This window comes from Poromitra crassiceps, assembly GCF_964638095.1.
Source record: "Poromitra crassiceps genome assembly, chromosome: 4".
NCBI classification, from domain to species: Eukaryota; Metazoa; Chordata; class Actinopteri; order Beryciformes; family Melamphaidae; genus Poromitra; species Poromitra crassiceps.
Window position 1 is genome coordinate 2,656,548 of NC_139626.1, and position 288,358 is coordinate 2,944,905.

The following is a 288,358-nucleotide window of genomic DNA, read 5'->3' on the forward strand; positions in this document are numbered from 1 at the left end:
TATGGGTGGGCCTAGTCCCAGCCAGCCCCACCCATAGCTACGCCCCTGCTCTGCCAGCGGCAACATATGTTGTTGTCTTACTCTTTAAGTGGGCGGTCCTGGACAGCAAAGACCAGGTTGTCTGCAGTCAGCCTGGTCGCCATGCCAGAATAAAATGTCAGCACTATGTGCAATCCATGGATACGTTGCATATCACATCTCTGATCTCTTCAATCTGCGTACAAATAAAATTAACCCTAAAATAACCCCCGAGTGTTGACCCAGACATAACCCTAACCTTAAACGAGTTTTTTTAGTTGCTTAAACATAACCAGGAAACACAACACGGTCTCTTCGAAAATTGTGCAATAGTAACATTTGGTCCACAGCCAAAAACGTTTCTATTTCACAGTTTCGGCTCTAAAATTGTTTTTTGGAATGGTAGTTTTTACAGGGGTGGGAGTTTTGAGAGGGGTGGGAGAGGTTAGGTTTAGGGTTAGGTGTGGGGGGTGGGAGAGGTTAGGGTTAGGGTTAGGGAAGTAGGGTTAGGCATGGGGGGGTGGGAGAGGTTAGGTTTAGATGTGGGGGGTGGGAGAGGTTAGGGTTAGATGTGGGGGGTGGGAGAGGTTAGGGTTAGATGTGGGGGGTGGGAGAGGTTAGGGTTAGATGTGGGGGGTGGGAGAGGTTAGGGTAAGGCAGGGTTAGGGTTAAGCATGGGGGTGTGTGAGAGGGGTCCCCAGTTAATTTGCAATTGTCGTGTGTTCCTGTTGATTTGTGCACCAAATGAAGACTTGTTATGATGATCCGTGTGCCCCAGTGCTCTCCTATACATAGAGCCTATGTGCCCCAGTGCTCTCCTATACATAGAGCCTATGTGCCCCAGTGCTCTCCTATACATAGACCCTATGTGGTGAAAGGGGTTTGAATTTCTTACAGGAACTATAGCCTACTACCCCAACCTTCATCGTTTCATATTGTCCTCCTCCCGCCCCCAGCTTCATGCATCCCTGAACACACACATCCATTTTTTGAATGCCTGTAGCCTATGGTGTAGAAATTAGAAACACTTGACTATATGTAGGCTATAGTGAATTATTTAGGCCTGTTTAAACATTACAACAACAGACTATCCTATGTGGACTATCATGTGTGATTTCAACTCTCCTTTTTGACCAAAACATTTACCACACACTGAACAATTAAATTGTTTCTCTCCTGTGTGAACTATTATGAATAACCGCGGTAGGCTACATTGTATGCTTTGGTGCGATGTAGGATTTTGTCTTTCAATAATAATATCCTCATTGCAGCCTTGCTGTAGTTGTTGGTGTTGTTGCGGTTATTTGACTTTCTGACCACCGCCTCAGTACTTATTATGAGGCCAGAATAACAGATGCTGCCCTTGGCCATTGGGAAGGCTAACCATTTACTTTGGGCTTTATTGATTGTGTATGATTCAACTTTGTATCTATGATTTTATATTATTGCATGTTTTTGTAGATTGTTGGGACTTCACTGGCCTGGAACAAACTGCTGGACTGGGGGGAATGAATAGCTGTGCCAAAAAAAGAAGAAGCTAGGCCTATGTGCTGTAGCCTATTGTATTTTTAATTTTATATTTTTTATATTTTTCATTTGCAAGTTCAACCGTCAGCTGAGCTCTGTTATTGAAGCTTTGGCTAAAGCCCTGAATTTTACAATGATGTTTTGAAATAAATATGTTTAAAAATCATTTGTGTGTTAAAAGCTTGTGCTACGTTTTCATTAGCGTTAATATATTACAGTAATTTATTTTCAATGTCCGCGCAAGAGCAATTTGGTTAGGCCTAGTAAAATCGCTGGGCTGGGCGCAGTGTTTGTGGTGTGGGAAATGTGTTAAAAGCTTGTATTACGTTTTCAATAGCGTTAATACACTAAGGAAGGTATGTGACCATCATTCATTTCAATGTCCGCTCTCAAGAGCAATTCACAGTTGGTTCATGAAATCGCTGGGCTGTGTGCTGTGCAGTGGTTGTGGTGAGGGAGATTCCAGCTGTCAAAAGAGGACAAAAGACTTGCTCCTGGCCAATCCCGGCGTTTGACTGCTGCGTAGGCGGGCACAGGGCGTGGTTTTGGCTTAACCTATGTGGGTTTCGAAATAACGCAGTATGGACAGACAGCCGAGCAGCAGCGCAATCGGATTTTGATTGACAACAGCTGCGTGTCTTCCAGGAACGCCGTTCAGGCACAGAATTTCTTAACGGAACTGAGTTCCGGACGGTTCCGGCCCACTTTCACCATGTGCCCCAGTGCTTGCAGAGCCTATGTGTGTCTGTGTTGTTTGCTCAAGTTCATTGTTTGGGGAAAGAACAATTATTGTCAAATGACAGGACTCAGGAGCGGCGTGATTGGTCGTGGAGTGCAGTGATGTCACCGCTTCTCTGATGCCCTGTGGTGCAGCAGCTCGTGTGGGCATGAGAGAGAGAGAGAGAGAGAGAGAGAGAGAGAGAGAGAGAGAGAGAGAGAGAGAGAGAGAGAGAGAGAGAGAGAGAGAGAGAGAGGCTCCAGATGGAGTCTGCCTGCGACTGGAGGAGCAGCACTGGGGCTCGTGCGAGGAGCGCGACAGAGGAACCCGTCAGCCCGTCATGGGGGATGATGGTGCCCCATCCTCGCCCTCGCCGGTGGTGAACTTCCAGAATGACACAGGGTGGAGCGGGGCGGCGGGTCAGTGGATGGCGGGGGTGAGCTGTGTGATGGCTTTGATCGTGCTGACCATCGTGTTGGGGAACATCCTGGTCATCGTGGCCATAGCCAGGAACCAGCGGCTGCAGACGCTCACCAACGTCTTCATCGTGTCCCTGGCGAGCGCGGACTTGATCATGGGGCTGCTGGTGGTGCCCTTTGGCGCCGCGCTGGAGGTGCGCGGCTCGTGGCTGTACGGCTCGTTCTTCTGCGAGTTCTGGATCTCCGTGGACGTGCTGTGCGTCACCGCCAGCATCGAGACGCTGTGCGTAATCGCCATAGACCGCTACGTGGCCATCACTTCGCCGTTCCGCTACCAAAGCCTGTTGACCAAAGCCCGTGCCAAGGCGGTGGTGTGCGTCGTGTGGGCCATCTCTGCCCTGGTCTCCTTCCTCCCCATTCTGATGCACTGGTCCCGGGACAGCGTGGACACCGCCTGCTACGACGACCCAGAGTGCTGCGACTTCGTCACCAACAGGGCATATGCCATCTCGTCGTCTGTCATATCTTTTTACATTCCTCTGCTGGTCATGATATTCGTGTACGCGCGGGTGTACCGAGAGGCGCAAAAGCAGCTGATGAAGATCGACAAGTGCGAGGGCAGGTTTCACGGAGTGGCCAAAGGCTCAAGGTGCAAAACGAACAAGAAGCGGCCGTCCAAGATGCTGGTACTCCGGGAGCAGAAAGCGCTCAAGACGCTGGGCATCATCATGGGCACGTTCACCCTGTGCTGGCTGCCCTTCTTCATCGTCAACGTGGTGCGGGTCTTCTGCGCCGAGCTGGTGGACAAGGACCTGTTCGTGTTCCTCAACTGGCTGGGCTACGTCAACTCGGCGTTTAATCCCATCATCTATTGCCGGAGCCCGGACTTCAGGAAGGCGTTCAAGAGGCTGCTGTGCTGCTGCAGCCCGAGGCAAGCCGACCGCAGGCTGCACGTCAGCTCCTGCGACCTGTCCCGCTGCTCCGGAGGGTTCGCATCCCCTCTGGAGCCCTGTCCCAGGACCGTGGGGCTGGGGATATGGGCGGACTGTGCCGCGCTGGACAACAGCGACAGCAGCCAGGACGGGACCGCGAAAATGTCTCATTCAGAATCACAGCTGTAGACGAGATGGATTACAGCCCGGGTATGGAGATCCGGGGAAGGACGTTGACTCCGTGAGAATGGGCAGTTGGGAATTGCAAGGTATGGCCACTTGCCGTATGTGAGTCCAAATTTGACATCGTGTTTTCATCAATATAACCTACTGTAATAGAGAACAGAGTATAGCCATTACGCACAACTCTCCAGACATTTACAGCCATTACGCACAACTCTCCAGACATTTCTTTGGGAGCCCGGAGCCATATCTATTTTATATATATATATAGATAGACATATCTAAAACAGTGGTTCTCAAACTTTTTACGTCAAGGACCCCAACTGACACAAATTAGACCACAGACCCCCTTTTTATAAGATAGGACCCCCATCTGATATGGCTTTTTTCTTTTCTTTTTTGCTTTTAGATGTTATATTGCAGAAAGTGTATGAAACCCATGACCAAAACAGTCATACACTGTCATTGTGTTAATTATGGATGGAATTATTGTGAAAATAAATGATTCCCCTTTTTGCTGGGGGCCCCTGCATGTTCAAACCCCCTCAAGGACCCCTGAGGGTCCCCCAGACCCCACTTTGAGAACCACTGATCTAAAAACAACAACAACCATCAGGACCAATGTTCCCTCTGAGCTGTGTGGGTCCTTGTGGATGGTTAAGTTTATCTCGAAATATCTTTTCTTAAATCATTTCTCCCCCTGACCCCAGGAATTTAGTCTATAAGTGAGTGTCAATGTGTTGTGGTGGCACATGATAGGCTACCGGTAGATTAGACATTGTTCTAAATCTCAGCCACTGATTGGATCGACACGACTACAGCAAAGTACTGATAGCTGAAGAGGTTTTGTATTCAGGAGAAGTGGGTAACCTTCAATTTGTAACACCTAAAAGGCAAGAGCCACACACAGACTGTTTCTTACTTTTCCTTAACCTCTTAAATGGCCCAAAATGAAAATACAGTCATTATTTACTCTCCCCCATGCTGATGGAACGACAGGTGGGGGTTTTTTTTGTCCATAAAACATTTGTAGTTTTCCAGGGGAGACAGAGTTGCCACATTCTCCCAATTGAAGTGAATGGTGACCAACCTTCAAACCAGGGTGGGAATTACACAGAGGCCTCTGTTGCCCCTCCCAATGGCTGTGATGCTGTGAGATCCCTAAGGCCACCTTGGCAGTGCCCTGCTGCCAGCCTGCTACTGTCAGTAGCTTTAAAAGCATCAGTGGTCTCAGTTTAATGTAGCCTGCCTTGTGCAAAGGATGTGTCATTGGTTTATTTTAACACACATTTCAGATGTCAATAGTGCAATGGCCTTTGTGCCCTGCATGTGACTTTGTGCCCTAAAACAAATTGAGGCCAAAGGCCAAATGGCCACGCCCCTAAAATGACGAAATTACCACCCTGCTTCAAACAAAAAAAGGCTCCATACTACTTGTCTTGCATAGCCTAATCCAAGTCTCCAGAAGCCCTGAGATGCCAAGTTGACTTGAAAAAAACATAATTTACACCATGTTTTTAGCTGAAATCTTCACATGTTTCTCAAAGGGCAGCTCCAAGCTCCAGTGAAGATTTCAGATATAAACACATAAGGTGTAAATGACCATTTCTTCCAAGTCAAATTGGCATCTTGGGGCTTCTGAAGCCAAGCCGTATTGAGCCCCCCTTTTTATTACATTCTATGGACTAAAAAACGTACCCTGTCCTTCCGTCAGCATGGGGGTGAGTAGCCTATATGACCAAATTTTCATTTTTGAGTGAATTTATACTTTAAGAGGTTAAACGCCACTCTTGACCCATCTGATGCTCATGCCCACTGTAAAAAAAACACACACAAAAACACAGTGTTAAGGAGTTATTGTTTTACAAAGCACTGGACAGTGGCAAGGCATTTTTGTTTGGAATGACTCTGATTGTATAGTGTTCACAATGTTTTTTACCTCACAGCTGATGATAAGTGCAAATTGTACGGAGGGTATTTGTTTATATTAAACATTTATGTAAAATAGTCAATAGACATGTATTTATTCAGTGCTTTTTTTTTAACAACAAACAAGTAGCCTAGGTGCTGAATCTGGGGGGCCTTTGTACATATTATTCTTGCAGAAGTGAGGAATTTGGATAAACTCACTCTTTTTCTCTCTCATTCAAGCTTACAAGGCCTTGTGAAATAAAGGAAAGTTTCATTGTTGATTTATGTTGGATTTTTATTCAGAACTTCCGTATATTATACCGTAAATTATGTGAAGTTTGATTTGGATTTGATTTACTGATGTGGAAACGAATGGGTTTGATTGCAATTGAATCTTCTCTCTGTAAAGTCCACAAAAATAAATTGGCATCATGTGGAGAAATTATGTGCTTGTGCAATTTAATAAGAAAATGGCCTTGTTCCTAATGTAGCAAGCATGCATGTTCATCAACATTCAGGTTTCTATACGTGATTAATTAAATTAATTAATTAAAATAATTAATTAATTTACAGGGTTAAAAATAATAATCTGCGGAGATCTGTGCTTACACAACTGGAGCTGAGCTGCATCTTTATATAAGTAGGATAAAGGTGAACTTGGCTGGATTTGTGCCAAAGATGTGTCCCCTATCCTAGCCTCCTATCACATTTTCTCCTGTTGATATTTTTTATTTATAGTTGATTAATACTGTTTTGAATTTAGTTTAATATATTATACAACCCTGTCAACATGTTTAACTTGGATCCATTCTGTGCCTGAATGATCAAGGCTCATATACATTTTCATTGTTTTTAAGCATTGACTTGTGCTGGCATTACAGTGTTAAAATATTCCTCCAGATATGTAAAAACCCAAAACACCAAAGCAACAGTTTGCTGATGGAAATGATTCACAATCGCAGTTCATGATAAATTAAATATGTTTCTGAAAATCTTGAATTTTCTCCTTCACCATAATCTTTTCCAAGGAGATATTCACACGTGCAAAACTCTCTTAAAACGCTCTTGACGAAGGTCCAGAGGGATCAAAACGTTAGTGATCAATACATTATTATGCTGAGCAAGAGCAGTGTGCGGGATCTTCCTTTCTCAAGACTCCTTCACCATAAAGCAGGAAGCCTGTGTAGCATTGTTAGCATTTTATATTCAAACCAAACGGTACTATGGATGGATTTGTTGTATGTCAGTTTTTCTTTTCTTTTTCTTCTTTGAAAAGGAAGCACATTTGACCATAACACACATGAATGTGAATAGGTTAAAGCTTTATTGCAAAGTGATATAAATTCCATGTGATTGTGTTTTTGGACACTGTTTGAAGATAGTTTATATTGGAACATTAACAAACTACTAAGTGGTCTCGTTTTACTGAAAAATTCATACAAATTAAGCCCTGTATTCTTTGGCTGACATCATCATTTAGCTTTGTTAATCCCAATTAGGCCCAAAACTGACTCAAGAGGCTGCTTGTTCAGCAGGCTGATGTTTGTCTTGTCCATGTCATGCTTTACTCTGAAAGCCTGTGAACAAGTTTAAACACTATGCTATCTAAACATTGTGTCATGCTTTACTCTGAAAGCCTGTAAACAAGTTTTAACACTAGGCTATAGTAAACATGGTGACAGCTGGCTTTATCAAGCAGAGCTGCTCTTTGCAGGCCCTCAGCTGGGGAATATGAATTCTCGCTAAAGCTGGACTTAGCACGTTGCATTCTGCTAACGATGCTCATGCCGAGATAAGAGGCCTTGCCATGCATTTTAATTGGACTGAAAAAAAGAGAATTGAGTCGTGCTCAGCTGTTAGCTAATGAACGTCGTTTAAATATGATTGGCATGAGGTTAATGGACTTCTTCTTTTAACAAACAAGAGTGTAGCCAGCATCAGCTCCTGGCAAAGACCCACTTCACTATATTAAGCATTATTTGTTTGGCTGGGAATTAGTGTCTGGGGACAGATAAACAGTGGGTTCACAGATGGAGAAGGTAATCAGCGAGTTGAAGAATAATTATTTCAAATTGGGTGTGTATCAGTAGACATTTTGGTTGCCTCAAGTCAAGGGAAATGATTTGATATCAACACGGCATAGCCTAACTGAAGTGACCGTTGGTCCAACCAAAGGGTTCACACACGGTCAGAGACAGGAATACCTGGTGACGTCTGATTCATTTCTAATGGCTTGTCACCTGCTTTCAGGACCATGTCCTTTAAGGCCGTTCAACTGGAGTAATGATCTGGTGTGTTGATGAACATTTCCTGTTTAATGTTGATGGATAAAGATACATGATAATGACACTTACTTTTATTGTCACAGTAACAATATTTGATCTTGGGCTATGAAATGACTTGCCCAGTTCGTGTTTACAGTATTGCACCCCCGGTTGAAGCACTGTTGCCCCACCACAGACTGTGTTTACAGTATATACTGTATACTGTACTATATAGGCTAGTGATTTCTTGGAATGAAGACATTTGTTTCACATTTAAATTGATTATCTGAACCTTTGTTAGGATATACATACTGTATGTGTATGTGGCTGCTAAACATACTGTAGTCTTACTGTTAATACACACCAGCTAAATATAAATGAACAAATAAAATAGGCTACAGTAGATTATCTGTATCGTTGATTACAATGATTGAATTTTGAATATTAATGCCACATTTTGCTCGCACAACTTTGTTGTAGCTCTGAATAGGCTATGTCAAATCTTCACTGCTGTGAACACAAATATGATATGCATTTTTTTATGTTTATATAGCCTTTCAAATGGAATTTTGAAAAACACCAGTGTCCTTGTATGTCAGTGATCAATTTTGTGTCCATTTTGGTCATAGCAGGCATACATGTAATACTTTTAGACAGAACTATCACACTTATGATACAGGAGGAAAGCTGATGTCTCCTTAAAAACAAAATCATCAGAGGTACAATTTTGGCTGAGGTTTTTCTGGATGCTCATTATTAATTGTTCAAGCTGATGGTGGTACACATACATTATGTGACATGGTGAATGAAATAACAGAAACACATGAAAAAGGACTTAAAGTTAATAATTTAAGTAATTAAATCACAATCACAAAAAGTCATCTATACACAGGTGAGTAATAATAAATTATGTGTCAGCTTTAAAAGAGAACTGGCTGATGGTTGGATGAAAGACCTCACTGACGGGGATAGCGCAACGTAATGGATAGTTGCAAAAACAAACACACACACACACACACACACACACACACACACACACACACACACACACACACACACACACACACACACACACACACACACACACACACACACACACACACACAAAACGTGATCTCTAAATTAGCATAGTCTACAGAATTCAATTAACACCTCTATGACAAAGTCAACACAAACACATACATTGTGAGCCTCATAAAGCTGGTATTTATAGCAGGGCGGGCCAATCAGAAACGGCTTGTATGGCCAGCGCACACAGATGCATAAGCTGGTGTAAGAAGCACCAAACCTGGAGCCCGGAGGATGGAAAAGTAAAGTAAAGAATAACTAAGTAATATGAAAAGTAAAGTAAAAGTCATATGATCTGAGGAGTTGTTTATTGTCATTTGTCCTATTGATAGTATTCTGTTACATCACCACACGGCCATCTTGGTAGGAAAATAACAGGTGATTGTAATCAATTAAGAGGCGATTACAATCAAATGACACAAACATGCATTGGATGAAGTCAAAGGCCTTCAACCAACACACACGGTGGTTGTTCTGTAATGATGTGTGCATCCGTCTCGTGGGAGACATCAACTTGCATAACAGCCAAGGAATGAGATCATTTTACAAAACCATGTGCAGCCATATGGTCAAAACGCTGTCTGTTCCCTCATGATGTTCCCAGACAACAGTGCCCCCCCCCCCCCATATAAACTGCTAAACCAATTCAGAAATTGTTTTATAAACTTGTGGATGAAGTCAAACGTAATCACTAGATCTGAACTACACTGAATCTCTACGGGAAGTTGTGGAGTGCAGAGTCCAAAGTACTTCCACCTCTTCATCCCTCAAAGAGCTGGAGGCTTTCCTCTTTGAAGACTGGGCAAAAATCACAGTTCCAGATGGTTCAGAGTCGTATATATTACATTTAAAGATGCCCTAAATGACACACATTCATCCCCATGATTTAACTTACAGAGCCTCCGTATCAGACAGTCCCTCAGAACACTGCACTCATTAAGCAGGTGTAGGGTTTCATTCAGTTATTGCAGACAGAAAATGACTCAGATCTCCTCTCTTCCAGGCCAAGAACATATGCCAACTGCCTCCTATTGCCAAACAAAGAAACATTGCAGAACTTGAAGAGGTTGACCAGGGTATAAATAACGCCATGTGTGGATGTTGTGTGATGTGCAAAGGTTGTTGGTTCAATCCCTGCCTCAGGCAATGGCTTGAGAAGCATTCACATTGTAAGCTGCAGCAGTGATGCTTCTTTATCATCACCAGTAGTTTGAACACTGATAGAAATAAGCTGATGAAGGAGGAATGGACATGTGGAACCTCTGTGAGATGGAGTGTCCAATGCAATACATGATCAAATTTAACTCATATTTGCTGATAGAACCAGTTAACCCCTATACAGTACATAAGGTAAGCTCAAATTCTCCTGTAATTTTCCCACTGGGTTGGTTGAATGCTATGGTTTCATGCTGAGAGCGTTGAGGTGTAGTGTGTGAAGCAGGTGCTACGCTACTGGACTCCCATGTGAACACACAGTGCTCTCCATCTGTTGCTTTGGCCTGGACTCCCATGTGATCACACAGTGCTCTCCGTCTGTTGCTTTGGCTTGCTGTGGCTGTGACTCACCTACTGTAAATCTAAGGCAAATGTGGTCCCTCATGTGAAGCATTTGGATTCATCGTTTAGCATGAAGGGATGCAGATAGATCAAAGAAATGTGATGCACATCAGCTAAGCAACTGAGCATAGCACACATGCATGTACCTCCTATAACACACCTGCAACAAGGCTGCAGCAGCTGAAGCAATACAAGAAAAAAATCCTATCTTGGTGATGGTCAGATATGGGAAAAGTACACCCATTCTTTACCCCCCCCCCCCCCCAATATTTTATTTTAAATTTTTTGAACAATAAACAAACAGGACAAAACAGGCTCAGACACCGGAAAAGAAAAACAAAACAAAACAATGGATACATACTGTATATTCGACATTCAATATTACAACGTGGTGCTACTAGCCACACAAAGTGTTTATGTGCTTGTAAGGAACATTATGCATGGAATCCCACCCAATGGGTCCATGAGATACCAGCCAGGCGAGTCACCCGTCGCCCCTAACCTCATCGAGGTAGTCCAGAAACGGATCCCAGACAGCCGAAAACTTCTTAAGTGAGTTGGTCCTCAGGAACCTAAGCCTCTCCATCCAAATAACAGAAGTCATGTCCGTCAACCACAATTGAAAAGGAGATGAACAGGGGGACTTCCATTCCTTCAGAATGAGTTTGTTTTTGGCAACAGTTGTAGGGTAGGGTAGTTCAGAGAGGACTCTGAGACACCCATTCAGTACAATTGTGTAAAGGACTTGTAAAAGTATCGATTCAACTTGTTTACTCAAGTAAAGGTAAAAAAAAGAAAAAAAGAAAATCAGGTCAGGTGACTCCCGTAGCCCGGGGGCCGTTGGGGCACTTTGATGACATCACCACCCGTCTCCAAACAACCCGATCTGCTGCCAGTCTCACGCACTCCAAAAAAAAAGCACAGGCTCTGAAATGTAATAATGTATAAAAGTAAAAAGTATAGCTACTGGCTGTTTCTGTGCAAAGCTAACTGAAACTCACGCCATATTAATATATTTCGAAAACTATTCCACTTAAAAACATTCCCTCCATTTTAAGATGTATAAAGACTATACTGTAATTTCATTAATAATTTGTGTCATGGTTTTCCCACAAAAAAGGCGCACATAAAGCTGGGAGAGCATTTTCAAAACCCATTGGATAAACTCAGAAATGCATGGTGGGCAAGCCAAAAACAAGGCTGATTTCTTCATTCACAGAAAAGCGGACATTTTGGAGATAGAAGTTTTTCATTGGACAGCGAGGATTTATGCATCACTACAGATCGTGTGAAATCAGATTGGCCATTGAGGGCTTTTTTAAATTAGGCACAAGGGGAACTGCCAGAACTGCATGAACTGTATAACCAGCGGTGCCTCAGGAGGTCCCTGAAGATCATCAAAGACACATACCACCCCCACAACAGCCTGTTCTCCCTGTTACCCTCAGGGAGGAGATACAGGGTCCCAAAAGCACGCACAAATCGCTTGACAGTTTCTTCCCGCAGGCCACGAGACTCCTTAACATACACAAATAGTGTAGTAGCTGTACTGTACCGCACTGTAGATGCTACCATTATGTATGTCTAATGTTTAATTGTATGTTTAATTAGGTATATGCTATTTGCACCTGTACGTCAAATACGTCAAATTCAAAATGTTTAAGTACGTCCAAAGTATGCCCATGACATGTGCACCTATGTGCAGTGAATATGCCACTGTCTCTGACTTGTCTTATCACTCTACTGCCTTATTGCTTGTTGTGTCTCTTGTTGTTTTTGCACTCATATGCCCTGTTATATTTGTACTATGTTGTAAACGGAGTCCACAGCACAAGAATTTCACACGTGATACTTGTACTACAGAGTGACAATACAAATCTTGAATCTTGAATCTTGAATCTTGAACTGTTTGGGGATCTTAGCTTGATACCTTGAGGGGGGAAACTGCTTTTGCCATCTACGAATTTGACACTGGATGAATCTGTGACTATACAAGTGGAAGCTGCCTTGCAGTGTTCCACTTTGCTGGCTGAGGAAAGAGCGTAGCGGGCCGAGCTCCACCAGCAAACACTTTCACATAGTGATGCCAAATGGCCCCTCAAGTAGAGCCTGGTCCCCTGTGGGTCCAACTCACACTCAACAAGGTCTCCTAGAACTGCCCAGCCAAGGACACATGATGCAGAAAACTGCAAAAGTGCTTGATGCCTCAGCACTTTGCAGAGGTGTGCTGACCAGCAGCTCACTACACCAAATGCTTTAAGGTCAAATTGTCTCCACTGAGATGACACGTCTCCACCTATTTATTTATGTCCATGGTCTCCACCAGTGTGAGCAGAATGTGGCGTCTCTCTACGTAACCTGAGCACTGCTCCCACCCTCTGTCCTGACTCCTCTTCACAGTTTACAATAGCTCCAAGAGAGATGTCTTTGGCAAAGCCCCTATTTTGATGCACGATGGCTCCAAAAGCCTACGTTAATCTTTGCGCCACATTGCGAGGAGGGGATCGAACCTCTTGGGCCGTGACCTTTTTCTTGTTCTTATTCTTGGATCCCCCATGAGCTGACGCCTCAGAGACCGACAGTCTTCCTTTTTTCAGATTTCATCCAATTGTACATGGCCAATTCCCCCTGCTGTCCCGGTCGTTGCTCCACCTCCCTCTGCCGATATGGGGAGAGTTGGAGACCAGCACATGCTTCCTCCGATACATGTGCCAGCTGTTTCTTTTTGCCTGACAGCGAGGAGTTTCACCAGCAGGACGTAGCGTGTGGGAGGATCACGCTATTCCCCCTGGTTCTCCTCTCCCCCCCCGAACAGGCGCCCCGACCGACCGGAGGAGTGACCAGGACCCTCTTACCCCACCAGCTTCCCACCCGTGGACACGGCCAATTATGGTCGTAGGAACGTCTGACCAAGCCGGAAGCACCACTGCTGGGAATTGAACCCGGGTCTCGAGTGCTTTCACCTCTATGCTACCCAGATGCAGATGCTGATAGTCTTCCTGTGGTCCTTCTTGATGCCGATGTGATTGAGTGGACCAGGATGCCAGTGGACAGATCGCCCTACAGTTGACCTACAGCAGCAGATATGAACGGACTGGGTTTCACAGCCATTACTCATCAACCCAGAGGAGTTATCAGTCATACAACTCTTCCTCTCGCACCCTGAAGGAAGCTGTTACCAATAGGTGACCTCACTGTTGGCAGATGTTATTGATCCCATGAACACCCTCTGGACATCGAAGATGTTCTCTGCTGAGAAGAGGACAAGCTGGGAGCTGACCGTCGCACAACTTCATGACTCCACAGTATTCACAAAGCCGGATACACTCACTGAGGAAGACCAGTGGTAATAGTAGCAGGTAGGTTAGGTATCCGCTTTCAGCTCAATGTCACCCGGCTACCAAAGTGACATCCGCCTCAAGGTTGGACGTGTTGCTGCTAACCACAGTTGTGTAAAGAGGTTAGCTGAGTTACTGAAGCCTTTCTGTCAGCTCCAACCAAACTGGCCATCATTCTCCTGACCTCTGACCTCTCTCATCAACACGGCCTTTCTGTCTCCACAACTCACGCTTTGTTATTGTTGATTTTGTTTTTCGCATGCCACGGTTAAAGTCACTGAGATAAAAACAAACAAACAAAAAAAATCCATTCTGATGTTTGATTTGAACATGCGCTGAAGCTGCTGACCTGTTTCTACATGATCTTAATAATTATGCATTTCACTGCTGCCACATGATTGGCTGATTGTATAATTTCATAAATAAACTGGTGTACAGTAACCTGACGCTGCCAGATGGGGGCGGTAGGCAGCGTCAGGTTAGGTGTGTACAGGTGTTCCTAAAGTGCTCACTGAGTTATTTTCACTGCTTTCAAGAAGTCATGTTAACAAATGCGCCTGGAATCCCAGGACTAACAATGGTTCTTGACAACGTTGCGGTTCATGGTTGATGGCCCTCTGGGGGGCAACCTGAGCCTAATGGGACCAAGTGGCACTTTGCTGGCCTTGTGGCTTTCAGCCAGACAGCCAAGGTTGTTGCATCTCTCCAGTCAAACGGTCACTGCGGTCCACTAGTGGCCCCCAGAGAATACAATGTATACTGCATTGCAACAATATTGCTAATCGAGAGAAGATGGCGCAAACATGGATGCCTCTACTCAAACCCCATCTTAGAACCTGACGGGAAGCATCTGTTCAGGTCCAAGCAGGAGCACGGCATAGGATCAAACTGTTACTGAGAGGTTTGATAGATAAGAGGGCCCTCAATAACATAACATAACATAAACCAGATGGATACATGAATATTTATAGAAAGTGATTGTATTTCTGTAGCTACATAAGTGATGAGACCAATTATAGACACTAATTAAAAACTGACTGAACAAAGGTGGTTGCCAGTGATTGATGTAGAATTACACAACACTGAAATGAAAAGAAAAGTAGAATGATAGTCATTATTAGGCCTATAATAATAAGACCTATTCATAATCAAATGTTCTTCTTCTTTATGGTCCAAGTGTAAGTGCCTGTGTTTGGATGGATTGTGGCAAACAGAAATAGACTGATAAGGAGAGAGTTTATCTCCACACTCTGAGTGCTATTGTCATGGTTGCCGTGTCAAAGGGGCACAGGCAGGCAATGCTTTCTGAATTCAAGCGTGGTCATCTAGGCTGGTAGGAGAATCTGTTATCAGTTGAGCTAACAATAGCCTAACCACCATGGGCCTGAATGGGATCCTTGAACCTGTCACGTCCCAGTGCTGCTGGAAAGCAGAGAAAATGGGAAATTTCACCTGGGCCGCAGAATATGAAAGAAAACACATTTCTTGTTTTCCAGTTTATTGATCCATTTAGATGAAAATGGCTCTAATTTGGTCTGTGGGCTTCTGCATGTCTCTGCAAGTGAGAAAGATGATTTGTGACATTTGGATGGCTGCTTAAAAATCCAGGTAATCCAGAGAAAAATGCATAAAATCACTGGAATAGTCGCAATATCAGAGTGCTCTGACTAGTTACAATGATTGACAGTTCTGAGGTGTGCAGATTTAGGCATACTAGCGCCAACTATGGAAATTCTTTGTTGACAAATTGGTTTTTCCCATGAGTGTCATTGATGCAAAACGACCCATTAAGATCTAAACCAAATGCCAAAGTGTATTATGAATTGCATCCAGACTATACTGAATTCCTATTACAGTATGAGCCTGACCACTTCCATATCTCATTTTGAACGTCCGTTAGCAATTTAATTAGCAATCAAGTTTTTAGACAGACTGGTCATTTGCCTGAAAGGACAACTGTAACCATAGCCAATGATCAAAACATCAAACCTCAAACTGCTCCAGTGGAGAAGAGACTATGAGACTCGGCGGCACCCAAGTGTGCATGTGTGTCTGTAAACCCCCTTCCCTGTGTTCTTAGCAAACTTGGTTAAAAAAACATCTCTTAAGTGATGTATCCTAGTATTCAAAATGTAGTATAATAATATTATTATATATATATATATTATTTTATTATTATTATAATATAATAGGTTGTAGAACAATTGTTAGAATATCCCTTTATTGCAGGTCTTAAACCGTCTCAAGCATCAGTCTGAGTTGAGACAGTTGTGCAGTGACCTGACCTCCAGTAGTGCTGACTCTCCTTTTGAACTGGGACTTTATGTTCCTAGAGCTACTCCGCTGTGTGTATGTGCATGTGCGCGTGTGTGTGCACGTGCGTGTGCGTGTGTGTGTGTGTGTGCGTACAAGGATTTCTCTCTATAAAATTAGATAAGAGGCTCATCTCCTTTTATTCCCCCGGAAACACCATAAAATATACAAACTTAATCCAGAATCAGCATTTTTAAAAACATTTGATAATTTTACAGAATGACATATCTACAAATGTATACCTGTATCATAATCACAGTTTGAATATTCCACAAAACGGAGCGGGAAGGATCATTGCACAGCAGGAAAAACAGAGGAAACAAACATTCAACGTGACAGTTTCACACTCAAACATACGGAACATTTCTTCATCTACAGTGAAATGCAAGGTTCTCTTCATCTTCATCCACAAAACACTGCAGCGTGCCCTCTTTTTCCAGACTGTGGCGACATCAGGTCTTACATCACTCAATATTTGTATTCTTACTGGCGACACTTCTTTACCAAATGAAAAGGTAGCATCATAACTTGTCTCATAAAACACCCTTGAAATGACAAAGTCCCATGCAAGCGGTTGCATAGCTTGTGTTTGGTTTCTGCCCCAGAAACTTGACACTTGAATATCTATCCCTGCAAACTGGTAGTTTGACCCAGAGCCGTATAATAGAAGAGTTCCAACATCTCCATTCACTCCAATGGACCAGTTTTTTTTTCCAGGAAGTAGAAAGTGGAACTATTGAGCAAAAAAAGCAGCACTGTCGAGTTGCAGCAAAATAGACAGTTTGTGTTGTACTTTGAAAGGGGTTTTCATCCCTTGAATCAAATTGTACATTATCGGCTTTATTTTAGCATTTCATTGGCTAATGAGTCTCGCATTTTGGTCCTCCGCTGACGCCACTCTCTTACTAGAGGACACTAGTTTGACCTATCCAGTAGCAGGCGATACAGTATCTCCAAGTGCAATCCGACAGCATCAGTCATTATGATCGTAATCATCCGGGTTGTCATAATATTCATTACGGATGCACTAATGAACTAAGGCTAGCCAAGTTGGATGTCTGCATGCGGAGCACCCTCTGCAGCGTGCGGAGCACCACCCTCTGCAGCGTGCGGAGCACCACCCTCTGCAGCGTGCGGAGCACCACCCTCTGCAGCGAGCGTGTGGCGGAGCACCCTCTGCAGCGTGCGGAGCACCCTCTGCAGCGTGGACTCAATGACCTCAGTTCTTTTGATTCATGTAGCGGGGCCATTGGAACATAGCCTGAGGCTGTTTGGGAAAAAGGGATCAGCCTGCAAACCAGTCATGACCCAGAAAAAGAGGAGACACGATCCTGTGTGACATCTCCTGCAATCAGATGAAATAAAGAACAAGAAAACTTAGCTGTCGTTCTTTATAGCCTTTCTCCTGTCTGTGTGTGTGTGTGTGTGTGTGTGTGTAGGCTAGAGGCAACACAGCTGTATGAGAAAAGAATGTTATTGTGTTCCCTGCAAGCAGCATAGCGGAGCATTGAACTGCAGGTGTGCATTTTGCGCAGCTGTTGGACTTCAGTCTAAATGTAAATGTTGTTTACCCGCCCGGACACAGAGCTCTGGGTCAGCCTGGTAAACCCTAAGGCCCTGACAGCTAGAGCATGTAAAGCCTAAGCCCCGACAGCTAGAGCATGTAAAGCCTAAGCCCCGACAGCTAGAGCATGTAGCAGACAAGCTGCAAAAACACTAGCGTGAGCAGCTCAAACAGGCATGGTGATGTGCACAGTGCAGCCGCACACACACGCACACCCCGTGGACACTTCCAAGTAAAGCACCGGCACAGTCACATGTTGCACAGAAGCAAGCATAAAAGGAAGCAGACATGTACAAATGCGTACATACAGTATATTGGCGCACCGAACAGAACAAGGAGAGACAAGAAAAACAAAAATCAACGACAGCAATGGCATTGCACTTTTCCCCTGGCTACATGTCCATAGGGTCCTTCTCCAGTGGCTTTCCCGAGCTACAGCTCGAGTCAGGAAAACTGGACTGTTCCTCGGATTCTTTGACACTAGTTTGACTTCGGTTAGCGTGTGAGGAACTCTGTGACACTAAAACAAGACATAAAGAGTGTGATAGGAATAACTTCACATTCTCAGCTTGTCATTTTTCGAGATACTTCCCACATTGTGCTGAGAAAGTGTCGACAAAGTTAAAGTAGCAGCTCTCAATTTCTTTTTTTAAATAAGCAATGCTAATGTTGCCAACAAGCCACATTTAGGGAACCTGGAATACGAACATCTTTAGTGTGATGAAGAGCAGTCGTTGCTGAAAACATTTCATTTGGTGCCAATATTAATAATAACTCAGAATTACTCATAATAGGAACAAAACCTTATATCCAAAATGTCAAAGTATTCACTGAAGGATTACTCTAAAATAACACAAAGAAACAACATTCTAAAAAGAAAAATTTCTTCAGGGAGCAAACACAATAGGAAAAGGTGGAAAACTAAAGACACGTTAAAATAATTCATTTTTGGGGGGGAAACAAAAAACACAAACAAAAAACGTACAAAATAAATTAAAATCACATTCAAAATGGACCAACTAAAGACCAGCTCTACACCTTAGCTTGACATCAATATCTGTCACTGACTTTCTTCAATTTTATACAACTGGATACCTCCACATTGAAAACGTAGTGCTGTTGGCTGCATCAAGTGTGGCACATTGTAAAGACACGGTCTACTTCCTCACTTGAATCGAACACCGGTGTCACACAGATGGGCTGGTCTGCTGCTGCTGAAGCGACTTGCTTCATCAGCTTCATCTTAAGTGCTTGGCAGGGCAAAAGATGGTGGAAACTGCGAAGGTGGCACATAGGGTTTCCGCAGGACTGCAGATGTGTGTGTTTTTTTACTTTTGCTTCGCAGAGGGAGTGCCCTGAGAGCTCAGTTAAAGTTCTAGCAGGCTTTCAAAAAAATACATTTGGCTTATTGGTAGACAGATTAGTAGGAGAGAAGTAGACAGAGCATGCTGAGGCAATGAACTATGTTGGCGTTTGCCTATTATAAGTGATGCTCTCAATTTACTCGGGAGTTTGGGGAGAACTGTTGCTGAACGTTTGCAAAACAAAACCAAAAAGTGCATTAGAAGAATTTATAAACGCAGCAAGTCTCTTCATTTTCCATTTTGATGGGAAGAGGTCATTGGCAAAGGAGAGTTTTGACCATTTTCCTGGGTAGAATTTGTTATACATTGATAATAATGCTGGCACATCCAGTCACGTAGCTGAGAAGGCGGTCAGAAATGGAAGCTTGAAGGACTGGCACCAGGGGACGTGTCGTGGCACAGGGCTCTGGACACTGGCGGGAAGATCAGCGAGGATGGTGTTGGGGAACCATGGTGGATGGATGACTGTCAGTTCAAGTAAATCAAGACACTGAGTTCAAGAGGTTCTCCAACTACTGGCACTTACGACATTCAAATCGCCCCTTCATATGCTGGAGTACATGATGCGTGTGTGTGTGTGTGTGTGTTTTTATCTCAAGTCTTGCTATCCAATCAAAAATGGTGGGTTGGAGACTCCACAAACAGTTCCTGGTCTTTCACTTCCTCGCCTTTGTGACTTTGTGGTGTCACTTCCTCCTTAATCCGTCCCCAGAATCTCTTTGCTGTTTTATAAGCCTCTCGATCTCTGCCCCTAGTGTCTGGAGGTTCTCCTATAAAACACACAAAGGAGAGAGTTGAACATTTTAGTGGAATACCCCATCTTTAAAAAGGCTAACTAGTCGGGGTATAACTGTACCCATATTCAACTCACAAGTTGTGCAACACTAAAAACAACTTCAAGATATTTGAAAATTGCCCAAGCTGTATTATCCATCGCAATAAACACAAAGGCTTATTTGGTTTTGCCAATGTTTCCGTTTTATCCTTATTTTATTGTGCCCAAGTTGAGTGTTGTCATATCACTGTCCTCTGCTTGACATCCACAGGAAGAAATGTCATTTTTCTGATGGTAAATAATCCCTCAAAACATGTCACCTTATGAAGTTTATTGTCACATCCATGTCTGGTTATTCACTACATCTTTTTTGAGCCAGGATGGAATGAAAAATTAATAAATGTTAAAACATCTAATTGCATAAAGCACGCACTGAAAAATGACAAAGACATAAACGACAGAAAACGGGCAAATAACTCCAAATGACACTGGTATTCTGCTTTAAGAGTGTTCTTGCTGAAGTAAACATACTAATAAATTTAAATCCAAAGACAAGGACAAGGAGTGACAAACCCAATAGAGACAGTCGGCATGTGTGGGAACGCCCACAAAATGTTATACGGCTGGCACGCGAGTGGGGTAAAACCGCCCATATATCTCAATGGGCTGACTCACCAAAGGAAGCTACTGTGACTCTAAACTACAGGTTTGGGGGTTCTAGAGCAGAACACAAGACGTCTGTTCAGATGTGCGTTTACTGCTGTGGTTGAATCCCTGATCGTGTCTGCCTGGGCTGGATCGGACGGGGGATTTACCCCACCCTGACCACGCCCCCAGCCAGGCTGAGCCAGCTAACCCGGCGCCGATGACGAGACATCGCCTCAACCTATGGCAGATTTAAATGAAAACTCCCTCCCGGATGAGGAGTTTCCCTTGATCAGGTGACACGAGCAAACACCGCCGCCAATAAAGCCATTTCAACAAAGTGAATACTTTGGCTGGAATTGGGCTCGACTGCCCTGCCTGCCTCAGCTCTGCCTGCCTCTGCCCTGCCTGCCTCTGCCCTGCCTGCCTCAGCTCTGCTGCCTGCCTCAGCTCTGCTGCCTGCCTCAGCTCTGCTTCTAAACAGAAATGGAAAGAGAATGAAGTGAAGGCTGTGCGCCTGGTGAGAGAGCCGAACGTCGGAAATGAAGTTGGACACAAGAGACAGAAGAAAAGGTTGGGAGGCGGGCCGGGCCGGGCCGGGCCGGGCGTGCTGTGAATGGACTCACTCTCACAGGCTAACGTGCAGCTTGACTGCCTTGCCCTCTAGAGCACTGCTTCTCAAATGGGGGTCCGGGGCACTTTGCCAGGGAGTTTTCAGGGAAATAAAAATAAACTGTTTTTTTGTTTTTTGCAAAAGCTTCATAGTTCAACGAAAATATTTTATGCTTTAAAACTAAAATGGTTACATGGATTACAGTACATTCTAATCTAGTCTCAACGCCAGACCCATGAGAGTTCTTACGCTGATACACTACGTTACTGGATGCTGCGGATCTCTCTCTGAGTCTGGGACACTTTCCCTCAGCCGGCTGGTTATGGGAGGGAACCGTTCACTTGGCCAGTGATGGATTCAGTCCTCCCTAATCAGTAACGACTTTGCGATCAGACGACACGGGAGGCGCAGCCCATTTTTCGATGGTGCTACGACCTGTCACTCATTCAATTTCAACCCGCCTTCAAAAACCAGCAGTGGCTGTTAACTGGCACAGACTCACTTTATGTAGTATGCGGAGCGCAGCGATTCAACGTAATATTTGAGTCTGGGGAGAGATTCATTCTAATCTAACAAACCTATCAATTTAAAAGTCAAGTAGGCTATGTTACGTGGAAACAATTAAGCTTAGCCCAAAATCACAAATCAGAATGAGGGGGCCCCCGGTATATTTTCTATCTTGTAAGGGCTCCTTGGCTGAAAAACATTTGAGAACCTCTGCTTTAGAGCAGTGCTTCTCAAACCTTTCCATGTCAAGGACCCCTAAACGGACACAAATTAGACCGCACAAACCCCCTTTTGATAAGATTTTGTCCCAGGGTCCCCCATCTAGATTTTTAGGTTTTAGATGTTTTATTACAGAAATGAAACCCATGACCAAAATAGTCATACATTATGTCATTGTGTTACTTATGGATGACATAAATTATGAATTATAGTGACAATAAAGTAACACGCTTTTTGCTGGGGACCCCCTGGACGCCACTTTGAGAACCACTGCTCTAAGGTTTTATTTGTTCAAGTTAGAGCGTAGTTTTCAACACATCATTTCTCTCAAAATGGAGGTGGCTCATAAACAAGCTGACAGACAGAGACATGCTCTCCAGATAGCTTTCAGTCTGTCAAACAAACAGCCACATACACCAATCAGTCATGGCTGAGTTAGGCTTTCAGGAGACAGGACACACAAATGCTAGACAACTTCACTGAATAAACAAGGAGGTGGTGGCCTGACGGTATTATTGTATATCTGAGTGTGGTCATTTGTGATTATGCGGAAAAAATAAAAATAAAACCTGTAGACAAGGAAGGAGGAAAAGATGGTGCCTTGACCACATACAGTACATCCACTGCAGTTTAATTTGAGTCATCATCAGTCGTCACTAGACTGCTGAGTGGACTTTCAAACCTATATACGGTTATTTATGTAAATATATATGAATGTCACATAGTCTTAACAATTTAATTATCTAACTATTCTAACTAGCTATTTCTGTTCAGCACGTGTGAATACAAATACAACAAGTCACATAGGGCACATAGAGCAGCCGTGTCTGTTAAAAGCAGTTACATGCTCCTGTAAATATTTCTAAATAAAATGTTTAAAATCCTTAACTCAGAGGCAGCATCTCCAATCTAATCCTGGAGGTTATTCCATGCCCAGGGTGCGTAACCTTATTAAGAACGTAGAGTAGAAACCAGATATGGTCCATTTTCAGAAAGGAAGTAGTTGCTTGTTGCATGTTGGTGACGTGTTGTTGCAGTGCTGTTATGGGCCTTTTGTTCATGTGGTTCATGCATAGTATGTCCTGCTGCCATGTGGAGGGCTTTGAGAGACAGATCAGCCACCTCCTCTGCAGGTGATGCATAGTATGTCCTGCTGCCATGTGGAGGGCTTTGAGAGACAGATCAGCCACCTCCTCTGCAGGTGATGCATAGTATGTCCTGTTGCCATGTGGAGAGCTTTGAGAGACAGATCAGCCACCTCCTCTGCAGGTGATGCATAGTATGTCCTGCTGCCATGTGGAGAGCTTTGAGAGACAGATCAGCCACCTCCTCTGCAGGTGATGCATAGTATGTCCTGCTGCCATGTGGAGAGCTTTGAGAGACAGATCAGCCACCTCCTCTGCAGGTGATGCATAGTATGTACTGCTGCCATGTGGAGAGCTTTGAGAGACAGATCAGCCACCTCCTCTGCAGGTGGCTGATCTGAGCAGCATGGCTTTATATGGACAGATCAGCCACCTCCTCTGCAGGTGATGCATAGTATGTCCTGCTGCCATGTGGAGAGCTTTGAGAGACAGATCAGCCACCTCCTCTGCAGGTGATGCATAGTATGTACTGCTGCCATGTGGAGAGCTTTGAGAGACAGATCAGCCACCTCCTCTGCAGGTGATGCATAGTATGTACTGCTGCCATGTGGAGAGCTTTGAGAGACAGATCAGCCACCTCCTCTGCAGGTGGCTGCCTGAGCAGCATGGCTTTATATGGGCACAACTAGATGAAGCTCCCCATTAGCATTCTGCAAAACAAGTGCTAGACTACAGGGAATCCAGGGATCCTACAGTCCCTTAGGCTGGCATAGGAGTGATGACTTAGAGGAAGTGAGCAAGAATAAAATGTACATGGTACAAAGGTATTGCAATGAGGAAGCAAGAAAGAGTTTTAAATAACTATTAATAACAATGCAAACAATACATATGGAATAAAAGCTTTAGCAAGAATGTACTGTACATCCATTTACAGTACTGTATAATGGCCAAAGCAGGTGTTTTGCATCAGGAGCAGAGTGCACCAGTAAAAAAGTAGGTCTTAACCGTTACGCCGGTCTTAGCTACGCCCAACGTTGTGATTTGAATTTACACGGAGTGCACCAAGCCTGACTTAACATGGTCGTAGCTGCGCCCGGTCATTATAGGCTGCGGATGTGCGCGTCCACGTGAATACGTGCTTGTTGCCAAGCAACACACTTCTCTCAGACGAGCTGGAGACAGCTGACAGACAGCTCCAACTCAGCTCAAACTTATAGAGTTGCATTCAAAGCATAGAAATGTTCCCACAGCTAAATTTAACAGCGCCAACACAAACAAACAGAAACGAGATGCATGGAATTTGATCACAAGTGCAATCAATAATGGATGCGATGGCGGACTGCGCGCAGTTGACGAAGTCAGGAAGAAATGGAAAGATCTTCCGACGCATCAGCTTTTAAAAACCCGCCGAACAAGCGGAGGTCCTGCGCCCAAAACGTCCAAATTACAGCACATATCGATGGATATTTTTGGAGAAGATTCCCCCGCATCACAGGACTGAACGGCACTGACAGACAAGAGCTGTCAGTCCTGACAGCGCAGATCAAGATGAGACAGCTGTCAGTGAGTACGCCTTGGGTGTAACTTTTATGCCTGCTCCATACCAGACGTAAAGGTTACACCCAGGCGCAGCCTATACAGGGCTTAAGACTACATGGTGCACTAGTCATAAAATTAAGTTAATCGTAACTTTGAGTTCTACGTCGGACGTAGCGTTACACCTAGGCATACGCCGAGCTGGTGCACTCGGCTCCTGATGTCAAAGGCAAAAGACCTGCTTTAACATCATTTATTGGGGTGCAACACACTTTTATTTTTATTTTTCCTGATTTTTCCCCATTTTCTCCACAATTATACTTGGTTGATTTATCCCCATGCTGCTCTATTGGCTCCCCCAGTCGCTGCTCCACCCTCTGCCGATCTGGGGAGAGCCGTAGACTAGCACCATGCTTCCTCCCACACATGCGCAGTTGCCAGCCGCTTCTTTTCACCTGACAGGAGGAGCTTCACCGGTAGGACCGGACGTAGCACGTGGGAGGATCACGCTATTCCCACCAGTTCACTTCCGCCCCGACCGACCAGAGGAGGCGCTAGTGCAGCGACCACGACACATACCCACAATCCGGCTTCCCACCCTCAGGCACAGCCAATCGTGCCTGTATGGACGCCCGACCAAGCCGGAGGTAACACGTGGATACGAACCTGCGACCTTCGTGTTGGTAGGCAGGTAATCTACCGCTACGCTACCCGGACGCCCGGGGGTGCAACACACTTGACAGGTTCAACCCATGGAAAGCATTGTAGCAGCAATTTTCTGCCCCATGTGCTTTAGTATTGATTTAGTCTTTAAACAAGTATGCACTCACTCTATGTTCTGGGGTCTTGGATGAAACACATGGCATAAATAGCAGCAAGCTGACACAAAGCAGCTTTTTGTATTAGCAGCAATAGAGTACCACAGGGATGACGTATTTTTGTAGGCGGAAGGCGCAAGTCCCAGACTTCCTGGATCTTACGGGGAAAAGTCAATGGGGTTTTAGAATGTGGATTTCACTTAAATGCATAAAATAAGGTCTGTGGTTAACAAAAGTTCATGGGAGCGGTCATTTCAGCAGGATATCACTTTTATGACTTTTGAAACGTAAATGCGTTTTTTTTAACGCGATTTTTAGAAAACACGTATTTTATGCATTTCAGTGAAATCCCCATTCTAAAACCCCATTGACTTTCCCCCCGTAAGATCCAGGATGCACTTACAAGGATGCGCCTACAAAAAGAGGTCATCCCTGCGGCAGCACTCTATGCAGTGTGGAGGAGCTGATGAGAGAACTGACTTTGAGGGTGATGTTCTTCAGCAGCGTGTCCTCCAGCACGGCCTGCAGCTTCCTGTTGATCTCCAGCGACAGGTCCAGGGTCAGCCCGCTGTCAGCTGGGTGGGAGGTGTAGAGCGAGGCCATGATACCTCCTCGCCGGCTCATGTGGGCCTTGTTAAAGTCTGACGCCTCTGACGAGAGCGCCCCAGACTCCTCTCTGAGCACGTAGCTCTGGAGGATTCTGTGGGAAGGAAAGCATAGAGGTGAGTCAAGCGTGCGACATAATAGTCCAGTAAAAATGTCACTTGACCTCACACTAATTGCAACAAAACCAAACTCAACTGATTTTGTATCCTCAATATGTCCTCAATGAAGGAAAAAAAGTGTTAAGGAAATGTATGAAGGGAAATTTTTGAAAATGACCCATATGATGCTACCAAAAACGTTTATTTATTTATTTTTATTTTATTTTTTATTTTTTTTATTTTCTTGAAGCAAAAAACACATACAGGATATAAGTGATGAGATTTATGGCACATTAAAAAAAAAAAAAAAGGCTTCCATAGGCTACCATCATATTTAGGTCATTTTCAAAACTTTCGTTTCATACATTTCCTTAACACTTTTTTTCCTTCATTGAGGACATATTGAGGATACAAAATCAGTTGAGTTTGGTTTTGTTGCAATTAGTGTGAGGTTGACCCACATATTTGCATAAAATGCCTGGACTATAAAGGAGGGAAATCAAGTGAGTAGTGAGTGCTTGAAACTCAGCTGCTGGCCAGATGAAAAATGCAGGACTGAGCTCAACACCTCTCTTAACCTTCCTTTTGTCCATTTCCCCTCCAGACAAGCCTCAACCTTAGCTCACATAGCACGTTTTGGCCAAAGGCTGGAAGAGACGGGGGGAAAGTTTCAACATTTTGTTCAACCTTCAAACTACCTTTAAAATAATCTTCCAAGTGAGTCCAACCCACAAAGTCTCTGCAGCATGATTCAAGGGACAGTGTCTCCAATTGGATGAAAATGGATCCAGAGCGACCACCATTATGGGCACTTAAATTCATGACTGCCTTTTCAGTTCTTTTCATCTTAATGTACGGGTAAAGGTTAAGACAAAACTAGGAATATCGCCTCCGCCAACAAGTCTGCCGTCTACAGCCATGTCTGTCCAGACTCATACAAGCACAAATACCTTGAAGAGCACGGCACAGTGGTGTGGCCATTCAGCCTTATGGTACTTTAGGCAATGTTCAACATGGAAAATGGTCCCACCCCTACACCACCCAGATCCCCCCCCCCCCCCAGCCACTCCCTGTACCCACCCAGATCCCCCCCCAGCCACTCCCTGTACCCACCCAGATCCCCCCCCAGCCACTCCCTGTACCCACCCAGATCCCCCCCCCCAGCCACTCCCTGTACCCCATCAACCCCAATTCTCTAAGATCTTCCTATTCACCTTATGTAGCCCCGCCCACTTGACCCAGTTGTGTTATGACTTCCTGTTCAAAACACCGTCTGTTTTACCTGCTCACTAGTCTCTTAGAACAGACGAGTTGGCTTCCGCAATTTTTAAATGCTTCCGCCATACCGTCTGTACTTCGTGGGGGAGAATCATGCGCCAACCGGAATGGGAAGCAGAAAGGCGGGTCTTCCGCTCATTAGTCCCATCAGAATTTTTTTAAGGCGGGTCTTCCGCTCATTAGTCCAATCAGATTTTTTTTTCCGTGGACACACGTGTTGTGATTGGTCGGATTTTGTCGAACTTCCTTCCAGTCTGAAGGTTTTTTTCCCAACTTCCTTGTGCATGTTCTGGGGGTGTAACGTACAGACTGTATAGCTGCATTTGCTGGATGTAGATGAGACAGTCTGTTTTAAGAGACTACCTGCTCACTAGTACTGTACTGTCACAGGAAGTGTAAACACAATGGGAAGTAACTGGCTGACCTCTGTGTTGGAACATAAGGTGAATAGGTTGAGGCGATGTCTCGTCATAGACGCTGGGTTAGCTGGCTCAGCCTGGCTGGGGGTGTGGTCAGGGTGGGGTAAATCCCCCGCTCTATCCATTCAGCAAAGTAAGAATTTAGCTGATAGCCCAGCCCAGGCAGACACTATCAGGGATTTAACCACCGCAGTAAACGCACATCTGAACAGACGCCTTGTGTTCTGCTCTAGAATCCCCAAACCTGTCGTTTAGAGCCGCAGCACCGTCTTTTGGTGAGTCAGCCCATTGAGATATATGGGTGGTTTTACCCCACTCGCGTGCCAGCCTTATAACATTTTGTGGGCGTTCCCACACATGCCAACTGTCTCTAACCCTAGCTACGGCCCCTTTCCCCTAGCCACTCCCCCTCCCCTCGAACCCGAAAAGGTTGCTCAAAATAAGGCGGCTCGTTTAGCACTCAGTTGTTCATACAGAACAAGTATAAATGTCATGCATGCACGGCTGTCGTGGCTGTTGGTTGTACAGAAAATGTCTCTGTCTCTCTTAATGTTACTGCGGAGCATAATTAGTCATAACAAACCAGCCAGCTTAGCTGATCAGTTAAATATGACCTCTGGGCATGGATACAGCACTAGAGGTGCTGCGGCTGGTCACTTTACACTCCCAGCTCCAAGAACCAATTTTCGGAAAATTACCATTTTATATAGATCAATATCACTCTGGAACTCTCTGCCAAAGGACATCATATCTACTGTTAACAATAAATCTGCCTTTAGAAAACAAACAAAGCAATTCCTTGCCAAATAGCTTTTGTCTATCGTTAGTGGTTTATTTTATGTTGTTTCTCTGTCTAGTGTGTTTAATTATACTGTTATCTGTTAACATGTCATTTCATTTTTTCACTCAGTTGTATATTTGTTGACCTTATTAGTTTGAGTTGTTAGATGTTCTTTATGTCGTCTGATTTTCTTTTTATCCTCTGTTATGTTGAGTATATATATATATATATATATATATATATATATATATATATATATATTTTTTTTATCGTTTTATTATATGTTTGTATTCTCTGTGTTCAGTACCCCAGGAAGATTAGAGGTGCAGTCATGTCCTTCTAATGGGGATCCTTTAATAAACTAAACTAAACTAAACCCCGACTCTCTACGGCCCATTTTCCCTAGCCCCGCTGCATTAGTAATCACGCCCCCTCCCACCACCAACACCCCCCAACCCACCTCTGGAATCCCCACCCTCTACGACCTTCCTATCCCTAGCTACAGCCCCTTTACCCAAGTCCCGCCCCTTCCTTGACCCCCCCCACCCCCCACCACCCACATCTCCCTAGCCTAACCTCGCGTCGCCAGGCTCTTCCCGAGGAGAAGAACCTAACCCCCGTCATTTTTGAGTTACACCTCTCGGCGTCTTTCCGCCCCTAGACCCTGAACCTGTTGGGTCAGTATCTAACATGGTAGGGCTACTACTGACAACCCAGACAACCTACCCACACCCACACCCTACCCACTCTACACGCCTTCAGCTCCCAACTGACATGCTGCTTATATTTATTTCAAACTCAAGGTCTGCCTAAGAGTGATTTGGGGGAGCTGTCAAACTGTGCTGCACGAGCCTTTCAACAGAGGTTTGCTGACTGCTAGCAGAATTCTGCATCAATATTTCAGCTCAGGTCTGTTCAGACCTCTGTTATCAGAGGAAGCCATAATTGCCTGACTTGAAGAGAATTCAAATCAGGAACAGCCAAGATCACTTGAACGTGACGGTGAAGGGCTAATGAAGGGCTAATGAAGGGCTAATGAAGGGCTAATGAAGGGCTAATGAAGGGCTAATGAAGGACTAATGGATCAATATTGCAAATAATAATAGTGATAGTAATCATCTTCATGCCAGGCAGGAATTAAAACAAGGCCATCAATAATAGAAGAGACATCTAAGCTGACAACAGACCTGTGTGGCAACACAACAAAAACATACAAAGTAACACTTTTAGAAGCTCTATGTGTCGAAATAATGAACACATGGTGGTGATGACTTCAGATCTGATTTGTAAATGTTCCAGTTGATGATAAGCAGCAACATTTTGACACAGGATAGCCTTTCACTGAAAAATACTCTTTATTCGAGAAGAGAACACTGGATGACTTTGGTTTTCATGCGAGCGATGTATGTATTTTGTACAGTAAATGATGTATGTATTTTGTACAGTAAATGATGTATGTATTTTGTACAGTAAATGGACTGGGATTATTCTCTCTTGATTTTCTTTGCATGAATGCAATCCACCCACTTCCGGAAGTCAAGCCACTATTCAAGTACAAAAGCTAAATCTCTATTTCATTGCTAAAAAAAATGATTCGGTTTATGCAACTAAATCTATCGTGCAAAAATCATAAAATGACTGCTACGCAAGCACTAGAAAGAAGCCACGATCACAAATCACTCCTGCACGTCATCCCACAGACCCCCACGCATACGCAGACAGACATACTGTGTGATGAGACTTACCTCAAACTAGCCGTGGAAGGGTCCGTATTTGGACCCCAATTCCATCGCGACAGTGTTTAGTAAAAACAACAAAGTGACAGAAATTAAAAGGCGTGGCCGCATGGTGCGCTGACTGGCATGCAGGGGGGGGGGGGGGGAGGTAGTGGGAGGAGCAACAGGTCTGGCACATGCTTGAGATTTGGCTTTGTGTCCAAAGTCCTCTCTCATCTCAAGCAGTGATGTCTAAGGTGTTGGGTTAGGGTTAAGGTTAAGGTGTGAGCAACTTAGGCAGCAAGCAAGTCAAGCATGCATGAAGTGAAGGAGGTAATGTTCAGTACATAAAGCCTTCAGATATCCTGTGTCGTCGCACCATAATACAATGCCCAGTTCTTAGGGTCACTAAACCCTGTACAATACGTGGCGAGACAGAGGGAGGAGAGGCAGAGAGAGGTGTGCCTCAGTGCTAGACAGAGGGAGGAGAGGCAGAGAGAGGTGTGCCTCAGTGCTAGACAGAGGGAGGAGAGGCAGAGAGAGGTGTGCCTCAGTGCTAGACAGAGGGAGGAGAGGCAGAGAGAGGTGTGCCTCAGTGCTAGACAGAGGGAGGAGAGGCAGAGAGAGGTGTGCCTCAGTGCTAGACAGAGGGAGGAGAGGCAGAGAGAGGTGTGCCTCAGTGCTAGACAGAGGGAGGAGAGGCAGAGAGAGGTGTGCCTCGGTGCGAGACAGAGGGAGGAGAGGCAGAGAGAGGTGTGCCTCAGTGCTAGACAGAGGGAGGAGAGGCAGAGAGAGGTGTGCCTCGGTGCGAGACAGAGGGAGGAGGCAGAGAGAGGTGTGCCTCAGTGCTAGTCTAAAGCCTTGGTGCTAGTCTAAAGCCTTGGTGCTAGTCTAAAGCCTCGGTGCTAGTCTAAAGCCTCTGTGCTAGTCTAAAGTCTAAAGCTGATGGTAAAGGTCTGAAAAGGAGAACCTTTCCATGTTGAACCAATCTTCATCACCTTCAATATTACACTGACACCACACGAACCATGGCAAAAAATAAAGGCAATTAATTCTCAATTTCAACTTCAAGTGGGAGACTTGCTGCAACATGCCAGTGTACATTCCAGAATCTAGATCAATCTAAATCCATAATGATCTAATCCTTCTAAACCAATTTTGATAATTTCATATCAATGTGTGTATATATATATATATATATATATATATATATATATATATATATATATATATATATATATATATATATACCCATTGCATCATTCATATCAAAACATCATCGGATCACACACCAACTCAAATCAAACAAAACGCGTCAATGGAAACTCAAAGCTTGAATGGCAATAGGATCCAGCTCCCAGATAACCTTGAATGGCAACATAATGATATCGTGTATTTTAACAGTCAGCACTGCAGGTGTGTCATCACATTAGCCTGCAAGGCTGCTTATATGCCTCTCATTTGCAGTTACATGGTCTATCACAGTGAAAGGGATGATCTCCACAGAAACAACCATCCATATTTCCTGACAAGATGCAATCTTCTGCATTGCCCTTATGAATGGATCATTTAGCCTTGATGCTCACGCTAAGGTTAGGCTAGGTTGGGGGTTGAAAAAGGGACACGTCGTTGCCCTTAACACAGTCGTTGGTCCGCTAATGTTTTGGTGTGGATGTGGTAATGGTAGATAAAGCCATGTTCTATGCTGAAATGTAAGATCATTTTATTTGTGAATAAGGCAGATAATCAGATCCCTTTGATTATTGACATGTTTATTATTGCAGCCCGTAGTGGTATTTATTTTATATACTGTATATACTGGGGGGAAATATGAGGTCACTGAGCGGAGGGCTTCATCTACAGTATGTGTATGAATCACTTGAGTGATATTTTTTATGATCAATGACCAATTCAAGGTCACTCCTTTGTCAAAGACCCACTTAGCCTCCAACTCCACACCTCCCTCCCTTTTCCCATCAGCTCTCTATCCTTCTTACAGTTATAACAGATAGCCCTTCAGCGTTCACCATACTGTCCTGTTACAGATAGCCCTTCAGCGTTCACCATACTGTCCTGGAGGGATAGGGACAGAAAGGCATAAAGGACACATTCATATGCATATTCTGGATAATGTAACACCCCCCCCCCCACTCCCCACTTAGCTGAGATTTAACGGAGCTAAATTAAGCTCAGCAACCGTGGGATTTTGTCCTCGATTAGAACTCACTGAATGTAGGTTGAGGCTAATGGATTCAATCCAAGTCTATAGCTAGAAAACACAGGAGATGTGAGAAAGAGGAGGCGATCCAAGGAGAAGTAAGCAGGCAGTTACAGTGCACTTTTCTTCAAATGCTCACAGCATTTCACAATTTAAGGCGTAAACGTGGATGCCACAATACCACTTTTTCACTGACAAAAACAAACAAACAGCTGATAATAACAAGTGCCAATATAATCTAGTATGAACAGTAGAGACAGAGCAAAACAAACAAACAGCTGATAATAACAAGTGCCAATATAATCTAGTATGAACAGTAGAGACAGAGCAAAACAAACAAACAGCTGATAATAACAAGTGCCAATCTAATCTAGTATGAACAGTAGAGATAGAGCAAAACAAACAAACAGCTGATAATAACAAGTGCCAATCTAATCTAGTATGAACAGTAGAGATAGAGCAATCTTTTAAGATCATTGGACAATTTAACTCATCCTTCAGGGCAAGAAAAAGGTGGACCCTCTTACATGTGACTCTAGCTTTGATATTTTAGTATAGAGGCAAAGTGAACGTCACTTCCTACTTTTCTCTCTGTACCAGCGCTGCGAAAAATATGAATGGCGGTGAACGGAGAATAACGTTACTTTGCTGATCCCGTTTGAATTGTGCCACGGGGTGCCAACGTTAATTTTGTCAATTTAAAACATAACTTTGCAATATGTCAAGAAAGTCGCAGTTTGTCGCCAAACTGTTGCACTATAAGTTATAAAGCAGAAGGACTACATACACTGTCGCCAGTGACGTCACTTTTTCTACCAACAAAGCTGAAGACCGGCGACATGCCACGAGCTTCCACAAGCTACAGTATGTAGTTTTTATACGAAACTAACCCCCACGTTTCAGTTTGACGACAAACTGACTTTTTTGACATGCAAAGTTATGTTTTAAATTGACAAAATGAACGTTGGCACCCCGTGGCCCAATTGGCTCTCTATTGGGAAACTTGATGCTGGCTTATGCCTCTTTAGTTTAGGTGATGGCCATGAATATGGATGACCCATCATTAAAGATCCATAATGACACATTGAGTCGCCCTGAATGGCTCAACTCTAAATCCATGTGACAGACAGAGGTTTGTCAAGAATGACAAGTACGTTGTTTGCATCACTAACAATGTGAAGATGAGAGAGAAAGTGGGGGTAGGAGGTGGTGGTGTCTGTGTGGGTATGTGTGTGTGTGTGTGTGTGTGTGTATGTGTGTGTGTGTGTGTGTGTGTGTGTGCGTGCGTGCGTGCGTGCGTGCGTGCGTGTGTGTGTGCGTGTGTGTGTGTGTGTGTATACTGTCTATCAAGGTCAGTGGTAGCACTGGCATGCCGGCGAAACATTACACTAATTCAACACTAACAAACCAATACTGGTGGTTTTCACGGAATTGTGTCACGGAACAGTTTGAAACCTCGCTTATTACCTGACAGCTTGTATTAGCAAACACTGCAACAGGAAGTAAGCTAGGGGCAATTTTGAATGTTTATGTCGTCAAGTTAAAACCGCCTAAAATATACTTGGCCCATATACAGGCCAATTAGAATATCTGCAATACTAAAAGCTGTTTAGCTTTAACCTGTGTACCTGAAAAACCACAGACAATGAGACTTATTTGACTTACTTGTCCCAATTTCCCCCCGGGGATCATTAAAGTCTTTCTGATTCTGATTCTGATTCTGATTTTCAACTATCAAATCTTTTGTAATGGAGAAAAATTAATAATACTTCAGTCATTTTTGTCCAGCGACCCAACATTAACACATTCACTGCCAGCCGTTTTTTCAATACTGTAGGTAGGTTCTGCCAAGTTTTTTTTTTGAGGATTCTGGCTCATCTTTCAAGAGCCGAGGATTCTTTTCTGCTAAGATTTTGTGAACACAAATGATCTCAAAAGAACTAATAGAATGTGTGCTTTCTCTGTCTAAAAGAGTTAGTTTGTAGAGTTAGTAGTTATGTAGGCATTAGCAGTAGAATACAGCATGGTTTCAGCGTCTGAAAATTTATTCTGAGATAAATGGCTTTTTGTGAAATTCGATAGAACAGTCACTTTAACCATTTATTTTTGGCGTAAGACGTCAGACATCTAAACAATAGTTTTGAACAGTAATTTCCTCCATAGCAGCAGGAAACCCCCCTCTCCTTCAAACTCCTCCCTCCGTGGGTGTGTCTCTGATGGCTTTGCAGCGTTTGTCACAAGCGAGGCTCTGCCTGTCTGTGCTGCCTGGCTGCTGGCGGCTGCTCTTTGGGCGAGTCTGCATGAGTCGTTTCGGTTGTGAGCTCAGCTGCAATGAAGCTGCATGCGATTGAGGGGCTTTCTGCCGGTGTTTCAAAGTGTGTTGCACGTGTGTTATGCACGCATAATCTATTATGCAAATTTGCAATCCCCCACCGCCAGCTCCCAGCGCGATAATGCGCGAAAGCGAAAGCGTTTTCGCCAATCCATTTTACAGTATGAGAATGGTTTCCTCGCGCGTTCCCCTGCAGTTTTGGCTCGGCTTTTTCTAGTCTGGAGAGCACTGTCGCCACTTAGTGGGTCGGTGGAATGGGTTGTACACGTTCGGTGGCTCCAATATTTTTATAGGAGACGTGGGGGGCGTTGATCCACGTCCCACCGTCAAATTTTTTTTTTTTTTTTTTGTTGACGAGTCAACTCGTCATTGGCAGTCAACCGTTGGATTTTTTTTGACGAGTCAACTCGTCATTGGCAGTGAACGTGTTAACAGCCCTAGTAGTAGATTCTCTTTGGAAAAAAATAATTAATTTGATTTGTACTTTGGAATGAGTTAATAAAGTGGTATTGGTGAATCCTAGAATTTCGGTCCAGGGAGTATACTCTTTTCTCTGTGTATGATCATAATAGGCCTAGTTGTGCCTTGGTATGCGTCCTGTCTAATCTGCCTAAATTTAACCACCATCCACTGCACCAATAACATGTCAACACGTTCCATCTGATAGTAAAACTCATCATTACAAAATAAAAGACACAAAAGGCCCTTGTGTCTGTCCTCCCTGTCCTTTGGTCTGTTCCACTCACTTGGTCTTTCTGCGGATCTCCTCCACCAGTTGCTTGATGTGGTCCTCCATGAACTCCATTTTCTCCTGCTTGCGGGCCAGAGCCTTCTGCAGGCGGACGATGCGCTCCACTAGCACAGCTTTGTCCACCTCGGGGAAGCTGTCCACCACCACCACCGTGGGACAAGCCTGACTCTCTGCCGATCGCTCCTCAACACCACTGCTTCCACCATGGCGCGTATTCAAGGACCCTGCGGGGGTGGAGGTTGATGTTAATTTAATTCTGTTTTTCATGCACTTTCTAGACCAACCGCCTAGAGTCACGATACTCTGAACCAAATCTTTGCTTCCATCATGATGCAACTATAAGAAACAATGTGTGCTCTGCTGTGTCCTAATAAACGCCGTCAAATATCTACATTTCTTTAGCACTTTGATTGTACTTAGCAAAACCAAAACAACATGCAGGGCAAGCTCAAGAGTAGAACATTTAAAACTCATTCAGTGACAAGACTTTTTTCTTGTTATTTAAATGAATGTCAAAACATAAGCACTCTGATCCCATGTCAATGATGTCAATGGACAAACTTGGGGCTGGCACACAATTAATTCAAATTCATTCATTGAAAGTGTATTCCTGCAAGCACTCAGCTTCAAAACATCCTCAGGTAATCCATAGGTAGTCACATGGGGGGTGATGAGCAATAGACCTGAGACTGGGAGGTCGTGAGTTCGATCCCCGGCCGAGTCATACCAAAGACTATAAAAATGGGACCCATTGCCTCCCTGCTTGGCACTCAGCATCAAAGGGTTGGAATTGGGGGGTTAGATCACCATATGATTCCCGAGCGCGGCGCACGCTGCCGCTCACCGCTCCCCCAGGGGATAGGTCAAATGCGGAGAACAAATTTCACACATTGTGTGACAATCAGTGGGACTTTACCTTTACCTTACTTTAGACAAGTCTATATAGGAAGATACAGTGAGAGAGAGAGAGAAAAAGGAGAAGAGGATGCTCAGGGTGTCCATCTCAAAAAGAATAAAGTAAAGGTCAGTTTGGGTCCAAAGACAAGAGCGAGTTAACATAGGAGATGATAGGCTGCCATCTTCTGTCAAAGTTGGCAACTGATCCTCTCACAGAGTGCCTCATTTTCTCATGAAATCACTCAGCCAGGATGTAGAGGGAGGAGCCAGGATGTAGAGGGAGGAGCCAGGATGTAGAGGGAGGGGCCAGGGGGGTTTTGACTTTTCCAATGCAACAGAAGACGTCTACGGGCTATGAGTGAGGCAAAAGCCACAACATCAGATTCAGTTTGAGAGAGATTAGCTCATGTAGAGGGCACCCCAAAAATGGAAATAAACGGACATGGGTTCAGTGTAATAGTATGGGCTTCGCTTAGCGCTCTAAAAAAACATGAGCAGAAATCAAACAGCTTTGGACAGAGGAAAAACATATGAGTATGGTCAGCTGGAGAAAAGCCGCATCGATCACAGGTGTCATTCGTATCAGGGAACAGCCTGCTAAGCTTAGCTTTTGTGTAGGGATGCACCGATATGAAAATTTTGGCCGATGCCGATAACCGATATTAACATTGCTGTTATGGCCGATAACCGATATTTACCGATGTCGATATGATCTGTATAAAACCACATTTTTATGATCATCACATTTTGTACATACTGAAAAACACATGTTAACACTGAATTTGAAAAAGTTATGCATTTCTTTATTTGCAAAGCCTTTGGAAAAGCCCATAAATCATAGATTTACTGCATTATTTCATATCAATGTGAAGAATTTGGCTGATAATGATAACCGATATTAACATTGCAACATCTGACCGATACCGATATGACCGATATGTTAAAAAATCGGCCGATACTGGCCGATACCGATATGATTGCCGATATATCGTGCATCCCTACTTTTGTGTACTGAACCCTGTGTAGAACTTTGAACTGGATTAGGGTTAGACGAGAGCATGAGGATGAGGAGTTGACTCTAACTAGCACCTCCTCACAACATTCATCAGACAGTTCTTGTCCAAACTCCTCCTCCCACTTACCCCTAACTCTCACAAGAGAGATCATGTCAGAGTTCAGTATGAGGTTATACATGACTGAGATTAAACCTTGTGTTTCAGGAAGAGACAAAATATCAGATAGAAGAGAGGTTGCCTTGGAGCAGAGGGAAAGATGTCAAAGGCGTGCGAGCGTAATTACGAGCCTGCATGTATTTAAACAAGTGGGAATGGGGTAAATTATATTGTACACGGAGGTTATCAAAAGATGCAAATGTACCCTCTAAGTATAAATCTGAAAAGCAGACTAGGCCCTTCTCTCTCCATAAACTGAAAAATGCATCTACAGTAGGTGGGAAGGAGGAAATAAATGATTATGGCATATACAGTAGGGCTGTGTGGGGAAGGGGCAGACAAACTGAACTGATGCCTAAACTGTTTCCATATCTTTAGAGAAGAGAGAACTATAGGATTTGTAATAAATTGGGGGGGGGGGGGAGAGTCCAGAGGGGCACAGACTAAAGCTGAAAGAGAGGAAGGACGAGAGGAGATGTCTTCAATTACACACCAATTGAGAGCGGGTGAGTTACACCATGCGTGAATCTTAACAAGATGGCCGCCCAGTAGTACAATAGGAAGTTGGGCAGGGCGAAACCCCCATCTTGCTTGCTTCTCTGGAGAACCTCTCTACGAGCCCTCGGGTTTTTACCAGCCCAGATAAACCTGGAAATCATTTTGTCCAAGTTTTGAAAGAATGACTTTGGTATAAAAAATCGGGAGACATTGAAAAAGGAATAAAAGGCGAGGAAGAATATTAATTTTAACAGAGTTGATTCTACCCATTAATGACAAAGGGAGAGAATCCCAATGTTCTAGATCAGATTTAATATCACCCACTAACTTTGTGAAATTATTCTTAAAGAGAGAGGAAAGGGAAATGCTGATTCCTAAGTAGCGGAAATTAGAATGAGCTAGCTGGGATGGTAGCGTGCCTGGTGGAATGGTAGCGTGCCTGGTGGAATGGTAGCGTGCCTGGTGGAATGGTAGCGTGCCTGGTGGAATGGTAGCGTGCCTGGTGGAATGGTAGCATGCCTGGTGGAATGGTAGCGTGCCTGGTGGAATGGTAGCGTGCCTGGTGGAATGGTAGCGTGCCTGGTGGAATGGTAGCGTGCCTGGTGGAATGGTAGCGTGCCTGGTGGAATGGTAGCGTGCCTGGTGGAATGGTAGCGTGCCTGGTGGAATGGTAGCGTGCCTGGCGGAATTTGCTTGGCTGCCTCGTTAATGGGGAAGCACTCGCTTTTGCCGATGTTTCGCTTGTAACCAGAAAATGATCCAAAAGATGTTAGAATGTGTAAGATGTCATCGACACATTCTACACAATCGACACGTTCTAATGTTTTTAATAAAAAATAATTTAATAATTAAATAATAATAATAATAAAAACTCAAAAAATATATATTATTTTTAATCTTGAATTTCATTTGTGCCTAGCTGATAAATATCTGGTATTTATAGTTGAATCATATTTGTGTATCTGCTTGAATGTGACCGCACTGCCAGGTGTACAAGTGCACACTGTTTCCCTTACGCAGGGCTCTTGGGGCTCTGCACGGCCTAAAAAGTAAAGTGTATATACTGTCATTCCCCTAAGCACTGCTCATTACTATGGTTGCCAAATTCTGCGAACATTCAAAGTTGCAAACTTTCCATGGGGATATATGGGAATTAAGGAAAATAAACGGAAAATGTTAGGGTAATTTACTGTATTTATTTACCTTGTCATATACAGACAAATATAAACATTTTGTTTTGTCATAAGCAGACATGCATTATTATTATAACTTGAATGGATTCTTTCATTGAATAACAAAAATTCCCATTCATTCACGTAATGTTCCCGTTAATTCCCATGGAAAGTTTCCAACTTGGAATATTGGGAACAAGCAAAAACATTCTAAAAATGTCCAACATTCCGGAGTAGCTTCCCATGGAAAATGGTCATTTTCGGCCGCTTTGCGACCCGACACGAACCCTTCTCATTACTAAAAGTATTGCACATGATCAAACATCAACATGCAAAGCCTGGCTCTTAGAGGGGCTCCTCCTGAGCACCTAATAACACAGAGAGGCTCCTCCTGAGCACCTAATAACACAGGAGGAATTTCAAAGCAGGAACTTATGTCAAAACATTTGGAGTAGGATCTACTCAAAACAGACAATTGTCCAAGTCCCTCTGATCCGAGTCCCAAGCGAGTCTCAAGTCAATTGGTCCCGAGTCTCAAGCAAGTCCCAAGTCTTTCCTTTTGTCGGCAAGTCAAGTCAAGTCGAGTCACAATGTTATTTCAAGTCAAGTCTCGAGTCGAGTCATAGGTTATGTCAAGTCAAGTCGAGTCAAAGATTGTCAATTCAAGTCCCTCACAAGTCGAGTCAAGTCACAGGTTATGTCAAGTCGAGTCACAGGTTAGAAAAAATGACAAGGCACGTCCTCCAGTAAAATATAAAAAGCCTATAAGGTTATTAATCACGTGTGTGAATTTACACCGAGTGCACCAAGACTGGCTTACCATGGTCGTAGCTGCGCACGCCCAGTCTTTAGGCTGCGGACGTGCGCGTTCACGTAAATACGTGCTTGTTGCCAAGCAACACACTTCTCTCAGACGAGCTTGAGACAGCTGACAGACAGCTCCAACTCAGCTCAAACTTATAGAGTTAACTTGTATTCAAAGCATAGAAACGTTCTCACAGCTCAATTTAACAGCGCCAACACAAACACACAGAAACAAGATGTATGGAATTTGATCACAAGTGCAATCAGTACTGAATGCGATGGCAGACTGCGCACTGCGGGCAGTTGACGAAGTCAGGAAGAAATGAAAAGATCTTCGGACGCACCAGCTTTTAAAAACCCGCCGACGAGCGGAGGTCCTGCGCCCAAAACGTCCATTTACGAGAGAAGATTCCGGCCGCATCACAGGACTGAACGACACTGACAGCACAGAGCTGTCAGTCCTGACAGCGCAGATCAAGATGAGACAGCTGTCAGTCAGTAGGCTACGCCTTGGGTATGTAAAAGTTACACCCAGGCGCAGCACATACAGACTACATGGTGCACTAGTCATAAAATTAAGTTAGTCGTAACTTTGAGTTCTACATCGGACGTAGCGTTACACCTAGGTGTACGCCCAGCTGGTGCACTCGGCTGATCTTGGCACAAGTCCGAGTCGAGTTTCGAGTCATTTTCTTCCAAGTCCGAGTCGAGTTTCAAGTATTTACCTTCCAAGTCCGAGTCGAGTCGGAAGTCGTCAAATTTGCGACTCGAGTCGACTCGAGTCCGAGTCCCTATGACTCGAGTCCAATTGTCTGACTCAAAATGTCAGAGGGAGGATCAATTCCCTTTCAACTGAACATATTCAGGAGGAGGATTTTTGAAGGCTTCATATCCTATTGGGATGGGGGGGTGCTGGAGGGGGTCACTTAGTCACAGTAGTACATGTACTTCCATTTTATATTTTATATTTTGAATGAAATAATCCAGCCCTGCCTTGAATGGTGTGTTTGGAGGATGAGTTCACTCGGGGACAGGTACCTGAGGAACTGGAGCGACTGCCCATACTGCTGACATCCCGGTCGCAGCCTCCATTCTCAACCTGCTCCAGTTTCTTACGAGCTGCACAAAAAGAGAAGAGAGAATCGTCAACGGTCACTGAGAGAGATTAATTCCATTAATTCGGTACCTACTCTAACAAAATGCTATTGGATATTATTGAAGTTATTACTATATTGCTTATAAAATAGCAAAAGTTGGGGTAATTTGTATACTTTATTATCCCCGTGGTTAGATTTGTCCTCTGCATTTGACCCATTCTAGTTCCAGGAGCAGTGGGCAGCTGCAGTGCAGCCCTCAGGGACCAACTCCAGTTCTTTTGCCAGTGCCTTGCTCAGGGGCAGTGATAGGAGTATTAACCCTAACATACATGTCTTTGATGGTGGGAGGAAACCAGAGCACCTGGCGGAAACCCACACAAACATGGGGAGAACATGGAAACTCCACACAGAAAGAGCCTGGGATGGACCGGGGTTCAAACCTGGGACCTTCTTGCTGTGAGGCTAACACAGTCATTGGTTTCTTTAATATTATATATTATAACATACATCAGTATAATATACAGTACTAGTCATTTTTGGATAATAGACCATGTTTGCGAGTGGAACAGATAATTCTAGGGGCATCCCGGTGGCGCACCTGGTAGAGCACGTAGCATTAAAGCTTAGTCCTTTGCGTGGCCGACCCGGGTTTGAATCTGACCCCGTGGGTCCTTTGCCCCATGTCATCCCCTCTCTCTCCCCACCTTTCCTGTCAACCTACTGTCCTATACAATAAACGCAAAAATGCCCCCAAAATAATCTTAAAAAAAGAAAAAAACATAAAAAAAGAAACAGACAACACTGACTGGTATCGTAAGATACAGACATATCATACACATGCATGCACAGATAAGTGCGTGAATTGCTCCAACAGAAATTATTTGATGCAGACACACAGAGAGATCTTCAAACATACGCTTCATTGCTTGATTCAACCAGAGACGGTCACTATCAGAGCGAGACACCCCAACTTCCAGTCACTTCCTGTATCTGTGCCACGGAGGTATCGCCACGGCCACGCCCACTTGGGAGACTGGTCAGCCAATGAAGTTTCATACCATTCAACCATTGACAGACAGCCAATCACAAGCTGATGACCACGCCCATTTAGGAGACCAGAAGAGTGCCATTTCTTATTGGAGCAAGAGGCAGGCTTCAGGCACTCGTACATGGTGCAAGGAAAACTAGTTAATTTAAAGTTAAAAAGCCTTTATTATTGCATGGCTTTACATGTAGGACAATTAACAATTAAAAAAGATGAAGACCTTGTCGGTCGAAACCGGTCGTTTTTTTTTAAAGGCTTTTTAACTTTAAATTAACTAGTTTTCCTTGCTCCACGTACGAGTGCCTGAAGCCTGCCTCTTGCTCCAATATGATGAACCCTTTCTTCAAGAGCACCTACATTGATTTTCCTTGAGACACCAGAACAATCCTCAGAGCACACCACCACCTCTGTTCACAATTTGCCATTTCTTATTATTGGCAAAGCCTGCAGTGGAGTGTCTCTATCGATATTAAAGCTCTCTGATTCAACTCAGTGAGTAGCTCTGAATACATGTACTGCTGAGAAAGAAGAGTGCACGCTCAGCTAATGCATAAAGGCTTAAAAATGTCTATAATGTAGTCATGGAGTCTCACTGTAGCACGGGTGAAGAAAGGTCCTGCACATACCAGCTATGTGAAGATTAAAAGCACCCCCCATACAAGATAACCCTGAGATGCATGCCTTATGGTTAGCATGAGTGCCCGGAGAACGGAGTAGGGCAGGACAGGCTCTTTTAAAATAAGCCTAGAATGAGAACAATAGCTCTCTAAGCCTCAGCAGCTATCTGCTGGCCAGTCCCTTGCTGCTATCCAGTCTGTATTCTCGCCTCTATCTGCACGTGTGACTGTGACATGACCTCAGTCAAGATGAGCAGAGACCCTCTATCTGCACGTGTGACTGTGACATGACCTCAGTCATGATGAGCGGAGACCGTCTATCTGCACGTGTGACTGTGACATGACCTCAGTCATGATGAGCGGAGACCGTCTATCTGCACGTGTGACTGTGACATGACCTCAGTCAAGATGAGCAGAGACCCTCTATCTGCACGTGTGACTGTGACATGACCTCAGTCAAGATGAGCAGAGACCCTCTATCTACACGTGTGACTGTGACATGACCTCAGTCAAGATGAGCAGAGACCCTCTATCTACACGTGTGACTGTGACATGACCTCAGTCAAGATGAGCAGAGACCCTCTATCTACACGTGTGACTGTGACATGACCTCAGTCAAGATGAGCAGAGACCCTCTATCTACACGTGTGACTGTGACATGACCTCAGTCAAGATGAGCAGAGACCCTCTATCTACACGTGTGACTGTGACATGACCTCAGTCAAGATGAGCAGAGACCCTCTATCTACACGTGTGACTGTGACATGACCTCAGTCAAGATGAGCAGAGACCCTCTATCTACACGTGTGACTGTGACATGACCTCAGTCAAGATGAGCAGAGACCCTCTATCTACACGTGTGACTGTGACATGACCTCAGTCATGATGAGAGGAGACCCTCTATCTGCACGTGTGACTGTGACATGACCTCAGTCATGATGAGAGGAGACCCTCTATCTACACGTGTGACTGTGACATGACCTCAGTCAAGATGAGCAGAGACCCTCTATCTACACGTGTGACTGTGACATGACCTCAGTCATGATGAGAGGAGACCCTCTATCTACACGTGTGACTGTGACATGACCTCAGTCATGATGAGCAGAGACCCTCTATCTACACGTGTGACTGTGACATGACCTCAGTCATGATGAGCAGAGACCCTCTATCTACACGTGTGACTGTGACATGACCTCAGTCATGATGAGAGGAGACCCTCTATCTACACGTGTGACTGTGACATGACCTCAGTCAAGATGAGCAGAGACCCTCTATCTACACGTGTGACTGTGACATGACCTCAGTCATGATGAGCAGAGACCCTCTATCTACACGTGTGACTGTGACATGACCTCAGTCAAGATGAGCAGAGACCCTCTATCTACACGTGTGACTGTGACATGACCTCAGTCATGATGAGCAGAGACCCTCTATCTACACGTGTGACTGTGACATGACCTCAGTCATGATGAGAGGAGACCCTCTATCTACACGTGTGACTGTGACATGACCTCAGTCATGATGAGAGGAGACCCTCTATCTACACGTGTGACTGTGACATGACCTCAGTCATGATGAGAGGAGACCCTCTATCTGCACGTGTGACTGTGACATGACCTCAGTCATGATGAGAGGAGACCCTCTATCTACACGTGTGACTGTGACATGACCTCAGTCATGATGAGCAGAGACCCTCTATCTACACGTGTGACTGTGACATGACCTCAGTCATGATGAGCAGAGACCCTCTATCTACACGTGTGACTGTGACATGACCTCAGTCATGATGAGAGGAGACCCTCTATCTACACGTGTGACTGTGACATGACCTCAGTCATGATGAGCAGAGACCCTCTATCTACACGTGTGACTGTGACATGACCTCAGTCATGATGAGAGGAGACCCTCTATCTACACGTGTGACTGTGACATGACCTCAGTCATGATGAGCAGAGACCCTCTATCTACACGTGTGACTGTGACATGACCTCAGTCAAGATGAGCAGAGACCCTCTATCTACACGTGTGACTGTGACATGACCTCAGTCATGATGAGCAGAGACCCTCTATCTACACGTGTGACTGTGACATGACCTCAGTCAAGATGAGCAGAGACCGTCTCGGCTAAAGGGCTTGGCCACACTGATCCGTGGTGTCTGTCCGTGTGCGTTCATTTCTCTGTTCACTTCCATTCATTTTCAATGACAACTGTCCGACTGTCCGTGGAGCACTCAGAAGTGTACGTATCCAGAAAATTTGCATACGTTTTGATGGACAGAAAGTTGAAGAGGGATTAACTTTTTCTGGATGGACGTATCGGATGGTCGGATAGTCACTGTCCGTTTAGCCAATCAGAGTCGAGGTCTCGAGAGGAGGCGTTCCGAGATTTGTTTCAACTTTTCAAAGAAGATGGCCGAGGCGGTGAATGAGGCTATAAGGGATTACCCAGCAAAATGAGTAAAATTGTGTGATTTCACCAGGATTTCAGTGACTAGAAGTTAGTCCAAGGGGAGAATGTAGTGCATATACTTCTCTCCAGTTATCTGCACATGATCTACATTATATAATACTCGCGCTGTTCATGTCATTTGCATCGAGTCACATTTCCAAGGAGCTGCACGCAGGCTGCGCAGGCAGGCTCGCCGGCGGCGGAGCAGCCCCGGTGCTTTGGGCGAGGGGTTTGACGTAGACTCAGTTCTCATCGGACAGACATCTGTCCGTTCAATAATTCTGTCCATTTTCTGACGGATCAGTGTGGACAAGGCTTAAGACAATCTACAATGAAAGCAGATGATGGGAACTGGTGATCCATCGTCTTGACTTGTGGCAAATCCCACATGGGTTTGGTGACATGAACGACGTCATCTGAAAACACAATGGACACTTTACTAGGGCAGAAGATCGATGGCACTTTTGATTCCAGTCTGTTAAAAAATAACAAAATACAATACAATAGGGTTGATTTTTCTATGTATATATATATATATATATATATATTTTTTTTTTACATATCTGCTCTTCTAAATAGAATCAGACCATTCTGTACTGATTCTCAAAACTGTGCTCTTAGACTAGTGGAAAACCTGAGATAACATTGTAAGAATCTAACACTTTCTACTACCTTTTCATATTTAAAGTAGAAATTGCAACAAAGAAACGTTGGGTTTCATATTTAGATACCCAAACTTTCACTTTGTTATCTTTTTTTGTATTATGAGACAACGCTTCCCTGAATTTTCCGACAATTAGTGTTTTCACTGTTATACAGTAGATGGCGCTGTTACGCACCTTGTGAAATAGACCAATTTGGAGTGGACGTCACGGGGTTATGTCACTGGAGGAGAGGATAGAGAATTTCTCCCATAGCATCGCATAGGAAGAGCTTGCTGGTCAAAAGGGGTATCGGCAGCTTTAAACCACGCAATCACGCTCACCTCGTCCACAAGAACGTGGACTCAAGAACGGCAGAGCGGCCCTCTCAACCATCATTTCAGCCGGTGGATGAGCTCCAGATGGGAGATGCTGAAAACATAAGGGAGTCTCCTAACCTTGTGTGAGATGTTTTGCCAGGTCCTTGATGTTGACAGCTTGCTTCCTCTTCTGGGTCACCAGCTCGTCCTTCAGCTCGTTCACCCGGGTGTTCAGACGGGCCACCTCTGTCTGCAGTGCTGCCCGCTCCTCCTGCAGGCCCTGCACCTCCTGCTGCCTCAGCGTCTCCTCCCGCCTCAGCTGCTGTGACTGCAGGGTCCATGGTGGGGTGGGGACAAGCATGGGTGGAGGAATGGCAGCAACAGCCACGATGGGACAGCTAAGTCAGCGTAATATTGTTGTTGTGCGATTCAAGTGAAGGAAAACATATTCTAAGCCTGAAATTTACGGTTCATATGAATATCGAGACAGAAAATAACCCTATTGTACAGTGATTCAAATTCAACAGATATTGAAACATTTTTAGGTTAAAAAAAAAACTGAACTATTATGAGAGTACAAAAAGAACAACATATCTACTCTACAACACATTGGTGCCACTCGGGTTCAAGAGGACAAAATAAATATTGGGAATCAGGGATTTGATCAGACTGACAGAGATGTGGCCTTTTGCTAGTCAGAACCTTATGACTTGCGTAGATGCTTAGTGCAAGGGTCTCTTTTTTCAGTCTATTTACTTAGCCATTACCCACACAGACAGACCACATTTCTTAAAGCCAATGTACAGCAGATGCGTCACGGCTCCGGTAAAACTGCCGGAACAGAATCTCTTCTCTTCCAAAAATCTCTTCTATTTTTGTCGGATCCCGCATGCGTCTGACAGATGACTTGTGTGTGGCTCTGATCCGGCAGCTGTACAGTCCGGAGCCGTAACGCAGCAGCTGCATGTCATTGTATCAAGCCCCATACTATTAGCCTGGGTAAACCCAGCCCCCACGTGACCTGCTCTCAGACAGACCCTGCTCACTAGTCACTGACTGAGAGCAGGTCACGTGGAGGCTGGGTTTACCCAGGCTACCGTACTATGTGACTATATGTCTGCTCCCCCCAGCCTGTCACCTTGTCTTCCAGCAGCCTGTTGGTGTCCTCCAGCCTGGCTCGGAGCTCTGCGGCGCTGCTGCTGAGCTGGTCCAGCTGAGCCTGTAGTCCGTTGCTCTCTGACTGGAGCTGGGCGTTCTTGCTGCTCAGCTTCTCGGTGAAGCCCAGCAGCTCGCCCTCGCGCTCCCTGCTGCCCTCCACGTCACGCTGGAGGTCGCCCATCTGGCCGGTCAAGCCGTCCACCTCCTCGCGAAGAGACCCAACTTCCTGCTTGTCGCTAGAGTGACAAAAACATGGCTCAAGTTCACCTTTTGGCCGAGTGACATGACAGGAACATTTAAACGGGTCTCATGGAAGAGAAAATAGAACAAACATGTACTAACTAAAATGTAGTGTTTAATGATGAATGGTCACCACATTGTAACCTGTGTGTGTGTTGTGTTTGTGCTATAACTATTAGGGGTGGGGGGAAAAATCGATACACCATGGTATCGCGATATTTTGCCTGACGATATTGTATCGATATTTGGACGCCAAGTATCGATATATATATATATATATATATATATATATATATATATATATATATATATATATATATATTTTTTTTTTTGCAGGCCATGCCATGCCAGGCCACCGGGCATCTGCCCAAAGCGCCCGATGTTGCAGTCCGCGCCTGCAGTGGCATATTGAGTCCAGAGAAGCTTAATAATGTAGCCTACATGTGGGACCAAAACAAAACAAAACAAAAAAAACACTGCATGTTTTACTTCCGGTGAGGTCAAGGAAAAGGAGTTAGACAATATATCGAAATATCGCAATATTCAATATATCGCAATATTCAATATATCGCAATACTATCGTATCGTGACTCAAGTATCGTTTTAGTATCGTATCGTGGGCATCTGGTGATTCCCACCCCTAATAACTATGCCAGAGGCCTCGGTCAGACAGTGACACAGACATGACATGTTTTGTCTTAACTTTGCTCTGACCTGTTCCCATGTTGACTGCACAATCTGTACGGTCTTGGAAGAGGCTTAAAGACCAGTTCAGATCTATCTCATCAGACTTGATCTTTAATAAATATATATTTAAGTAGAAGTACCTCTGCCCTCCACAACTTTCAACAGGTATTTTACAGTATAATTTACAGTACAATTTATTATGCATTGACAGCAACTCTTATGAGACAGTGTGCCATTCACCTCGAGCTTCACATCGTGTACTAGTAGTACGCACCTCCAACCGGGCAGCTAAAACGACAAGTCACCCCTCACCCAGCACCCTCTGGGAGGCGCTATAGGGCCATATCCACAAAAAGCACCCAGTTCAATAATGTCATAACTCTCACCTCCCCCTGCTCGCTGCCCTGTCTGTCTGTACCGCTCGTGTGTGTTTACTCTGCTCTTTTTGCAGTAGAACTGAGCTACCATGCTGTAGCACTCGTGTGTGTTTACTCTGCTCTTTTTGCAGTGGAACTGAGCTACCATGCTGTAGCAAACAATTACCACCAACATTGCTGCATGGCAATAATAAAGTATCTTGTGAAATGCAGACCATTACACATGCAATTATACACAGGAATCAGCAGTAGATCATCAGGAAAACATAACATACCGTATACAACATACATCTTTGAAAGGGTATGTGAAAGGTTAGTGACACTAAAATTGAGAAGTTATTGAATTATTGAGAAATCCATGAATGTGAATTCTGCATTCTATTGTGTACACAATATTGTGTACAATGAAATACATTTCAATTGTACAACAGTTACAGCAAAAATGATCAGTAACAATCAAGCAATCAATCAATCATTCAATTTTATATTTTATAGCGCCAAATCATAACAGGAGTTATCTCAAGGCGCTTTACAAATAGAGCAGGTAGAAGACCAGGCTCTTGATTTTAGAGCTAACAATTCTCACATGCACTGATGATAACAGTGCGATCTTCAAAATAATCTACAAAAACAGAATTAGCCATAAATGGTCACAACGCAAATCAGAAGGTCTCTGGGCCAAGATATTGGAAGCACCAACTTATCTGCAGAACTAAAAATGTTGGCAATAGCGTAAAACGCTGGAAAATCAAAGAGAGAGTGCATTTGATTTAACATAACTCAATTAGGGGGCAGAGTCACCCACCCAGGGCAGTCTAGCACACACAAAGCAGCATTTCAGCAGTAAGTGGAAAAGTAATTAATCTGTACATTGCATGCACAGGCACACTCACATACATAGAACCTAATCACCATTTATCCTTTCTGTCCTGTGTGCTATATTTGCCCTTGGCCTCTCTTTAAATCCGGTGATAAGGTACTTGAGGAAGAAGAAGAAAATGGCCACAAACTATATTACGGCCTTCCTAGTGCTCTAAAAAAAACAATGATGTTTAGATGGTGATAGAGGTGCATCAGTCAGATTGCCTGCAGTGTTACACAAGCAACACAAGGAGGAACTTATTCACAACTTAGGACTTAAAATATCCTGAGGTAGGGCTGCTCGATAAATCGATTTTGAATCGTAATCGAATTAATTAGTTAGGACGATGTTAAAAAAATGAAAATCGTAAAATCGATTTTATTTTAACTAGGGTAATTACATTACGGCGGGGCGGCTCTCTGTCATGTACGAACAAAGACGTTATCACTGGACGCTGAAATGCTGCCTTTATAGTTCACATAACAACACGTGAGGCCACCGAGTAACGTTACCAGGACTCACCTCCAAAAGCGCAAATCCACCAGTGTCAAGTGACTGCAGGTTAGCAAGGAACAGCCAGGAAGTTAGGCATAGCAAGTTAGGCTAAAACAGGAAGTTGGGTTGTTCTGCCTTCACAGTAAAAGCGTAATTTGTCACTTATGAAAAACAGATGAAAAAAAGAGCTCTGCAAGGCAACAAATGTTTAGAGAAGTATAATAGTATAAAAAAATCGAAACTGAAAATCAAGTTTTGTGAGAAGAAATCGTCAATTAAATTTTTAGGCAAAATCGAACAGCCCTATCCTGAGGTATTAGCAGGGCAAGGTCTAAATGTCAAAAGCTTAATGTGTGCTCATTTCCCAACATATCCCTCTATTGTGTTCTTGATGAGACAAATCATCTGATTGAATACTCTGTTAGTTAAACTACTGCAGAGAGGCAGTGTAACCCTATGTTAATATACTGTACGTCACCATGCAAATTTACAGTCAGCCAACCTACAAATGAACAGTGAGATTCCTAAATCCTTGGGAAGAGTCTTGAAAAAGTGAGTAGTATGAGGGGTTGTCTGTCAGCAGCATACGGATGGTACCATCTCCATTCTTATTATACAGTAGATGGCGCTGTTACGCACCTTGTGAAATAGACCAATTTGGAGTGGACGTCACGGGGTTACGTCACTGGAGGAGAGGATAGAGAATTTCTCCCATAGCATCGCATAGGAAGAGCTCGCTGGTCAAAAGGGGTATCGGCAGCTTGAAACCACGCGATCACGCTCACCTGAGGACAGGCTGTTGATGCACTGGTAGCACTGCTCCTACAGTGAGTATGCATGCTGTTTCTCTTCTCGTTGATTTTGCACTTGAGTGTGTATATTAGTGTGTGTGTTTGTGTGTCTGTGTATGATAAGTGTGTGTGTGTGTGTGTGTGTGTGTGTGTGTGTATTAGAGCCCGACCGATATATTGGCCGATATGCCGATATTTTTTTATTTTGTATTTTTTAAGTCATAGACAACATGTTGTGTATATTTGATCTTTTTTCTTAATTCAAGTTATATTTTATATTTGTTATATTTGTGTTTTTGTATTTCTAGTTATTTATAATTATTAAATCCCCAGTTAAGTTTACTATTTCATTGCATTGATATCATTTTGGACAATAAAGTTTATTGATAAGGTGTAACATATCCTGCCTACATTACATATGTCAAGTCATGTCAAGTCATATCTTTGTCAAGTGTTTGATATTTGAAGGATCATTGCAAAAACATTGTGTGATATAATGTGTATATATAATCTAAGAATATCGGCCGATATATCGATATCGGAATTTTTGTACTCCCCAATATCGGTATCGGCCTCAAAAATCCAGTATCGGTCGGTCTAGTGTGTGTGTGTGTGTTTACCGTTGATGCTGATCCTCCAGCTCAGTGATCTCTCCCAGCTTGTCCCTCTGTCGGCCGATCTCGGCCTTCTGCCTGTTAATGATCTCCCTATACTTGCTCAGCTCATCCTCCCAGCGTGGACGTTCCTCCTCCAGACACTTTAACTAAAGGGCACAAATACACACACACACTTCTTCAGGTGAAGAAAGACAGGCGATGCTGATCTCATGTGCATGCACAAACGCACGCACAGGTACACGGATGTTGGTTGCATGACCTACCTTGGTGCGGAGGGTGGTGAGCTCATCCATGCTCTCTTTGTAACTCCTCTTCAGGTCATTCAGCTCTTTGGCCTTCACTCTGTGCACCTGACAATCAAAAGAGCACTATGTTACACCTTCACTCTGTGCACCTGACAATCAAAAGAGCACTATGTTACACCTTCACTCTGTGCACCTGACAATCAAAAGAGCACTATGTTAAACCTTCACTCTGTGCACCTGACAATCAAAAGAGCACTATGTTACACCTTCACTCTGTGCACCTGACAATCAAAAGAGCACTATGTTACACCTTCACTCTGTGCACCTGACAATCAAAAGAGCACTATGTTACACCTTCACTCTGTGCACCTGACAATCAAAAGAGCACTATGTTACACCTTCACTCTGTGCACCTGACAATCAAAAGAGCACTATGTTAAACCTTCACTCTGTGCACCTGTCAATCAAAAGAGCACTATGTTACACACGGCCTTCACTCTGTGCACCTGACAATCAAAAGAGCACTATGTTAAACCTTCACTCTGTGCACCTGACAATCAAAAGAGCACTATGTTAAACCTTCACTCTGTGCACCTGACAATCAAAAGAGCACTATGTTACACCTTCACTCTGTGCACCTGACAATCAAAAGAGCACTATGTTACACCTTCACTCTGTGCACCTGACAATCAAAAGAGCACTATGTTAAACCTTCACTCTGTGCACCTGACAATCAAAAGAGCACTATGTTACACCTTCACTCTGTGCACCTGACAATCAAAAGAGCACTATGTTACACCTTCACTCTGTGCACCTGTCAATCAAAAGAGCACTATGTTAAACCTTCACTCTGTGCACCTGACAATCAAAAGAGCACTATGTTACACCTTCACTCTGTGCACCTGTCAATCAAAAGAGCACTATGTTACACCTTCACTCTGTGCACCTGACAATCAAAAGAGCACTATGTTACACCTTCACTCTGTGCACCTGACAATCAAAAGAGCACTATGTTAAACCTTCACTCTGTGCACCTGACAATCAAAAGAGCACTATGTTACACCTTCACTCTGTGCACCTGACAATCAAAAGAGCACTATGTTACACCTTCACTCTGTGCACCTGACAATCAAAAGAGCACTATGTTAAACCTTCACTCTGTGCACCTGTCAATCAAAAGAGCACTATGTTACACACGGCCTTCACTCTGTGCACCTGACAATCAAAAGAGCACTATGTTACACCTTCACTCTGTGCACCTGACAATCAAAAGAGCACTATGTTAAACCTTCACTCTGTGCACCTGACAATCAAAAGAGCACTATGTTACACCTTCACTCTGTGCACCTGACAATCAAAAGAGCACTATGTTAAACCTTCACTCTGTGCACCTGACAATCAAAAGAGCACTATGTTAAACCTTCACTCTGTGCACCTGACAATCAAAAGAGCGCTATGTTACACCTTCACTCTGTGCACCTGACAATCAAAAGAGCACTATGTTACACCTTCACTCTGTGCACCTGACAATCAAAAGAGCACTATGTTAAACCTTCACTCTGTGCACCTGACAATCAAAAGAGCACTATGTTACACCTTCACTCTGTGCACCTGACAATCAAAAGAGCACTATGTTAAACCTTCACTCTGTGCACCTGTCAATCAAAAGAGCACTATGTTACACCTTCACTCTGTGCACCTGACAATCAAAAGAGCACTATGTTACACCTTCACTCTGTGCACCTGACAATCAAAAGAGCACTATGTTAAACCTTCACTCTGTGCACCTGACAATCAAAAGAGCACTATGTTAAACCTTCACTCTGTGCACCTGACAATCAAAAGAGAGCTATGTTACACCTTCACTCTGTGCACCTGACAATCAAAATAGCACTATGTTACACCTTCACTCTGTGCACCTGACAATCAAAAGAGCACTATGTTAAACCTTCACTCTGTGCACCTGACAATCAAAAGAGCACTATGTTAAACCTTCACTCTGTGCACCTGACAATCAAAAGAGAGCTATGTTACACCTTCACTCTGTGCACCTGACAATCAAAATAGCACTATGTTACACCTTCACTCTGTGCACCTGACAATCAAAAGAGCACTATGTTAAACCTTCACTCTGTGCACCTGACAATCAAAAGAGAGCTATGTTACACCTTCACTCTGTGCACCTGACAATCAAAAGAGCACTATGTTACACCTTCACTCTGTGCACCTGTCAATCAAAAGAGCACTATGTTACACCTTCACTCTGTGCACCTGTCAATCAAAAGAGCACTATGTTACACCTTCACTCTGTGCACCTGACAATCAAAAGAGCACTATGTTACACCTTCACTCTGTGCACCTGACAATCAAAAGAGCACTATGTTACACCTTCACTCTGTGCACCTGACAATCAAAAGAGCACTATGTTACACCTTCACTCTGTGCACCTGACAATCAAAAGAGCACTATGTTACACCTTCACTCTGTGCACCTGTCAATCAAAAGAGCACTATGTTAAACCTTCACTCTGTGCACCTGACAATCAAAAGAGCACTATGTTACACCTTCACTCTGTGCACCTGACAATCAAAAGAGCACTATGTTACACCTTCACTCTGTGCACCTGACAATCAAAAGAGCACTATGTTACACTTTCACTCTGTGCACCTGACAATCAAAAGAGCACTATGTTAAACCTTCACTCTGTGCACCTGACAATCAAAAGAGCACTATGTTACACCTTCACTCTGTGCACCTGTCAATCAAAAGAGCGCTATGTTACACCTTCACTCTGTGCACCTGTCAATCAAAAGAGCGCTATGTTACACCTTCACTCTGTGCACCTGACAATCAAAAGAGCACTATGTTACACTTCACTCTGTGCACCTGACAATCAAAAGAGCACTATGTTACACCTTCACTCTGTGCACCTGACAATCAAAAGAGCACTATGTTAAACCTTCACTCTGTGCACCTGACAATCAAAAGAGCACTATGTTAAACCTTCACTCTGTGCACCTGACAATCAAAAGAGCACTATGTTAAACCTTCACTCTGTGCACCTGACAATCAAAAGAGCACTATGTTACACCTTCACTCTGTGCACCTGACAATCAAAAGAGCACTATGTTACACCTTCACTCTGTGCACCTGACAATCAAAAGAGCACTATGTTAAACCTTCACTCTGTGCACCTGACAATCAAAAGAGCACTATGTTAAACCTTCACTCTGTGCACCTGACAATCAAAAGAGCACTATGTTACACCTTCACTCTGTGCACCTGACAATCAAAAGAGCACTATGTTACACCTTCACTCTGTGCACCTGTCAATCAAAAGAGCGCTATGTTACACCTTCACTCTGTGCACCTGTCAATCAAAAGAGCGCTATGTTACACCTTCACTCTGTGCACGTGACAATCAAAAGAGCACTATGTTAAACCTTCACTCTGTGCACCTGACAATCAAAAGAGCACTATGTTAAACCTTCACTCTGTGCACCTGACAATCAAAAGAGCACTATGTTACACCTTCACTCTGTGCACCTGACAATCAAAAGAGCACTATGTTACACTTCACTCTGTGCACCTGACAATCAAAAGAGCACTATGTTACACCTTCACTCTGTGCACCTGACAATCAAAAGAGCACTATGTTAAACCTTCACTCTGTGCATCTGACAATCAAAAGAGCACTATGTTAAACCTTCACTCTGTGCACCTGACAATCAAAAGAGCACTATGTTAAACCTTCACTCTGTGCACCTGACAATCAAAAGAGCACTATGTTAAACCTTCACTCTGTGCACCTGACAATCAAAAGAGCACTATGTTAAACCTTCACTCTGTGCACCTGACAATCAAAAGAGCACTATGTTACACCTTCACTCTGTGCACCTGACAATCAAAAGAGCACTATGTTAAACCTTCACTCTGTGCACCTGACAATCAAAAGAGCACTATGTTAAACCTTCACTCTGTGCACCTGACAATCAAAAGAGCACTATGTTAAACCTTCACTCTGTGCATCTGACAATCAAAAGAGCACTATGTTAAACCTTCACTCTGTGCACCTGACAATCAAAAGAGCACTATGTTAAACCTTCACTCTGTGCACCTGACAATCAAAAGAGCACTATGTTAAACCTTCACTCTGTGCACCTGACAATCAAAAGAGCACTATGTTACACCTTCACTCTGTGCACCTGACAATCAAAAGAGCACTATGTTACACCTTCACTCTGTGCACCTGACAATCAAAAGAGCACTATGTTACACCTTCACTCTGTGCACCTGACAATCAAAAGAGCACTATGTTAAACCTTCACTCTGTGCACCTGTCAATCAAAAGAGCACTATGTTACACACGGCCTTCACTCTGTGCACCTGACAATCAAAAGAGCACTATGTTAAACCTTCACTCTGTGCACCTGACAATCAAAAGAGCACTATGTTACACCTTCACTCTGTGCACCTGACAATCAAAAGAGCACTATGTTAAACCTTCACTCTGTGCACCTGACAATCAAAAGAGCACTATGTTACACCTTCACTCTGTGCACCTGTCAATCAAAAGAGCACTATGTTAAACCTTCACTCTGTGCACCTGTCAATCAAAAGAGCACAATGTTACACCTTCACTCTGTGCACCTGTCAATCAAAAGAGCACTATGTTACACCTTCACTCTGTGCACCTGTCAATCAAAAGAGCACTATGTTACACCTTCACTCTGTGCACCTGACAATCAAAAGAGCACTATGTTACACCTTCACTCTGTGCACCTGACAATCAAAAGAGCACTATGTTACACCTTCACTCTGTGCACCTGACAATCAAAAGAGCACTATGTTACAACTTCACTCTGTGCACCTGACAATCAAAAGAGCACTATGTTAAACCTTCACTCTGTGCACCTGACAATCAAAAGAGCACTATGTTACACCTTCACTCTGTGCACCTGTCAATCAAAAGAGCACTATGTTAAACCTTCACTCTGTGCACCTGTCAATCAAAAGAGCACAATGTTACACCTTCACTCTGTGCACCTGTCAATCAAAAGAGCACTATGTTACACCTTCACTCTGTGCACCTGTCAATCAAAAGAGCACTATGTTACACCTTCACTCTGTGCACCTGACAATCAAAAGAGCACTATGTTACACCTTCACTCTGTGCACCTGACAATCAAAAGAGCACTATGTTAAACCTTCACTCTGTGCACCTGACAATCAAAAGAGCACTATGTTACACCTTCACTCTGTGCACCTGACAATCAAAAGAGCACTATGTTACACCTTCACTCTGTGCACCTGACAATCAAAAGAGCGCTATGTTACACTTCACTCTGTGCACCTGACAATCAAAAGAGCACTATGTTAAACCTTCACTCTGTGCACCTGACAATCAAAAGAGCACTATGTTACACCTTCACTCTGTGCACCTGACAATCAAAAGAGCACTATGTTACACCTTCACTCTGTGCACCTGACAATCAAAAGAGCACTATGTTACACTTCACTCTGTGCACCTGACAATCAAAAGAGCACTATGTTACACCTTCACTCTGTGCACCTGACAATCAAAAGAGCACTATGTTACACCTTCACTCTGTGCACCTGACAATCAAAAGAGCACTATGTTACACCTTCACTCTGTGCACCTGACAATCAAAAGAGCACTATGTTACACCTTCACTCTGTGCACCTGACAATCAAAAGAGCGCTATGTTACACTTCACTCTGTGCACCTGACAATCAAAAGAGCACTATGTTAAACCTTCACTCTGTGCACCTGACAATCAAAAGAGCACTATGTTACACCTTCACTCTGTGCACCTGACAATCAAAAGAGCACTATGTTACACCTTCACTCTGTGCACCTGTCAATCAAAAGAGCACTATGTTACACCTTCACTCTGTGCACCTGACAATCAAAAGAGCACTATGTTACACCTTCACTCTGTGCACCTGACAATCAAAAGAGCACTATGTTAAACCTTCACTCTGTGCACCTGACAATCAAAAGAGCACTATGTTACACCTTCACTCTGTGCACCTGACAATCAAAAGAGCACTATGTTACACCTTCACTCTGTGCACCTGACAATCAAAAGAGCGCTATGTTACACTTCACTCTGTGCACCTGACAATCAAAAGAGCACTATGTTAAACCTTCACTCTGTGCACCTGACAATCAAAAGAGCACTATGTTACACCTTCACTCTGTGCACCTGACAATCAAAAGAGCACTATGTTACACCTTCACTCTGTGCACCTGACAATCGAAAGAGCACTATGTTACACCTTCACTCTGTGCACCTGACAATCAAAAGAGCACTATGTTACACCTTCACTCTGTGCACCTGTCAATCAAAAGAGCACTATGTTACACCTTCACTCTGTGCACCTGACAATCAAAAGAGCACTATGTTACACCTTCACTCTGTGCACCTGACAATCAAAAGAGCACTATGTTACACCTTCACTCTGTGCACCTGACAATCAAAAGAGCACTATGTTAAACCTTCACTCTGTGCACCTGACAATCAAAAGAGCACTATGTTACACCTTCACTCTGTGCACCTGACAATCAAAAGAGAGCTATGTTACACCTTCACTCTGTGCACCTGACAATCAAAAGAGCACTATGTTACACTTCACTCTGTGCACCTGACAATCAAAAGAGCACTATGTTACACTTCACTCTGTGCACCTGACAATCAAAAGAGCACTATGTTACACCTTCACTCTGTGCACCTGACAATCAAAAGAGCACTATGTTACACCTTCACTCTGTGCACCTGACAATCAAAAGAGCACTATGTTACACCTTCACTCTGTGCACCTGACAATCAAAAGAGCACTATGTTACACCTTCACTCTGTGCACCTGACAATCAAAAGAGCACTATGTTACACCTTCACTCTGTGCACCTGACAATCAAAAGAGCACTATGTTAAACCTTCACTCTGTGCACCTGACAATCAAAAGAGCACTATGTTAAACCTTCACTCTGTGCACCTGACAATCAAAAGAGAGCTATGTTACACCTTCACTCTGTGCACCTGACAATCAAAAGAGAGCTATGTTACACCTTCACTCTGTGCACCTGACAATCAAAAGAGCACTATGTTAAACCTTCACTCTGTGCACCTGACAATCAAAAGAGCACTATGTTACACCTTCACTCTGTGCACCTGACAATCAAAAGAGCACTATGTTACACCTTCACTCTGTGCACCTGACAATCAAAAGAGAGCTATGTTACACCTTCACTCTGTGCACCTGACAATCAAAAGAGCACTATGTTAAACCTTCACTCTGTGCACCTGACAATCAAAAGAGCACTATGTTACACCTTCACTCTGTGCACCTGACAATCAAAAGAGCACTATGTTACACCTTCACTCTGTGCACCTGACAATCAAAAGAGCACTATGTTACACCTTCACTCTGTGCACCTGACAATCAAAAGAGCACTATGTTACACCTTCACTCTGTGCACCTGACAATCAAAAGAGCACTATGTTAAACCTTCACTCTGTGCACCTGACAATCAAAAGAGCACTATGTTACACCTTCACTCTGTGCACCTGACAATCAAAAGAGAGCTATGTTACACCTTCACTCTGTGCACCTGACAATCAAAAGAGCACTATGTTACACCTTCACTCTGTGCACCTGACAATCAAAAGAGCACTATGTTACACCTTCACTCTGTGCACCTGACAATCAAAAGAGCACTATGTTAAACCTTCACTCTGTGCACCTGTCAATCAAAAGAGCACTATGTTACACCTTCACTCTGTGCACCTGACAATCAAAAGAGCACTATGTTACACCTTCACTCTGTGCACCTGACAATCAAAAGAGCACTATGTTACACCTTCACTCTGTGCACCTGACAATCAAAAGAGCACTATGTTACACCTTCACTCTGTGCACCTGACAATCAAAAGAGCACTATGTTACACCTTCACTCTGTGCACCTGACAATCAAAAGAGCACTATGTTACACTTCACTCTGTGCACCTGACAATCAAAAGAGCACTATGTTACACCTTCACTCTGTGCACCTGACAATCAAAAGAGCACTATGTTAAACCTTCACTCTGTGCACCTGTCAATCAAAAGAGAGCTATGTTAAACCTTCACTCTGTGCACCTGTCAATCAAAAGAGCACTATGTTAAACCTTCACTCTGTGCACCTGTCAATCAAAAGAGCACTATGTTAAACCTTCACTCTGTGCACCTGACAATCAAAAGAGCACTATGTTACACCTTCACTCTGTGCACCTGACAATCAAAAGAGCACTATGTTAAACCTTCACTCTGTGCACCTGACAATCAAAAGAGCACTATGTTAAACCTTCACTCTGTGCACCTGACAATCAAAAGAGCACTATGTTACACCTTCACTCTGTGCACCTGACAATCAAAAGAGCACTATGTTAAACCTTCACTCTGTGCACCTGACAATCAAAAGAGCACTATGTTACACCTTCACTCTGTGCACCTGACAATCAAAAGAGCACTATGTTACACCTTCACTCTGTGCACCTGACAATCAAAAGAGCACTATGTTAAACCTTCACTCTGTGCACCTGACAATCAAAAGAGCACTATGTTACACCTTCACTCTGTGCACCTGACAATCAAAAGAGCACTATGTTACACCTTCACTCTGTGCACCTGTCAATCAAAAGAGCACTATGTTAAACCTTCACTCTGTGCACCTGACAATCAAAAGAACACTATGTTACACCTTCACTCTGTGCACCTGACAATCAAAAGAGCACTATGTTACACCTTCACTCTGTGCACCTGACAATCAAAAGAGCACTATGTTACACCTTCACTCTGTGCACCTGACAATCAAAAGAGCACTATGTTACACCTTCACTCTGTGCACCTGTCAATCAAAAGAGCACTATGTTACACCTTCACTCTGTGCACCTGTCAATCAAAAGAGCACTATGTTAAACCTTCACTCTGTGCACCTGACAATCAAAAGAGCACTATGTTACACCTTCACTCTGTGCACCTGACAATCAAAAGAGCACTATGTTACACCTTCACTCTGTGCACCTGACAATCAAAAGAGCACTATGTTAAACCTTCACTCTGTGCACCTGACAATCAAAAGAGCACTATGTTAAACCTTCACTCTGTGCACCTGACAATCAAAAGAGCACTATGTTACACCTTCACTCTGTGCACCTGACAATCAAAAGAGCACTATGTTACACCTTCACTCTGTGCACCTGACAATCAAAAGAGCACTATGTTACACCTTCACTCTGTGCACCTGACAATCAAAAGAGCACTATGTTACACCTTCACTCTGTGCACCTGACAATCAAAAGAGCACTATGTTACACCTTCACTCTGTGCACCTGACAATCAAAAGAGCACTATGTTACACCTTCACTCTGTGCACCTGACAATCAAAAGAGCACTATGTTACACCTTCACTCTGTGCACCTGACAATCAAAAGAGCGCTATGTTACACCTTCACTCTGTGCACCTGTCAATCAAAAGAGCACTATGTTAAACCTTCACTCTGTGCACCTGACAATCAAAAGAGCACTATGTTACACCTTCACTCTGTGCACCTGTCAATCAAAAGAGCGCTATGTTACACCTTCACTCTGTGCACCTGACAATCAAAAGAGCGCTATGTTACACCTTCACTCTGTGCACCTGACAATCAAAAGGGCACTATGTTACACCTTCACTCTGTGCACCTGACAATCAAAAGAGCACTATGTTACACCTTCACTCTGTGCACCTGACAATCAAAAGAGCACTATGTTACACCTTCACTCTGTGCACCTGTAAATCAAAAGAGCACTATGTTACACCTTCACTCTGTGCACCTGTAAATCAAAAGAGCACTATGTTACACCTTCACTCTGTGCACCTGTAAATCAAAAGAGCACTATGTTACACCTTCACTCTGTGCACCTGTAAATCAAAATAGCACTATGTTACACCTTCACTCTGTGCACCTGTAAATCAAAAGAGCACTATGTTAAACCTTCACTCTGTGCACCTGTCAATCAAAAGAGCACTATGTTACACCTTCACTCTGTGCACCTGACAATCAAAAGAGCACTATGTTACACCTTCACTCTGTGCACCTGACAATCAAAAGAGCACTATGTTAAACCTTCACTCTGTGCACCTGACAATCAAAAGAGCACTATGTTACACCTTCACTCTGTGCACCTGACAATCAAAAGAGCACTATGTTAAACCTTCACTCTGTGCACCTGACAATCAAAAGAGCACTATGTTACACCTTCACTCTGTGCACCTGTAAATCAAAAGAGCACTATGTTACACCTTCACTCTGTGCACCTGACAATCAAAAGAGCACTATGTTACACCTTCACTCTGTGCACCTGTCAATCAAAAGAGCGCTATGTTACACCTTCATTCACGGCTATGCGTCTTGTACAAAGGCTGCTCACATGAATGTAAATGTCAAAGCAATTGGAATTTCACAATGTTCCTCTCTTGGTCTGGGGTCATGAGTATAACAGGCTTCTGTTTCTCAAAGAACGGGACAAAGACTGAAGAAGACATTTGGGGACTATGGGCAGAGATCTTGCAACAAGACTTCTGAAAGAGATTTTGTGAGCTCAAGTATGGTTCATAAACGGTCAAAATGACTTAATCAAATAACCAAAGAATTAAGTTAAACTAACTTTCCTAAGTAGCCTTTAGCAGCCTACAGTATCTAGGATAGACAAAAAGCCAGTAGCAGAGATGCCACCAAATTGATTGTCCACTTCCTTCTCCCCATTTCAAGGTCAACAGAATAACAATGACGTGGGCATGGCAACGGAAACTCATGGGCTATTTAGTTTAATTTATTCATTACTCAGCTGCGTGAGAGTGATGTTAATATTGAGGCATAAGTCACATAGGCATTTCTTTCTTCAGCAGGGCAGCAATATCACCCACATCTGCGCTCCTAATGCTGCGTTCACACCGACCTATTCAAGTTTTTCGCTGGCATCGAGTTTACATACAAAGTCAATGCAAACGAGCGATTGAGCGTATATTCGCCAGGGGGAAAAATCGCTGGGTGTCCGAGCGACAGAGACAGAGCGATAGGGCGAAAATTCGCTCGTCGCCCGAGATTAAATATCCCAACTCGAGCGAAATCTCGCTGGCATCAGTCGCTCGCTGTTCAACGCTGATTGGCTGCCGTGTGAGAGTGAGTCAAGGATCACACTGGCTTGGAACAAACCGCTGGTTTATTGTGTGGCAACAAACCGCATTGACAGGCTGACAGCTGACATGAAGTGAAGTCTGTACTACCGGTATAGAGCTCGCGTTAGGAGCACGCTGATAGGCTGCGTTAGGAGCACGCTGATAGGCTGCGTTAGGAGCATGCTGATAGGCTTACGGCCACATTCCACTGGGTCCGTGTTCGATCCGTCTGCGCTGCGGTACGGCTTCGGAGCCGATACGTTTCCACTCTAATCATTGTGTCGACTCCCACCTACTCCGCTGCGTTGCGTGTCTACTCCGTCCCAGCTCCGACAATCCAGAGCTCTCCGAAAAAGATACGCAAGGCTTCTATTTTCCACGGATGTCGGAGCAAAGCTGCAGCAAGTTGGGCGGAGCCAGGCATGAAATCAACAGGGCAGAGGTGTTTACAGCATTCAATATCAAGCCAGAGGACAAACATGTATGAGGAAAAGTTCATAATTGAAGTGGAAAACCACAAAATAATATATGACACGACCCATCCTTTTTACAAGGACAACACCAAGCAAGTCCACCCCTCCTCTGCTTCTCCAGTTGGGAACAATGATCTTCTGCCTGTTTGTCGTTGTATTTATCCCACATACAAATTGTCTCGCGCGATTTCACCGCGAGAACTTGTCGGTCTCGTCACTCTAGCTGTCTGGCGGAGCGGAGCCGTGACGTGCTCTGCACGCAGCCGGTTAGTGTTGGCGGAGCACAGAGCACGGAGCAAAACTGGAAAAAAATGCAACCAGTGCGATTCCCCAGTTAGCTTGTAAACAACTACGGTGGCTCGTAGTGGACAAACATCATGACATTGCGTAACGTTATACCCCCCAGATGTCCGTCAATTCTTGTGCCTGTTGACGAGCGATTTAAACAGAGCGACAGAGCGATTCCAAAGGGTTGAATCGAGCGACAGAGAGAAAAATAAATATCTCGGTGTGAACACAGCTTAAAAGGTAAACTATGCTCTAAATATAATCTGACTGAAATATCATAAATGGCCCTTGAACATATATTGCATCAGGCTGCCTGATGGTTCATGGGATAAATAAAGCAGGCTGATGGAAGGACGGTCTTCAGGGTTGTTGTTCAAATGCACAGCTTCATATTGATTATTTTGAGGTCATTTATTTTTCAAGTGTGATTCCCTTTAGAGAAGCAGAGAGAAAAACAGCTCCATTTGTTTTGGATTGAGTCCATTTCTGGGGCTGCGTGTGACTGCCTGCGGTGCTTATGTGCCAGTTTGTTACTCATTCCTAATTAAGCCAATAACACCTCTCAAACTTATGAAAGCAACTGAAAATAAGCCTTTTTACTAGAAGAGTCGGCATCATACTATCAAGAGAAAAGTGGATGATGGCCTGGCTATTGTTTGGAATTTGGAATTAATAGGAGATTTGCATTACTAGCGCTCGATTCCTTCGCTAGGTCGGCCGCGTCGCCCGCACTGCAGCTCGCCAAGCTGGCCTTGCAGCTCGCATATGCATGATGATGACTGTCACAAAGCAAAAAAAAATAGAATTGAACTTATAAGTTGCTCTCTCTCACTGCAGGCAGGAGCATAATACCCCCCCCCCCCCCCACACACACACACACTCTGCCATAACATGGTACATTTCCACATGTCTAGAAGGGTAAGACCAGTAATTTACCTGATTTACCAGGCATGGTCCAGACTGCATGTGTGGAAATGGCTTATGTGAGTGAGTGAGTGGGTGGGTGGGTGGGTGGGTTTGTGGGTGGGTGGGTGAGTGAATGCGTGAGTGAGTGACAGAGGGAGAGGGAGAATGTGTGTGTGTGTGTGTGTGTGTGTGTGTGTGTGTGTGTGTGTGTGTACACATGTATGATACCTCTAATTGGTCCGTCTGCTCCTGTTTGTGCTTCTCCAGCTCTCCTTTGGTCTCTTTCAGTTTGGCATCCAGCTCATTGGACTTGATCTCTTCCGACTCCTGGAAGACAGAGAGAGGGGGTAAAGATTTCAAAACAGGAGGCATCTGACCTGCCTAATGTCCCGTCATCAGGAGGCATCTGACCTGCCTAATGTCCTGTCATCAGGAGGCATCTGACCTGCCTAATGTCCTGTCATCAGGAGGCATCTGACCTGCCTAATGTCCTGTCATCAGGAGGCATCTGACCTGCCTAATGTCCTGTCATCAGGAGGCATCTGACCTGCCTAATGTCCTGTCATCAGGAGGCATCTGACCTGCCTAATGTCCCGTCATCAGGAGGCATCTGACCTGCCTAATGTCCTGTCATCAGGAGGCATCTGACCTGCCTAATGTCCCGTCATCAGGAGGCATCTGACCTGCCTAATGTCCTGTCATCAGGAGGCATCTGACCTGCCTAATGTCCTGTCATCAGGAGGCATCTGACCTGCCTAATGTCCTGTCATCAGGAGGCATCTGACCTGCCTAATGTCCTGTTTGTAGCCATTTGACTGAATGATGACAGGCACACAAGTTGGGACACTGCCAACAACAAGCACATGCATCTGACTGGGACACACACAGTCTTTCTCTGACAAAGGTATTCTCTGTCTGACTCACAGATCACACCTATGGTCATGTAGACACTGACTAGCACTTCTATGCGAGCGGTTCCCAACTTCTCCCACTCATGGCCCACTTGAAAATCTCAAAAATGTTTGCGGCCCACATCCGACCATAAACAGTACGGAGGCCAAATAATGTGTTCTGAGAAGACTTTTTATATTAACGATAAACAAAGCTGTCCATCAGCACCACACGGAAATCAGAAATCAAAAGTGAGGGGCTGTCTGCAATAGGCTAAGTAACAGATAAATGATTACAAATTAAATGGCGGTATATCATTCAACAATGGAGAAATGCATTCTCATACATAATAAAAATTGACAAGTTCACGAAAATCGTAATGTTTTGCAAATAATTTTGGCGGGGCCACTCGTGATACCGTCGCAGCCCACAGGTGGGGAATGGATGTTGTATGCTATACAAAACACACACCTGGTGCTATACAAAACACACACCTGGTATGTTCGGATCATGTCCTGGCAGTTCTTGCGGATCTGCTCGGTCTCTTCTTTGGCCTGGGCCAATCTGGATGTTGTGTCTTTCAACTTGTCTTTAGTCTCCTGTGCACAGACAAACACAACACACACTGTACCTCTGTAACACACACACTGGACGTCAGTGATCTGTACAATAGGTTTACATTATGAAACACTAAAACAGCAAAGGACACTCCTCTTCAAAGCTAAGCCAGTATGAAACCAACACACTAAGCATGTCAAAAGTGGCGTTTTAATCAATCTAAGAAATAAAATAAGAAATAAAATGACCCTGACACATTTGTATTGTTTCTGTGCCGTTAACCTACCTTGTGGGCATCCATCTCACTCTTGAGCTTGTTCTGGGCCCATTTGACTTTGATGAGCTGTGAGTTGATCTCCTCCTTGAACTTGTCCAGCTCTCGAGTCAACCTGCCGACCTCCCCTTCCTGAGAACACAGAGAGAGATGGGACACTGAAGATAAGACGGGGTATGAGGACATGGTGAGGCTTTTTGGTTCTCGCTGATGAGGTGATAGATGCACATCGCCCACGGTTCCTGGGGGTGGGGGGGGGGGGGGGGAGGGCGGAGGTACTGGACAAAAACAACAAAAACAAACTCAAAGTAAGTTATGTTTGGTTCTCGCTCCCTTGCGACATGCTCAGAATGACATTTCAGTAATACACTTAAACATTCCATTCAAGGTCTTTCTAAAGGTGAGTTTTTCATAAGTGGATCAATGATTAAACTGAAAGGGAGTTTCAGAGGAACATATGGCGGATATCAATGACATTAGATAGTCAAATGTCCTCTTTCCTTTGTTTGTTTATGTTGTTGAAGGAGGCAATAGGCATACATGATCACATCATGCATACTTTTCAAAATGTGTTTAACCGGTCCTGTCTCAGCCCTCTGATTCCCTCTCCTCTTCCTTGGAGATATAGCGGTGTGGTATCTGCCTGAACCCTGACAAGAAGAACCTCCCTGCATGTTTACCAGGACATTTTTGTTCAGGAATCTCACCACACACCAAAACCTTGATGGAGGAGTCTAGTTTTGGACTAGTGAGAAGAACCAGTTAACTATCATTATTTTGTAAACTTGCAATTTGATCTTTGATTTTCTTCTTTAAGTTTCATGCTTCTCTATCTTCAGCAGTTGTATGGATATGGGTGGACAGACCCAGAGAAAAACACACATGCAAAGAAACACACCAGACAAAATGCCCCTCACTCAATGTGCTTTCAGTGAAGCATTGCAGTTGCTTGTATACTGTGCTACAATATATATATATATATATATATATATATATATATATATATATATATATATATATATATATATATATATGGGGGGTTTCAAAGTCTGAGACTGTGCCCCCCAGTTTACTTGCTTAGTTAATTACTGGACAGTACCTATTATTATTTTATTTTCCCCCAGAGACACTCAACAATTGAGCCAAGATAGCCTGATATTGCTGTTTGGAATACCTCAGACTAAAACAAATGCATAAGAAAGGTCTGTCTGAAGGCATGCATTTGTTTCTGACTCTAAAATTCCTCCCAAACTACTGTTTGTCTGTCTCTGAACTATCTGTTTAACCAAAGGAGATCTCCTTTTGATAACTAACGTACGGCAATATTTTTCACTTCCATTCAATGAGCCACCCTGGGGAGGCCCGCCTCCCACTTTGCAAACCTCTGCAGCCTGTTGCACCAGCTGAACGTAAGTTCTGTCTTAAGTTGGGGTGTAAAGTCCACACTAACTGCTACGTTCAAACTAGTTAGTTTGACACTAAAGTTGTGTCTTTGTTTAGTTGCACCACGGAGACGTAAGGTACATCTTAACTAGTAGACCCTAAAGTCCATACTAACCAAAATAGTGTCGCGGAAAATGACGTTTTCACTTCCTGTAGCCAATCAGTGAAAAGCACAGTGGAAACGGTGTTTATTTACTGTTGTTTAATTAAGTGGAATGAAAACAGTCGGGCATGTGGCCCACCGCAAGTTAGTGCTTTCATATTTCATCAACACTAACCAAATGAGAACGTTATTGAGTAACGTTCATTTAGGTTCATATTACTGTTAACGTTTATCTGTGAGCCCCTCATCAGTAGGCTATTGTAGGCTAATTTACCACCATCCTGCCTCGCTAAATTGTTGCGGTTATTTTAATTTGTATGCAGTTCTGCTTGTGGGAAACAAAAGCGTGAGTCATAAATATCAAAGGGTGTAATAATAATTGATCACGGAGAGCGCGTTGCGGACGCAAAACAACGATGCGCCACGGTGCCAAGTTGCAATCCGTGCCAACTGCTATTTTACGGAGGACTTTACACCTAGTAAGACGTAGGTGTAAAATTTAAATTCTAACTTATGCCTACGTTGTAACTATTTCACTTGGTGCAACCCAAATATTTTTAGTAGTGCGTAAACTCGGACTTAGTGAGACTTTACGTTCAAACTAGCTTACGTTTCAACTTACGCACAGCTGGTGCAACCCACTGCTGTGCTACAGTATATAAATCAAGTTTGACTTGACACACATACAGTATGACATATATACCGTAAATTCCGGACTATAAGCCGCGGCTTTTTTCCCGTTTTTTGGCCCCTGCGGCTTATATAACGGTGCGTCTTATCTATGGATTTTTTCAGAAAAAAAAAAAAAAAAAAAAAAAATCTCTCTTTTTTAGCACTCTTTCTAACTATAAATCCACTTCTGTTTTAATTTCCTCTCTTGCCCTCTTTTCACCACACCGCGGACACTGTGTGCACTGTAAAAATAAACAACGGTGGTGTTGTGTTATGTTGTTTTGTTGAAATGTTGTAATACGGTAAATGGGAGCTTCCTCAAACAGCCATCTCTTCCCGACAATCCCCTCTGTGCGTGACCACTTACATATGGTAATTACGGTAAGCAAACGGCCACTCGGGCAACAACTCCCTCCCCCGACTACCAGGAGAAAATCACAAACTTCGGCGAATTCACACAAAGGAAGATCAAGGAATATTCACAACAAGACGAGCAGTAGAAGCAACACTCTCACTTACCATGGGGAAGGTACGCAGAAATTCACACGAGGCAGCTTTCAAGTTGAAAGCAGTCAATCTCGCATTAAAAGAGAGCAGCCGCCGATCAAACAGAGCAGCCGCGCGTAACCTGGGCAAAAGGGACTGTCCGTCCGGGGGAGAACTACTGAACAACTCCCTCCCGACTATCAGGAGAAAATCACAAACTTCGGCGAATTCACACAAAGGAAGATCACGGAATATTATAGGAGTGTGAAAACATCCACAATTACCAACGGGTTCCAAAACGCTGGACTGCTGCGGGATGAAGAGGATGACGCCACGGGGACTGCCCCCTAGTCCGATACCTCACGAGTCCGATACCTCACGAGTCCGACACCTCATGGTTTTGGGTTAGGGTCTGGGGGAGGTTAGGTTTAGGCGTGGGGGTGGGAGAGGTTAGGTTTTGGGTTAGGGTCTGGGGGATGTTAGGTTTAGGCGTGGGGGTGGGAGAGGTTAGGTTTTGGGTTAGGGTCTGGGGGAAGTTAGCCTCTTTTTTCGGACTCGTGAGGTGTCGGACTCGTGAGGTATCGGACTCGTGCCATGGCACCTGAAGGAGAGAGGAGAGTGGTTGACGAAGCCACCCTGAACCTGTTCGTTTCCGACACTGAAGATGAGGACTTTGGTGGTTTCAGTACGCAGGAAGAAGAGGAAGACGAGGATTAGTGACTTGACTTCTCTGGTTACAGGTTTGCTGCACATATACGGTAGCCTATTGTTGTGTGATTTTGTCTGGGGATTAGTGACCTGACTTTTGTTTTGTTTTGTTGAAATGTTAATAAATGGGAGCTTCCCCAAACAGCGATCTCTTTCCCGACATTCCTCTCTGTGCACGAACCCTTTCATATGGTAATTAAACATCAAAACACCCGCGGCTTATAGTCCGGTGCGGCTTATAGAAGAAAAAAATAGTCAATTTTGGTCCCGCGGCTTATACACCGGTGCGTCTTATAGTCCGGAATTTACGGTAAATCAAGTTTGACTTGACACACATACAGTATGACATATATAAATCAAGTTTGACTTGACACACATACAGTATGACATATATAAATCAAGTTTGACTTGACACACATATATCAACACAGATTGGAATGCGAAGGTATTCTCCACAAATGCCTGAGTGCTATTTAGAGGCCAGATATGGATGAAAAACAAGTAGTCTATCCAAGTACCTCTCTGGGGCTTTGTGTGAAAGAGTCAAGACCCTATGATAACATCAGCTTATGGCTTGCAAATGTTTTCTTTACGTTAGTGTTTTGTTGCCATTTCTTGTTAGATGAGGTGAAATGACAGCTTGACATTTCTCTTTATAGATTGGGTAATTTTTGAAGGTTTTTGAAGGTTGAGTTTCAGTTCAGTTTGCTTGCTGTGCTGCTCCTTGGTTGTTAGCAAGGGAGCTGGAAGGTGGGTGCTGAGGGTGCTGCAGCACCCCCTGGTAGCAAGAGATGGGATTTTCAAAATTGTTGGATTTGGCTGTCTTGTGTTTATACCACCAACAAGATGCATTAAAAAACAGTGTGTGCTTCCCAGCTCTAATCTTATTTCATACGCTCTCTCTTCAAAAGTGTTTGATTTTCATCATAATCTGGTTTTCCATAATAATAATAATAATAATAAGTTCAGTGTTTATGCCTGTGTTGCTGTCTGTTGTAGTGTAAAACGACTAAAGGGAGAGCAGGTGCTTACATGAAAGTGAGTGAGAAAAGGAGAAGATACTGAATAATGACATATAACAGTATAATCCTAATGTTAATTTAAAATTAAATATTCCTCTAAATATGGCTAAAAGTCCAAAAAACGTCAAATTGTCCTTCCTTCCTTACAGCACCCCCTACATAAAAGTACTTCCAGCGCCACTGGTTGTTAGCAAGGCATTTTCAAGCCGTGACAGTGTTACCTTGGCATCGTACAGCTGCTGGAGCCGGCCTTTCTCCTGGGCCAGCTGGTTTCCTCTGAGCGCCTGGCGGTCCACCTCTTTAGTGGCCTCCCTCAGTCTCTTCTCCAGCCCCTCCTTATCTCGTCGGAGGTCCAGGGCCTCCTTCTCCCCGCGCACATATTTCATCACCATGGCCTCCTTCTCCTGGCGTGCCTCATCACACTTCTTATTCACCTGCAGGGGAGGAGAGAGGGCAAAGATGGTGGCTGCTTCATCATAGCGCTTTATAGCTTTCTCCTCACTGCCGTCCAATGAGGTATATAATATGGTGGTGATGCATCGGGCAACGCTCCGTTCCATAGAGATGTTTCCTGTGTGGTTGTGTGGAGTAAAAGGTGCTGTGCTACTCAGGCATGGCTAATGGATTTGTGAACGCTTGAGCACTGACATACAAGGTGGGGAGCAGGCTTCTAGCATGAGACAGCGCCTTGGAGTGTGCAACAGCAAAAATGGGAAACCTTTAGAATTTCTTCCAAATACTTAAAGGAACACTCCGCCCATTTTCAACCAGCTTTGTATCATTAGAACATCAGTAGTATATCAGAAAACTGTAAACGGTTTTGAAGTCTGTCATTTAATTTGACAGTTATTGAGTGTTAAAGTGTGGACCAGTGATGTCACTGGTCCACACTTTAACACTCAATAACTGTCCAATCTATATTGGATTTTCTTTTTTTTAGTTCTGACGATTTTAACCATTCCGATACGTCCATCCATTTTGTCAGTATAATTACAAACAAACCACTGATAAACAATGCCACTTTTTTTTTTACCTTCATTTATTCAGGGGAGTCTCACTCAGAGAGCAATGCTCTCTTTTTCAGGAGTGCCCTGTTCACATTCACACACACATTCAGACTTGGAAGCTGCCCAGTACAAACACAGTCTGATCTGCTGGCCACTGAGCAGCTCCACTGGAGCGGATGGCTTTAAGGGCCTTGCTAAAAGGCACCTCAGTGGTGGTAATGAGGGAGGAGCAAGCGCTGCCTTTTCACTTTCCCCAGCCAGATTTATCCTGCCGGTCCCGGGGATTGAACAGACGACCTTCCGGTCACAAGCTCGCTTCGGGGCACCACTGCCCCACTGCCCCACCACCACATGCATCTATTGTTCGTTTATGTAACCTACCCCCTAACCATGCGACGGATGACTACCAGTGCAGCAAGTCAAACACCTCGTTGCGGACACATCTAAACCTAGGCCTAGTCATGTTTGGCTTTTTCCTGGCCCGTATAAATTCTTCCTACTTCCACAACTATCTTTTAAGATGGGGGGGGGGGGGGGGGGGGGGGCTGGGCAAGAACACTGCCCACTGACACGAGGCTTAGCAGCCAGTAAATCATCAGTAGCCATGACGGCAAACATGGCCAGTACTTAGGCAGATGCAGCTGTTTTGGTAAGAGACAGAAATATATGTGTATTGATACCAAAAATGTCATTTGTATTGTTATTGTGAAACCTGCTCAATACTTATACTGTGGATTAAGTGGATCGTGGGGATGTCTCACTGCTACTGTCCGGTAATACAGTCAGCTTAAGTCCGCTTAAGGTTAAGAGTAGGATTTGAGGCGCATTTACTGCCAAGTATTTTTTGTGCCGAACAAAAACATAAAAATGTTGCCCTGGCACACTAATGATCTATAAAAGAAATTATGCATTTGTTGAATGCCTATTAGTACAGTAGAAGAACATTGTAGACAGAGTTAACTTTTCACTGGCTGAATATACTCTGCCAATCTACATCTACAGCACACATGGGCAAAATACGGCCCGCGGCCGCCACCTGTGTGGCCCGCGATGGAATTGCCAAAAAAAAAAAAAAAAAAAAAAAAAATATATATATATATATATATATATATATATATATATATATATATATATATATATATTTTTTTTTTTTTTTTTTTTTTACACACACAGTGTACCTGAACGCAACATGCAAGATACCCGCTGAATAAGTGTCCAAATGTTCATGTCATATTCTGGCCAATACTCCACTTCTGTTATAGCATTTCAGTCTGGAATATGGAATATCTTTCAATAATCTTTATGACTAAAAGGCTACATTGAAGTAGAAATTTAATTAACTCATTGGTTTTGGATTTATTTAGCTTCAAGACTGCATTTTTGTTCTTGTGTGACGCTCAACACAGGCTTTGATCATCCCGGGACACTTATGATACTTATGCTTAAATTAACCCACTCATATTCTGATTTATTTCAAGAAAAACATTTCAGCTAGTGGAAATTCTAATTGGCTGGTAACTTTAAAATCTAGCAGCCATATTGGCACGTGGTCAAAAAAGTTAATTTCAAGCCCTGAGAGCAGGTGGTGACATAGGAGTGAGTGAGAAAAGGATCAAATATTGGTGGTTAAAACTGAATAATGACATCACAACTGTTAATTTAAAATGAGTTATTCCTCTAAACCTGGCTTCAAATGCACCAAATTTTTCGCGCTGGCGCCGTTCGGCCCTCGGCAAAACCTGGTAGCGAGGACATTTTTTGTGGCCCTCTCTATCATCAAAGTTACCCATCCATGGGTTACGGCATGACAATATTTGTTCGGCCCCCGGCAACAATCTGGGTTTCTCATGTGGCCCCCCATGAAAAATAATTGCCCACCCCTGATTTACAGTATGGTAAGCTCAGCCCAGCACTCTGGACAGAGGTAATAATGGACCTGCACACCTGCTTCATTGATAGCTCATTCACCAGTTTCCCCCATTGCTCTTCACATCTGTGTGTGATCATTCCTCATGGCAACGAGATGCTCTTGTGCCACGGCTCTATCAGATAACACCTGCGTGTTCCAGTGCTGAGCCTGCACTGTTCTGTTCCCTCTGGTGTTCACGCTGGTGTTTGGGCAGAGAGTGTGAGACTTCATGACTGAGTATCAGAGAGGTGGTGCGTGTCACTCTGTGTCTGCTGTGTCTATTCACAAAAGAGTTGCCTCGGGGCCTATCGAGTTGTCCTACCATCATATGACCACTTGTTTCAAACCTCGGGAGGAACAGCTGATTCCGGCTGGGTCACAATCGTAACACAAGGGTACAATACAAGCTTAGTTGCTTAATACAATATATTAACTCATTGAATGCCAATGACGACAGCTGTCGTCAATTCAAATACTGACGTAGAGTGCCAATGACGACGGTTGTCGTCAATTGCGTTTTTTGACGGTGGGACGTGGATCAATCCCTGATACATCTCTGGTACAACTATTGTAGCTATTGGAGGTCTATAACCTATTTTACAGAACCCTTAGGTGGCGACAGTGCTCTCCACATAACAGAAAGGCAAGGAAAAAACAAAGAAGAAGTCGTTATGGAAACGGAAATCGCATCGCATCCGTATGCATCGATATGCTGAAGCACGTTACTGCAGCTGTGCCTGCAGCAGCCAATCTGCTCCCACAATTGAGCCGCTCTGTGTCGGTTGCGACAGCACATCCGCACATCCACACCGTGGAGTTATTATTCTCAACTGGAGGCATCGTTGCCGGTGACAAACACACGCGGAACGCTGTAAAAAAGCTGCACCCTTCACTGTGCGCACAGCAAACTCAGCAGAGAGCCACCACAGACAGGAGGAGGAGTGTGCAGTTGAGGCGAGGCGGGGCGGGGCGGGGCGGGGGGGGGGGGGGGGGGGCACGCAGAGCAGCACGCAACACCCAGACAGACCCAGGCAGCAGGACAGGATTGACAAACGCAAGCCAGAATATCCGATGCCCACCAGCAGCAAATCAAGACCAGCAAGAAGCTGCAACCAGCAGCGCACGCAGGGGCCAGCGCTGCTGGTTGTAGCTAAAAATATTATTCTGCCAAACAAAATTCCCTGGCCTAAACTGTTTTATTGAAGGAAATTATTTTTGAGGTGTGACTACATTAGAAAAGATTAGCTTCAGAGTCAGTGTGTGCTTGAAATGTTTAATTTCACAAAAGGCCAATTATCTCAGCTTCTAGAAAAAAATTACTGTTTTTGGATGAATCAAGCTATCTTCTCCGGCTCATAACTAAAGAACGGAAAATGGGATCAATAAACTTTTTTTTGCAGATGATAGAATAGAGTCTCATCGTTCTTTGTGCGTGTTCAGTGTTTACATAGTAATATCACACAATATTCTGTGGGCCTCGAGAAATCACTGAAAACGCTCTGAAACTCTGGCACTGGGAGCGTCCGTTCTCCAAAAGTGGCTGGCACTCAATGAGTTAAGGCAGGCCTAACGGGGGGTTGGGGGGGGGGTGGATGGCCGACTGCTAAATCGACTTTCTAAAGCTCATTGAACAGTGAAATTGAAAATTGTGAAGTGTGACAAAACTGTAAGGAGTGTGGTACCCTCCATGTTTTCAGCCTGCTGTGGAAACTACAAACTACCAGTGGAAAAATGTGCTTGTCTCCACTATTCAGTGAACAAGTGATTAGATCTGCAATAACAAGAGTTGAGTGTGCAAAGACCTTGAACGTTCTGCTCCTAGCTTTGAGAAAAACTTCTTCTAAGGTACAGACAGCTGTGCATATCTTATTTTAGCTGCGTAGTCAAAAAGTATTTCTTATCACCAGATGATAGGGGTGTCACGATATTTCGTCGCACGATATATCGCGATATAGAAACGTCACGATATGCGTATCGTCAGAAAAAAATGATATCGTGATATTGCTCCTGAATAATAATAGAACAAATTTAGCAGAATCAACACGCATATATATCGTGTATCGTATCGTGAAATTAGTGTATCGTGACACCCCTACCAGATGAATACAATGCAAACGTATTTGTGAGCTTTGGGTATTTGGGAGTTGTTTGGTCTCGAACTTTTGGAACGGTTCTGTCAATAGGAAGAAGAGGGAAATTTGAATCTAGAACTGGGATTTCAACCTGGGGAGAGCAGCCACTATGCATAAAATGATAAAATATGACGAATTCAAATACTTGACACAAAAATGTCAGGATTTTGACCTGAATCTATCAACAACACTACAACAACAGTTGAAAATTTAATTTGTCCAATGTGTAAGGAAACATGAACATACCACCGCCTTGGGCTACCAACATACAGTACAGTACTGTACATGTACTACAGCAACATCTAAAGCCCAGCACAGGCTATACAAATCAGGGCCAAGCTGGGGTAAAACTATAGTGACCCGACAGTCAAGGCCCTAGTTATACCTGCTCCAGGCGGTAGGCCATCTCCTTCTGAATCTGCTGGATGGCACCCTTGGCTGACTGGTCCTGGTGAACTAGTTTGTCCCGCGACTCTCTCAGCTCTTTCAGCAGCTCCTCCACCCTGCCCTCCAACTGCAGACACAAAAGCACACAAAGGGTAAGCACTAAGCAACGCGTCAGACAACATTTCAGCCTGGACCACACCTGGCCTGAACAGCTACACAGGGTGACATTTCAGCCTGGACCACACCTGGCCTGACCAGCTAGACAGGATGACATTTCAAAAGGTTTAGACAGCAGAGGAAGGGGAAGGCAAATGAGCATTGTTCCAGGAAGAGATTGCATTAACCAAATATTTTCCGTCACAAACAGATTTTTTTTTTTTTTTTTTTTTTAACTATGATCAATCTTTGCTGAGCAAGAATTTTGTGCGAAAAGAATCAAACGGCCGTCCCATATAGAAGCATGCCCCAAATGTACGCTGGCTGTGATTGAAGCAATTAAACGCCGGGGGCTATTAATAGAAGTTTTACTGCAATCTAAATTTGTTCTTCTGTATATTAAATGTTATTGTGGTCAATGTTTTTGTTAATAAAATTATATGAAATAGTCTCATTATCATTTAAAAATGTCAAATGACGGGCAATACTAGATTATGACGGAATGTTTACAACTCTGTCGGTCAAAATTACAAACGACGAGTCGGATGCCCCGGTGCCTCACCTGGTAGCATGTACCACAAAGGCTTACAGGCAATGTACACCAGATGCGTTACGGCTGCGTTTGCGGATCCGGCAAAACCGCCGGATCGACTCTCGCCCATGTTAATCGATGGGCGATACATGCGGTATGGGAAAATTGAAAAAGCCCCAAAAAATAAAAAGGGGATGGACAAACAGACAATGAGAAAGTCTAACCCAACCTCTGGCTCCAGCCCTCAATATGTTTGAAACAAAGGAGAACTGGTACAGTATGCCTATGGCAAGGTAAACCTGAAATAATAATGATGGTATTTATTTCATCTAAGTAGGTCTTCTTTTGCTGCCTTCTCTGAAATTCAACTAATCAGTGTCAACCTAATTGCTCAGCATTTCCCACAGTGTTTTATAGCCAAGCTTTATAGCTGCCTTGGCTATAAAACACTAATCCCCCCGCACGCACGCACGCGCACACACACACGCGCGCGCACACACACACACACACGTCAAATCAATCAAAGTCCGACAAATTAAAATCTGGCCGTCAGCAAGTCCGGCAAAAAAAAAAAATCCATCTCACCACAATTATGAAGCACTAATTTCCCAACACAACACAACACACACACACACACACACACACACACACACACACACACACACACACACACACACACACACACACACACACACACACACACACACACACACACACACACACACACACACACACACACACACACACACACACACACACACACACACACACACACACACACACACACACACACACACACACAACTAGACCCTGGCCACTAGCTTGAATAAGGAATTTCTTACAGGAAACATTATTATTCTTAAAAAAAAAAGGGGATACAATGTCTACTATTAATGGTAAAGTCTCCAATATCAGTAGGACAGTCAGCAAATAGTGAGAACTATTCTATTAGGAAAAAAGAAAAGAAAGGAGAAAGCCAAACATTCACTGGGCTTGCATGTACATCATAAACAATCTTACACATTGTAGCAGCTTGCATTCAAAACAACGCTGAAGCTGCGTTCACACCAACCTATTAACGTTTTTCGCTGGCATCGAGTTTACATACAAAGTCAATGCAAACGAGCGATTGAGCGTATATTCGCCCGGGAGAAAAATCGCTGGGCGTCCGAGCGACAGAGACAGAGCGATAGGGAGAAAATTCGCTCGTCGCCCGAGATGAAATATCCCAACTCGAGCGAAATTACGCTGGCATCAGTCGCTCGCTGTTCAACGCTGATTGGCTGCCGTGTGAGAGTGAGTCAAGGATCCCACTGGCTTGGAACAAACCGCTGGTTTATTGTGTGGCAACAAACCACATTGACAGCTGATTGACAGGCTGACAGCTGACATGAAGTGAAGTCTGTACTACCGGTATAGAGCTCGCATTAGGAGCACGCTGATAGGCTTAGCTTGTAAACAACTACGGTGGCTCGTAGTGGACAAATATCATGACATTGTGTAACGTTATAGCCCCCAGATGTCCGTCAATTATTGTGCCTGTTGACGAGCGATTTAAACAGAGCGACAGAGCGATTCCAAAGGGTTGAATCGAGCAACAAAGAGAAAAATAAATATCTCGGTGTGAAGTTCTGTGAACACAGCTTTAATCAAACAAACCCTGTTACCTACAACACACACACGGCTCTATTTTGCTATGGCGACAGTGAAAGAAAGGCCTGACGTGCAAAAAAACAACAACTATCACATCTCTGACGAGTGCATCTAGCTTTTGACGCACATTTGGTTACAATAATCAGAAGTCTTTTCCTGCCAGGCTGCTTTGTGTTTGATTGACCTTATTACCTCATTACTGCCTAAACAGGGCTAGCCACTACAGTAGATTACATTGCATAGTAACGTCATTGTGACCTGTGCTGCCTGCCACACACCATTTGTCCACTGGTTTAGCCTGTAATTGTAAAATTAATCGGTACTGTAGGCCAAACTCCAGTCTCTTAGAAGATCAAATTGGTCATTGGTTTACTCTAAATGTACCTATTTTATATTTAACTAGGCCTATATCGACATTACATTCTGAAATGTATATTTTGTAGTCAGGATCAGGAAACAATGACACATAGCATACAATCTACCCAGACCTATCAGAGGGTGACAATCTGACAGATTAGATCAGATCCCTATTTTTTCTAGGGCAGGAGCGCTTAATCCATTTTTGCCATTGATCCTAAAGGTGTAAATTATACAACAGGGCCATTGAAACATACTTTTATTCTTGCCATGCCGGATCCCACGAGAAAATGACCCAAGAACAATTCATGATTCCAACCTATAGCTTAAGATAAGACATTGGTTCAAAACCGAGTGATGGTTTGTTCTCTAAACGAATGGAGTTGGCCAAAGAGAATGAGACTGACCTTTTTAATGGTGGATATGTAGTGTTTTTCTGTCTCCGTCCTCCTCTTCAGCTCATCCCTCATGGTGTCCTTCTCCGAGCAGATGCCCAGAATCAACTCCTGGTGCCTCTTGTTCTCATCAAGCAACCTATCACACACACACACACACACACACACACACACACACACACACACACACACACACACACACACACATTGAAGAATTCAGATTGTTGTGATGAAGGCCATAAGAAAAAAGTTGTGTGCCATGAAAGAGCTAGGAAAAGATATCCCATCTGCAACACTAACATTGAAAAACAAGTTTTATCACAGCAGCAAAATATATATATTTAAATATATATATTGGGACAATTTTCCTAAAACGTGGCAAATAGGTACCGTAAATTCCGCACTATAAGCCGCACCTGCAAAGTTGACTGTTTTTTTACATATATAAGCCGCACCGGACTATAAGCCGCGGGTGTTTTAATGTTTTTTTTTTTTTTTTTTGTGTTTTAATGTTTAATTACCATATGTAAGGGTTCATGCACAGAGGGGATTGTCGGGAAAGAGATGGCTATTTGAGGAAGCTCCCATTTATTAACATTTCAACAAAACAACATAACACAACACCACCTGTGTTGTGTTGTGTTATGTTATGTTATGTTGTTAAAAGAGGGCAAGAGAGGAAATTAAAACAGAAGTGGATTTATAGTTAGAAAGAGTGCTAAAAAAGAGAGATTTTTTTTTTTTTTTTTTTTTTTTAAATCCATAGATAAGCCGCACCGTTATATAAGCCGCAGGGGCCAAAAAAGGCCAAAAAACTTATAGTCCGGAATTTACGGTAAATGCTTTAATTGAATTGAGCCATTACAATGCCTGTGCTTGATGATGGGATGAAGGTGGCCAATCACATAACCGGCTGCCAGCAGCAGGTGCACCAGGGCCATGGACTGGCTGCCAGCAGCAGGTGCACCAGGGCCATGGACTGGCTGCCAGCAGCAGGTGCACCAGGGCCATGGACTGGCTGCCAGCAGCAGGTGCACCAGGGCCATGGACTGGCTGCCAGCAGCAGGTGCACCAGGGCCATGGACTGGCTGCCAGCAGCAGGTGCACCAGGGCCATGGACTGGCTGCCAGCAGCAGGTGCACCAGGGCCATGGACTGGCTGCCAGCAGCAGGTGCACCAGGGCCATGGACTGGCTGCCAGCAGCAGGTGGATAAGCCTGAAATACTAATGAAGTGGCATCACAGTGCAACACGCTGTGTGCATAACAATAAACATCTTGACGGTAAATTTTCTCTCTTCATCAGACTATTCAATATGGCTCTGTGTGAACAGAGCAACATTTAAGAAGAAAACAGCCAAAAGCATTCTACTAAACTCTTATCTAGTTTTAAGTTTAAGTTAAGTTTTTTTAAGTTAAGTTTAAGTTTAAGTTATCATTTATTTATCCCCATGAGGAAATTCCCCCCCCCCCGATTTTTTATCCCATTTTATCCCCCATTAGTGCTCATTTGATTTCTCAATCCTGGTTGCTACTCCACCCTCTGCCGATCTGGGGAGAGCCGAGACTGGCTCCATGCTTCCTCCGAGACATGGGCAGTCAGCCAGTCGCTTCTTTTCACCTGACAGAGGAAGCTTCACCGGTAGGACATAGCACGTGGGAGGTTCACGCTATTCCAACCAGTTCCCCTCCCTCTGAACAGGCGCCCTTAACGATCAGAGGAGGAACCACATTAGCAACCAGGATATTGCATGTTTTTGTGAAGGGGGTTCCTATATGAAGGAAACCCCCGGGAGGCACGGGGAGAACATGCAAACTCCACACAGAAAGGCCATTTTGCCGACCCCACCCGGGTGGTGGGCACTCGAGGATATGCGGACGGGCACGCATTCCTTCAGCGTTCACCTCGTCCCCAGGTGGGAATCGAACCCACGACCTTCGAGCTGTGAGGTGATAGTGCTTACCACTCTGCATTTGACCCATCCTCTACTAGGAACCTTCCTAGAACTAGGAGCAGTGGGCAGCCACAGTGCAGCGCCCGGGGAGCAACTCCAGTTATTTTGCCAGTGCCTTGGTCAGGGACACTGACAGGAGTATTAAGTTACCCTAACATGCATGTCTTTAGGTGGTGGGAGGAAACCGGAGCACCCGGAGAAAACCCACGGGAACACGGGGAGAACATGCAAACATGCAAACTCCACACAGAAAGGACCTGGGACGGACCAACTTTGTTGTATCTCAAAGTTTTTGTACTGCTCTGTCCCTTCTACAAAGTAACGGTCTACCTACCTTTGAATAGCTTTCTCCTGCTGTGCATACTTGTACTGGATACATTTCTCAAAGACAACCATGCAGTCCTCCTCCTGGTCCGTGGGAAGGCCATTGGCAGGGGGGCTCCCTTTTCTGTCTCCTCCACCTCCTCCACCGTCAGGCAGCTGGCAGGCCAGCAGCTCAGACTCGAGCTCATCCAGCAACGACTCCTGTGACAGCGAGCGCTGGATCTGGGAGATGAGCTTCCGGCTGCAATCTGTGTCATACGGGCTTGACAAGAGGTGTGAGGGGACTGAGGTGTTGGCATTAGTTTGCGGGCTGGAAGCAACCGAGGAGCCAACAGTTTCAGAACTGGGGGTAGAAGGGCCGTTTGAGATCCCGGAGGTGGCCGTCGAGTCTGTCGGTGAGTGTTTGGAAGCCCGTTGGGGGGAAGAGGACGATGGACTTTCAACTGTTCCATTATCAACATCAGGCGAAGTCTCCATGGGGCAATGTTGATTTCTGTTTTGAGAATCGTTCGCTACCTCCAAAGTCAACAATGTTTCTATTGTCCCTTTGAGAACAGAAGGAGAGCTTTCTAACACCTCATCCAAAGAGGTGATTGGGGCCACCAAGGCTCCACCGGCCTCATCTGAAAGACTAAGTGGAGGTCTGTCATCTTCCATAGAAATTGTACTACTATCACAACTAGTATCAGAGCCCAGCTCCCTGTCCTCTGCCTGTGTCTGACTGCATGTTGGAGTATTTGGCTCTGTCTGTGTGTCAATTTGAACCTGTGCTGTTGCCTCTATCAATTCACTGTTAATATGCACTTCGTCTTCATCTGCGTTACTATACAGTTCTGCCTCATCTGCACTGTTGTGACAGATCTCTTCCTCTTCACACAAGTTAGATGTGCTGTTGCTGAGCTGGTTCATCTGGGGCGATCCCTCCAACACAGATGTAACCTCTGATTCTTCCATCATGTCTGTAAATGAGGCAGGGCCAGGCTGTTCCCTCTCAGCTCTGAATCTGTGTGTGTGTGAGAGAGAGAGAGAGAGAGAGAGAGAGAGAGAGAGAGAGAGAGAGACAGACACAGAAGAGAGGATATCCAATGTCACAATATGTCACCTCAATAATAGTCCCAAATGATAGGATTCATATTTCCTCACCTTAGTCCTCTGCTAACTGACTACCTAAGTAACCAAAAGCTAAACATAACTCAGCATGCCCAACAGCCACTCAGTCTCTGTCTTTGTCTCTCTCTCTCTCTAATACAAGGTGTGGTGGTGTCAACAACTGTGACAAAGGTCTAGTTCCACATAGGCCCGTGTGGTGCGAAACATAATCCAACCAATGCAGGACGACAGAACCATTACACCCCCTTGCAGCACTTTCACCTTCAACTCCTATCCATGTCAGAAATCATAGTGAAGCACAAAGGAGGAGAGTGTGAAGTGTCTGAGAAGCATCAGCGTTAAGTACACTTTGACCAAGCTGTTTCAGCAACTGCATCTATAGTTTGCCTCTGAAAGTAGAAATTAGCTCATTTATTCTTAGGTGATCTTCTGTACTTGACACAGCAGCATATAAGAGTACAGGCAATATGTGCAAAGAGAGTCATTTCTCTAATCAGTTGGCCAATTTCTGCACTGTTTTATGTGCCGTATTAGGCTCAAATCTCCCAGATCAAATTTCCCCTTGAACTGAAAATAGCTCAGCCAGCCAGCATGCCTTCATGTTATTCATTGTTTCCAAAACGAAAGGCAGAGAGTGCCTGCAGAGAAGCTGGAAGCCAGGTAGATTTCTTTTTACAGAGTCCTCTGGATTTCTGATTTCTTGAACGACGATACCCCTGCCTCTGCAACACTATACCATATCCACCAGCAGATCCTCTCATGTGTTTCCTTTCCTATCACAATCTCTCTTCTGTTTGAATAAAGAAAACATTCAGGGAAACTGAAGAATGGCTAGTTTCAGCAGTGAATGCACATGTAAACAGCAGCTACAAACATGCAATGATGGTGATGCTCTTCTGACAGGTGTAACAGTATCTGCGGAGCTAACGCTAATGTAGACACATCTCACTGAAGCGTTAGTGCAAATAAAGACAAGCCCCTGTTGCTATCCATGCCTATATACTACTGAGAAGGGAATGGCTAGCAGGCCGACCTGCCCATTGCATTTATGCCGGATTTTAAGCAGCATTCACGTTACACTTGCCAGGGAAAATGCGCTGAGTTCAGCTAGCTAGTTTATTTATTGGCTAACGTTACGTTAAAAACGAATATGTGACATTAAGGTAAGATAAAATGTTTGCTGTTAACGGAACACTGCAAATTAACGTTGGCTGCTTAAATTAAACTGACAAGGTAACGTCTAATGGCTAACATTAGCATAGATAATGCGGCTAGCTGTCAGCTACTGTAACGTTAAATGTAGCGTAGCTATCAACACAGCTAGCTACATTGTCAGCTAACGTTAGCATAGAATCATCAGCTGGTTGACGATCATGAAAAACGTGTATGTTAGATAATAGCATAATCAATACAGAGGGCAATATATCTTCACCCACCGAATGCGAGAAATCCATTTGAAGATACATTTGGGGCAGTCAGGTTATGTTGAACTTTGAGCTCACTGACTGACCAGCTGATTACCCAGCAAGTCGCTTCACTCGCTTGAGGTGAGTTGACACTGAGAGTTGACACATCAACAAACATGGCCACTGCAGGAAAAGAGATGTGCTGAAATGAGCCAATAGACTGCCTAGTTAGTAGTGACGTCAGTTTGACGCTAGCACACGAGACAAGAAAGCCCTCCTCCTTTTGAAATTAAACAACCTACTATTACATACACAAATACAATACCCCCCTGTCAAACTAGCTACTAACCAATTTTCAATATACTAAAGGAAGTCTCTTAACACTTTCAAATCCAAACGTATGATATCCCTGATGAGTCACACATAGCCAGTAATGCAACATAAAGGATGCCAACTTGCCATAAAACACAATTGCTCGAGTGACATCACTGATGACATCACAATTGCTCACGATAACTTTATTTTATCAGATTATCAAACATACAGAAATACAACAATAAACAGATAAACAAAATAACAGAGACAAGAACTAAGAGACGTATTTAGCGTTCCTCATTTTGCCTTTCCCCCCCTTCTAGAAGGTGTCGGGGGAAGAGGGGGCAAGAGAGGTGGATTGGAGCTGACTTTCAAGTTCGACATCCTCAGGGGTGGTTTTGCATGTTAGTGCCTACGCTATCCCTACTTAGTTTGCATCAGGAGCTGCCCATCAGTAACCTGTGGAAGGAGACTGCTAGACCATCTCAGGTCAGGTCAGGCCAGGTGCGATGGGTGAGCTGGAAGAAGGCAATTCCAAAAGAGATTCGTACGATGATTCCCATCGTGCTGGTCACCAGTGAGAAGCAACCCTCTCTGTACACCTCATTCCCAAACTTCTCAGGGTCTTTGAGGCTCTCTGGTGTGCAGTTAGCGTGGTCTTTACAGCAGCTGGGAGGGATGCCCTTCTCTTTAAAGTAGGTGGTATCCATCCAGTCGGTGTAATGTGTCGTCCCGCAGCACTTCAGAGTACTTTGGATGTTGTCGACTGCAGTGCTTGGTTTGTCGGTGCCATCGTAGTTCTCCACAGCGTTTGAATAGACATCTGATAATATGGCCTTGATCTCATGACTGAAGAGGAAGCCTGAGATTCCAGCCAGCAACACCAAGGTCAGGAACATGGCATACAGTTTGAGCATCCATGGGCTTCTGCAGCATGTAGCGAAGCAGCCGAACAGTCCGAAAATAACCATGATGGCTCCAGTCCCAATGAGGACAATGAGCACGTTGGTGCTCTTGTCAGAGAGGGGGCTCACCTTCCCCCACACGCCGACCCCCAGCAGGAACACTCCAGTGAACCAAAATATGAGCCTGTAGGAGATGAGCAAAGTCTTCAGACAGGTAATCAGGGGCTTCGTCTGAAGCCGTCCAGATGGTGGAGACATGGTGGCTTTTGCCGTTTGTGGGTGAAGAATAGAGAAAACCTCACTGTGCCCTGTTGGAGAAAAAACTGAGTGGTAAAATAAATAGACCTTGTTATATACCCCAGCAGGGAAGGATTTATGACATCACTGATGATGTCACAATGTATATGACATCATCACTGATGATGTCACAATGTCTATGACATCATCAGTGGCTGTGATGTCACTGATGATGTCATAGACATTGTGACATCATCAGGGATGTCATAAATCCTTCCCTGCTTAGGTTCTAATTCCTATCCTATGTACATGACTCATGATGGTTGATGACATCACTCTGTGCTCTTGATAGCAATGGTCATCACAGCTCGACGTTCCTTCTCCTGAGCTGCAGTGGGGTCTGTGATGATTTGACGGACCCTCTTTGTCGATGGCGCAGGTCACTCCGCAGAACAGGCACCTCATAGGAGGACCAGCATCCATGAGAGTCATGTAGGCGCCGTTCAAGAGGCAAGACAACAGTGAGCCGTCATCGTGCAGCACCTGCAGAAGCAGAGTGACGGAGGAGCGAGGGTGAAGGGAGGCGAGCAGAGACACCTCACATGTGCTCCTGTGATCGCTCTCTTACACTTGGCAGTCCCACTTTGGGATGCACCACCACCACCTCCATGGTCGCCCGGTCGTAGATGTCTTTGCTGACTTTCACCTCTGCTCGTCCATAAACAGCCAGCACACTGGTGTCTCCTTGGAGGGATGATGAGCCGTCGTGTCGAGACCGTTATTATTATAGATCCATGGTCGAGACAGTAAACTCTGTTCGTAGCCAAACTCCCTCAGGGAAACGCTTGAAGTGCCGCAGACCACCATCATCGTGCTGCTCGGTGAAGTTCAGGCGTGACTTCTGTGCACTGGCGCCGGAACAAGGGGGACATGGGGACATTTTGTCCCCCTTAAAATTTGGTCCCCTTAATTTTTTTTAAATTATTATTATTATTTTTTAATCTGAGGGGGCAACTGCCCATGACGCTTAGAGCCCACTTTACACTGTTTACACAGCCTGTGATGCTTGTTAAAGCTGTGATCGTTGTGGGATTATTACACCTGAGACAGACAGACCCAGGGATCAAGTTACAGAGAGCCCACTTTACACTGTTTACACAGCCTGTGACACTTGTTAAAGCCGTGATCATTGTGGGATTATTACACCTGAGAGACAGACAGACCTGGACTCTGTACTGCACTCACTGTCATTGGCTGCTGCTATAATCGTATACGGTTATTGTTATTTTATTTTTGTGTTGAGATGACAAGTTTTGCACTGTGTTTCGAAGTGATAATAATAATAATAATAAGTTCAGTGTTTCTGCCTGTGTTGCTGTCTGTTGTAGTGTAATTGTAAAATGACCTAAAGGGAGAGCAGGTCACCAAGTGAGTAAGAAAAGGAGAAAATACTGAATAATGACATCACTACAGTATAATCCTAATGTTAATTTAAAATGAGATATTCCTCTAAATATGGCTAAAAATCATCCAGACGTTCAAAAAAACGTAAATTTTTCTTGCCGGCCCTAATGGGCCCCGGCAAAAAACAAATTGGAAAAAAAAAAAATCCCCCTAATTGCAAACTCGTTCCGGCGCCACTGCTTCTGTGTTCATCAGTGACATGATAGACCTACAATAAATAGAGGTTGTTATTTTGAATTTTGATATTTATGCCAGGAAGAATTATCAAATTATATTTCCTAAAAATAATTGGTTTTCTAGCTTGAACCTCTAGCTTGGGACAGACATTGCTCTAGCTGAAAGAATATGGCAGGTGGTCATGCTGGAGCTGATTTCTCCCTGGCTGGGAACAAGTGGAAGGGTGATAATAGTGACATAGTACTACTAATACAAGGACAAGGTGAATGAGCGCCGCCCGCAGGCAGGATTGATGCGTGCGGTGTGTGCGCCATGGTGGGCTCAAGGTAGGCAGCCGATGGTTCACTGGCCAGCCATTAGATCCACTGTGCTGCCTCACACTGTGCTGCCTCACACTGGCATCTACTTGGATTTAGATTGAGATTTTAATCACTTTTAAGCAATAAATTGCTTTGTCCATTTGACATTATTTTCAACATGTGAGTTCATCTTAGACCAACAGTTAATAATTGATTGGATTCTAAAGACTTTCTCAATTAAAGACAAAAGGTGATTGAATATTTGTGGAAATACCTTTCAAAATGCAAACATGAGTTTTTCCACCTTTATTTTATTCCTTTATTTATTAGCTATTATTATTATTATTATTATTATGGTGTTTATAGTTTAAATAAGAAGTAGTAAGATTACAGGATGGAATAAGAAGCAGTAGCAGAAATATGAGGAAAAGGTATGTTGCTATTCATGGTCATAGGTACTTGATTGTCCCCGTGAGGAAACTCCTTTTCGGTGAAATTCAGTTTAATTCCTTTAAATTCATGAAGCGTAATTTCTGCTAGACAGTTTTCATGGCAGGTAGGTATTACAACACATTAGAATAAAAACACGTGCTGCACAAACAGCTACTTCTACATAGCAGGAACAGGATGTCATCCTTGACACTGAAGCAATCAATGGAACTCTGAGCATTGTGCAATGGCCAACATGCATTTCATATTTCATCATTAACAAACTGATCAAGACCTGGAAACATACCAACTTCTCTATCCATAAAATGACTATGCAGACCTGTGCAGGAACCTGGGAGAGAAGGAGAGATTCCTGACTCATGTTGAAGAAAGTGGGGAGAGGGAGAGGCACATGACTGACCCCCTGTGGACAAAGGTAGGTAACGCTTGCAATTTAAACTTTCAAATCCCAGTCCATATTTACACAAGGGTATCATCCTCCTCTCTTCAGACAGTTATATTGAAACGTAGTTCACATTGGCAGAGTGATCTTTATGTTTTGAATATTGTGAAACGACCAATTACCCCCCCCCCCCCCACAGTATCGTATATCGCAATATTTTGGTGGGAGAGTATTGTGATACACCCTCCACTTAATACTTAGTAAAAAGCACATTTTATTTGATACCAGCAGTAAGTCCATTTGGAAAAGTTTCTACTGTAACTAATATCTGGATTTAGGGATTTTCTTCCATTTGTCTTTGGAGAAGACAAAAACTGTATGAAAACTGTATAATTTGAAAGGGAGCGTTGACTTTTGATGTCCACAATATATGTTGTTCAATGACACCTAGTCCCTTTCCCCTACCTTATCTGCTCAGTGATGTGCTCTAGTCGTGTGCGTTGCAGCAGGGAATCCACTCATCGATCACCTCCCTCTCTTTCAGTCTGTCTCCCTCATCATCATGCATCGAGCCAGCCGCTCAGTGGGCGAGAGGGGACAGAAAGCACAGACAGTCATCTGCCCATCCTCACCCTCCCTTTTCACTGTGTCTCCTCAGACCCTCCATCCAAGATTTCCTTTTCAATAGAGACTTGAGAACAAACAACATTACTAAAAAGGCCAAAGAAAACACACAATACAATAATACTGTGCAATTGTGTCCCATTCCAGCAGTCGGATAGTTAGCTCTGACCTCTTAACCTTGTGGGGTAGCTGGATTCGCACATGTGAAACAAACCATCTGGCAGCATCAGGTTACTGACCTCTACCCAACGGAGAATGTTGGCTCGTGCAACTTGAACACCTTGGAAGTCCAGTTTTTTGTATCAATGCTCATGTTGTTACTTTAACCGAAATATGACCTGGTTCTCTGTGAGCATGGAGGCAATTGAAGGCTTATAAAAACTTTCATCCCCATTGTATAATTTCAAAACCGGCATTGTCTTACTGAAAAATAAAGCATTTTTTTTAAATCAATCCCTGAAAAGCTGCCTTCTTGGAAAGTCAAGGTTTTCACCCAACAGCATCATCAATACATTCCAGAGGATGTAGTTGAGGGTAGTTAGTTAGTTAGTTAGTAGACGGACAAGCCCGTCTTTTATTGTCACACGAACACACCCAACACATGCATGCGGCCACAAACACACACTCATGCTGACGGTGGCCGGTGAAATTTGTCCTCTGCATTTGACCCATCCAGGCTTGTCCTTTCCTCCAGGGGGCAGGCCAGGAGCAGTGGTCGCTTTTTCTTTCCAGCGCCCGGGGACCAACTTCGGATGTTGTCGTCACTGGTCGGATGACGATGACGATCTTCTGCATGTTTTTAGTGGGGGGGTTATGTATGGAGGAACCCCCTGGGGAGCACGGGGAGAACATGCAAACTCCACACAGAAAGGCCCTTTCGACGAGATAACCCACCAATATCGCAGTAGGCACTGAAGATATGGGGGGGGGAACACAACCCCAGCGCCCACAGCGTCCCAGGCGAGAATCGAACTCAGGACCTTCTAGCTGTGAGGTGACAGTGCTACCGACTGCGCCGCCGTACCCACTAAGTCTCTGTTCACTCAGCTTTTTTATTTGGAGAAGAGTTTACTCCTACAAAAGCGCTCTTGTCTTCTTTGTACAAGATCATGACATACAGCACTCATTTATTGATGAGAAAAATGTCTTGCTTGCCCTGACCCTTCACATCTGAGCAGATACCCTGGTCTTACTTGTTGTTGTGAGCAGTGAGTAGCTGGACGTCGGTGTGGAGGTGGGACTGCGCCTGGCTGGTCATGGCAGCACAACACAAGTGCTCTTTGGCCACCAAAGAGCTGCGGGCAGTAAGGTGGGGCACAGGCCCGAGCCAGGGTGCCACTGAGCATGGCATTTAGGCAGGTCCCACTGCTGTATGGGTGTTGTTGTATTGAAAGGAAATGTTCACTTTTTTTATTCAACGGTTGTGTTTGTACTGTTTGCTTGTAGAGAGGTTCAACAGGAGAAAGCTCTAGTAGTGAATTACGTGGGAATTAATTGATACATTTAGAACACAAGGTCCAGGTTGAACAAACCATTATCCACACTGTGTTCAAGCATCACTACTGTATGCATATAAAATAATGTTGGCTAAAACATTATCTTCATGTGTTGCATTTATGTTTGCCTTAGTTCTTCCCTTCCTCGTCATGTTTTCGGTTTGCAACTTTTGCGACCCTCTGCTGCCCCCTAGACACGCCCTTGCGCAATGGCTCTGCTTTGACCTTTGACAACCTATTGCAATGCGCATTGCGCACGCGCAAATCATAACCTCGACGCCATCAACACGTGCACAGGTAAAAAATCATGGTAAAAAAAATTGCTATACTGTACAATTAGCTAGAATAAGAATACATAAAATGTCAATATTGTTATTATTTTAAAGTAGTTTTATCTGTATTTGGTTGTATTTTCGTTGCGACCCATAGTTTATTTGAATTTGCTCTCTTAATTCTGCCTTCATTTAGCCAACATCAGCAGGAGGAGGCTAATTTTGTAGCGTTATTAGCTAATGGCTAGCATAACATTAACGTAGGTTAGCTAGCTGCTGGTATCGTTAACATCTCTTGTCATTTTAGCGGTCTTATCAGCGTCCACCGTCCGCCATGAATCGTTCATTTGCCCCATCCATGGTTCGACCCAACCCGCCTCTGAGGAGGCCTTCCTCCATGCCCGGGCCCGTGGTAGGCGGTGTGCCTGTCCGCATGGCTTCCCCGGCACGCTTTGGGGGCCCACGCCCAGCACTGCTGCCGACTCCGGTAGCTAACTCGGCACATGGTAACGTACCTGCTTCAATGCCTCCTTTATCGAACATGCTTCTCTGTTAATGTTGTCAATTTATACGAACGCAACTGCAAACAGTTAAGGATAACGATTTAATATGTAACGTTATTTCGGTCCGACATAATTCAGTCGACTCTTGAGTCTTGACATGTCTGTAGGATACACTTAGTGTTTAGCCAGTTTGGCCTGCACACACAAGTGTCATAATGGCCTGTCTGTCACTGCTTTTTTTTATGTATTTTGTTGAACCAGAGTTGAACGAACTAATAACGTTTTACACCTGTCGACTCCCGAGTGTAAATGTATCAGGTGGACTTGGTCACTAATCAACGTGAGAAGAAACCACAAGCGAACGTTAAGATACAGCAATGCAATTTCACCACTGCAATGCCCAAACGTCTGGGATGATTCAACTTAAAGATTTAAGATTAAGATTAATTTTAATAGCCATTGTGAGTAAGCATATTACAAATAAGGAATGTGAGGTAGTGCTATGCAGCACAGCAATGAAATCAATAGCAGAAGATGGAGCAAACAGAAAACAATCAAAGTCCTTTAAAGTGACATATAATAGGGGGGCGGGTAGGATAATTTCCATGTCAGTTAATTGGTAAAGTCAATAACATTCCTTAACTTTATATGTACTGTATTCATGTAATACATATACAAACATGCACAACTCCACTACTTCCTGAAATTAGTCCAGCTTCTTTATTTCCTGTCATCACTATTGGATGAAGTGATTAATCAGGTGTGCTGCAGTCACAACAATGATCAGGCACACCTGATTAATCAGTTCATCCAATAGTGTAGGACAGGAAATATAGAAGCTGGACTAATTTCAGGAAGTAAAGGAGTTGTGCATGTAGTCTATTAGATGGTAATCTGCATGAGAAATAAAGAAGAAGATAATAATAATAATGATCATCCGCTTATAGTGATCAATTTGTCCCCCGTCAAGGTGATCACTATAAGAGGAGTGCACTGTATCAGGAATATCGCAATTAATAGTTATTATAACAGTTATATTAATTAATAGGCCAATCTCCCAAAATGTTGCCGCATCCCTTTAAAGAATCAGTGGATGGTATTATGGCCTTGATGGCCAGTGTGCACTGGTGCATGTTTTTGTTGTCATAAGTCTGCGCAAAAGCATCATCTAACCTACGGTATTTGTGGGGAGGATTGACACTATGGAGATATGCTGGACCTTGAAGTGAACTCCCAGATAATCTGCTCCACCAGCCACCTGTGTCAGCTACTAAGTGACATACATTTTTTTTAAACCAAGGTTTTTTTATTCAAGGTTTTCCATTTCGTAATACAAACATTTATATCAAACTGTATCAAATCCCCTGAACCCCCCACCCCACCCCACCAGACCTGTAGAAAGAAAGAACACAAAAACCAAAAAAAAAAAAAAAACACATTTATACACTAAGGCGTTACATTTTTTAAGTGACATAATTTGACCGGAAATAAATATATTTTCTTCTTTGCAGGTGATGCACATTCGTTGATCGGCAAGGATACATCTTTAGTATGTATCAAACTTATGTTTACAATGCTTTAAATTGGACAAAATCAATCACAATGTCCTCCTCAGTTCTCCTCAGAAAGTCTCTCTCTTCGGTGCCACGTTTGTATCAAGTTTTATTCTGTCATCTTCTCAGTTGATGGGATCCATGCCTACACCACTCCCAGTCCCTGGCAAATTTTGCAACTACTGTGGAACGCAAGGTAAATGTCATCATCGTCCTAAAAATAACAACAAAACGATTTTCAGGAACCCATTTTTCAGAATGTTCAAGGCTCCTGCAGTCCAGGAAAGATCAGTCGTCGTATGGTGTGATTGGCCATCACAAAGATAGTCATGCATGTGCCATGGAGTGTGAAGTCCAGGTTTTTATTATAATTCAGAACTAGACCAGGTGATTTCACTGATTAACCCCCTCCATGGCATGTGTTTCCCTCACTCTGGCTCATTATTAAGTGCTAAGAACTCGTGTGTGTGTGTGTGTGTGTGTGTGTGTGTGTGTGTGTGTGAGAGAGAGAGAGTGATGGACAGGATGAGCCCTAATGAGATACTAGATTGTGTTGAGATTGGACGTGCGAGCATTTGTAGATCTGCTGTTGCTCTGCCCCAATCTAAAGCACACCCACCAATTATCTAAAAAGCACTAGCGCGCTAGTTCATTAGCAGAGATAACATTGGTCGTTGGCCAAACTGATTTGTGAAATGGATCGGTTTGCGTGCCTCTTGTTACTTTCAAATTTACATTTGTTTCTGTAAGCAATTTCTAAATGACCAGTATTGTCTGACAGGGAATTTCCGATGTGTGCGCTGCAAGAAAACGTCCTACTGCTCTGTAGGGTGTCAGAAAGAAGACTGGAATGCACACAGACACGTGTGCACACCCACCGCTGCAGATCCTGTCAAGTAAGTTGGTGCGGTCCTGAAGACCAGGGATTTTCTGTTGTTACATTTATTATTCCTCATTTTGTGCCATCACCAAAAAAGTGCACTCACACACTTCTCTTAACCTAAAGGGAAACCACAGCTTCGCCAGTGATGGGAGACGGAACAAGCCTGCTAGAGCCAAAGGTAATGCCATTATTTGGGACTGGTGGTTTCCTTAAAAAAAAAGAAGCTTCAAGCTCTGTTAAAAGTACAAGGGCTGTACTTGGTACCGTGTTGTCAAGATTTGTACCACCTGGCTTGTACGTACATCAGTTTATATGCTCAGGTATGTTTCATATACTCTGAAATGAAAGATGTGTATCTCAAACTGTGTTTTACTGTAGCAGGTGAACCACAGTGATGCGTCCGGCCTCCAGAGGGTCTATCTGAAGGACTTGGAGATGAGTAAATTCACCAAAGGAACAGACATCCAGGTAATCTGAGCCCAGTTTACTTCCACTCTAAACTGTTTCAATTCATCTCGGAATGAAATATCAACCAGCAAAGTCTATTTGTTATAGTTGTGTATATTTTGTGTGTGTTCTCCCCCCCAGGCATCTGTGGTAGAGCTCCACAGCCCTGGCAGGTTCTTCCTTCTTGTCGAGAGCCCTGAGCTGTTGGAGACACTGCAGAGCATCAGCATGGACCTGCAGAAGACCTACAGTGGCTGCTCCTCAGTGACTGCATACACGCCAAACCTGGAGGAGGTCTGCGCCGTTCAGTTCTCCCGTGATTTGGTGAGCAGAGGCCATGGCCAGCAATCATCTGACAAGATACTGTCTATTACTAGTATGCACATTGGCTCAGTCAGCCAGGCTGTCACTCGCTGGCTTTGCTCTCTTACACTCAGGCTGTCTCTTTCTCTACCCTTTTCTGTGTGTAGAACTGGTACCGAGGTCTGGTTCAATCAGTTGCTGCTGACCAGAAGACCGCCAACATCCTCTACATTGACTTTGGCAATGAGGAGGATGCCCCCATGGAGAGGATCAAGCCCCTGGCTGCCAACATCCAGCTCGTCCCTCCCTGTGTGAGTTGCACTTAACACCGTTCACATGATGGCGTGGAGGTTTTTTCCTGTCTACCTCAAGCTTCCATTGGGAACTTTGAGGGTGTCAAATTATTATTATTTTGTCCTGTGATTTTTTTTTTTTTTTTTACACTGATAAAAATCCATAACGCTCCGAGCACGATGCATCTTCAACAAATACCAGTGAGTTAAACATTTAAAATCTGTAGCTTCTGGCATAATGACGCTAGCTAGCACTTCCATCTATGTCCTCCAGGCGCTGGAGTGCTGTGTGGCTGGCGTGGTGCCGGTGAGTGACAAGTGGTCAGGCGAGGGCTGTATCGCGGTGAGACAGGTGCTGGTCGGCAAGAGTGTGACAGTTAGTATGGTGGACATACTGGAGCACGGCCGCATCCATGCTGTGGATATCCTGCTCTCCTCCATGGGTAAGTAATACAGGCTCAGGTTACAGTACGTCATGTGAATGTGGAAAAAGTTGGTGATTTCGTGAAAAACTATTTCAATATTCAACTAACTGTTACTACTTCCCACCTCCTCCTCCTCCACCCTCCCTCTTTTTTTTAGGCAAGCAGCTGAGCACATTCCTCATTGATCACGGTTATGCAGCCAAGGAAGCAACCAATGTGAAACGGACTGAGCAAGATATAAGTGAGCCAACTTCATAAGCAACATGCTCATATTAATCACATGCTCACATTAATCACATAGTCACATTAGCAAATGTTTGCACACCAGGGCTGCATGCTTATGGGTGAAAAAAGAAGATAATCTTGTTCATTCTGCTTAAAGCTGCATTTAGCCATGTTTTTGTGTTCAAATAAGTGTTAAATGGCTCTATATTCTGACAGAAATATAGAGCCATAACCATAAATAGCAACCGTAACTCGATCTGACCTTCCGTTTCCAAGAAAAAGTCAACTTTTCTCTGATTGGATAGTTTGTAGGTCGGCGCCAATTTTTATCCAATCAAAGAAAAGTTGAAATTTTCTGAGAAAGGGAAGGTCCAATCGCGATGGCAATAACGGACTATATGTATTTTTTCACCCCGAATCCAATGCCACCATCTGCGAGTCTCCACGAGTTACGGTTGTGGAGATACGTCTGCCCAGCCTGCAGGAGTACATGAGAGAGATAAGAAGACAGTGGGGGGTTGGGGGTTTCAAGTCACTGACCAAACAAACTATTTCAGTGATTGCTGTCAGAATATAGAGCCATTTAACACAAAAACATCGCTGAATGCAGCTTTAATGTTGGTCATATTACTTTAAGGTGTAGCAACAAGTCTAAGACAAAGTTGGCATATGCTACTATGCTATATATTCTATGCTGCATTTACTTAGTTAGCTCTGTTTTTGTTATGCCTCCACCGGCCATAGCATTATGGATTCGGGTCTTCCGATGTTCGTTAACGCGATATCTGAGGAACGCCTTGATGGAATTTAATCAAATTTGCCTCAAACGTCGACTTGGACTCAAGGATGAACTGATTCGACTTTGGTAGTCAAATGACAAAGTGTAAGATCACTGTGACCTCACAAATGCCATTTTCAAGCTCGTTAATGTGATATCTTAAGAACGCCTTGACGGAATTTCTTCCAATTTGCCTCAAGTCCACTTGGACTCAAGGATGAACTGATTAGATTTTGGTGGTCAAAGTTCAAGGTTACTGTGACATCACGACCGCTCGTTTCATGCTCGTTAGCGTGATATCTCAGGAACACCTTGACAGAATTTAATCTAATTTGCCTCAAACGTCCACTTGGACTCAAAGATGAACTGATTACATTTTGGTGGTCAAAGGTCAAGGTCACGGTGACCTCGCGAACGCCATTTTCAAGCTCGGTAACGCCATATCTCCGTAACACCTTGACGGAATTTCTTCACATTTGGCTCAAACTTCAAAGTCTGGACAGACTTGGATGTCGACTGCTCCCTTGTTGTCGGAGGCATATATCGGCGGTGCGGTCGTTCTAGTTATTCACATGCTCAAGTCACATAGAAAGGAGACAAATAACACTGTGTGCTGCCCTCTTGATGTGATTGATTACAGTGCACTTAAAGCAGCATTAATGGGAGCACGTGATAGGATATTACTTGTTCTAAATGACATGCACATGATACGGGTATCCTTGACTTCTACGATTGTGGAAAATTAAAATTGCATTATGTGAATGTGATTATACATGATTAATTATGCAGCCCCACTTCACACGCCAACGTGACGAGGTGATGAGCAATTTGGATGACTGTTCTTGAGGCACATCATTTTTCATAATAGTGAGGGAATGAATTTGGGAAATGTTTGCAGATGCCTTGGAGAGTGCCTCGTTGGAAAACTTCAAGCGCCTCAACAATGGGAAGGACAACAATGCGTGGGCCCAGCCACCGGAGCCGCTGACCCAGGCACTGGGTGACTCCTTCTCTGTGGTGGTCACCCACCTCCAGTCACCTCGTGACATCATCTGCCAGAAGGTGGAGAATGCCAGTGAGTAGCTAAACCTCTCAACCGGAGTGCATCGTGCACCTTCAAATTGGATCATATTAATAATAACTGTTTTTGCACAGTTAATATAAGGTCGCTTTCACATATAAGTTGGTGGACTCTGTGCGATGGGGGGGGGGTGAAGTTGTGTTGCATTTTTCATTTGGTCTGGTACACTTTCACACATGCAATTTGTAAAGCGCACCAAACTTTCTGAACAATGTCACGTGGTCGAAACCGTCACTCGTCTATTGGACAGAATAGAGAAGGGAAATCTCATCTCTTCCGCTGGCTTCTTGCCTGACTGAGGGGCTGACTGAACAACACAAGTGAATCCATGAAACACAACCCATATGGTGCAACACCACCTGCAATATTGGGATTTCTGGTTTTACTTTGGTGTTACTATCAAATCAATATTTTACAAGAATGCCCAATATGAGCAGCAGATGAGGCAGCGAGCTGTTGAACATTTCATTCTGCAGATGAGATGAGCGAGGCAGTACTGAAGAAGGTGAGCCGTGATGAGAGACAACAATGTGTTGTTATGACGACGTACCGTACGTCACACGGTGCGGTGTGCACACGTGTACGTACTGTACGTCACACGGTGCGGTGTGCACACATGTACGTACTGTACGTCACACGGTGCGGTGTGCACACATGTACGTACTGTACGTCACACGGTGCGGTGCGCACACATGTACGTACTGTACGTCACACGGTGCGGTGTGCACACATGTACGTACTGTACGTCACACGGTGCGGTGCGCACACATGTACACTGCAGTGTTTGTTTTGCTTCCTCCTACCGCCTTCTACTCATGCACTGGCGCTTCCTATATTTGCTATTGTGTTTAGTTCGGTTTGCTTTCACACCACAAATGAACCGCGCCAGGGTTCACTTGGAAGCGAACCGAGACCTTCGTTTTCAAGCGGACCAGAGTTCACTTGTTTGTTCCGCACCAGAGTTCATTTGAGTTTTCACACCACCCCCATATGAGGTGGAATATCCAAGGAAACAAACTCTGGCGCGCGTTTAAAGCGGACCAAACAGCTTATATGTGAAAGCGACCTCACAGTTTAATTTGTGATCCTGACTGGACTTGAGGACTACATTTTCAAGAGCTTGTGCTTTGCAGGTGTGATCCAGGAGCTGCAGCAGAAGTTGAGGGAGCACTGCTGTCAGGTCCAAACCAGCCAGAACTTCAGACCAGCACCTGGCACTGTTTGCTGCGCTCAGTTCTCGGGTACAACACATTTAGATATATCATATGGCTGTGTGTCTTTGTCCCGCTGCAACAGACATGTAAGAGACACCACAGTAACCCACTACTTGTGTAGAGAATATGGTATGTTACACAATGTCACTGGCTAAACTGGCTATTGTTACGTATATATTTGTGGGGGACATTTCAATTGAATCTAAATCATGCAAATATCTCTGTAATATTAGGGAATATCAAATCTTTATGAAAGGCATCAATGCTGTATTAACTCATTCCCTGCCAGTTTCAAAGGAGAAGTCGCCAGCCAGCGTCAGGGTTTCTGATCATTTTCACTCATTTTCCAAGACCCACAGAATTCTTTTTGTAAACACTGAATATCTTAAAAGAAAGAAGGGATCATCTACTTTCAAAGAAAAAAAGTTTGATTCTACCTTTATCCGTTCTTTAGTTATTGACACTTGAATGTAGGTAGTGTTCACTGGTAGTGTTCACTAGGTAGTGTTCACTGAAAACATCTGTCTGTCCCCAAAAAGATGAGAAAAACTTATTTTTGTAAATGAAGTCATCTTCACAGGTCCTGAACCGAATAAATATCTCTGATGGCAGATACTGGCCGGTGTTGCACTCAACTATGAACCCCATAATGATTTGGTTTCCCTTTCCGGCCAAACATGCCCGAGGTCACCGCTTTTACCGTAGCACCGGTGCGAGGGAGAAATTCACCCCACTCTAGAGTTCTCCGTTTCAGCCCGAGCTCGACGGGAACCGACCCAGCCTGACGGGCTTGGGCGGGGCTGACAATTTATGATAATTGGTCGGGTCGGGCTCGGGCTGTGCAAAAAAAGAAAAGAAAAAGGAAACTGTCCTTCCAGTAAACTAGATTGATACTCTTTGTATTCTCCTTCTCTGCCATGCTACACATGCACACACACACACACACACACACACACACACACACACACACACACACACACACACACACACACACGCACACACACGCACACACACGCACACACACACACACACACACACATACACACATACACATACACAGCTTAGAATTCTGAGGTTCAGTCTGAGCCCGATGAGACCCGACCAAGCCCGACGGGCTCGGGCCGACAACTTTTGTTGTCTTTTAGTCATTTTTCTTACTTCTTTATCTCTGAACATTGAGATGACACCTACACTGCATTCAGACACTAAGACAAATTGCTCTTTAATGTAATTTGCATATTGTAACAATAAAAGGGATTCTGAGTGATGTCATCAGTGATGCAAAGTTGAGCAATGCCAGTAGAGCAGGTGAGGCCACGCAGCAGCCGAGCTGTGTCACTCACAATTCTGACTCAAACGCAGAACTCAAATACACTTTTCACGTCCGGCCCTAATCCTCTTCCGTGTGTTGTGGTGCAAAAAATAAATAAAATTGGAAATGTCAGGCGACACTACTTGGTTGTGAAGCACTGCACTAGAGGCTTACAGCAGACCTGCTTCATGAATCTATGCTGATGACCTGTGTATTTCTTCCAGAGGACAACCAGTGGTACAGAGCTAAAGTGCTGGCCTATTCCTCAGAGGAGCGTGTTTGTGTCGGCTACATTGATTTTGGAAACTCTGAGGAGGTGGAGCTCAGTCGCCTACGGCCCCTGAGTGGCCCCCTGCTGGCCCTGCCCATGCAGACCTTCCCCTGTGCTCTTGCAGGTAATATCCCCATTACTGTCCTTTCAATGTCCTTTCAATGGGTAGCGGTTGTATTGGACAGTACTGTAGTATAATTTAATGGTTAGAGGTTGTATTGGACAGTACTGTAGTATAATTTAATGGTTAGAGGTTGTATTGGACAGTACTGTAGTATAATTTAATGGTTAGAGGTTGTATTGGAGAGTACTGTAGTATAATTTTCTCCTGAACGTCTGAACTTTAGCTTTCCTTGCATTACTGTATCTGCTTTAAACTCCTGCCTAAGTTGATTAAAACTGACTTAATATACTCAGATGGTGGAAACTGTTTACGTTTGAGTCTCCCTTTATGAGATCATTGGAGCTATAGATTGTAACGGCAATAGACCCTTTTCCCGGGGACCATTTTGTGTCAAAAGGGCAGGGTAAACACAGGTGCATGGAAACCGTAATGAGGGTTTTCAACTTCCATGATTGGAAGTGATATCTCACACTAAAATAGAAACACGCTCTAGCAATAGACCCTTTCTGTGTGCTCTGTGCGCGCGTGTGTGTGTGTGTGTGTTTCAAACACTCACACTCTGTCTCACACGTGCTCACTGTGATTCCCCCTCTGTCCCCTCCGTGGGGCCCTTTCCAGGTGTGCAGCCAGTTGGGGAGTCCTGGTCAGAGGAGTGCCTGCTGGCTCTGCAGGGGAGGGTTTCCAACCGCATTCTGCGCGTGGAGATCCTGGGAGGGCATGAGGACAAGGCTTTGGTGGCCATGCTGGATGAGGGCAGTGACCCTCAGGCTAATGTGGCCGAGCTTCTTCTCTCTGCCGGCTACGCCTCGCCCGCCACTGACAGCGACCAGCAGCCACCTGCTGCTGCTACTGGAGAAGCACAGGGTAAACATGCCAAACTGACTTTCTGCTTAAAGGAGAACTTACCTCCAAAACACTTTTTTTCAGCTTTTAACCAATATATATGACTTTGGGGGTGATGTGTGAAGAATTCTGGTCAGAATTTCCACATTTGACACCAAACTGTTGCCATTTGACCATTTGTATCATTTTTCAGCAGCATATCTGGCATAAGCGCCCTCTAAAGGTCGAACACTGCTTTTTTTTCTTTTTCTCAAATGAATGGGATATTTGGTACAACCTGACGTCAGGTTGTCCCCAAAGACTATGGGATTTCAAGATAATTACTCCCCTACCCCCCCTGTACCCTTTCGGCTCCTCAGAACTCCAAGCCTATTCCTATTGAAGTTTGCTCTTAAAATACTGGACCAAACGTCGTCAAAGTTGGCACATGTCTTAATTATAGTTAGTTTCCTGCTGAATGTGTCACTACTTTATTAATATCTTACCTAGATAAGCTCGAATGATGATGTATATATTATCAGTCCGAGTTGAAAGCAGCTGTCTCCAGCCCAGGCAGGCGGGAGCGGGCGGGAGAGAGTCGTACTGTAAACCTTATGCACTAGCACCAAGCTCCGGGGGCGCGCGCAGCAGCAGCTGGGCTCTCTCGGTGTGTCTGTGTGTGTGTGTGCTCCTCCACGTTGACTCGTGTGTGTTTTGCTGTGCGGATTGGGTTTGACCGTTTGATCAAGCAAGTAGCTCCTGTGCTCTTAAAATACTGAACACCACGTTGTCATATTTGACATATGTCTTCATTGTAGACAGTTTATCGCTGAATGTGTCATTACATTATAAATATCTTACCTGAATAAGCTCAAATGCTGTTAGAGGAGTATCACACCGAGTCTGGAGCCCTTTCTGCCAGCCAGGCAGCAGCTCGTAGGCACCCTGCCTTTTAGAGCGCGAGCACGAGCTGCTGTGTGCTCAGGCAGCGGGGACGCGCGGGCGGAGCTCTTCACATGGAGGTCTGACACTGCCCTGCGCTGCAGTAACTTTTAACAAGAATCACGAAAAGCCCCAAAACGCAAATTAAAAACGGATTTCATTGCGCGGTTTATCGCTAGTTGTACGAGGGAATGACGTGGAGAAATCTCGCATTGTGTTACCCCAGAGCGGGGGGTTTCTCCTATTGTGCGGTGTGCTGCTGTAACGAGCCCATGTCACTTTGCTCTCGTAACGTAGTTTGACACTCTGCCATAGAGATACATGCAGAAAAATAATTAAATTTCTAGTTCGCCACTGAATTACCAAATTGATATAACTTTCAACCATTTTCAGATTTTCTGTTTCCATACAGTAATATGTTACTGTAATATGTACAGTAATATGTTGATATTTATAAAGATATTGCCCCTCTCAAATAAATTATTTTTGAGGCAGTAGGCAAACTGTAATGGCGTCGATTTCCGAAAAAAAATCTTGACTTGAACACAGCCAAAGAGTCTAGTATAGACAAGAGTATATGTCATTTCTTGGTTTTTTCCATAGGTATTTTCAAATCACTGTTCTAATACATATCTAGGGGGTAAGTCCTCCTTTAAGCTGTGTTCACACCCAGATATTTATTTTTCTCTCTGTTGCTCGATTCAACCCTTTGGAATCGCTCTGTCGCTGTGTTTAAATCGCTCGTCAACAGGCACAAGAATTGACGGACATAATAATAATAATAATAATACATTTTATTTCGAGGCGCCTTTCATGACACCCAAGGTCGCCTTACAGTGCATAAAAACAGTTTCAAGTAATAAAACATATACAACATATACATAGAACATATACATATAGTTTCAAGTAGTAAAAATATATACAAATTAAGAACAAGGCAAATTACAGCAGGGAGTTAGAGGGAGTAGGCCAGTTTGAACAGGTGGGTTTTGAGGTGGGATTTGAATGTTGTAATGGTGTCGGACTGTCGGATGTGTGGGGGTAGGGAATTCCAGAGCTTGGGGGCAGTGCAGCTGAAGGCCCTTGCACCCATGGTAGTGAGGCGGTGTGAAGGGACAGTGAGGAGACCAGCAGTGGAGGAGCGCAGGGAACGGGAGGGGGTGTAGTCGTGCAGGAGGTCAGAGAGGTAGATGGGTGCTTGGTGGTTGAGAGCTTTATAAGTGAGCAGGAGGATTTTGTAATTAATTCTGTATGGAACAGGGAGCCAGTGGAGTTGGATGAGAATGGGGGTGATGTGATCAGAGGCTTTAGTGCGGGTAATGATCCGGGCGGCAGAGTTCTGTATGAGCTGGAGTCGGTTGAGGAGTTTGGTGGGGAGGCCGGAGAGAACAGAGTTACAGTAATCAATCCTGGATGTGACAAATGCATGGATCAAAACTTCTGTGCTGGATTGGGAGAGGGATGGGCGGAGTCTAGAGATGTTGCGAATGTGAAAGAAGGCAGTCCGGGTGATATTTTTTATGTGGGGGGCGAAAGAAAGGGTATTGTCCAGGGTGACACCGAGGCTTTTGACTTGTGCAGAAAAGGGAACAGGGAAACCGTCAATGGTGATGTGGGGGGTGGGGGGGATTTGGGATTTGGTGAGTGTGTTTTTGGAGCCGATGAGCAGGGCCTCAGTTTTATTGCCATTAAGTTTTAAGAAATTCCTGCTCATCCAGCTGTTGATGTCATGGAGGCAGGCAGTGAGGGAGGTGGGGGGGAGGGTGGAGGTGGGTTTAGTGGAGATGTAGAGCTGTGTATCGTCGGCGTAACAGTGGAATTGAACACCATGGTGACGGAGGATTGTGCCCAGGGGAAGGAGGTAAGTGATGAATAGTACTGGGCCCAACACTGACCCCTGGGGGACACCCAGTGAGACAGCAGAACACCCAGACCTGTGATTCCCAAGTTGTACGAACTGATGTCTGTCTGTGAGGTATGAAGAAAACCATGAGAGTGCAGTGCCGGTGATCCCAATGTCAGCTAGTCGTTGCAGGAGTAGTGGGTGGGAGATGGTGTCGAAGGCGGCGGTGAGATCAAGAAGGATGAGTATGGTGAGTAGTCCAGAGTCAGCTGCACGGAGGAGGTCATTCGTGATTTTGACAAGGGCTGTTTCGGTGCTATGTTTAGCGCGGAAACCGGACTGAAAGGGTTCATGGAGGTGGTTTGAGTCAAGGTGGGACTGTAGTTGTGCGGCAACCACCCTCTCAAGTGTTTTGGATATGAAGGGAAGGTTGGAGATGGGGCGGTGGTGGTTCATGTCAGATGGGTCGAGACCGGGTTTTTTGAGGGTGGGTGTGATTGCGGCCATTTTGAGCTGGGGGGGGACGGTACCAGAGGTGAGGGAGGAGTTGATTATTTTTGTGATTATGGGGGAGATGGAAGACAGACAGGCTTTGACAAGGGCAGTGGGGAGGGGGTCAAGCTGACAGGTGGTGGATTTGGCTTTTCGGATGAGATCGGAGACGGAGTGTTCTGTGACTGAAGTGAAGTTGGAGAGGGGACGGATGAGTGGCTTGGCCAGGGTAGCCATCCAGGGTGGATCACCCCACATCTGGGGGCTATAACGTTACGCAATGTCATGATGTTTGTCCACTACGAGCCACCGTAGTTGTTTACAAGCTACGCCTATCAGCGTGCTCCTAACGCGAGCTCTATACCGGTAGTACAGCTCTATACCTGTCAATCAGCTGTCAATGCGGTTTGTTGCCACACAATAAACCAGCGGTTTGTTCCAAGCCAGTGTGATCCTTGACTCACTCTCACACGGCAGCCAATCAGCATTGAACAGCGAGCGACTGATGCCAGCGTAATTTCGCTCGAGTTGGGATATTTCATCTCGGCCGCTCGCTCCCATCTGAATGCTTAATTGAGTCGCGTTGCGCGAATTGCGGGACTTTATTACAAATCTAACAAAACAAAAAAAACTCTTTATCAATTAAAAAGTCCTTGTCTCCCAACTTCCGTGTGTAAATGCATGAAGGCTCGAGTCCGAGTCATGAGTGCCTCAAGTCCAAATCGAGTCACGAGTCCTGAAAATTGGCCTGGAGTCCTGAGTACTACAACACTGATATACAGTATATATCGGATTTGGTTTCTTACACAAGGGCACCTCACCAAGGCTTGACATTCTAACCTTAGGCCACCCTGTTTGCATGAAATGTTCACTGCAATGTCCAACATTTCTGCCATTCATATTTGTAAATCATATTTACAGCTGTCTTTGCCACTGCTTTTAACTGATATTTCCCCCCATAGATTCATAATTACTAACACTGTACTTAGTTCCAGCACCTGAAACTGCTAAATAATGAAGCACATCCAGTCCAAGTTGAGCAGATGATTAGACCTGTATGAAATGCATTTTGTCTGTTGACACATGAAATGCCCTCTGCAGTGCCTGGACAAGTAAGTGAGGCCCTGGCGTGGTCCTGTACTGAGCTTCCCTGTGATGGCCAGACAGTGGCGCTGCTGGTCAGTGTCGTGGAGAGTCCTGGATCCTTTTACTGCCGCATCCAAAATCCTAAAGGTACAGTTGTGCCCTCAGCCTACATACACCAGGTTTCTGTTGGCAGTAATATGAATAGTATCAAATTTAAGTTAAATATTAGCTAGTCTTGAGTACCACAGAGTACTTGTTCCAATATTACAATGTTGGATCAGGTTCTTTATGCTTTATTATTTTATTATTATTTATTTATTTTCTGTTTGCACTGTGTGTTCATCTGATCAAGTCCTAGAAATGTTGTTGTGTAATATATAGATCATTTTAACTTGATCAAATGACACTTTGACTTTTCATTTATTTTAATTGTTTTCCCCACTGCTACTACCACCTCCACTCTGCTCTCCTCAACTGACTGAAGTAACTTGGAAACATTAGTGTATAAGCTGTTTTGCTGTAGCAACTGATAGGATTATCAGTTCATCTAGATGTCTACATAACACCTAGTCTCGGCTCCCAGACGTTTGGTGAGCTGCGCCACCAAACGTCTGGGAATTTCACTGTCAGAAACTGTCTGTCCGAGCCCGGCGAGAACGGCCGGCAGCAGACACGCCTACATTTATTATTAGAATTTTATTTGGTAGCGGCAATGCCATTTATCATAGTCCTAACACAGAGCATGAAGCTGATATGCTCCAAACAAAATTTATAGCTGTTGTTTATTTTACAATAATGTTTCCTACCCGGAAGTGGTCCGCTTGCTACTGTGAGTCATCAGCAGGCTCTGTAACGTTAGCCTCGGGAGTCTGGCTTATCGCTGGGGAAAAGACCTCTAGCCGCCGGGGCCGGATGAAACACGTCCTATTAACAGGTTATGTTTGTTTCTAAGTGATTCATATGTTTCTCCGCAAACGCGGCGATGTTTTGCGAGACACTGGTTCTGCATGAGCGTCACTGCGCCCAGAAAGCAGGCCCGCCCACAACACTCATGATTGGTTCTCCGATGCAAGGCTTCCAACAGCGCCACCTAACGTTATGCAAAGATTTAAATAGTAATATTCTCAGTCTTACAGGAGTGAAACGGATTAAGACTGAGGGCTGAGTCTACATAACACCTAATAATAACCTTTTTTAATAGTGCTGCCTTGATGCTGATTATCGTGCATAAATAACTCTGTGATTGTACCTTGTGTGTGTCTATCAGAGGATCAGATTTTGATGGAGCTGGGGGCTGAACTGAAGCAGCACTGTGAGGCAGATGCCCCACCATTCCAGCCTAAAGTGGGAGAACCCTGCTGTGCCATGTTTCCCGGTGAGACTACCTACTGACCCACTGCTTGAGGACACCAAACCAAACAGACATCAGTCCTTATCATTATAGTTTGGCACATGAATCTCATTTCAAACATGCAACACATTTCCTGTTTTTTTTGTACCATGGTGTACTTTGGAAAAATGACCAATTCCAAGGCATGGGTTATATATTCATCATAATTGGGAATGCTATACAAACTGTATACGAGTTGTCCTAAATATGACAATATAATATGAGCTGAAATCTCATAAACCAAGCATTGTTATTTTGCATTGTTAGTTTAACACATTTTCAGTTTACACATGAAATTCTTTTTGTCATTTTATAATGTCTTTGAGTGATGGTGGACCATCTTGACCAGACATGTCTTTGTGGATCTTGTTGGCCACCTTGTGCTCCTCTGCTCCGCAGGTGATGGGTCATGGCATCGGTCTATGGTGAAGGTGCTGTTTGAGGACCAGGTGGCAGTCTCGTTTGTGGACTACGGCTACAGCATGCAGGTGGAGAAGAGCCACCTAAGAGCCATCACACCACGACTCCTGACACTCCCCTTCCAGGCCATCCGCTGCTGGCTCGCAGGTAGCGTGTGAAAAGATTCTTCTCCTGAGGAGACTAAGAAAATATGATGATGACACACACACAGATGGGGACCTTGGGTTACCAATGGCAGGATCCTCTGTTCAATGCTGTCTCGACTAGCATAGGAGAGGAGACTGTCAGTCCCAGTCTATATCAGTTGCAGTTGGCCAAATTCACACCCAACAATTCAACTTCTGCTGGTTCCACCAACTAAAAATGTTACCCTGGAAACTGAATCATTGCTCTGTGTGTGTGTTTGTGTTTGAATTCAGGTGTGGAGCCCCGAGGTTCAGAGTGGAGCAGTGAAGCCCTGCTGTGGTTCCAGACTCTGGTGGATGGGCAGCAGCTCTCAGTACGCGTCCTCTGTGTCACTGAGCAGGGCTACGGTGTGGAGCTGGAGAACAACGGGCAGAGTGTGGCAGCTGCCCTCATCACGGAGCACCTGGCCAAAGCTCCCGGAGAGACCGAGCAGCCGCCTGCTGCCGCTCCCAAAGAGAGCCGTGACAGCACTGTCTCCAACGTGAAGAACCCAGAGAAAATGATGGAAAAGGAGCAGGTCCCACCATCTAATCAGACAGGAGCCAGCGCCAAGGATGCTCCAGTTGAAGAGCCGACTGTGGCAACACCATCAGCAGGTAAGCTAGGAAGTCTTAAAGATGAGACTCATGCCATCAGTGTCTCCAGTATGTGACAGATGCAAGGGTGCAGAGGGCTCCTTATCACATCTTTTTTGGTTCTGCCCGCATTTAAATGAGTTCTGGCTAGGGGTGTCACGGTACATGTATTCGTCCCGTGAATTTACGGTACGACCCTCACGGTACCTCGTTTCACGGTACATGAAACGACACGACGAATACGTCAAATCCAGAAGCACCTAAACGCTGTTTGAACGGCATTGAATTGAATTGAATTAAACGCCACAGAAGAAGACACACCAAAACAACACAAGGGCCATAGAAATCCGCGTTCACAGAATGGGACGTTTTGTGGCGATAAGCTGTTTTGCAAATTCTGTCAACATCAAGCCAACGAGGTAAGCTTGCCAATGTAACGTTACGTAGCCGTGACAAAGTCCTTTATAGTTGCGCGTTGCGGCTAAACGTTACATAACATTGACAAAGCTGTTAACTTGTAAACAAGCAACATACATCGCGTGGGATGAGTGATGCGGTCAAGCAGACATCTGCGGATGCAGACAGGCAAGCTGCGGTGAGGAAGAGGCGATGACTCCTTGTCATGTTCCAATAATCCATTAGATGACCGAACGTAATCATATTATGCTAAACAAAACTCACATCCAATAACGTTAAGGCGCTGACAGGGTTCTTTCCCGTACTTAGTGGGAAAGTGAAACCCACCCCGTTGTCTGTCAGACAGTGGGAGTATCTTTCAACAGGGGTTTTAGAAGTTTTTCTTCTTCTGCCGTTTTATTCTTCTTCTGAACATGTAGGTATTTTGACGTTGACTAAAGAAACACTGCCGCCTAGTGGCCGCTTTTAGATAGGATTCCAAATTAGTGCTTACATCAAACGCAAATGCTACATAAAACAAATACAACAGGGGGAGGGGTTGGTGGGAGTATTAGGCTACTCCACACATGCGCTCTGTTTACAAACTTGTGTACAATAAAGATTTAAAGTGGGGGGAAATGCCTTTGCCCTGTCAAACAGCTGGAATACAGACATCTGAGAGGGAGGCGCACCCCACACTTTGAAAATCACTGCTCTAGAGTAAAACCTTTTTGTGTGGATTGCCTAGATCTTATTAAATAGTGGACATTTATTAATTCCCACATATTAGACACTATTTCTGATGGTAAAAATAGCGTAAAAAGAAGAATTCAGACATATTCAAAGGGAAAAAAACAGAATTTGGGATTTGTTGCTTTTTTCCCCCATTTTCGTACCGTGCCGTATTCGTACCGAACCGTGACCCCAAAACCGAGGTACGTACCGAACCGTGACTTTTGTGTACCGTGACACCCCTAGTTCTGGCACAAAATATTTCAGTGGTTTTCCTGGGTCTATGAAAAAGACATTCTTCCTGATCCAGAGTTAGCACTTTTTGGTTGTTCAGAAGCCGCTTTAAGCTACCCAGTAGAAGAACAAGCAGCACTGATGCTGGGCATGGTGGCTGCCAAAAAAATGATTTTGACAAACTGGAAGTCCCCTGCACCCCCCTGTTTTCAGAAATGGCTTAACGAAATGATCATAAATATACAGATGGAGAGAATACGTTATTATAAATCTAAAGGGCCAAATAAATTCTTGAAAATATGGGGTCCATTTGTTGATTATCTGAAAAGATAAATAACCACCTTGTAATAGTGCTGTCACGGTACCAATAATTCAGTAGTCGGTACCGGTACTAGTGAATTTCCACGGTACTCGGTACCAATTTCGGTACCACGGTAAAAAAAACAGACTGATATTTCTTGAACATATTCTCCTTTATTATGCCTCCGCCGGCGAAGCCAGGCCGAAGGCATTATGGATCCGGGTTGTCCGTCCGTACGTACGGCCGGCCGTCCGTCCGTCCGTACGGATGTTTGTTAACGCCATATCTGAGGAACGCCTTGACGGAATTTCATCAGATTCGCCTTAAACATTCACTTAGGCTCAAGGATGATCTGATTAGATTTTGGTGGTCAAAGGTCAAGGTCACTGTGACCTCTCGAACGCCATTTTCAAGCTTGTTAACGCGATATCTGAGGAACAACTTGACGAAATTTAATCAGATTCGCCTTAAACATTCACTTAGGCTCAAGGATGATCTGATTAGATTTTGTTGGTCCAAGGTCAAAGGTCAAGGTCAGTGTGACCTCTCGAACGCCATTTTCAAGCTTGTTAACGCAATATCTGAGGAACAACTTGACAAAATTTCATCAGATTCGCCTTAAACATTCACTTAGGCCCAAGGATGATCTGATTACATTTTGGTGGTCCAAGGTCAAAGGTCAAGGTCACTGTGACCTCTCAAACGCCATTTTCCTGCTTGTTAATGCGATATCTCACGAATGCCTTGACGGAATTTCATCAAATTTGCCTCAAACATCGCCTTAGACTCAAGGATGATCTGATTAGAGTTTGGTGGTCAAAGGTCAAGGTCACTGTGACCTCTCAAACGCCATTTTCAAGCTTGTTAACGCGATATCTCAGGAATGCCTTGACGCAATTTAATCTAACTTGTCTCAAACATCGACTTCGACTCAAGGATGAACTGATTACATTTTGGTGGTCAAAGGTCAAGGTCACTGTGACCTCTCACACACCCAATTTCCAAGCTCTGTAACGCAACATCACAGGAGCGCCTTGACGGAATTTCTTCCAATTTGCCTCAAATGGCGATTTTGACTCAAGAATTAACTAATGGCGGAGGCATAAGTCCGCGTTGCGGTCGTTCTAGTTAAAGTATGCAACCATTTCCAATTAACAAATGGCATGTAGCCTTCAACTTTAAAACAAAACAATGTGCTTCTGCTTACATCTTCTTACATTCAACTCTGTATGGCAGTGAGTACAGACAGCGGCATGTAGCCCTCAAGTATTTAATTTTATTATTATATTAAATATTATAATTTAATTTATTTCACAGAATTGCTGGAATCCTTTTTTTTCCAACGGTGTATATTGGTATTTGATCGATGCATAGGAATTCTGCCAATGCCCTATCACACTTTCTTGCTTCATGTGAGTTCTTGTCATATTTCCTCTGCTTTTCAAAAACATCAGGAATTGTCTGATGGGTGGTCTTTTGGGCTCCGCGACTTGTGCCTTCCTCTTCATCTTCATCTCTCGCATACTGTTAAATGGAAAGTAACGTCAGTGAGATTGACTAAAATAAAGAGATGATAAGGACAACTGCACATACACACATGTAGAGTGCAAGCAATTTTATGTAGCTAGTTTTAATTCACGCACATGTTTCACCCGAAAGAAGCTTGTATTTATTTTGATGCCATGTTGAACTATGGCTAAGTTCGGCTATTAGCCGTGTCCCATAATGATTCCATTACAAACATTGCATTGCACAGGCGCTACACTATGCTAGCTAACACTGTACCAGGTATTAGCCGGGTCCCATAATGATTCCATTACGAAACACGGTAACGTTATTACGTTAACGTTAGCCAAACGTTTTTATGGTTACACAATGCATTGCCAGCTATCTCAAAAACTAATGTGACAGGATAAGGTCCGTTTGATATGTTGTTAAACGTGTTATTTTACATCGTTTGAAAGAATTAACCCACCTTGGATTCTGTGAACAGGTCTGGGTGCTTGGCGAGATTGGATGTGTTACCCTGTTTGGTTTGGAACTCCCTTTCACACTTTTTGCAGATGGGGCTTTGGGGACTGATATTTCCAAATGCGACTCTTTGCATTCTTCTTCTCAACAAGTTGAGTTGTTGGAATAGGAGCAGCCGCTCCTGCTGCAGCCGTAGCCATTCTCTTCGCCGCCTGTGCGCACTGCTTGTGTCAACAAGCTGTGAATGACTGTTCGCGATTACGTGTGGACGTTCAGGGACACCGTAGTCACGGAAGTGCGCGGGGCTGTATGCGCAGTATGTATGTGTGTTGCTCAGGCAGACAGGCTAACGTTAGCTGGCGGCTGGGTCCATGAAGCCAAGCCATGGTGGCAAACTAAATAGTAAATTCGGTACCCTCGGTACCATGAAAAACAGGTACCGTAGCAATGTAGTACCGTCCAAGTACCGAAGTACCGAGTACCGTGACAACACTACCTTGTAATGTCACAACTCATGTAACCACCTCCGTTCTGTATACCTGAGATTGTAACATTCTGAAACATACCGCAAATTCAATTACCGTAAATTCCGGACTATAAGCCGCACCTTTTTTCCCGTTTTTTGGGCTTTTTTGGCCCCTGCGGCTTATATAACGGTGCGGCTTATCTATGGATTTTTTCAAAAAAAAAAAAAAAAAAATCTCTCTTTTTTAGCACTCTTTCTAACTATAAATCCTATATAACTATAATAAGTTTTAATTTCCTCTCTTGCCCTCTTTTCACCACACTGTATGACACTGTATGACACTGTGTGCACTGTAAAAAACAACACAGGTGGTGTTGTGTTATGTTGTTTTGTTGAAATGTTAATAAATGGGAGCTTCCTCAAACAGCCATCTCTTTCCCGACAATCCCCTCTGTGCATGAACCCTTACATATGGTAATTAAACATTAAAACACAAAAAAAAAAAAAAAAAAAAAATACCATTAACTCATTGAGTGCCAAGGACGGACATGTTCGTCATTTCAAATAGTAACGTAGAGTGCCAAGGACGGACATGTTCGTCAATTGCGTTTTTTGACGGTGGGGCGTCGATCAAAGCCTTCTGCCTCTGATGTACAAATATTATAGCTATTGGATGTGTCTAACCTATTTTACAGAACCCTTAGGTGGCGACAGTGCTCTCCACATAACAGAAAGGCAAGGAAAAAACAAAGAAGAAGTCGTTATGGAAACGGAAATCGCATCGCATCCGTATGCATCGATATGCTGAAGCACGTTACTGCAGCTGTGCCTGCAGCAGCCAATCTGCTCCCACAATTGAGCCGCCCCGTGTCGGTTGCGACAGCAAATCCGCACATCCACACCGTGGAGTTGTTATTATTCTCAACTGGAAGCATCGTTGCCGGTGACAAACACACGCGGAACGCTGTAAAAAAGCCTGGCTGTTCCGCACCCTTCACTGTGCGCACAGCAAACTCAGCAGAGAGCCACCACAGACAGGAGGAGGAGTGTGCAGTTGAGGCGAGGCGGGGCGGGGCGGGGGGGGGGGGGGGGGGGGGGGCACGCAGAGCAGCACGCAACACCCAGACAGACCCAGGCAGCAGGACAGGATTGACAAACGCAAGCCAGAATATCCGATACCCACCAGCAGCAAATCAAAACCAGCAAGAAGCTGCAACCAGCAGCGCACGCAGGGGCCAGCGCTGCTGGTTGTAGCTAAAAATATTATTCTGCCAAACAAAATTCCCTGGCCTAAACTGTTTTATTGAAGGAAATTATTTTTGAGGTGTGACTACATTAGAAAAGATTAGCTTCAGAGTCAGTGATGTGCTTGAAATGATTAATTTCACAAAAGGCCAATTATCTCAGCTTCTAGAAAAAAATTGCTATTTTTGGATGAATCAAGCTATCTTCTCCGGCTCATAACTAAAGAACGGAAAATGGGATCAATAAACTTTTTTTTGCAGATGATAGAATAGAGTCTCATCGTTCTTTGTGCGTGTTCAGTGTTTACATAGTAATATCACACAATATTCTGTGGGCCTCGAGAAATCACTGAAAACGCTCTGAAACTCTGGCACTGGGAGCGTCCGTTCTCCAAAAGTGGCTGGCACTCAATGAGTTAAAACACCCGCGGCTTATAGTCCGGTGCGGCTTATATAAGAAAAAAATAGTCAACTTTGCAGGTGCGGCTTATACACCGGTGCGGCTTATAGTCCGGAATTTACGGTAGTAATATGTCTGGTAACTTTTTATTTTATTTTTTGTCTTGTTTTTTGTTTGTTTTTCTTGTCCTTGTTATTGCTGTTGTGGCTGTCATGTTACTGTTGTTTAAATTTTATGGTTGTTTGTCTTAAGTATTAATATAAAACTGAAAATAAATGGGTTGGTGAGTGATCATTTTCCTGAGCCCAGTTGTATCTGAAGCCTGATTTTAAATGGTTTGTTGTTATTTGATTTCAGCAGCTTCTTTCCCAGTGGACTGGAAGACAGTGGAGCTGCCTCACAACGAGACATTCCAGCCTTGCATTGCAGCCGTCATTAGTCCTTCCCTCTTCTACGTCCTGAGCTCGAGCCAGGGTCAGAACACTCGCTTAATTCTCTGTGTCTTTTTCTCTGTGTCTCTCAAAAAGACACAACGTCGCAGTGATCACTTTCCCATGTTCTCCTCTTATGGTTGCTCTGTGTTGTCGTGTAGTGGACATGGAGAAGCTTCGGAATGTGATGATGGAGCTGGCTGTCTACTGCAACGCCAACCAGGCCTCCAACTCCGCCTCCTCTGGCCAGAGACCAGCGCTCGGAGCTGCCTGCTGCGCACAGTTCTCTTGTGAGGAATACACACTCACCCTTCATTAAATACACACTCACCCTTCATTCAATACACACTCACCCTTCATTAAATACACACTCACCCTTCATTAAATACTAGGGGTGGGGGAAAAAATCGATTCACCTAAGTATCGTGATTTTTAATGTCACGATTTTTTGGATCGATCTTTTATTCCAGAATCGATAATCGCAAATTTAAATTTTTTTTTTTTTTTTTTTTTTTTTTTTTTTTGGGTGCTTGCAGTCAGGCCACTCACTGAACAGCAGGCTAGGCGCCGCCTACTGGTTTACTAGTGGTTTTATTACTTTATTAGTTAGTCTGAAGTAATAATTACACTTCAGGGTTAAAGTGGGTGCATCTCATTGTAAAATTGGACTTCAAACGGCCCAAATCTGGCTTCAAACGGCCCAAATTTCACGCGCGTTGGCCCATATCGGCCTGGCCTGCTTGGTATCTAATGCCCGGCCTGAATTATGATCCCAGTCCGCCCCTGTTTTTAACTATATCGCCCAGCCCTACTCATGATATATAATATACAGTCTCTAGTGTATGATTCAACTTTTCCCATGTTCTAATCTAGTGTAAAAAAGCAAACAAACTGAAAAAATAAAAGAAAAAAATAAACAAAAATCGCAATAAATCGTAATATCGAATCGCAATAATCGTAGAATCGCAATACTTAAGAATCGCAATATAAATCGAATCGGCACCCAAGAATCGTGATAGTATCGAATCGGGAGATAAGTGAATCGCCACAGCCCTATTAAATACACACTCACCCTTCATTAAATACACACTCACCCTTCATTAAATACACACTCACCCTTCATTAAATACACACTCACCCTTCATTAAATACACACTCACCCTTCATTCAATCTCTCATGATCCTATCTCATTACTTTCCACATTGTCTTTCTGCCAGATTGACATACCTGTGCAAACTGCTCTGATGGTCAATATGGTTAGTTATTAGCCTGGTAAACCAGCCGGTCACGTAAACACACTGCTCTGATGGTCAATATGGTTAGTTATTAGCCTGGTAAACCAGCTGGTCATGTAAACACACTGCTCTGATGGTCAATATGGTTAGTTATTAGCCTGGTAAACCAGCCGGTCACGTAAACACACTGCTCTGATGGTCAATATGGTTAGTTATTAGCCTGGTAAACCAGCTGGTCATGTAAACACACTGCTCTGATGGTCAATATGGTTAGTTATTAGCCTGGTAAACCAGCTGGTCACGTAAACACACTGCTCTGATGGTCAATATGGTTAGTTATTAGCCTGGTAAACCTTATTTTGGTCCCTGGTCCTGGAACGACCTGCAGACACGTTTTAAGTTGGTTTCTTTGATTTCGTTGTCCAGTTTTAAACACAAGTTGTCAGAGGTTCTTGTCTCGAGCTGCTCCTGTGGCAACATTTAACTGCCACTGTGCACTTTGTCTCTTTATGCACTTTATGCCTCTTGTAGCAATATTTAAACTCCTCTGTGCACAATATGCCTCTGCACTTTATGCCTCTTTTATCATCATTTTATGACTATGATTTTAGGATGTATATCGTAATATACGATTTTATTTCGTATGCTTTTTACTATTACTTCTGATGCAGTGTTGGTGTAGTCTGTGCTCTGTTTTAATTAGTTTTTGTATCTTGTATGTAAATGTGTGTATGATCTGATCTGTAACTTGCTGCCTTCTTGGCCAGGTCGCAATTGTAAAAGAGATTTCGTATCTCAATTTGTTTTACCTGGTTAAATAAAGGTTATAATAATAATAAACCAGCCGGTCACGTAAACACACTGCTCTGATGGTCAATATGGTTAGTTATTAGCCTGGTAAACCAGCTGGTCATGTAAACACACTGCTCTGATGGTCAATATGGTTAGTTATTAGTCTGTGCAATAGAGAGCCGCAGTAACGAGTCCGGAAATCATCGATGCTAACAGCCCTGGTTCTTCACAGTTTTCGCCTATGGGAGTTTTGAATGGGTTTTTGGCGCGATGCTTCTAATAATCTCTCTGAGCAACGCTGGCTTAATCAAACGCGAACCAGTGTTTAGTAATATCATCTTCACACACGAGGACCACTTTTATGAGTTTTGAAGCTTTTACCTGCCGTTAAAAGGACGGCTAGCTAGCAAACGGCTAAATGAGACTACACTGTTATGTCGATGGGGATATATACGTCAATAACGTCACCACTCAAAGGACGAACACGGAAATTCTCTTCCCTCACCTGGTTCAGCCCGTTCAGCCCGGGGTAATCAGTGCACACATCAACAACAGTCCAGGTTGAGTGGTGACGTGACGTGGAAGCCTATGCGACAGTGTGTAGTTCTGGATTAGCTTAGCTCGAGCATTTTACTTGTAGGACTCGCATTTACGCTACAAAACTAATGAAAGTGGTCCACATGTGTGAAGATTATCCGACGGAACTCTGGTTCGCGTTTGATTAATCTTGCGTTGCCCAGAGACCTTATTTGAAGCATCACGGCAAAAACCCATTCAAAAATCCCATAGACAGAAACAGTGAAGAACCAGGAAGTTCGGGACTTCCGCGTTCTGACTACAAAAATACGTCATCCCTGCGGCTCTCTATAGCAGCAGAAAGGCTAAATGACAATATAAGGCTACTAGCTGGTTCAAAACAGACACACACACACACCTGCCACCATTAGGCTGTGAAAAAGAGGACCCCTTTGTAAATGTTTTTTTTCCCCTCGCCAAAATGTAGCCTACATTTGGAGTGCTATTTAGCTATCTTCCTGACAAGCTAGCATGACATGGTTGGTACAAATCGATTCATTAGGTCGTCTAGTTTCATAGGATACCAGAAACTTCACTCTGGCTTTAGAACTGAGCCTGCTGCTGTCTCTAAAAGAAAATGTTCAAAATTGTGATAACAAATAGTGCAACATTTCCGAACATCGGCTCAATATGGCTACTCAGGGTTCATGTGTATTTTGTAAAAACAGTAAAAAAAAATATATATATTGCAATTCTCTGGCAGACATGTAGCTTTAGCTAATCGCTCCCTGCTAACGTGAGCTCCTGTTGCCAAATCTCAAGATGTTGTTGCTGAGACAGAGACAGGTCTCGAGCAAATTAAAATTTCTCCTAATCCGTCTGTCTGAAAAATGCTATTTTAGTGTCAGAATGTTCAGAAGATATGTGGCTTGTGGAAAATGGGATCAAAACAAGTGACGTATCTCTCCGTTCACCACCATTCATATATTTGTAAGACACTGGTGCGCATAGGGTCTGACCAGAAGGGGAGGGACTTTAGCTCTCTATATTCCATCGATCTGTTTATCAATTAGTATTGAACTTTTCACCTTGAGGCAGTATAGGTGGTGTTGGTTGTTAACCACCCTGCTCCCTCAGCTGGTCAAGTTCCTGCCCCAACACTTTGAACTCGTACCACTTTCCTGTCAGGCTAACAGACGTACCCTGAATGTTCAAATAGAAGGGACACTTAGCCTTTCCATGAAGTACACTAATGAGGTGAATCCAGTTAAAAGCCAGTATCCTTATTAATTAGGTTAAAGGGATACACCACTTTTTTCGAAGTTTTGGAAGTTTATCGCCATAGAATGGAGGCTAATGGTACAGCTGTTAAAAATCTGCCAAAACACACATCTCACGGCACCAAAATACATGTTGTGCTTCGGGTACTCACCACACGATGAAATATTAATCCAAAATGCACATAATCTGTCTTTTTGGAAGGAAAAGAGGTCGGCGGCCATGTTTGGAAAGTAGTGCCGGCTACCTGCATCCCTAAACGTAACATATTTAGTGTTTTATTTGTTGGTACTACAGTACCTCTACTAGGGATGTTCATCAGTTATCGAAAATCGATAATTGATCGTTAAGGAATGGAATCGATCATGTGGAATTCTTATCGATTTTGTTATTATTAAAAAAATATATATATAATAATAATATTTTTTCGGACTAGGTTTGGGTGGAATTCGTTCCTCCTCGCCCCACTCCATTGCACAGCCGACTAAGGTGAGGTGGAGCTTCATATAGTCTCTAGTTTTCTGGCTGGGCACGGGCCTTTGTGCCAACAAAACTGTTTTAAACATGGGGAATTCACACCGGCATGCGCCGGGGACAGCAGAGTGTTGGAGAGGAGACACATTGAAATAAAGAGTTAATTGAGGAGAACACGTTGTCTTTCGTATTTTCTGCCATTGGCATTCATTTTGTAAAAATATATATATATATATATATATATATATATATATATATATATATATATATATATATATATATATATTAACTCATTGAGTGCCAGCCACTTTTGGAGAACGGACGCTCCCAGTGCCAGAGTTTCAGAGCGTTTTCAGTGATTTCTCGAGGCCCACAGAATATTGTGTGATAATACTATGTAAACACCGAACACGCACAAAGAACGATGAGACTCTCTTCTATCATCTGCAAGAACTTTCTCATGTTCCTATTCTCCCTACCCCCTGTTAACTTTCTCATGTTCCTATTCTCCCTACCCCCTGTTTTACTCCATGCCACTCCCTACCTGTTTTTCCCTCAGCCCAGCTTCCCCCCGCATATCCACTACTCTTCCCATGAACTCCTGCTTCTTAATAACAACTACAGGCTCCACCATGATGCACTCATCCCCACTCGCTCTGCTGGCATCCTCCGCCGCCGCCGATATCTCCACCGCAGCCCCAGACACCCCCGCCATCCTCATTCCTCCACTATCTCCAACATCCATCCGGTCTCCTACATCCATACAATTAGCTCCCACCGTCCCCCCTCCACTGTAACATCCCGCACTGTCAACCTCGACAACCTCCGACCTCTTCTGTTTACCCCCATTACTCCACCCTCCCATCCAACCACTTTTGCCCTCCTCAACACCCGATCACTCAACAATAAAGCCCCCCTCCTGCACGAACTAGTACTGGACAACTCACTTGACTTTCTCCTCCTCACTGAAACCTGGCAACAACCTGATGACTTCTTCTCCCTCAACCAATCATCCCCCCCTGGCTTTAATTACATTTCTAAACCCCGTCCCTCCCGCCGTGGAGGTGGTCTTGCAGTAATATTCAACCAGAACTTTCGGACTTCAGAACTCATCCTCCCCACTGTCTCCTCATTTGAATCACTTGCCTTCAAAACCTGCTTCTCACTGACTGTTATTCTCATCTACCGGCCCCCCAAACCAAACCCATCTTTTTTATCTGATCTGTCTGAACTTCTCACAATTGCCTCATCCCTCTCCTCCCGTCTACTGCTCCTCGGCGACTTCAACATTCACATCGACTCACCAACCTCCAAGTTCACCTCTGAATTCACCACCTTACTGGACAACTTCAACCTCACCCAGCACGTCACTTTCCCCACCCATGTCAAAGGCCACATCCTCGATCTCGTCTGCTCCCTCAATCTACCAGTCCACAACATCCATCCGTCCCCATTCCCTCTGTCAGACCATAGCATCATCCAGTTCACTGTCCCATCCCCAACCCCACGTCCACAGATCCTCAGGCAAATCACCTTCCGGAAAATAAAATCCATTGACCCCCTCCAACTCTCCGATCTGATCTCCAACACTCTCCCCCAGGAACCTCCCCCCACCTCACCTGATGATCTCACAAACAACCTCAACAACACACTATCTGCTTCCCTCAACCTGCTGGCCCCTCTCAAAACAAAAACCGTCTCCTTCACTACCTCTGCACCTTGGTTCACACCTCAACTCCGCACACTCAAACAGACCGGCCGCCAATTGGAAAGACTCATCATGAAAACACCACTCACCGTTCACCTCGAAGCCTACAAACTCCACCTCTCAACTTACAAAGATGCCCTCACTGCCGCCAAGTCTGTCTATTTTTCCTCCATCATCAACGATCCCAGCCGTAATCCCAAAACCCTCTTTTCCACCGTCAACAGCCTCCTCAAGCCCCGCACCGACGCCTTCCCTACCTCCTCATCTGAACAATGCACTGCTTTCCTTCACTTCTTTGCTGACAAAATCACTACCATCTACCAATCACTGTCCCCTCTGTCCCCCCCAGCTGCCCCTACCCCTGCTTCTCTCCTCTCCATCCCGCTTGCCTTTCCTAGCCTCCCCCCCCACCGCCGTCTTTCCCGGTTCACCCCTGTCACTGCCTCCACCGTCTCCAAACTCATCAGCTCATCCAAACCCACTACCTGCTCCCTTGACCCCCTCCCCACCCCCCTTCTTAAATCATGCCTTCCTGTCATCTGCCCCTACCTCACAAACCTCTTCAACTCCTCACTCTCCCATGGCACTGTCCCCTCTGCCTTCAAAACTGCTGCTGTCACTCCCATCCTGAAGAAACCCGGTCTTGACCCATCCTGCCTCAATCACTACCGGCCTATCTCCAACCTCCCCTTCCTCTCAAAAACCCTGGAACGCATAGTAGCCACTCAACTTCAACACCACCTGCACTCCAATGACCTATTCGAACCCCTCCAATCTGGTTTCCGCCCCCTCCACAGCACTGAAACAGCACTCCTTAAAGTCTTCAACGACCTCCTCACCTCTGCCGACTCCGGATCCCTCACCATCCTCATCCTCCTCGACCTGAGTGCAGCCTTCGATACCGTGAACCATAACATCCTGCTCTCCAGATTGGAAGATCTCGGTATCGAAGGTACTGCACTCAGGTGGATTCACTCCTACCTCTCCAACCGTTCTCAGTTCATTTCCCTACACAACCACTCCTCTGCTCCCTCTATAGTTTCACACGGTGTCCCCCAAGGTTCTGTACTCGGTCCATTTCTGTTCATCACTTACATCCTCCCCCTCGGTCAGATCCTCCGTCACTTCAACCTGGACTTTCACTGTTATGCCGACGACACTCAGATCTACCTCAGCACCACCTCCCCCCACAACCCACCCCTCTCCCACATCAACTCCTGCCTGTCTGCCATTAAATCCTGGATGCAAGAAAACTTTTTACAACTCAACAGCAATAAAACAGAACTTCTCCTCATCGGCTCCAAGTCCACTCTCTCCAAAACCAACAACCCCACCCTCACCATCGACAACACCACTGTTTCCCCTTCCTCCCAGGCACGCAATCTTGGTGTCATCATTGACCCCACCCTTTCCCTTGAACCCCACATCCGTCAAATTGTCAAATCCTCCTTCTACCACCTCCGTAACATTGCCAAAATTCGCCCCTCCCTCTCACACTCCACTGCTGAAACTCTCATTCACGCCTTCATCTCCTCCCGCCTGGATTACTGCAACTCACTCCTCCACGGCATCAACTCCACCCTCATCAACAGACTCCAACTGGTTCAGAATGCAGCAGCTCGACTCCTCACCCACACCAAATCCTGGCACCACATCACCCCTGTCCTCAAAGAACTCCACTGGCTTCCCATCCCCTACCGCATCAACTATAAAATCCTGGTCATCACTTACAAAGCCCTTCATAAACTGGCCCCCCCTTACCTCACAGATCTCCTCTCCCCCTACCAACCCTCCCGGTCCCTCAGATCCTCCTCAGCCGACCTCCTTTCCACCCCCAAGTCCAAACTCCGCAGCTTTGGGGACAGAGCTTTCTCTCGGGCAGCTCCCAGACTCTGGAACGCCCTCCCCCAAGACATCAGAACATCAGAGTCCCTCACAGTCTTCCACTCCCGCCTCAAAACCCATCTCTTTTCCACCGCCTTCCCTTAGTCCCTCTGCTCCCTCCCCCTATCCTTGCTTGTGTGCTGTCTCTGTCTACTGTCTTGTCCCACCACTATCGCCCCCCCCCCCACATAGTACTCAGTGTTTAGTGTAATCTCTGTCGTTATATGTTCACTAACGTCTCCCCCCGCCCCCCTCAGTGTTTAGTTTTGTTTAGCCTATTGTAAAGCGTCTTTGAGCCCTGGAAAAGCGCTATATAAGTCCCATCTATTATTATTATTATTATTAAAAAAAAGTTTATTGATATCATTTTCCGTTCTTTAGTTATCAGCCGGAGAAGATAGGTTGATTTCAGCAAAAACACACGTTTCAATTTAGAATCTGAGATATTCAGCCTTTTGTGAAAGGAAGCATTTCAAGCACATCATTGACTCTGAAGCTAATGTAATGTAATGACATGTTCTGATGTAATGACACCTCAAAAATAATTTCCTTCAATAAAACAGTGAAAACAAAGGAATTTTGTTTGGCCAAATAATATTTTTTAGCTGCAACCAGCAGCGCTGGCCCCTGCGTGCGCAGACCCTACACCTTCTTGCTGGTCTTGATTTACTGCTGGTGGGCATCAGATATTCTAGCTTGTTTGCCTGTCTCTGCATCGAGCCTGCTGCCTGGGTCTGTGTTTACTGTCAATGGTTGTATGCTGTAGTGCCCTGCGTGCCCCACCCCCCTCCTCCCCCCCCCTGTCTCTGGGGCTCTGCTGCGAGTGCGTTTGCTCTGCGTTTACTCTGCACTGAAAAGTGCGCTGCACCCCGCTTTTTCACAGCCTGTCGCCGGCTCCCAGCTGAGAATAATCTAACTTTTCAGAAAGACAAATCATATGGAGGGGCTATCGCAGCGGAGACGGAGGGGCTCAATTGTGGCAGCAGATTGACTGCTGTTCACAGGCACAGCTAACGTTATGCTTCATGCATATCGATGCGATTTCCGTTTCCACATGACTTCTTCTCTCTTTTTTCCTCGCCTTTCTCTAATCTGGAGAGCACTGTCGCCACCTAATGGGTCCCTAAAATAGCTTTTACACATTCAACATCCACCATACTTTCACAGGAGATGGATCTGGCTTTGATCCACGTCCCACCGTCAAAAAACGCAATTGACGAACATACTCGTCCTTGGCACTCTACGTTACTAAACGAATTGACGAACATACTCGTCCTTGGCACTCAATGAGTTAAAAAAATATTATTATTAACACATTGACTGCCAGCCGTTTTTTTCTTGCTGTAGATAGCTTCTGCCAGGGGGGTTTTTGAGGATTCTAGGCTCATTTTACAAGAGCCGAGGTTTCTCTTCTGTTACGACTTCGTGAACACCAATCATCTAAAAAGAACTAATAGAATGTGTGCTTTCTCTGTCTAAAAGAGTTAGTTTGTAGAGTTAGTAGTTATGTAAGCATTAGCAGTTGAATACAGCATGGTTTCAGCATCAGAAAAAATATTTAGAGATAAACGGCTTTTTGTGAAATTCGATAGCACAGTCACTTTAACCATTCATTTTTGGCATCAGTAAGACCTAAACAATAGTTTTGAACAGTAATTTCCTCCATAACAGCAGTAAACTTCCCTCTGCTCAACTCCTCCCTCCTGTGGGCGTTCTTTTTGGCTGCAGCGCCATGTCACAAGCACTTTCCTACCTTTGCAAATGCACTTTCTCATACTCTCGACCTCTCAAATAAATTTCTGAATAGAAATTAAATTACTCTAAATTATAGCGAAAAAGAAACAAAAAAGAATGGGTTGAAAATCCCATTCTAAAAGCCTTTTAGAATGGGATTTGTTTCCAATTTGGTGTCGGACTAGGGGGCAGTCCCCGCTTGTCACCAGTTTGCTTTGCTGCTGCTGTGCGGGTGTGAGCCTGTCTGTGCGGCCGCTCTTTGAGGAAGTCTGGTTAGACTCGCTCGCTTCTTGGAGTTTTGGTTGAGGGCTTTGATGAAGCTTTTGCGATTCTGGTCATATTTATGCTGCGTGTTTCAAAGTGTGTCCCACCCGCAATCCGCTATGCAAATCTGCAATCCCGCACCGCCAGCAATCAGCGCGAAATGAAAGCGCCTTCGCCAATCCACCTTCATGAGAATGGCTTCAGTCACACTGCTTTTTGCTTGCCTTCCTCTAGTCAGGAAAGCACTGTCACCACTTAGTGGGTCGGTGGAATGGGTTGTACACGTTGTACACGTCCAATACCTATATAAGAGATGTAAAAGGGTTCGATGCACATCCCACCGTCAAAAAAAAAAAATCGTTTTTTTTTTTGACAAGTCAACTCGTCGCTGGCAGTGAACAGCTGGATTGTGTTTGACGACTACACTCGTCGCTGGCAATCAAGGTGTTAACACATTCACTGCCAGCCGTTTATTTTTTACTGTAGGTAGCTTCTGCCAGAGGGGTTTTTGAGGATTCTGGCTCATTTTACAAGAGCCGAGGATTATTTTCTGCTTGGACTTTGTGAACACAAAGTTCACAAAAGTACTAATAGAATGTGTGCTTTCTCTGTCTAAAAGAGTTAGTTTGTAGAGTTAGTAGTTATGTAGATATTAGCCGTTGAGTACAGCATGGTTTCAGCGTCTGAGACTGAAAGCTGAGATAATCGCAGTTTTGTGAAATTCAATCAAACAGGCAGAACAGTCACTTTAACCATTTATTTTTGGCATCAGTGAGAGATCAGACATCTAAACAATATAGTTCTGAACACCCTCTCCTTCAAACTCCTCCCTCCGTGGGCGTGTCTGGTGGCTTTCAGCAGCGTTTGTCACAAGCGGGTTTCTACTGCCTGTCTGAGCAGTGAGCAGCCTCCCTCCCTGGCGTGGATGGGGCTCACTCGTTTCTTGGGTTTGAGAGCTTTGATGAAGCTTTGTGCGATTCTAGGCTTTATGCTGCGTGTTTCAAAGTGTGTTTTCCACCCAGTCTATTTTTGGAACCCCCCACCGTTGTGCGCCCGTGTGCACCAGCGTGAAAGCGTTTTCGCCTACAGTATGAGAATGAGGCTCGTTTGTTTCTGCGTTTTCGGTTGAGCTCAGCTGCAATGAAGCTGCCTGCGTGCGATTGTGGGCTTTCTGCCGTGTTTCAAAGTGTGTTTCACCCATAATCTATTATGCAAATTTGCAATCCCCCACCGCCAGCTCCCAGCGCGATAATGCGCGAAAGCGAAAGCGTTTTCGCCAATCCATTTTACAGTATGAGAGAATGGTTTCCTCGCGCGTTCCCCTGCAGTTTTGGCTCGGCTTTTTCTAGTGTGGAGAGCACTGTCGCCACTTAGTGGGTCGGTGGAATGGGTTGTACACGTTCGGTGGCTCCAATTTTTTTATAGGAGACGTGGGGGGCGTTGATCCACGTCCCACCGCCAAATTTTTTTTTTTTTTTTTTAAGACGAGATATCTCGTCATTGGCAGTCAACCGTTGAATTTTGTAAGACGAGATATCTCGTCAATGGCAGTGAACGTGTTAATATGATCAATAATCGATAATTGATCGTTAATTTTCCACGATTTTCGATTATGGAAATTTTTCTAAATGAACATCCCTAACCTCTACAAGTTAATAACAGACTGAGGTGAAACCACGGGAGTCCAGAGTTGCTACAAATATACATTGTGAGGTGGATTAGATTTCACACCATGTTTTATGAGGAAATTGCATGCAGGGTTTAATAAACATTGTCAGCGGGGGGAAACCCCTTCTTCAAACAGTCATCCCCATCGCTCAATATGATTACAGGTAAGAGTCCCTATGAGGAGAGACCAGATGATCTCCCCCTCCCCCCCCCTCGCTCTGTCTTTTTCTCTGTCCCTTTGCCCCCCATATCTCTCTCTCTCTCTCTGTGTGTCTGTCTCTCCATCCCCCATTTTTATGTTTGGTCTCTTCTTCGTTGGTCCCCACCTGCAGTCGTTGCCCCCGCAGACCCAAGCCAGTAATTTGATGTCTGCTAGTAGATATAATGACACGGTGTGCATGCAGCCGAGCATAGGAGCGGCTCTTCCTTTAAACACAGTCTACACAGACTGGAGACCCCGGCTTGCATTCCGCAGCCCAGCTAACAACAGGGTGGCTTTTAATGTACTTTTCCATGCTGTCCTTTCACAACGGAGGCTAGTAAAGGCTCACTGATTTCCAATGGCAGCTGTGTCGGTGGAGTCGTACCTCCGAAGGTTGGATTCAAGACTTTTTAGAAGCCTATCCTAATGAACATGAATGACATTGACAGCATCCAAGGTGTTTTCACCTCTGTTTTTCTTCTCGTACATTTCTTAGTTGTGCAAGTGCATGTTGTTATCGGCCCACATTTCCTCCAAAATAGCATGGGAATACATTTCAAAGGGTTCTGGGACTTATTCTTACTATAGCTTCGGAAACAAAAGGGTGCATGCAAATTTGAGGGAAGCAGTTTCTTTTTCTTTCACACAGGTACACACAGGAAAGCACTGTAATTAAGAATAGGAGATGGGCTTCTAAATGTTGTGAACTTGTCTTTTCAATAAGCTTTCACGTGAATTGGGGGCGGGGGGGTTCTAGTCACCAAGTGCTCTGCCCAGCAAAGAATACTCACTCTGGAGACTCAGAAGAAAGCACTTTACACAGTGCTAGGCAGAAGAAAGCACTTTACACAGTGCTAGGCAGAAGAAAGCACTTTACACAGTGCTGCTAGGCAGAAGAAAGCACTTTACACAGTGCTAGGCAGAAGAAAGCACTTTACACAGTGCTGCTAGGCAGAAGAAAGCACTTTACACAGTGCTGCTAGGCAGAAGAAAGCACTTTACACAGTGCTAGGCAGAAGAAAGCACTTTACACAGTGCTGCTAGGCAGAAGAAAGCACTTTACACAGTGCTAGGCAGAAGAAAGCACTTTACACAGTGCTAGGCAGAAGAAAGCACTTTACACAGTGCTGCTAGGCAGAAGAAAGCACTTTACACAGTGCTAGGCAGAAAAAAGCACTTTACACAGTGCTAGGCAGAAGAAAGCACTTTACACAGTGCTAGGCAGAAGAAAGCACTTTACACAGTGCTAGGCAGAAGAAAGCACTTTACACAGTGCTGCTAGGCAGAAGAAAGCACTTTACACAGTGCTAGGCAGAAGAAAGCACTTTACACAGTGCTGCTAGGCAGAAGAAAGCACTTTACACAGTGCTGCTAGGCAGAAGAAAGCACTTTACACAGTGCTAGGCAGAAGAAAGCACTTTACACAGTGCTGCTAGGTAGAAGAAAGCACTTTACACAGTGCTAGGCAGAAGAAAGCACTTTACACAGTGCTAGGCAGAAGAAAGCACTTTACACAGTGCTGCTAGGCAGAAGAAAGCACTTTACACAGTGCTAGGCAGAAGAAAGCCCTTTACACAGTGCTAGGCAGAAGAAAGCTCTTTACACAGTGCTAGGCAGAAGAAAGCACTTTACACAGTGCTGCTAGGCAGAAGAAAGCACTTTACACAGTGCTAGGCAGAAGAAAGCACTTTACACAGTGCTAGGCAGAAGAAAGCACTTTACACAGTGCTAGGCAGAAGAAAGCTCTTTACACAGTGCTAGGCAGAAGAAAGCACTTTACACAGTGCTGCTAGGCAGAAGAAAGCACTTTACACAGTGCTAGGCAGAAGAAAGCCCTTTACACAGTGCTAGGCAGAAGAAAGCTCTTTACACAGTGCTAGGCAGAAGAAAGCACTTTACACAGTGCTAGGCAGAAGAAAGCACTTTACACAGTGCTGCTAGGCAGAAGAAAGCACTTTACACAGTGCTAGGCAGAAGAAAGCACTTTACACAGTGCTGCTAGGCAGAAGAAAGCACTTTACACAGTGCTAGGCAGAAGAAAGCTCTTTACACAGTGCTAGGCAGAGTTAAGTAGAGACATGTTTAATATTCCAGAGGGGCAACTTGTCTTGCAGCTAACCAATAAAAAGCATGCATTAAACATTTTTTTTATTTTTAAATTGTATGACATACATACATACCTACATGAAGGTAGACCAACATTCATGTATAATGTATTTCTAAGTAACCATAACTCTTTCTGCTCAAAGGGCTGCCAAAATACAAAAAACGGAAACTAGTGATGTTACTTGTTAATTCCAGTAACGTTTGTTGTTTCCCCAGCTGATGGTAACTGGTACCGTGCAGTGGTCCTGGAGGCCGGTGAGAATGAGCTCACTGTCATCTATGCTGACTATGGAAACACTGAGACGGTGCCGTACTCCAGAATCCTGCCCATCCCCCTGGACCTGCTGCATCTCCCTTTACAGATCACCCGCTGTGCCCTCATGGGTAAGGCAATAAGACTTTTGCTCATTTTTCATATTTGAACCAAATTTTAATCGCAAAAACAAAGCCTAGAACATCTGTTTCAGTATTTTTATTTCCAAGAAGATGCTAAAAGAAAACATGCACAGGATTAATGTGAATGAGTACCGGTACATTTTGTTTGGTGTTACATTACCACAAAAGCAGTTGTAAAGCAGCTGTTGCCCTGCAGTTAGGAATCACATTTTAGATGTGGGATATCTGTTAGATTTTGCATGTGGGAACTGCCTCCTATGGCAGTAGGCACTGATCTTTATCCCATCTTTAATGATCAGTCAAGCCTTAAGTAAAGGAAGTTTTCCTCTCAATTATTTTATTTAAACGTTAAAAAAATTACAATAAATGACAGCCATCTAACGCAATGGTTTCATTAACGAATGGAGATGTTGACCATAGAGAGGGGGGGGGGGGGGGAATCCACAGAGGCAATGGCACATTGTTGTAATCATGATCAAAATAGATTTAGTCAACATGCATACCTGAATTCATACACTCTAGTCTGCATTGAACATCTGTTGCCCTGAAACTGGTGTCTGAAAATAGCATTCACACTATTCTTGACTGCAGTTATCAATAATTGCAAAGATAAATAATTACAAGTTGAAGGTTTTTACACTAAAATTGTATTATCCAGCTCTTCTGTAATCCAAACTGGACTACAAATTGTCCTTGTAGTTGCTCCTGGTTGTCTTTATTAAACATGTACCCCCCCCCCCCCCCCCCCCAGGTAAAGAGCACTTCCCTGCGGTGTGGCCAATGGAGGTACTGCTGCTGTTTCAAAGGTTGCTGTCGGAAGGCGTCCTGGCCTCCGTCCAGACCTTTGACGGCTCCACTAACCTGCTCTCAGTCAACCAGCGCACAGAGGGAGGTGGGGGGCACATCAATGCCATGATCCTGGATGGGCTGCAGGCCCAGGCCGAGAGTCTTCCTAGCCCAGCCCCGACCCTCCAGGCTGACCACACTGACAACAGCACATCTAGTGTCACTGCTGCGGCTGCAGCGGTCCTCCCAGAGCCTACGTTGAGCACTGAAACCCAAAAGGTTCTGGAAGGTACAGCAGCAACCACCACTGGCCCGGCCATGGCCCCAGGGCTGACACAGACTCCCCAGCAGAAGGACAAAGGTTCTGCAGACTCGGTCAAAGGTTGGTCAAGTCAGAACTGTCATCTGTGGATCACAATTTCACTGCTTGATGGTTCAATTCAAATTTCCATTCTGGATTATTATAACTGTGAGTAGAATATGCTTCCATTGAGAGTGTGCATATTTTCAGATATTGTCACAATTTATAATATGCATCACATTGTTTTTAATATTGCAATTTATTGGATACAGCTCATATGCTAACAGTCAGTACTCTTTGCAGCCCTTATACAGTACTGTATAACCAAAGTATTGATCTTCTTTTTATATGGAGTAATCCTCTGATGACTTTGCTATCAGTGTCTGATGCTGCGTTAAAATGCTTCATGTGAGTTCACACAACTTTGGAAGTGGTAAATACTAAATACCACTTGAAGCACATTCAGGTGGTTTTGGTCAGAAGTGATAACCTTTCCAGTCATATTTACCATGTTTGTTTGCACTCATTCCGTTCAACTCTTAATTCTGATACTTCGTACAGCACTTCAAAGCAGCATAGATGGTTGCTTTGGCTTATTTGACTGATGCAATTTGAAGCTTTCAGCTTCTTACTGTAGGACAGATAGGACTTTGATGAAAAGGTCAGGGAAGCTAGTGAGAGTTACTGTAATAACCAGGAAACAAAGGAGGGACTGGAGCACACTGATTTGCAGTTGCCAGTCTGACTGGCATCTCCCACTCTCTTAATAGATGTGAAAGTCTGTTCAACCTATTATCCAATAAGGACTTCACACCTGGTTTAGGTTGACTATATAAACAGTTGCTTCATGTCTTTGTCCATTTTGACTCTGATGAAGACACAGTAGTGTCAAAACGTTAGTCACCGGTTTGCACTAATAAAAGCTGCAAATTTATCAGTGCTCTCCAGTCCCTCCTTTGTTCCCCGGAGGTTTGCTGTCCTCAAACTGAGAAGCACCTGGTTCAGCTGCATTTTGCTGGATGATGCGTGGAGAACCCTTTTTCTACTAGACTATTATAATCATTTACTGCATATCACAATGTCCATGATCGGCCTGTGAACTTGAAGGCAACAAAGTCTTTGAGGTAGTCGTATCGCCCATCACTACTGGCCATAAATTTGGGTTTGGATTTACAGCTCATTTATTTTTAAATTTGAAAGAAGCCAGTGTCTGTACTTCAAGTCTGGACATCAGACGAAAAAGTGAAATGAAAGAAATGTATCTGTTGGTCTCGCAAGCTACATTGCATAAATTACCAAAATTGTGGAGATGAATTCATCAAGCTGAATTGTGAATCACATGGTGAGGTCAAGCAAAGGTGCTGAGACAATATTCTGCTTATTTTCAGAGGATCCTGTACAGAGGATCATTGACCAAATGGAGCCACCGTGCGAAAGATGTCCATCTCCAAAGACTAATGGTAAGTATTGTTCTCTAAAAGGAGACGATGGCCCCCGCTTAACCTTACGTGCATTTTCATATTGAATGATCTCTAATATTTATAACTGTCTGTCGTCGGACCTATTGCAAATAGTTAATAGATCCCTTGTGACCGGCACTTTTCCTGAGTCCCTGAAAACTGCAGTTATTAAACCCCTACTAAAAAAGCGTAGCCTTGATGCATCGGTAATCAGTAACTACAGACCAATATCTAATCTCCCCTTTATAGCCAAAATAATTGAAAAGGTTGTTTACCTACAACTCAATAGATTGCTAACCTCAAATGATCTCCTAGATAAACTCCAATCAGGCTTTCGCCCCCATCACAGCACTGAAACCGCGCTTACTAAAGTCATAAATGACATCAGAATGAACACAGACTCAGGCAAAAATTCGATTCTAGTGCTACTGGATCTTAGCGCTGCATTTGACACTGTTGACCACTCAATTTTATTGGACAGACTGGAAAACTGGGTTGGGCTATCGGGTACGGTCCTCCAGTGGTTCAAGTCCTATCTTCAAGACAGGAAGTACTTCGTCTCCATTGGCAATTACACATCTGACCTAACTAGGATGACTTGTGGGGCCCGTTCTCTTCAACCTTTATATGCTCCCTCTAGGCCTAATTATGCAAAAAAACAAAGTAGCCTATCATAACTACGCAGACGACACTCAGTTGTATATAACTCTTTCCTCAGCTGACTATGCCCCCATAGAATCATTGTGCCAGTGCATTGATCAAATAAATAACTGGATGTGCCAGAATTTCCTACAGCTAAACAAAGACAAAACTGAGGTGATCGTGTTTGGCCCCAAAGAACAAAGGCTTAAAATCACTGTACGCCTTGAGTCTCTATCCCTGAAGCCTAAGGATCAAGTCAAAAATCTTGGAGTTATTATTGATTCCGATCTCAACTTTAACTCCCACATTAAGTCAATTAGAAAATCTGCTTTTTATCATCTTAAAAATATAGCAAGAATTAGGGGATACATGTCCAGACAGGATCTAGAAAAACTAATTCACGCCTTCATTTATAGTAGGTTAGACTACTGCAATAGTCTTTTTTCTGGTCTCTCCAAAAAAGAAAGTTGAAAGTTATACTTTATTTATCCCCTTGGGGAAATTCACCCTCTGCATTTGACCCATCCTCTACTAGGAACCTTCCTAGAACTAGGAGCAGTGGGCAGCCACTGTGCAGCGCCCGGGGACCAACTCCAGTTCTTTTTGCCAGTACCTTGGCCAGGGGCACTGGCAGGAGTATTAACCCTAACATACATGTTTTTCTTGATTATTTCTTGAAGAACTAATGCCTCCCACACACTAGAGGATAAAATGCCCGATTTAATGCCCGATTCTCCTCGGGGGGGCGTGGCCCGATTCGAGGCTAGTCTCAACCGATTTTTTGTCAAAATAATTGTCAAGTGTGTGGTGTCAATAAGATTATTGCAATGCTCCCGATTGAATCGGAGCCTGCCCGATCTCGAATCGGGAATATCAAACATGTTTGATATTTACGATGGCTGTCTCCCGACGGAACCCGCAATAGCCAATGAGAGCGCAGACCGAGACGCGTCGACGCGTCATACCCGGATGTTAATGCAGCACTCACAACAAACGAGTTGTGGCAACAGCAGTGCCATGTAGCTCCTCTCTCCCAGCATCCTCACAGCTTAAAACAGGGTGGAAAGCGACGGAGGCCTCTCCAAACATGTGCCGAGCGGAGCGGTTTGTTTGCTTCAAGGGAGTGGATATGCTGTAATATGAGCTCTCAGACAGGACGTTGTTTTAGCTCATTTTGCGAGGGTGTCCGCGCTGCTTGAAGTGGACCCGCCGCTCGGTGCATGTTTTGAGAGCCATCTGCTGTTGTCTGTGGGAAAAAATTGCGGTTTTGTGGGATATGAACTAGTCCAGTCTAGTTGCTGGAATCGCTGTGAGTCGGTTCTTCAAACGGCTGGTGTGTGGTCTCGCAGTCTGGCCGAATCGTCTAGTGTGTGGGTTCAGGCGATTTTAATGTTAAAATCTGATGAAATTGTCCTTATGTCTGTGGTCTCTCATGTTTTTAAAATCGGTTAAGATTTGAAAATCCTCTAGTGTGTAGGCAGCATTAGGCAACTTCAACTCATTCAGAATGCTGCTGCTAGAGTTCTAACGAAGACTAAGAAAGCTGATCATATCACTCCAGTTCTTAAGTCCTTACACTGGTTGCCAGTGTGTCAGAGAATAGATTTTAAAATACTGTTATTAGTCTATAAATCACTTAATGGCCTAGGCCCAAAATACATAGCTGAATTGCTCCCACGCTACGAACCGTCTAGAACTCTTAGGTCAACAGGGTCCAGCTTATTAACTGTCCCTAGGATCAAATCAAATCACGGGAAGGCTGCATTTACCCACTATGCTTCTGCTAGCTGGAACAAACTGCCTGAAGACCTCAGATCTGCCCCAACCTTACTTACTTTTAAAAATAGACTAAAGACTTTTATGTTTACCATCGCTTTTAACTGCTGACAGCTACTATGCAAACCCAATGAGTCCTCTATAAGTTTTAACTCTTTCTGCAACTGCTGCGCCTGTTGCTTATTGCACTTTTTATACTCTTTTTTTTTAAGTTTTCTTGTGATGCTTTTAAATGTCCATTTTATTTCTTCTTTTCGTTTATTTTCCTGTCAACCATTTTATGTGAAGCACTTTGAATTGCCTCTGTGTATGAAATGTGCTATACAAATAAACTTGACTTGACTAGACTTAATAGGATTTGACAGGCCAAACATGTTATATTGCATTGTCACCCTTTGCATCTTCTGCCTGGCATTGACCTGGCTCTCTGTTTGAATGTTGCATCTTCTGCCTGGCATTGACCTGGCTCTCTGTTTGAATGTTGCATCTTCTGCCTGGCATTGACCTGGCTATCTGTTTGAACACCAGGTCCTGAGGCTTCTGGCTGCTGCTGTCTGGGCCTGGAGACTAAGGTCAGAGCTGTTTTGATTGTTCTTTGACAAGATCTTTGAAATCCCTTTTAATATTCCAGATCAATAAAACATTTAAGGTTAGGTTTGATATCTAAAATAAAGCAGATGGTGTACAATTTGATTCCGGGAACTCTTGAGAGTAAAAAAAACTGGTCCATTGGAGTGAACAGAGATGACGTGACTCTTCTATATACAGTACATGTCTCTGGGCGAGGAGTGGTATGAGTCAAACTGTAGCCAGGATTGTATTATTCTAAGATTGGCTGCCCAGTAATAAAGCCTCATTGCCCCACCGCACCATACGCCGGCTGACCAATGGTCAAAGTCCTGGTTTATTGCTTTATTAACTACAAACGAGTGCGCGTGTGATTTTCTAGTTATTTTAAATATTTGTCAGAAAACCTGAAACCCAGAGGCGATGAAAGGATAACATTTGTTTTTTCCTTTTCTTTCACAGATTGATCAGCTGGAACAGTTGATTCAGATGCAACTTTCTGTCATCAAGGAAATGAAGGCAAATGCAACAGCCTTCCATTGTTAAAACCCATCATCGCAATCTTCTTTTTTCGACGCCTTATTTTGACCTCAGCCAAGTTCACTGGGAATGTGCCCTCGAGGTGTTGCCACCCAGCTCTTAATAGTTTTATCTCCTTAGTTCTGATCCTGCATTCCTGTTTAGGGCTTTTAAGTTTTGTTTTTCTTAATTTTTACAAAAGTTACATTTGTATGAGTGAATTTGTGCTCATTCAAAGATTACTGTAGTGTGAAGGGCTCAAAAGACTTTAAAACAGGCCAGTTATTTGTTTATAATTAGGATTTCTTTGTTTCCCTTTCAATATACAGTAGAAGAAAAATAAAGCACATTTGTAATTTGTTGTGTGATAATAGTCTCTCAAAGTGCAATAATAGATGTTCAAACCTGAACAGCTTATCTTCTGTACATTTGTTTAATAATGCATGCTGTAGTGCCATCTGTTTATTTGTTCACAACATCTGTTCAGGTGCGATGGCCTGTGTGATTGCGTTGTGTTTTTACATTAAAAGAATGATGCGGTCATGTGATTTGATTTCCAACATTCATTTTCCACTGTTAAATAGCCCAATCTCCTAATCAACCTATGGCAATTATCCATTGTGAACATTTAGCCTACAACATAACATTACATGCCCACACTTTAATGTGCATACACTTTTAAGCAGGTGTGCGATTTAGATTATTCAGCCTTGTCATCTTTAAATTAATTTGGCTGACTAAAAAGCAGCCGGATGACACGGATGTCACAAGCATCCCTGAAATGCACATTGTTGCAGTGATTAGTTACATGTTCATTGGAGAGTAATTTCAGTGGTTTAACAGGAGCAGTGGTCACTTTTTCTTTCCAGCGCCCGGGGACCAACTTCGGATGTTGTCGTCACTGGTCGGATGACGATGACGATCTTCTGCATGTTTTTAGTGGGGGGGGGGGGGGGGGTTATGTACGGAGGAACCCCCTGGGGAGCACGGGGAGAACATGCAAACTCCACACAGAAAGGCCCTTTCGACGAGATAGCCCACCTGGGCAGTAGGCACTGAAGATATGGGGGGGAACACAACTCCAGTGCCCACAGCGTCCCAGGCGAGAATCGAACTCAGGACCTTCTAGCTGTGAGGCGACAGCGCTACCGACTGCGCCGCCGTACCCACTAAGTCTCTGTTCACTCAGCTTTTTTATTTGGAGAATAGAGTTTACTCCTACAAAAGCGCTCGCTCTCGTCTTCTTTGTACAAGATCATGACATACAGCACTATTTATTGATGAGAAAAATGTCTTGCTTGCCCTGACCCTTCACATCTGAGCAGATACCCTGGCTGTACTTGTTGTTGTGAGCAGTGATGATCGAGTAGCTGGACGTCGGTGTGGAGGTGGGACTGCGCCTGGCTGGTCATGGCAGCACAACACAAGTGCTCTTTGGCCACCAAAGAGCTGCGGGCAGTAAGGTGGGGCACAGGCCCGAGCCAGGGTGCCACTGAGCATGGCATTTAGGCAGGTCCCACTTGCTGTATGGGTGTTGTTGTATTGAAAGGAAATGTTCACTTTTTTATTCAACTGTTGTGTTTGTACTGTTTGCTTGTAGAGGTTCAACAGGAGAAAGCTCTAGTAGTGAATTACGTGGGAATTAATTGATACATTTAGAACACAAGGTCCAGGTTGAACAAACCATTATCCACACTGTTTTCAAGCATCACTACTGTATGCATATAAAATAATGTTGGCTAAAACATCTTCATGTGTTGCATTTATGTTTGCCTTAGTTCTTCCCTTCCTCGTCATGTTTTCGGTTTGCAACTTTTGCGACCCTCTGCTGCCCCCTAGACACGCCCTTGCGCAATGGCTCTGCTTTGACCTTTGACAACCTATTGCAATGCGCATTGCGCACGCGCAAATCATAACCTCGACGCCATCAACACGTGCACAGGTAGAAAATCATGGTAAAAAAATTGCTATACTGTACAATTAGCTAGAATAAGAATACATAAAATGTCAATATTGTTATTATTTTAAAGTAGTTTTATCTGTATTTGGTTGTATTTTCGTTGCGACCCATAGTTTATTTGAATTTGCTCTCTTAATTCTGCCTTTATTTAGCCAACATCAGCAGGAGGAGGCTAATTTTGTAGCGTTATTAGCTAATGGCTAGCATAACATTGACGTAGGTTAGCTAGCTACTGCTGGTATCGTTAACATCTCTTGTAATTTTAGCGGTCTTATCAGCGTCCACCGTCCGCCATGAATCGTTCATTTGCCCCATCCATGGTTCGACACAACCCGCCTCTGAGGCCTTCCTCCATGCCCGGGCCCGTGGTAGGCGGTGTGCCTGTCCGCATGGCTCCCCCGGCACGCTTTGGGGGCCCACGCCCAGCACTGCTGCCGACTCCGGTAGCTAACTCGGCACATGGTAACGTACCTGCTTCAATGCCTCCTTTATCGAACATGCTTCTCTGTTAATGTTGTCAATTTATACGAACGCAACTCCAAACAGTTAAGGATAACGATTTAATATGTAACGTTATTTCGGTCCGACATAATTCAGTCGACTCTTGCGTCTTGACATGTCTGTAGGATACACTTAGTGTTTAGCCAGTTTGGCCTGCACACACAAGTGTCATAATGGCCTGTCTGTCACTGCTTTTTTTTTAATGTATTTTGGTGAACCAGAGTTGAACGAACTAATAACGTTTTACACCTGTCGACTCCCGAGTGTAAATGTATCAGGTGGACTTGGTCACTAATCAACGTGAGAAGAAACCACAAGCGGAACGTTAGATACAGCAATGCAATTTCACCACTGCAATGCCCAAACCTCAATATGTTTGTCTGGGATGATTAAACTTAAAGATCAAGATTAATTTGAATAGCCATTGTGAGTAAGCATATTACAAAATAAGTAATGTGACTTAGTGCTATGCAGCACAGCAATGAAATCAATAGCAGAAGATGGAGCAAACAGAAAACAATCAGTCCTTTAAAGTGACATATAATAGGGGGGCGGGTAGGATAATTTCCATGTCAGTTAATTGGTAAAGTCAATAACATTCCTTAACTGTATATGTACTGTATTCATGTAATACATATACAAATGTCAACGGGCTACATGCACAACTCCACTACTTCCTGAAATTAGTCCAGCTTCTTTATTTCCTGTCATCACTATTGGATGAAGTGATTAATGTCAGGTGTGCTGCAGTCACAACAATGATCAAGGCACACCTGATTAATCAGTTCATCCAATAGTGTAGGACAGGAAATAAAGAAGCTGGACTAATTTCAGGAAGTAAAGGAGTTGTGCATGTAGTCTATTAGATGGTAATCTGCATGAGAAATAAAGAAGAAGAGAAACATCTGTTATAATGATCATCCGCTTATAGTGATCAATTTGTCCCCCGTCCCAAGGTGATCACTATAAGAGGAGTGCACTGTATCAGGAATATGGCAATTAATAAATGAATAGAATCTCCCAAAATGTTGCCGCATCCCTTTAAAGAATCAGTGGATGGTAATGGCCTTGATGGCCAGTGTGCACTGGTGCATGTTTTTGTTGTCATAAGTCTGCGCCAAAGCATCATCTAACCTATTTGTGGGGAGGAATGACACTATGGAGATATGCTGGACCTTGAAAATATGGGGTCCATTTGTTGATTATCTGAAAAGATAAATAACCACCTTGTAATGTCACAACTCATGTAACCACCTCCGTTCTGTATACCTGAGATTGTAACATTCTGAAACATACCGCAAATTCAATTAGTAATATGTCTGGTAACTTTTTTTTTTTTTTTTGTCTTGTTTTTTGTTTGTTTTTCTTGTCCTTGTTATTGCTGTCGTGGCTGTCATGTTACTGTTGTTTAAATTTTATGGTTGTTTGTCTTAAGTCTTAATATAAAACTGAAAATAAATGGGTTGGTGAGTGATCATTTTCCTGAGCCCAGTTGTATCTGAAGCCTGATTTTAAATGGTTTGTTGTTATTTGATTTCAGCAGCTTCTTTCCCAGTGGACTGGAAGACAGTGGAGCTGCCTCACAACGAGACCTTCCAGCCTTACATTGCAACCGTCATTAGTCCTTCCCTCTTCTACGTCCTGAGCTCGAGCCAGGGTCAGAACACTCGCTTAATTCTCTCTGTGTCTCTCAAAAAGACACAACGTCGCAGTGATCACTTTCCCATGTTCTCCTCTTATGGTTGCTCTGTGTTGTCGTGTAGTGGACATGGAGAAGCTTCGGAATGTGATGATGGAGCTGGCTGTCTACTGCAACGCCAACCAGGCCTCCAACTCCGCCTCCTCTGGCCAGAGACCAGCGCTTGGAGCTGCCTGCTGCGCACAGTTCTCTTGTGAGGAATACACACTCACCCTTCATTAAATACACACTCACCCTTCATTCAATACACACTCACCCTTCATTAAATACACACTCACCCTTCATTAAATACACACTCACCCTTCATTAAATACACGCTCACCCTTCATTAACACGTTGAGTGCCATGGACGAGATATCTCGGCTTACATGATCCAACCGTTAAGTGCCAAGGACGAGATATCTCGGCTTACATAAACATTTTTTTTTTTTGACGGTGGGACATCGATCAACCCCTTTTACGTCTCCTATTGCAGAATTGGAGGAAGAGAATGTGTATAATCTATTTTACCGACCAGCTAGGTGGCGACGGTGCCCTCCCGACAGAGAGAAAGTCAACCAAAAGCAGCCGCCTCAGGCGGGTGCTTCCTCCATTCACAAGGAAATGGCTTGCCGATTTTACAGTCATCAGTCACCAGACTCGCCGCTCTCGGCCCGCGCCAGCAGCAGCACACGGGGGATTGCAAATTTGCATAATATATTATCGGTAAAACACACTTTGAAACGCCCGCAGAAAGGCCAGAATCGCACGCATTCCGAAAACCCAGAGACGAACGAGCCTCATTCTCATACACTCGCTGCCAGGGAGTGAGGCTGCTCTTGCTGCCAGGGAGCGAGGCTGCAGCGAGCTTGTGACAAACGCAGGCTGAAAGCCACTAGACACGCCCACGGAGGGAGGAGTTGAAGGAGAGGGCGTTCGGAACTATATTGTTTAGATGTCTGATCTCTCACTGATGCCAAAAATAAATCGTTAAAGTGACTGTTCTGCCTGTTTGATTGAATTTCACAAAACTGCGATTATCTCAGCTTCCACTCTCAGACAGCTGAAACCATGCTGTACTCAACGGCTAATATCTACATAACTACTAACTCTACAAACTAACTCTTTTAGACAGAGAAAGCACACATTCTATTAGTACTTTTGTGAACTTTGTGTTCACAAACTCCAAGCAGAAAAGAATCCTCGGCTCTTTTAAAATGAGCCAGAATCCTCAAAAAACGGCCTGGCAGAAGCTACCTACAGCATTGAAAAAAGGGCTGGCAGTCAATGTGTTAAATACACACTCACCCTTCATTAAATACACACTCACCCTTCATTAAATACACACTCACCCTTCATTAAATACACACTCACCCTTCATTAACACATTGAGTGCCAGCCATTTTTTCAACCTGTAGGTAAGTTGTGCCAGGTTTTTTTTTGAGGATTCTGGCTCATTTTACAACAGCCGAGGATCTGTTTTCTGTTAAGACTTCGTGAACACCAATCATCTAAAAATAACTAATAGAATGTGTGCTTTCTCTGTCTAAAAGAGTTAGTTTGCAGAGTTAGTAGTTATGTAGATATTAGCCGTTGAGTACAGCATGGTTTTAGCGTATGAGACAGCAAGCTGAGATAATCGCAGTTTTGTGAAATTCAGCAGAATAGTCACCTGCCTGTGATTGTGGGTGCCTTTGGGCGAGTCTGTATACTGTATTGTGTGTGTGTGTGTGTGTGTGTGTGTGTGTGTGTGTGTGTGTGTGTGTGTGTGTGTGTGTGTGTGTGTGTGTGTGTGTGTGTGTGTGTGTGTGTGTGCGTGCGTGCGTGCGTGCGTGTGTGTGTTCGCGCGTTGCTCTGGGGGGAGGGGATCTCTGTCCGTTCTGTGTGTGTGTCTCCGGGCTCCTCCCTCCGTCTGTGCTGCTGGGAGTTTCCAGCGAGTTGAGCAGCCTCTCCCTGGCAGCGAGTGTGGATAGGTCTCACTGTCTCTTGGGTTTGAGAGCCCCGATTAAGCCCCGTGCGACTCTAGGCTTTATGCTGCTCACCCAGTCCATTTCTGGAACCCCCCACCGCAGCAGCGCGAAGCGTCCCCGCCTACAGTATGAGAATGAGGCTCCTTCGTTTCTGACTGTAAAATCGCCAAGCCATTTCCGCGGGAGGCGGCTGCTTTTGGTCCACGGGTCCGTGGCTGTGGCTTTCTCTCTGTCTCTGTCGCCACTTAGTGGTCGGTAAAATAGATTATACACATTCTCTTGCTCCAATAGTTATCTCGAAGATGTAAAAGGGGTTGATTGATGTCCCACCGTCAAAAAAAAAAAATGTTTATGTAAGACGAGTTAGCTCGTCCTTGGCACTCAAGCGCTGGATTATGTAAGACGAGTTAGGTCGTCTATGGCACTTAATGTGTTAAATACACACTCACCCTTCATTCAATCTCTCATGATCATATCTCATTACTTTACACATTGTCTTTCTGCCAGATTGACATACCTGTGCAAACTGCTCTGATGGTCAATATGGTTAGTTATTAGCCTGGTAAACCAGCTGGTCACGTAAACACACTGCTCTGATGGTCAATATGGTTAGTTATTAGTAGGGGTGGGGGGAAAAATTGATTCACCTAAGTATCGCGATTTTTAATGTCACGATTTTTTGAATCGATCTTTTATTCCAGAATCGATAATTGCAAAAAAACTTTTTTTTTTTTTTTTTTTGGGTGCCTGCAGTCAGGCCACTCACTGAACAGCAGGCCAGGCGCCGCCTACTGGTTTACTAGTGGTTTTATTACTTTATTAGTTAGTCTGAAGTAATAATTACACTTCAGGGTTAAACTGGGTGCATCTCATTGTAAAATTGGACTTCAAACGGCCCAAATCTGGCTTCAAACGGCCCAAATTGGGCTTCAAACGGCCCAAATTTCACACGCGTCGGCCCATATCGGCCTGGCCTGCTTGGTATCTAATGCCCGGCCTGAATTATGATCCCAGTCCGCCCCTGTTTTTAACTATATCGCCCAGTTCTACTCATGATATATAATATACAGTCTCTAGTGTATGATTCAACTTTTCCCATGTTCTAATCTAGTGTAAAAAAGCAAACAAACTGAAAAAAGAAAAGAAAAAAAGAAACAAAAATCGCAATAAATCGTAAAATCGAATCGCAATAATCGTAGAATCGCAATACTTAAGAATCTCAATATATATCGAATCGGCACCCAAGTATCGTGATAGTATCGAATCGGGAGATAAGTGAATCGCCACAGCCCTAGTTATTAGCCTGATAAACCAGCCGGTCACGTAAACAAACTGCTCTGATGGTCAATATGGTTAGTTATTAGCCTGGTAAACCAGCCGGTCACGTAAACACACTGCTCTGATGGTCAATATGGTTAGTTATTAGCCTGGTAAACCAGCCGGTCACGTAAACACACTGCTCTGATGGTCAATATGGTTAGTTATTAGCCTGGTAAACCAGCCGGTCATGTAAACACACTGCTCTGATGGTCAATATGGTTAGTTATTAGCCTGGTAAACCAGCCGGTCACGTAAACACACTGCTCTGATGGTCAATATGGTTAGTTATTAGCCTGGTAAACCAGCCGGTCATGTAAACAAACTGCTCTGATGGTCAATATGGTTAGTTATTAGCCTGGTAAACCAGCCGGTCACGTAAACACACTGCTCTGATGGTCAATATGGTTAGTTATTAGCCTGGTAAACCAGCCGGTCATGTAAACACACTGCTCTGATGGTCAATATGGTTAGTTATTAGCCTGGTAAACCAGCCGGTCATGTAAACACACTGCTCTGATGGTCAATATGGTTAGTTATTAGCCTGGTAAACCAGCCGGTCACGTAAACACACTGCTCTGATGGTCAATATGGTTAGTTATTAGCCTGGTAAACCAGCCGGTCACGTAAACACACTGCTCTGATGGTCAATATGGTTAGTTATTAGCCTGGTAAACCAGCCGGTCACGTAAACACACTGCTCTGATGGTCAATATGGTTAGTTATTAGCCTGGTAAACCAGCTGGTCATGTAAACACACTGCTCTGATGGTCAATATGGTTAGTTATTAGCCTGGTAAACCAGCTGGTCATGTAAACACACTGCTCTGATGGTCAATATGGTTAGTTATTAGCCTGGTAAACCAGCTGGTCATGTAAACACACTGCTCTGATGGTCAATATGGTTAGTTATTAGCCTGGTAAACCTTATTTTGGTCCCTGGTCCTGGAACGACCTGCAGACACGTTTTAAGTTGGTTTCTTTGATTTCGTTGTCCAGTTTTAAACACAAGTTGTCAGAGGTTCTTGTCTCGAGCTGCTCCTGTGGCAACATTTAACTGCCACTGTGCACTTTGTCTCTTTATGCACTTTATGCCTCTTGTAGCAATATTTAAACTCCTCTGTGCACAATATGCCTCTGCACTTTATGCCTCTTTTATCATCATTTTATGACTATGATTTTAGGATGTATATCGTAATATACGATTTTATTTCGTATGCTTTTTACTATTACTTCTGATGCAGTGTTGGTGTAGTCTGTGCTCTGTTTTAATTAGTTTTTGTATCTTGTATGTAAATGTGTGTATGATCTGATCTGTAACTTGCTGCCTTCTTGGCCAGGTCGCAATTGTAAAAGAGATTTCGTATCTCAATTTGTTTTACCTGGTTAAATAAAGGTTATAATAATAATAAACCAGCCGGTCACGTAAACACACTGCTCTGATGGTCAATATGGTTAGTTATTAGCCTGGTAAACCAGCCGGTCACGTAAACACACTGCTCTGATGGTCAATATGGTTAGTTATTAGCCTGGTAAACCAGCTGGTCACGTAAACACACTGCTCTGATGGTCAATATGGTTAGTTATTAGCCTGGTAAACCAGCCGGTCACGTAAACACACTGCTCTGATGGTCAATATGGTTAGTTATTAGCCTGGTAAACCAGCTGGTCACGTAAACACACTGCTCTGATGGTCAATATGGTTAGTTATTAGCCTGGTAAACCAGCCGGTCACGTAAACACACTGCTCTGATGGTCAATATGGTTAGTTATTAGCCTGGTAAACCAGCTGGTCATGTAAACACACTGCTCTGATGGTCAATATGGTTAGTTATTAGCCTGGTAAACCAGCCGGTCACGTAAACTCACATTTAATTTCGTTCTGTGAGACCGTCTGGCCCCAAGCTTTCTCCCAGTGTATCGCAGTGGGCGGAGGTTGGGCGGGTGTACTTGCCTTGACAGACAACTCCTTCAGCCAATCAGCGTCGGATCCAGTCAAACCCAAATCCACTCGGGAGAATGTCAAAAACATATTTTCCGCCGAGAAACTCTGCGGTTGCGGCGATTCTCCTGTACTTGTTTAGTTGTTGTTATTGAGTCTATTTCTGTAATAACTGCACTTTATGGCTGTTTAAACTAGACAAACGCTGACATTACTCCTCGAGACGATCAGGCAAGGAGGCGGCCATTATTGTTTTGTTAGTGCAGTGCTAGTGGCGTTCCTGATTGGCCAACTTGCACTAGGGCTGCACGATATATCGTTTACACATCGTCATCGCAATGTGCGCATGCAGGACGTGCAATGTCAAAAGCAAATTAACTCGTCATGTTGCTTGATAAACTCTCACTTTAGGGGTAGCCTACTGAGTGAAATGCAGGTTCTCTCAAATGAGAGAGACACCCCACTACTGTACTCACTCATTTAGTGCTTAGCTTCAACACAACAAACATGCACAGAGAGCTCAATTTAATTATTTGTGCTTATGTTGCGTTGCTGACAGTAGCCGATGTGATTGCGGAGGCGGACTTGTCCACAGCTTGCAGCGCACTAGCATACAGCAGACTGGCTGCTGTAACTCAACATGTCCGTGGAGTGGAGATATTTACTCTTGAAACACCAAAAAGCAAGACCGCAACTTATAATGACACGAAGGCTAAAGTGATTACTGAGAAGTTGTCCGTGTATCACTGCGGCTGTCTCTCCCCTTCATTCTCTGATGTTGCATCACATGATAGCAGTTACGGTAGAGTTAATCATACATAGCGACTCATTTACACAAAACATCTCAGTGAAAATAAAAAGACAAGAGACATATCTGGGCAATTAAATGTATATTTATTACTTTTCACGAATGAATTGTTTGTCACCGGTCGGCTGCATGTGAATCCACGTCTCTCTGTACTGCCCTGCGTGCGCTCAAAAACCGGAACTCCCCAAATGCGGAGTGTACCACTTGGTAGTTTCTGGAGGGGGTTTCCGGGGGGTCAGACCAAGTGTGTAAAGTGGCAGGGGTGTTTCATTGTTGATTTATTGAAACGTTAGAAGAACGAAAGAAGTTAAAAGCAGTAGGGGTGTCACAATATATCGTCCCACGAAATTTCGCGATAGTAAAACGTCACGATATGTATCGTTGAGATGAAATCTCATATCGCAAAGATTATTTATTTATTTTTTTTTTTTTTTATTTTTTTTTTTTCAAAAAATAGACTAAGAAACGTCTTTGTTTGTTGAAGTTCAATGTGTGGAAAGTAGTTCAGTTGAACAAGTCTCTAAAGAGACACGAGAAGTTATACAGGAGAGAAACCATTCAATTGTTTTTCTGGCAAAACTGTTTACTTGACAGGAAAAACTGAAGATGCATAAAAAATAGATTAAGAAAAGTCTTGTTGTTTGAGTTTGAAGAAAAACTGAAGATGCATAATGAGAATTTATACTGCTGAGAAACCTTTTAGTTCAAAGTAAATCTAAGTGACGGTGTAACTCATTCTATTTCAAGATAAGCCTTATCTCCAATCTCATGTTTTTTCTAGTTGTTATTGTAATAACAATTTCCCACAACAGCATGTTTTGTATTTGTGCATTTCAAATAAAATACTACTTTTCCAGTCATATATTGTCATTATTCAAGTTTAAAAAAATATTGTTAAAATCGTATCGTATCGTATCGTTATCGTGAACCCAGTATCGTGATACGTATCGTATCGTGAACTGAGTGTATCGTGACACCCCTAGAAAGCAGTGATTATAATCAATTAAATCTAATGTTTTTCTGCAAATAGCATCATTGGGAGGTACATTCTGGCACTCAATATTAGGGGTGGGCAATATATCAATTGTATATCAATATTGTAATATGAGACTATATGGTCTTAGATGTTGGATATGGTGATACAGCATAGGCCTACATGTTGTCTTTCCCTGGTTTTAAAGGCTCATTACACTAAGTGAAGTGTAGGCTAGTGACATTTTAAAGTAGAATGTCATAACTCATCAATGTGTATGCACCCTGATAGATGACGCTCTGAGGCCTACCAGTAGGCCACAGCCCAGTGGTTGAGAAACATTAAAATACCTAATTTCACCTCCAAAATCAGATGGACTCCTCTACAAAATCACCGCAATCATTCTAGAAGCATTATTTTCTTTAAAATAGAGCTATTCTGGTAATCTGGTGAAAATCTGTATTTTTTCATATCGCAGGGGTGGGGAATATCGCAATGTCAGTTTTTTCCAATATCGTGCAGCCCTAACTTGCACTGTCAATCACAGGGCACTGAGCGCAGTCGCTGATTGGCTCATCCACTTTGCAGCTTCTGCTTAACGCCCTCCCAGGCCTTGGGGCCAGACCATCTCGCAGAACCAAATGAAATGTGAGTTCACGTGACGTGCTGCTTTACCAGGCTAGTTAGTTATAGCATAGATCAGCTGCTATACCAGGCTAGTTAGTTATAGCATAGATCAGATAGATCAGGGGTTCCCAAACGTTTCCGCCCAAGTACCACTACGTACAAAACCAACTTTCCCAGGGACCACTTCCACTGAGTATACCAACGCCCCCCCCCCCCAGCAGCAGAAAGGCTGAATGACAATATAAGGCTACTAGCTGGTTCAAAACAGACACACACACACACACACACCTGCCACCATTAGGCTGTGAAAAAGAGGACCCCTTTGTAAATGTTTTTTTTCCCCTCGCCAAAATGTAGCCTACATTTGGAGTGTTATTTAGCTATCTTCCTGACAAACTAGCATGACATGTTTGGTACAAATCGATTCATTAGGTCGTCTAGTTTCATAGGATACCAGAAACTTCACTCTGGCTTTAAAACTGAGCCTGCTGCTGTCTCTGAAAATGTTCAAAATTGTGATATTTCCCAAATAGTGCAACATTTCCGAAAATCGGCTCAATATGGCTACTCAGGGTTCATGTGTATTTTGTAAAAACAGTAAAAAAATATATATATATTGCAATTCTCTGGCAGACATGTAGCTTTAGCTAATCGCTCCCTGCTAACGTGAGCTCCTGTTGCCAAATCTCAAGATGTTGTTGCTGAGACAGAGACAGGTCTCGAGCAAATTAAAATTTCTCCTAATCCGTCTGTCTGAAAAATGCTATTTTAGTGTCAGAATGTTCAGAAGATATGTGGCTTGTGGAAAATGGGATCAAAACAAGTGACGTATCTCTCCGTTCACCACCATTCATATATTTGTAAGACACTGGTGCGCATAGGGTCTGACCAGAAGGGGAGGGACTTTAGCTCTATATTCCATCGATCTGTTTATCAATTAGTATTGAACTTTTCACCTTGAGGCAGTATAGGTGGTGGTGGTTGTTAACCACCCTGCTCCCTCAGCTGGTCAAGTTCCTGCCCCAACACTTTGAACTCGTACCACTTTCCTGTCAGGCTAACAGACGTACCCTGAATGTTCAAGTAGAAGGGACACTTAGCCTTTCCATGAAGTACACTAATGAGGTGAATCCAGTTAAAAGCCATTATCCTTATTACCGTAAATTCCGGACTATAAGGCGCACCGGTCTATAAGCCGCACCTTCAAAGTTGACTATTTTTTTCTTATATAAGCCGCACCGGTCTATAAGCCGCGGGTGTTTTGATGTTTAATTACCATATGTAAGGGTTCGTGCACAGAGGGGATTGTCGGAAAAGAGATGGCTGTTTGGGGAAGCTCCCATTTATTAACATTTCAACAAAACAAGTTGCATATTTGCATAACGTATTCAAGTGTTACCATTTAGTGCAATAGTAGCTACAGAACATGTACTGTGCTGTGTAAATTTAGGGGTCCTTGGCATGAAAAAGGTTGAAAACCACTGATCTACATTATAGCCTACAGTAGTACCATAACAAAAAACAAAGCTTACAGCGCTTGACGAGGCAATATCAATGGCTAAATTAAATGTGTTTTTTTTAAAGTGCAAAATAAAGTGCCTGTAACACGACAGTAAGCGCGTAAGCCTAAAGTTGCAGTAACACGGCTGCTTAAAATATACGGTAATCAGCCTACCAGAAAAGTCATTAATCCTCGTCTTCATCTTTTAGGCTAAGGTGCAGTACACGGCTGTAACCAGAAAAGTCAAGTCATTAATCCTCATCTTCGTCTTCTTCCTGCGTACTAAAACCACCAAAGTCCTCATCTTCAGTGTCGGAAACGAACAGGCTCAGGGTGGCTTCGTCAGCCACTCTCCTCTCTCCTTCGTTGTCGCTCTCAAAACCAACGAACTCCTCTTCGTCACTGTCGGAATCGAACAGCCTCTGAAGGCCCTCAGCTGGCGGCGTCCTCCTCTTCATCACGCAGCAGTCCAGCCTTTCGGAACCCGTTGTTGATCGTGGATGTTTTGACACTCCTCCACGCTGTCAGGATCCACTGGCAAACTTGAGCCTTCAGTCGGATCTGAACGGCACCTCGGCCGTCTGCTCTCTGTGTCAACACCCTGATGCCAAGGTTACGTGCTGCTACTCGATTTCCTTCTTTCCTTCTTCTTCTCGCCGCCATCGTCGTAACACAGCCAGTTCTCCATCTTTTGAAGCATGATGTTAGATTACAACGAGCTAGTTGTGTGGCTTAGCCTTCCAAAATGTTGCTGTTAGTTTTTTAGAATGTAATACATAGAATTGGGAATGTTACATTCAATTTCATTCAGACTGTCTTTCAGGCTCAATCGCTGCCTTTTTCCCCCCGGAGCGAGGGAGGAGGGAGGGTGTTTTACCGTAGTGGCTGAGAGAGCGTAGTGGCACAGTGCTCCAATCAGGTCGCGAGACACATTTTTTGCAACATCATCCAATCAGGGTCTCGCTCTCGTAATGTCTGTCTTGCTCTCGTTCTGCCTCATACCAACATCCATAGATTTTGGAGGTTCCCGAGTGGCCGTTTGCTGAAAAAATCCATAGATAAGACGCACCGTTATATAAGCCGCAGGGGCCAAAAAAGCCCAAAAAACGGGAAAAAAGCTGCGGCTTATAGTCCGGAATTTACGGTAATAAGGTTAAGGATTAATATGTTAAAGAAGGGCTACAACTGAAGAATCAGAAAATATCCCTTAATGTTCTGTACATTCTGTACATTTGACCTGATGCATAGTGTTGTTCCTCTATCACAGGTTAAGACTGAATACAACAAAACTGATGGCACTTAGTGATGCGAAGAGTGACAAAATACCTTTCGGTAAAGATTAGATTATTTGACAACGTAACACATTTAGTGTTTTATTTGTTGGTACTACAGCACCTCTACAAGTTAATAACAGACTGAGGTGAAACCACGGGAGTCCAGAGTTGCTACAAATATACATTGTGAGGTGGATTAGATTTCACACCATGGTTTATGAGGAAATTGCATGCAGGGTTTAATAAACATTGTCAGTGGGGGGAAACCCCTTCTTCAAACAGTCAGCTTAATCCCAGGGATCCCCATCGCTCAATATGATTACAGGCAAGAGTCCCTATGAGGAGAGACCAGCTGATCTGCCCCTCCAACCCCCAACCCCCCCCCCCCCCCCCGCTCTGTCTTTTTCTCTGTCCCTTTGCCCCTCCATATCTCTCTCTCTCTCTCTCTCTCTCTCTCTCTCTCTCTCTCTCTCTCTCTCTCTCTCTCTCTCTCTGTGTGTGTCTGTCTCTCCATCCCCCATTTTTATGTTTGGTCTCTTCTTCGTTGGTCCCCACCTGCAGTCGTTGCCCCCGCAGACCCAAGCCAGTAATTTGATGTCTGCTAGTAGATATAATGACACGGTGTGCATGCAGCCGAGCACAGGAGCGGCTCTTCTTTTAAACACAGTCTACACAGACTGGAGACCCCGGCTTGCATTCCGCAGCCCAGCTAACAACAGGGTGGCTTTTAATGTACTTTTCCATGCTGTCCTTTCACAACGGAGGCTAGTAAAGGCTCACTGATTCCCAATGGCAGCTGTGTCGGTGGAGTCGTACCTCCGAAGGTTGGGTTCAAGACTTTTTAGAAGCCTATCCTAATGAACATTAATGACATTGACAGCATCCAAGGTGTTTCCACTTCTGTTTTCTTCTCGTACATTTCTTAGTTGTGCAAGTGCATGTTGTTATCGGCCCACATTTCCTCCAAAATAGCATGGGAATACATTTCAAAGGGTTCTGGGACTTATTCTTACTATAGCTTCGGAAACAAAAGGGTGCATGCAAATTTGAGGGAAGCAGTTTCTTTTTCTTTCACACAGGTACACACAGGAAAGCACTGTGTAATTAAGAATAGGAGATGGGCTTCTAAATGTTGTGAACTTGTCTTTTAAATAAGCTTTCACGTGAATTGGGGGCGGGGGGGTTCTAGTCACCAAGTGCTCTGCCCAGCAAAGAATACTCACTCTGGAGACTCAGAAGAAAGCACTTTACACAGTGCTAGGCAGAAGAAAGCACTTTACACAGTGCTAGGCAGAAGAAAGCACTTTACACAGTGCTAGGCAGAAGAAAGCACTTTACACAGTGCTAGGCAGAAGAAAGCACTTTACACAGTGCTGCTAGGCAGAAGAAAGCACTTTACACAGTGCTAGGCAGAAGAAAGCACTTTACACAGTGCTAGGCAGAAGAAAGCACTTTACACAGTGCTAGGCAGAAGAAAGCACTTTACACAGTGCTAGGCAGAAGAAAGCACTTTACACAGTGCTAGGCAGAAGAAAGCTCTTTACACAGTGCTAGGCAGAAGAAAGCACTTTACACAGTGCTGCTAGGCAGAAGAAAGCACTTTACACAGTGCTAGGCAGAAGAAAGCTCTTTACACAGTGCTAGGCAGAAGAAAGCACTTTACACAGTGCTAGGCAGAAGAAAGCACTTTACACAGTGCTAGGCAGAAGAAAGCTCTTTACACAGTGCTAGGCAGAAGAAAGCACTTTACACAGTGCTAGGCAGAAGAAAGCACTTTACACAGTGCTAGGCAGAAGAAAGCACTTTACACAGTGCTGCTAGGCAGAAGAAAGCACTTTACACAGTGCTAGGCAGAAGAAAGCACTTTACACAGTGCTGCTAGGCAGAAGAAAGCACTTTACACAGTGCTAGGCAGAAGAAAGCTCTTTACACAGTGCTAGGCAGAAGAAAGCACTTTACACAGTGCTGCTAGGCAGAAGAAAGCACTTTACACAGTGCTAGGCAGAAGAAAGCTCTTTACACAGTGCTAGGCAGAAGAAAGCTCTTTACACAGTGCTAGGCAGAAGAAAGCACTTTACACAGTGCTAGGCAGAAGAAAGCACTTTACACAGTGCTAGGCAGAAGAAAGCACTTTACACAGTGCTGCTAGGCAGAAGAAAGCACTTTACACAGTGCTAGGCAGAAGAAAGCACTTTACACAGTGCTGCTAGGCAGAAGAAAGCACTTTACACAGTGCTGCTAGGCAGAAGAAAGCACTTTACACAGTGCTGCTAGGCACTTTACACAGTGCTGCTAGGCACTTTACACAGTGCTAGGCAGAAGAAAGCACTTTACACAGTGCTGCTAGGCAGAAGAAAGCACTTTACACAGTGCTAGGCAGAAGAAAGCACTTTACACAGTGCTAGGCAGAAGAAAGCACTTTACACAGTGCTAGGCAGAAGAAAGCACTTTACACAGTGCTGCTAGGCAGAAGAAAGCACTTTACACAGTGCTAGGCAGAAGAGAGCACTTTACAGTTTACACAGTGCTGCTAGGCAGAAGAAAGCACTTTACACAGTGCTGCTAGGCAGAAGAAAGCACTTTACACAGTGCTGCTAGGCACTTTACACAGTGCTAGGCAGAAGAAAGCACTTTACACAGTGCTGCTAGGTAGAAGAAAGCACTTTACACAGTGCTAGGCAGAAGAAAACACTTTACACAGTGCTAGGCAGAAGAAAGCACTTTACACAGTGCTGCTAGGCAGAAGAAAGCACTTTACACAGTGCTAGGCAGAAGAAAACACTTTACACAGTGCTAGGCAGAAGAAAGCACTTTACACAGTGCTAGGCAGAAGAAAGCACTTTACACAGTGCTGCTAGGCAGAAGAAAGCACTTTACACAGTGCTAGGCAGAAGAAAGCACTTTACACAGTGCTAGGCAGAAGAAAGCACTTTACACAGTGCTGCTAGGCAGAAGAAAGCACTTTACACAGTGCTGCTAGGCAGAAGAAAGCACTTTACACAGTGCTGCTAGGCACTTTACACAGTGCTAGGCAGAAGAAAGCACTTTACACAGTGCTGCTAGGCAGAAGAAAGCACTTTACACAGTGCTAGGCAGAAGAAAGCACTTTACACAGTGCTAGGCAGAAGAAAGCACTTTACACAGTGCTAGGCAGAAGAAAGCACTTTACACAGTGCTGCTAGGCAGAAGAAAGCACTTTACACAGTGCTAGGCAGAAGAGAGCACTTTACAGTTTACACAGTGCTGCTAGGCAGAAGAAAGCACTTTACACAGTGCTGCTAGGCAGAAGAAAGCACTTTACACAGTGCTGCTAGGCACTTTACACAGTGCTAGGCAGAAGAAAGCACTTTACACAGTGCTGCTAGGCAGAAGAAAGCTCTTTACACAGTGCTAGGCAGAAGAAAGCACTTTACACAGTGCTAGGCAGAAGAAAGCACTTTACACAGTGCTGCTAGGCAGAAGAAAGCACTTTACACAGTGCTAGGCAGAAGAAAGCACTTTACACAGTGCTAGGCAGAAGAAAGCACTTTACACAGTGCTAGGCAGAGTTAAGTAGAGACATGTTTATTATTCCAGAGGGGCAACTTGTCTTGCAGCTAACTAATAAAAAGCATGCGTTAAACATTTATTTTTTATTTTTAAATTGTATGACATACATACATACCTACATGAAGGTAGACCAACATTCATGTATAATGTATTTCTAAGTAACCATAACTCTTTCTGCTCAAAGGGCTGCCAAAATGCAAAAACGGAAACTAGTGATGTTACTTGTTAATTCCAGTAACGTTTGTTGTTTCCCCAGCTGATGGTAACTGGTACCGTGCAGTGGTCCTGGAGGCCGGTGAGAATGAGCTCACTGTCATCTACGCTGACTATGGAAACACTGAGACGGTGCCGTACTCCAGAATCCTGCCCATCCCCCTGGACCTGCTGCAGCTCCCTTTACAGATCACCCGCTGTGCCCTCATGGGTAAGGCAATAAGACTTTTGCTCATTTTTCATATTTGAACCAAATTTTAATCGCAAAAACAAAGCCTAGAACTAGGGATGCGCGATATATCGGCAATCATATCGGTATCGGCCGATGTTAGTCATTTTTTAACATATCGGTCGTATCGGTATCGGTCAGATGTTGCAATGTTAATATCGGTTATCATTATCAGCCAAATTCTTCACATTGATATGAAATAATGCAGTAAATCTATGATTTATGGGCTTTTCCAAAGGCTTTGCGAATAAAGAAATGCATAACTTCTTCAAATTCAGTGTTAACATGCGTTTTTCAGTATGTACAAAATGCGATGATCATAAAAATGTGGGTTTTATACAGATCATATCGACATCGGTAAATATCGGTTATCGGCCATAACGGCAATGTTAATATCGGTTATCGGCATCGGCCAAAATTTTCATATCGGCGCATCCCTACCTAGAACATCTGTTTCAGTATTTTTATTTCCAAGAAGATGCTAAAAGAAAACATGCACAGGATTAATGTGAATGAGTACATTTTCACCGCAACATTGTCATTTTGTTTGGTGTTACATTAGCACAAAAGCAGTTGTAAAGCAGCTGTTGCCCTGCAGTTAGGAATCACGTTTTAGATGTGGGATATCTGTTAGTTTTGCATGTGGGAACTGCCTCCTATGGCAGTAGGCACTGATCTTTATCCCATCTGTAATGATCAGTCAAGCCTTAAGTAAAGGAAGTTTTCCTCTCAATTATTTTATTTAAACGTTAAAAAAATTACAATAAATGACAGCCATCTAACGCAATGGTTTCATTAACGAATGGAGATGTTGACCATAGAGCGGGGCAAAATCCAAAGAGGCAATGGCACATTGTTGTAATCATGATCAAAATAGATTTAGGAAAAACACACAATGTGTGGACCAAAACAGCTCAGCAGGCACAATAGAATATCAAAAATGGAAAAAAATACAGCCTGACGAAAACCCAACGGTTGAAACGCGTTGCGGTATTTATCTTGCCCGTATCACCTTCATGAAGATGTACTCTGTTTTGTTAAACTCTTTGTAGTACACAGGTACAATTACTTCCAATTAAATTTTGTCATTTAAATTCCTAACGGCTCCTTTCTTCAATTTTCAAAATAGATTTAGTCAACATGCATACCTGAATTCATACACTCTAGTCTGCATTGAACATCTGTTGCCCTGAAACTGGTGTCTGAAAATAGCATTCAGACTATTCTTGACTGCAGTTATCATTAATTGCAAAGATAAATAATTACAAGTTGAAGGTTTTTACATTAAAATTGTAATATCCAGCTCTTCTGTAATCCAAACTGGACTACAAATTGTCCTTGTAGTTGCTTTATTAAACATGTACCCATGTACCCCCCCCCCCCCCAGGTAAAGAGCACTTCCCTGCGGTGTGGCCAATGGAGGTACTGCTGCTGTTTCAAAGGTTGCTGTCGGAAGGCGTCCTGGCCTCCGTCCAGACCTTTGACGGCTCCACTAACCTGCTCTCAGTCAACCAGCGCACAGAGGGAGGTGGAGGGCACATCAATGCCATGATCCTGGATGGGCTGCAGGCCCAGGCCGAGAGTCTTCCTAGCCCAGCCCCGACCCTCCAGGCTGACGACACTGACAACAACACATCTAGTGGAGCGTTAACGAGCAGGTGTTATGTTGGATCGGTGAAACGCTGTTCAGAGACAATAATATGGTCTCTGAGTCTGAAGTGTGCGTGAAAGAGATACATGTAAGCTGTGACACTTGTGAAGAATTGCCCCTAGCTACTAGACGTGCTTTGGGCACTATACCATCAGGGGTTTCTTTCAGTGTACACACCCATCTGGTGGATACCTTCTTTTGGCCAATATCTTTTACCTCATCAAACACCCCATTTTTCTCCCAGTTACTAATTTCGTCAAGTTTTGCATTGTTAAATGAAACATCCTCTGTGACTAACACATCATTTTCATGTATAACAGAGCATAGTACATCATTGTCAAGTTTTGCATTTTCAAATGAAACATTTTCATGCACAGCAGACTCAGAGCATAGTACATCATTGTTCAGTGGCACAATCTGAAGATTGTTTACCTGAGTAAGATCAGCTGACCTCTCTGTACCTGCAATATCAGGGGGTTCTGAGTACTGTAGGTTGTACCAGTTCTTGTGTCTGCCTGTTGCCTTTCCTGCTCGTCCCATCACTTTTGCTGTGTGAGGAATACCAGTGTCGTTGTCCACATAGCTAATTTGTTGTCCTGTTTTTAGCATTATAGAGCCTCCTACTCTTATGCCTATTGGCTGTGGCTGCTCATCCTGATGATCGCCACCATCAGCATTAGCTATAGCATTGTTGAGGAGCCCTGCAACATAACCAGCATCATTATCATCCTCTATGTCACTATAAGTTACCTCCATCACTGTCATTTTGCGGTGGGGGCTCTGGGCCCTCAGCACTAGCCCCGCCCCCTTCACTGTGATCACAATTAGCCCTCCTCAGCCTAGAGTGGTGAACCCTGACATATGTCCCACCATGACGTACAAATATCACTACCCCGTCTTGTCCTATCACGACTCCAGGACCTTTCCATTCAACACAGTCTGTTCTCTTGTAAAAGACTTTGTCTCCGGTTTCATACTTCTCATCTGTTGGACGGAGCTGCTTTCTTAGAGCTCTCCTTATTCTCTCTGAGCACTCTGACTCTGTGAATGCTTTCCTTGCTGTGTGCAACGCTGTTATATGTTGTCCTACCCATGCACTCATCGTGGTTCCTTCTAAAGCCGGTGGCTTATCGACTAGTACAGAGGGAAGATTTGGATTCTGTCCAAATACCAGTTGGTATGGGCTGAAGCCATGCACATTCTGCATTGTATTTTTCGCCATGAGTGCCCAATCCAGGGCCGTTCTCCAGTCGCATCCGTTGTCGAGTTTAACTTTCAACAATATCTCCGTGAGCGTTTGGTTATGGCGCTCCAGCAAGCCATTGCTCCAGCAGAGGTGAAGGCAGCACCTATAAAGAATACCTGAGCCCAGGTAACATGGCACAGCGACACCCCATGGACAAATAAAAATATGACAGCATAGAAACTAGGGCTGTGGCGATTCACTTAACTCCCGATTCGATACTATCACGATTCTTGGGTGCCAATTCGATTTATATTGCGATTCTTAAGTATTGCGATTCTACGATTGAAGTATACGAAGTTGAATCATACGCTTGTAGATACTGTATATTATATCATGAGTAGGGCTGGGCGATATAGTTAAAAAGTATATCGATATAACATCTTTCATATCAGTCGATATCGATAATTATTGATCATGTGTGCTGGTTAGGTGTGTGTGTGTGTGTGTGTGTGTGTAGTGTGTAGTGTTTATGTCTTGACTTGTGTTATCTTATCCTCAGCAACCCACAGCCAGACATGGAGAGGTCAGGCACACAGCAGTCTGACCCTGTAGGAGCGCTCAAGGTGAGCTGACAAAACAAGGAGAACTACTGTGCTTTACTTTCAATATTATATTTGAGACTGTCATTGTTCAGTTAATCTTTCAGTGTCATGTTATTAAGCATGTCTGTCTATTGTGCATGCACCTGTATGTACCTGTGTCTAATTATTTTGTGTGTTTCTCTGCTGTGTGTGTGCGTGCTTGCGTCTATGTGGATATGCATGTGTCCTCTGCCAGGCGTGGTGCCTGCCAGTCTACCACACCCAGGAGTCTGGTCCACTACACCGCAAAGTGTTCACCGTGACCTGCAGTCACGGTGAACACTTTGTAGAAACAGGTACAGTGCACAATATTTCTTTTACAATTTCTGTTTTCAGTGATACGCAGATCTTTGTTTAAACATGCTTAGGGGAAATAATACAATTATTATTTTATAACAGCAAAAACATCAACAAGTCTCAGGAGCCTCTAATGGACAGAAATATAAAAATCACATTTAACAATGGAACGAGTAAGCTAGCTATCTATGTAGAGCACAGATGGTATATCATGGTGGAATATCATGATGCAGAATAATACTGCTTGCTTTTTCTTATCTGTTTGAGAATGAAATGTTATGATACTGATAGCTTGCATGTAGCAAGCCCCTGTGGTTTGTTCTTGAAATGACAAAAAATGAAAACCAAGTCATGATGTCTCATTTAGATGAGCTCATAGAACAACGAAATCACGTTGAGAGTGACAGAAGAGAGATGGTGGAAAAGTTGTGGGCTAGCGAGGAAACAAGGTATAATAAGACCTACCAAGCCATTAACCCAGATATGTCTGTTCACCTGCTCTATACCAGCAATGCACCATTGATTGACCATCAATGGTCAATCAAGAAGATGCTAAAGATGCTGAGAATAACGTTCACCCGGTTCAGGTTATCTGCTCACAGATTAGGCATAGAAACAGGGAGATGGAGCCGTACACCACCTGAACAACATATGTGCTGCTGTAGGACTGGCGTGCAGAATGAGGAACACATACTTGTGTGTCCTCTCACACAGCAGATTGGGACAAGTTATGGGCACGACTCTACCCAGCTGAGCTCAATATTTAGTAACACTGATAGAGGAAAGTTGAACATGTTACAGGCTTGCCTAGCAGTGTTCGAGCACCAGCAAGTTCTGGCTGACTGATGTCGGTGTCTGTATTGTAATGTTTATGTTGTAATATATTGTATTTGTGATTTAATTGTTGTATTGATGATGGAGTATTTCTATCTTGTAATTTATTGATTATTTTTATTTTTATTCTTTGGACCCCAATATTTTAATATTGTGTCAATAAAGTAACTAACTAACTAACTAGCACCATCCTCAAGCGTTGTGCAGTTGTAAATGTGAGGGGGGTTAAAACGGAGTAGAGGCCAGGGCCTCCGGGTAGTTTAGCGGCACGCTCGCGCCCCCGTGTTACCTCCGGCTTGGTCAGGCGTCCATACAGGCACAATTGGCTCGGTTTGCGGGTGGGAAGCCGGATTAGGGGTATGTGTCCTGGTCGCTGAACTAGTGCCTCCTCTGGTCGGTCGGGGCGCCTGTTCGGGGCGGAAGGGAACTGGTGGGAATAGCCTGATCCTCCCACGTGCTACGTCCTGCCGGTGAAACTCCCTGCTGTGTCGAAGGAAGCATGGTGCAAGTCTACGGCTCTCCCCAGATCGGCAGAGGGGGTGGGGCAGCGACCGGGGCAGCAGGGGGAAATTGCCCAAGTACAATTAGGGAGAAAATGGGGGGGAAATCTGAAGAAAAAAAACACCAAACAAACAAAACTCTGAGTACAGGCCTGAAAGTGAGTTTTTGAAAGTCACAAATCTCAGTGCCTGGTAAAGCAATTGTTGAATCACTGTTACTGGTGTATAATGTTAATTTTGTGATATAGGACAATAGATTTGTACTTAATGTACCTTTTGGTATTCTTATTTGATATTTTAGCCTTACCTAATGAATCAATTTGTATCTGTGGACTCCACTCCTAATTTCCTGTTCCTCTTTAGGAAGTGGATCATCCAAAGCGGGCGCGAAGAGGGCCGCAGCAGCGAAGATGCTGTCGCGTCTGACCATGGTGAGAAACACAATCTCTCTGTGCACTCAGACACCAGCTGACAAAGCTCTTGTGATGATCCTGAAGTATCTGGATCATCATTAGAGCACCATCACTTGCTAGAGGAGAGGAATGCACAATTCTAACATTTGAGTTCTAAAGCTTGTGGCATACTCTTCGCGCCCAGCCAAGCGCATAGGGCGCGCGGCGATTATGACGTCATCGCACGGGGCGTGTCGGGGGGGCGAGGCCTGAGCGCAGCGCGGCGCGTCCATGGAGATTTTTCTATCAGCGCGTCAGGTTTTGCTGCCTGTGCCTGTGAGATCTCCGTGGTATGCTATCAGCGGATATCTGCTGTGATTGAGTCCTCACTGTCGTAAAGTCGCCTTTGAAGCATGGCGTTCGATTATAACGAACTACCGTAAATTCCGGACTATAAGCCGCGGCTTTTTTCCCGTTTTTTGGCCCCTGCGGCTTATATAACGGTGCGTCTTATCTATGGATTTTTTCAGAAAAAAAAAAAAAAATACAAATAAAATCTCTCTTTTTTAGCACTCTTTCTAACTATAAATCCACTTCTGTTTTAATTTCCTCTCTTGCCCTCTTTTCACCACACCGCGGACACTGTGTGCACTGTAAAAATAAACAACGGTGGTGTTGTGTTATGTTGTTTTGTTGAAATGTTACGGTAATACGGTAAATGGGAGCTTCCTCAAACAGCCATTCTCTTTCCCGACAATCCCCTCTGTGCCTGACCACTTACATATGGTAATTACGGTAAGCAAACGGCCACTCGGCCATCAACTCCCTCCCCCGACTACCAGGAGAAAATCACAAACTTCGGCGAATTCACACAAAGGAAGATCAAGGAATATTCCATCGAACCGGAGCAGATCATAAATATGGATGAAGTGCCTTTGACGTTCGACCTGCCACTCACTCGGACTGTTAACAAGAAGCGCCCTGGAGGATTCTTTCACCAAAAAAAAGCTTTGCTCGTTCTCGACAGCATGAGAACGAGCAGTAGAAGCAACACTCTCACTTACCATGGGGAAGGTACGACGCAGCTTTCAAGTTGAAAGCAGTCAATCTCGTATTAAAAGAGGGAAACAGCAGCCGCGCGTAACCTGGGCATCGATGAGTCAATGGTGCGGCGTTGGACGGTGCAGCAGGAGGAACTGTCTCAGCACGGAATATTATAGGAGTGTGAAAACATCCACAATCACCAACGGGTTCCAAAATGCTGGACTGCTGCGGGATGAAGAGGATGACGACGCCACAGCTGGCGCTGAGGGCCGTCAGAGGCTTCAGAGGCTGTTCGATGCCGACAGTGACGAAGAGGAGTTCGTTGGTTTTGAGTGACAATGAAGGAGAGAGGAGAGTGGTTGACGAAGCCACCCTGAACCTGTTCGTTTCCGACACTGAAGATGAGGACTTTGGTGGTTTCAGTACGCAGGAAGAAGAGGAAGACGAGGATTAGTGACTTGACTTCTCTGGTTACAGGTTTGCTGCACATATAGCCTATTGTTGTGTGATTTTGTCTGGGGATTAGTGACCTGACTTTTGTTTTGTTTTGTTGAAATGTTAATAAATGGGAGCTTCCCCAAACAGCGATCTCTTTCCCGACATTCCTCTCTGTGCACGAACCCTTTCATATGGTAATTAAACATCAAAACACCCGCGGCTTATAGACCGGTGCGGCTTATAGAAGAAAAAAATAGTCAATTTTGGTCCCGCGGCTTATAGACCGGTGCGTCTTATAGTCCGGAATTTACGGTAGTTGTGTGGCTTAGCCTTCCCAAATGTTGAGGGTCGTTTTTATGCCTCCGCCGGCGATAGCCAGGCCGGAGGCATTATGGATCCGGGTTGTCCGTACGTACGTACGTCCGTCCGTACGATGTTTGTTATCTGAGGAACGCCTGGACGGAATTTCATCAAATTTGCCTCAAACATCGACTTAGACTCAAGGATGATCTGATTAGATTTTGGTGGTCAAAGGTCAAGGTCACTGTGACCTCTCGAACGCCATTTTCAAGCTTGTTAACGCGATATCTGAGGAACGCCTGGACGGAATTTCATCAAATTTGCCTCAAACATCGACTTAGACTCAAGGATGATCTGATTAGATTTTGGTGGTCAAAGGTCAAGGTCACTGTGACCTCTCGAACGCCATTTTCAAGCTTGTTAACGCGATATCTGAGGAACGCCTGGACGGAATTTCATCAAATTTGCCTCAAACATCGACTTAGACTCAAGGATGATCTGATTAGATTTTGGTGGTCAAAGGTCAAGGTCACTGTGACCTCTCGAATGATCTCGGGGGAGCCTCACTAGCCTCAACCTCAAAATCCAAGATGGCAGGTCCACGCTTCAACATTAGTGAACATTGTAGTAATGCCGCATTCCATTTAAACTGTGAGCGTGGGATTCCACAGTTGAGGGACATCACACCCGAGTTGTCGGCGTTCCATTCAAACAATCAGGAAAGCAGCCAGGGTTAGCTCTAGCCAGGGTTAGCTCTAGCCAGGCTAGCTCTAGCCAGGGTTAGCTCTAGCCAGGCTAGCCATTGTTAGCAATAACAGTTGATAACAATGCATTTTGTGGTATTTTGTGCATACAGCAGCAACATGTCCACACAGGTAGAAGTTAGATAGTACTGTGTCTGTGTGTACAGCTGATTTAATGAGACACAAACAAGACAGAAGTGCTAATAAACAGTATTTACTATCAGGCGCGGACTGCATAATCGGGCACGTCGGGCAAATGCCCGGTGGCCTGGCCTGGCCTGAAAAAAAAAATATATATATATATTTTTTTTTTGGTGCCCGCAGTCAGGCCACTCACTGAACAGCAGGCCAGGCGCCGCCTACTGGTTTACTAGTGGTTTTATTACTTTATTCAGGGTTAAAGTGGGTGCATCTCATTGTAAAATTGGACTGGGCCCAAATTGGGCTTCAAACGGCCCAAATCTGGCTTCAAACGGCCCAAATTGGGCTTTAAACGGCCCAAATCTGGCTTCAAACGGCCCAAATTGGGCTTCAAACGGCCCAAATCTGACTTCAAACAACCCAAATTGGGCTTCAAACGGCCCAAATTGGGCTTCAAACTGCCCAATTTTTTCGCCGCCGCCCTTCGGACGCCGGCACGCGCGTCGGCCCATATCGGCCTGGCCTGCTTGGTATCTAATGCCCGGCCTGAATTATGATCCCAGTCCGCCCCTGTTTACTATGATTATAACTAGGCTGTGTAGTGGATATTTGCATTGACACATGCAGGGAAAACAGTGAAGCAAGTGTACACCATGTCTAAGTAACGTCACAGCGATGACAAGTGTTGGTCCTAGACCTAGAACGTCCTTATCTCAGGAAACAGAAGGTCTCCACAGAACAACAGGGGGGCCTCTGTGACTTCCTGAGTATGGGAAGTGATGGAACTTTACATGCGAAGCTCAGTATAAAATGTCTTGTGTGTGACGTGTTTTCACAATAAACTAGATCTATCTTCACTGTAGCCAGTGTTGTCTTGTGTGTCGAAGTTTTCAGCTTCTACTGTACATGTTGAAGTGCGCAGCAGCCATCTTGAATTTTTGAGGCTGAGGCTGGCGAGGCTCCCCCGAGTTCGGCGGAGAAAATCCGAGGACAGCTCCCAGTTTAAATGGAACGCAGCATAAATGTTTATTAGCACTTCTGTCTCATTTGTGTCTCATTAAATCATTGTACACACAATACTGTCTAACTCATATCTGGAGACATGTTGCAGAATGGGTCAGGTCCCATTGGTGGACAGATCTCTCTCACCCAGTGCAAGTGCAATGGCAAAATCTAGCACTCAAAATCTCCCTTTTTTTCATTTTTATTATGCCTCCGCCGGCGAAGCCAGGCCGAAGGCATTATGGATCCGGGTTGTCCGTCCGTACGTACGTACGTACGTACGTACGGCCGGCCGTCCGTCCGTCCGTACGGATGTTTGTTAACGCCATATCTGAGGAACGCCTTGATGGAATTTCATCAGATTCGCCTTAAACATTCACTTAGGCCCAAGGATGATCTGATTAGATTTTGGTGGTCCAAGGTCAAAGTTCAAGGTCACTGTGACCTCTCGAACGCCATTTTCAAGCTTGTTAATGCGATATCTGAGGAACGCCTTGATGGAATTTCATCAGATTCGCCTTAAACATTCACTTAGGCCCAAGGATGATCTGATTAGATTTTGGTGGTCCAAGGTCAAAGGTCAAGGTCACTGTGACCTCTCGAACGCCATTTTCAAGCTTGTTAACGCGATATCTGAGGAACGCCTTGATGGAATTTCATCAGATTCGCCTTAAACATTCACTTAGGCCCAAGGATGATCTGATTAGATTTTGGTGGTCCAAGGTCAAAGGTCAAGGTCACTGTGACCTCTCGAACGCCATTTTCAAGCTTGTTAACGCGATATCTGAGGAACAACTTGACGAAATTTCATCAGATTCGCCTTAAACATTCACTTAGGCCCAAGGATGATCTGATTAGATTTTGATGGTCAAAGGTCAAGGTCACTGTGACCTCTCGAACGCCATTTTCAAGCTTGTTAACGCGATATCTGAGGAACAACTTGACAAAATTTCATCAGATTCGCCTTAAACATTCACTTAGGCCCAAGGATGATCTGATTAGATTTTGGTGGTCCAAGGTCAAAGGTCAAGCTCACTGACCTCTCGAACGCCATTTTCAAGCTTGTTAACGCGATATCTGAGGAACAACTTGACAAAATTTCATCAGATTCGCCTTAAACATTCACTTAGGCCCAAGGATGATCTGATTAGATTTTGGTGGTCCAAGGTCAAAGGTCAAGGTCACTGTGACCTCTCGAACGCCATTTTCAAGCTTGTTAACGCGATATCTGAGGAACAACTTGACAAAATTTCATCAGATTCGCCTTAAACATTCACTTAGGCCCAAGGATGATCTGATTAGATTTTGGTGGTCCAAGGTCAAAGGTCAAGGTCACTGTGACCTCTCGAACGCCATTTTCAAGCTTGTTAACGCCATATCTGAGGAACAACTTGACAAAATTTCATCAGATTCCCCTTAAACATTCACTTAGGCCCAAGGATGATCTGATTACATTTTGGTGGTCAAAGGTCAAAGGTCAAGGTGAGCTCTCGAACGCCATTTTCAAGCTTGTTAACGCGATATCTCAGGAATGCCTTGACGGAATTTAATCAAACTTGTCTCAAACATCGACTTGGACTCAAGGATGAACTGATTACATTTTGGTGGTCAAAGTTCAAGCTCACTGTGACCTCTCACACACCCAATTTCCAAGCTCTGTAACGCAACATCACAGGAGCGCCTTGACGGAATCTCTTCCAATTTGCCTCAAATGGCGATTTGGACTCCAGAATTAACTAATGCGGAGGCATAAGTCCGCGTTGCGGTCGTTCTAGTCTTTCTTTCTTTGTCTTTTTTTAGGCAAATGTTTTTGGACAAATACAATCTACCAAATGGACCGTACTTGACTAGAAAGTAGGGATGCACCGATATGAAAATGTTGGCCGATACGATAACCAATATTAACATTGCTGTTATGGCCAATAACCGATAGTTACAGATGTCGATATGATCTCTATAAACACACACACACACACACATATATTTCTACGATAATAAAATGTGTACATAGTGAAAAACACATGTAAACACTGAATTTGCAAAAGTAATACATTTCCTTATTTCCAAAACATTTGTAAAAGCCCATAAATGATAGATTTACCACATTGTTTCCTCTCAATGTGAACATTTTGGCTGATACCGATAACAAACAGATATTAACATTGCAGCATCGGACTGATGCCAATGTGTTAAAAAATGACTATCATCGGCTGATACCGCTATGATATAATGATATATCGTGCACCCCTACTAGAAAACTTGAATAATACACCAACAAACTATAATCGGTTATTTTCTATACATTCTGGAACATGGTGCAAATGGTGTTAGCATTCTCCATCCACATACTGTTTAACATTAGCATTTGAGCTAACACTATTGTAACAAACATTACCAACGTGATTAATAAGGCATATTTGGGTGATGTACCCCCAGCCTGCCAGCTTTCAAACCATGTCAGGCTAATTTGAATTCAATCTAGCTAAAAGCAAAGAAACGTGCAGTGCATTGTTTGGAGGGTGGTAGGAAGTGAAATGCTTCTGCATTTTCTTTTCAAAATCACCTGCCAAATCCCACTTTAACCCCTATGCACGCAAATATATCTGATTACTAAGGGGCATGTTGGCAATCTGGCTTTTGGATATTTTGCCTACATTTTTTGTGTGTGGATGGATTATTAATTCTCCGTATGCCCAAATTCACATGCTCTGTTAATTACCGTAAATTCCGGACTATAAGCCGCGGCTTTTTTCCCGTTTTTTGGCCCCTGCGGCTTATATAACGGTGCGTCTTATCTATGGATTTTTTCAGGGAAAAAAAAAAAAAAAAAAAAAAATCTCTCTTTTTTAGCACTCTTTCTAACTATAAATCCACTTCTGTTTTAATTTCCTCTCTTGCCCTCTTTTCACCACACCGCGGACACTGTGTGCACTGTAAAAATAAACAACGGTGGTGTTGTGTTATGTTGTTTTGTTGAAATGTTACGGTAATACGGTAAATGGGAGCTTCCTCAAACAGCCATCTCTTTCCCGACAATCCCCTCTGTGCGTGACCACTTACATATGGTAATTACGGTAAGCAAACGGCCACAAGCCCATCAACTCCCTCCCCCGACTACCAGGAGAAAATCACAAACTTCGGCGAATTCACACAAAGGAAGATCAAGGAATATTCCATCGAACCGGAGCAGATCATAAATATGGATGAAGTGCCTTTGACGTTCGACCTGCCACTCACTCGGACTGTTAACAAGAAGCGCCCTGGAGGATTCTTTCACCAAAAAAAAGCTTTGCTCGTTCTCGACAGCATGAGAACGAGCAGTAGATGATCATGAGGTGGTTTTTCAGACGTGTCGATATAGCAGTTTATCGCAAAAGTGTAATGGAAACACATTTTTCGCATTTGCACGTCATGTGACCCATATTATCCCTTGGAAAAGGAGCGGAAAATAAGTTTGGTAAGTAAGGTTCGATAGCCGTGTCAAAACCTCCGCAGCAAGTGGAAAACTTTGAAGCAACGCTACCTAGCAGAAAGACGAGTGTTGTGCAAAAGCGTAGCCGGGCAAATTAGATAATGTTTAATGGCAGAAATCGGTCCATGGTGACAGCAGGCTGCCTGTGTGCGCGCATTTGGCACAGCGGCGAGATGAGAGGATGAAAAGCACACACTGGTGCGGTGGTGCTGTCTGAAGTGAATACAGTGACTGTGAGTAGGCTAATACATTGCACACGTTTCAGGTGCAATTATAGAACCAAATCAGCCTTTTCCCCCCTCCATCTCTAAATCGGACCAGTTGTAGGCTATTAGGCTACCTTTTTTCCTCTGCCTGTCGCGCTGACTGCATTCACGCAGCCAGCAACATTTTGCGACTCATTTTCTTTTGAATTGATAATCAGGCTCGTTTATATGCATTGTAACTTCATGTTGGGATTTCCATTGACCATTGGTTGGATTTGAGCATGCAGGGGACGGGATATGGGGCAGATCCCCGTGCGTAATCACTGTGGCAGCTGCTGCAACGGGGAATCACTCAAACGCAACTTCAATGGAAACGCCTACAAGTCGCAATTGTACATTGTCGAAGTTGTAGAAATATCGCAATTCTTTTGCGAAAAACTGTAATGGAAACACAGCTATAGATGAAGAGGAGTTCGTTGGTTTTGAGTGACAATGAAGGAGAGAGGAGAGTGGTTGACGAAGCCACCCTGAACCTGTTCGTTTCCGACACTGAAGATGAGGACTTTGGTGGTTTCAGTACGCAGGAAGAAGAGGAAGACGAGCATTAGTGACTTGACTTCTCTGGTTACAGGTTTGCTGCACATATAGCCTATTGTTGTGTGATTTTGTCTGGGGATTAGTGACCTGACTTTTGTTTTGTTTTGTTGAAATGTTAATAAATGGGAGCTTCCCCAAACAGCCATCGCTTTCCCGACATTCCTCTCTGTGCACGAACCCTTTCATATGGTAATTAAACATCAAAACACCCGCGGCTTATAGACCGGTGCGGCTTATAGAAGAAAAAAATAGTCAATTTTGGTCCCGCGGCTTATACACCGGTGCGTCTTATAGTCCGGAATTTACGGTAAATAAAAAAAATACATAGGGAGATACATCCTGTTAGTTGCGTGTGTTGATCAGAGTTGTGATTAAAGGGTTGGGTGGGCAGTGGGCACTGGAAGATTTTCAGATTTCAAAGTGGGCCACCGCCATGCTTCAATTTGGGAACCCCTGGTATAGGGTATTTGGGAGTGAGAATGCATCCTAAAGCCCTGATGCTATCATTTCAGATTGGGATAATGGAGCGTAGAGAGAGGGAGAGCCAGATTCTGGTCATGTCTGCTCAGATGACCACTACACGTTGTCCTCATTCGTACAGCCAGTGTTCAATCTCCTCTACTCTCCTTTTCCCCCGCCACTCTGCCCCCTCCCATCACCGTGCAGGAAAACCAGACGACACTGGAGTCATTCCAGGCTGAGTGTCGAGATGTTCTGCACAGACTTCTGCCCCATGTGCCTCTACCCAATGAGCAGGTATATTTGCTCTTCTAAGCGGTACCCTCATTACTCCTTCCCTCTGGTGCTGCTCTTGTCCCTGTTCCACTGATGTGTCTCTTCACCTTTCCTGTCTAACAGAACCATAAGGAATGGCTACACAGGTTTGAGGCGGCAGTAGCACAGTCCAGTTCCACCCCTGCATCAGGGGACTCTGAGGTAATTAAAGTGGAAACTTGATCGTTATTCCTCTGCTACTGAGATTTAGGGCGAAGGTAGACTCACCATGGATTTACCACACTACCATACTTTTCTCTTATCAGGGACTGGCTGCGAAGCTGAAGGAGTCAGAGGAAACCCAAAGGATTATGCAGAAAGACTGTGAGACATACAAGAAGGTTTTGGCAGAGACGGTGAGATGAGGTTTTTGTGTCAAGTTCATGGTTGTGTGGTGGTAATGTTTGTGGAACTAAGCTGTCATACCTGCCGTGTCCACAGGAGGGCATGCTGCAGCGCCTCCAGAGCAGTGTGGAGCAGGAGGCGTCTCGCTGGAAGGTGAAGCTGGACGTATCGCAGGGAGAGCTGAAAGAGGTATTGCATTCAGGTTAAGCTGCAAAACGACTCCCACACTGAATACCAAATCACTGTAGGTGTATAAATCATTGCATCTTGTGCCCTTTTCGTTGCATCATTCTTCTTTGTCCTAAATACTGGAACATGTCGCCTCCCAACTCAAAGCCCACCTCATGTCCAACGACCTGTTCCAACCATTTCAATCCATCCTCCTCGACCTCACTGCAGCTTTTGACACCATCAACCCGTCACCACATCATTATCCTCTACGGCCTTGAATCCTCCCTCAACATCACTGGTACTGCCCTCTCCTGGCTAAGGTCATACTGTATCTCACAAACAGACCACAGTTCATCAAAATCAACAACTGCACCGCTCCTCTGTCCCAAGACATCCCCCAGGGCTCGTGCTTGGTCAACACATCCACAACCGCTGACGGCCAAATTCCACTGAGTTCGCTCCGTCTGCGCTGCGGTACGGCTTCGGAGCCGATACGTTTCCACTCTAATCAATGTGTCAACTCCGACCTACTCCGCTGCGTTGCGTGTCTACTCCGTCCCAGCTCCGACGATTCGGAGCTCCGAAGCAGATACGCAAGGCTTCTATTTTTCACGGATGTCGGAGCAAAGCCGCAGCAAGTTGGGCGGAGCTAGGCCTGGAGTCAACAGGTCTAGAGGTGCTTACAGCATTCAATATCAAGCCAGAGGACAAACATGTATGAGGAAAAGTTAATCATTGAAGTGGAAAACCACAAAATAATATATGACACGACACATCCTTTTCACAAATTCAAAATTCATCTACCAGAGCCTCTACCAGAGGAGACTGTAAAATTCCACATAGGAGAAGTACTGTAGCTTTGGCCAGTCAGCCTTCTCCTACAGAGCAGCACATACCTGGAACACTATACCCGTAGAACTGAGAAACATCTTTCATCACAACGCTCTGAAGAAGGCTCTTTGCCGAAACGCGTAAGCGTTTTGTTTTTGTGTGATGTGAGCCAATAAATCAAGTGAAATGTGAGTATTTTGTCCTCCTTGACTTTGAAAACTGAGATGTGCTACCCTTTCAGCCTTTTTTGAACAGATTTTGGATTTTGGGTTTGGCACTCCACTGAGAAACCCATTGTTGAAGCGCAACCTTCTTTTTCTAAACAATCTTTCATCACATCTTTCAACTCCTTCTCCAACTCCATAAAACATTGTCTATTGAACAATCAAACATGCATCCATACTCCAGGATAGCATTTCTCGTTGTTTGTCATTGTTTGTCTGCTTTGTACGGCATGCGGTTTTGTCTGTGCTTTTGTCCGTGCTTTACAGTAAACCAGGGGCTGCATAATTGTGCTTATATGCTTTTGTCTGTTTTTATGTGCTTATGTGCTGTTGCTCTGGCATGTATTGTATAGAATATGCTAATGTAATCTTGCATTTTCTTTTTTATATGTGCTCATGCATGTTCTTTTTATATGCTATTAATGTGCTTGTGCTTTTCTTCTTTTATATGCTTTTGTCTACTTATGTCTTCTGTACTATTGCATGTGTTTGTTAATGTTTCACATATAACATCAACCTGCCAGGGACTGCAGATGAAAATTAGCCTGTATGGCTAAATCTGGCACATTTACATGATGGACTCACGTGCTCATGCTAATTAATGTGCATTGTCCCTTTTCTTAAATAAATAAACAAACAAACAAACAAGGACAACACCAAGCAAATCCACCCCTCCTCTGCTTCTCCAGTTGGGAACAATGATCTTCTGCCTGTTTGTTGTTGTATTTATCCCACATACAAAGTGTCTCGCGCAATTTCACCGCGAGAACTTGTCGGTCTCGTCACTCCAGCTGTCTGGCGGAGCGGAGCCGTGACGTGACGTGCTCTGCACGCAGCCGTTGAGTGTTGGCGGAGCACGGAGCAAAACCGGAGCACAGCCGCAACGCAACGCAAATGCACTCAGTGGAATCCCGGCGTGAGTCTTCTTCGACAGAATCCTCTCCTTCAAACACCACGTAAAACAAACAGAACTGCCTTTTTCCACCTAAAAAAACATAGCTGGCTAGTCTCCGCCCATCACTCTCCTCCTCTGCTGCCGAAACGCTGATCCATGGTCTCATCACATTCACAATTGACTACTGCAACAGCATTCTTTATGTCCAAAATAAACTCCAGTACCTCCAGAACTCACTGCCGCTATGATGCCAAGTCTGTCTCCATCACACTCAGGACCAAGCGCCGGACCTTGGATGCCCAGAGAATTCTACGTAGTTGCCCCCTCTCTCTGGAACTCCCCAAACACACGGGGGGCATGGTGGTGCAGTGGTAGCGCTGTCGCCTCACAGCAAGAAGGTCCTGTGTTCGATTCCCGCCTGGGACGCTGTGGGCGCTGAGGGTGTGTCTCCATCCCCGAGTCCTCAGTGCCTACTGCCCAGATGGGCTCTTCAAAAGGGCCTTTCTGTGCGGAGTTTGCATGTTCTCCCCGTGCTCCCCTGGGGTTTCCTCCGGATAGGAACCCCCCGCTAAAAACATGCACAAAAAACACTGAGACTGCACACAGCCGTCCATGTTCAAATCACTAATCAAAACTCACCTTTTCAGAACTGCTTTTAGTGTGATTGTTGCATGTTGTGTTTTTAGTGTGTATGTTATTTCCTATGATAGATATATGTAAATATGTTATATGTAAAGTGTCTTGAGTACCCTGAAAAGTGCTCTATAAATAAAATGTATTATTATTATCCTAGATGAACCTGAAAGTTACAGCACTGGAGCAGGAGATTGAGAGACTAAGTGATGGAGCAGACTTGGAAAACGTCAGTGAAACGCACTTCTTCTAAGACTTACACTCTCATATCTTGATTTAGAATAATAATAGTTATTAATTTTATCATTGCAGCTATTTATTTTTTTAATTGGAACATGTGTACATCTCATAAGTGTGCATCTCTGAATCTCTGTTGTGCTCCATAGTTGAGAAGAGACAAGCAGCACTTGGAGTCTGAGTTGGAGAGGGCAGAGCATGAGAGCGCCACCTATGTGACGGAGGTCAGAGAGGTGAGCAGAAACAGGGCGTCCTCACTGTGTTACTCATGATCCCCGGTCATGTCATACTGTTCATCTTACTGTGGCATAGGGACGAGCTCTGTTGGGTGGGTGTCTGTTATGTTTGTCATATGTGTTTCAATGGGTGGTTATGACATGCTCTACAATACATTGTTTAATTGGGGCATATGTAGTTCACACAACAATGAATATTTCACTATTGTTGAATTGATGGTGCACATGCATCTCTAGTTATGGTTTTGCGTTGTCCGTCCGATGTTCGTGAATGCGATATCTCAGGAACACCTTGACGGAATTTCTTCCAATTTGGCTCAAACGTCAACTTGGACTGAAGGATGAACTGATTAGATTTTGGTTATCAAAGGTCAAGCTCACTGTGACCTCTCGAACACATTTTCAAGCTCATTAACGCAATATCTCTGCAACATTGTTTGTTGTTTATTAAACATCTTGAGGAATTTCATCAAATTTGCCTCAAACGTCCACTTGGACTCCAGGATGAACTGATTACATTTTGGTGGTCAAAGTTCAAGGTCACTGACCTAACGAACGCCATTTTCTCGCTCATTAACATGTTGCGGAATTTCTTCACATTTTGCTCAAACATCAAAGTCTGGACAGACATGGATGTCGACTGCTCACTTGTTGGTGGAGGCATATATGTGAGGTGCGGTCGTTCTAGTTACCACTGGGTCAGTACATCAAAGGACGTGTTTCAGCGACCGTTGCATATCTGTTCCATCTGTTGGTGCTGTGACCTTTGACCTCCTGATTGGTTGCCGGTAATCAGTGGTGGGTGCCTGAGGTAGGGTCAAGAAGACAGAGGTCCCAGTGAGGCCAGCACCATGGGCAGATCTTTGTCTGAACAGAGATGGAAAGTTTTTCAATCATGTCTAGATAGTTGTCTGCACACTGCCTGTGGACGTCAGATGAGAGGGGGGGTGACACCACTTTATCCAGCGTGAGACCCTGCCCCTCTAAGGGTCTCTGCACGCCCCTGAGCAAAAGCAATAGTAATGTAACGAGTAACATAGCTAATTACTTTTGATACCAAGTACAGTAATAAGTGAAGTAATTGTATTACTTTTTAAAGGAGTAATCTCTCTCTCTGTGTGTGTGTCTCTCTCTCATTCTGCATCTCTTTCTCTCCTGTGTTTGAAAAATGTCTTCAAATGTGCTTATCATGACAGAAATTATCTAGATTGACAACGTATTCACGAACGATAGAGTGAGTCAAATAATTAACAGATACTAGACAAACAATTGCACTGATTCTGCACATCAACAATTGCATAAAAGCAATTCAGTACATAGAGTTGAAGTCAATGTATAACGATACAGGGACACTGGGAGGGATGGGGGAGCACTTCTGACAAGACAACATTTGCCTGAGGTATAGGTCAAGACAGAGGTCCCAGTGAGGCCAGCACCATGGGCAGATCTTGTCTGAACAGAGATGGAAAGTTTTTCAATCTGTCTGCACACTGCCTGTGGGTGTCAGATGAGAGGGGGCGTGACACCACTTTATCCTGCTGTGGGACACAGCGAGTAAAGACCTGACCGCCCTGGAACTCTGCTGTCTGTCAGTTGATCCACCACCTCTGCTGATCTTGGGAGAGTTGTAGAGTAGCACACGCTTCCTCCGACACATGCGCAGTTGCCAGCCGCTTCTTTTCACCTGACAGTGAGGCGCATGGGAAGATCACGCTATTCCCCCCAGTTCCCCTCCCCCCGAACAGGCTAGCCCCGACCGACTAGAGGAGGCGCCAAGTGCAGCGACCAGGACTCACACCCCAATGGCTTCCCACCCGCAGACACGGCCAATTGTGTCTGTCGGGAACGTCTGAGCCGGAAGTAAGAATTGAACCGGGATCTCTGCGGTGGTGGGTGGGTAGGTGTCGGTGATGCGTCAGAGATTTTCGTGTTCTTTATTTGAATTAAAAGTTAACATTGTTACCAACACGAGGGTCGCATGTTGCCCCCAGCTTGGTCGGGCGTCCATAAAGGCACGATTGGCTGTGTCCGTGGGTTCGAAGCCGGATTATGGGTATTTGTCCTGGTCCTGGTTGGTCAGAGCACATGTTCAAAGCAGAAGGGAACTGGTGGGAATAGCGTGATCCTGAAAAGTCAAATGGAACTGGCAGCACTCACAGGTGAAGTTTCACAAAAAGCTTTAAATCCACATAGAGCAGTAAACAAAACAGACGCGTTTCAGCCTGTGGCCTTCCTCGGTGTAGACTTGAAGCTGTGAGTTCTGCCAGTTCCATTTGACTTTTCATGTTTTGTTGGGCCGGCACTCAAAGTATTTAACACTGAGTTGAGCACACAATTTCTTGGACTTAATAGCGTGATCCTCCCACGTGCTACGTCCTGCCAGTGAAGCTCCCTGCTGTCAGGTGACAAGAAGCGGCTGGCAACCAGTGTTGGGGGGTAACTCATTACAAAAGTAACATATTACATGTAATATATTACTTTTAGCAGTAACTCAGTAATATAACTTATTACTTATAGGATTTCAGTAATATTATACCAGTTACTTTGTCAAGTAACTCAAGTTACAAATTGAGTTACATTTGATAAAATCAAAGCACATATTTAAAAAAAGATAGTTATTTTCTAATCAAACTGTGTGTGTAGCGAAGCTTGTGGGCTTGCTGGGGGCGAAGCTTTTGGGCTTGCCTCGTGAAGTGTGCTGGATCGTAGATGAGGGCTCACGGGCCGTGATCGGTCAGAATCACAGATTAGTCGTGGCAAGGGTTGACATTATGAAGGAGAATAGGGAAGGAAGGGTACAGCGTCACAGAACGCTTTGTTTATATACCCCGTTGGTGATGTCACAACGTCCAAGGAGCTATGACATCATCGGTGACCCCGTAAAGTCCCGTCTGCCATCACAGTCAGCCTAGACGTCTGACATCGCCGATGACCTCACAGGTGAACTCTGACGTCATCATTGATGATGTCACGGCGGTGTCATCGTCATTACGTCGTTGGCGCGCCGGCTCGTGGGCATCGACTGCCCCAAGAACAGGCCTGACGGTGGGCCATTATGGACCCTTTTCTACAGTGTGTTTTTATGCAAACAACCACTATAGATGACAATAACAAAGGAAAATAATAACATTTAGAATTTTGGATTGTTTACACTGATTTCAAGGCGGTTGAAATTATTTTTCGGGATGGTTCCGGGGCGGTAATGTCATTCTGCTGCTGCTGTTGTTTTGGTGAAAGTAATACAAAAGTAGTGTAATAAGTAACGAGTTACTCTACACAGAAAGTAATATTGTAAAGTAACTTATTACTTTCAAATGAAAGTAACTAGTAATATGTAGTATATTACATTTTGAAAGTAACTTGCCCAACACTGCTGGCAACTGCGCATGTGTCGGAGGAAACATGTTGCTAGTCTACGGCTCTCAGATCAGCAGAGGGTGGAGCAGTGACCAGGGCAGCAGGGGGAAATTGGCCCAAGTACAAAGAATAATAATTTTGGAAAGTTAACATTGCCTGTAAGGTAGGGGTGTCACGGTACACAAAAGTCACGGTTCGGTACGTACCTCGGTTTTGGGGTCACGGTTCGGTACGAATACGGCACGGTACGAAAACGGGGAAAAAAAGCAACAAATCCCAAATTCTGTTTTTTTCCCTTTGAATATGTCTGAATTCTGCTTTTTACGCTATTTTTACCATCAGAAATAGTGTCTAATATGTGGGAATGAATAAATGTCCACTATTTAATAAGATCTAGGCAATCCACACAAAAAGGTTTTACTCTAGAGCAGTGATTTTCAAAGTGTGGGGTGCGCCTCCCTCTCAGATGTCTGTATTCCAGCTGTTTGACAGGGCAAAGGCATTTCCCCCCACTTTAAATCTTTATTGTACACAAGTTTGTAAACAGAGCGCATGTGAGTAGCCTAATACTCCCACCAACCCCTCCCCCTGTTGTATTTGTTTTATGTAGCATTTGCGTTTGATGTAAGCACTAATTTGGAATCCTATCTAAAAGCGGCCACTAGGCGGCAGTGTTTCTTTAGTCAACGTCAAAATACCTACATGTTCAGAAGAAGAATAAAACGGCAGAAGAAGAAAAACTTCTAAACCCTGTTGAAAGATACCCCCACTGTCTGACAGACAACGGGGTGGGTTTCACTTTTCCAGTAAGTACGGGAAAGAAGGGTTTGAGACTTTGTGCGCATTTCACAAAGTTTTCTGAGCTCCCATAGTAAAAGCCCAGCTGGCTGCTGCAGTGGAGCTCGTTGTACTGGTCAGCTCTCAGTGCCAATGTGCTGACCTGTGTGATTGTGACCAGGGTGGAGCTGGAAAAGAGCCTGAAAGCCAAGTTAAAGGTCCCATTCCGTGCAAAAGCTGTTTTTACTTGTAAATGCATATATACTGCTGTCATCCCTCCCTGTAGTGGTCACAACCTCAGAACTGCCAGAGTTAGATTTGTCCCTATCCAGCTTCCCCCTGCAGTCTCCTTCAAGCCACGCCCCCTAATGCTCTGTTCCCCCAGCAGTGGCGTGCCTGACCAAGTTGGTGCCCTAGGCAAGATTTTTGCTGAGCTCCGAGCAGGTAGAAGGGACGCGGCCGCGCAGGGGGTGGGGTGGTATGGATTAGGGACCATGGTGAAAGTGCTGCAGCCCAGGCAGCCAGAAAGCCAGAATTAGAAAAATGATTTCACTATTATTTAAAGACTTAAGACGTTGTTGTGCTTATTTTTTGTCTACTATTGTAAAATAATAGTAGGCCTATTATCATGAAAAAGTTTTTTTTTTTTTACCCTCTCTGGCGCCCCTAACGGCTCAAGCGCCCCTAGCATTTGCCTAGTTCGCCTAATGGACGGCACGCCACTGTCCCCCAGACGGGTTAATGTGACGTCACCCGGGTCCTTAAGCATACTGCGCGCAGTCTCTCTCACACAAGCTACCTGCGCCATTTTGTCTATAGCCACAAAATTAACACTTCTAGCTGGAGTGACGCCAACTGTACGTGATCCAGCAACTGCGGAGGTGCATTCGGTAAGTCTAGGCATTTTGAGATGTCCTCTTCAGCGTAGCAACCGTTAAGTTAGCGATAGCTCGTTGCTAACGTTAGTTGTGGACACAACCTAGCGTGCTGGTCCACAGACGCTAATCTGATTGGCCTGGGGCGGGCTCTCCCTCAGCGGCCAATGGGAACTGTTCGTTCTGAATATATTATAGAAACAGACCATTCTTGGTCTTGGACGCGACGAGATGAGGAAGTGACAACTCCGTCAGAACAAACGGGGTTGCTATATTTTCGACAAATTAATCCAGAATCATGTTTTATGGACCAGAGACACACGTTTTTAAGAGGTTACAGCTGCACAAATTGGGACCTTTAAATATTCGCAGATAAACAAATAAAAGTGAATAATCTGAGAGGTTATGTGTAAATCGTCCCAGCTGATTCCCAGGCTTTGTACTTTGTACAACAAAAGGATTGAGACTCAGATGTATTTGATATAAGGGTTTACTTTGACTCGGTGTCTTCCTCCCTTTCTCTTCAGTTGACAATAAATCAGTGAAAAGAGTGAAAAGATAACATTATATAATGTCATCTCTGTTGGCGTTATCCGCAAAAAAACACATCTGTTTTGAAGAATGCAGAATAGTAAGCTTACTATCTCTCTGCCTGGCCCCGTTCATTTTTGAAACTCTCCAATGGGATTTTGAACAAGATTCAAGGATCCATCAGTCACATAGCTTCCTCGACACGTAGCCTTACAGTAGGGGTGTCACGGTACATGTATTCGTCCCGTGAATACATGTACCGGACAAGCATGTTTACCAACCGTTTGAACATTTAAATTGAAAGTAGTCGGCCGAAAACAACGAGAGTTTGACAGCATTTATTTGACAACACGCAAATTTAAACCTGGCGCCTTTCCGAAGTGGTACGCAGAAGTAAATGTTGCTTACATGGTGATGTCACGGTGATTTGGTCTATAGCACAGAGGTTTGCAAAGTGGGAGGCGGGCCTCCCCAGGGTGGCTCATTGAATGGAAGTGAAAAATATTGCCGTACGTATTTACATTAGTTATCAAAAGGAGATCTCCTTTGGTTAAACAGATAGTTCAGAGACAGACAAACCGTAGTTTGGGAGGAATTTTAGAGTCAGAAACAAATGCATGCCTTCAGACAGACCTTTCTTATGCATTTGTTTTAGTCTGAGGTATTCCAAACAGCAATATCAGGCTATCTTGGCTCAATTGTTGAGTGTCTCTGGGGGAAAATAAAATAATAATAGGTACTGTCCAGTAATTAACTAAGCAAGTAAACTGGGGGGCACAGTCTCAGACTTTGAAACCCCCCATATATATATATATATATATATATATATATATATATATATATATATATATATATATATATATATATATATATATTGTAGCACAGTATACAAGCAACTGCAATGCTTCACTGAAAGCACATTGAGTGAGGGGCATTTTGTCTGGTGTGTTTCTTTGCATGTGTGTTTTTCTCTGGGTCTGTCCACCCATATCCATACAACTGCTGAAGATAGAGAAGCATGAAACTTAAAGAAGAAAATCAAAGATCAAATTGCAAGTTTACAAAATAATGATAGTTAACTGGTTCTTCTCACTAGTCCAAAACTAGACTCCTCCATCAAGGTTTTGGTGTGTGGTGAGATTCCTGAACAAAAATGTCCTGGTAAACATGCAGGGAGGTTCTTCTTGTCAGGGTTCAGGCAGATACCACACCGCTATATCTCCAAGGAAGAGGAGAGGGAATCAGAGGGCTGAGACAGGACCGGTTAAACACATTTTGAAAAGTATGCATGATGTGATCATGTATGCCTATTGCCTCCTTCAACAACATAAACAAACAAAGGAAAGAGGACATTTGACTATCTAATGTCATTGATATCCGCCATATGTTCCTCTGAAACTCCCTTTCAGTTTAATCATTGATCCACTTATGAAAAACTCACCTTTAGAAAGACCTTGAATGGAATGTTTAAGTGTATTACTGAAATGTCATTCTGAGCATGTCGCAAGGGAGCGAGAACCAAACATATATAAGTTCAATTCTAGTTTTTTTGCTTTGTGACAGTCATCATCATGCATATGCGAGCTACAAGGCCAGCTTGGCGAGCTGCAGTGCGGGCGACGCGGCCGAACTAGCGAAGGAATCGAGCGCTAGTAATGCAAATCTCCTATTCCAAATTCCAAACAATAGCCAGGCCATCATCCACTTTTCTCTTGATAGTCTGATGCCGACTCTTCTAGTAAAAAGGCTTATTTTCAGTTGCTTTCATAAGTTTGAGAGGTGTTATTGGCTTAATTAGGAATGAGTAACAAACTGGCACATAAGCACCGCAGGCAGTCACACGCAGCCCCAGAAATGGACTCAATCCAAAACAAAGTGAGTTGTTTTTCTCTCTGCTTCTCTAAAGGCAATCACACTTGAAAAATAAATGACCTCAAAATAATCAATATGAAGCTGTGCATTTGAACAACAACCCTGAAGACCGTCCTTCCATCAGCCTGCTTTATTTATCCCATGAACCATCAGGCAGCCTGATGCAATATACTGTATGTTCAAGGGCCATTTCTGATATTTCACTCAGATTATATTTAGAGCATTGTTTACCTTTTAAGCTGTGTTCATACCAAGATATTTATTTTTCTCTCTGTCGCTCGATTCAACCCTTTGGAGTCGCTCTGTTTAAATCGCTCGTCAACAGGCACAATAATTGACGGACACCTGGGGGCTATAACGTTACGCAATGTCATGATATTTGTCCACTACGAGCCACCGTAGTTGTTTACAAGCTAAGCCTATCAGCGTGCTCCTAACGCAAGCTCTATACCGGTAGTACAGACTTCACTTCATGTCAGCTGTCAATGCGGTTTGTTCCAAGCCAGTGTGATCCTTGACTCACTCTCACACGGCAGCCAATCAGCGTTGAACAGCGAGCGACTGATGCCAGTGAAATTTCGCTCGAGTTGAGATATTTCATCTCGGGTGACGAGCGAATTTTCTCCCTATCGCTCTCTCTCTGTCGCTCGGACGCCCAGCGATTTTTCTCCCGGGCGAATATACGCTCAATCGCTCGTTTGCATTGACTTTGTATGTAAACTCGATGCCAGCGAAAAACTTGAATAGGTCGGTGTGAACGCACCAGAAGGCTTAGCGGCGGCTGTAAAAATTCAGCCGCCGCTAAGCCTTCTGGGAAATATCCGATAAAGGGAGGGGAGGGGTGGATGGGAAGAGTCAGCTGTGTGGAGCCCTGAGGATGTTGTACACGCTGTTCTCCGTGTCCACTTGTTGCTGACGGTGGTAATAGAGGAGCATTATATTTTGCTGCAAGATCCCCAACAGGCTCAGTAGCTACTGCCATGATTGTTATTGTTGCTGGTGGAGAGAGGTGGGGCTATGGCGTCATCGTTTCAGGAAAGATGCGTATGGGTTGTAAACACGGAAATGCAAGGGTGGCGTCTTCAGATTTAATCACTCTGGGACCCGGTTTGAAAAATTAGCGTATACTCCCAGAACGTATAGTCCCAGAACGCGGTTCCATCTGGACGAAACGTCTATATGACAAAAAACTTTAGCGGATACACCTAAACTCGTCTCCGTGTGGACATGGCCTCAGTTGTCCTCGTTTTTCTTGTCTTGAAGCCTGATAATAAACCTCTTGGAGAAAGAGACAATCACAAGATAAACTAAATCCTTTCACCATTTTCATCCTCCGTGTCTGTAACGTCCCTCGTCTGTTCAAACAAAGCAATGAAAAGGAGAGCGAGCATGCAATCAGATGCAGATCAGTGCCACCATGTTCAGCTTCTTTTTCTCGCGATATGAGATTTCATCCCAACGATACATATTGTCACGTTTTGATATCGCGATATATCGTGGGACAATATATTGTGACATCCCCATGGGCAATATATCGATATTATATCATTATCGTAATATGAGACTAGATATGGTGGTAGATTTTGGATGTGCTAATAATGGTGATATGGCATACTGTAAGTGTTGTCTTTTCCTGGTTTTAAAGGCTGTATTACAGTAAAGTGATGTCATTTTCTGAACTTACCAGACTGTTTTAGCTGTTCTATTATTTGTCTTTACCTAGTCATTATATCCACATTACTGATGATTATCTATCAAAAAATCTCATTGTGCAAATATTTTGTGAAAGCACCAATAGTCATCCCTACAAGTATTTTTTTTTAGGGTTAGGGTTAGGGTTATTGTGGGCGTTCCTACAGCCTGTATGGGTGTTCCCAGACATGCCGACTGTCTCTATATTGCCCAGCCCTATCTTGTTACAATCAAAGTGCTTGTGACATCTTACATGTAGCTTTGACTTACAACTGAACATTTAGCATTTAACATTTAGCACTTGAAAATGCCTACTGTACGTACAATACAATTGTAGGTAGGTATTTGGAGATAACAGAGAAACTATGATCAGAACAGTCATTCTTCTACTTGTCAATTTTGCCGGGGACCTGATGGAGCCCTGGTGGTCCGCGGACCGCACAGTGAAAACCACTGGTAGAGCTGGGTCAGCTTACTGTGGTGTGGCTGGAGATCCATTCAGTAACCTTCTCAGTAAAAGTGAATAGTGTCATGATTTTCTTCTTCTAATCTTTTTTCATTCTCTCTCTCTCTCACACACACACACACACACGCACACACATGCACACACACACACACACACACACACACACACACACACAGCTCAGACACAGAGAAAAGACATTGTTCAACACAGAAATGTCTACTGGCTGTGAAACCACATGTCATGACCAGGCTGCTGTGAGGAACAGCTGATTGGCTGGATGTGAAACCACATGTCATGACCAGGCTGCTGTGAGGAATCAGAATCAGAATCAGAAAGACTTTAATGATCCCCGGGGGGAAATTGGGACAAGTTGCAGTTGCGCGCACTCAGGCATGAAATATCCACATAACACAACATAGCATAACGCAGTATCACACAGTATCGCCCTAAACGTAAAAAACAGTCAATACAATAAAATAAAATTGAATAAAATAGAATAAAATAAAATAAAGTCAATGGGATAGTAAAAGTAAGTAGAATTGTAGGACAGCATTCAATAAGTAGTTACAGTTACAATCTATGTACAGTACGTGTCAAATTGCAGTTATTGCACTCTGGAATTAAATTAAATCAAATTGCACATTACGTGTGACGTAACTAAGGCACAGCTATCCAATCGGCTGATTGGAACAGCTGATTGGCTGGATGTGTTGGAGAAGCAGGTTTAAATCCCGTTGCAGTAGGTGTTCTTTTAATTTGTGTTGCCTTGTGGAAAAATGCCACTGCCTAACTTTGGAGCGTTATTCAGTCCCTCCAGGACTGTTTTTTTCCAGGGGGTTTTTCTTATCTGAATTTTTTGCGCCAACATTGTGGGAACTGGCAAAAATTGCAAGATGAGGAAAAAAGTTTAAACAAAATCTTCTTCTAACTAATGACAAACCTAATGACAACTTTTCTCAAAAATTGCAATGGAATTTGCTAAGTTTTATGTTATTTTAACACGTTCACTGCCAACGACGTGTTAACACGTTTTCAGAATCCAGCTGTTGACTGCCAACGACGTAACAACACGTCGTCAGAATCGATTTTTTTTTTTTGACGGTGGGATGTGCATCTAACCCTTTTACATCTCTTATATAGGTATTGGACATGTACAACGTGTACAACCCATTCCACCGACCCACTAAGTGGTGACAGTGCTTTCCTGACTAGAGGAAGGCAAGCAAAAAGCAGTGTGACTGAAGCCATTCTCATGAAGGTGGATTGGCGAAGGCGCTTTCGTTTTCGCGCTGATTGCTGGCGGTGCGGGATTGCAGATTTGCATAGTGGATTGCGGGTGGGACACACTTTGAAACACGCAGCATAAATATGACCAGAATCGCAAAAGCTTTATCAAAGCTCTCAACCAAAACTCCAAGAAGCGAGCGAGTCCAACCAGACTTCCTCAAAGAGCGGCCGCACAGACAGGCTCACAGCCGCACAAAGCAGCAAAGCAATGAGACTGGTGACAAGCTTGTGGTGCAGCAGGCCATTTTGCCTTGCAAAATAGCACCAAATTGGAAACAGCCATAAAAGGCTTTTAGAATGGGATTTTCAACCCATTCTTTTTTGTTTCTTTTTCGCTATAATTTAGAGTAATTTAATTTCTATTCAGAAATTTATTTGAGAGGTCGAGAGTATGAGAAAGTGCATTTGCACAGGTAGGAAAGTGCTTGTGACACGGCGCTGCAGCCAAGAAGAACGCCCACGGAGGGAGGAGTTGGAAGCAGAGGGAAGTTTACTGCTGTTATGGAGGAAATTACTGTTCAAAACTATTGTTTAGGTCTTACTGATGCCAAAAATGAATGGTTAAAGTGACTGTTCTATCGAATTTCACAAAAAGCCGTTTATCTCTGAATATTTTTTCTGACGCTGAAACCATGCTGTATTCAACTGCTAATGCTTACATAACTACTAACTCTACAAACTAACTCTTTTAGACAGAGAAAGCACACATTCTATTAGTTGTTTTTAGATGATTGGTGTTCACGAAGTCCTAACAGAAAAGAATCCTCGGCTCTTGTAAAATGAGCCTAGAATCCTCAAAAAAAAAACTGGCAGAACCTACCTACAGCATTGAAAAAAGGCTGGCAGTCAATGTGTTAATACAGTAAAATTGCTTGAACTGGCAAAAATTGCAAGTTGATGAACGTGTTTTTGTGGAGGAATCGTGTGTATTTAGCATAGAATAAGCTAGCATGACATGTTTGGTAGCAATGGCCAGAAACTCACTCTTTTTAGTTAGGACTGGACAATATAGACGGTTTTAACTTGACAACAAAAACATTCTAAATTGAACCCCAGCTCACTTCCTGTTGCAGTGTTTGCTATGGACATAAAAAAAAAAAAAACATTCAAGTGCAGGACTGACCATTCCGTGAAAACCGTCTATACAGCTGAGCGGCGAAAACAAAAGTAACGATGTCGAGTGAATATTTCTGCAGTTTGCCGAATGCTGTGGGGTTGTGCTCTGGTGAAAACTGTCTATACTGTTCATAATTAAGCTCAAATCTATCCAGATCACTGTCCCTACTAGGTGTGCAGCCTAATCAAGGTTACATCAGAACTCTGTGAAGCCAAGTGAAGCATCCCGTGATGTTATACTGTGCTAAATATCATCACGACTGGAATGCCTCTTGTCCAAGCAAATTGCTCTGCCGGAACTAAGTGTTTTTATCAAATAAAAACAGAACAAGGTGAATGTAACTGTGCTGACTGTGGCTCTTCTCTGTAGGGTCCAGATGGAAGACGAAGGTCCGCAAGGCTGAAGGTACGCAATCAAATAACATACAGTCTACAATAACTACTCAGTCTACACACCCTGCCTTGTAACACACAACGTGACCGTGTGTGTGTGTGTGTTTCGCAGGGTGCGAGCAGACCACCAGGCGGTGGAGTCCCAGGGTCCTCAGGGTCCCAGGTAACTGTACAGGACGTCCTGCCACAGATAAACTGAGATCAACAAACAAACAGTACAAAGCATAAACTGTATGTTTACATGGACTGCAATATTCCGATATTATCCCGATTAAGACAATACTTTAAATAAAACACAGCTACTGTAGGTTAGGTTAGGTTATCTTTTATTTATCCCCATGGGGAAATTCATCCTCTGCATTTGACCCCTCCTCTACTAGGAACCTTCCTAGAACTAGGAGCAGTGGGCAGCCACAGTGCAGCACCCGGGGACCAACTCCAGTTCTTTTTGCCAGTACCTTGGTCAGGGGCACTGACAGGAGTATTAACCCTAACATACATGTCTTTGATGGTGGGAGGAAACCGGTGCACCCGGAGAAAACCCACACAAACACGGGGGGGAACATGTAAACTCCACATAGAAAGGACCTGGGACAGACCGGGGTTCCAACCCGGGACCTTCTTGCTGTGAGGCAACTTTGCAATGTACACACAGGTAGAAAAAGGCTTCTCTGTGCATCTCCCAGCAAAATGCAGCTGAATCAAGTGCTTCACAAGGAGAATTTCGGGTATTGTTTAACACTTGGTTTATGTTAAACTAGTCACCCACAACAGACATTTCTCAGATTGTCAGCAGTCAGGCAGCAGTGATGTCAGAGGGCTGTGGAGTCCCTCAGGGCTGGATGTGGAGCTCTGGAGATCTGGCTGCTCTGGGCAGTTTTGGGCAGTATTTTAGTTACTGTAGTACAGTATAATTTAATTAATTTCCCCACTAACTAGTAGGGGTGGGACAAAATATCGATACTCACGGTATCGCGATATTTCCACTTGTGATACGTTATCGATCCACTGGCACCAAGTATCGATATGTTTATTATTATTATTTTTTCTTTAATAAACAGGCTAAAATATTATGCTGTGTGTGGTAGTTAAAACATAGTTTCAAGTTGACGTTTATTTATGTTTGTAGTTGAAACAAAAACATAAATACTGTAGGCTACATGAATGGAAATGTTTGATCATTAATATCTACTTTCAGAAATTATATAGGTAGGTAGGTTATATAGGTTTTCTTGTTTTGATAATAATAATAAAAAGACTTAATGTGTAACTTTTCCTCCGTGGTATCGAAAATAGTATGAGTGAGTGAGTGAACTCTGAGAGAGTTCATGTCAATTCTGCTAATAAATACATAATACCTGCTTCTTGCCTTTTAGGGGTATTTTTTTCTCTTCAGTTACACAGATATCGTGATGTATCGTAGGTTAAATTTCTTCCAATATATCGATTATCGCAGAATCGCTGTATCGTGATAATATCGTTATCGAGGGCCAAGTATCGTGACCATATCGTATCGTGAGTTACTCCACGATTCCCACCCCTAGTAACTAGTAATGTAAGCAATTACAATTTCCAAAAAGTAATGATATTACAGTTACTAATCTAAGTACGGTAACTTCAAGTTATTGTATTACTTTCTTCAGCACTGGCACAGCGCTAAAATGAAGTGTGGACATAGGTCTGGCTATGCGAGAGTACTCCAGTTGCCAGAATAGTTTTTTTTGTCCTACTGTAGGTAGGCAAATAAATAAAAAGGTATATAGTTTGGCTGATTGTTGACTCCTCCTGTGAGGTTAATTATTGTTCCAATAAAGTGGATTCAGTTCTGAAAGGAGCTGGCTAAACATGTTTTAAAGTAATGTAGTAATATAACAAGTAACCTAACTAATTACTTTTGATACCAAGTAATAAGCAAAGTAATTTGATTACTTTGTATGCCTCCGCCGGCGATAGCCAGGCCGGAGGCATTATGGATCCGGGTTGTCCGTACGCCCGTACGTACGTACGTACGTCCGATGTTCGTTAACGCGATATCTGAGGAACGCCTTGACGGAATTTCATCAAATTTGGCTCAAACATCGACTTAGACTCGAGGATAATCTGATTAGATTTTGGTGGTCAAAGTTCAAAGGTCAAGGTCACTGTGACCTCTCGAACGCCATTTTCAAGCTTGTTAACGCGATATCTCAGGAATGCCTTGACGGAATTTCATCAGATTTGCCTCAAACATCAAGTTCAAGTTCAAGTTTATTCATATGCCCCAGAAGGGCACTTTGGGTTGCAGCAGAGCAAAAAACAAAACAGTCATAAAATCACACAAGACTCGAAATAAAAACATGAAAACAAAGTGCAGACACAAATAGACCATAAAACCATAAAAACCATAAAGGACCATAAAACCATAAAAACAAAATGGAGACACAATGGACCACGACATAGTGCAAAGTAAGTTCAGTTCAAAAGTGCCAGTGTAGTTTAAAGTGCATTAGAGGCCGATAAGTGCAAATACGATAAGTGCAAAATGCAAGGCAGTCTAAGAAGGAGACTTAGCCACACAGCGCTACATATTACAGAAAGTAAGTGCTACAATATAACTATTGTATAGGAGAACACAAATAAATAAAAACATCAAGTAGATGTTACATTACTGTATATTCTCTTAAGTAGCATTTAAAGCTCGAATCGAAGCAGGCACAAAGGAATTCCTATATCTATTTTTCTTGGCCAAGGGAGCACGAAGACGAAGGCCAGATGGAAGCAGCTCATATTCAGAGCACAGCGGATGGGCATTGTCTGAGCAGATAGCCCTTGCTTTTTTCAGCAACTGCAAGTTGAAAATGTGGTCTAGGCTCCTAAAATGGATTCCGGCTATTTTAGAAGCCGTTTTCACGATTCTCCCTAGGGAGTTCCTATTCTTGATGTCGAGGCTGCCATACCAGCAAGCAATAGAGAAGGTGATAACAGATTCAATAAAAGCGCTGTAGAACAATTTCATCAAGGTATTGTCTACCTGGAATTTGGCAAGTTTCCGGAGACAAAAAAGGCGCTGCTGACCCTTTTTGCACAGCGACTCTGTGTTTAGATCGAACTTCAACCTGCTATCAATTACAGTGCCCAGATATTTATATTCAGTGACCAGGTCAACTATCTGACCATTAACAATACTACCTTTTGGAACAGGGGGGGAGCGTCTAAAATCAATGCAAATCTCTTTCGTTTTTGAAACATTGAGTTGCAGAAAGGCATCTTCACACCAGGATACAAAGTCATCAATGACTTGGCCATGGCCAATTTCATCATCGTCAAGCAGGCTGACGATAATCGAATCATCAGCATACTTGATAATGAATCTATCGGCATAGCGACTACGACAATCATTGGTATACAAAATGTACAGAAACGCAGATAAAACACAACCCTGAGGCGAGCCAGTCGAAGATAGTTCGACTATGTTCGAATATGTCTGAATACTGGGGTTCCTAAAGAGTCTTGGAATTGCATACATTGGGTATGAATGGAAAGCTGAGACTCTTGTTGATTCAATGAGCACAATTGTATTCTGTGTGATAATGATAGTCCCCATAGTAGCCATTTCATTGTCGTGAGAACATTTTTCGAAACTTGACCTCACTGTATAAAATGCCCTATGCTGTGACCTTTGACCACAGCATAGAACTCATGTGAACTCTACAACCACAAACTAGAGACCAATGGCATTGGCTTTCCTAGGGTCATTTTATCAATAATATTCTATAAATGATAGAATGAAACGATAAGGTACGAGAGGCCGTGGTATATCGCTATTATAACTAGGGATGCCTTTATCGATTAGTTTTCCTGTCGATTACCCTTAAATTCTGAAGACGATTAGTCGATTAGTCTATAAGCAAAAAAAAAAATTAATAATAATAATAATCAGGACGCCATCTAAATTGACCATAATTTAATCTATGTCAAAACATTCAACATGCAATTATTACATGTATTTATTTGCATTATCGTGCACACAGGCAACGACTTTCTCTTCCAGTTTCCAGTCACTGACTGCTTCTCGCAGGTGTGCTGCCAGATTTTCACCGCTATGCCTGTCCTCCATGGGGCGGGTTTGTAGAACACAGCTACAGAGCTGTCCACGTTCGTTGATGAAATGACAGGTTATTGTCACGTATGCTTCTGTTGCAATGGACGTCCAGATGTCTGACGTTATTGCCACACACTGTGCCTCCTCTAACTGCTGTTTAATGTACTCAGTCATTTTGCCATGGCTCACCTCCACTCTGGATGTTATCAAGGTGCGCCCCGGCACGGTGTATGCGGGCTCGACAAAGTTCATCAACTTGCGAAAGCCTTCGCCCTCGACAAAGCACAGTGGTAGCATATCGCGGGCAGTCATCTCAGCGAGGAGTTGTGTGATCGTTTCGGACCGGCGAGGGTCACATCGTCTGCGGGGTTCTGCAGTAAAAGCTGTGATACTGGTCTGCCTGCATCATCTCCTCCACGCAAGTTTACGTCGAGATGCTTGTTCTGAAGGTGGGTCCTCATTGCAGTGGTAGAGTGGTTATATGCAAGCTTGAGAGAACATAGCCGACACACAACCTTGTTGTCTCTTTCTTCATCAAAGTATTGCCAAACTTTGCTAGTTTTCTGTCGCGTGGCCATTGTTGCTCCTCCTTTGTGTACTTCTCAACTCCTGTCCTCTGTGTGCGGGGAGGGGGGCGGAGGGGCAGTTGCCTTCAGTGACCCTGGGAATTCTACTAGCGCATGGATGACTGACGGTGAAAGACGCAAAAAATAAAAATAAAATAGTAAAATAATTGTCGATTAGTAATTTTCACTCCGACTAGTGAGTGTGTCGACGATTAATCGATTATTTTGCGGCACCCCTAATTATAACTATAATGGCTATTGTCCAGTCAATGACAAGGACCACACTTATCCATTTCATATTGAGACTGAGAATTATAAATTCATTAAATTACAAATGGCTCATACAGTATGCCATTTTAATGTAGAAACTACTACACTACTAAGTTAAATGTTGTGTGTTTGGGGCAGGGTTGTGGTTTGTTCTACCTCGTGTAGGGGTATTTGGACCTGAACTAATTGTGCCCTTCCCCCCCCTTCCACCACCACCTTTGAAATCAAACTCCCGCCCCTGTGCACAGCACATGGGGAACAGGGCTGAGTCAGGCAAGTGTAAAGGCTTCGGCTGCACGTGGGACTCAGAGACGAGCTATACCTCTTTGGAACGAGGAGACTCTTGGCTTTCGAAAGCCGTCTCGTTTGGAGAGAAAAGATTCACTCGCAAAAACAAATCACCACATAAACGCAGGCATGCAACGTTTTCTTGTTTTTGCTACATGGTGATATTGTTGCTTGGGGTTGGAATTATTTTTCGTTTGAATACAAATGCTTGTCAGAGTCTTGTAGCCACGTTTCTTCCTGACATTTTGGTGTGCTGTATGTCTCCCTGCCTGCTTCCTAAGCTGCTGTAGAGAGTCATTTGTGAGAGATGACAAGGGCTCAGCCCGCCGGCGGGCCCGCTAGGGGGGAAGAGGTTAAAAAAAGAAGAACCAATATGCTAACTGTTGTCAACCCTGTTACTTGTATAATATTCTAAATATAATTTAAAAAATGAAAAGACACATGTAAAATAAACAAATTTTATGCGTTAAGTAAAAAGTACCAGTAATCCACTCAAAGAAATTTGGGTATTATTAGTTTGTTTACATAACTTTTTCTTAAACAGAAGATGCTGTGAAAGTGCCAAATATAAATGGGCATATTCATCCATGGGAAAAAGTAAACTCCTCAATATTCTCACTTTACAAACACACTTAGTGTAACAAGGGAGACTTTATCTTTCATAATATATCAGATTTGTTCTAAATATGGATTTAAAACCTTTTCAAACAGTAATTGTTATGTCGGTAACAGGGTTGACAAAACACAGATATGCATCATGTTTATATGTGAAAAAATAAGATAGCCTGAGATGGCACGGCACATTTTCCTGAGAGGTAAGGATCCACTTAATCCAAAAAGGGGCTTAAATACTTTTAAAACAGTACTTTGAAAATCAAACATCAAGAATGCAAAATGCCAAGTTTTCCGATAAACACCCATGTGGGTGGACAATGCTAACACCATTAGCACCATGTTCTGGGACATGTACAGTAAAATAAAAACTGATTTGGGTGGTCTAACCTAACCTAATCAAAAGCGTCCGCTTGTAAAACAAAACAAAAACAAACAGGGGCCACACGGAGTGAGGTCGGGGGCCGCATGCGTCCCGCAGGCTGCCAGTTGCCCACCCCCCGACTCTGAACCTTGTTCTCCTGTGACACACCATTGTTGGCGTGGCTGACGTACATTTGAAAATCATGACCCATCACTAATGTATGTGTATACCTAGAAGCACTATCCACCGGTCACTATTGTTGCCATCAACATGTTTACTCATTATATGACCACAGTGAACAAAGTTGAATAATTGCAAATGCATATACCAACACTAGACACCTTCAAGATTATGTGTGCCAAAAAATTGTTGTCCTATATTTATGTTAACATACTTTAATAACCTTTTGTTTGGGAGCGTTGATGCAGCCAAGCTCTTCGCCTGGTGCAACCAGGAAGTAAACAGCTCTGGTCATGTGACAATTTACACTAAACATGTGACACTGCACATATTTCATTAAGACCCTTTATTCTTTCAATAGGAGCTGTATGAAGGGGTTCACCAGTGGGAGGACAGCTGGAGACTCTTCCAGGAGCTGCAGGTGAGCACTCTTTCCAGCAGAAAAGGAAGCTTTTCCCCAACACCAAGTCAAGGCGAGTGTAGCGAAGCTTGTGGGCTTGCCTCGGGTGATGCGTGAAGTGGCCTGGGCCTGGCCTGGCTGGGTGTAAGGCAGCCAGTGACCAAGAGTGATCGGTCAGAATCGCAACCCATTTGTTGGGAAGCTTGTGGGCTTGCTGGGGGCGAAGCTTTTGGGCTTGCCTCGTGAAGTGTGCTGGATCGTGGATGAGGGCTCACTGGCTGTGATCGGTCAGAATCACGGAGATGGAGATGGGGACCGAGATGTCGGTCCTGGGACGCGGTTGAAATACCACTGGTGTCCTGGCTGGGTGTAATGCAGTCGGTCACCAGGGCCTGGCTGGTTGTAAGATAGCCAGGATTCAGTTCGGGTCCGGATTTGGTTGTGCTAATAGTTGACATTATGAAGGAGAATAGGGAAGGAAGGGAATACGAGATACAGCGTCACAGAACACTTTGTTTATATACCCCGTTGGTGACGTCACAACGTCCAAGGAGCTATGACATCATCGGTGTTATGTCTGACATCGCCGATGACCTCACAGGTGAACTCTGACGTCATCATTGATGATGTCACGGCGGTGTCATCGTCATTACGTCGTTGGCGCGCCGGTTCGTGGGCATTGACTGCCCCAAGAACAGGCCTGACGGTGGGCCATTATGGACCCTTTTCTACAGCGAGACCTCTCCTGAACTTACCCAATCCACAAGAAGTTGCAGTATTAAATTAGACAGGATATGGTACAGTATAACTGTTATGCTGCCATCTTTTATCTAATTTAATTGCCTCTAGTATTAACATAATATAGCTATTTTCAATTTGCTTAATCAAAATACTGGAAATTGCAAATGGAGAGGACTTGAAAAACATGGACATGCGTCAGTGTGCTCATTGAGTCATCATAATTGCTTAAAGTCGAGGTGAACCCATTCGTCACGTGCATCTGAGTCCGTTTCAGTCTGAAAACAAATTGAGAGGCGGACCATATACGGTGTCGATAATTTGATTGAACTGTAGATTGCTGTTATCAATGAAATCTTGAAAAATGAACTTTTGATGTGAAAAACGAAATTATATTTTCGTGATTTTTTTTTTGGCATACATTAAATGGGTGCACTGCATACCCAGGTATTTGAACTAAAAGAAAAGTCATTTTTGGGTTCAGCTCGACTTTAAATGACTGCATGTTATGAAAAAGTGTTTAACTAAGGTCTGGCTGTCTTTCTCATTCCCAGAACAAAGTAAAAGATCCTAAAAGATTGACAAACAGAGGAGCGAATCTGCTCAAAGAGGAGAAACAGGGGGCTGACCTGCTGAAAAGCTTGCCAAGGGTAAGATGTGATGGCCATCTATCTATTTATTTATTTGTATTCATTTGTTAAAAATATATCTAATAATATCACTTTATATGTTTTGTTTTGTTTTAGCTTCAGAAGAAACTGAAAGCGCAGATCGATGCCTGGGAGAGTGAGCAGGGACGGGAGTTTCGGCTCTTGGGCATTAACGTTATGCAGTATGTGGAGAAGCAGTGGGATCTGCATCGCAGTGAGAAGGAAGAGGAGAAACGAGTTAGGGTAAGCAGCATGTTGTTCTGTTTGATTTAATTGATCCTTTATTTAACCAGGGTAATCACATTGAGATTTCCATCTGTTTTTCAAGACAATTGTTCATCAAGAAGGAAACCTGGGTACTTAGAAGATGACACCGCCTCTATCATCTTGTTTTGCAGTGTAGTAATTTGAGGCATAGTAGCCCACTGGAAATTGGATTTAGAAAAAAAGCGGATGTAGAAAAAAAAAGCATCTTCAAACTGGGTATGTATGTTTTCTGAGACGTGATGCAGCCTCTCTTTTTTTACACATCCCAACAGCACGATAAGAGGAAGAAACAGCAGGAGGAGGACATGCTGTATGGGACAATGGTCCCCAAACGCAGACGCTACGACGCTCCCACGGCCAAGGTTCGCAATCACACTTCCTGTCTTCTTAACATAAACCCAAAGCATGGCTTACGTTTCTGCTAATAATCTTTTTTTTTTGTCTGCCTAAAAATGCCAGAGTGTACGCAAGCACTAAATCCTCCCTCTATCCTCTATCCATCTTTTACCAGCTTAACGCCACCTCCACCATCTCTAGTGCCAACTCTAACAGCACCGTGCGCTCAGGCTACGGTGGAGCCGTCTTTCGCTCGCCTGTGTCCCGCCCCCTCTCGACAGCATTGTCTCTTTCCAGAAATCATGGCCCGGTTACTCAAAATAATGCACAGACTTTGTTGTGAGCAGTTTCATGTAGGAACTATTTTCTTTTGCAGTTTTGCTTATATCTCAGCTTTCAGTCTCAGACGCTGAAACCATGCTGTACTCAACGGCTAATATCTACATAACTACTAACTCTACAAACTAACTCTTTTAGACAGAGAAAGCACACATTCTATTTGTACTTTTGTGAACTTTGTGTTCACAAAGTCCAAGCAGAAAATAATCCTCTGCTCTTGTAAAATGAGCCAGAATCCTCAAAAAAAAAACTCTGGCAGAACCTACCTACAGTAAAAAAAAAAAAAAGGCTGGCAGTGAATGTGTTTAGATGACTTCGAATTTAGCTTTTAGAGCTATGAGTTCTCCTTTTTATGCCTCCGCCGGCGAAGCCAGGCCGAAGGCATTATGGATCCGGGTTGTCCGTCCGTACGTACGTACGTACGTACGGCCGGCCGTCCGTGCGGATGTCCGTCCGTCCGTACGGATGTTTGTTAACGCGATATCTGAGGAACGCCTTGACGGAATTTCATCAGATTCGCCTTAAACATTCACTTAGGCTCAAGGATGATCTGATTAGATTTTGGTGGTCAAAGGTCAAGGTCACTGTGACCTCTCGAACGCCATTTTCAAGCTTGTTAACGCGATATCTGAGGAACGCCTTGACGGAATTTCATCAGATTCGCCTTAAACATTCACTTAGGCTCAAGGATGATCTGATTAGATTTTGGTGGTCAAAGGTCAAAGGTCAAGGTCACTGTGACCTCTCGAACGCCATTTTCAAGCTTGTTAACGCGATATCTGAGGAACGCCTGGACGGAATTTCATCAGATTCGCCTTAAACATTCACTTAGGCTCAAGGATGATCTGATTACATTTTGGTGGTCAAAGGTCAAGGTCACTGTGACCTCTCGAACGCCATTTTCAAGCTTGTTAACGCGATATCTGAGGAACAATTGGACGAAATTTCATCAGATTCGCCTTAAACATTCACTTAGGCCCAAGGATGATCTGATTCAGATTCAGATTCAGATTCAGATTCATTTATTTAAAGAATGGGACATTACACGTTAATGAACAGTACAGCCGTACAGTAAACATGTCAGGTTATAGCCCAAGGGCTAGTTTCCACCTGTAGTCCCATGGCAGGTTGATGTAATCATGAAGGAGAAAAAAGATTAATAGTACAAAAAAGATTAATAATACGGAAGATTAGTAAGAACAAAAAATGATTAAAACACACACAATTAATAGAACCAAAAAATTAATAGTACAAAAGGTTAGTAAAACCTAAAATGAATAAGACACATAGAGCATGCAGCGAAACATGACAGATGTTAAGTGTGGTCACATTGTTGTTTTGATCTGAGCCATACTTTCAACTGGCCTTTGAAAGTGGCGAGACTAGGGCATTCTCTAATAGAGGGAGGTAGATTATTCCAGAGGGTGCTTCCCGTAAAGGATAGGGTCTTCTGACTAAAGGAAGTTTTTCTAAAGGGGACCTCACAGACCTTGTTCGTAATGGCCCGGGTGACACGGGTCGAGTTGGCGGTCGCACGATATTTGATAAAGTCAGCAAGAGGAGGCGGCGCCAGTCCATGTAGAACTTTAGATTTTTGTAGATTAGATTTTGGTGGTCCAAGGTCAAAGGTCAAGGTCACTGTGACCTCTCGAACGCCATTTTCAAGCTTGTTAACGTGATATCTGAGGAACAACTTGACAAAATTTCATCAGATTCGCCTTAAACATTCACTTAGGCCCAAGGATGATCTGATTAGATTTTGGTGGTCCAAGGTCAAAGGTCAAGGTCACCGTGACCTCTCGAACGCCATTTTCAAGCTTGTTAACGCGATATCTGAGGAACAACTTGACGAAATTTCATCAGATTCGCCTTAAACATTCACTTAGGCCCAAGGATGATCTGATTAGATTTTGGTGGTCCACACCCAATTTCCAAGCTATGTAATGCAACATCTCAGGAGCGCCTTGACGGAATTGCTTCCAATTTGCCTCAAATGGCAATTTGGACTCAAGAATGAACTAATGGCGGAGGCATAAGTCCGCGTTGCGGTCGTTCTAGTCTTTAATCTGGTAGAAGCATTTTTCAATCAAAGGTGAAACGACACAGATATGATGGTTTATAGTGAGACTTACCCTGCCCACCCCATTCACTTCAATAGAACTGGCCCCAATGCAAAATTCAAACGCTGTGACGTGAGTGTTGTCTTATCCTTCCTTTTTAGCATCCTTGGTTGTACTGTCTCTCTCCTTAGCTTAGTATTGACCCCTCTGCTCTCTCGTCTCCCTTCCCTCCTCCTCTCCCCTCTCCTCTCCTTCTTTCCTCTCTCCCATCCTCCTCTTCCCTGTCCTCCTTTCCTCTCTCCTCTCCTCCTATGCTCTCCTCTCCCCTGTCCTCCTTTCCTATCTCCTCCTCTCCTTTCCTCTCCTCCTCTTTCCTCAGGTATCAAACACGAGTGGCAGGTGAACGGTCTGGACGACATCCAGGACCGCACCACGTTGGCCGATAAGCTGGGCGGAAACGTGGTCGTTTCTCTGGAGGGCAAGCCGCTGTGAGCGAACCCTCAGCACCACCCCACAGCCCCCAACCCCACGATCCTCCAACCCCCCTAGCCCGCCCGCCGCCCAACCACCGTGCCATCCGGACCCACCGACCGAACCGCAGCTTCACCCCGCAGCTCGCTCTCTTTACCACCTGCAGGAGTAGCTCCTCAGGCCCTTTGTTTTCTTTGTTTTGTTCTTTGCTTTGTTTTCCCAACATGAAAGAGATTCATTAACACCATAATATGCAAAACCTACCAGTTTAACCACACCACTCGTTAACCTGCTAGAAACCAACCACACACCCAAAGCCCAAAGCAGCAACAGCTGGCAGGAAGGCCGTCTCTCTCTCTCTCTCTCTCTCTCTCCCTCCCTCTCTCTCTCTCTCTCCCTCCCTCTCTCTCTCTCTCTCCCTCCCTCTCTCTCTCTCTCTCTCTCTCCCTCCCTCTCTCTCCTCTCTCTCTTGCTCTTGATTTTTGCCAAAAGTCGATGTGAAGGAAGCAGCGAGACGAGACTCTGCCTCCCACAGCGGTTCCACCTGAGCTTTTTTCATATGACTTGTATTTATTATTTGAAACTGTTGTATCTTATCCAGTATGTTCTGCAGAAACTGGCGAACACAATGTTAGACTATGCATTATGAAGAAGATTATTATTACCCAGCACTTTTTTTAGTTTATACACTACAAGTTGAGACAAAAAGGTGGAGAGTAAGCGAGCGTTTCTGTCTGTGGCTAGCTGTCGACGCACACGGACAGACAGGCAGACTCCACATGCTTTCGTTCTCGCTGTTTGGTCGTCGCCTTACTTTCATTGTGAATGTTCCAGTCACTCGTTAGCCAGCAGTTAGTTTAGCAGTTGATTTTGTACAGAACACTACAGGAAGCAGATTGTAACCAGAGAGACCACAACACCACCTGGTCTGATCTGGAGCCTTAAGGAACTAACAGGAGCCACTCTGCAATAAAAGCCTGTGGCAGAACTGAGCCGTGTCCGTCTGTTACTGTGATGAATGTTTCTGTGATCACTGTTACTGTGTTGACTGTTACTGTGATGGCTGTTACTGTGCTGTCCACAAACCAATGGGTGACATCCAGGGGCGTAGTGGAGAGTAAACGCAGTTTACCCACCTCTTTGAAGTGAAGCAGAGAGTTTACTCGCCTATCAGATCAACTGTATCAATCAATTAGGGCAAACAAGGTGGGTAAACTACTCACCTTGGATAGTTTACCCACCTCTGTATTTACCACTACACCCCTGGTGACATGGTGGCTACTGGCTATGTCCATATTTTTATACATTCTATTTGCAACTAGAAAATGGCCTTAACTATGCTGACAGGTAGCCTGGTAAACCCTCCGGTCACGTGAACTCACATTTGTGTTTAGTTCTGCGAGACCGTCTGGCCTCTGGCCCACGGCGGGCATTTTCAGAATCCACAATGCGGACGGGCCAGTCATGGACCTGCCTTGTATTTGACATTGTAAACGTCCAATCAGGAACACTGCTGGCAAAACGGTAATGGCTGCCTCCATGGCGCTCCGGCTTGAGCAGTAACATCAACGTTCGTTGAGTTAAACAGCCAAGTGCATTTATTGCAGAAATAGACTCAATAACAACAATTAAACAAGAACAAGAGTATGCAACAGCGGGGTTTCCTGGACTGGATACTTCCACCCACTGAAATGACAGAATGTGAGTTCACAGATCCGGATGGTTTTAATCAGGCTAGCTGACAGCTGCCTCTGTACATGATCAAGTTTTATTTTCTGCACTTCCTATCTTAGTCTCCTCGCTCTTGATACTGTATTTCAGCCAGACACTTCTACCAGCTACAGTATGACATCACCAGCGAACCACACTGTTAAGAGTATGACATCACCGAGTCCCACCCAGTGAACCGCAGCGTCACAGTATGACATCAGTGAACTGCAGTATTACAGTGCTGTTCATGCTGCTTTCTTCAGACCAGAGAAGAAAAACTCAGGATGAATCATCTTCTCCAGCTCCAACATGAAACATCAGAATTCCAGACCTTACAAGGTCCTAAATCCTGTGAACCAGCTGCTCAGGCTTCCATCAGCACAGAGGTATGAACAGACAGAAAGCAGTCAGGAAGCAGCCTGCTCACTGAGCCGCCTGGCTGCTTCTCTGCAGGTTTAAACTGCTGTTCAACATGTTCTAAGTCCAAAACTCAGAACAGAAGATCTGAGCAGAGGAAGACTGGGGATCCAACACGCACTCATACACCCCTCTCCTCGCGCACGGGAGAATCTGATCCTCTCTGTTTCTATTCCTGTCTCACATGCCTGTCTGTTCCGTCATCACCGTCCACAGATGGCCAAACTGCAGAGGAGAGCCGAGCAGCAGACTGGGAGCCAGTTTAACTCCACACCAAACCGATTCAGCACCCAACTAAACCAGTTCAAGTTAAAACAGGCTAAATAAGGGTACATTTAGACATTAGCAAAAATGTACAGTAACTATACAATAAGTGTGGTGTAAAGTGTCTATTTCCCCCCAGGCTGTTCTGTGACTGAAGGGATTCTGGTACCACCAGTGTGGAAGTGGACCTTGTCAGTGACCTGGCCCATCTTCAGCACCAGAGAGACTTTGCTGCTTGAAGCTCATCCTTCCCATGTGAGGAGCCTCAAGCCCTTTAGTATCCACCTGCCTCCTGGTACTGATGCAGTGTCACAGTCAGGTCATGAATGCTCTACTCTGCCATACTCTGTTATCCCAGTGGTGACTCTCACAGAAACTGGCATAGTGGTCAAAACAATTGTAATTCGCAAACAAATGGCATACTGAACTGGGTCTCATTTATCAAACTGCGTAGGATTCCGCAGCGCCACCCGGAAGTCAGGTGTTTGTTGTCGTCGTGACGTCACGCTGATTCCTCGTATACTCCCACCACTTACTCTAGAGATGATGCGCCACTTGTCCTCTTCCCCCTCCCACCACTTATATAGCCTCAGCCCCCAGTTGAGTGACATACAATTGCTCGAGAATTGCTCGAGTGACACCACTGATGACATCACAATTGCTCAAGTGACATCACAATCGTGACACACATTGCTGCCACAGACAGACACCACTTAGCCAATTTTAAAAGACTAGGGATCTCGCGCTCGAGCTAGCTGCGCGGCCTCAACCGTCCTGCAGCTCGCATTCACAGCTCGGCCGCTGCGCGGCCTTGCCCGCAACTCGACTGCTGTGTGGCCAATGAGACCAGCATCACTGATGATGTCATCAGTGGGATTTATGACATCACTGATGATGTCACAGTGGGATTTATGACATCACTGATGATGTAACAGTGGGATTTATGACATCACGAATGATGTCACAGTGGGATTTATTAAACAAGAATAAGCCAGCACTCAAAAAAGTCCTTTTGAATATTTAATTTACCTCAGTCAGGATAGAACAGCACATACATGTTTCGGCCTTACGGCCTTCCTCAGTGCGGACCTCTTTGTTCACTTTATATACTGATTTCTAGTAATAATCATCTGCTTCTAATGGTCTACTCAGAAAGTTACAAGTAGCACAAAACAAGGCAGCTAGACTAGTCCTCACTGCTCCCCTAGGTTTAGCGTAGCGAATATGCATGCACGTCTCACATAGCTCAGTGGTGAGGAAAGAATCGGCCAACTAATATATTTTCATAGTTATTCAAACTCCGACTCCCACATTTCTTAACAATAACATAATTTATACTTCAAATATTCATACACTCCACCAGAGGGCCAGGTGGTGGACAGATAACTTTACCCTGACCAAGGTCCAACTAGCCTACAATAAGGAGGCTGTAATATCTGTACCGTTTGATGGAACAGTCTTCCAGGTGATGTCCGTTCCATCAAAGGAAAGGCATGTTTTTAAAGGAAACTTAGATTTTACCTACACTCACACAAACCATCCTGATGTATATCACATCTCTTCTCTTCTGCTTGCTATATCTGTTTTGTAGATTACAAAAAATGAGGGCTAGCGGACCAGGCTACATTGTTTAATCTGATTCCTAGATTTGTTTTTGTTTTTTCTTTTATTCTTTTTTTCTTTTATTATGTGTTATTTTACTTTGGTATTCTATTTCATTGTTTGTCTGTCATGTAATGTATATTGTTGTCTTGGACCCCAGGAAGAAGCAGTCGTCTAGGCGCCAGCTAATGGGGATCCTTTTAATAAACAAATTAAATTGAAAAAACAACATTCAAATACAAGCAGTGCAGACATGTGCTAAGGCTAAGCATTGCAAAGCATAATGGTATACAAAGAAACAATGTGGGATGGTCAATGTTAGCAGGGACCTGCTATGTCAGAGCCTTCAAATAATCAGGTACAACCGACAGTAGTACAAAATATGACAATCTTTATTGGACAATCGATAAATAAATGTGCAGTTGGGGGCAACCAGTCACATCAAGGCTTCCAATAAATTGAAGAACCACTGCACACAGCCGACACAGGGCTACACACTAGCTTAGGGCACACCACTCAAACACGGCACACTACCACCCTCTACAGGAGGCACACGTTATCAGGTAACGCTTTACAATACTGGTGCAAACATGTGCATGAATGCATGCTTAACTCATGATGAATTAAGCCATTAATTGATGCTTACCGCATCATCAACTAATGAAAGGTATGTTTGATGAACACACCGAGTCATATATGAATTACTATTCCCAGCGAGCACAAAACGTTTTTTCAACGTTGATTTTTAGTTGAAATCTGGGTGATATTGGGTTTGAACGTCTAAGACCTAATTTCACCCTCTTTTCAACCGGCTAAAATGCGGTTACAACGTCAACGTGTAAAAAAACACAATTTGGTTCATCATATTGTTAAAACATTTGTTGTAGCTTGGAATAGAGGCAATATTGATAGTGTGTGGATTGGCATTTGTCCATTTTATTGTGTAACTGAGCGTTGAAATCTGGTCTATACGAAAACTACATTTCAACGCATTTTATGTCACATGAAATATCATAAATATGGGACTATATAGGCTATGTGGTGCCAGCAAAAAGCTTCCAGGACACAACTATGGTTAATAGTTTAGCGCAATACTATAAAATAATGAATTCAGTTCCTGCCGCAACGTGCATGCGCAAGTACTTAATTGCTAGCTACTAACCGTGACTGACTAGACTAGACCAAAGCACCGGTCTGCACCAAGTGCGGAACGCTATGTTATTGTAACAGACTGTATACAAGGCTCTGTGTACCTCCTCAGTCTCTGGTGTTAAATGAAGTAACCTCTGAAGCCATAGGCTACAGCCTATAGACAACACACACACACAACATAATTTTAGTCTGTTACATTAATATAATAGTCTCGTACACATCACATAAAATAACTTAACTCCCGATCGTCGACAATCATGTAGTCTACAAGTTGTGTGCGAGATAGAGTATATATGTGCCCAGCTCTCTATAGAGTATAAGGAAATGTATAGCTCAGCGCGTTAAGCGGACTGGCTTGAATGTGGGAAAGCGGGGTTCGAATCCCGTGTGCGCTGCTGAATTTTTAATTTAAGAACCTGGTGAAATATGGTCTAAATCTGAACGTTCAATAAACGTCTGCAAATAGTGGGTGAAAAAACTTTCACTTTCAAACCTTCCTTGCACGTTTTTTCAACGTTGACCCTAAACGTTTTTTAAACGTCTTTTCAACCGAAAAATGCTTGCTGGGTTAATTAAGTAGGCTATGCCTATATCATCATAGTTAATTCCTCATCAACACATACATCAACACACTGTGTTCAATAATACCGTAATTCATGTGTTAATTACCACTATTAATGTCACTTTTCCCCAACCAATCTGCATTTTCCTTCCTTCTTAGCTAACGAGCAACTGATTGTCAAAACGAATTTGACCATCGATGAAAAACGTGACTTGGACATAAAGCAAGCTATCAATTGATTTATCAACATCCCCCTAGCTATCTACAGCTCCGCTAGGCCGGGCTGCACCCGGACATTTCCTTCAGTGGCTGGCCAAGCAGGGATTCTATTACCACGGCCTGCCATAACGTTACACCGGGAGCTTCACACTAGCTAATGTAGCTAGTTAGCTAACTTCCCAAATGCTTGTGACTATAGTGTGCCTCTCCTAGCAAAGGCTACACGGACCAAACCAAAATGAGGACTTGGAGAAGTCAGCAAGTTGGACTAACGTTACAAGTTCTGAAAATATGTGCCTTTCGTCATTCATCGGTTGTTCATGTCTATAAGGCAGCTGTGCTGCTAGGCTAAATAGCAAGTGCTAACGTTACCCAGCCGGTAAGTAACGTTAGCGCTTCCTAGCAGCACATTGGACCGATGCTGGAATGAGACACATATTTTCAGAACTTACCACTTCAGTCCTACATCCTGGCTCACTTCCATGTCGTCTCCTTGTTTTTGCGGTCTGGAATCCGTTATTCCATGAGACTACACTACTGTTGTGTTAGTCCCAGACAGCCAGGCTAGAGAGAGCCTGGTGAGTGGTGACGCCGCCGCGGGTTTAAAACACAGAACAGGGAAGAGAGGGGAAGGGTGGGAGCTAGCGTGCGCGCGCTGCGCGCCGGCCGGCGGCAACGCTTTGTTGCCAGGGTAACAAGTCCTTACTGACGTCACAAAAATTATGGTTCTCGCACAAAATCGCCATAAATCCATGTCATCTCGTCTACGAGAGTTCATAGGCGCGAGGGGTGGTTCATGGGGGTAACATTAAAACACTTTCACATTATTTATTTGAAGCTTAGCCCATGTTTAATATGACCATCCAAGATTGTAACAACATATATATGATACAAAATTAAGAAATGCATAATATGGCCCCTTTAACAATCTGTTTATTGGAAACTGTATGGAACAGTGGATTTTCACTGGAAACAGTGATGTCTGCGTGACCGGTGGAGGCTACGCAGCTATCGGCCACTATCGGAGCCAAGTTCAGCCGATAACGATAGTTTGTAAAACGTCCTATCGCCGCCGATTAATCGGACAAATGGATTAATTGGTCGACCTCTACTTCAGAGAGCTTGGTTGGTGCAATTGGGGAGTTGTATGAATCCATTATAGGTTGAGATCAGTAAGAGAACTTTAATAAGACATATCCCCGGTTCTCTGATAACATAGTGAGGTATCTCAGCACACTCTCCTCTTTGCCTTGAGCGAGGAAGACACATGCTTGAGAATGCCATTCCTATGGGCTGCAGTTTATAAAGGTGGGCTCTCCTGTCTCTGCTGTGATTGGTCTGTCTTTGACAGACGGGGTGTCATTGGAGCTTCTGTGGTTTGATCGCTAGAGGGCGCTCTTCTATAGGCTGAGATACCTCGCTGTGTTTGTTTCAGTATGTTTTCAGAGAACCAGGGATATATGCAAATAACCGAAAGTTTTGAAGTATTCCAAGCATGTGTTGTTTCTTCTTCCAGGATCTGATTAAGGACCTGTATTCAGAACTGTCTGGGAACTTCAGGAAGGTGGTCATGGCCTTGATGAAGACCCCAACTGAGCTTGATGCCTACGAGCTCAAAACCGCCACAAAGGTTAACGCTCACCAAGAAAACCTGGCAACAATTTTCTGTATATCTTTCTTTTCAATGTGAAATTGCTTATAATCCACATTATTACATATTTTTGGGACATTAAAAGATCATTTGCTGAGAAATGTTATGAGGCAGATGAAGCATTTTGTCATTTGCTGTACCGGTATTTCAAAGCTTCTCCTTTTCTTTTCTTGTTTGTATTTACATGATCTGTTGTATATTTGCATGAACATTCACCTCAAAATAGGAATGTTTTGACTATAAATCTGAAGTAGGCCAGTGGGGAGGGCTTGAACTAATCTGTTTTGTCCTAACAGGGAGCAGGAACCGACGATGCCTGCCTAATAGAGATCCTGGCTTCTCGCTCCAACGCGGAAATCAAGCAGATTAACCAGGTTTACCAAACAGGTGAGACGCCCCCAGGCTAGAACTACTGCTCTCCTTTATCACAGTGTATCATACCCCTGTGCTGAAAGATTAACGTGTTTTTTTTTTCTTCAAAAACTTTTTTTCATCACTATTGTGTCATTACAGAGTACAAGAAGTCTCTGGCGGATGAAATCCGTGGGGACACCTCCGGCCACTTCCAGACGCTCATGATGACACTTGCCCAGGTCAAGATACAACCCTTAGTTCCCGTATACCTAACGTCTATTACCAATTGCATACAGATAGAAATATTTCTCTTTGTACTTTTAGGGTGATCGTGACGAAGAAGAAAATGTGGACGTCTCTTCAGTCAAGCAAGATGCTCAGGTAAAGTCTGCTCCATTCTCATTCATAATGACAGCATGACAATGTATCCCCAATTCTTACATTGCATATTACCTGATTACCTTTTGACTGTAGAGATATTTAGTTGTGTGTACATATCGATGTTCTCTTTGTAGTCCCTCTATAATGCTGGAGAGAACAAGGTGGGGACTGATGAGTCCAAGTTCAATGCTATTCTGTGTGCCAGGAGCAAGCCCCATCTCAGAGCAGGTACACAAACACATGATCATAAGCAACATGATAATCGGTTCAGCATTCATTCATAAACATCTGAGAAAATAACTGAGAATCTGACCACAAATACCAGTGCAAATACTATTTTGGCTGTAGGTGTTTGTAACTGACAACTTGTGCGTGCCGTGTAGTGTTTCTTGAGTACCAGCAGATGTATGGCAAGGATATTGAGAAGATTATCAGCAGCGAGATGTCCGGGGACCTGGAGAGTGGCATGTTAGCAGTGGGTAAGAATCTGCACACACATACTTACATACCCAGGAGACCACACCTAGTATACACATACAGGTCTGGTCTTCAAAGGGCGACACCCATGTATTGGTAACAGTGTTGCGGGTAACTCATGACAAAAGTAACATATTACATGTAATATATTACTTTTAAGCAGTAACTGAGTAATAAAACTTATTACCAATATGATTTCAGTAATATTATTATACCAGTAATTCTGACAAGACAAGTTAATTTTTTTATTTTTTTTTATCAAACCACATAAATAAAGATACAATTATTTCCTAATCAAATTGTGTGTTTTTATGCAAATAACCATAGATGACAATAACAAAGGAAAAGGATAACATTTAGAATTTTGGACCGTTTACACAGACCTCAAGGCGGTTTAACTTCTTTTTCGGGATGGTTCTGGGGCGGCGATTTCATTCTGCTACTGCAGTTACTTTGGTGAAAGTAATGCAAAAGTAGTGTAATAAGTAATGAGTTACTCTACACAGACAGTAATATTGTAAAGTAACTTATTACTTTCAAATGAAGGGAACTAGTAATACTGTATATAGTATATTACATTTTGAAAGTAACTTGCCCAACACTGATTGGTAAGAGCTAGGTGCAGATATTTACTACATGACAAGTGCAGAGGCTCGTCTACGTCTGTCTGATAACAATAACCCATTAACTAGGATGATGACACTATACTGTAACAGCCTCCCGGAATCATTATGGAATTTTATACCACACAATATTGATTTAGGTGGCTTGATGTTCCTAATTGAGAGGCAAAGTGAACGTCACTTCCTGCTTCAGCGCTGTACCAGAAATTTTCTTCCTCAATTTATTTTCCCATAGATTTAGTAAAATGCTTGTAAAAATAGTGTTACTAGGTCAAACTTAACGTTTCAGCTATATTTAGAATGGGGAGAGACCATAGAACATTTCACTCTGACCAAAACTTAAAAAAAACATTGAAAAAATATTTTCTTTAAACCTTTTTCTTTTAACGTTTTGGTCCGAGTGAAATGTTAAGCGATCTCTCCTGTTTCTAAATATATCTGAACCGTTTCCCATAAAGTGAATCAACTCACTCATATTATTCATAAAACCGGGCTTATATAAATAACCTTACGTTTTCTCTGTTTCAGTTAAGTGTATTCGGAATGTCCCTGCCTTCTTTGCTGAGAGGCTCTACAAGGCCATGAAGGTGAGACACACCCATCTTGTTTAGATCGATAATATTCCATTTCCATACATTATGTACTCTTTGTGTCACCCTTACTGTGTGTGTGTGTGTGTGTGTGTGTGTGTGTGTGTGTGTGTGTGTGTGTGTGTGTGTGTGTGTGTGTGTGTGTGTGTGTGTGTGTGTGTGTGTGTGTGTGTGTGTGTGTGTCTCAGGGACCCAAGGACAGCGCCCTGATCCGGATCATGGTCACCCGCTCTGAGGTTGACCTGTTGGATGTCCGCCAGGAATATGTGAAAAACTACGGCAAGTCGCTTCACACGGACATCTCTGTAAGTGTCTCCATCCCATACACCACCTGAATAACCAGAGCACCACGGATGGATCGATGAGTGGGAGGGAGAGACAATCTGTTGCTGATGCTTGTGTTTTATTGGCAGGCCCAGGGAGACACGTCAGGGGACTATAAGAAACTGCTACTGAAGATCTGTGGAGGCCTTGACTGAAAAGGAAGCAGAACATCTGCTACATCATTGAAATATCCCACAAATGATGTTTATGGGCTGACCTACATGTATACTAAACAACACAATCTGCAAAACTGTATGATGTGCCACTGCTCTCAATGCAATGCTTATCTAGTAAGAACTTCATATGACCACTTTCTTTTTTTCTGTGAGGTGAAGATACAGTACAGTACATGCCCTAATAAGATTAGATTTATAAGAGTACATTTGGATTTAAGAACTATATATTTTTAGAAGTATATCTGAATTGTGCCGATGTTATATCTAAAGTCATGAGATTGTTTATCTGCCAGTCAGTTAATTTTCTAATGTTAAGCAATACTGAATAAAACATGAGATGTCAGAATACCTGACAGCCAAGTACCAAAGTAACAAAGTCAGTTAGATTCTTATATTTCATTATACTTGTGCTGTATTCGCGGATGGGTTTAATTTGAATCTACATTTATTTGTATGTGTATATGTATATATATATATATATATCTAATATATATATATATACTGTATATATATATATATATATATATATATATATATATATATATATATATATATATATATATATATATATATATATATGTATATTTGTATACATTCGTATATGCCAGTCAGTGTAACATGCAACCTCAAGCGTCCTGACATTTCATAAATTGTTGGTGCTTTTATCGTCAGGTGTATCAGAAAATAAATTTTGGCAATCCACATTGGGAGTATTTCTGCTCCAGCACATGCGAAAATTAGCCTGGTAAACCAGCCAGTCACGTGAACTCACACTTCATTTCGTTCTACCAGAACCATGTGAGTTCACGTGACTGGCTGGTTTACCAGGCTATGCGAAAATATGAGAGTAAGACAACTCTAACTGGACAAGAAACAATAAACCATCTCTTATAATATATTTAGACTCAAATGTCAAATTCATAGTCATGTCTATTAAATGCCTTTAACCCCTTTTTTCTTTTTTTTGCAAAAGCTTCATAGTTCAATGAAAATATTTTATGCTTTAAATCTAAAATGGTTCATGGATTACATTCTAATCTAACAAACCTATCAATTTAAAAGTCAAGCACGTTGCCGTGGAAACAATTAAGCTTAGCTCAAAATCACAAATCAGAACGAGCGGGTCGCCGGTATATTTTCTATCTTGTAAGGGCTCCTTGGCTGAAAAACATTTGAGAACCTCTGCATTATGACTGGTGAGACAGACAGGTCATAACATCCTTTCATTCAGGCAGCAGAGATCCAGATCTCATTGTGGTGAGTGTGGATGATGTCCCAGGGACTGTCGTACACAGCACCAGTGTATCTGTGGTCCTCAAAGGGTTTCCCAGCCTGAACCAAGGCCTCACGGAGCTGCTTCATGTTCTCCTGGCCAAGAGCATGGCTTACAAAACCCGTGAAGGTCCTATAGAGGTAGATTTAGATGTTCAAAAACAGAATCTGAAAAACCCGGCTTCTACTTTTCCATTTGATGGACATAAGAGTTTGCTGTAACTTGAGAACATCAGAGTTTTAGTGCCATGCTCCTCAGAATGAGCTTCAAAGGACCACAACTGACCTGACATAGATGGTGGCAGCAGGTCTGAACTCCTCTGTGACTGAGGGGTCAGTGGGTTTGGGCAGCACCGTGTCAGCGAACACAAACCAAGATACAGACACGTTACTCTCGGAGCCGTCTTCCCCCACTGTCATGGAGACCAAGACAGGCCAGGTACTCATGGGGACATCAGCTCCTTGGAGAGACAAGAAATAAAGTCATTACAGTGTGTGGCACTTTTGTGCAAAGTGACTTACAATAAGTGCATTTTGTCACTTGTCAGCTAAGCCTTTTAATAAGAATAAGTAGCATTAAGTTGAATTGTATTTATTTATTTTTGAAGAAGAGGCGGAAGATCATTACACAACCCTTTCAAGATTCAAAATTAATTTTAATAGCCATAGTGAGTAATCAGATTAACTGAGGAATTTTACTTTTGACACTCTGTGAAGTGTTTCATCTCTTGTGGTATGACTATGCTATTCCCATAACATTGTTATAATATTCCTATAGTTCTGCTGTGCTAATTGTATAGCATCGCTCACCTTCTTCATTGTGTCCTTGGAAGTAATTATACAGCTTGTAGTTTCCTGCTTTCACATCTTCTGTTTCAGCACTCGGGACCTTGGTTGTTATCCATCGGCTGGCGCGTGTACGCACGCTCTTCAGTGTCCTACCAGAGCAGAAATACAAATCATAAGAAATATGTCAAATTGCACCATTACGAAAAATATCTACAGCAATCCTAGTAAAGCTCAATTCAAATATTGCAGCTAAACTGTAAACTTAATAGGACGAATCAGCGTGACGTCACTTGCCACCCAGAAATGCAGAACCCCCCTCGGCAGTTAATAGTATGAGTTGTGCCAAACATTAATATCTCAAAAACTATACATGACATCGCTTATATTTTGACATTCTGAGTGAGAGCAGAGGTAGCTCAAGAGTTTGATGATGTATAATACATGCATGTCGTGTTAAAGTTGTGTGAACTGTCGCAGTTATTAAAATGTAAACAGAGTTAACTGGCTAGAGTCAGACACTCAAGCCTCGCGCCACTTGGGCTCCATAGGGTTCCATTGCCGTTGACACCCAGTGACGCGGTTTGTTTACCAAAATGCTGCTCGGCTGATCCCTCGTATAGGACACCTACTTATTTAATGTGTGTGTGTGTGTGTGTGTGTGTGTGTATTTCCGAACATACAGTACAAGGTCAAATTAATAAATACTCTAAACCATTTTATGTTATTCATAACTCCAGGTCCACATTTTTCCATGATGACACACGTGTCACAGAGAGACTCACAAGGTGAGAACAATACCAGCCCCGCTGTCGTGGCTCGTAATGAGTGAGCTTACCTGGTTGATCTGAACCACAGTGAACTGTGGGCATTTGTAGCCATCATGGCAAAATCCTGGTGCAGTCCAGCCTGGTGCTCCAAGCAGCAGTGTCAAGGTGAGAGCTGCAAAAAGCAATGTGTGCACTGGAGGCAACGGCGAGCACTTCATCTTATATCCTACTGTGCGTCCTTGTAGGCAGCAACACTGGACAATATTCTCTCTCTTCCAAGTTTAGCAGCTTTCAGGATCTTCGCCACCAAGGCAGGCGGCTGGCAAACCCACGCAGGCTTCACATAGGCTGTTAGAAGCAAATGTGTGTTTGCACTGCGTGTTGCTGCTGGCAGTAGACAGCCCGATGAGCCGAGCACCTGCTTTCTCTGTTTGTTTTCATCACAAGCCCCATGGGGATGAAACCAAGATGAATAGGTTGAAACCTCAGAAGAGGTGACGCCCAGGGTCACTCCAATTGGGAATTATAGAGGGGGAACACACGCGTGTGTGTGTGTGTGGGGGGGTTTATTACTGTCGATGTCTTTCTGATTCTGATTCTAACAAGTTTGGAAAAAAGGAAGATGAAAAAATAATTTTGTATAAACGTTTGCCAAGAAAAAAAGAACACACAAACTGAAGCTCAAACTGCTCATGGCTGATTTGCATGGAATGCTGATGTCTTGGGGGGTTAAAGTATGTTGGATACTTGTCTATGTAAACTGTGTTTCTGTGGTATATTGTTTGTTTTGATGTTTTGCTATATGGTTTTATGCTTGCTGCAGCAGAAATGCTCATTTTTGGCTGCGACAAGCTGACACCCACAATTGCAGAAGCATTTCCCCTGCATGGGCATGATGTGAGAATTTCACTGTGGTGAAAGATACGGACAAGAATATTGTGACTCTGATACAGTGTGGTGCTGTAACTTACTTTCCCAGTAACTACTAATGCAACTACTAGTAAGTAGTAACTACTAATGTATATATATATATATATACTGTATATATATATATACATATACAAAGGAAACCCAGGTCTCTGATTATAGGCGTGAGATATCTCACTATGGGACATTATGATCTGCAGCAGGGAGGCAAGCAAGCTTTCCCTGTCATTTTAAACCAGTCCAATGTCGTTGTCTCTGTTGTTGTAAACTTATGAGGGACCTTCGTGTACTAGCTGGTGCTAGATGGTGTCGAGTGTCAATAACAGTAGCCCTTACTGAGGGCCGGCCACACACACGCACACACACTGCAAAATGCATTATTTAGATTGAGTCTTAAAATGTTGTCTTACTTGAGGCAAGAGACTAATCTGACAGACTCACGAGTAGCGAGCACACTCAATCCAACGAGGAAAAACTCAGGTGCAAGTCAAAAACAAACTATTTAGAAGAGAGAAAAACACACATTCACACAAAAACATGACGCAAATCAACCATAACCATTCCTTTCCGCTCCATTTCACCCTGAGTGACTCTTCGCGGATTTCACTCTCATTTTCAAAGGTTTCTGTCTGAACAAACAAGACTTAAAAGTAATTTGATATCAGAAAAGTCAGAGCCATCAGAATACATTTTCTGCAACACTCAGTGATACTTTCATACATTCACTACTGGCTGGCTTTGATGCCTTCTTTGTTGTCACCGTCTTCATCATGTTTCACCACCAATATGATGGGATTTGCAGCTTGCCACAATACATCGATGAGGACTCACAACTCCATCTTTATCCCATTGATACCTGATGCAGCATTTGCGTGTGTATCCCTTTAAGACGGCGAACCGCGTGACGCGGTCTTATAGGGATACACACACAAATGCTGCATCAGGTATTAATGGGTTAAATGAACCCTCACTGCCAACCACTTTCATGTGCACGATGAGGAGGCACAAAAACACACGTTTGGAAATCGCCTGTTTTACTGCAATTGTGATTTAATCGTATTGTTCAGTGTTCAGCTGCTGGTAAATCCAATTGAGTGTGATGTGTTCTGCTGAATATGAGGGTGGATTAGTGTTTAGTCCAATATATTTTCTTTTTGCAGCAAAATCAAGCAATTGTGATTGAATCGTATCGTGAGTGATGTTCTCAGTATCTGTCTCACATGCAACTCTGGTTCCTTCGCTTTCAGCCCCCGCCTGTTAAACACCAGCAAGACATTTCACAGCTTTTGCATATCACCTTACAATCAGCTTACTCACAGAAAACTAGTGTTGGCAAAAGCTTTATTAAACGAACAGTCAAGCATTTTGTGTGGTGAGAGAAAACCTGTTCACATGGGGGAACTTCGGGAAGGTATGCTGAAAACTACTTCCCCAAGTCTAGTCTACAGCTATCTTGTGGAGGTCTCTCGCCCACAGTTAACAGGCGCAGGGCTTAAGAAAAGCCTGACTGTGGTGAACACACTTGAGCCTCTTCTAAACATGAAGTCTATGATTCTACTGAAAGACAATAAATGATAACATAAAATTATTGCCCAGCTTAATGGGTGCGTTCGTAAATGTCACTCCGAGCGCACTCTGGCACAAACTGGACTGTTGGTAAATTGGGAGCGCTGTTGGAATACAGCGTTCAGTTATTCAGAGCACTACACTCTCGTAGTGGCAGAGCAGCACTCTCAGCATTCCGTCTGAGCAGACGGAGCAGCAGAGCGCTGGAAGAGAAGAGAAGGGGGCAGAGGAGTTGAGAGCAGATAAGAGTGAGCCGTTTGTATGTGTAGCAGTTAGATAACTGCTAGCCAGTAGCCAATGTTTCTAAAACTAATGACCCGTTCGCTCTGCGTCTTTGAACAGCCGCAGTCTCATTTTAGTGAAGAGCGTCAGATTGGATTTACGAACGCACCCTAAGTGACCTGAAACTGATTGAAATGAAAGTGACATGGGGATGTGAGTTTATTGCTCTGTTACTACTGAACAGTTCAGCTCTGCAGCTTCACCTGCTGCTGCTGCTCTTCTCACCACAACACTTATGCCTTTTGAGATGATGATGCAGGCGAAAACTTCTCCCACAAACACTGCAACTAAATGGTTTGTCGCCTGTGTGGACTCTCATGTGTGTCTTCAAGTTTGCTTTCCGACTAAAACTTTGACCACAGTCCGAGCAACTAAATGGTTTGTCGCCTGTGTGGACTCTCATGTGTGTCTTCAAGTGTTGTTTCAGACTTAAGGTTTTACCACAGTCCGAGCAACTAAATGGTTTGTCGCCTGTGTGGACTCTCATGTGTGTCTTCAAGTTTACTTTCAGACTAAAGGTTTTACCACAGTCTGAGCAACTAAATGGTTTGTCGCCTGTGTGGACTCTCATGTGTGTCTTCAAGTTTGGTTTCTGACTAAAGGTTTGACCACAGTCTGCACAACGAAATGGTTTGTCGCCTGTGTGGACTCTCATGTGTGTCTTTAAGGTTTGTTTCAGACTAAAACTTTGACCACAGTCTGCACAACTAAATGGTTTGTCGCCTGTGTGGACTCTCATGTGTGTCTTTAAGGTTTGTTTCAGACTAAAACTTTGACCACAGTCCGAGCAACTAAATGGTTTGTCGCCTGTGTGGACTCTCATGTGTGTCTTCAAGTGTACTTTCTGACTAAAACTTTGACCACAGTCCGAGCAACTAAATGGTTTGTCACGTGTGTGGACTCTCATGTGTGTCTTTAAGGTTTGTTTCAGACTAAAACTTTGACCACAGTCCGAGCAACTAAATGGTTTGTCGCCTGTGTGGACTCTCATGTGTGTCTTCAAGTGTTCTTTCTGACTAAAACTTTGACCACAGTCCGAGCAACTAAATGGTTTGTCGCCTGTGTGGACTCTCATGTGTCTCTTCAACTCTATTTTTTTACCAAAACTTTTTTCACAGTCTGAGCAACTAAATAGTTTCTCACCCGTGTGGACTCTCATGTGTGTCTGCAGACCTCCCTTGGTGTCAAATCTTTTACCACACGCTGAGCCACTAAAGACTTCCTTCCCAGTATAAGATCTCTTACGACTTATACGGACTTCAGTGTTTTCAAGTGACTCTAAACCAGACTGAGGTTGCCTAGACTCGTTCCAATCATCACCGTCTTCAGTCTCAGGGTCAGAAGAGTCTGCAGTCTTGCCAGCACTAGTTGCTTGTAAATGACTAGGTGGATCTAAGTTCCTGGCTGGTTCTTCTGATACTCCACAGACCTCTCCATCAGCTTCTGTTTTCATTTGTTCAGTTGAGCTGCTGGCTAGAGGCTCGGCGTCAATGTCCTCATCACTTTGGCTTTTATGAAGCAGTGAGGACTGAGGTTTCTCTTCATCATCTTCACTCTTTACAGGGACAGCAGTGAATGGGGACTTGGTGATATGGGTCTCGTCCAGCCCTTGAAGCTGCTCTCCCTCCTGACTGGTACAGACTTCCTCCTCCTGTTCCTCTTTAACGTGTGTGGGCTCTGGGTCCTCCTGTTCCTCTTTAATATCATGTGGGGGCTCTGGGTCCTCCTGTTCCTCTTTCATGTGTGGGGGCTCTGGGTTCTCCTGGTGCAGACTGGGGCTGACCTCCTGCTGCTCAGAGGAAACCTCTTCTTTACTGACATACAGCTTCTTGAGGTCTGGAGGTACAAATGAAATACAGACATATTCACATTAAGGAAAACTAACTCAACATGTTGTCACCATGACTTCATAATGTTAATGGTAAAATTATCGAGGGGTACCAACTTAGGACTTGCACAGTGATAAGAGTGAATGGGAACTCAGTGAGATCAGCCTCCTGCGGCCCTTGAAGCTGCTCTCCCTCCTGACTGGTACCGACTTCCTCCTGTTCCTCTTTAATGTGTGGGGGCTCTGGGTCCTCCTGTTCCTCTTTAATATCTGGGGGCTCTGGGTCCTCCTGTTCCTCTTTAATATGTGGGGGCTCTGGGTCCTCCTGTTCCTCTTGAATGTGTGGGGGCTCTGGGTCCTCCTGGTGCAGACTGGAGCTCCAATCCTGCTGCTCAGAGGGAACCTCTTCTTTATAGACCAACAGCTGCTGGACATCTGGAGGTAAGACTGAAATACACACATGCACGCGTACACACGCACACACACACAAAAAGCTTAATTCATGGTAGGACACTTGACATTTTTGATGTGTCTCTCGACGGAAATAAACGAGTCACGCGCCATTTTTAATTTATACTTCAGCGACAGGTTTCAGTTGTCTCCACGGTAACAGCGAGACGGCCCCACCCCCAGCAAAAGTGTCCCCTCCTCGGCTTTACTCCGTGGCCATCCGAGGGGCAACAGTTTGTTTTCCTCTGAGTTCAAATCACTATAAAAACATCTTGCGTGGGACGGGTCCCCTAAATAAAAATAAAAAGTAGAATAGCCACGGACCCTCGTATCTGTATATCACCGCATCGGGTTTGACAGACAGCGGCTCGCCTCGCTCTTTTCAGAGAATCGTTCCCACTCCTCCAGACCTCCGGCCACACGGGGAGCCCTCTCTGTTTCCCTGCGGAAAGCAGCTGCTGGCTGCCCGGCAGGTTGGCTGCCACACTGCCACACCTAACACAACTGTCTCTCTAGCCAGTCACAGTGCACAACGAAATATGACGGTGTCCGCGACATAACATTCTCGAGAGAGAGACAGTTTCAAGTGTCGAGAGAGGCAGCATCAATTGGGCTTAAAATGATGCACAACCAAGACCTAAACTACCACCTGCATGCTGACAATACTCAAATACATCCATAGCACACCTGATATTGCAGCTGCAACGGCAACACTCAACTGTCTGCAGCATCAAATCCTGGATTCAGAGCAGCTTTTTGAAACTAAACGCAGACAAAACAAGAAATAATCCTCATCGGCTCCAAGTCCACATACAGACACACAGAGCACTAAATGATGATGTCATCAGTGAGTGATGTCATCAGTGATCAAGTCACACCAGATGATGTCATCATTGTTCGAGTGACTTTGCATCATCATTAGGTAATTAGGGCAATCATTAGCTAATTAGGGCAATTAATCGGCCCACCTAATATAGAAGAGACAGTGTTGGCTTGAGAGACTAACAGGAAGTGTAAACACAATCGGAACCGATTGTATTTGCACTTCCTGTGGCAGAGCTTATCTCCGCAGCCTGCTTCCAGTGAGTCACACTAGCTTTGACCAGAGAGACGATATCTGGTTTGAGCAGGTAAAACAGCCTGCGTTTTGAACAGGAAGTCAAACACAAACTGGTCCTGTGGAGGGTCCCCCTCCTGAAAATACATTAAAAACAAACAGGTAAACTACTGGACAGACCCTCCACAGGACCATACATTGATTGACACTAACTTATACATCGGGAACTAGGTTTTGTCAGTAAAGTTTTTGAATGTCTGAAAAATTCACAGTGGCCATTTTGTGTGGAAAAGGCATGGGTAAACACAGGTGCAAGCAAAACACTAATGAGGGTTTCCAACTTCCATGATTGGAAGAAATTTCACAGAAATACGAGGGATCAGCCGAGCAGCATTTTGGTAAACAAACCCCGTCACTGGGTGGCAACGGCAATGGAACCCTATGGAGCGTGAGTTTGAGCGTCTGACTCTAGCCGGCTGACCGTGTTTACAATTTAAAAACTGCGACAGTTCACACAACTTTAACATGACATGCATATATTATACATCAAACTCTTGAGCTAATTCTGCTCTCACTCAGAATGTCAAAATATAAGCAATGTGATGTATAGTTTTTGAGATATTAACGTTTGTTTGGCACAACTCATAGTAGTTAACTGCCGCGGGGCTACGCATTTTGGGGTGGCAAGTGACGTCACGCTGATTCGTCTTATATCACACAATGTGTATGAGTAATGTGAAAATAACATTCACATTTCACCAACCTGCTCTGTGTAAGGGCACTTTAGGATTTAAAAGAGCATCCAGCAGCTTTCGTTGTCGGGCGTTCTCCTTTTTTAAAGCAGAAGCTTCCTCCTCGTACTCTGCTATTGTTCTTTCAATCAGCCCAGATATCTCTTCAGCAGCTGCAGTTAGTCGCTGCTTCACCGCTGCTCTCAGCTTCTGGACTTTAGACATGTTCACACAAGTGACAGGAAGTGAGTCCATAAGATCCAGCCTCTTCTTCTTCTTCTTCCTCGTCTCCATCTTTAGCCTATGAAACATACAAGTGCAGTTTAGTTTGCAGGTGTTTCTCCCCTTTGTCAGTTTACACAGGACTCACTTTTTCAAAAGGTGGCACAATCAAAAACATTTGGTGGCGCAACATTCTGCTGTGGCACATTTAAGATACTATTTTGCAGTGGCCTATATTTGTACATTTGTTACTACAAAAGTGCATGAAAATGCTTTGAAAGCAGAAATACGATGCCACCTTCATTTCAAAATAAAGTTATAGTTTTTCGTTCATACATAAGAACAAGTCAATGTGTAAACAGTATACGGCAGGGGTCTTCAAAGTCTGAGCCTGTAGGCCTCCCCTCAGACAAAGCTAGGACCCCTCCCACACACACACACACACACACACACACACACACACACACACACACACGCACACACGCGCACACACACACACACACGCGCACACACACACACACACACACACACACACACCCACACACACACGCACTGACGCACACACGCTCTTAGTTTCAATTCCTGGATGCCTATGGAATCATGATTATGTTATTTTATCCGATAGACACTCAATAATGGAGGCAAAATATTGCTGTTTGGCATACTGTACATACAGTATTTTCTAGACAGTTTGTCCTGCGTGAGGGCTGCCTCTGAGTAATCATATAACCCAATCACTGAAATCTTGTGGAACATCTGTCATGTTTGTTGGAAAGTGCCTGCATTGCTGCCAAGATGCCAGAGCTGATGTTACTCACGTTACTGCCACCATCAGATAAATGAGAAAAATCAGGTGAGTGGCAATAGACCCTTCTCACGGGGGCCATTTTGTGTCGAAAAGGAAGGGTAAACACAGGTGCAAGCAAAACACTAATGAGGGTTTCAAACTTCCATGATTGGAATTTGGAAACCCTCATTAGTGTTTTGCTTGCACCTGTGTTTATTCTGCCTTTTCGACACAAAATGGCCCCCGTGAAAAGGGTTATAATCTGATTTCCGCGTTTACATGCACTCATACAGTGAGTACATAAACTCACCTCAAGTGTGTGAATGGACATTTACTGCAAATTATGAATAAAACTGATGATTCAGCAGAAAGCTGTGTATCGTTTTTTTCATAAACTGATAACGGCCTTTATAAAGGATATCGGTTTGCTGTTTACATGACACTTGTAATCAGGCAACTCTAGAAATCCGATAATAATCGGTTTATGTGCAATAATGTAGGCATGCTGCTAGCTATAACCGATTCAAGCTATTTCTTATTTCCACTGAGAAACTGTGCCCCTCGTCGGTACTACTATTACAAGGCCACTTTGTCACTTGTATGCTCACTTTTATCAGCTGAAACTACAAATATTCAGGACAAGTTGTCATATAACAAAACCCCGAGTTTGACTGGAGAGGTCCGCACCTGCGCAGCGCACCACGGTGAGGTGCAGAACAAGACAATATTTAGACTTACTTGACTCACCGTGCAGCAAAAATGTGGCTACCGCGGAGCTATAGCTAACCTTAAGTGACTGTGTGTGAACTGAACTTAGATAACCATCATTGTTTCGACTGACATGCGCGTAAGTAAAGTAACGTTAAGTCAGCCCCACTGTGGGCCGCTAACGTTAGCTAGCTATGCTAACTGCACAACGTTTTGTATGAGATGAAACGAGACCAATTAATGTGAACAGCCATTCAGATAGTTCGCCACAGTCGACTCTTCTGCCGGTTAATCCATGTTGTACTCTGTATGTGATATGTAGGATATGTGCTTAAAGACTCACGGCTTGTTGTCGGACGAGATGTTGCATTTGGTTCGGAACAGCTCGTTGTTTACGCCGGTCTAAGCTAGTCTCACGTGGTCAGACTCTACGGCTGCCTGCGACCAAAGATGATGCGAGACGTCTGAGCCACGCCCACGCAGGATGCTCACAGCTCAACCATGTCATGTGACAGCCAATTGCCAAAAAGGGAGCAGCACCTTACGACACCTGAATTACAATTCGGTAGATATGCTGAAAAATCTTGTTTACATTGCAGTGGTTCTCAAAGTGGAGTCCGGGGACCCCCCAGGTGTCCTTGAGGAGGGAGGGGAGAGCAGGGGGTCCCCAGGAGGAAAAAGTGGAGTGATTTATTTTCACTATAATTCTATTCGAACCACAAGTTACACAATGACAGAATTCGAGTTTCATGCACTTTCTGTATTAAGATATAAAAGCAAAAATCTTTTCAGATATCTTTTCAGATGCTGGACAGCCTTGGCTTGTAGGCTACTGCTTTGCATATTGTACATCATAGGCTACTTGGTGGCCATGTTCAAAGAGAATAGATAGGTTATTGATATAGGCCTATTATATATTGAAAATTCCACAAAGCATATGTTTGGGTATCCTACATGGTGGTACAATGTGTTTTCACCAGGAGTTGCAATCTGATGTGGTGGATCTTCTCATTACTCAGTGTTACTGATGTGGGCAGTAACACACACACACACACACACACACACACACACACACACACACACACACACACACACACACACACACACACACACACACACACACACACACACACACACACACACACACACAGCAGTAACACACACAGATACACATTGCCAAAATCATCTTTAGTTCTAAAATGTTTGCCATATTGTTTGCAGGCCCTCCCAGGTTCCTGCTCAATCCAGCGGCAGTCTCAGAGGATCACATGGTCCAGTTCGGCTTCCTGGGCATTCTCATGCCCGTGGCCATCCGCACCAAGAAGCCCCTGGCCTGGACCTACATCTGGCACCTTGGGTGTGGAAGCAGCTGTGCTCCATCCCTGACCTCGTGGAGGTGGACCTGCTCACCTACCCGTCCCTACAGAGCATCCTTCACCTGGAAAACAGCGGCATCACAGAGGATCATTTCCCTGTGGTGAGATACTGTGTGAACTGGATTATTGCAGAGTTCTTTAGTTTTGTTGAACATTTTCATACTAAGATGAAAGGTATTTTAACTATCTAGTGTATTTCATTGTGTGTTCCTCACCCTCTCTCTCCCTTTCATCTCTACTCTCTCCCCCTTTCCCCCCACTTTATCGGTTTCCCTCTTAAGATGATCCCACTGGACTCGTTTGTGGCCAACAGCACCGATGGAAAGCTGGTGCCGGTGGTTCCTGGAGGTGAAAACATCTCCCTGACCTTTGCCAACTGGACTGAATACGTGGAGAGGGCTCTGCAATACAGACTGCATGAGACGGACTCACAGGTTTCAAGGATTAATTGCTAAGGAGCATGGAATAATTGTGTGTATTTATCAGGCCTGCCAACCTGCAGGCATTTTGCATAGTGTCCCATAGTGAGATATCTCACGCCTATAATCAGAGACCTGGGTTTCCTTTGTATATGTATATGTATGTATATATATATATATATATATATATATATATATATATATATATATATATATATATATATATATATATATATATATATATATATATATATATATATATACATACATTAGTAGTTACTAGTAGTTGCATTAGTAGTTACTGGGAAAGTAAGTTACAGCACCACACTGTATCAGAGTCACAATATTCTTGTCCGTATCTTTCACCACAGTGAAATTCTCACATCATGCCCATGCAGGGGAAATGCTTCTGCAATTGTGGGTGTCAGCTTGTCGCAGCCAAAAATGAGCATTTCTGCTGCAGCAAGCATGAAACCATATAGCAAAACATCAAAACAAACAATATACCACAGATACACAGTTTACATAGACAAGTATCCAACATACTTTAACCCCCCAAGACATCAGCATTCCATGCAAATCAGCCGTGAGCAGTTTGAGCTTCAGTTTGTGTGTTCTTTTTTTCTTGGCAAACGTTTATACAAAATTATTTTTTCATCTTCCTTTTTTCCAAACTTGTTAGAATCAGAATCAGAAAGACATCTACAGTAATGCAACGTCAGCACCACTCAGCTGTGCCGGTTATTTCATGTGTTTGTTTAACATGGCACTGCTTCCTGTTTGGAGAGTACTCGAAGGTCCAAACACCGCCCGGCAAAGTTGCACCCCATTTTAAATGTGACCTGTATGCGGATAAGTTATCTGGATGTTATTTGGATAAGGAAACACGCATGTTAATGCAAGGTGTAAACGCACAGTGATCAGGATGTGATCAGATCTGCCTGACCACATCTGGAGGGAGTCTGGCTCACATTGTGTCCAGATCTCTTTCACCCCATTTACACCTGTTTTTTAAATGCGACCATTCTCCAGATAACTTATCTGGATTCAGGTCACATTTAAAAACCAGGTGTAAATGGGGTGTTAGTGTAAAAACTAATCAAACGAGGGTCTTTAAGCCACTAAATCTGGACTGCTCTGTATTTATTTTCTCAGAACTGGAATGCGTGTTCCATCATCAGATTCACTCCCAGATTGCGTTCTGGCCCCATGAGACCCAGTTAGCCTAGATAGGGCGGTCTGCCGGGAAGTCTCCGGGTAGTCCCGATCAGGTCCCAAAGGCCAGTCTCTCCCTGATAGTGCGATATGTAGGCTACATTATTTTAAATGATGGCTGTTATAAACATCACAAACCATGCATCCCATTGAAAGAGAAAACCTTTCCACAAGCATCAACTGGACCAGATCGTTCCAGTAAACAGGTTTTCTCTTCCCTCACAAAATGCTTGAACTGGACAATCCCCCCCCGCCCTTTTTTTATCAAAGGTTAATTTTGGTTTAATTTAATTTTTAATTTTCATATGGACTGGGAGCCAGTTGCACCTAACCTGACCAAGGTTAGGTTGCTGGACTTAAAAAAGGTAGGAAATTGGCAGGGGCTTGGGGCAAAATTCCCATGAAAAAAATCTAAAATTGCTCTTTGAGTTGGGATGAAGGGGGCTTTTAAGTATTAAAGGGTTTAATACTTTCTGTATTTTAATGTTTTTCTATATTTGCAAAGTACAACTTGAAAATGGCCAGCTAGGCAATCGGTACCTGCACAACCACCGCCCCCTCCTCCTGCTAGCATTATTTACCTCAGTGACAGACAGCGTAAGCTAGCTGGCCAGCTTAACCTCGCGTCACCAGGCTCTGGTACCCATTACCTAAGGTGCTTCATCTGGTGGTCTTTCTGCTTTGCCCCCTAAGGATGGTTTCATATGGTAGTTCATTGTATTTTTGTAGCTACATGGTATATGGTAGTTCATTGTATTTTTGTAGCTACATAGCTACAGTAGATAACGCGCATCACATTTATTTATGTTACTATGACGCCCTGTTTTCAGAGCAGAATTGTTTTTTGGACTCATCGTTGTTGTTGTGAGAAACATGGCAGTGCCATTGCCAGTTAATACTCTCAATTACTCCAGGCCAGAGCAATTTAGAGAGAGAGTGGCGTCAGCGGAGGACCAAAATGTGTGACTCATTAGCCAATGAACAGCCAGGAAGGGGTCTCGCGCTACTTTTGAATGCTAAAATAAAGCTGATCATGTACAATTTGATTTAAAAAAAAAACTTTCAAAGTACAACGCAAACTGTCCATTTTGCTGCAACTCGACAGTGCTGCTTAATCCAGAACCTTACTTCCTGGAACTCTTGAGAGTAAAAAACTGGTCCATTGGAGGGAATGGAGATGTCGCGACTCTTCTATATACATGGCTCTGCTCCAGGCATTTTGGTAACACAGTACCACAGCCCAACTCTCCTCAACATGTAATGCATAGTGAAGTGACATCTATTCTGTCTGTGTTATCTGTTGCAGGCAGCTGGGGTGGTTGGCCTCCTGGTGTTTCAAAACCCAACCCGTCCATACCCGATTCTGAATCAGTAGTAGCAGCCCTATGGCCCTATTCAGGGGGACAATCAGGGATTTTCCTGGCGCTGATCCACAGAAAGATGCACAGGTCCTGAGGAAGGCCATGAAGGGCATTGGTCAGTGCTTTGAAATACATCTGAAAACACACAGAAGTTCATCAGTCTTTGCTATTTGTTAGGTCAAAGCAGAATGAACTGCATGCACTTCACTTTCTGCACCGGAGTTATCTCAATGAAATTAACACTGCACTGGACGTAGTCTAAGTGGGAACATGTGTTGTTTTTCAGGTTGTATGTCTGTGTAACTTAAGGGTATTTGGTGATATTTTTATAAGCAATGGGAAATGAGGGCTTATTTTTGATCTATGAACCATCATGTTTGATATTGTGCAGGAACGGATGAACAAGCCATCCTTGACTTACTGGGGAGTCGCTCCAACAAGCAGCGTTTGCAGATAATCAGTTCCTTCAATACCGCCTATGGGAGGGTAAGAATCACCATCATGCTTATTGCTAAGTTTATGCTGCCGTGTGTGTGTGTGTGTGTGTGTGTGTGTGTGTGTGTGTGTGTGTGTGTGTGTGTGTGTGTGTGTGTGTGTGTGTGTGTGTCTGTCTGTCTGTCTGTCTGTCTGTCTGTCTGTCTGTCTGTCTGTCTGTCTGTCTATCTAGTCTTCTAGCTATAAAAGGGAGCATCTGTGCAAAGTTTCAATTTTTGTCCAACTGATCAGTGATGTCATAAGGGAACACACACACACACACACACACACACACACACACACACACACACACACACACAAGGAGGCATTGTGACATCACTGATGATGTCATCAGTGATGTCATAAGACTGATGATGTCATCAGTGATGTCATATGGGGCACACACACACACATACACTGATGATGTCATCAGTGGTGTCATATGGGGGCACACGCACACACAAGGAGGCAAGCAGACGAGCTGCGGGCGAGGCCGCACAGCGGCTGAGCTCCGTATGCGAGTTCGGTGAGCGAGCCCGCGTAGTGGGCGAGCCTAGGTCCTAGTATTATAGTTCCGGCCGAGCAATTTGATTGGACAAGAGGGATCCTAGCCGTGCTGATATTCGTAAGCTTACTCTGGAGTTACTTCCAGTGTTGTTGCTACGCAACGCGAGGGATACGAGGCTCGCTCTCTTATGGGTTACGCCCACTGACGCCAAACTCAAAAAACCTGAAAAAAGAAAATGTGTATTTCTTTAAAAATTATTCTTACAATCGTGGGCGCCATGTTGAAATGACGTCAAATGACGCGCTGGGAGCAACTGGGGGTTGAGAAATCATACATTATTTGAATGGTAAATGGTAAATGGCCTGCATTTACAGTATATAGCGCTTTTATCCAAAGCGCTTTACAATCAGTAGGTACATTCACCCATTCATACACGGATGCTGTTTGGCCTTTACTTGCTCCCACTGGGTCTGCTCATTAGTAGTTTTAATATCACTTACCATCTGTATGCGGATGACATCCAGCTCCACTTCTCATTTAAACCCAAGGAGGCGAAACAACTATCTCGCCTCCTAGATTGCATTAGCGCCATTAGTGCCTGGTTGGCGGAAAATTTCTTACAGCTAAATGCTGACAAAACCGAGGTCCTGATCATCGCCCCAGATAATGTTGTCCCTGTGATCCTTCAGAGCATTGGCACTCTCTCATCTTCAGTCCGGTCGAATCTGCGTAACTTAGGTGTAATTTTTGATCAATCTATGTCATTTGACCATCATATAAAACAACTCTCAAAATCATGTTTCTTCCACTTACGTAGTATAAGTAAACTCCGATCTTTAGTCTCCACGACAGAACTGGAGATGCTTATTCATGCATTTATTTCATCACGTATAGACTATTGTAATGCCCTGTTCACCTCACTTAGTAAATCTGCCCTCGGCCGCTTGCAAGCAATTCAGAATGCTTCAGCAAGACTCCTCACAAGATCGAATAAATACTCTCACATTACACCCCTTCTGAAATCACTCCACTGGCTCCCTGTTCCATTTAGGTATCAGTTCAAAATTCTCACACTCACCTACAGAGCACTCCATGGTCAGGCTCCAGCTTACCTGGCTGATCTACTCATTCCCCACTCTTCTGTTCGCTCCCTCAGGTCAATTAATCTTCACCTCCTGTCTGTCCCACACACCCGCCTCGTGACCCGTGGTGACAGAGCTTTTGCCGCTGTTGCCCCTAAATTGTGGAACTCTCTGCCGCCTGCTATTAGGTCTGCCCACTCTGTTGACTCTTTCAAGGCCCAGATTAAAACTTACCTGTTCAAACAGGCCTTCACCTGACTCCCTGCGTAGTGCACACCCTGTCGTGCACTTATGTGTACTTTCGCCCCATGCACTAAGCACTTATTACTGTATTTTGATTATTGTGTTCTTGCCATATCTTGTTTGCATTATTTTTAGCTGTGTATTGCTTTCCATTTGTGTGGCTTAGTGCCTTTTTACTCTTATTTTTTATGTCTATCTATGCACATGTAAAGCACTTTGTGACTTTTGTCTGTGAAAAGCGCTGTATAAATAAATTTACTATGGCGGCAGGCTACCACGCAGGGTGCTTACACACCATCGGGAGCAATTTGGGGTTCAGTATCTTGCCCAAGGACACTTCGACATGCAGACTGGAGGAGGCGGGAATCGAACCACCGACCTCTTTCATCCAAAGCGATTAGTGGACAACCCGCTCTACCTCCTCCGCCAAAGCTGGGGCACAATAGTCTGCCCAGGGGGGGGAAGAAAGGAGAAGAGGGGGAAGAAGGGGGAGAAGAAAAAAAGAGAGAAAGGGAGGGGAAAAGAGATGAGAAAACACTTCTGTATTGCCAATTTTCACTCCTCTGGCTTTTTTAAAGTCTTTATATAGGTTTTGTATTTTCGTTGAGAAAGATTTTTTTTTTCATGTCTGCATTGTTTTGCATTTCTTTGCTTTTATGCAGTTTTTGGTGGCCAAAACTTTTGTTGAATAATTGTTTATAATTATAAACTATATATATATATATATATATATATATATATATATATATATATATATATATATATATATATATATATATATATATATATATATATATATATATATATATATATATATATATATATATAATGTGTGTGTAATTAATTTAAAACTAATGAATTTAAAACTAACCATAAAAATGTACATGAATTGAAACAGTATTGTTGACTTTTTAGATAGTTAATTAAGAGAAAACAATATTTGATTTCCTCAAATTGCCACAACAATAAGCAGGACGCTGTAGGGATTTGAACCCCATTCCTGGTAAAACCAGGCGTGCCAACCACCAGTGTCTTTGTGCTAAGCTGGGCTTTTTGAGGATATACTGTATGGCCGGTAAAGCAAAACCTGCATAAGCAACATTGACCAGGTAGAACACGGCACTGGAGTCAGAGAAGAGGAGAGAGAACACCATTACTTCAAATTACATTTAATTTGTGCTATATGAAGTAAATATTTCTCTATTTAAAATGGGTACTGATATAATGCTGCACTGGAGTCAGAAGAGGAGAGAGAGGAAGCCACATACACACAACTTTCAAGTTGCCTGTCCCTCTCGTCTTGGGATGGCGGTGGAGGTCACAGAGCCGGATGAAGATGGTCTCAATCACACAGCAGCAATCTGGCCACTGGGGAAGCGGGGCAGTAGTTGTGAGTGCCTCTGCACACTCTCCACCCCTGGAGTGAACTCCTTCCTCTTTACCTGAACCTCCCCATGCCCAGCCTGGGAGGAGACAGAGAAGCTCGGCTGGACACAGTATCTTCCTCCAAGCCGTCATCCACATCCCTCTGAGTCAGGGTTCACGTTCAGCGGCTCCAGGCTGACTCAGCAGGTAGTCAACACCAAGCAGCTCTCCTATGAAAAAGGAACACAGACAGACAGACAGACAGACAGACAGAGGTGTTATTAGTTCTATTTAAAGCATTCTAGATCATGGCTGACCAATTTGGGGCCCAGGGGCCAAACTTGGACGACGCTCAGTTTGTTTTGGCCCTCCATGGTTTTGAAATGGGAAGAAAACATGGTGATACTTTCACCATATGAAACTAGAAGACCTATTTTAGACTTAGAATGTAGATTGTCTATAAAATAAAAATGTAATGTAATTTCAGATAACGTCAACATTTATTTTTTAGCCCACGGCCCATCCATCCAATTACTTTTGGCGCTTAATAGGGAAGAATTTGGGCACCTCTGTTCTCGATTGTTTAATTTTAAATATGAGAGTTGTATATGGATCATGTTATGAGTGTATGTTTTGCTTTGGCCATGGGAATGATACAAATGAAGCCTCGTTGAACTTAAGTTAGAACACTGAAAACACACAAACCGAAAGTGTATGCTGCCAATATCAATTAGACATACCAGTATATTTGGCAGGTGGCTTGAAGGTTGATCCAAATGCCCAGCTGGCCAAACACCTTCAGGCTGTTGGTGTTGACACAGTGGGCCACATCTAAGGAGTAGGTGAGGGATGATGGCTTGCTGGTCACAGTGGAGTCCCTGATCGTCTATATGACTGGTTGAAGGCTCAGGACTGACTATGCCTGACTGATCCTGGACACAGACTGGAGAGAGAGAGGAGAGAGAGAGACACACACACACACACACACACACACACACACACACACACACACACACACACACACACACACACACACACACACACACACACACAGGTAAGGTGAGAGAGACAGGTCAGGAGACAGAGCGACATGTAGTTTTAATATCATGTAGCTTTAATATGTCACTGTAAATATTAGATTTAGTGAAATAATTTGCAGAGGTGCAGTGCAGCGCACTGACATATTATCTTTGAGTTAAACTGAATATAGTCATTTAAAAAGCCCAACTGGCAACCGTGTGATGATAAGGATACATGTGGTTATCTGAAATAACCCAGGTTAGCTAATGATCCTCAGTCCCTGAAGCCAAGCAGCTGGAGTCACTTATTAGTCATAATGTACTACTACTACTGTCCCATTTTTGGGTGAAGTAAATATGCAAGCAAGAGTCACACATGCCACACTTGACATGTCACTGTTTTAGTGTTGATAGCACAGGGTGTTTAGCCTTTGCTGGTGGGGAGACAGGCATACATATACTTATGCAGGCATCATAGTAATGTAGGCTACTGAATGTGATAATGCATTGAGCTGTGACAATGCAGCACCACATTTATCAATAGCAATCATAATAACGTTAATGTCACGTTACCTTCGGCAGCTTGTTGACTTTGAACCGTAGTTGGGAAGAACTATTAGCTAGCCTGGGTTGTTTAGCTACTGTAACTAGCCTTTAGCCACAGCCGCCCCTTGTTTGCTGTCAAAAGGGTGTAACTGCACATACGCCCTTTTGACACCTAGCAAAACCCCACTTTTGACACTGACCAAGCCTTGTGGGTAGAGGATTCTAACAGCACTTAGCTCAGCTCAAAATGCATGCTGACATACAGTAATTAATGCTAGCATGATGGCAGCATGATCACATAATTGCCTACTATCCTATATTCTAATTTGATTTTTGTTAGTAGCAACTGTCAATTTGCCACTTCCCAGTTATAAACGAATGCAGCATTAGACAACAGCATCACTCCCTCTCTTGTGATATTGCTTAATTATATAATAGCAGTAAACTTAATACAGTAACTTAATGACTTTGAACCAAGTGTGTAGAATGGCCCATGTTGTGTGAGTGTGTTTAGTGTGAGACTGCTCTGGTGGACTCAAGACAGACAGTTGTGTCATCTGAACAGAAGAGTGACTGACGACCGTCGTGTAGTGTGATTGTAGAGCTCACTGCAAAGACAGTAAAAGTAGAGTTTGTTTGCTGTCAAAAGGGTGTAACTGCACGTACGCCCTTTTGACACCTAGCAAAACCCCACTTTTGACACTGACCAAGCCTTGTGGGTAGAGGATTCTAACAGCACTTAGGTCAGCTCAAAATGCATGCTGACATAAGTAATGCTAGCATCCTATAGCTATAGCTATCCTATATTCTAATTCATATTCTAGGTCAATATTAGATGAATGTATGGGGCGTCCGGGTAGTGCCGTGGTAGATTCCCTGCCTACCAACATGAGGGCCTCTCTGTTACCTCCGGCTTGCTCGGGCGTCCATACCAGTGGCGTAGCCAGAAATGAAATCGCAGATGGCTGAATAAAAGTGGATGGGCCACACAATTGATTCCATAATTGACATAATTATTGCTGTTGCCTCACAGCAAGAAGGTTCCCGGGTTCGAACCCCGGTCCGTCCCAGGTCCTTCCTGTGTGGAGTTTGCATGTTCTCCCCGTGTTCGTGTTCGTGTGGGTTTTCTCCGGGTGCTCCGGTTTCCTCCCACCATCAAAAGACATGTATGTTAGGGTTAATACTCCTGTCAGTGCTCCTGACCAAGGCAATGGCAAAGGAACTGGAGTTGGTCCCCGGGCGCTGCATTGCGGCTGCCCACTGCTCCTAGTTCTAGGAAGGTTCCCAGTAGAGGATGGGTCAAATGCAGAGGATGAATTTCCCCATGGGGATAAATAAAGGATAACTTAACTTAACTTAATAATTGACATTACTTACGTCAAATGCACGAGCGTGTGCAGAATAAGGTGAGAGTCCAACCAAAGAAAGTGATTGAAATCAGTGTTTACATTACACAATTTTACACGTGTTAACCCACCCACCCCTCCTATACCAGACACCAACTCTTGTCTTTTTTAGGACAGGGGATCTTTAGGATGAGAGAGCAGGTCAACAGTATATGCCATATCGAAGTAGTAAATGTCATCTGAAAGCTGGGAACCTGAATTTCTTTTAAAGGGCCCATATTTTGCTAATATAATGTATTATTATTTTATTGTTGGCCTCCAGTAGAGTAACTTATTGCATCAGTCATAGTTTAAAAAACTCATTGTTTATCTTGTACTGGCTCTCACTGCCCCCTTCAGTTCACCCTCTGTCTGAAACGCTCTGTTTTTAGGTCCTGTCCCTGAACCCCCACCCTCCGGAAAATACTCCAGGTGGGCAGCGCGAGGAGTTTTTGCGTTTGCAAACTTCTGCCCAGAGAGCTATCGCTGTAGAAGCGACTGTCTGTCTGTCTGACTATCTATCTATCTATCTATCTATCTATCTATCTATCTATCTATCTATCTATCTATCTAGATTAGATAAGATAGATAGATAGATAGATAGATAGATAGATAGATAGATAGATAGATAGATAGATAGATAGATAGATAGATAGATAGATAGTCATGCATAACAGAAACAGACAGGCGATCTCTGCTATGGCTACCAAATTTGGTAGTTGTAAACAATTATATCAATTATAAAGTATATTTAACATGTACTTTTATAAAGTGTACTTCAGAAAAGATGCCATTAAGGTCAATTTAAATGTACTAAAAATAAATATACTCATTTTTCCAATACTTAAAGTGGTATTTTAGTTTACTTTTAAAAAGCGTACTTTCTTGCAAGTGTATTATAAATTGTACCTAAGTATACTTTTAAAATAGTATACGAAATTGTAAATACTTAAAGTGGTCATATATTGTACTTATAAAAAGTATACTTATTTTTAAGTAAATTTTAATAAAGTATTAGTATACTTTATCATAGTACACTTTAATTGCTATTATTTACACGTGCATTTAAGTGTACTTTAAAAAAGTGCACTTTAATATAAGTTCATTCTAAGCTGTATTTTAGTGTACTTTTAAAAAATATACTAATTTGCAACTACGTAAAGTGGTAATTTAGTATACTTATGAAAAGTACACTTATTTTCAAGTCCATTGTAATACACTATTAGTATACCTTATTCTCATACACTTTAAGTGGAATTATTTACAAGTGTATTTAAGTGTAATTGCAAATAGTACACTTTAATATAAGCTCATTCTAAGCTGTATTTTAGTGTACTTTTAAAAAGTATACTAAATTGCAACTACGTAAGACCCTATAGTTTTTAGACAGTGGGGACAAAAGTTGCTCCAAAATCATTTATTTTTTTATTTCCTACATTGAAGTAAAAAGTAATTATATTACAGTTAGTAATCCAAGTAATTTCAAGTTACTGCATTACTTTCTCCAGCGCTGGCATAGTGTTGAAATGAAAAGTGGAGATAGGTCTGGCTTTGCAAGACTAGTGTTGCCAGATCATGATTTGTTTTTGTCCTATATAGGCAAATAAATAAAATGTATGACGTTTGGCTGATTGTTGACGTAACAAGTACTTTTGAAACCAAGTAATAAGTAAAGTAATTGTATTACTTTTTAAATGAATAATCAATAATAAGTAACTAATTATACTTCCCAAACACTAATTCTGAGAATGTTTGTAAAGCTAGCTGGCTCACATTAAAATAACATGTCTGTGTGTCTGTGTGTCTGTGTGTCTGTGTGTCTGTCTGTCTGTCTGTCTGTCTGTCTCCGTCCGTCCGTCCGCCTGCCTGTCTGTCTATCCGTGTGAGAAGGTAGCAAGGTGACATTGACATTTAGGATCTTAAAATTTACTTTTTCTCTCTCTCAGCACTGATCCCTATTTGTCTGAAATATTCAGCTCTTCAAATAAGATCAGTAAGATCAAAATTAGCCTGCCCTGCACAAACACAATCATGTGTCTCAGACTCAGTGATCAAATTCAAGTATCAGCTCCATGTAGCCTACTGTATTCAGTTCTCAGATAAAATAGATACCACTAAGCAAATAAAACAAGGGTAAACAATAAAATAAGTAGTGAAGTTATTAATAGCCCATACAATTTTTTTTTAAGACATGTGTGGTATATGGCCCATTGACCCTTTAATAGTTTATATTATCTTATATTTTATCATTAAGAGAGGAGTGCAGTTATGAAGTGTAGTGTTAACTAAATCAGTGTTAACTAAAGGGAGTTGAGGCTAGTGAGGCAGGGGCAGGCAGGCTCCTCTTTGAAGCATTGGAATGGAGCAATAAATAGACAGCTGAAGACACACACAGGAGTTTTAACAAAAGGATTAGATAGCATCTCAGGGGGTGACTAGGAGAGTGACACACAAAAGTACAGTTTAGGGGGTTACGCACACACAGAAGAAACAGAGGCTTGTTTATGAGAGGATGAGCGCACCTGCTCAAAGGCACTCAAGCAGTGACATGCAGCATTCTGTTGTGACACTAGATAGTGGCTTTGTTTGTGAGAGGACAGGAGAAGGGGGAAATAACCCTGCAAGCCATCGTAAACACAGATAACACCATTTGGTGGGGCCATCTAAGCAGGAAAGAGCAAGAAGCTGTGTAGGCCCTTTCAAAGATGAAAGAGACAGCTGTCAGATGGGGGTTTGATTGATAGGTGACACACTATAGTGGTTCGACAGACAGCACATACACATCTAAGCAGGGAGATGATTGGATGATAAAGCATTAAAAGTGGGAGTTGCCCTGAGTGGAGGAAGTTTTCATATACAGAGGACGAAGGTTGAAAGGGCAGAGAAGGCACTCAGAGAACACACCCAAGACCCTCTCTCCATGGCTTCAGCCATGCCAAACACCACAACTTGCTCTGCAAATAAAAAGACTCTTCAAATAGACTTCATCATGTTTCTCCATTGTTTCCTGTGGTTCATCTCTTCTTCTCTCGATGCATTTGAAACACGACACATGAAAGCGAGGTACTCCCGGTTCTGCCTATAAACGCAAAGAAGAAGAAGAAGAAGAAGAAGAAGAAGAAGACACTATTATGTTTTTGAGCACTTTGGGTGGACATCGTTTTTGTTTTTCCCACACTGTGAATAATATTGTGTAACTGCTAAAATTCAGAAGGTGGCGGTATTGCACAAAATGCTGTTTGCCAACCGCCATTAAATATCAGAAGAAGAAGAAGAAGGTACTTCCGGAAGTGATCAGGGCCAGCCAACATGTTTCGTTTGAAATTCGAGCGGGCGTCCTGCCGCCCGGGATACGGTAATATTGACAAAACTAGTTGCTTATCATGTATTTAAAACTGTATGTCTTGTATAAGCAGACGGTACCAAAGTATTTTGGTGTACCCCGAAACGCAACATTATGTGCGTTTTTCTATTAGCTTGCATACGTTAGCTAACGCTAAAGCAGATTAGCTTGCGTTAGCGCTTATTCTCTGTATAGACTGCTTTACACAACGTTACCAGCGTTAGTTAACGCTAGGTTAGTCTGTGAGACTGATGTAACGTTAATGTTACGGCAACAGTTGAATCGTTTTTAGACTTATTTGTGAATTACATTTACTCAAAGGGTGAACAGTATGCTACAAAACAATGCTAGCTGACGTTAGTGTGGGGAGTCTGCTTAGCTAGCTAGCAGCCAGAGACAATCAAGTACTGTATAACGTTAGCTGCTAACTCGATGCTAGTTACAACTCTCTCCTGTTCACATTGGTAGGCAGTCATGTCGGGAGGATTTTGTCTGTCTTGAAGGGGTGATCATGAAAGGCAACGACAGAAGGTAAGAGGAATAAGGTTACTGTTCTTCCTCACACACCCTAAAATAGTAAATGGTCATGGTAACCTGTCTATTTTGTCATGGTTTATCACAGAACAGATATTATTTTCTTATATATATATTGCAGGGGATTCATCCCCCGGGGAGCAGAGTGAGAACTGCAAATTCCACACAGAAACTCCTTTTTGATGAACACCCACCTGGGCAGTAGGCAGTGAGGACATGGGGACAGTTAGCCCCATAATGTGACACTGCTACTGTACTCCGATAATATTCTCGTACAGCAGTCATCGTCACACAGCGTTTGAATCCTCACTAGGTAGAAAACGGTTACACCCTGCCTTTTCGAAACCCCCCCACTCCGAAGATCGACCTCCATTCTTCGTAATGGAGGGGTTTTCCCATTTTTTTAAAGGCACCCCTATTCCGAATGGGGACATCCCCTCCATTTCGAAACCCCCCCACTCCGAAATTGATTTTCAAGTCCATATTTCTCAGAGTTTCCTGCATCAAACACTGCAACTCATTGTTTTTTATTGAAAATATGCATAGGCGGCGCTAGACCATCGGGAATGGGGAAGCTAAATTTCCTCCGATTTTCATAAAACAAAATCAATTCAACCCGACTGGCATTCACAAATAAGAACGTCCACATCTTGCTAATATGACTCAATGAACCTTATTCAACTGTGAGCATTTGACTCAAAGTTACAATTATTTTTTTTCAAACACTTGTCAGGGTATGAATGTGGGCGTGTGTAACAGCTCACCTTTAGATGTGTAGAAAACATCATTTATGATTAGATCCTGTCGGCGTAAAAATAATCAGTTGAATATGCTGCTGTGGAACAGATCCTTGCGCTCTCGGATTACGCATTTGACAAATTTAACAAACTGTATGGCAAGACAACATAAATTAACAATGTTTAGTGATTGTAGAGAGATATCTCTGTGCACCTGCAGAAAACTGCGAGCCAGGAATGCGCAAGACCACACCTGGTAGGCTATTTAGACCAGCAGAGTGGAAAGTCTGTGTGCCAAAAAATAAAAACACAGCTCCGGGCCCGATATGCGGTTAACTAGAGTGTGCGTTGTCAAGGTGTAGCCTATTTCTTTGCGGAGTGGGGGAGAAAGCAAGCAGGACAGCTGTGCCCAGTCCCTGAGCAGCGGCTCGCACGATTCTGAACAACACAGAGTGCAAACAATGTCTGTGATCCACAGCTGATTTTAGGATGTATCCAACATTCACATTCCTGTATCTATCTGAATGCAGCAGGCTCGTGTTTACTGCTATAGCGAAATTATATGAAGACAGTGACATATAATAAAAAAAAACAATGAGTTGAAACATTTATTTCAAGCTGCAGGAATGCAGGAAACTCGGAGAAATATGGACTTGAAAATCAATTTCGGAGTGGGGGGGTTAAATCTATTTCAATTTCGGAGTGGGGGGGTGTCGGAACGATGGTGTTTCGGAATGGAAGGCGGTCCCCGCTGAAAACGCTGTTAAAAAAGCTCTCCTACCCGTATCCGACCTCCGATTGCAGATCCGAAGATATGATAGTCCGCCTAGTGAAGCCAGTAATTTAACCGGCGCTGTTAAAATGATACTGCTTGCATGAAACACCCGTTTAGAAGCAGTCTTTGCACAGCCTGTGCCGTATTGAGGACAGGAGAAGCCGACAGGAACCTATTTCATGACATGTTTTGCTTCCCAGGTGCGCTGGATTTGCGTTGATCACTGACAGCCGCCGTCTCCGTGTGACTGCATGTGTTGTTTGCTCGCCATGTGCAAGCGGTGCACCAAGATAGTGAGATCAAACACACCCTGCTGTAAATTCAGCGCAGGCTGTACAAAGACTGCTTCTAAACGGTTGTTTCACGCAAGCAGTATCATTTTAACAGCGCCGGCTAAATTACTGGCTTCACTAGGCGGACTATCATATCTTCGGATCTGCAATCGGAGGTGGGATACGGGTAGGAGAGCTTTTTTAACAGCGTTTTCCACCTATTGAGGATTCGAACGCTGTGTGACGATGACTGCTGTACGAGAATATTATCGGAGTACAGTAGCAGCGTCACGTTATGGGGCTAGGGGACAGTCAGCTTCTTAGTGTATGTAAAATTCTGACACACTGGAATAGTGAATTACAAGTGAAATAATAGACTGTAAACTCTCAATTTCATGGACCCTCTCTTAATGCAAGTGTGTGTGTAGAGAGAGCTATCTCACTCTCTTTCTCCCTGCAGAATCATATTAGCTTCCCCGCGGCGTGGCAGCAAATGCTTTATGGACCGGGGCCCGGTGGGTGGGAACCACTGGTGTAGAGGTAAAAGCACTTGCCTACCACCGCGGAGTCCCAGGTTCAACTCCTGCCAGAGGTACCTCTGGCTTGGTCAGACATTCCTAAAGATTGGCCGTGTCTGCGGGTGGGAAGCCGGTAGGGTATGAGTCCTGGTCGCTGCACCAGCGCCTCATCTGGTTGGCCGGGCAACCTGTTTCGGGGAATGGGCACTGGGGGGAATGGCATGATCCTCCCATGCGCTACGTCCTGCTGGTGAAACCCCTCTGACCCGCGCAACGACCGTTATAATGGGGAATTGGCCAAGTACATTTGGGGAGAAAATGTGAGAAAAATCCACAAAAAGAGATTCTCCAGAAGATGCTGAAAAAAAATTACACTCATGAGTACTACAGATAGAAAATGAAGTTTTCTCACTGCAATCTTATCTGACTTTGTTGTCCAGCTTAAGGCAGTGTGTCCAGAGGCTGCTCTGTGTGCGCTGCATCTTCACTACCCATCTACTCCTCGTAGAAACTCGACATCACTCCATCGACAACAGATACAGCTGCCCAGAGGTATGACAGTACAACTGTATTTTTTTTTTTTTTAAAGCTGAGGGACCTGGTGCTTGCATGTGGTTGGAATACAGTATATATAATATGTTCCTGTTTGTGATTCCCAGAGCGGTCGTGTCACCTGTCAAGGGCCTGTACCAGCCACCCACCCTCTGCTGGGATACCAGCCATCCAGCCGCTGCTCAGCGCTGCCCTGTGTAGAGCATCCTGCCCACTCTCAGCAGACTTTCCCCAAGTAGGGCTGAAATAGGAAGAGACTAAGGTAGAGTCCTGCTCTGGATGTCTGTTTTTATTTGCACAGCTCCCCATGTCTTATCTTAATCATGGAATATTTCAAATGTGATACAGTTGCCATACTCTTCAGGTGCTTCTAAAAGCTGTTGGGAGTAATTGTTGGTGTGGGTGTGTGTTTCTAGATGTGCCCTCTGGTGTCTTTGCTCCAACCTCATCTTCACTGAACATCAGATCATCCTCAGTCTGACTGACCTCACTCAGCCTCAACGGAAAGCACACGCCACTAACGGACTCGTCAACATCAGTAGGTGGGTTATCCCTTTTTATATTACGGTATTATTTTTTCTCATTTCCCCCAATTGTACTTGGCCAATTTCCCTCTGCTGCCGCTCTCGCTGCTCCACCCCCTCTGTCGATCACATTTGCCAGCTGCTTTTCACCTGATAGCGGGGAGCTTCAGTCGCTGGAAGTAGCATGTGGGAGGATCACGCTATTCCCACAGTCCCCTTCCGCCCCGAACAGGCGCCCTGACTGACCAGAGGAGGCGGTCGTACAGCGACCAGGACTCATGCCCTTAATCTGGCTTCCCGCCCGCAAACACAGCCAATCGTGTCTGTATAGACGCCCGACCAAGCCGGTGGTAACACGGGGGCACGGACCTGCGACCCTCATCTTGGTAGGCAGGGAATCTACCGCTACACTACCCGGACACCCAGTAGGAGGAAATATTAAGCAGGAAGTACAGTATATGCTCATTTATTTGTCTGCTCATAGTCATCTAATTCCAGGGCTGGCCCGAATAAAAACATTTGGGCTCCGGATATTCGGTGGTAGGTCAACAGTGAATATTTGGATATTTGAGATGCAACACGCATCTTGGTCTCCTTTCGGTTTTGCGTTTCTCCCCCAGACCATGCTGCCGCTGGGGAAGAAACGCGCACACACAGTGGTTATCCTATAGAAAATGACTGAAAGATTATGTAAATATATTAGGCTATACGCTGTGTTGTGTTCTGTGTGCTGTGAACATGACTCTGGAAGGAATTAACTGCAGCCACACCGATCCATCAGAAAGGATAGATTTCTGTTGTTTTGGAATGTCAACGCCATTTAAAAATAAAATAGAAAATGCCTCTAATTTGCGGTGACAAATCTGTCCATCCAGAAAGAAGATGTGGCCTGTGTGTTTCAGTAGCAAGCAGACTACTGTCTCTTCACACCCAGCACGTTCTCATTCTCATCCTAGTTTGAGGTATAGTCAGGATCCCATGGCCCACTACCGATGTTAACAGTTCCATTCCTCCGCCGTTAAGAACTAAAGTAAACACGTGGGCCTCTATCTTCCGACAGGCGCTTTCCCTAAATAGCGCTTTGCGCACTGTTTGCGCGTGCATTAAGGCACGGACGATAGCGTTCCGCCTTGCCTCCCCCACCGAGCAGCAAAAAAAAAACATCCCCACCTCACGGGAGCTACTGGTAATGATTTATACAGAAATTTTACTGTTTCAAAGTGATATAATTGTCTGGTAGACGTGACCTCCCTGATTTCTAAGTTAAAACAGCCCCGAAATATGTTGGGGATGCAATTCTCGGCGGGCATGCGGAAACAATTCTGCCAAAAATCATCTGCGCCCCAAAATGGTAACTGTCTGCCTTTCCGAAGCTCTGCCACTCCGAACGTTAACTTCCAGTATTCGGACTGGCGGTCGTTCACCTTAGAAGCCGCAATGCCGACCTTAGGTTTAGGCGTGGGGGTGGGAGAGGTTAGGTTTTGGGTTAGGGTCTGGGGGAGGTTAGGTTTGGCGTGGGGGCTGGGAGAGGTTAGTGAAAAACGGGGAATATAGAACCTTTTCTGAGTGCCGATATTTTGGAGTGGCAGAACGTCGGAGTGGCAGCATGTAACCCCCCAAAATGCCCGCGCAAACGGGATTTGGGCGGTCTTAACTACCAGAATTATTCACAGGCGTGACCGGGCAAGGCTGGCATACGTCAATCAAAACCAATCAGATTCCCGTCTCACAATGGTTGTTTGCGTGAGGTTGCCTCACCGAGGCATGCAATATGCTGTAATTATCTCCATGCGTAATAGAGTGTACTCACTCCTGCGAGGACAGAGAGAGCTTATTGACAGATCGTCTGTGGTGCCGACCCTTCGGGTTATGAAGGTAAATAGCCTATGTCCATTGTCCCACAAGTGTTCTCAATTTATTTCCCTCTTTGCGATGTGATAAAAGTTTCTCAGTGAGTTATAGTTGATTGCCTCACTGAATTATCTGCTGCTAATACCCAAATATATATAAATATATATAAATATCCAAAAGTAATTCCACTTTCCACTCCGCAAATACCTCTCTGCGCTCGGAGCGCAGCCGTAATCTCTGTGCAGAGCGCAGAGGTCCTTTTCATAGCTCTTAGCGCAAAGTAATTGCGCGCTGCTGACGATAGGATAACGCCATCTATCCCACATTTTAGCGCTGAAACGCCTGCTTTGGCTTGTGGCAGCCAATGCCCAGTACACTTATCTCACAGTCATGCGGTTGTGTCCGCCCCCAATTTGCATTGCGCATGGCGTTAAACGAGCGGAAAATTAGCGCTTTTGGGAAGATAGAGGCTAGGGCTGCACAATATGAGGAAAAGCTGCGATGTGCGATAACTGTTCAATATTGTGATGACGATATGACCTGCGATAAATAAAAAAATGCTATAAAAAAATATTAATGGGTAGGGGTGCTCCGATCCGGCTAAGCCACGATCCGATCCGATTCCTATTCCTGGCGTCACGATCCGATTCCAGAATCGATTCTCGATTCCAACGATTCTCGATTCCAGAATCTAGAATCGATTCTCAATTATGTAGTTTGATATTGCAATAACACACAAAGGTAAATCTAAGACAAAAAATGACAAATGTATTAATGCTGAACTTCAAATTCAACTTCTGAAGTATTACAGTGAGGGCCTAAATTCATTTTGCAATACGAGTATGTTAATTTAAGCATATGTATCAGTAAGTGGCACGGGATTCTCAAAGCCTGTGTTGAGGGTCATACGAACAAAAATGCACTCTTGAAGCTAAAAAAAATCCAAAACCAACAAGTTAATTATTTACATTTTTACTTCAATGTAGAACAGTCATTTCTTACACATGAGATTACTTTTAGTCATAACGATTATTGAAAGATATTCCATATTCCAGACTGAAATGTTATAACAGAAGTGGAGTATTGGCCAGAATGACATGAACATTTGGACACTTATTCAGCCGGTATCTTGCATGTTGCGTTCATGTGCACTGTATTTTTTTTTTTTTTTGCGATAACACGTGACTTTTGCGATGTGTTCATCGCGCATTTTCATATCGCGATGGCGATGAAAATACGATAAATCGTGCAGCCCTAATAGAGGCCGTGTAGTGCCGTTGGTTAGGTTTAGGCAACAAAGCCACATTGTTAAATTTCTACCTCTTCTCTTACAGTTCCTTGACCTCTGCGTTCACTATAAAAGCTTGTCTTGCATTAATTTGTCTTTTTCTTTTCTCATCCCCTCAGCCTTGTCGGCGGACAGGTCTTCCACTCTGGTGCAGAAGGACAGCAGCCTATGGGAGCAGATCACAGCCTGCGTTGTCAACCAGCCTGCCTTCAGGACTGTGGCTTCATGGTTTAACATTTTGGTTATTTGGCTCATCGGACTTACTTATGTCTACTACCCCTCCTGGGGTATAGGCCACCAACAAGGGCTTTCCAGCCATCGGCTCATCGGACTGATACCGATATATTCAAGATCAAACATCAGCTGATAGCCATATGATTGCTGATATATTGTGCATCGCTACTGGTAACTGTTTTAATTTCTTACATACATTTGTATTACCATAATATTTTAATGTAAATAAAATGTGTTTTTCTCATAATTGAAGTGCAATTGGTCATTGAACAAAACGGCACATTTGGAGTGTACTAAAATGGCACCATGTGAAGTGTAATAGTGATGTATTGTGAGTATACTTCAGGAACATTTAATACAGTACTTAAAGTATAACAATGTTCTATTTAAAATACACTTTTATCCTGACGCATAAGCAATGATGGAATACACTTCAGATACACTTTTAGTCAATTATAGTACACTTTAAGTACATGTCTTTATTATGCTTAAATTGTGATAGAACTTCACTATAAATACATTTCTTATTAACAATAGCACACTTTAAATGTACTAATTAAAATCAAAAAGTGCATTTGAAGTTTATTTGAAATATTACTGAGGCATGCTAGAAGAATATTAATAGTATGATAACTGTATTTAAAGTATACTTGTAGACTACATCAATTGATCTATAATGCCTTTTTAAGTATACTTTCAACACACTGGTGATATAATACAATTGTACTGAAAGTGTGTTTTGAATGCTCACGAATCATGCTTTTCACTGGTGTACTTCAGTACACTTAAAGTTTATAAAAAGTTGTTCCAAAAAAGCATACAAATTACACTTAAAAGGTGCTCAAGGAGTCCATAAGTACTACTAAATGACTACTTAAGTACACTTAAGTATAACTTAAGGGTGCCAAATTAACATATGCTAACTGAAAGTGTACTTAGTACATACTGTGAAAAGTATAATTTAAGTATAATACTTTTTCACCTGGGTAGGCTACGCTATTTTATGGAGGTTCCTCTCGTGGCTCAGGCTGATCGAGTGATTGATGCTTGGTGCTCACGGGTAAACTCAAATTGACAGTAGCCTAAAAGAGCCCATGTGTTTACCCAATCTGTCATCCGCTGCATGTATCTTTGGGATTTGCCCCTGGTAATCCGAAATAGGCTAAAAGCGCACTGTGAGCGTGCTATTTGTTTGACAGCCTGACCTGCAACATGTTCTCATATCAGACACCATTGTAGCTGGGCCACTGTCAAGGTAACCACGAGAAAACATATTGTTTCCGGCCAAGACTTTCAGAATAAAAGTCGAAATTCATGTTGTAACCAGCTACGCAGTACTGAGCTCTGCGTGCTTTTATTTTTGATGGCAGGCTGAGGCAACGGAAGTAATTGTTTGTGTGCCATGTCTTTCTTGACACTTATCCTCGTGGTCGAGAGCAACTAGCTGGGTTGCACAAGGTGGTGTTCGTTTTGCAAATATCAACAGCTGCCTCCGTGTTCTTATTCTACAAAGAGTACAAACTGCAAAGCCAGAGTCGGTCACAGTGGTGGTGGCAGTGTCGAATGGATACCAATCGCAAGAGGAACGAGCGGGTTTGTTAGAGTTTCAGGTAGCTAGCCGTAGCAATTTAGCTAGCTTGTGGCAGCTAGCTTGTTTGTTGTGTGTGCGTGCATGGTGGAGACCTGTCGCTACAGTCACGTTGGTTCGGGAAGTGAAGAGCAACACAAGTGAAAAAGGACGAGAGCTGGACCCGCCGGAGAGATCGAGCAACGCGGGCCGTGGGGAGGAGAGGGGAGAGGCCAGACTGTTTCCCCCAGCTGATACAGACAAGGGGCACTGGAGAGCGAGTCCTTGCTCCAGGGCAGACTTTGGGGGGACATGTTCACAAACTTGATAAATAAATGTGCTTTTATAACTCCAATGATGGTCTTCACTGATTACCTATATATTTTGAATTGTTCTCATGACTATACTGTATAAAAGTGATTTCATGATCAGCATCAGCTAATGATTTGTGAGGATATCATTATGTCGTGACTTTACAATATGTGGCACAAAACTATTAATTAATACATAAGTATGTCGTGACTTTGCTATTTGTGGCACATAACTATTAATTCATACATAATGATATAGGCACTTGTGAGGCACAACACTTAACTCATACATATATATGTGGTTCTTGGCATATAGAGCCTACAAGACATACATCCAGTGTTTGATGTCTGTTGGAGATGCACAGTGGATACAACGTCAGAGAATGTGTTGGAGTTGGTCTGGTTCGGGGCTACTACACGCATAGCCTATATCAGAGCAGCAACATCGGAATGATAGCTACTACAGCTGCTGAAATAGCCGTACCCGGCTAAGAGGTTCTGAAGGGGTCTCGGCCGGAGGTGTGGGACCCAGGCAAGGTGAGGGGCAGGGCGGGTAGGGGTTGGGTGGTGGTAGCCTGGGTAAACCCAGCCCCCAGTGACCTCGACCTGCTCTCAGACAGACCCTGGGCTGCCCTGGGTGTCGGGCCGGGAGAGAGGCTCTTAGCCTGGGGGTGGCTGGCCTGCTGGGTCGTGCATTTAGACACCCGGTAAGATAGGCACAAAACACCGGCCACATGTTCTGTGGACCAAGCTTCGAAGAGGAAGGAATGCCCATGATGACCTGCTGAAAAAACCAGCATAGACCAGCATGAATTTCTTGCTGGTCTATGCTGGTTAGTGCTGGTCTGATGCTGGTCAATGCTGGTTAGTGCTGGTCTGATGCTGGTGCCACCAGCTAATGCTTGCTGGTGAAGCTGGTAAACTACCATGGCCTTGCTGGTGAAGTTGCTGGACCAGCATGGTGAAGCTGGTGGACCAGCATGGTGAAGCTGGTGGACCAGCATGGTGAAGCTGGTGAAGCTGGTGGACCAGCATGGTCATGCTGATGAAGCTGGTGGACCAGCATGGTGAAGCGGGTGGACCAGCATGGTGAAGCTGGTGAAGCTGGTGGACCTGCATGGTGAAGCGGGTGGACCAGCATGGTGAAGCTGGTGAAGCTGGTGGACCTGCATGGTGAAGCTGGTGGACCAGCATGGTCATGCTGATGAAGCTGGTGGACCAGCATGGTGAAGCGGGTGGACCAGCATGATGAAGCTGGTGAAGTTGGTGGACCAGCATGGTCATGCTGATGAAGCTGGTGGACCAGCATGGTGAAGCTGGTGAAGTTGCTGGACCAGCATGGTGAAGCTGGTGGACCAACATGGTTGTGCTGGGGATTGCTTGACCAGCATGGTCATGCTGGTGGAGGAGATTGTGAAGTGCTCCACAATGGAAATGACCTCCTCTGTACCCTGCTGGTCCATGGCATGGATTTAATTTTAACTTTCGTGTCCAGGCCAAGCCCAGGTCCCTTTTTGGGGTGTTTTACAAAAGTTAATTGTGTTAGTGTGTGTTAGAGAAGCAAATGAAAATGTAATTAATGTAATGAGAATATAATTAGGCCTATCAAAATCTTGGGGACAATTTTTGCCCCTTGATCATGTTTTTTTGGTGCATTCTGAGATTTATTAGAGCATATTTGGCCTTGCCCCTGGCTAATTTCCTACACTGGATCATACCATGAAAACATACAGTAAGGGGTAGACATCACCTTTTCTGTCATCATGTTTGGTTCAGGAGATTTGATGCAAAAATAATTATGTTATAGTGGAAAGTAAAATGGTTGCCATGGCAACCATGAGGAAAACATCTAAAAGCAAAAGTTTTATTGGATGGGGGACCCTGGCACAAAATTGGGGGTCTGTGGTCTAGTTTAGGGGACCTTGATGTGAAAAAGTTTGGGAAACAATCTGGCCCATCACCCATCCCCTATGGGTTATAGGGTGGGTTATATTAGCCTGGGTAAACCCAGCCTCCACGTGACCTGCTCTCAGACCTGCTCTCAGTCACTACGAGAGCAGAGCAGGTCTGAGAGCAGGTCACGTGGAGGCTGGGTTTACCCAGGCTAGGGTTATATGCCTTCTTTTTTATATTTTGTATCGTCTTCTGGCCTCCATTGACAGCTTGCCAGATAAAATAAATGGTACAGGGCCAAGTTATAACATAAGCTCAAATAACGCAACACACAAGAAAAAAGTTTTAACCATGCCCAACAAAACACCTTACAGGGTAACAGGCTAATATAACACAATACAAGAGGCTAATGCAATTCTATATCAAGCATAGTCCTTTAAAATAACATTACACATGAATGTATTATTATTATTATTATTATTATTATTGTTGTTGTTGTTGTTGTTGTTGTCATTATTATTACTATTATTACTTTCAAGCTATGTTATGTTTTCTACTGTAACAGAGGCTTTAATTAAACTCTAGGTGGCCGTGGGTCAGACTCATTTCTGAGGCCAGTTTTCCCATATAGAGGGTATGCACGTGATGTCACAGGCAGAAGTCACTGCATGGTCACGCCCACTGAGTGACAGCCAGACTGATTTTGAATGCAGTAATCAGCCTAGATTAATGACACCTACTGCTCCAAACAACAGAGAACCTGCTGAATGTTTTGCCCATAGGTTTTAGGTTTTGCCAGTCCCGATTGAGGGGGCATGTTCCAGTGGGAAAGTGACGTCCGTGCTGCATACCCTCCATTCAATTGGAACTATTTTATGGAACTGAGTATCACTACGCCTCTGATATGCTGCGCGAGACCATCTCCAAACTTTCGCGCGGCTGGACCTGTCTGCACCATTTGTCAATTGTCAGTACAGCACTCACTGCTCCGGTCTACAAATAAACTCCAGAAACAACGAACCGGCGGCTTGAAGCAGATTATTTGTGGAGGTGAGTGAAGTAGGCTTAACTTGTGTGTTATTTACTACGACAGAAAGAGGTCAATTACTTGTAAGAAGGAGAGGGGCCGCAGGGGGGAACACTTTTTTACCGATAGAGCGCTGCTCTCACCTTCAGCTCTGTGTGTGTGTGTGTGTGTGTGTGCGTGTGTGTGTGTGTGCGCGCGCGCGCGCGCGCGCCTGTGGTGGCGTGGCTGGGTGATAATTCTATATTGTAACAGGTTAGTATTTTGGTTTAGTATTTAGTTTAGTATTTTAGTTCAGCTGTCAATCAAATCTTCATTACAGGATCATTTTCTCTTCCAAATGAAGGCGAAAATGGCACCTAGTGCCTGTCATCTGGCAGAGTTTCTAGCCCATAAACTAACTACTAACTTGAGCAATTATGCAAACTAAATCAAACGGTAATGTCTAAGAATGCAAAGAAATGTAACTGGCTCGTTAAAACACGCATTCCAGGAATATTATTTACATTTATAACGATAATGGCGCGCGCCTCCGAGCCTGACAGCCTCCCTGGCTGTCAGGGGTCGTCTCTCGGAGATTCCAGGCGGGCGGGCAGCACCTATGAATCGGATTGTCCGCTCGCTCCGCACCATAGACTGTAAATATAAGCTCCGCACGAAGCAGCTGGCTCCCTGGTACTCTGCGGATCCCACTCGTGTAGCATGACAACAGGCTGAATCCCACTGGATTTGGGGGTGGAACACGCCAGGATTGGCCAATGCCAAAGCCAGTCCTCAGAATTGTCAAATCAAATCATCGACACGTATATGGTCCGCCTCTCAATTCGTTTTCAGTGTCTGACGCTCGCGCTGGTGCATTCCGTTCCGGTTCACTTCGACTTTAATGGTGGAGCTGATTTAATTACTGTATAAATATGAAAACAGGGCCGGGGAAAGCTCTACCTTACCTGGTATTTGTGATGTGTAAAGTAAAGCTAGAGAAACTGACCCAGACCTTTTTTTTTGGGTTTCACTTTTCAATTGTGCAAATATTACACTCACTAAACTGTTTCCCTGTAGGCCTGCTCTGTAGATCTTGGATGTGCATGAGAAGCCTGGTGATGCCTCCTAAAGCAGACTGGACAGAGTGCTACAACATCAACTTCTCTATACAGAACCAGCTGCAGCTGACCGTGGCCTCACCCACTGCCACATGTCTGTATGTTAACTACAAGACTTTATCCACTATCTTTCTCCTACTAATACTGTCTCCTACCACTACACCATTCCACTCCCCTCTCTATCCCTCCATTTTTCTCTCTCATTGTTCTCTCTCCCATTGTAGATGATAACGGAACGCTGAACTGCCAGCATTACTATGGCATTGGCCAGGAGGCCATGCTGGACAAGAAGGTGGGTGCTGTCATCCACGCCGTCAACCTCAGGAAGCTCCTGGGAGCCAAGTGCAGGACGATACGGGAGGAGATGAGAGCGAGGAGGTCAGTGGCATGTGTGGAAACATACACATGAGCAAAGTGCACACAGACATACAGTACAGACAGACTGGATACTTGGTGAAAGAAGAGTGGCCAACTAAGAATCTTTCCCACTTCATACAACTGCTAATTTTTTTTACCTTTATTTATCCAGGGTAACCATAATGAGATTTCCATCTCTTTTTCAAGTGGGCCCTGCTCGCACTCACACACACATTAAGGGGTTAAGGGCCTTGCTCAAGGGCACCTCAGTGGTGGTAATGAGGGAGGGGCAAGTGCTGCTTTTCACACATGCTTTTCTAATGGACACTGTCTCTTTGTCTATATACTGTGTGTGTGCAGGTTTTCGATATCATACATTGAGGGAGAAACAGCCAGTGGAGGACACACATTAATCTGTTAAGTAAGTTGAGAACTTTTCTTTTCCCCAAAAACCTATTCCTGTGGTCCTCTAGGCCTACTTGCTTTTTATCCTTTCTGGAAAGGATTTTATTTTATTTTATTTTATTTTTATTTTTTGTGTGTGCTTTGAGCACCACAACATGGCCGGTGTCTCCAAAACTCAGCAACTCACACCAAAATGATCTAGATGGACATATCCTGTGGGTGGCTGTAGTTTTAATTAAAGGTGACTGGCTTGTTAAATAAATGATTTGTGCACATAGCTGATGCCATGATCCCATGGAACCTAATGCATGTGTCACTGCATTTGGACTCTTATTTACCAAATTGTAATGTGTCTGGAATGGATGAGCTGTTTTACCAGGTTCCAAGGTGGATCAGAAAGGTGCGATTTAACTTACAGTATCTGACTTATCAACTTCAAGATGAATTTTAAAATGTGTTGCGAACTTGGGACCAATCGGGCTGTGAGCCAGAAAGGTCTTTGTACAGCTAGACCCTGGGCAGACAGTACAGTGAAATAATTTTTAAAGTAGCTCATGCGTCATGCGTCACTTTTCTGTAGCACGTTTTCAAACAGCAGTTGAAATATTGACCAAAGAACAGTGTTACTCTGCCACTAATTTATCTCTGTTTGCTTTTCAGTTTGATACAAAGAATGGCTCCAGAACCAAAACCTGGGTGAAGCAGATGTGGAAGCTCGAGTGGGGAAGCCTGGATGCTACATCACAGAGAAAATAATGGACATAAACAAACAAGCAAAGAATAGCACTTGAAGGGACACTCCACCGAAAAACAATGCTGATTTATTTTGCACATAATCTCACACATATCCAAAAACTGTAAACCGTTTTGCAGGCATTCATTTAGTTTGACAGTTATTGAGAGTTGATTTAAGTTGTGATTTGTGAATGACATCACTGGTCCACGACTGAACTCAAATCAACTCTCAATAACTGAAATTAATTAATTACGGTAAATGAATGCCTGCAAAACATTGTTTTTTTCCATAAAGTTTTTAGGATTGTGAGATTTTGTGCAAAATAAATCTGCATTGTTTTTCAGTGGAATTCTCTACTTCTGATTTGACTTAAGGCCTTTGCTCCTCAAGGGAGCATAGGCCATTGACAAAATGTCGGTGGTTGGCGGTTCTTCCCTGTTCTCCCCAATTGAGCCTGCTCCCAGACATTTCTGCCTGCACACTTCTTCTCCAGCTGTTCCTGGGGTGACCTCTTTTCTTGTCAGGTGATGTTGCCTGTTTGTTGTGTTATTGTTAATTAGTCAGTAGTTTTATTATTTAATTGAGTTTAATTGTAATGAGTCTTTAATTGCCTTCAGCACATTAATTGAGTTGAGTCACACTTTTACTTTTAATACTTTTGACATAAAGACAGGTACAGGCTGACTGTTCAGGTGCACTGCTGTATGTGCGGTTCTCTCTCCCACTCCCTCTCTGTGTTGCTTTTATTTAATAAATAATTATATTGTTATGTAAACCTGAAATAGTCTTCATTTAACTAGTTCAAGAAAGATTACTTTTGTGATGTTTATCTGGTCTGACTACTCTCAGCATGGGGTGCTGGTTAACAAGCATTCAACCATAGACCAGCATGTTGTGTTTTGACACCAGAATAGCTGGTGTATGCTGGTCACACCAGCATCTACACCAGCATAGGTGTACTGGTGTATGCTTCCCATGCTGGTCACAAGACCAGCATGTGACCAGCACACCACCAGCATACCAGCATCATCGCATGCTGGTCACACCACCAGCATCCCATGCTGGTGGTGTGACCAGCATGGGATGCTGGTCACACCACCAGCATACCAGCATCATCGCATGCTGGTCACACCACCAGCATCCCATGCTGGTGGTGTGACCAGCATGGGATGCTGGTCACACCACCAGCATACCAGCATCATCGCATGCTGGTCACACCACCAGCATCCCATGCTGGTCACACCACCAGCATCCCAGCATCCCATGCTGGGATGCTGGTACACCAGCATAACTTGTTGTGTTTTCAAAACACAACAAATTTACCAGCATCCCAGCATGCGATGCTGGGATGCTGGTACACCAGCATAAAAAGCTATGCTGGTGCATGCTGGTTTTTTCAGCAGGGAGAGGTTAGATCCAGCCGGTCCCTGACACGCTGCACACCGCCTCGCTCAGCTGGTTCGGATTGTGGGCTATCGGCATTGCGGTCTGGTAACGCTAAAGTTCCGGTTGCAGGGAGCCAGATGTCGATAGTGGTAATTAACACATGAATTACGGTATTATTGAACACAGTGTGTTAATGTATGTGTTGATGAGGAATTAACTATGATGATATAGGCATAGCCTACTTAATTAATAGTAATTCATATATGACTAGGTGTGTTCATCAAACATACCTTTCATTAGTTGATGATGCGGTAAGCATCAATTAATGGCTTAATTCATCATGAGTTAAGCATGCATTCATGCACATGTTTGCACCAGTATTGTAAAGTGTTACCGAGAACAACATGTATTGGAGCGTAGGCTACAGAACAATGAAATCGTACAACAATATTGGAATCATTACATTGAATATTGAGTTAAAGTCTATCACATTTCGGGTTAAAAACATTTTCATTGACCACAAGTCCATAACAAAATATTCCTCCCTAATTATATTATATATTTGTAATGCATTATTTTCACTTTTATAGGAGCCTGTGTAAAACGGAGATAGTGTGGCAAGCAAGACGACGGACTAGGGATTACTCAAAAATGTTTCAACACAGTCATCCAAGGGCGTTTTATTTTGAAAATTTAAACCGGAACATCCATTATGAATTTGGCTGACTTGACACTGGCCACTTTTTGAGCAGACAGACTGTACACTGGGAAACCACGCAGAAATAACCTGATTTTGCATAGATATACGATTGCGTCCCGTAAGTTTAATCTACTTTATAACTATAAATCAATATAAACTATAGACATCAGTGTACTCCGATTTTCTTTTATTTTCCTCCTGATAGAGTGATTTTTCCAGGAACGCCCTAAACAGGCAGAACTAGTGAATTTTAAGCCGAGGAAGCGCACATCGGAAGTGTCCATCATGTCTGGCGAAGAGGCAGCAGCTGATCAACCACAACAAAATCAACAACAGCAAACCGAGCTAGCACAGGAGAAGAAAGCAGACGATGTGGAAGAGTCTCTCCCTGGCTGCCGGGCTCTGGTCCTCACGGGGTATGGGGGCTACGACAAGGTGAAGCTGCAGGTGAAGACCCAACAGAGCAAGCTGCAGGGCGGGGAGCTCCTGGTGCGCCTCAAGGCGTGCGGGCTCAACTTCGCCGAGCTGCTGGCCAGGCAGGGGCTGTACGAGCTGCTGCCCTCCCCGCCTGTCACCATGGGCATGGAGGGCTCCGGGGTGGTGGAAGCCGTCGGGGAGGATGTGAAGGAGAGAAAAGTGAGTAAGCCATATATGCTCTATCAGACCAGGGGGATCCCCCCTAAGCCCAGAATCAGAGGTGTCCAATCATGTGCCAGGGAGGGCCCAAGAGTATGATGCTTTCACTGGAAGCTATCATTCCAACAAAACATTACAATTCACCCAATAGCTTCTGCCTCTTGTTAGAGTTGGGCTAAGTGAAAACTGGTTGGATCTGCTGCATGCATACTACGCCTCCATTGAACCACTGACATCACACACACCACTGGCTGTTCTGCCTCACAAGTCTTATCAATAAGTCCCATAATTCCAGGCTGTATTTTAAAGTTGGGTGTTACCTCTTGTCATAAACTAAATAATATTGAAAAATTGAGAAATGTTGTCTGACCCAATAAAATTCCCCAGGTCCGCCTGTCAATATCTGCTATGGTTTGTGAGCTTTTATTGATTGTTTTTATGGCATTTCTGCTTTAGGCTATTGGACAGTATTCGACTAGAGTGCAGAGTGGCACTGTGACAGGCAGGGTGAGGAGAGATGAGTCAGACTAGCTCAACCTGATGTTAGTGGTGAGAAGTGCACTTTAAAATCCAATGAACCATAGATTGGGCCATTTGGAGCCTTCTTGTTGCCTGCAGCTATAACGAAGCCATATAGACGATAAAACCACAGGAGCATTATTGCAAACAACATCCATTAGCTCATGTCACAAAACTGTGCTGAACGAATGTTAATAAAGAGTTAAGACACGTGACTGAAAGAAATAAAATAAAATAAAATAAACAAAAACTAAAAATTTGAGATGTCAAGAGATATCATCTCCAGACAGTGTTACAATTTGACATGGCCATAGTATTACCATCAGACAAATAGTTATGCATTTCAGTAGCTTCTATATCTTTAAGAAAGACTCAGAAACTGTTTAGTTAATTTTTCTTAGTTTATATTTATCTCATCTAATATTTTGCTTATGGTAGCTAGTTTTCATTCTGATGTTTTCAGATGTGGGTGGATTGACACTGTCAGTGCTAAGAATCAAAGCAACGCATCTTAGAGGACTCAAATGCCTCCTTAACCAACCTGCTGGCCAGTTTGTGACTGAATAGTGAAATGAGATGACATATTGACAGGCCTCCTCACTGGAGAGCGATAACGCCGTCATGACAAGAGCCAGTCTGCTTGATCCACAGACCTGACCTTTGAATCAGCCATCTTTCCAGCATGCGCGTTTCCCTATGTGGAAATCCACCTCCTCCCTGTCCCTCAGTGTCAGTCTGGAATTTCCCTCCTCCTCCTCCTCCTCTTCCTCTTCTTTCTCCTCTCCACGCTCCCAAGAACAAGAATCCTATAGGGGGGAGTGGTGCATTCCAGCACCTCATTTTTGGAAGGGAGCAGCAAGGCCACAAGACACCAGACCGCAGTAACACCAGGAGCAGCAGCAGAAAGCCAAGCCCTGTGAGAGAGAGAGAGAGAGAGTGAGGGGGGAGTGCTGAGCGTGCTTTCCTTGGGCCTGTCTGTGGCTGAAACAGTGGGGCTTTTCCAGACCACTCAAAGAGTAGGGCTTAATTAATTAATCAATCAACCAACCAACCAACCCAGTGGAGTAGTCTACGTGATACGCAGGTATACGGCGTATACACTGCGAAATGACTCAGATTTGCGTATGCGCACTGGGAAATGCGCTATGATACGTATCGTTTTCACTTTCCATTCATAAAATTCACCCTGTGCGCTCTATGTGTTACAAAGCGCAGTCAATGAGGGCCGTGTACACAGGGCGCCTCAACGTGAACCTTGCGTGTACCCACGCCTCGCCTGAGCTGTGTCGATTTTATTGTTTTTAGGCGTGAGTTCTATTTTCAAGCCGACGAGGCGCGTGAAGGCAGACTTTTTCTGTCAAGCCATGAAGGAAAAACGCGACAATATCCGTGGGAAATGGCAAAGTCAACTGAATTTAAAAATAAAATGGTGTTACAGCATTGAGCAGAGAGAGAGAGAGAGAGAGAGAGAGAGAGAGAGAGAGAGAGAGAGAGAGAGAGAGAGAGAGAGAGAGAGAGAGAGAGAGAGAGAGAGATTGACGGGTGGCTATCACGTGGGGCTTTCTCCACGTCAGTAAACAAATCTTCAGGCGAGAGAATAGCGAAGAAGCAAGATGAAGCTGATAGCTGATAGCTGTAAATTTGGGGAGGAACAACAACAACAAAAAATGGGCCGAATCTCCGCCCACTTCCGGCCGAAACCACGCCCACTTCCGGTTAACACACCCCCCCCCCCCCCCCCCCTCGGGTCAGAGTCAGTATACCCTCTGAAAAAAGGTAGACTACACCACTGAACCAATCAATCAATTAATAATTCCCCAATGCATGCATTCATGAACTCCTTAAAACAAGCCACCGAGTCCATGGGCATCTGAGTCTTGGGCTTGGTCGAGTGTTCTGTTTTTGCCGCAGGTTCAGGCTTTATTGGCTGGGCTGTGAGCAAGAGTCGTCCAATTAAAACACTTCAGCAGGGAAGGATTTATGGACATCACTGAGTGATGATGTCACAATATCTAGGACATCACCAGTGGGTCTGACATCATCAGTGACTTATGACATCACTGATGATGTCACAATGTCTATGACATCATCAATGCCCATGTCTAGATGTGAAACTTTTCTCGAATGATTTCTTCTGTGATCGTATGTTGTCATTTCCTCAGCTTGTGGCTATATTGTTCAGCTACAGTATATCCCTGTCTCTAATAATATAGATATTATATCCTTGATTTGTTGGTTATACACTTTTTCTATTGCTGTGGTATTTATTGTTATTTAATATTACCACCTTTTTAGAGTAGCAGAGAAGTGTACCTAGGCTACTTTGTCCTTCCAAAATATGTTTCCTCTTGATATTGCATTGCATTATGATGGTCCATAGGTTCTTCTCTACCTACTTGTATATTTTCTCTCAAGTGTGCTTTATCATGCATTTTTATCTCCACTAGGCAATGTTAAAAGCGTTTGAAATAAATAATCATTCATTCATTCATCGTAGTCTTGATAGTGATATTGGTTTTAAGTCATATCGCCCAGCCCTTGGCTGAAGCCGTTTGCTATAAGAAGTATGTGATGTTGAGACCCAGAGCAGATGTGAAGAGATCAAACTTCCACAGTCTATTGCTGATTCATCCTCATGATACCCCGATGGAAACAGCCATTTCTGTCCTTCATTCAACCAGCTTTCTTGAAAGAAATACACACAAGCATTTAGGCAAATACGCATTTTTGATGGGCTTGTTTCATCCCTGTTTAAGATGCTGCTACACTACTGGTCCATTTTACATGTTGCTGTGAAACCCTCCAAAATCTCCAAAATGTCAACTTTCCAGGAGCTGAGAAAGACAGACTTGTTGCTTTTGACCACCATGCATTTGATCCTTATTTATAAGACCAAGGGTTGCACAATTTTCTCAACCCATAGAAGAATGGAAAGCATGAAAACTATTATTATTATTATTATTATTATTATTACTACTACTACTACAGGAGCAGTCATATGCAAAATGTGTGTGACCTTGTGTATTGATATAGTGTTTTAATATGGTGTGTGTGCATGTCTTTATGTGTAAATATTTCTTTGTGAGTGTGTGTGTGTGTATGTGTGATCTGTCTATTGTCACGGGTGTGTGTGTGTGTGTGTGTGTGTGTGTGTGTGTGTGTGTGTGTGTGTGTGTGTGCGCAGCAGGAAGGGGGCGTGGCCTAGTGATCTTGAAGCCGTGTTAACAGGAAGCGCTGCAGCACTCACGGTCGGATTAGACCTCTTTCCTCTGTGCCCTTTGTTTTTATGCCTCCGCCGGCGAAGCCAGGCCGAAGGCATTATGGATCCGGGTTGTCCGTCCGTACGGCCGGCCGTCCGTACGTACGTCCGTACGGATGTTTGTTAACGCCATATCTGAGGAACGCCTTGACGGAATTTCATCAGATTCGCCTTAAACATTCACTTAGGCCCAAGGATGATCTGATTAGATTTTGGTGGTCCAAGGTCAAAGGTCAAGGTCACTGTGACCTCTCGAACGCCATTTTCAAGCTTGTTAACGCGATATCTGAGGAACAACTTGACGAAATTTCATCAGATTCGCCTTAAACATTCACTTAGGCCCAAGGATGATCTGATTAGATTTTGGTGGTCCAAGGTCAAAGGTCAAGGTCACTGTGACCTCTCGAACGCCATTTTCAAGCTTGTTAACGCGATATCTGAGGAACAACTTGACGAAATTTCATCAGATTCGCCTTAAACATTCACTTAGGCCCAAGGATGATCTGATTAGATTTTGGTGGTCCAAGGTCAAAGGTCAAGGTCACTGTGACCTCTCGAACGCCATTTTCAAGCTTGTTAACGCGATATCTGAGGAACAACTTGACGAAATTTCATCAGATTCGCCTTAAACATTCACTTAGGCCCAAGGATGATCTGATTAGATTTTGGTGGTCCAAGGTCAAAGGTCAAGGTCACTGTGACCTCTCGAACGCCATTTTCGAGCTTGTTAACGCAATATCTGAGGAACAACTTGACAAAATTTCATCAGATTCGCCTTAAACATTCACTTAGGCCCAAGGATGATCTGATTACATTTTGGTGGTCAAAGGTCAAGGTCACTGTGACCTCTCAAACGCCATTTTCCTGCTTGTTAATGCGATATCTCACGAATGCCTTGACGGAATTTCATCAAATTTGCCTCAAACATCGCCTTAGACTCAAGGATGATCTGATTAGAGTTTGGTGGTCAAAGGTCAAAGGTCAAGGTGAGCTCTCAAACGCCATTTTCAAGCTTGTTAACGCGATATCTCAGGAATGCCTTGACGCAATTTAATCTAACTTGTCTCAAACATCGACTTCGACTCAAGGATGAACTGATTACATTTTGGTGGTCAAAGGTCAAGGTCACTGTGACCTCTCACACACCCAATTTCCAAGCTCTGTAACGCAACATCACAAGAGCGCCTTGACGGAATTTCTTCCAATTTGCCTCAAATGGCGATTTGGACTCAAGAATTAACTAATGGCGGAGGCATAAGTCCGCGTTGCGGTCGTTCTAGTTTTGTTTTTGTCTGTGTGCATGTTTTCCAGCACCAGTGAACTGTTGACAGTGCAGTCAGTCAGTGATGAGTCAGTGCTACTGTATAAGCCCCCTGTCCCGACTCGTACAGCGGAGAGCAACTAAGAAAGTTTCACTATCTGTCCAGAGCAAGGCATAAAAAAATCTAGGTTGTCTGAATTGTATGTAGAGTTCTTACACAATAAATAATGCTGTGTCCAAGTTGCAAGTGCACCCGGTAGAATGCAGATCTCCACCAGGCACTGCTACACCTAACAAGGAAAATAACTAACGTGCACATTTAGAGAAAAAACATCAGTCAACAACATGACGTCATATGTTGTCTTTAATCTGGCCGAAGCATTTTTCAATCAAAGGTGAAATAACACAGATATGATGGTTTATAGTGGGACTCTTTTGTGAATTAGGCTCCACCCACCAAACCAAGTTGAAGATGGTGTGGACATAAAAGAAAATGTGACAGAGGTTTTGTGCAGAACAGTCCAGACATGCTGTGTGTGTCATGGTTTGGTGAATATTGGACCAAATTTGTAGGAGGATTAGCGAAAAAGTCATTTTGGACCAAATTCTACATGGCGGCAAACCTCGAGGACGGAAATGGGCGGGGCCTTCATGGATAGATGCCATTCGCCTCCCTTCCTTCACTTCTGTGCCTTCTCTCCCTCCCTCTCTCCTCACTAACGTGCTTGTCTCCCTCCCTCTCTCCTCACTAACGTGCTTGTCTCTCTCCCTCCCTCTCTCCTCACTAACATGGTCGTCTCTCTCTCTCCCTCCCTCTCTCCTCACTAACGTGGTTGTCTCTCTCCCTCCCTCTCTCCTCACTAACGTGGTTGTCTCTCTCTCTCCCTCCCTCTCTCCTCACTAACATGGTCGTCTCTCTCCCTCCCTCTCTCCTCACTAACATGGTTGTCTCTCTCCCTCCCTCTCTCCTCACTAACGTGGTTGTCTCTCTCCCTCCCTCTCTCCTCACTAACGTGGTTGTCTCTCTCTCTCCCTCCCTCTCTCCTCACTAACATGTTCGTCTCTCTCCCTCCCTCTCTCCTCACTAACGTGGTTGTCTCTCTCCCTCCCTCTCTCCTCACTAACGTGGTTGTCTCTCTCCCTCCCTCCCTCTCTCCTCACTAACGTGGTTGTCTCTCTCCCTCCCTCTCTCCTCACTAACGTGGTTGTCTCTCTCCCTCCCTCTCTCCTCACTAACGTGGTTGTCTCTCTCCCTCCCTCTCTCCTCACTAACGCGGTTGTCTCTCTCCCTCCCTCTCTCCTCACTAACGTGGTTGTCTCTCTCCCTCCCTCTCTCCTCACTAACGTGGTTGTCTCTCTCCCTCCCTCTCTCCTCACTAACGCAGTTGTCTCTCTCCCTCCCTCTCTCCTCACTAACGCGGTTGTCTCTCTCCCTCCCTCTCTCCTCACTAACGCGGTTGTCTCTCTCCCTCCCTCTCTCCTCACTAACGTGGTTGTCTCTCTCCCTCCCTCTCTCCTCACTAACGTGGTTGTCTCTCTCCCTCCCTCTCTCCTCACTAACGTGGTTGTCTCTCTCCCTCCCTCTCTCCTCACTAACGTGGTTGTCTCTCTCCCTCCCTCTCTCCTCACTAACGTGGTTGTCTCTCTCCCTCCCTCTCTCCTCACTAACGTGGTTGTCTCTCTCCCTCCCTCTCTCCTCACTAACGTGCTTGTCTCTCTCCCTCCCTCTCTCCTCACTAACGTGCTTGTCTCTCTCCCTCCCTCTCTCCTCACTAACGTGCTTGTCTCCCTCCCTCTCTCCCCACTAACGTGGTTGTCTCTCTCCCTCCCTCTCCTCACTAACGTGCTTGTCTCTCTCCCTCCCTCCCTCTCTCCCCACTAACGTGGTTGTCTCTCTCCCTCCCTCCCTCTCTCCTCACTAACGTGGTTGTCTCTCTCCCTCCCTCCCTCTCTCCTCACTAACGTGGTTGTCTCTCTCCCTCCCTCCCTCTCTCCTCACTAACGTGGTTGTCTCTCTCCCTCCCTCTCTCCTCACTAACGTGCTTGTCTCTCTCCCTCCCTCTCTCCTCACTAACGTGCTTGTCTCTCTCCCTCCCTCTCTCCTCACTAACGTGGTTGTCTCTCTCCCTCCCTCTCTCCTCACTAACGCGGTTGTCTCTCCCCCTCCCTCCCTCTCTCCTCACTAACGTGGTTGTCTCTCTCCCTCCCTCTCTCCTCACTAACGTGGTTGTCTCTCTCCCTCCCTCTCTCCTCACTAACGTGGTTGTCTCTCTCCCTCCCTCTCTCCTCACTAACGTGGTTGTCTCTCTCCCTCCCTCTCTCCTCACTAACGCGGTTGTCTCTCTCCCTCCCTCTCTCCTCACTAACGTGGTTGTCTCTCTCCCTCCCTCTCTCCTCACTAACGCGGTTGTCTCTCTCCCTCCCTCTCTCCTCACTAACGTGGTTGTCTCTCTCCCTCCCTCTCTCCTCACTAACGTGGTTGTCTCTCTCCCTCCCTCTCTCCTCACTAACGTGGTTGTCTCTCTCCCTCCCTCTCTCCTCACTAACGTGGTTGTCTCTCTCCCTCCCTCTCTCCTCACTAACGCGGTTGTCTCTCTCCCTCCCTCTCTCCTCACTAACGTGGTTGTCTCTCTCCCTCCCTCTCTCCTCACTAACGCGGTTGTCTCTCTCCCTCCCTCTCTCCTCACTAACGTGGTTGTCTCTCTCCCTCCCTCTCTCCTCACTAACGTGCTTGTCTCTCTCCCTCCCTCTCTCCTCACTAACGTGGTTGTCTCTCTCCCTCCCTCTCTCCTCACTAACGTGGTTGTCTCTCTCCCTCCCTCTCTCCTCACTAACGTGGTTGTCTCTCTCCCTCCCTCTCTCCTCACTAACGCGGTTGTCTCTCTCCCTCCCTCTCTCCTCACTAACGTGGTTGTCTCTCTCCCTCCCTCTCTCCTCACTAACGTGGTTGTCTCTCTCCCTCCCTCTCTCCTCACTAACGTGGTTGTCTCTCTCCCTCCCTCTCTCCTCACTAACGTGGTTGTCTCTCTCCCTCCCTCTCTCCTCACTAACGTGGTTGTCTCTCTCCCTCCCTCTCTCCTCACTAACGTGGTTGTCTCTCTCCCTCCCTCTCTCCTCACTAACGTGGTTGTGTCTCTCCCTCCCCTCCCTCCCTCTCTCCTCACTAACGTGGTTGTCTCTCTCCCTCCCTCTCTCCTCACTAACGTGGTTGTCTCTCTCCCTCCCTCTCTCCTCACTAACGTGGTTGTCTCTCTCCCTCCCTCCCTCTCTCCTCACTAACGTGGTTGTCTCTCCCCCTCCCTCCCTCTCTCCTCACTAACGTGGTTGTCTCTCTCCCTCCCTCTCGTCTCACTAACGCGGTTGTCTCTCTCCCTCCCTCTCTCCTCACTAACGTGGTTGTCTCTCTCCCTCCCTCCCTCTCTCCTCACTAACGTGGTTGTCTCTCCCCCTCCCTCCCTCTCTCCTCACTAACGTGGTTGTCTCTCTCCCTCCCTCTCTCCTCACTAACGTGCTTGTCTCTCTCCCTCCCTCTCTCCTCACTAACGTGCTTGTCTCTCTCCCTCCCTCTCCTCACTAACGTGGTTGTCTCTCTCCCTCCCTCCCTCTCTCCCCACTAACGTGGTTGTCTCTCTCCCTCCCTCTCCTCACTAACGTGGTTGTCTCTCTCCCTCCCTCCCTCTCTCCCCACTAACGTGGTTGTCTCTCTCCCTCCCTCTCCTCACTAACGTGGTTGTCTCTCTCCCTCCCTCTCTCCTCACTAACGTGGTTGTCTCTCTCCCTCCCTCCCTCTCTCCTCACTAACGTGGTTGTCTCTCCCCCTCCCTCCCTCTCTCCTCACTAACGTGGTTGTCTCTCTCCCTCCCTCCCTCTCTCCTCACTAACGTGGTTGTCTCTCTCCCTCCCTCTCTCCTCACTAACGTGCTTGTCTCTCTCCCTCCCTCTCTCCTCACTAACGTGCTTGTCTCTCTCCCTCCCTCTCTCCTCACTAACATGGTTGTCTCTCTCCCTCCCTCCCTCTCTCCTCACTAACGTGGTTGTCTCTCTCCCTCCCTCTCTCCTCACTAACGTGGTTGTCTCTCTCCCTCCCTCTCTCCTCACTAACGCGGTTGTCTCTCTCTCTCCCTCCCTCTCTCCTCACTAACGTGCTTGTCTCTCTCCCTCCCTCTCTCCTCACTAACGTGGTTGTCTCTCTCCCTCCCTCTCTCCTCACTAACGTGCTTGTCTCTCTCCCTCCCTCTCTCCTCACTAACGTGGTTGTCTCTCTCCCTCCCTCTCTCCTCACTAACGTGCTTGTCTCTCTCCCTCCCTCTCTCCTCACTAACGTGGTTGTCTCTCTCCCTCCCTCTCTCCTCACTAACGCGGTTGTCTCTCTCCCTCCCTCCCTCTCTCCTCACTAACGTGCTTGTCTCTCTCCCTCCCTCTCTCCTCACTAACGTGGTTGTCTCTCTCCCTCCCTCTCTCCCCACTAACGTGGTTGTCTCTCTCCCTCCCTTGCCACTCAGCTGTGTCAGACTGTGCCGGATGTGACCGTTTTTGGCACGGCATCAGCCTCCAAACACGAGACCATTGTCCAGGGCGGAGTCACTCACGCCATCGACTACCGCACCAAGGACTATGTGGAGGAAATCCGCAAAATAAGCCCTAAGGGTGAGATCAGCAACTCATGTACTACATATTTTAACGTGTTTAGGCAAAAATATGAAACATCAGTTTAATACAATTTGCTAAACTGTTGGTTAATACCATAAACAGACAGGCCAAGTTGTTTTTTCTTTCATTTCATTGCACTGGTACAGTTTGTTTTTTATTTTACACTTTATTTTCAAGTTGACACAAAGAACTGTTTCTCACCCTCATTCTTATCTCCACCCATTCTCTCTCTCTCTCGCTCGCTCTCTCTCTCTCTCTCTCTCTCTCTCTCTCTCTCTCTCTCTCTCTCTCTCACCCTCTCTCCCTCCCCCCCTCCCCCCAGGAGTGGATATAGTCCTGGACCCACTTGGTGGCTCCGACACCCAAAAAGGCTACAATTTGTTCAAACCTATGGGCACACTTATAGTGTTTGGTAAGGCATGTAGACAGACATTCTTTGAGTTGAGAGAAATATTATATTGAGAAATATTGTTAATTTAACTTGAGGTTTAACCTGAGTTCCGAATGATCTCATTCTGGATGTAACAGTTTGACATTTTGGCATACAAATCAGTTTTCCATTCAAGAGGACTCGCAGGATAGCCAACACCCACCACACACACACACACACACACACACACACACACACACACACACACACACACACACACACACACACACACACACACACACACACACACACACACATCTGGTGTGAGACTTGACGTACTACCTCACACTCACACTCTCCTACCTGCTAAAGGAATCTGACTCAAAATGAAAACGGCTGCCAAAATAATATTCATTCATTCCTCCCTTAGGATTTAGCTCTATCATCAATATGAATCTGATAATAATAACAATAATGAAATATTTCTATTCTATTCTATTCTATTCTATTCTAACTCTCATTCCAGGTGCAGCCAATTGCGTGACGGGCCAGAAGAAGAACCTGCTGGCCATGGCGAAGACCTGGTACAACCAGCTGTCCATCACCACGCTGAAGCTAATGCAGGCCAACAAGGCGGTGTGTGGCTTCCACCTGGGGCACATGAGCGACGAGCAGCTCATCGTCCGGACCATGGCCACGCTGATGGAGCTCTACGGCCAGGGGAAGATCAAGCCCCGCATTGACTCCACCTACCACTTTGAGGAGGTCAGTATAACAAGCCTCAACGTAGCATTTATCTGTCACATGTCAGATGAGTAGGCCTTTTAAGCATGCCGGTTTTAGAAGTCGTTATGTATATCTATGCAAGAGAATCTCGAGTATTCTGCAGTATGAATTTCATAATGTTGAAATTGTCAAATGCGGCATTTATTTTTTAACTGTTTTCAAGTGTTTTTTATATCTTGTCTCTCTACTGTTTCTATCAAACGAAGCACCCCCCCCGCCCCCTTCCAGTGGGTAGGCCAGCCCCAAGTTGTTGCAGCTTTAGCCCGACATAAGGCTTTAACCATCACACACTGGACTGAGAAACACTGTTGAAGCTCATCCGACATAAGGCTTTAACCATCACACACTGGACTGAGAAACACTTGTTGAAGCTCGTCCGACATAAGGCTTTAACCATCACACACTGGACTGAGAAACACTTGTTGAAGCTCATTGACATAAGACTTTAACCATCACACACTAGACTGAGAAACACTTGTTGAAGCTCATCCGACATAAGGCTTTAACCATCACACACTGGACTGAGAAACACTTGTTGAAGCTCGTCCGACATAAGGCTTTAACCATCACACACTGGACTGAGAAACACTTGTTGAAGCTCGTCCGACATAAGGCTTTAACCATCACACACTGGACTGAGAAACACTTGTTGAAGCTCGTCCGACATAAGGCTTTAACCATCACACACTGGACTGAGAAACACTTGTTGAAGCTCGTCCGACATAAGGCTTTAACCATCACACACTGGACTGAGAAACACTTGTTGAAGCTCGTCCGACATAAGGCTTTAACCATCACACACTGGACTGAGAAACACTTGTTGAAGCTCGTCCGACATAAGGCTTTAACCATCACACACTGGACTGAGAAACACTTGTTGAAGCTCATTGACATAAGGCTTTAACCATCACACACAGGACTGAGAAACACTTGTTGAAGCTCGTCCGACATAAGGCTTTAACCATCACACACTGGACTGAGAAACACTTGTTGAAGCTCGTCCGACATAAGGCTTTAACCATCACACACTGGACTGAGAAACACTGTTGAAGCTCATCGACATAAGGCTTTAACCATCACACACTGGACTGAGAAACACTTGTTGAAGCTCATTGACATAAGGCTTTAACCATCACACACTGGACTGAGAAACACTTGTTGAAGCTCATTGACATAAGGCTTTAACCATCACACACTGGACTGAGAAACACTTGTTGAAGCTCGTCCGACATAAGGCTTTAACCACCACACACTGGACTGAGAAACACTGTTGAAGCTCATTGACATAAGGCTTTAACCATCACACACTGGACTGAGAAACACTGTTGAAGCTCATTGACATAAGGCTTTAACCATCACACACTGGACTGAGAAACACTTGTTGAAGCTCGTCCGACATAAGGCTTTAACCATCACACACTGGACTGAGAAACACTTGTTGAAGCTCGTCCGACATAAGGCTTTAACCATCACACACTGGACTGAGAAACACTTGTTGAAGCTCGTCCGACATAAGACTTTAACCATCACACACTGGACTGAGAAACACTTGTTGAAGCTCGTCCGACATAATGCTTTAACCATCACACACTGGACTGAAAAAACACTTGTTGAAGCTCGTCCGACATAAGGCTTTAACCATCACACACTGGACTGAGAAACACTTGTTGAAGCTCATCGACATAAGGCTTTAACCATCACACACTGGACTGAGAAACACTGTTGAAGCTCATCGACATAAGGCTTTAACCATCACACACTGGACTGAGAAACACTTGTTGAAGCTCATCGACATAAGGCTTTAACCATCACACACTGGACTGAGAAACACTTGTTGAAGCTCATCCGACATAAGACTTTAACCATCACACACTGGACTGAGAAACACTTGTTGAAGCTCGTCCGACATAAGGCTTTAACCATCACACACTGGACTGAGAAACACTGTTGAAGCTCATCCGACATAAGGCTTTAACCATCACACACTGGACTGAGAAACACTGTTGAAGCTCATTGACATAAGGCTTTAACCACCACACACTGGACTGAGAAACACTTGTTGAAGCTCGTCCGACATAAGGCTTTAACCACCACACACTGGACTGAGAAACACTTGTTGAAGCTCGTCCGACATAAGGCTTTAACCATCACACACTGGACTGAGAAACACTTGTTGAAGCTCGTCCGACATAAGGCTTTAACCATCACACACTGGACTGAGAAACACTTGTTGAAGCTCGTCCGACATAAGGCTTTAACCATCACACACTGGACTGAGAAACACTTGTTGAAGCTCGTCCGACATAAGGCTTTAACCATCACACACTGGACTGAGAAACACTTGTTGAAGCTCATCGACATAAGGCTTTAACCATCACACACTGGACTGAGAAACACTTGTTGAAGCTCGTCCGACATAAGGCTTTAACCATCACACACTGGACTGAGAAACACTTGTTGAAGCTCGTCCGACATAAGGCTTTAACCATCACACACTGGACTGAGAAACACTTGTTGAAGCTCATCGACATAAGGCTTTAACCATCACACACTGGACTGAGAAACACTTGTTGAAGCTCGTCCGACATAAGGCTTTAACCATCACACACTGGACTGAGAAACACTTGTTGAAGCTCGTCCGACATAAGGCTTTAACCATCACACACTGGACTGAGAAACACTTGTTGAAGCTTGTCCGACATAAGGCTTTAACCATCACACACTGGACTGAGAAACACTTGTTGAAGCTCGTCCGACATAAGGCTTTAACCATCACACACTGGACTGAGAAACACTTGTTGAAGCTCGTCCGACATAAGGCTTTAACCATCACACACTGGACTGAGAAACACTTGTTGAAGCTCGTCCGACATAAGGCTTTAACCATCACACACTGGACTGAGAAACACTTGTTGAAGCTCGTCCGACATAAGGCTTTAACCATCACACACTGGACTGAGAAACACTTGTTGAAGCTCATCGACATAAGGCTTTAACCATCACACACTGGACTGAGAAACACTTGTTGAAGCTCGTCCGACATAAGGCTTTAACCATCACACACTGGACTGAGAAACACTTGTTGAAGCTCGTCCGACATAAGGCTTTAACCATCACACACTGGACTGAGAAACACTTGTTGAAGCTCGTCCGACATAAGGCTTTAACCATCACACACTGGACTGAGAAACACTTGTTGAAGCTCGTCCGACATAAGGCTTTAACCATCACACACTGGACTGAGAAACACTTGTTGAAGCTCGTCCGACATAAGGCTTTAACCATCACACACTGGACTGAGAAACACTTGTTGAAGCTCGTCCGACATAAGGCTTTAACCATCACACACTGGACTGAGAAACACTTGTTGAAGCTCGTCCGACATAAGGCTTTAACCATCACACACAGGACTGAGAAACACTTGTTGAAGCTCATCGACATAAGGCTTTAACCATCACACACTGGACTGAGGAACACTTGTTGAAGCTCGTCCGACATAAGGCTTTAACCATCACACACTGGACTGAGAAACACTTGTTGAAGCTCGTCCGACATAAGGCTTTAACCATCACACACTGGACTGAGAAACACTTGTTGAAGCTCGTCCGACATAAGGCTTTAACCATCACACACTGGACTGAGAAACACTTGTTGAAGCTCGTCCGACATAAGGCTTTAACCATCACACACTGGACTGAGAAACACTTGTTGAAGCTCGTCCGACATAAGGCTTTAACCATCACACACTGGACTGAGAAACACTTGTTGAAGCTCGTCCGACATAAGGCTTTAACCATCACACACTGGACTGAGAAACACTGTTGAAGCTCGTCCACTGTGTGAGTAAATGCAGGAAGTCCATTGATGCTTTCAGTGCGTCAGACACTGGAAGCTCCCAGCGGAGCGAGCCAACCTCTGTCACCCCATCGGATGAGACGGTCCTCAGCTGCTGTTGCTAGGTGATGGTGATGGTGATGTGATGTTGCCGTGGCATCAGACATTACGGTTTGAGTGTGTGACTCACTGGGTTCAGGAGTAGACAGGAGTCACTCAGAGAGGATGCTTCCATGTTGAGTGTGATTAGGGAGAATCCTGTCTGTGTGTTTGCACACAGGGGAGAGAGATTTACGAAAACAGCGCATTTCTATGATTTATAGAAATGCGTTGTTATGCCTCCGCCGGCGGAGAAAATGGTTGCGGAACTTACTTCAGCGTTAACGCGGTTCGCGGTCTTAAAGGGATACACACACAAATGCTGCATCAGGTATCAATGGGTTAAATAAGGGATTCCCTCTTTTTAAGGGGGGAACTGTCTAATCTGTACAATTGCTCCTCTGTCTTTTGCCAGGTGGGTGATGCAATGAGGCGCATGCACGATCGCCACAACATTGGGAAAATCATCCTTCTTCCCGAACCCAAAAAGGAGGAAGACAAGCCGAAATCCAGCCCTGAGCCGGGAGAAGCGGAGCCGGGAGAAGCGGAGCCGGGAGAAGCGGCGGACAAAACGGAAGCCAGCGTCAACGAAGAGAAGATAGAGGTGGCCAACACAGAGGAAGTCAAGGCCGAGGAGAATTGAGTAAGAGTTTATTTGAATGGTATTTTCAAGCACTTCCACAATGATGTTCTCTGATGTTCTCTGATGTTCTCTGTTGTTCAGCTGTCCAAAAAAGAAAAACCAAGATGCCATTAATTCTTTGACTTCGTCAGTATTTTCCAGAGTATTTCTGAAGATTTGTTGTGCAATATGTATAGTGTATTTCAGGGTTGCTTAGTAACGGTGTTGATACAAAGAAAATAATAATAACTGTATTATGTTATGTTACCTAAAACAATAATGTATTCTGATTACAGATCCTTGTGGGAAATTTAGATGATTGTTATTGGGAATACCTAAAAAAAAAAAAGGAGGGGGGGGGGGGGCAGAAGGCCATTTATAAATTTTAAAATAAGACACAGAAGAAAATGTGTGTCTGTATGCAAACTTGAAATTAACTTCCTGAACTAATTTTTCACCTTTTCCTATGTGTACCTTGTACCTCAGGTAAATAATCAGAATACATTACTGAGTTTGGTTAAGCGTGACCATTTTGATGAAGTAGGCTAACTGTAATGGAATACATTTTCAAAGTAACCCAGCCAACCCCACGTATTGTCCTCCAGTATTGATGTAAGAAGACCTGTTGGTGATAGTCTAATTTCATGGATTGTGATCCACTACTAATTTTGCGTAACGATGAGACAACACCACTACGTATTTTCATGTACCGTACTCCCTTTTTCGATTAATGATGTAGCCTAGCTTAGCTTTTTTTTTTTTTGGCTAATATGAATTGGCCTCTCTAGAGGAAGCTTTCAAAAGCAGCCTCGTGCGATTGTTTTGTTGATGATATACAGTAGCTGTTTAATATTAACACAAGGCCATTATCTTGGTGTGCTTTTGTTTGATTGCTCGTTATATATTTTCCAACCCGAGTGTAACAAATCAAAAGCCAACTGTCTCCACTGGCGTCAAACCAACTGTGAATCACAATGAGAGTGGGACTTCCCTGCCTTGGCAAAGATTACGAGGTTATTTTCCTCCAAACAATTGTCTTGCTGAGCTGGAGCTCGAACAGTTTGGCACACTGTGTGCAGGCTGCAGCTTCCTCTCTAGGCCTAGGGCTTCTACTGTGATCCATGGCCTTCATAACTCATGCAGTGCCTCTTCAGAATCACAACGCCTTGTGCCAGGTTTACAGAACTAGCTTTTTATCTCAAGGATTCCTCTTCCAAATAGGCGAAAACCTTTTTTGGAGAAAAATTGGGATGATGCTTAATTGCTTGTATGTCAAAACTGTATGTTTTCCTAAGCGTTTTGTATTACGTGTCAGTGGCATGCCAAAGCTCTTATATAATGATGGCTTATTAGCCTTTCATGTTATTCATTTTCATTGCTTTGCATATCTGCTTAATGACCTTAGTGGCTGAGTGTGCAGAGGATACAGATGTTTTCGCCAGATGTGGATGTAATTCAATGCGATGAGCCGATGACGCACAATACAGAGACAAAAAGGAGAGAGAGAGAGAGAGAGAGAGAGAGAGAGAGAGAGAGAGAGAGAGAGAGAGAGAGAGAGAGAGAGAGAGAGAGAGCGAGCACTTTCCTCCTCATCCTCCCCACACCAACTCAACCCCCCTCCTCTCCTCTCCTCCCCACTGGGGTTCAACTCTCTCTAAACTTGCTCCCCTCTTCAGCTCGCTTTTTCTTTTGATTTCTAGAAAAAGGACTAATAACAAAATGTCTCTGATAATTTGTTATTTACATTTGTGACATTTCTCTCGGTGACCTGGAAAACTATTGTTAAGTTTGGCTATAGTTTTCCTCCTCTAAGTATGAAGTAAAACCCGGTGTGGATTTGGAATGGGAATTGGAGTCTCTTTCTTGCTCACTTGTGGTCCTATCGGAAGTATTGCCACTCACCATATGAAGTTATACTGACTGAGTACCGTATTGCCAATGTGAGCATTCTAAATGTGTGTAGGGGTTGTTCATGCATCGACACTCAGTATTGACCCCACAAGCCTTATGCCTGACAGCACCATTGATGCAGATGTTATGTTACCAACCTAGTTTCCTGAAATGCACACTCATAAATTAGCCAATAAAAAATAGCATTTTCACCAGAGGAATTTAACTGTGTTCATCTCTGATATATGGACACCATAAGCAGGAAAGGGGACACAATAACATTTACTTTATTTTTAGATTAGAATAGAAGATGATGATCAGATGACAAGCCATTAGATTCTGTTGACAGTAGCCTTCACTTCACACATTTTAAGGAACAATTGGTGAAGAGATATTTTATAACCGGTCATTGGAGTCTGTTCATTCTTGCGAGCAAATATTGAACAACTGCTAAATGGTTTGAGAGAAGGCATGCAATTGCATTCAAATACTCACATTAGGTCAACTGCAAGCTGTCCGGGAGATTGCGCCTAAATATTGCAATACATAATCATAAAACTGAATGTGTAAACTTCAATATTCAAGAAAGATGCCTTGCTTCTTTATTGCTTGCCAGCGGGGCAAGTATCTAGTATCTACATCTGGATCCATCTAAGTGACTGAAGTTGCTAAGCAACTGCATTTTTTAGGTCCTTGTTGAACTGAGCATAGGCCCTATGTCTGTGCTAGTTACCTTTCAGCCGTCTGATGGCTCCCATGTACGATTATGTTTATGGGTGTACGTCCTAATCATTCAAAACTATCATACAACTTAAAAGAAACAACTTAATTGAAAATTACTTAAACGTCAAAAAAAGCTCATTTAAATTGCAATGCCTAAACTTCAGTAATACAAACAACTCCATTATAACCTGCTGTCATACACTAATCTTATATATTGCCTAACCTCAACGCAACAACTCAAAACCAATAATAATTTTGCTATTCAAAACGAGCACGAACTACTACTCAGACTTGATACAGCCTCATCAAACCATCACATAATATGCACAATCGGCTACTAAAGTTATTTGTTTTATAATAAGCATTGACCCTTGCACACAGGCCCACACACTTTTTGTTCAACTGCACAATTATCATTACATTTCAATTGCAGTTACTGTATAAACTACCGGTAGATTCTAAATATTTTGTTGTTCTCTATCCAGAGTGTATTCATCTTGTCAAAAGTCATGATGTTATCCAAGACTGTAAACAATAACTTGTAAAAACGTTTGACTCCCTTTTGTCGTCTCAATAATTGGTGTGACTGATGTTTCTGCATCCATGACTGTCGTGTTGTAGTTGTTGCATTATTTGAGAGGTTCACGGCTGGCAAGCTTGTAATAATTATTATGTTTTTTTTATACACATATGCCTTCTTATCTAGCTATGTTGATGTGGCACTAACCTGTCTAAAGTGTTATTAAAGTGTTGTCAAATTATCTTCCTCCAAGGTTGTGAATTTTTGAACTGGTTCCATGGTGCTCAGAGCATGAAGAGTAACTTTGTCTTTCACTGATCTCTACTGGTGACCATAAGAACAGCATGGTCATGGTCATGGTTGGAACAAAGAAGGGAGGCATAGGAGGAGGGAGAAGTGCACCCATAGCCTTAACGATGCCACCCACCCACCAAGCTCCTGCAAGTCACAGAACCAGGAGAAGTGCACCCATGACGTGCGTGCCGATGTGCGTGCCGGCGTCCGAAGGGCGGCAGCGAAAAATTTGGGCTGTTTGAAGCCCAATTTGGGCCGTTTGAAGCCAGATTTGGGCTGTTTGAAGCCAGATTTGGGCCGTTTGAAGCCCGATTTGGGTCGTTTGAAGCCAGATTTGGGCCAGTTGAAGCCAGATTTGGGCCGGTTGAAGACAGATTTGGGCCGTTTGAAGCCCAATTTGGGCCGTTTGAAGCCAGATTTGTGCCGTTTTAAGCCCGATTTGGGGCGTTTGAAGCCAGATTTGGGCCGGTTGAAGACAGATTTGGGCCGTTTGAAGCCCAATTTGGGCCGTTTGAAGCCCAATTTGGGCCGAGTCCAATTTTACAATGAGATGCACCCACTTTAACCCTGAATAAAGTAATAAAACCACTAGTAAACCAGTAGGCGGCGCCTGGCCTGCTGTTCAGTGAGTGGCCTGACTGAGGGCACCAATTTTTTTATTTTTTTTTGGTGCCCTCAGTCACATGATGCCCTACGCAGTCTGCGTACTCTGCGTATAGGGTGCGGCGGCCCTGCCTTTACACAAACACACCCTACATGCTGTTAGCTGGACTGATTCATTAGAGCAACGTTTCATTTAGGGGTGTCATGATAATCGGTTCATAATTGGTTCACACTGCTCACTTTTGTACTCCGCTGTGTATTTTGGTGGAAGATTGTGGTAACAGACAAACCCATTATGAATGTTACAAATAATTGAACAAAGTGTTGAGTTGTGTCCTGATGTATGCTGAAGTCATTTAAATAAATACATGAACAATTAAATAAATAAATAAAAAGGCCCTAAGTTGTGTTTAATGAGGTGTCAAGCATTTCTCAATAAGCCAGACAAAGTTTAATTGTCAGATTTTTTTATGCACTCTGGCGTAATGATCCATCCAGAAGACAGTTTTCTCTCATTTTACCTCAAATACAAAGCACTGATTATCAACACTGAGAAGCCCAGGACAGACTCACTTGGAAAAGTCGCACTGCAGTTCACAAAAATAACTGAAAATCACGACAAACTTAAAAGATCATCCAAAGGCAAAACTAAACAATTTATCTCTGTATTAAAAGAGGAATATTTAACAAACTGGATGACATTGTAGCGCAAAACAAGCTTCAGTGCTATTCAATGCTCAACCATGAAATGAAATTGGCTAAATACCTCAAACATCAAAAAACGCAAAAGAAAAAAGAGTTCTATCTAAACTAAGACTCAGAGACCACACTGTGGAAATTGAGAGAGGATGACATAAGAAGTCTTGGCTTCTTGAGGAAATTAGGTTGTGTAAATGTTGTGAACTGCAAAAGACAAAAACTATTTACATGTTGTCAATTTAGAATAGAACTTTGTATCATAATAACTGACACAAACATATCACAATATGATTGTACTGAAAGACAATAAATGATAACGTTGAATTGTTGCCCACCCTGATATTAAAGGTTGGCGTTGCCGATTATCGACCCACTGTGTATCATTATAATGTTGTTAATATATGCAGATGGGCAGTGCTTACCTTCGCTATACGTTTTCCACAGAGAAATCTCCTCAATTTGCCCCGCTTGCAGAAACACTGCCCCTGCCAGCTGCAAGCCATTAAGGCTTGTTAAAGGGACAGCTCACCCTAAAATCCCAAATACATATTTTTCCTCTCACCTATAGTGCTATAGTGCTATAGTCCGTTTAGATTGTTTTGTGTTAGCAGTCTGTGTTTTGGAGGTATCAGCTGTAGAGATTTCTGCCTTCTCTCCAATACAATGGAACTGGATGGCACTCGGCTTGTGGTGCTCAAAGTGCCAAACAAATACAATTGAAAAACTCACAGCAGTGTCTCTTTCCAGAAATCATGACCCGGTTACTCAAGATAATCAGACTTTTTGTGAGCAGTTTTATGTACAGTAGGAACTATTTTCGACCAGACTACACCTGCTAGCTAGCTGCTGCTAGTTTCATGTAGGAACTAGCTAGCAGCTAGTGAGTGTAGTTTGGTCGAAAGCGTATTTTTTGGGCACTTTGAGCACCACAAGCCAAATGCCATCCGGTTCCATTGTATTGGAGAGAAGGCAGACATCTCTACAGCCAATATTTCCAAAACCCAGGCAACTATCCCAAAACAATCTAGATGGATAAATAGCACTACAGGTGAGAGGAAAAATATGTATTTTTGATTTCAGGGTGAGCTGTCCCTTTAAGGCTCTTGATGCATTCTGAACGGATTCCAGAGGATGAAATGGGAACTCTCCGTGTGGAAAACATGCGTATAGTGAAGGTAAACACTGCCCATCTGCTTATACGAACGACATTATAATGATAAAAAGTGGGTCGATAATCGGCAAAGCATCCTTTAAGTGAGCTGAAACTGAGTGAAATGAAAGTGACATGGGAATGTCAGTTTAATGTTCTGTTGCTGCTGAAAAGTTCTGCTCAACCAGAAGCTCTGCAGCTTCACCTGCTCTCACCACTAATTGTATGCTGTCTGAGATGTGACAGTCGACTAAAAGTTCTCCCACAAACTACAAACTTAAATGGTTACTCTCCTGTGTGGACTCTCATGTGTCTCTTCAAGTCTCTTTTCTGACTAGAACCTTTAGCACAAATGGAGCAACTATGGCTTCTCACCTGTGTGGACTCTCATGTGTTTCTTCAAGTTTTCTTTACGACCAAATGTTTTGCCACAATCTGAGCAACTAAAGGGCTTGTCGCCTGTGTGGACTCTCATGTGTCTCTTCAAGTCTCTTTTCTGACTAAAACCTTTAGCACAAATGGAGCAACTAAAGGGCTTGTCGCCTGTGTGGACTCTAATGTGTGTCTTCAAGCTTTCTTTACGACCAAATGTTTTGCCACAATCTGAGCAACTAAATAGCTTCTCGCCTGTGTGGACTCTCATGTGTCTCTTCAAGTCTCTTTTCTGACTAAAACCTTTAGCACAAATGGAGCAACTAAAGGGCTTGTCGCCTGTGTGGACTCTAATGTGTGTCTTCAAGCTTTCTTTACGACCAAATGTTTTGCCACAATCTGAGCAACTAAATAGCTTCTCGCCTGTGTGGACTCTCATGTGTTTCTTCAAGTCTTCTTTCTGACTAAAACCTTTAGGACAAACTAAGCAACTAAATGGCTTCTCGCCTGTGTGGACTCTCATGTGTGTCTTCAAGTGTCCTTTGTGACTACAACCTTTAGCACAAACTGAGCAACTAAATTGCTTCTCACCTGTGTGGACTCTCATGTGTATCTTCAAGCTTCCTTTCCGACTAAAACATTTGGCACAAACTGAGCAACTAAATTGCTTCTCACCTGTGTGGACTCTCATGTGTCTCTTCAAGTGTTCTTTACGACCAAATGTTTTGCCACAGTCTGAGCAACTAAATGGCTTATCACGTGTGTGGACTATCATGTGTCTGTTCAAGTCTCCTTTCTGACTAAAACATTTAGAACAAACTGAGCAACTAAATGGCTTCTTGCCTGTGTGGACTCTCATGTGTTTCTTCAAGTCTCTTTTCTGACTAAAATCTTTAGCACAAACTGAGCAACTAAATCTCTTCTCACCAGTGTGCACTTTCATGTCTCTCTTCAAATGTTGTTTCTGACCAAATGTTTTGCCACCGTCTGAACAACTAAAGCATTTATCACCAGGACAACATCTCTCATGACTTCTCAGGACTTCATTGTTTTTAAGTGAGTCTAAACCAGGCTGAGGTTCCACAGTCTGAGTCTCCTTATAATCAGCACTGTCTTCAGTCTCAGGTTCAGTAGAATCTGAAGTTTTGCCAGCACTGGTTGCTTGGAACTCACTGGCTGGATCTAAGTTCCTGGATGCTTCTGATACTCCACAGTCCTCTCCATCAGCTTCTGTTTTCATCTGTTCAGTTGAGCTGCTAGCTAGAGGCTCCGCCTCTCTGTTCTCCTCATTTTGGCTTTGATGAAGCTGTAAGGACTGAGGTTTCTCTTCATCATCTTCAGTCTTCACAGGGACAGGAGTGGATGGGAACTGGGCCTCTGGCCCTTGAAGCTGCTCTCCCTCCTGACTCATCCAGGCTTCCTCCTGTTCCTCTTTAATGTGTGGGGGCTCTGGGTCCCCCTGGTCCAGACTGGGGCTCCTCTCCTGCTGCTCAGAGGGAACCTCTAATTTAATGACCAACAGCTGCTGGTTGCCTGGAGGGAAAACTGAAAGACAGACATACACACATTAAGGAAAACTACCTAAACGTATTATCCATTACTTCATATTAATGTTAATGAGAAGTTATTGAGGGGTACCAAAGACTGTCACAGGATCAGGAGTGAATGTCCAGAGTCCCTCCTGTTCCACTTTAATGTGTGACGGCTCTGGGTCTTCCTGAAGATGCTCTCCCTCCTGATTGGTCAAGAGTTCCTCCCGCTCCTGTTTAATGTGTGGGAGCTCTGGGTCCTCTTGAAGATGCTCTCCCTCCTGATTGGTCAAGAGTTCCTCCTGTTCCTTTTTAATGTGTGTGGGCTCTGGGTCCTCCTGACTGGTGCAGAGATCCACCTGTTCCTTTTTAATGTGTGGGAGCTCTGGGGCCTCCTGGTCCAGAGTGGGGCTCCCCTCCTGCTGCTCAGGAGGAAGCTCCTCTTTCCAGATCAACTGCTGCTGGAGGTCTGGAGGGAAGACTGAAAGACAGAAACAAACACATTATGGAAGACAAGTTATGCACAACCAGGGCCTAAACTCCCACCTGTATGCTGACAATACTCAAATTTACATTCATACCAGACCTAACAGCTACTATGGCAACACTCAACTGTGTGCAGCGTGTCAAATCCTGGATGCAGAGCAGCTTTTTGAAACTAAACGCAGATGAAACAATGCCTCCCATGCCGCGTCCATTTGTATCGGCAACAAGGAATATCCCAGTTGAGTGACGTCACATCAGAGTTGACCGCATTGCAGTAAAAACAGGCAGGAAACCAGCCAGGGTTAGCTTTAGCCAGGCTAGTCATTGTTAGCAATAACAGTTGATAACAATGTATTACATGGTAATTTGCACATACAAACACCATAGCAATATGTCCACAGATAGAGGTTAGACCGTACTGTGTGTATGACTGATTTAATGAGACACAAATAAGACAGAAGTTTTAATAAATAGTATTTACTACAACTTTCACTGCTGTTGAAGAAGCATGGGACTGCCATCTTGGATTTCGAGGTCGGGGCTGGTGAGGCTCCCCCGAAATCTGGGTAGGAAACCATTATCTACCATACTGATTATCTTCATGCTCTTCAATCTTTGAAAATGCAAAGTGTTTTCTTTCTGTTTACACCTGCCAACACACGCGAGCTCTGAGGGGGGGGGGGGTGTTACATATTGGTCCTATGCTTGTTACTGGGGCTGGGCGATAATTCAATATCAAAGTCTTTCAGTGGAATCATATTGTGATCATATGGTGATTTGGGGATATTGTGACAATTCTGCTGTCTAAATTGAAGATAACAAGCTAATTGTACTCACTTTCCTTGACAAAATGAAGTATGAAACTTTTTAAGTGATATTAATATCTCTATTTTGTTTGACATCACACTCAACATTACCATTCAGTTCAATGGGATTTAACGAGATTTTACATGTGTGAGCCATATCGTGATATATAGATACCGTTTCTTTTTTCTTACCGTGGTATGGTATTTTAACCATATTGCCCAGCCCTACTTGTTGCCATTACTTCATAATGTTAACGACATCAATGATGCTAACTTTCCAGTGCCTCACAACAGAAATATCACGTGTGAGTAATGTGAAAATAATAGGGCTCTCATACGATTCATTTTCTTAATCGCGATTAATCTTGCGATTGGCTATAGTTAAGCGCGATTAATCGCATCTTTAAAATGCCATTATTTTTTATTTCAAAGCATTTTTAATTAGATATTAATAATTCTTACCAGTGTGTCGTGATTGGGAATCAAATGAATGCAAATAAATGTACTTCGTGATCTTGAATTTTAGATTTATTTTCAATTCAATAGAACTGCAATGTAGACAGGAGGTAACAATGTCTACAAAATATATCTTGAATAGAAAATAAATGCACAAATGCAGCAGTCGAAACCCAAAATGACACAGCCGAAGAAGGCTGTGTCTGAGCTAAAAACTTTGGCACTTCCATGTGAATAATGGCTCGGTATTGGAAACTGTGTATATTGATAACGTGTATATCGCGTGAAGCCATTGGAGCCGACCTCCCAGTGGTTAGAGGACCCGCGCATCCGAGACTCTGAAGGAAGAACGAGTGATGAGTCTCGCGCTAGCTAGCTGGCTGCTAGCTGGCCGCTAGCTGCTCCGGTATGCTTAGCTTTTAGGTGATAGCTCAAACTCGATGTACTTCGGTGATATTTGAATTCCGTTTTACACAAGGTGCAAACTACTGTTTGACTTGTCCACTGTGCCATTTGGGAGTTTTTTAAAGTAAAACGAGCCATTTAGAAGCGTATTACTGTCTTTATCCTCAATGCCTGCACAGGCAGGAGACAGGAAACGGCTGCGACCGGCTTGACTACAAGTACGGGTGCGACGAAGGGACAAAATAGCGGCATGCGATTAACGCGATAAAAAAAAGATAAAGCGTTATGGTCGGCCCTTATTCGCATCGCGATTAACGCGTTAACGCTGACAGCCCTAGAAAATAACATTCAAATGTCACTAACCTGCTCTGTGTAAGCGCACTTGAGGATTTAAAACAGCAAGCAGCTTTCGTAGTCGGTCGATCTCCTTTTTTGAACGAGACGCTTCCTCCTCGTACTCTGCCATCTTTCTTTCAAACAGTCCAAATATCTCTTCAGCAACTGCAGTCAGTCGCTGGTTCACCACCACTCTTAGCTTCTGGGCTTTAGACATTTTCACACAGCCTCTGAAACATAGAAGTGCAATTTACTTTGTGGGTGTTTCTCCCATTTGACAGTTATACACAGGGCTCCAGACTCACTTTTTCAAATGGTGGTGCAATCACAAACATTTGGTGTGGCGCAGCATTTTGCTGTGGCATCGCACATTTAAGATATTATTTTGCTATGAACTGCAGTGGCTTATTTGTTACAAAGTACATGAAAATGCTTTGAAAGCAAAAATAAGATGCAACCTTAATTTCATAATAACGTTATTCGTTCATAAGAACAAGTTAATGTGCAAACAGTATCAGAATCAGAAACAGAATAACTTTATTGATCCCCGGGGGGGGGGCGGGGGGGATTAGGTCATGCTACAGTTGCTCACACTCGGATAGGGAAGAATATAAACATAGACATTATACAAAGCATAGAATAGACCAAAAAAATAAAAATATAGAATATAATTTAGAAGTTAGGTAACCTATATACACGAAAGTGTCACCAGTGTGTGCCTCCTCCTGCAATCCTTGTCAAGTACCATTGAATAGAAGTGAATATGTGAGGTACATAATATTATCTTATATAGCCTACTGTACAGCAGTGTGAGTGATAGTAGTAGTAGTAGTAGTAGTAGTAATAAATTATAACAATAAACAGTAAGGAGCATTAGGTCCAGTCAGTAAAAGAACATTCCAGCAGGCTTTCAGCTAATCTATGTACAGGAGTGTTGCCATTTATCATTAGTAATAATACAATAGGAATAATAATATTTAAATCTTCGGATTACAGTGCACTGATATTATCTGGTTTCTAGTCATTCATGTTTTAGGTGCACTGGTCCTTTTTAAGAGGCAAGTGTGTGTGTTTTTTCTCCAAAGTTTTAGGTTTTATTTATTTGCACCATATGATATCAAACTTATAAAGAGAAAACATCGCATGGATGCAACTGGGACGTATCCTCAGTGATGTACCCTGGGGTCATAGGATGTTTCGGGTCTCGCATCATACACCCTCGCCCAGGTGACTCAGCCGGGGCTGGCCAAGCCCCAACTTACGTCCCAGTAGCTACCCACGGTCAGCCCTCTAGGAAGGGTCGAAGGTGGTCACGTGGTCACTGGTCAGGGCCACTCAATCCGCTGCTCCTGAACTACTCTGCCGGGACCAGGGGGGGGAGGGCTCTGCTACGTAAAGGGACTGGGCTCTGTGGGTTGCCACCCGGCCGGGCTCCTCCCTCGTCTCACCAGGTCTAGGACCTGTGCGCTGCACCAGACTCCCCCGCTCCAAACATCTCATTCCGACGTGATGGTATCTTGGTGGATACCATGCAGTACCAGTAATTGGTGGCACTGCAGACTCCACTTGCGGCTTGAATGGCCCTCCTAAAAGGCCTCTCGTGGATTGTTGGGCTTCTTCCTCACGGAAGACACAGGCTGGGGCGCTAACCCATACTGCTCCCGGGTGCCATTCCTGTTCCGGCTGTCAACTGTCTCTCCAGTGGTCACTAGTCTATTCCTATGAGTCACTGGCTAAGCCAGGCTAACTTATAAAGAGAAAACATTGCATGGATGCAACTGGGACGTATCCTCAGAGTAGACAATATACTAGTAGACAATAGTAGACAATAAGGAGAGCCAATATTTACAGTGCACTGCCACTTGGATAAATACACAATACAATAAATAGAATATACAACAAGTGTATTTTAAATTGTAATCCTGTTGAGTAATTAATTTTAACTGGGACGTATCCTCAGAGTAGACAATATAGTAGACAATAGTAGACAATAAGGAGAGCCAATATTTACAGTGCACTGCCACTTGGATAAATACACAATACAATAAATAGAATATACAATAAATGTATTTTAAATTGTAATCATGTTAAGTAAAAAATTTTTTTTACTAAATGTAACTCTTCCCATGCCTGACTTCACGAAGGGGAGACAATAAGACACAGAAGTGAGCTAAAGTTACAACCTACATAGCCTGACACACATGCATTAGTTCAAGAAATTGGAGGTCAACATCACAGATTTGCTAATAATGACTATATTTACCACTTGAGTCGTTCAAGTGTGCACTATATTTCTGATGTCACTGGTGATGACCTGTTTGCCTTTGTAGAGAAGCTCGGCGAGGTGCAGAACAAATGCATCTAATCAATATTAGACTTTTATAGTCGTTTCCAGCAATGTGTTGTTTTAAAGGCTGGAGATGAAGTGTCTAGCATGAAACAGTGACGCTAGAGTACAAAGGTTACATTTGTAAAAAAAAAACAAAAAACAAAACAGGTAACGTTCTAAACTGGATGTGTAGTATGGCGCCGCCATACTCTGGGTGGGTAATGGCGGCCGATTAGACATAATAATGGTGTAGGGTAGTGAGCGCCTTGTCTGAAGGAGTCTGTGTTAACGTTATAACGGGGCAAATCACAAGTAATGTAACGTAGCTTATGATTCCAGCAAGCACACTTTACAAAATCAAAGGTGAATTTGAACGCACTGATTCTCCCACGTTACCACTCTGACTGTGACAGCCAGTTGGTGGCACTGCTAGCCTAGCAGCTAGCTAGCACCATGGCTAGCACCAGCTACTGTATCAGTTAACGTTAGCTAAGTGAAACACGCTTAGAGAGATGTAATGGAGATGTGAAAGCCGTGCAGAGAGTTCCCGCCCACACAGTCTCCTGCTGGTTGAGTCATTGTGTATATTATTACACCTGCACATTGTTCAAACTAAAGCTATACTTACGAAAGTTTGTTCAAGTCAGACGCCATATTGCCCGCTGCAGGTGCATTGGAGGTATGGAGGTCTGTCATACCGCCTCACGGTAGCCGATCTGGGCAGTGGGCACTGTACAGACTTCTTCTTCTGTTTGGTTTAACGGCGGGTGGCATCCAAAATGTTGCATTACCGCCTCCTTCTGGATTAATCCTTCCACTGTTTCCCTACTGTATTACAGTGTTGTGATTAGTCCAGACCAGTTTCTCTCAAAAAACGGATCAACAGTTTTCTTCCCTTCACAGTCTGCTCCCACACGACACATCCCATTATATCCTTCACCCTCACCTCCACTCAAGTCGTCCCAGTCTCTGCAGTCCAGTCATCATAGCCCTTCTCTCCACTTCATATCTCCTGCATGAGATCAGAACATGCTCTCAACCAATCCAACTTTCTTTTGTATTTCATGCAAATGTCTGCCTTTTGTTGCACTATCCCACTGCAGTTGCCACTGTTTGACTCTTTCCCTCCACACTCTGCGGTTCCCCTCTGATTTTGAAAGTTTGATGTCAATGTCCACCTGTTCTCTCCTGACCCCCTCCTTTGCTGCCTTGTCTGCTTTCTCATGGCCTGAGATTCCTGTGTGAGCTGGTACCCACACACACTTTATATCTAACAGATTGCTTTTCACTAGCGAAACCAGCATTTAAGTTAAACCAATCTTCATTCAGGACTCCATTTGATCAGTGAGCTAAGCCTATTTATGTCATGGTCAAATCCCCCCCCCTTCTCCTCCTCTCTCTGCCTCTTCCTCAGGAGCTGGACAGCAGCCTGGAGACTCTGACAGCAGCATTTGAGAGAGCCATCTCAGAGAAACTACGCTGTCAGGATGAGGTCAACCGCACCAACAAGACAATAGAGCTAGCCAATCGGCTGGTCAAAGGGCTGGAGGTGGGCAAGACATGTGACCATTAGGAAATCAGTTTGATTCATGTTTCGAAAAGGAGATTTCAAGCTACCACACTATGTTTTGTATACACATACAGTTTGCATTACCAACAGTATTTTGAGAGTAAGGTGGTGTCCCTAATGAACTGTCCACTGTGTCTGCCTATGTATATGTAGAGTGAGAATGTGCGCTGGGCCCACTCGGTGGCCCAGTACCATGAACAGGAGGAAACTCTCTGCGGTGACGTCCTGCTGACTGCAGCCTTCATCTCCTACGCCGGCTCCTTCTCCAAGAAGTACAGGGAGCATCTGGACAACCTCTGGATGCCCTTTCTGCGGAGCCAGAAGGTTAGACGCACCTTAAACACACTTAAAAATGCTCCCCAAATCATTCTAAAACTCCAGAAACACTACAATAAATCCATCCACCCTTCCCTCAGATCCCTATCCAGATGAGAGAGACTGATAAGATGAGCATAATAACCTCTCTCTTTCTGTTCCTCGTGACCTTCATGCACCCATGCCTCTCTCCATCATCTGTTCCACCCCTCCTCTAGGTGGCCATTCCTATGGCCGAGGGCTTGGATCCAGTGTCGATGCTGACTGATGATGCTACGGTGGCCCAGTGGAACAACGAGGGCTTGCCAGGGGACAAAATGTCCACTCAGAACGCGACCATCCTCACCAACTGTGAGTAGAGACTTTACATGTGCTTTGCCACCACAGTGATCTGCCTGTTGTTCCCTCCCTAGCCACAGAACTGCTCTCTGGAAACTCAATCCAGGAACAAGACAGTAATTATTATAAAAAAAGATTGGTGATTAATCATAAGGTGGTGGTAGCCTGGGTAAACCCAGCCCCCAGTGACCTCGACCTGCTCTCAGACAGACCCTGGGCTGCCCTGGGTGTCGGGCCGGGAGAGAGGCTCTTAGCCTGGGGGTGGCTGGCCTGCTGGGTCGTGCATTTAGACACCCGGTAAGATAGGCACAAAACACCGGCCACATGTTCTGTGGACCAAGCTTCGAAGAGGAAGGAATGCCCATGATGAACGAGGTAAAATGGCTGGGAGAGGTTAGATCCAGCCGGTCCCTGACACGCTGCACACCGCCTCGCTCAGCTGGTTCGGATTGTGGGCTATCGGCATTGCGGTCTGGTAACGCTAAAGTTCCGGTTGCAGGGAGCCAGATGTCGATAGTGGTAATTAACACATGAATTACGGTATTATTGAACACAGTGTGTTAATGTATGTGTTGATGAGGAATTAACTATGATGATATAGGCATAGCCTACTTAATTAATAGTAATTCATATATGACTAGGTGTGTTCATCAAACATACCTTTCATTAGTTGATGATGCGGTAAGCATCAATTAATGGCTTAATTCATCATGAGTTAAGCATGCATTCATGCACATGTTTGCACCAGTATTGTAAAGTGTTACCCGTTATCAACCAATAAAGGGGCTAAAGTAACACTCAAGCACTGCAATATGACCATTACTGGATTAAAGTGAAAAATGGGAATGTCCTTTCTCTGTAGGCAATTTTTTTTTTATATACTTTATTAAAAAAAATATATATAGAACAATATACGAAACAAGACAAACCGGCTCAGACACAGGAAAAGAAAGGAAAAAAAAGACACAGACTGACTGGGCTAATCTGAAAATGCTTGACTGAAAAAGGGCCGTTGCCTACCAACAAGGTCAAGATTAAAAGTCCATACTCTTAACAAAAACTAAAACTTCACTGAAAAGGGACATTGCACAACAGGGATTAGGACTAGACAGTCAGCTGAGTTCAAAGACAAGTTTCCTTTACTGTGTGCTGATGAAATTTAATAGCCTAGGATTCAGTTTTAATTTCAAAGTTAATTTCATTGTTTGTTTTGAGTTGACCTTTAAATTCAGCTCAAGCAACTAACCTTGCTAGCTTTGCATACAGAATACTATTTTATGTTAGGCTATAGTGCAACATTGTTTTTGGTTCATTATGAAAATGTGATGGGATGAACTGGACACCATATTCTCAGTAGCCTACCCTATTTAATGGGAAACCGCAAATCAGCAACTGTTGTTTACACACAAACATTGACTTTAATGACCTCAGAGATTACTTCTGTGTACTTATACTGTATATTATTCAACTCATCATGAGAAGACCTGTCATTCAAGCCTAATATGAAGGCTCTATGACGATTTTGAAAAAACTGCCTTTTAGAGCTCAAAATTGGCAGCCATCTTGTATTTGAAGGTCAAAAATAAGTCAAATCATTATATAAACACCAAATATGTATTCCTTGACCAGAATAAGCTCTGAAACCATGTATTGTGCATCATTGTAGGTCAAACCATTAAAAAGTTCATTTCCACGGCAGACATTTTGGATTTTGGTCTCTCAAATATTTTCCCCGCCTTTTTTAAAAATACACCCCGGCTAAATTTGTTTATTAACCCTCCTAGATGACAAATCCATTGAGAAACGGACCTTCGCTCTCCACGGTCACGGAAGTGCCACAGATGACCCTACTATACATACATCATTAACATTCAACAATACAACGTGCTATCAGCCGCATAAGGTGCTTATGTGTTTATAAAAGGTATCGTGTACCTGGGATCCCGCCTAAGGGGTCCATGGGATACCAACCGGGCGAGCCATCATCTCCAACCCCAGTCACTTATCATTCTTAATCTCGTCAAAGTAGGTCAAAAACGGCTCCCAGATATTTGAGAACCTTTTAAGTGCGTTGGTTCTCAGGGACCTGAGTCTCTCCATCTGTAGAACAGAAATCATGTCCATCAGCCACACCCGAAAAGAAGGCGAAGAGGAGGACTTCCACTCCTTCAGAATAAGCCTTTTGGCGACAGTTGTCCCCAGCGTCAGAGATTGTTGCACAGCCGAAGGGAAGTTCAGAGAGGATTCGGAGCAGCCAAAGATGGCGAGTTCTGCCTCCGGTTGTAGGGTCATTTTGTAAGCCTTGGAGTACCAGTCAAATATTTTGGCCCAGAATCCCGTTAATGAAGGGCAGAACCAAAAGGCATGAGATAGTGTGCCCTCTGACACCTGACCCCTGTCACACAGTGGCGAGACAGAAGGGAAGATCCTGTGCAGTTTATGCTTGGAGTAGTGAAGACGATGAGCGACCTTAAATTGGATCAGCTGGTGTCTGCTATTAACTGAGCAGAGTTGTACCAGAGACAGACTTATTTCCCTTTCTCTGTAGGCTATTATTTAGTTACCCCTATCTGCTTGCCCTTGCCACCCTTGGCCTAAATGCACACATAAAGAAATACAGTGGGAATTAAATTTTTTTTTTTTTTTTTAATGAACTTAACTCGCCTGCTTGGGTGCGACCCTCCCCGGGTCTGCGCTTGGGACCCGTCCAACTCCCCGGGGAAACGGCTTCGCTGGACAGCGTAGACAATAGCAGGATTCAATCGGTGTTGGCGTCAACGTCCGACTGCAAGAACCATATGGGAGCTATCTATGCAGCAACAGCACTCTCTAAACCGCGGCCCTGACTATACGCAGCAGACCTCCCCTCATAGCAGAAACCTGCGGGCTGCTGGCTATCTGTCTTCATCGCCGGCGGTCCTACCTGACGGCGGTCGACACCCTCCCCACGAAGCATCCGTCCAATTCTCAGGAATAATGGAATGCTTCAAATTTGGCTCAAACATCCACTGGACTCAAGGATGAACTGATTAGATTTTGGTGGTCAAAGGTCAAAGTTCAAGGTCGCTGTGACCTCACAATGCCATTTTCATACTCGTTAATGCGATATCTCAGGAACACTTTGATGGAATTTTTTCAAATTTGGCTCAAACATCCACTTTGACTCAAGGATGAACTGATTAGATTTTGTGGTCAAAGGTCAAAGTTTAAGGTCCCTGTGACCTCACGAATTCCTGTTTCATGTTTGTTAATGTGATATCTCAAGAACGCCATGACGGAATTTCTTCAAATTTAACATAAATTTGGACTCAACGATGAACTGATTTGATTTTGGTGGTCAAAGGTCAAAGTTCAAGGTCACTGTGACCTCACAACCACCTGCTTCATGCTTGTTAACGTGATCTCTCTGAGGGAATTTCTTCAAATTTGGCTCAAACATCCACTTGGACTCAAGGATGAACTGGTTAGATTTTGGCAGATAACGGTCAAGATTCAAGGTTACTGTGGCTGCATGTCTGTCTATTCCATCAAGGAATGGAGCAGGGCTAGGTAAAAGGGGCCATAGCTAGAGATAGGAAGGTCGTAGAGTTGAGATTTGAGGGGTGGGTAGGGGCAGTCGGTGGAGGAAAGGGGTGGAGCTAGTGAAAATGGGACGTAGCTAGGAATAGGAAGGTCGTAGAGTCGGAATTCAAGGGATTGTAGGGGGAGTGCCTATTGGATGTGGTGAGGGAAAGGGGCGGGTTAGCAAAAAGGGGCGATAGCTAGGGATAGGAAGTCGTAGAGTGTCAGGGTTTGAGGGGTGGCTAGGGGGATGTGGGTGTTGGGAGAGGGTGTGGGGGTCGAGGAAGCGTCATAGTTGGGATTTGAGGGATGGACCATTTTCCATGGAAGGAAAAAGTCTTCAGTGTGCTCGGAAGTCCAAAACTGGTGTGGTGAAGGTGCTCTTTGGTGAGGATCACAAAGATTAAAAAAAGAAAGGTCCAAGGCACTTTTCTGGCAGAAAATAAAAAGCCTTTATTTGGATGGCTATTTCATTATGAAAGGTTTAAAAACATAGCTAGTGCATGTTAAAAGAGCTGGGACATGACCCACGCGTAGCGGCACAAACAGCCTTCTTCAGGGTGTGGCCACCAGCACAAAGTTTCCCCCACTTAACATGAGATTATTACAAACACCTGAGCAGAAAGCCAGTGAACTCACAGAAATCAATCTCTTCATTCAGTGCTGGATATACTGTGGCCTGCATTTGGTATTTATAGAAAGTTTCTCTCTGCAATAACAATTTCAGTCGATCACCACCCCGAATGTTCTTTCGGATGGTTTCTTTCTAGGCCTTCCACCTTGAGGCCAACTGGATTACTGTTATGTACATGGAAGAAATGCTTAGCCATAGGGTAATCCAAATTGTCTCTTTGTCCGGCCTATGTAAAAGCAACCACAGGTACAGGATAAACAATACATAACAAACTAGTGTTACAGTTGATAAATGTTTTGATGTCATACACCTTATGCGACTTTAAGTCACTAGGAGGGGCAAGAAAAACGTCCCTAAGAATTGGGTCACTTTTGACAAGATCCCAATTTGAGTGTATTATCCTTTTTATAGGATTTGTTAGGGAACTATATCCTGTGACAAAGTAAACCTGCTCTTGTCCTGAATAATTAGTTTTCTTTTTCTTGAAGAGTTCAGATCTAGTAGTGGACCATTTTCCATGTTGAAAACGATTAAAAGTGCCATTAGGCTGAATGGCACACCACTGGCTGTGGGCTTCAAGGTATTTGTGCTTGTATGACTATGAGTCTGGACAGACGTGGACTGCTCACTTGTTGGCAGAGGCATACATCTGCGATGTGGTATTTCTAGTTTAATATTGCAATTTATTGGATACAGCTCATATGCTAACAGTCAGTACTCTTTGCAGCCCTTATACAGTACTGTATAACCAAAGTATTGATCTTCTTTTTATATGGAGTAATCCTCTGATGACTTTGCTATCAGTGTCTGATGCTGCGTTAAAATGCTTCATGTGAGTTCACACAACTTTGGAAGTGGTAAATACTAAATACCACTTGAAGCACATTCAGGTGGTTTTGGTCAGAAGTGATAACCTTTCCAGTCATATTTACCATGTTTGTTTGCACTCATTCCGTTCAACTCTTAATTCTGATACTTCGTACAGCACTTCAAAGCAGCATAGATGGTTGCTTTGGCTTATTTGACTGACGCAATTTGAAGCTTTCAGCTTCTTACTGTAGGACAGATAGGACTTTGATGAAAAGGTCAGGGAAGCTAGTGAGAGTTACTGTAATAAGCAGGAAACAAAGGAGGGACTGGAGCACACTGACTGGCATCTCCCACTCTCTTAATAGATGTGAAAGTCTGTTCAACCTATTATCCAATAAGGACTTCACACCTGGTTTAGGTTGACTATATAACCAGTTGCTTCATGTCTTTGTCCATTTTGACTCTGATGAAGACACAGTAGTGTCAAAACGTTAGTCACCGGTTTGCACTAATAAAAGCTGCAAATCTATCAGTGCTCTCCAGTCCCTCCTTTGTTCCCCGGAGGTTTGCTGTCCTCAAACTGAGATGCACCTGGTTCAGCTGCATTTTGCTGGATGATGCGTGGAGGACCCTTTTTCTACTAGACTATTATAATCATTTACTGCATATCACAATGTCCATGATCGGCCTGTGAACTTGAAGGCAACAAAGTCTTTGAGGTAGTCGTATCGCCCATCACTACTGGCCATAAATTTGGGTTTGGATTTACAGCTCATTTATTTTTAAATTTGAAAGAAGCCAGTGTCTGTACTTCAAGTCTGGACATCAGACGAAAAAGTGAAATGAAAGAAATGTATCTGTTGGTCTCGCAAGCTACATTGCATAAATTACCAAAATTGTGGAGATGAATTCATCAAGCTGAATTGTGAGTCACATGGTGAGGTCAAGCAAAGGTGCTGAGACAATATTCTGCTTATTTTCAGAGGATCCTGTACAGAGGATCATTGACCAAATGGAGCCACCGTGCGAAAGATGTCCATCTCCAAAGACTAATGGTAAGTATTGTTCTCTAAAAGGAGACGATGGCCCCCGCTTAACCTTACGTGCATTTTCATATTGAATGATCTCTAATATTTATAACTGTCTGTCGTCGGACCTATTGCAAATAGTTAATAGATCCCTTGTGACCGGCACTTTTCCTGAGTCCCTGAAAACTGCAGTTATTAAACCCCTACTAAAAAAGCGTAGCCTTGATGCATCGGTAATCAGTAACTACAGACCAATATCTAATCTCCCCTTTATAGCCAAAATAATTGAAAAGGTTGTTTACCTACAACTCAATAGATTGCTAACCTCAAATGATCTCCTAGATAAACTCCAATCAGGCTTTCGCCCCCATCACAGCACTGAAACCGCGCTTACTAAAGTCATAAATGACATCAGAATGAACACAGACTCAGGCAAAAATTCGATTCTAGTGCTACTGGATCTTAGCGCTGCATTTGACACTGTTGACCACTCAATTTTATTGGACAGACTGGAAAACTGGGTTGGGCTATCGGGTACGGTCCTCCAGTGGTTCAAGTCCTATCTTCAAGACAGGAAGTACTTCGTCTCCATTGGCAATTACACATCTGACCTAACTAGGATGACTTGTGGGGCCCGTTCTCTTCAACCTTTATATGCTCCCTCTAGGCCTAATTATGCAAAAAAACAAAGTAGCCTATCATAACTACGCAGACGACACTCAGTTGTATATAACTCTTTCCTCAGCTGACTATGCCCCCATAGAATCATTGTGCCAGTGCATTGATCAAATAAATAACTGGATGTGCCAGAATTTCCTACAGCTAAACAAAGACAAAACTGAGGTGATCGTGTTTGGCCCCAAAGAACAAAGGCTTAAAATCACTGTACGCCTTGAGTCTCTATCCCTGAAGCCTAAGGATCAAGTCAAAAATCTTGGAGTTATTATTGATTCCGATCTCAACTTTAACTCCCACATTAAGTCAATTAGAAAATCTGCTTTTTATCATCTTAAAAATATAGCAAGAATTAGGGGATACATGTCCAGACAGGATCTAGAAAAACTAATTCACGCCTTCATTTATAGTAGGTTAGACTACTGCAATAGTCTTTTTTCTGGTCTCTCCAAAAAAGAAAGTTGAAAGTTATACTTTATTTATCCCCTTGGGGAAATTCACCCTCTGCATTTGACCCATCCTCTACTAGGAACCTTCCTAGAACTAGGAGCAGTGGGCAGCCACTGTGCAGCGCCCGGGGACCAACTCCAGTTCTTTTTGCCAGTGCCTTGGCCAGGGGCACTGGCAGGAGTATTAACCCTAACATACATGTTTTTCTTGATTCTTTCTTGAAGAACTAATGCCTCCCACACACTAGAGGATAAAATGCCCGATTTAATGCCCGATTCCCCTCGGGGGGGCGTGGCCCGATTCGAGGCTAGTCTCAACCGATTTTTTGTCAAAATAATTGTCAAGTGTGTGGTGTCAATAAGATTATTGCAATGCTCCCGATTGAATCGGAGCCTGCCCGATCTCGAATCGGGAATATCAAACATGTTTGATATTTACGATGGCTGTCTCCCGACGGAACCCGCAATAGCCAATGAGAGCGCAGACCGAGACGCGTCGACGCGTCATACCCGGATGTTAATGCAGCACTCACAACAAACGAGTTGTGGCAACAGCAGTGCCATGTAGCTCCTCTCTCCCAGCATCCTCACAGCTTAAAACAGGGTGGAAAGCGACGGAGGCCTCTCCAAACATGTGCCGAGCGGAGCGGTTTGTTTGCTTCAAGGGAGTGGATATGCTGTAATATGAGCTCTCAGACAGGACGTTGTTTTAGCTCATTTTGCGAGGGTGTCCGCGCTGCTTGAAGTGGACCCGCCGCTCGGTGCATGTTTTGAGAGCCATCTGCTGTTGTCTGTGGGAAAAAAATGCGGTTTTGTGGGATATGAACTAGTCCAGTCTAGTTGCTGGAATCGCTGTGAGTCGGTACTTCAAACGGCTGGTGTGTGGTCTCGCAGTCTGGCCGAATCGTCTAGTGTGTGGGTTCAGGCGATTTTAATGTTAAAATCTGATGAAATTGTCCTTATGTCTGTGGTCTCTCATGTTTTTAAAATCGGTTAAGATTTGAAAATCCTCTAGTGTGTAGGCAGCATTAGGCAACTTCAACTCATTCAGAATGCTGCTGCTAGAGTTCTAACGAAGACTAAGAAAGCTGATCATATCACTCCAGTTCTTAAGTCCTTACACTGGTTGCCAGTGTGTCAGAGAATAGATTTTAAAATACTGTTATTAGTCTATAAATCACTTAATGGCCTAGGCCCAAAATACATAGCTGAATTGCTCCCACGCTACGAACCGTCTAGAACTCTTAGGTCAACAGGGTCCAGCTTATTAACTGTCCCTAGGATCAAATCAAATCACGGGAAGGCTGCATTTACCCACTATGCTTCTGCTAGCTGGAACAAATTGCCTGAAGACCTCAGATCTGCCCCAACCTTACTTACTTTTAAAAATAGACTAAAGACTTTTATGTTTACCATCGCTTTTAACTGCTGACAGCTACTATGCAAACCCAATGAGTCCTCTATAAGTTTTAGCTCTTTCTGCAACTGCTGCGCCTGTTGCTTATTGCACTTTTTATACTCTTTTTTTTAAGTTTTCTTGTGATGCTTTTAAATGTCCATTTTATTTCTTCTTTTTGTTTATTTTCCTGTCAACCATTTTATGTGAAGCACTTTGAATTGCCTCTGTGTATGAAATGTGCTATACAAATAAACTTGACTTGACTTGACTTGACTTAATAGGATTTGACAGGCCAAACATGTTATATTGCATTGTCACCCTTTGCATCTTCTGCCTGGCATTGACCTGGCTCTCTGTTTGAATGTTGCATCTTCTGCCTGGCATTGACCTGGCTATCTGTTTGAACACCAGGTCCTGAGGCTTCTGGCTGCTGCTGTCTGGGCCTGGAGACTAAGGTCAGAGCTGTTTTGATTGTTCTTTGACAAGATCTTTGAAATCCCTTTTAATATTCCAGATCAATAAAACATTTAAGGTTAGGTTTGATATCTAAAATAAAGCAGATGGTGTACAATTTGATTCCGGGAACTCTTGAGAGTAAAAAAAACTGGTCCATTGGAGTGAACGGAGATGACGCGACTCTTCTATATACAGTACATGTCTCTGGGCGAGGAGTGGTATGAGTCAAACTGTAGCCAGGATTGTATTATTCTAAGATTGGCTGCCCAGTAATAAAGCCTCATTGCCCCACCGCACCATACGCCGGCTGACCAATGGTCAAAGTCCTGGTTTATTGCTTTATTAACTACAAACGAGTGCGCGTGTGATTTTCTAGTTATTTTAAATATTTGTCAGAAAACCTGAAACCCAGAGGCGATGAAAGGATAACATTTGTTTTTTCCTTTTCTTTCACAGATTGATCAGCTGGAACAGTTGATTCAGATGCAACTTTCTGTCATCAAGGAAATGAAGGCAAATGCAACAGCCTTCCATTGTTAAAACCCATCATGGCAATCTTCTTTTTTCGACGCCTTATTTTGACCTCAGCCAAGTTCACTGGGAATGTGCCCTCGAGGTGTTGCCACCCAGCTCTTAATAGTTTTATCTCCTTAGTTCTGATCCTGCATTCCTGTTTAGGGCTTTTAAGTTTTTTTTTTTTTTTTTTTTTACAAAAGTTACATTTGTATGAGTGAATTTGTGCTCATTCAAAGATTACTGTAGTGTGAAGGGCTCAAAAGACTT

The 288,358-nt window shown here is 43.9% G+C and overlaps 6 protein-coding genes, 1 long non-coding RNA gene and 2 pseudogenes across 10 annotated transcripts; 5 read left to right on the top strand and 4 right to left on the bottom strand.

The window, feature by feature from the left end:
• Positions 1-2,603: 2,603 nt before the first annotated feature.
• Positions 2,604-3,803, top strand: adrb1 (adrenoceptor beta 1; the record flags this gene model as incomplete). Its single annotated transcript, XM_083635413.1, has 1 exon — positions 2,604-3,803. The coding sequence occupies one exon, from the start codon at positions 2,604-2,606 to the stop codon at positions 3,801-3,803; it is 1,200 nt and encodes a 399-aa protein (XP_083491539.1).
• A 12,561-nt stretch (positions 3,804-16,364) lies between these two features.
• ccdc186 (coiled-coil domain-containing protein 186) lies at positions 16,365-84,271 on the bottom strand. Of its 2 annotated transcripts, XM_083636174.1 has the most exons (16): positions 84,156-84,271; positions 81,620-82,612; positions 79,345-79,471; positions 76,238-76,366; positions 71,026-71,238; positions 66,383-66,502; positions 66,033-66,137; positions 64,876-64,974; positions 51,775-51,861; positions 51,515-51,657; positions 47,423-47,678; positions 46,423-46,612; positions 41,154-41,234; positions 35,568-35,796; positions 25,855-26,074; positions 16,365-19,946 (listed from the first exon to the last, which is right to left on the bottom strand). In XM_083636174.1, exons 2-16 carry the CDS (start codon positions 82,564-82,566, stop codon positions 19,863-19,865), a joined length of 3,030 nt encoding a protein of 1,009 aa, XP_083492300.1. In that variant the 5' UTR covers positions 82,567-82,612; positions 84,156-84,271; the 3' UTR covers positions 16,365-19,862. The 2 variants fall into 2 exon arrangements, with proteins under 2 accessions (XP_083492300.1, XP_083492301.1); XM_083636175.1 differs by lacking the exons at positions 16,365-19,946; positions 25,855-26,074 and adding an exon at positions 32,260-32,344.
• Positions 84,272-84,925: 654 nt separating this feature from the next.
• LOC310774980 (tetraspanin-7 pseudogene) lies at positions 84,926-85,603 on the bottom strand (annotated as a pseudogene). Its single transcript has one exon. The product of its transcript is annotated as a tetraspanin-7 pseudogene (transcript).
• A 311-nt stretch (positions 85,604-85,914) lies between these two features.
• Positions 85,915-86,449, bottom strand: LOC310774436 (exosome complex component RRP46 pseudogene; annotated as a pseudogene). The gene has a single exon. The product of its transcript is annotated as an exosome complex component RRP46 pseudogene (transcript).
• Positions 86,450-91,080: 4,631 nt separating this feature from the next.
• tdrd1 (tudor domain containing 1) lies at positions 91,081-129,235 on the top strand (the record flags this gene model as incomplete). The annotated part of the gene is made up of 20 exons (XM_083635065.1): positions 91,081-91,252; positions 93,584-93,698; positions 93,809-93,863; positions 94,064-94,153; positions 94,274-94,456; positions 94,603-94,746; positions 95,003-95,171; positions 95,311-95,394; positions 97,055-97,231; positions 98,371-98,478; positions 99,988-100,158; positions 100,777-101,022; positions 105,359-105,490; positions 106,611-106,718; positions 107,133-107,300; positions 107,573-107,935; positions 114,016-114,132; positions 114,251-114,379; positions 128,168-128,335; positions 129,099-129,235. Coding segments are annotated over 20 exons (3,036 nt in total), but the record flags the coding sequence as incomplete, so codon positions are not given.
• On the top strand, positions 129,231-134,691 carry LOC310774432 (uncharacterized protein). Its single transcript, XM_083634504.1, has 4 exons — positions 129,231-129,515; positions 130,823-130,894; positions 133,841-133,884; positions 134,342-134,691. The coding sequence occupies exons 1-4, from the start codon at positions 129,260-129,262 to the stop codon at positions 134,423-134,425; spliced, it is 456 nt and encodes a 151-aa protein (XP_083490630.1). The 5' UTR covers positions 129,231-129,259; the 3' UTR covers positions 134,426-134,691.
• A 71,755-nt stretch (positions 134,692-206,446) lies between these two features.
• Positions 206,447-208,159, bottom strand: LOC310774982 (heme-binding protein 2-like; the record flags this gene model as incomplete). The annotated part of the gene is made up of 4 exons (XM_083635066.1): positions 206,447-206,624; positions 206,778-206,952; positions 207,302-207,429; positions 208,116-208,159. 4 exons carry the CDS (start codon positions 208,157-208,159, stop codon positions 206,447-206,449), a joined length of 525 nt encoding a protein of 174 aa, XP_083491192.1.
• A 23,249-nt stretch (positions 208,160-231,408) lies between these two features.
• LOC310775091 lies at positions 231,409-234,562 on the top strand. The gene is made up of 3 exons (XR_014552636.1): positions 231,409-231,472; positions 234,218-234,329; positions 234,437-234,562. It is a non-coding gene; the product is annotated as an uncharacterized lncRNA (long non-coding RNA).
• Positions 234,563-247,844: 13,282 nt separating this feature from the next.
• LOC310774983 (synaptic vesicle membrane protein VAT-1 homolog) lies at positions 247,845-263,762 on the top strand (the record flags this gene model as incomplete). The annotated part of the gene is made up of 5 exons (XM_083635067.1): positions 247,845-248,341; positions 257,883-258,027; positions 258,353-258,442; positions 258,927-259,165; positions 263,535-263,762. The coding sequence occupies exons 1-5, from the start codon at positions 247,991-247,993 to the stop codon at positions 263,760-263,762; spliced, it is 1,053 nt and encodes a 350-aa protein (XP_083491193.1). The 5' UTR covers positions 247,845-247,990.
• Positions 263,763-288,358: the final 24,596 nt, after the last annotated feature.

Coding starts and splice junctions, on each gene's coding strand:
- ccdc186 (XM_083636174.1), bottom strand. CDS start 82,566: ATGATGGAAGAATCAGAGGTTACATCTGTGTTGGAGGGATCGCCCCAG. Junction 51,658..51,774: donor TCACCACCCTCCGCACCAAG/GTAGGTCATGCA, acceptor TGTGCCCTTTAG/TTAAAGTGTCTGGAGGAGGA. Junction 47,679..51,514: donor CTGGAGGATCAGCATCAACG/GTAAACACACAC, acceptor TTGTCACTCTAG/CGACAAGCAGGAAGTTGGGT.
- LOC310774432 (XM_083634504.1), top strand. CDS start 129,260: ATGATCCTGGATGGGCTGCAGGCCCAGGCCGAGAGTCTTCCTAGCCCA. Junction 129,516..130,822: donor TTCTGCAGACTCGGTCAAAG/GTTGGTCAAGTC, acceptor GCTTATTTTCAG/AGGATCCTGTACAGAGGATC. Junction 133,885..134,341: donor GTCTGGGCCTGGAGACTAAG/GTCAGAGCTGTT, acceptor TTTCTTTCACAG/ATTGATCAGCTGGAACAGTT.